General features: G+C 46.2%; 2 protein-coding genes across 2 annotated transcripts; both read right to left on the bottom strand.

Annotated features, from left to right (window-relative positions):
- Positions 1-113846: 113846 nt before the first annotated feature.
- On the bottom strand, positions 113847-268403 carry RHOA (ras homolog family member A). The gene is made up of 5 exons (XM_078661222.1): positions 268259-268403; positions 168251-168408; positions 143586-143706; positions 138304-138434; positions 113847-115314 (listed from the first exon to the last, which is right to left on the bottom strand). Exons 2-5 carry the CDS (start codon positions 168404-168406, stop codon positions 115141-115143), a joined length of 582 nt encoding a protein of 193 aa, XP_078517348.1. The 5' UTR covers positions 168407-168408; positions 268259-268403; the 3' UTR covers positions 113847-115140.
- BRD9 (bromodomain containing 9) lies at positions 248848-268392 on the bottom strand. Its single transcript, XM_078661221.1, has 2 exons — positions 268259-268392; positions 248848-251474 (listed from the first exon to the last, which is right to left on the bottom strand). The coding sequence occupies exon 2, from the start codon at positions 251470-251472 to the stop codon at positions 249634-249636; it is 1839 nt and encodes a 612-aa protein (XP_078517347.1). The 5' UTR covers positions 251473-251474; positions 268259-268392; the 3' UTR covers positions 248848-249633.
- Positions 268404-288358: the final 19955 nt, after the last annotated feature.

Genomic DNA, 288358 nt, shown 5'->3' with positions numbered 1-288358 from the left:
AGTTTTAGATGAAGGCACATTTTTCATTCAGGGTTTTAGGAATACAGAGGAGGCTATTTGCGATATCAAGTAATCTGAGGATGCAAAACTGTAGAAAGAAACATTATTTGCATTGCATTTTGGTATATAGGGTAGTTTTGACGGGCACTAAAATCAGGTGAACGGTCTTTCCGCTGCTAGGCTACCACTAGACCACCACTTCAGCAAGGACAGCTCAGGGGTTGGAAGTGTAAAGGGAAATAGAGGTTTAGGTAGCCCTAGAAAGAAGCAGTAAGCTCATGATCATAGCAATTTGAGAGAATATACAGAGTAAATAATGCAAACATGTAAATGTGATTCTGAAGATACTGGAACAGATGTCGTCTGATGTTCACCCTTAAGGTTTGCCTCACAGTATTAAGTACAAAAGTAATGTAGGATCCTTTTCGGTGTCTCTGGCTTATCGTGGTCCAAAACAGTTGTAGGGACAGCAACCCCAGACAGTAACACCAAGTGCTCCTGGCTGCATTCCCATGACTTTAACCTCATAGCTGCTGCCGTCGGCCGCTGAACGTTCGGAGCACTTCCTGACTGGTGCTGCGAACGTTCAACGGCCGACGAGGCCCCGCCCACTCTTTGGAACGCCCAGCACTGCTCCGAAATAATGGCCGCAGCTAAGGCAATAAGGTGGAGACCCAGACACTGAAGTGAAGACATTGGAGACAGGGCGCCCTCTTGAAATCCCATGAGAACTTTTGTTTTCAAAGAGCTGCTGAATATCTTCCTAAGCACTTCCATCTGGATGAGGGGTTGTTCTTCAGACTCTGTTGTGTAAGGTGAGCAAACCTTTAGGGGTTCCCCTCTGTTTGCGTTGAATGACAGCCAGGTGCAGAGATCTCCCACTTCATTGTGTCCTTGTTGTGGGTACTCCTGTTCGGAGCCAGTCCGATTCCTACCTGCTGTGAGAAGCATGCCCTTACAAAAAGGCTGTGTCTGGAGGGCAGACTGAGAAGATGAAGCAAACTGAAGGGGTCTGCAGCATGAGGTCATCCTCGGATTGTCCCTCTCCTCTCTGCCTGCTTACATGATCAGTTGTGTTATAATAATCTAGCGATGTGATATTATCAATCTAAATAGAGTGGTTGAATTGTAGGCACTGCTGAGTGTTGACTGACAATTCAAACAAACGTTGGGCCCAATTGGGTAGAAAGTGAATCAGTGATAAGTTAGTCGTCTGCTCCATCTCTGCACACTTTGTGACACTATGCACTAATGAGGAAACCGTTTACAATTCCAAGCAGTTGCTACTTTTGCCTTACATCTGGGCACGTTTTGTAGTCTGATTGTGATGGAGCGAGATAGAAAACAGAATTTTGTTTAAACTCGCGAAGTCACATTTCCATAACATGAATAATAAAATTAATGATTTGTAATGTGTTGTGCTAATATAATCTAGATTAAACTTTACACATGGGGGGACTAACATGTGTGCTCATAAACGTGCATAAATGTTGCATCTTTTTGTTCGTGCAAAATAATTTGTTGTTTTCGTTTTTTTTGTCATTACTAACTGCAGCAAACCTAAAAGAGGCATGTGCTTATTTTGCTTTTCCTTGTCTATGTGGTGTCATTTCTACTATTCTAGGTGCACATAAGTTTCATGGATTCATGAAGACTGGTAGATATAAACGCTGCTTTATTTGTTTGCATTTGCTAGGTAACATTAGACTAATCGGGAGGGTTAATTAATTAGTAAACCTAGGGTAGATACAGAATCAACATTATTTCTTACATTAATACTTTTCTTGTGTTTGTTTATTACTAGAAAGCATAAGTTGCCTGCTTTTGGGCCTAGTTTGCTCGAGTTTGCTAAAGCTGAATTTTACTTCTGCAAAAGTCACGAGATGCCCATTCTGAAAAAGTGTTCGTCAAAGCTGCATTCACTAAGCAAATCTGACATGCTGTCATCATTCTGTCGGACGTGGCCAAGGTCGGAAACCGGTGATAAAGGACAATTTTGTCAGCTCTAACTTGGCACCCGTGGAAGTGAAATGAACGCTGCGAGAACATTAATTTACAATTGTTGCAAACCAAGGAAGCTCCTAGTCACGTTTGGAAAAGACAATGGTCTTTAAGAAATGTGACCTAATGGAAGTTTTGAAATGTGGGTGACATGTCACTTGTCACTCTCAACCAATGGGACATCGTGGATTTATGAAAACTTTCCTTCGCTTAGATTAGCTAGCATAGAAAGGTATAAAAAGTCATGCCCTTAGGGATGGGCTGGCTGCTGCTTTCTGACTTTCCGATGAGGGTGAAGTGCTGCTGGACTTTGCGTGGAGCACGTAAGAATCCTCAAAGAACTTTACTTTATTTTCCATTTATTTAGCTTAGCTAGGAACTTAGACTTTAGAAATGCTAAACTATAAAAACCTTACTTAAACTTTGAATTTCTTACTTAAACTGTATTTTTCTCATGAAGCTTTTCAAACATGCTTACTTTAATGCTAATAAAATTACATTTATAAAATTACATTTTGAAATACCATAATTTAGTAAATAAAATTCTTACTTTTGACAAACAAGCTGGTCTTGATTATTCAGAAGTGCAGGTTACCATTAGCTAGATCACATTGCAAATGGTGGTCGTTTAAATAGTTAGGATTTGTTCTAATAACAATATTCTTTCCGCAGATGTATAAAATTGTATATAAATTGTAAATAAGGTGTAAAAGGTTATATTTGACCACCTGATTCAGTAGGCCCAAATATGTCATGTTTATAAATGGGTCCATAAGTTAGTGTAGAATTTTGTTTATAGGTTATGAAGTTGGGTAGCGTTGTTTATGATATATTTTCTATAGGCCGCTGGATCAATTCTCTGGTAGCAGAAATTGATGGTTGCTAAGGGTAACCAAGGTAATATGTTGGTTGCTAAGGGTTACTAAGGTGTTATGGTATGGAAATAGGATCGATGTTTTAACACATGTTGAGTTTGTTTTTCGTGCTATCTGTAAGCTATACCGGTATAGATTGTGTGGCGAGAAATTAGTCACGCAAGTCATCTGTTCTGTTTGCAGTGATATCGCCGAGTATCACAAGTGGTATCGCCGTGTACCATAGTGTTGTCGCCGTGCAGCACAGTGTTAGGGCTAGGTGTGAATCTTGTATAGTGAGGGTTTTCTAAGAAATTAGAGCAGCATGAGAATAGGGACAAAGCGCCTTCCATAAAACTCACTGTGATAAGAGTATTAGTTATATCCGAGCTTGAGTGAAGGGCAGAGTAGCGTCGGTGCATGATTATCTATAAACAGGTTAGAGTCCTGTAGGGATACATGTTTTATATCTATAAACAGGTGAGAGTCCTGTACGGATAACGTCGTTATTTTGCTAACGGTGCATGATTTTTATAAACAGGTGAGAGTCCTGTACGGATTTCATGTGTGTTTGAATTTAGGGAAATTTTCCGTGCGAAAGTGCGAATTTGATTTGTAATTTATGTTCAAGTGGAACTCTTAGAACTGTCACTTCGCGGTGCGTTCAGAGGAAAACGAGTTCATAATTTTACGTGTTAGAAGGGTGGGGTAAGAGTTACTCTACTGACAATTGAGAATTATCCTTAGTGTGAATAGCGCCGACTATTCCGAAGTGTGGATACTTGAATGTATGTAAACTATCCTAAATAGTGAAACAAACAGATGAGTCCTTATTGTCATTGTTTAAGAATTAATTTACACTGAAAAGTGTTCTTAAAATGGCGCTGTGAAAAGATTTTGTGAAGGAGGGGTAAGCGCTAGGAGTGAGAAGTGAGAAACCGCAGCTGCTGTGTACGTCACAGAGCCGCGCTGGGATTGGGTGACCTACGTCACAAGCTATATTCTGATTGGTTCATGAGTCTCTGACGAATTGTAAGCTGATTGGTTCTTCAGAAAGACTCCAAATTTATTGGTTGAGCAGAAAAGTGACGTAGCTCAACTGTCATTGGCTTGTTGGTGTGTTTCGCACACGGATTGGTTGTTTTGCGGAACATCCCGGAAATATTTTACGAACGATTTTGTGAATTAGATTTAACTCTTAACAATGAGTTATCATTTTAAGCAAGTTGAGAAAAAGCCAACATTATTTCAGAAACTTAAAAATTTATTTTCGCCTGACAAGAAAATCGAAACGCGAGGTGGTAAATTACTTCATAAGTATAAAACACCTGCAGCGTATATGGAAGGTGAATATGGATATTATACTGTTTTATGGTTTGATAGCTGGAAACGCTATACAAAGAACGACGGTGTTTTAACTTGGCCTGATGATGGTTCATTTAATGTAAAAGTCTTGAGAAATTTACGAGAGAAAATGAATGCTCTTATTCCAAAACCGAGACCAACTCAATTTGAAGCTTTAGTTGAGTGGGAAGATGAGATGTATCAGTTACAAAGAGAAGCTAGTGGAATTAAAAGACCTTCTAAATCTCCAGCTTGGAGAAGAGATACTCATGAAGACAGGTTGAGAATGTGGAGACAGGGAAACATGAGTGAAGGATTGTATTTAATACAGGAAATGGTTATGGGTACTCCTGCTGGGAAATCTATAGAAAGTGAATCTGAAGATGCAGTTATGGAAGAAATATACACTACAGCTAGAAAGAATCAACCTTTGAGACCTCCTAGATCATGGTCTACTCCGGTGGTTTCTACTGAAACTTCACCGAGTGCACCTCCAATTAATGAAACTCCTAAACTTTATCCAAATAATTGTGAAATTATTGAAACTCCTAGAAGACCAGAATTTGATAATGCTCGAAATGAAGGTAGACATTTTGCAATGACTCCAAGAGCAAGGGAAGCTCCAAAAGATTATGCAAGAGAAACAAGAAATATTGAGACAGTTGATTCTGCTGAATATTTAAAATCTAAGGAAGAATTAATTAGACGAATGACAAAAGGCATGGAAGCTGTGACAGTTCCAGTAACGATTGGTCCTGTTCAGCCTGTATTTGACCAAAGAGAATCAAACAAAACAGGGTTAACTATTCCTTTAAATGCAGAAATTCAAAAGGTTGCTGAAAAATTTTACTCAGACATATCTGAATTAAACTCTTCGAGATCGAGAATGCCAGATTTAACCTTTAATGAGGATTTATCTCCAAAAACACCAATGGGTGCTATTTCAGATGTAGGGAGTCCTGAAGTTAGGGTGACCACTCCGAAACTTGATGTGGCTAAATTAAAAGCAAATATTGAAGAATTAATAATTGGAACAATTGGTCCAGATAGTTTGAATTATTATCGAGATGATGAACTACTGTTCATTTGTAAAAGTATTCAGTGGAAAACTAAAAATAAATATGATCAGTTAGAGGAACTAGCAGCGCAACTTGAAATTGATGTGAGTAAACAAAAGAATTTTGCAAAGCATTACAGACTAGACTTTTCAGAAAGTGACATTGAGAGTTTGAACTCAATGGGAAGAATACTGCATATAAAAGATTTGATTGTCTACATCAAAAAGCTGGGAGAACTCAATAAGTGGAGAGTGAAATGGACGAAAAAGAAGGAAGATGAAAGATTGGAAAAATTATCAAAGCAATTTCCAATGAGAGAGATTGCAGGAGGAGGATATGTTCATGTCCCTTGGTCGAGACAGGACATACTATTGTTTACAAATGACTTTCCGAAATTGAGGGAGAAACCAGTAGAGTGGTATAGACAAGTGGATAGGTTTATCAAAGTGTCAAAAGTTCTGTGGATTGATTTAGATGGATTTTTCGACATTGTCGTTCCATCAGATCTTTGGACAGAATGTAAAATATCAATAAGTTGGCCAAAAACAGAACCTGAGCGTATTAAAGAAACAGGTGCTCCAAATCCTCTTGTAATGGATTTTTACGAAAAAGTGATCGTTTGGATGAAAAACAAAATTCCACCCAAAGAAGTTGATTGGGTTAAAATAGAAAGGACAAATCAGGAAACAAAAGAATCAGTTCATTCTTTTTATGAGAGGTTACTGTTAATTTTTAAACAATACAGTGGCTATGAAAAATTGGATGAAAAGGATATGAGTCATTTTGTCTATAGATTTGTTTATGGACTAAAACCTGAAATTGCAGACATGATCAGGAATAGCATTGTAGGATGGCAATCACTTTCTGTGGATGATATTCTGAGAAAAGCTAAGTATTGCAGTGATGAGTTGGAGGTGAGACAAAAGAAGCTCAAAGAGAAAGCCATGTGGGCTCAGGTAAAAGTGGCTGAGCAACAAATTGCCAGCATGGGTAATAAGAACACAAATTTTGTTCAAACTGGAAACACGAACCAGATACAAGGAAAGCTTAAAGGTAATATTTTTCCAAGAAAATTTAGCCCAAAGATTGAGGAGTTGAAACAAAGATTACCTTGTTTTAATTGTGGCGAATTTGGACATTGGAGAGACGAGTGTCCTAAACCTCCTAAAAACTTAAAGAATCCCTTATTAAATCCACAGATGCAGAATGGTGTTGACCTGCAGCAACAGCTACAGATGCAACAGGGGTTAAACGAGTTAAACATTCAGCGACAGCAACAGCAACAGGTGAATAACCGTCAGGATCAATTGCCACAACCACCATTTCCGAATTGTGGGGGAGTTCAAAAATATAATTCAAGTGTGGGATTTCAGGGAAATGAACAGGTAATAAAACCGCAAAAACAGCAAAAGCAACAAAGAGTGCAAATGCAAAATGCTTCACAACAATTTTTGTTAACAGAAAGCCAAGACAGTGATTCTGATGATTATTGCTGACGGTGCCCGAGAGAGGAGGAAGAGTGTGTTGTTGGAGCCACTCTTGAGGTTGACCAGTCTGGTCCATTTGTAAACGGGAAAGTTAACGATGTAGACATCACTTTTCTAGTGGACACTGGTGCTACCCGTTCTACTGTTAGATCAGTGGAAATTGAAAACCTACCTCTCTCTGGGGATACCATCCAAGTTGTTGGAGTAAGCAATCAACAAATTAAAACTGATTTAACTGATCCAGTTCCAGTTGAAATTGGAAATTATAGAGACAAACACAGATTTGTGGTTTGTAATAGTAGTCCAGTAAATTTATTAGGCAGAGACATTCTGTGTAAAATGAATTGCAGAATATATTGTTCTCCTGATGGAGTTGAGTTACAAACAATGGAGGAAGATGGTTTGTACAGAATGACAATGATGATGATGGAAGCAGAAGAAAAAAAATTGTTTCCTGCATTTGAAAAGAAAGATTTGCCTGAAGAGCTCAAGGAAACAGTGAAATCTGATATATGGGATTTTACTGGGAATGAGATGGGTCTGATGAAAAACGTAGATCCAGTAAAAATTACATTGAAACAGGGAATAGAATTTCCTAACATTCCACAGTATAAAATGAAAGCAGAAACAATTGAAGGTATTATGCCTATAATTGAAAAATTAATCAAACAAGGTGTATTAAAAGAAATGGAGAGTAGTCCTTGTAATTCACCAATTATGGGAGTTAAAAAGTCAAATGGAACATTTAGGATCGTACAAGATTTGAGAAAGGTTAATCAAATCGTTGTTCCATGTTGTCCTGTGGTTCCAAATCCAGCAGTAATTCTGTACCAGATTCCACATGATGCTGAATGGTACACTGTCATTGATCTTTGCAATGCATTCTTTACTGTTCCTTTACATCCAGACAGTTATGAAATCTTTGCTTTCAGATTCCAAAGTAGGACCCTCGGATGGTGTAGAATCCCTCAGGGCTATACAGAGAGTCCTTCAATCTTTAATGAGTTGTTAAAAAGATCTTTGGAAAACCTGGACTTACCTGGTAGGTCTACGTTGGTGCAGTATATTGACGACTTGTTGATAGCTGCAAAGACAAGAGAAAATTGTGTGACAGACACAATAATACTGTTGAATCGCCTTGCAGAAGAGGGACATAAAGTGTCTCCAGGAAAATTACAGTTTTGCAAGCAAGAAGTAAAATATCTTGGTCACAGAATTGCAAAGGGAAAAAGGCAAGTGACAGTTGAGAGAATTAAAATGATTCAAGCAATGCAACCTCCAAGGACACAGAGACAGGTCAGAATGTTCTTGGGAATGGTTGGTTACTGTCGACAATGGATAAGTGGATTTTCAGTAATTGCAAAACCACTACAGAGACTGACAAAGTCTGATGTAAAAGATCCAATTATTCTCAATGAAGTTGAGATGGAATCTTTTGAAAACTTGAAAAAGAGCTTATGCCAAGCTCCTGCTTTAGGTATGCCAAATTATGAGAAAGATTTTGAACTGTATTGTAGCGAGAGAGAAGGATGTGCATTATCTGTGTTGATTCAGAGACATGGAAATCTAAAGAAACCTATTGCATACTTCTCTGCAGTTCTTGATCCCATTGCAAAAGCATTACCAGGTTGCTTGAAAGCAGTTGCAGCTACAAGTGTTAGTCTTGAGCAGAGTGAAGGAATTATTATGGGATTTCCTGTAAAAGTTTTTGTGCCTCATTCAGTTGAAATATTGCTGACAAGAGGTAAAACTCAGCATTTGACAAGCAGCAGATTGACAAAGTATGAGAAAATCATACTAGGAGCAGATAATGTTTCGATTTCAAGATGTTTGAATCTGAATCCTTCTACATTACTGCCTGATTCTGAAATTGTTGATGACACTGAATTAGAACATGAATGTTTAGATGTTATGGAATTCTGCACGAAACCAAGACATGACATCAAAGATAGACCTTTATCAGAATCAGATTTTGTCTACTTTGAAGATGGCTCATGTTTGAGATCTGAAGGAGGTGTCTTGAAAGCCTCATATTCAGTCTGTACAGTTGCAGATGTTGAAGAAGCATCATGTCTTGAAGGAGTTCGATCAGCACAAGTGGCTGAATTGATTGCTTTGATTCGTGCTTGTGAAATATCAAAGGATATAAGAGTTACCATCATTACTGATAGTCAGTATGGATATGGAGTTGTACATGATTATGGACAACTCTGGTCTCAGAGAGGCTATATGACATCAGCAGGGTCTCCGATTAAAAATGCAGTTTTCATTAGGAGATTAATTGAAGCAATACAATTGCCAAAAGAAATCGCAATTGTCAAGTGTGCAGCGCACACTAAAGGAGTTGATTATATCTCAAAAGGCAATGCCTTTGCAGATGAAACGGCAAAATATTGTGCAAGAAAAGGTTGTGCATACAATCGGGAAAAGAGTAAAGAATCTGATTCAAATTCATTAATGCTAACAACGGTTGTAGAAACATGGCATGAGATTAAAGACTTACAAAATGAAGCAGATGATGAGGAAAAAGATCTGTGGTTAAGATCAGATTGTAGACCACGTGATGAAGATGGAGTGTGGGTTTACAAAGATGGCAGAGTAGTCTTACCAAATTGCTTGATTGCTGATATGGCCAGATTATATCATGGTCCGGCACATCTTGGAAGAGATTCTATGATCAGACTTTTCCGAGAGACTTGGTTCAATACTAAATTCAGAACAATTGCAGAATCTTTTTGTCAAAGGTGTTTATCATGCCAACAAATGAATCCAAACAGAAAATCAGTGGTGGGAACAGGAATAATTGGTCGAGAGGGTGGTCTCTTTACCAGATTACAGATGGATTTCATTGAAATGCCCTTACACAATTGCTTAAAATATGTTCTTGTAATTGTTTGTTTATTTTCAAGATGGGTAGAAGCATTTCCTACACGACATTGCGATTCAATTACAGTAGCAAAACTGCTGCTCAGAGAAATTATCCCAAGGTACGGTTTTCCAGTCACTATTGAGAGTGATGGAGGAAGCCATTTTGATAACAAACTGATGAAGTTAATTTGTGAAGCTTTGAGCATTGAGCAGAAGATACACTGTGCATACAGACCAGAGGCATCTGGAGTAGTTGAACAGATTAATGGAACAATTAAAAACAGAATTGGAAAAATGTGTCTTGAAACAGGTGTAAAGTGGACAGATGCTCTTCCACTTGTTTTGATGTCATTAAGAAGTACACCAGATAAAAAGACAGGTTTGAGTCCTCATGAAATTTTAATGGGAAGAGTTATGAGGCAAGCTTTTGTACCTGTAGGTAAACTGTTGAGCATAAATGACAGTGCTATTTTGGATTACTGTAAAAGGTTATCTGATATAGTGACTTCTGTGTCTAATCAGGTGGGAACTGAAGCACAATCAAATGAAAAAGTTTTGACACATGACCTGAGGCCTGGTGATTGGGTCAGAACAAAGGTACATCGGAGAAGAAATTGTCTGGCTCCTAGATGGCAGAAGCCTAGGCAAATAATTTTGATCACTACTAATGCTGTAAAATGCAAAGGATTGAAACGTTGGATTCATCCTAGTCATACCATTCCAGTACCAACTCCTGAGAGTTCTGATGTTGAAAGTGATACTACAGATGATTCTGATTCTGAAGCAGAAGGTGAAATAAATCCAGATTCTGAAGATCGACAGGAAGGTCGACATCTGGAACCTGTGCCTGTGAATGGTAATTTAACAAGAAAAGACTTGGAAATTATTGAAATAGATTCTGAAGGTGAAGAGAATCTGTTAAAAGGAAAGATAACTAAGGATTCAGTTGTTTCTGTTGAAGACAGAGAAGCTGAACAAAAAGAAGTTTCAGACCAGGAGAGTATCGAAAAGCAGAAAACAAGCTCTGAAGTAAGGAACAGAAATCCAAAGTCTGGGAAGTTGGAGGTAATTGAAGAAGAGGAAGAAGACGAATTACCAAGTACCAGTGTTGGAAATCAAAGTGGTGTTCCTGAAGGAGTAAAACTGCGGAATAGAGAAGTTCCTGAGTCAATTGAAATTTCAGACTACGAAACTGAAGAAAGTGACGTGGATGGTGAAAGTGAAAACAGAAAGAAAAGGACTTGGAAGTCAGAATCAAATACTTCTGAACCAAAGAAGAAATATGTGAGAAAAGCAGACTACTGGCCTGGTGGAAGATTGAGAGTCAGGTTGATCAAGAAACCTAAAGAGCAAGTTGAAGAAATCAGTAGTCAAAAGAGTCCTGGAAAAGAAGTTGGAGTTGGAAGAAAAATTGAAGTGGTGTCGAGAAAAGGAAAAAGAATAGTAAGACCAAACCAGAAATACAAGTCTCCTGAGTGGACTTATTTAGTAATTCCACCTGTTATTGACATTTATGGTAGTAGTGAAGAAGAAAACGAAATAGAGGAAATTAGTGACAATGATTGAAGTACAGAAATTTTAATTTGGCAAAAGGCTGAAGAAATTTTGTTAGCTGACATAAGGTCGAAGAAAAACTGTTTAGTTGAAGGAAACTTATGTATGACATAAGGTCGAAGAAATCTTGTTTAAGGTTTTAAAAAATATATATATATATATATATTTTAAAAGGGGGGTGTAAATACAAATGAATACAAATTTAGATTTTAAAAAAAATTTTGTTTTATTTTTGAGGCAAAACTAACCAAAAATGCCTTATGTTAAGGAGAGCACTTCAAGGTGTTCTGTTTTTAAGAGATGCTGTAAGATGACTCTGGTGTGTCTGCTCATTTTAATTCTGCTCTGGTTAGTTTTAGCTGTGATTATCCCATTAGAGATGAACAGAGAAATACACAAAGTTAACATGACAAGCAAAGCTTTGGTTAGTCAAACTAAACATAGTGCATCTGCAAAAGTTATTGATCATCAACCTAACATTCATCAAGATAAATCTATTAGTGATTTTTCAAGTAATACATTCACAAAACTTTTGAGTGAATATGTCAAGGTAATGGATGCAAAAGACTGCTATGTCTGCGTCAAGTTACCTGCTTCTGTTTCTGAGGGAGTGACATACAATATGCTTCCTCTTACATATGGTGTAACATGTAGTGTGTTAACTAGCTTATTTTATCAAACTGGACGCTTAGAATATTACTATTCAGATTTTGACGAGATTTTTGCGAATATAAAGATTGAGGGTGCTTTAAATAAACATAAGAAAGCCAAACAAATGAGAGAATTTTTCCTTGTTACTAATGAACTCACTTATGAGTATGCTTACAAGAATAATCTAACCTGCAAATTAAGTGCTGAGGGAAAGAAATTTTTGAATATGGTTGAGGAGAGGAGAGCGATTTACAAAAGGAATGAATTAGTTAAACAGACTAAGTCAAAATTTTGGCAGAAAGAGGATGAGAAGTTAAATGGCAAAATGCTTGAAAATGTTGCAATTCACATAGACAAACCAGTTAGTGGAAAGCTTTGCATTAGAAGAGATAATACACTTTTTGATAATTATTTTGTAGGTGCAAGTAACTGTGAAGATACTTATCAGATATTGGGAGGTTGGGGATTCAAAGGTGGAAAAGATCCAATCTTCCCTGGGATTTATTTTGTTTGTGGTGACAAAGCCTACTACAACCTTCCAGACCATTGGTATGGAACTTGTTATGTGGGAATTGTTTTTCCTAAAGTGTTTCATGTTGACAGAGATTCAGAAGGATTGTTCAAAATTCATAATTATGTAAATAGAGTCAAAAGAGAAACTTTTACAGAAGTTCTGGGAGATATTTTTCAAGCAGTGATACCTTTTGTTGGTATAACCCTAAATGCAGGGAGAATTAGAAAATTATCCACAATTGTTGACAGATTGTCAACAGACACAGCTGATGGATTCCAATTAGTGAATGTTGAGGTAATTGCAATCAGATCCATGGTGATACAAGATCGCCTTGCTTTAGACATACTCCTAGCAAAAGAGGGAGGAGTCTGTGGCATTTTACATGTACAACATTGTTGCACATATATACCTGATGAAAGTAAGAATATTGAGATGTACATTAAAAACATTACACAGATGCATTCAGAGATAATTCCTTTAGAAGAAGATGATTTTACAGAAAAACTTTCAAAAAGATTCCAAGCAATTAGAAATTGGTTTCATGACATTGGAAGTTCAATTCTTGGCAAGATTTTGGCACCTTTGATTATAATAGTATTCATTTTTATTTTGACAAAAATAGGTTGTTTGTTGCATATAAGAAAGAAGCAGTTGAAAGAAAAGAAAAGGATCTATAAACTTAGAAAAGAAGAAGAAAGGGAGATTGAGTTACAGGAGTTACACAGAGAACGTTATGCAAATTCCGAGGATTATGCAGATACAGGTTTTTAGGATTAATGACACAAATTAATTTGAATCATTTTCTCGGAAGTTTAAATTACCAAATTTTGGGTGGTGGTGTGGTGATTTGTTAATCACCAGATGAGGGAGTTGATGGAGCGAGATAGAAAACAGAATTTTGTTTAAACTCGCGAAGTCACATTTCCATAACATGAATAATAAAATTAATGATTTGTAATGTGTTGTGCTAATATAATCTAGATTAAACTTTACACATGGGGGGACTAACATGTGTGCTCATAAACGTGCATAAATGTTGCATCTTTTTGTTCGTGCAAAATAATAAAATAATTTGTTGTTTTCGTTTTTTTTGTCATTACTAACTGCAGCAAACCTAAAAGAGGCATGTGCTTATTTTGCTTTTCCTTGTCTATGTGGTGTCATTTTTACTATTCTAGGTGCACATAAGTTTCATGGATTCATGAAGACTGGTAGATATAAACGCTGCTTTATTTGTTTGCATTTGCTAGATAACATTAGACTAATCGGGAGGGTTAATTAATTAGTAAACCTAGGGTAGATACAGAATCAACATTATTTCTTACATTAATAATTTTCTTGTGTTTGTTTATTACTAGAAAGCATAAGTTGCCTGCTTTTGGGCCTAGTTTGCTCGAGTTTGCTAAAGCTGAATTTTACTTCTGCAAAAGTCACGAGATGCCCATTCTGAAAAAGTGTTCGTCAAAGCTGCATTCACTAAGCAAATCTGACATGCTGTCATCATTCTGTCGGACGTGGCCAAGGTCGGAAACCGGTGATAAAGGACAATTTTGTCAGCTCTAACTTGGCACCCGTGGAAGTGAAATGAACGCTGCGAGAACATTAATTTACAATTGTTGCAAACCAAGGAAGCTCCTAGTCACGTTTGGAAAAGACAATGGTCTTTAAGAAATGTGACCTAATGGAAGTTTTGAAATGTGGGTGACATGTCACTTGTCACTCTCAACCAATGGGACATCGTGGATTTATGAAAACTTTCCTTCGCTTAGATTAGCTAGCATAGAAAGGTATAAAAAGTCATGCCCTTAGGGATGGGCTGGCTGCTGCTTTCTGACTTTCCGATGAGGGTGAAGTGCTGCTGGACTTTGCGTGGAGCACGTAAGAATCCTCAAAGAACTTTACTTTATTTTCCATTTATTTAGCTTAGCTAGGAACTTAGACTTTAGAAATGCTAAACTATAAAAACCTTACATAAACTTTGAATTTCTTACTTAAACTGTATTTTTCTCATGAAGCTTTTCAAACATGCTTACTTTAATGCTAATAAAATTACATTTATAAAATTACATTTTGAAATACCATAATTTAGTAAATAAAATTCTTACTTTTGACAAACAAGCTGGTCTTGATTATTCAGAAGTGCAGGTTACCATTAGCTAGATCACATTGCAAATGGTGGTCGTTTAAATAGTTAGGATTTGTTCTAATAACAATATTCTTTCCGCAGATGTATAAAATTGTATATAAATTGTAAATAAGGTGTAAAAGGTTATATTTGACCACCTGATTCAGTAGGCCCAAATATGTCATGTTTATAAATGGGTCCATAAGTTAGTGTAGAATTTTGTTTATAGGTTATGAAGTTGGGTAGCGTTGTTTATGATATATTTTCTATAGGCCGCTGGATCAATTGTCCTAACGAGATGTAACTGTAAAACCAGAATGGCCCTGGTGCATTCAGTTTTTGGAGACTCTTAACTCATCTGCAGGCCTCATTGATAGATGTGCAGAAGGGGCCATAGGGATGTCAAGATGGGACTGAAAATCAAAATGCGCGCTGGCCAAATGGCTGGAAAATATTTAATAATAAAGATTTAATGAAAAAGCATGTACTCCTAACCAGTAGCAGCTGGCAGGGAATGAGAATGGAGGGGTGGGGGGTTAAAAAAAAAACCACCATCTCGCCTTATCTCGAGTCATCTCTCCTCCGTATCCCTCTTCGTGACGTCGTATCTCCACTGGAAGCACACAGGCTCCCTACCCTAAGCCAATCACAATGCTGTGATGCAGCAATGTGGCTCGGTGCTCAGACAGGGAATAGTAAGCTGGGCATGACCCCCACCAGGCTGTGTAATGCAGCCTGGTGCGTAGGACTGCTTGTCTGGCCCAAGAGGGCCGGCCAAGCGGTCCTGCGCACTTTGGAGTGTTATTATCATTTTTTTTACCCTGCTGAAATGTATGTGAGAGAGGGGCTATGGAGAGATGAGGGGCACTTTTGCCAGGTGGTAGTGAGGGAATCAGAGGAGGAGGTAATTGGGGAGGGGCGCCAATAAAGATTTTCGCACCAGGCGCCACTAGCGCTAAAGCAAACTCTGGTGTACTCTCTGGATATTAAACGGTGGGACAGAGTGAAAACTTTCACAAAGTGAAGACTTAAGCATCACATTGTTGCAGGAGAGGATTTGACAATCTCCTACCAGTGCAGACACTTCAAGGTTGTCTTTTGCTGGAGCAACAATGGAGATTGATTCAACTTCCTGGGGTGCTTTTTTGCGAGGGTCTGTAAGAGAAGATAACTGCGCAGACAGACAGGTCCTTCCAGGCTGCAGCAGGCTGTACACTGAAGAAGAAGCAGGGTTTTGTCGCTATTCAGTAAATCTGGTATCTCCTCTCTTACTGACAAAGAAAGAGGAAACTGGAGTCCTGTTTTCTACTATTTGGTTCTCTCTTTTTTGCTTTCGATTCCTGGGCCCTTCTGATTGCCAATAGTCCTGCAGGCCGAGCAGGACCACAACATGTGTCCAAGATCTGCATCTGGAGTGCCGCAGCGTGGGCAGGTAGCTTGCGCCTTGGGGAAATATCGATTCAAGTATGACTAGTTTAAATAGGCCCTGTTGAAGATGAAGAGTTGCATATTCTTAAACCGGACGTTGCGAGAAACTCCCTGGGAGAATTCTAGTGCTTGGCTCCATTCTCTATTGTGTAACACCCTCCCAAAGTCATCCTTCCATTTTTGGCAGAGCACGGCTAAGAGGTTTGTCGCCAATGCTCGGATGGCTTTATAGAGCCAGGTAATGATCCGGCACCTGTCGCCCACGTTATAAATTGCTGGTAGTACGGGGTGCGTGTTGGGTTATTGTTTCCTGGTCTCATGTGCTCCAGTCCTCTTTTTCATTTGAGCTTCCTCCTTCACTGTGGGTGTTCTTGCCTTTAAGTTAGGGAGTCTACCTCTCCTCTCTTTTTCTTCTTCTTGCAGGAGAATGGTGCCCTGCTTCTGAGATTCCCTGGACCAGGATTCCTCTCTGACCTGTTGGTCCATGGCCTTGCATGGGTGCAGAGGCAGAATTTTAGTAAAAAATATCGAGTTGCACAAATATCGAGTCACTAATATCATATACAGTGGTTCAGAAATATCGACAGCAAGAATATCGTGGTCAAGAATATCGACTTAAGGTAAGTAATGTTGAGTTTAAAAATATTGAAATGTTTAATATTGTTTGCAAAAATATAGCTGTTAAAAATATTGTTTTTTTAAACGATGTTATGTATTTTAGTATTTATTATATATATATATATATATATGTGATGTATATTTTTTTGTAAAAGAATTTTATGTATTTTTAATATGTGTTAAATTTTTAGTAGTTATGAATTTTTTTTAAATTCGAATTTTGCATTTTTAGTTCCATAGCGTGTTGTGGGTTTATAGGGGAATAGGGTGGGAAGTATTATAATAATATTAAGGGGCCGATTCCGATTTGGTAAAATCCCTTTACAAATAGCCGTACGGAGCATATTTCCCGTACGAATCGTACCCATAAACGTCCCCGTACGTACGATGAATTTACGATTCAGGTCCAAAGCAGATCTCCGTACGAATCGTACTAAGAACCATATGACTAAAAAAATACGTGCGATTTGTATCCGGTACACGCAGTCCGCGACGTCCGTACGTAATTAAGCAGCAGTTTCTGGCCCAGCAAGTACGATTCGTCTCTGCGACACTCCATATGACTCTTTTTCTACGGGAGCTCAAAACGTCCGGAAAAGCAGAGTCCGACTCGTATAGCACCATTGAAATAGTAATACGAGGCGCACCCATGCCATGAATGCCGGGGTACGGTGCGTTACACACGCTAGTATATGGCTCCATCACAATAGTGATACGAGGTGCACACGCCATAAATGCCGGGGTACGGGGTTCGCGTGAGCGTCGTTCAGTGTGGGTTTGTCTCGTATTTGATTATGTGGCTCGCTCATACATGACGTTTTCCCTACGAATCGCATTCTGATTCCCCGGTCTGGATCGTACTTGTCAGGTTGTAAAGCATGTTTACGATTCGTACGGTTCACTTTGAGGGTCCATGTCGTACGGATTTTCCCTTGCTATTGGTACGGTTCGCAACGATTCAGTCGTATATTTTTCCTACTTATCGTACTACGGGGTTCGGACGGTAATTGGACGAGTCGTACAGAAAGGGCTACAGATTCAATTCGGTCATACGGATTAGTTTACCAAATCGGAATCGGCCCCTAAATGTATTGGTTATTTTTTATTTATTAATATTTGTTTAATTGAGATGTTATAGTGTTAAATGTGTGAAGTAATTTATTAATAATTAATTAATAATTGGTTGTTAATTAATATTAATTAATTGGTAATTAATTATGGTCATTGTTTAATACATTTTGGGTGTGTGTTGCGGTGTTCATAGGTGTAAAGGGTGGGGAATAATTTATTTTTAATTGATGAATTAATAATTGGTTGTTAATTAATTGGTAATTAATTATGGTGATTGTGTAATTAATTTTAGGTGTGTGTTGTGATGTTTATAGGTGCAAAGGGTGGGAAGCAATTTATTTTTAATTGTTGAATTAATAATTGGAGGTTAATAAATTTTAATCAATCAGTAACTAATTATGGTAATTGTATAATTAATAGTAGGTGTGTGTTGTGGTGTTTATAGGAGTAAAGGGTGGGAAATAATTTGTATTTAATAAATTAATATATAGCTTTTAAATAATGTAAATTATTTGATATTTATTTTGGGTGATTGTTTATTTTTTGTGTTTATATTTGTGTGTGTTATTTTTACATTTAAAGGGGGAAAGGGTGGGTATTAAATACATTGTAATGACTTCATTATTAGTTGTTAATAGTAATAGTTTTTAATTTAAAAATAAGTTTAAATTGTGTTTTAATATTCTATAGTATAATTTTAATTTAGGTGTGTTGTGGATATTATAGTGTTAAACTGTGTAGTCAATTATTGTTTATTCGTTTTCTGTTATTAATAATTTTTTTATGGATTATTAATGATGTTAATTATGGAAGTACATTTAATTAAAAATGTTGAAGTGTTTTGTTATTGGTCTGGTGTTATAGGGTAGGAAGAAAAAAAAGACATTTATGTATTATTTTAATTTTTTTGGTTTGTAAATATTTTCTAGTTTAACATAATTATTTTTATAAATGTATCTATTATTTTATTTGATATATTATCAGTAAGTTTTTGGTATATATAATTAATATTATAATCTATTTTCTTTTTATATATTTAATTTTCCATTTTTAAAATATTATTTATTTATTTTTAATGTTTTTTTATTATTAATATTTTTTATTTTTGTTTTAACTGTTTGAGTGTGAATAGTAATTTTTGTCTCTCCACTATACAGCACTTTCCCTACTTTTGCCCTCACTGGAGTGGGAATAGTAATATCCTTCCGCTATCCAACACGTTCCCTACTGTTGCACTCACTGGAGTTGGAATAGTAATTTTTACCCCTTCGCTATCCAGCGCTTTCCCTATTGTTGCATTCACTGGAGTGAGAATAATAATTTCCATCTCTCCACTATCCTACACTTTTCCTACTGTTGCACTCACTGAAGTTGGAATAGTAATTTTTACCTCTCTGCTATCCAACACTTTCCCTACTGTTGCACTCACTGGAGTGAGAATACAGTTTTTTTGACCCCTCCGCTATCCAACACTTATCCTACTGTTGCATTCTGTGGAGTGGGAATATTAATTTTTACCCTTTCGCAATCCAACATTTTCCCTACTGTTGTATTCTTTGGAGTGGGAATAGAAATGTTTGCCTCTCCGCTATCCAACACTTTCCCTACTGTTGCTCTCACTGGAGTGGGAATAGTACATTTTACTCCTTCTCTACCGCTATCTAACACTTCACCTGATGTTGCACTCTCTGGAGTTGGTATAGTAATTTTTACCCCTCTGCTATCCAGCACTTTCCCTACTGTTGCACTCAATGGAGTGGGAATTGTAAATATGACCTCTCCGCTATCCAACACTTACTTACCTACTGTTGGTCTTACTGGAGTGGGAATAGTAATTTTTACCCCTCTGCTATCCAACACTTTCCCTACTGTGAACTTACTGGAGTGGTAATAGTAATTTTTACCCTTCTGCTATCCAACACTTTCCCTACTGTTGCACTCGCTGGAGTGGGAATAAACATTTTTACCCTTCTGTTATCCAACATTTATCCTACTGTCACATTCAGTCGAGTGGGAATACTAAATTTTACCCCTCCGCTATTCAACATTTTCTCTACTGTTGCCCGCTTTGGAGTGGGAATAGTAATTTTTGCCCCTCGGCTATCCAACATTTTCCCTACTGTTGCACTCTTTGGAGTGGGAATAGTAATTTTTCCCCTCCGCTATCCAATGCTTTCCCAACTGTTGCTCTCACTGGAGTGGGAATAGTAATTTTTACCCCTCCGCTATCCAACACTTTCCCTACTGTTGCACTCACTGGTGTTGGAATAGTAAGTTTAATTCCTCAGCTATCCAACACAACCCTACTTTTGCACTCACTTGAGTGGGAATAGTTATTTTTACCCCTTTGCTATCCAACACTTTCCCTACTGTTGCACTGATTGTATTGTGAAATGTAAGTTTAAATATTTTTTAATAGTTTCATGTTTTAATTTAATATAGATTTTTGTGTTTTTATATTTTAAATCATTAATATATATTGTTATTTTTTGTATTATTTTAAACGTTTAACATAAATTAAAAATAATAGTTTATTAATTGTTTTAAAGTAAATGTATATGTTTAAATTATTATGTTGGTGTGTTTATTTTTTAAATTAAGTTTAATTGTTACATTTTATTAAAAAGTATGTTACATTTATTTTATTTTGTTAAAATTATATTTACTATTTAATATATTTAATACATCTGTATTTTCTACATCAATATTTTTTAGTACTTACCTGTTTAAGTATAGGAGTTGATATTTTCGTTGTCTATATTTTTTACTACATATTTTTTACATCGGTATTGTGTTAGTGAACCCCTTGCATGTCTGCATTTTCTGTCCAGCATGCCTCCTCTGGTGGTTGCAGGAGTGGTCTTGGTTAGGGACTGCCTCTTTAAGTCCCTCTAATCTTAGGTATCTTGGTTGCAACTGGTAGGCCCTTGTGGATTCATTTGTTCCGTCAGTATTTTCTCATCCAGCCTGTTCTCTGTTGCCAGACCAGCAGGGAGAACCCTGTGTTTTTTCACTGGAAGGGATTTTATGTTTCTTGCCTATCTGGTAATTATCCCCATCTCTGACACCTCAAGCTCTCTATCCATGGGGCTTGAATGGACAACATATAGATTTAGGTAGTTAGGCACTATCTGTGAGGGTCTGATATTGATGAGAACAACAGACAGGACTTTCCTCTCACTACAGGAGACCGGACACTGGGGAAGCTGTTGACACTTGTCACCATTCACTGTTTGTGCTATCTCTGCCTTTGGTAACCCTCCAAAATGGAAACTGGTGTCTTGCTCTTCTACTGCTGGAGAGCAAAATGCCCTCACATTTGCCGGTGTGTGTTGTGCTTGCATACATTCTTGGCTACATGCCCCAGTTCTACCTGTGATTTTTCCTTCTACTCCAGAATTGTAACCTCATCTGTTGCATTGGAGAAGATAAGGACTCCTGTCAGTCTTTGCCTCCTCAGTGGTACCTCAGCCCAGTTTTTTGTGCATAGTAGGGTCATGTATGTGGGCTTGTAAGGTCCCGTCTCTATCACTTCACTTCTTCTATTGTATTGCGCGGCTGTTCACTTGATATAGGTGCCAGTATTGCTGACCATAGTGTTTAGCTCCTGCAGTTGGTTTGGACCTTCCTTGGAGTTCGCTCATTTCATTGTCTCTCTATATGCCCTGGTTTGAGTCCACTGCCTTGGGGTTCCTGCATTGGGTTGGGTGTGTTTCTAGGTGGTAGCTTTTCCTTTGCCTTGGAGTTTTCATTCCTCCATATTTCAGCCTTCTATTGCGCTCAATGCTTCTGCCAGGCCCCATTGTGGCATCTATGCTCTGGTACCAGCGGGCTGAAGTGCCTGCATATAACGTTATGTATATTTGGAAAGTGCACTATCACTGAGAGAGTAGCCTGTATATGGTTGTGTAGTTCCTTGGCTGCTATTCTTCCTTGGCTGCTATTCTTCCTTGGTCGTTTGGCACTTGCCACATTTTTTCATAAATTGTCCAGTACCTTTTCACTTGCGCTGTCCACTGAGGAAATCGGAAAGAGTTTGCTCTTTCATTTAAAAATGAGATTGTCGGGGAGGTTTTAAGGGGCTACTTCAGTTTTATCAGAGGGTTGAAAGACCTTGTTATGTTCTACATTTAAAGATTGTTTTATCAGAATTAGCTCAGAAGCCTACTACACCGAAGACATAAAATATTTCATGGTTTCCATGCCTAGATGTCCACGACATACAGGTCAAGATGTAACAAAATGTTGTATTATGTTATCTTAAACAAAAACAGTGGTCCTTAAGTAAACAGATATCTAGCACGATAAATATAGACAGAAATCAGAGCTATATTATACACGTCCAGCCGGACAATAATTTTAATAATGCGAACACTTTGAACAACCGAAGTTGAGAACATCAATTTAGTGGGACACTGTCCTGTATCCTCTCTGGACCACTGTTTTTGTATATGATTGATACCCAAGGTCCTTATTTACCTTGAAGGTTCCCTTGTTACTTTTGACAGTATTATGTTATCTGGCACTTGTATAGCGTGCTAAAATAGGGGAATTACGGGAAACAGAAAATGTAAAGGAAGTGTACAACGTACTGGTGAATCTCAAAGTGATTAAAGTGCAGAAAAACAATCACACTGTGGCTCACCAAGGCCGGACTGGCCGTACCACACATCAGGCGTTTCTCTGGGAGGCTGGAAAGGTGTGGGGACGGTTTTGTTAGTGGGGGCTGTTTTGTAGCAGTGCAGTAGTTTTAAAAGCACTACAAAGTTCCTTGTATATTCAGCAGTTTTCGGCAACAGTAAAAGTTTCAATTTAACTCTGGTGATTAATGTACCTGCTGGAGAGAGATGAGAGTTTTGTCTAGTGGCAGTTTTGACTTGTCTATGGTAGCGCCTAGGGTTAGTATGCCCTGCTTAAAGAAAATGTACCATGCATATCATAGAACAATATTTTATGTGCGTAGCTCAGTGGGTTACTGCATTGTCACAGAGATTCTTTTGTTACTGTGAAGTTCATAAGTTACAATTGTGATCTAGCACAGTGAGCTATGAGCTGCCATCAAAGAACTGCATACAAACTGTAAGGTATAGGTTGGAAAGTTCTGTTTTTTCCCCAGTTTTTCATTATCCTGATGTTGCTAAAAAATGTTTGTTTGGATAGAAATAAATAAGTATTAAAGTCAACGGGGAATCAAGTATTATGGGTGGGTGATTACAATTGTTGCTTATGTCCAAACACTCACTCAGATATAAAATAATAAGTGCAAAAATTATTTGAGCACAATAAAGAAATATATCTTGAAGAAATGTTGTTAGTCTTCTTTTAATCTTTATTTTTCAATTTGTGGTGAAACAGAAACAGCCGACGCGTTTCGTCCCAAGCCGGGACTTCTTCAGGGCTTTGAGTTTGGTAATGCGTCGCTTCTGGACGCGGGATAAAGTAAAGTGAACTGGAGTCCAAGGATAGTCTTCCTAGCAACTTTACTCTTGTTGTGTCTTGTTTCTTGACAATATCGAATTTTAAGATATTTGGACTTTAAACATGCCAATCGGCGAAGATGGCGATGTTTGTCAAATCTTCCTGAGTGGTGAGCACGGTCTTGCCACCTTGATAGTATACCCTTTTTGGTCAATTACTGATTGATCTATAGAACACAACTTTGCAGGGGGTGTCTCGCTTGAACGAGGGATGTGGATGGACGCCGGTCGTTTTATCAGGAACGACCTGCTGTAATACAGTGCCCACATCCGAATCTCATGGAGTAATAGGACCTCCTGCCCTCCATCAGATCTATAGATCAATCAGTAATTGACCAAAAAGGGTATACTATCAAGGTGGCAAGACCGTGCTCACCACTCAGGAAGATTTGACAAACATCGCCATCTTCGCCGATTGGCATGTTTAAAGTCCAAATATCTTAAAATTCGATATTGTCAAGAAACAAGACACAACAAGAGTAAAGTTGCTAGGAAGACTATCCTTGGACTCCAGTTCACTTTACTTTATCCCGCGTCCAGAAGCGACGCATTACCAAACTCAAAGCCCTGAAGAAGTCCCGGCTTGGGACGAAACGCGTCGGCTGTTTCTGTTTCACCACAAATTGAAAAATAAAGATTAAAAGAAGACTAACAACATTTCTTCAAGATATATTTCTTTATTGTGCTCAAATAATTTTTGCACTTATTATTTTATCTGCTGTGGTGCACCTTTGCGGTTGTTTTTCTATTGCATTCAAATTCCCCAGGGGAATAGGCACAGTGATGATGGGTGCTATTCGGTGTGCACACAATCCCCTTCAGTAATTTAAGGGTTATTAATTATCGTTGGGCGTAAGTTAGTCAGGTGCTGACTCTAGGAAGGGTCCATCATTGCAATCTGTTGTTTACTCACTCAGATATATGTGGCCTGGTTAATAAAGAGGGGGAGCCTAGCACGCATTTTGTTCACTCTATAACTGGAAATTGTATTAATAATATAATGTACGGTTTGGACCTGGGTTTTGGAAACGAAGCATGCAACCCGCAGGTAGAATTTACACCTACGTTCATTGGAAGGGGCTGTCATTCATTAATAGATTTTGCGCTGGTTTCAAATAGTCTCTCGGATAACATTGTTAATTTTGAAATTGGAGAAATCGCACTCAGCGACCACTACCCACTAAGTTTTGCATTAGACATTATAGTATAAAATGCCGAAAAGTGGGATTGTAAATACTCTGTATCACCATAAGGTAAACCTGGCAAAAATAAATGGTTATGTGTTAAAGTGGAGTAAAATCGAACCAGCAAAGTTTCTTCAAAATTTGGTAAAAGTAAAGCTGGACGACTTTTTGGTATGCCTCACGGAAACGAGTAATGATGATATGGTTCCCTTGGCTTATGCTCCGATTTCAGATGAAATTAGGAAATCTCTAGAGGGCGTGCAAAAGAAATCAACCATGGAAAAAGGTGAAAGTTGGTTCAACCACGAATGTACTAAAGCACACACTGCTTTGAAAGCAGCTCTCAAAGGTGTTCCCAGATCTTGCATGATGATTGAAAATGCTAGACATACATATCGTAACGCTATTAAACAAAGGAAAAAGGAAATAAAAAAGGAGGCATGGAATACTCTCCATCAAGCAAGCCTTCGAAATGATAGTTCAGCCTTTTGGAAGGCAGTGAATGCGCCTTACTTTAAAGAGAGGAAAACTGATGCTATAGAATTAGCAATTACGGAAGATCTCTGGATCTCCCATTTTACTAATCTTTACAAAATGGATACCACACTTAAAGATATGGAGCCAGTCTCACATGGGGTAGAGGATGTAGGGGGGGGGAAGAGAAAACCTCCGTAAGCTTATTTCCTCTGGATATTAATTTCGAACTGCAAGAGATTGAAGTTGCAATTCGTGAAAGTTCCATGGGCAAAGCACCTGGACCAGATGGAGTCCCTGTAGACATTTTTAAATCTGATATTAATTTATGGGCCCCATTATTAACTAACGTTTTAAATTGCACAAATAAAACAGGGTTTTTTAATACTTGGCAAGAAGCGATAGTGATCCCAATTTTTAACAAGCATTTACAATGCAATGGTCTCGGCATCATTAAAGGTAGAGTTATTGGCATTGCTCATTACATTTCTTTAAATCATAAATAAATGGCATGGTCATTTGATGGGACAAACCTACTAGGAAACTTTGAAGCATAGTGCGTCTCGTGGCTGGAAATGCTTGGTAGGCACAACGGTTGATAAGTAACCTATGGTATAAGGGGAGAGAGGCTCAGTGTACACGTAGGTGCCCACTAATCAGCAGTATTGGCCAGTAAGATAATCCAAAATGGGAGCCACCTAAAGGTCGACATGCTAGAGCGAGTACCATTGCCAGCATGATTTATGGCACTCTGACAGAAAATGACGAATCAAACCACCTTTAACCCCTTCCATGTTCATGACGAGCTGAGCTCGTCATGAGTTGCGCCGCTCGCATGCTCATGACGAGCTCAGCGCGTCATGTAACGCGGCTTTTGGAAAAAAGCCGCACAGCGCAAAAATGACCGCAGTACGCATGCGGTTAAACGTCGGAGCGAGGTGTGGCTGGCTCAGTTAGCTTCTGTGACATCAACCAAGAAGTTGATGTGTGGTTCTCAGACTGACTTCCAACTCTTTGTTATACTGGGTGCTCCTGATTCAGGATGCAGCCAATGCAGGGGTCAGTTACAGTTTGTGGTCCCCTGTCAGTGTTTCTCTGGGTCTTTGTCGTCCATACAGGCTGCCAACTCTGAGGCCCGAAGTTAATGAGATTTGCCCAATGATGAAGTTGGCCGTGCAGATGGTGAAGAGGCAACATTGATTTCTAAGCCTGAGGTAGCTTCTCACGGAGCATTGCATGAATGCCTAATCACCGAAATGCCAGTGGTAGCGGAGGTGACATCACACGCCATTTGACCCCCACTTTCACTCACTCACACACATACTTACGCATACACACAAATTCACACATATACACTTTCACACATCAACACACACACACAACATATATTTTAAAGCATATTTTACTTACCTCAGCTGCCATGGAAGGGCATATTCCATCTTATTTAACTCCATTTTTTATTTCACTATTAGTGAATTATATATTTTATATGTCCACTATTAGTGTAATAAAAAATAGACAGAAAATAAGTGTTGCTGGCACTGAATTTGCCACCCCTGAACCCAGGAGTCGCAAAGGCAGTGCCAGGGGTACCAGAGGGCAAGCCAGGGGTCGCAGCTCTGCGACCCTGACAACACCTTATTGACGTCCATGGGGCATTGTGCCTTTTCACCACCTTATACATACATTGAGCACAAGCGTCGCAGTGTGAGCAATTCATCTCCAGTTTGCCTGAGCAATGAAGAATATGTTTTCCTTTTTTTCTTTTTTTTTTTTTACTTTCTGAGGAATGGCTAAATGCTTTCGTTTTTTTCTGCCGGGCTGGATAATGTTGCTAAGCGTGCTGCTGGCTGGGCTGTATTTACATTCTATTGGCTGCAGCAATGAGAAATGAACAGTTTGAATTACAAAGCATGCGCATTTTGTAAACTATCCGGTAGTCAATAGCTTAGTAGTTACCTTTAGCAATGAGCTGCATTCAGCATAAAAATGAAACGAAAATAAAGAATAAGAACGCTTGACCTGCAACGAAAAACTGACTTGCATTATTCGGTGAATGGAATGCGTCAGCCCTACATGTTTTGCCTTATGTAATTCCGAGAGACGCTTCTCTTTACCTTGCCGGTGATTGTGGCACCGCTGAAAGCTTTTTGTGGCGTGAACTCGCGTCGTTTCTTCCCACATCACTGCATTCCTGGCATACTTCTCACAGTGTGTATGTGTGTGGGGGGGCCTGTATGTGCGTGCGTGCGTGCATGGGCGCTTGTGTGTGTGTGAGAGAATGCAGCGTGGGGGGGCCTGTATGTGCGTGCGTGCGTGCGTGCGTGCATGGGCGCTTGTGTGTGTGTCAATAAGAATGCAGCGAGCGCGTTCGCATGCGCGTGATCGTTTCAAATCGCCTCCAAGGCGATGCGCGCGGCCAGGAATGTCTCCTGGAAAGGAGACACGGCCACAATAAGTTCTCGGTGGAGACGCGCTTCCGCGCGTTCAGCCGAGCCCTAAAAAGGGGGACCGAGATGATCCCAAATGTTACAGGCCCATCTCGCTGTTAGACTCCTTAATGAAAGTAGCGGGTAGGGTCATTTTAAACAGATTACAGGAATGGGCAAATGAATCAGGAATTTTATCAATATTTCAATTTGGTTTTAAAACAGGGTTAGGGACAGTTGAGCAGGGATTGAACCTAGCAACCATTATCGGAAAATACACTGTCGCGAAAAGAGATAAACTATATTTAGTGTTCGTGGACCTAAGTGCAGCTTTTGACTGCTTAAACCACGAAATTTTATGGGAAACACTGAATATGATGGGAGTAGATACGAGTATACTTAATTTTATTAAAGAACTCTATAGGGGAGCAGGGGCTAAGGTTAGATATGGTAGTAAAGGGGAGTGCACATCCAAGTTTCCATTAAAAAAGGAGTGCGACAGGGTTGCATTTTGGCTCCCTTTTTATTTAATTTATATATTAATAACATTGCATTGGACTTAATAAACTGTAGACAAGATTACCCACAACATGGAAGAAACCCAGTGCCTATCCTGCTGTACGCAGATGATGCCGTGATCATGGCAAGGACACAAGTGGGTCTCCAAAGGTCACTAAAAGTATTCTCAGATTTTATGAGTGAGAGAGGTCTGAAAATAAATAGCAGCAAGACTTATAGTATGTGCTGTAAAAAAAAGAATAAACCTATCCAGTGTAGTATTTCTCTTGCCAATACCAGGATTGAAAATACTAAGACTTTCTCTTACCTGGGGATAATATTTGATAGAACCGGAACATGGGTAGGAGCGGCTAGTACAAGGAGATTTGCCTTCTCACGTGCAATCGGTGCCCTGAGAAATTTTGCTGTTAAGCTAGGTGGACGGCCTATTAAAATCTTATTAGACATCTACAGAGCTAAGTGTGTGTCCACTGCCACCTACGGGGCAGGGTTATGGGGGATTGCGGATACCAGAGAAATACAGTTGTGCGAAAATGCTTTTGCACGATATTTGCTTGCCTCACCTAAGTCTGCCTCCACCTATGTTTGTCACCAAGAGTTAGGCTTGATATATGTAACCGACATAATCAAAGTCAGCCCAATATTATTATGGCATAAAATATGGGTAACCCAGGAGACAACATTAAATAGGGATATTATTCGAGATTGCCTGAAATCCCAGGGAGGCCAAGAAATTGCGTGGTTTAAGTATGTTAAAAATTTCTTAAAAGAGATAGGACAGCTTGAACTATTTGAGAAACCTGAAAAAATGAATGAAATCACAAGAAAAAGGTTAAAGGAAATTTGTTTCATCCATCTGGAAAACAAGAGGTGGGAAATAGAGGGCAAGAAGACAAATCGGAGGTGTTGTTCTTCGGTTGCTCCCTCGACCCCGATTGGCGGGCTTGGTGGCCCACAGATATGTGTCCCCCTGCCCAGGCATCGTTGGTGTCAAAAAATCTGGGAGTGAAGATTGATAATAGCTTGACGCTGATATCACATATTCGTGGCCTGACGGGCACCTGCTTTGGTATACTCAAGATGCTCCGGAAGTTCTTGCCTCTGCTTACAGAAGAGCACAGAAAGATCACTGTGCAAGCCTTAGTTGGCTCCAGACTGGACTATGCGAACGTCCTGTATATAGGTCTTCCGGACTATCTTGTTCAGCGGCTGCAGGTTGTGCAGAATTCCGCGGCCCGCGCCATTTTTGGCCTTCACAGGCGAGTGAGAGCCTCCGGTTTGGTGCAGTCGCTTCATTGGCTGCCCATCCGGAAGCGGATCATGTTTAAAGCCTGACCTTGGCGCATAAAGCGCTTTTTGGCGCAGGAGCAAAGTACCTACAACACAGGGTTGTCTTTTACCGTCCGGCTAGATCTCTGCGATCAGAATCTTTGTTTTTGGCTGTGGTTCCCCGAGTGAGGAAGGCACGTACTGGGGGGCGCTCCTTTAGTTTGAGGGCCCCTCAGTTGTGGAACACCTTGCCTCTGGCCTTACGGTCCTCCTCCAACCTGCTCCTGTTTAGGAAGAGCCTTAAGACCTGGCTTTTTAACCTTTAGGATCTCTTTTTTTCTTTTCCCGTGTTCGTTGTCTGCTGTATGGTGTTATGTTTCTTATTCTGAGCTGCCTCGATAAAGCGCCGGGACACTCCTTTGGAGTAGCCGTGCGCTATAGAAATAAATATATAACATAACATAACATAACTTCTGTGATACAAAACCAATTAATGCTACAAAATCAAGGGCTGCAGCTCTACTTAACGTGTATAGAAAATAGCTATACACGAATGATTTTGACGCGCTTCAGAGGGGGAAATTTATTTAGATTAGTGACGTTCCCCGTTGTAAATACGTGGTCTAGATCACTAACTTTATGCCCATTTGATGGTATTTCGCATCAGTCCCATATCCATTCTATTCTGTTCTGTAAATATTTTTCTTTGATCCGGAAGAAATATTTAGTTCCAATACTTAAAAGATGGGGAGTTAAACAATGTAGACCAGCCTTATTAAGAATGCAATTGTTGGAAGATGAATTTACTATGTTTGCAATATCAACGTTTTTAAAACACATGTTGAGATATCGTGCATCAATGAACTGATCTTAGCTCCTCTTAATCTTCTAATCAGGGCCGGCGCTCGGCATGGGCGGCTGCCCAGGGCCCGGAGCTCAGCCCATCAAGAGGGGGCCTCGCAAAAGTGTTTCCCCACCAGCCTCGCACCTGTGGTGAGCACTGCGTGGCCCAGGGAAGGGCTGCCTCTCCTCTGGGCTTCGCAAGCATGTGTAAGAATGGGAAAAGAGGCCCCCCTCCCCTGTGCCTCGCAGCACTGGTTAATGGCTGTTAACCCCCAGGGAGGGGGGCCCTTTTCCCCAGAGCTGTGCAGCCCACATGTAGTGCGAGGCCCATCTGCATTTGCAGCTTTGACCTTTAATTGGGGACAGGGTCGGGTTGCGAAGGCAAGCAGTGCTGAAAGGTGTGACATGTGGGCCGGTTGTTAAAGGGCCTCAGCTTCATTCCTGCCTCCCAGGCCATCACACTTCTGGCTATGGTGTGCAGGGCGAAGGTGTTAAGTGTTGCAATCTGCCTTAATTGTGGCCAGGTGTTGCTCTAAGTGTTGTGTAATTCTCCCCTCAGCCCCCCATTGGTGCCGCAAAGAAGCGTCTTGCCCCAGACCGCTCCCCTGCCAGCCAATGGTGGGTGGGGGAAGGTGGGAGTATGCAGGGGCGTCACACATTTTAAGCACAGGTAGTTATGCCCTCATCTAGCAATGGAAATGTACTTGATGGTTCAGTTTTCACACATGGCAAACAGATGTGTATGCATTGTACATGTAACAACCTCTTCCTTGTACATTGATAACGTTTTGTTAGACAAAGCACTATTCCCAGTGTAGCATCAACCTTGAGAGTTACCTCCAAACACCAGAACAAGAACATCATATCTCACCTCCTAGTGTTCTATTGCCATCCGGAGCGGAACTCTGCAAAATACCATTAAATCTTAGTCGCTGAAACTCATACATACTATTAGTGCATCCGGGGTGCGAATATCTCAGTCACATGGTAACAATGTCACGTTGTGAGACCTATATACAAACTACAGAAAGATACAATTTTCCATACAGTTTCTGAAGCTTTTGATACAAACAGCTGCTTGAATTTGTGTTGGAAGGTATATTTTACAGCAACATCATAATTATCCCCCTGTGTACTTAAACACTGCATTTGCTTTACCTTTGACCCGTTCAAGACTTCAAATTGTTCAAATGATGACCCTGAGTCTTGCACCTGAGAAAGAAAACGCTGGAGCCTGCAAAATGACCTTTCCTCCTTAGCATACCTTGAAGGAGGTTTAAACAATCTAAGGGGTTAAATTAACACATATTATCCGAGTACGAAGCCTCTAGCTCAGTGTATGTCTTTTCAAGAGTACTTGGTTCATGATGACAATTACAACATATTTTCCTCAGCATCTTACATGGAATCCAATTCAGAATAAGGAAAAATATATTTTAAAACATTAACAAAACTGATTTTGAGGGTGCTATATAAAAAACAAACTGTTTGATGAGGGTTACAAAGAAAGCAAACTTTTTTATTGGAAACCCTTAACAATCACAGTTTCTTTACTGAAAAAAAGTTAGTTAAGGGATAAGATAATTTCCTGTCGAAAAAAACACAGATCTCTGAAATGATATATTAGCACAGCCTCCCCCTTCACAGGGAGAAAATGCTGTAAAAGGATAGGAATTACAACGAACTGGAGCCGTGGACTTCACACGTTGATGTGATGTCTCAATTTCTTGCATAGTTGGCAATGCAGCGCGCGTAAGGTACATTGTTTTATTTATTTAAGTACTTACCTAACTCCTGTCCGTCATATGTCGGACTCCACTACCCCCCACCCTGCCTCTCCCCTGCCCCACCCATGGTCTTGTGGGGTTATGCGTCCAATGCACCCAAATTATGGCTGTATTTTACTGCTCAGTCAGTGACCAGAGGGTAGTGGGGAGTCATAATGTGCCTTGCTTGCACGATGGCTGGCCTGCTCTCCTACACCTTGCAGCCATGATCCTGTTCTGCGATGTCCAAATGTCGTTCTCAAAGTTTCAAACAAAGGGGGGAGAGAGAGAGTCAGTGGATTCAGTCTCCCTAGTCATGCGAATAAACAAAGTAGAATCCACTCAAAGTGACGGTGATCCCTAAAATGATGGGGAACACACAGTGTTGTTTAAATGCCCCTCACACACCAACAGGCCCCTTGGTGTCATGCTTCATCATCGGGGCCTTCGCACCCCTCTACGGGATGCGGCGTGCTACGACTCGCGACTGCGCAGGAGCACTAAATCGTGAACTATGTGAGGGGGTGTGTTACTAAGGAGTGAGTGAAGTGAGGTGAAAAAGTGAATAGTTAAAAAATACCTGGCACGTAGGTGAAAAATAAATTTATTAAATCCCCGGCTGGTATTATTAAAAAAGAAGTGCAAGATGGGGTTGTAGGAATACGTATTAGGGTATTACAACCACCACAAAAGTGTCAACATGTTTCGGAGCACGAAGGCTCCTTCTTCAGGACAAGGATAAGCACATACCCTCACCTTACTCACATGAAAATATAAAAGTGTTAAAAAATATTTACAACAATGTGTAATGGACCTAATAGTGTTATATATGTAGGTAGATGCAGTTGCACCCAATTGGCGTTAGATGAAAACCTGTGGAAAGAAAACACAATAAACACACTGGTCTACAGTGCACAGACCAAGGAGAGAAGAAAAAATGCTTCTCTTAGTACAACAAGGTAAACCCAAAAATAAGGGAACCCTGTGAAGAAAAACGATAAAATGAAAAAATATATATACATATGGACAAACACACCACATACAGACATACATTCACAATGTGGAAATACTCTCTATCCAGATGGAAAAAGAGAGGGAGAGATAACAGGTAATATAAGGCTTACTTATAGTTCTCAAATGCAAAACCTCATGAGCCTATGAGTGTTATTGGGGGATCCTTCCTTACTGCTCAGTAAAGTAACCTAAAAGACATTGATATATGGGATTTAGTTTGTTACAGGCACCAACAACCTATAGCGCCAGAATAATGCTCTAAGTCATGACCCAACTCACGGTTACTGCAATGGCTAGTTGCCTGCCTTCCCTCAACGCAGCTCCGGATTCCCTGGCATTACAGACTCCGTATTTGGGCATTCCCCGGGCCTCATTATTCAATCTACCTCGACTAATTGTTTGTCGGGAGGGTATAAATGAGTTACCGACGCGATCAGCGCTCACTTCATCGGAGCCGCGTTGAGGGAAGGCAGGCAACTAGCCATTGCAGTAACCGTGAGTTGGGTCATGACTTAGAGCATTATTCTGGCGCTATAGGTTGTTGGTGCCTGTAACAAACTAAATCCCATATATCAATGTCTTTTAGGTTACTTTACTGAGCAGTAAGGAAGGATCCCCCAATAACACGCATAGGCTCATGAGGTTTTGCATTTGAGAACTATAAGTAAGCCTTATATTACCTGTTATCTCTCCCTCTCTTTTTCCATCTGGGTAGAGAGTATTTCCACATTGTGAATGTATGTCTGTATGTGGTGTGTTTGTCCATATGTATATATATTTTTTCATTTTTTCGTTTTTCTTCACAGGGTTCCCTTATTTTTGGGTTTACCTTGTTGTACTAAGAGAAGCATTTTTTCTTCTCTCCTTGGTCTGTGCACTGTAGACCAGTGTGTTTATTGTGTTTTCTTTCCACAGGTTTTCATCTAACGCCAATTGGGCGCAACTGCATCTACCTACATATATAACACTATTAGGTACATTACACATTGTTGTAAATATTTTTTAACACTTTTATATTTTCATGTGAGTAAGGTGAGGGTATGTGCTTATCCTTGTCCTGAAGAAGGAGCCTTCGTGCTCCGAAACATGTTGACACTTTTGTGGTGGTTGTAATAGCCTAATACGTATTCCTACAACCCCATCTTGCACTTCTTTTTTAATAATACCAGCCGGGGATTTAATAAATTTATTTTTCACCTACGTGCCAGGTATTTTTTAACTATTCACTTTTTCACCTCACTTCACTCACTCCTTAGTAACACACCCCCTCACATAGTTCACGATTTAGTGCTCCTGCGCAGTCGCGAGTCGTAGCACGCCGCATCCCGTAGAGGGGTGCGAAGGCCCCGATGATGAAGCATGACACCAAGGGGCCTGTTGGTGTGTGAGGGGCATTTAAACAACACTGTGTGTTCCCCATCATTTTAGGGATCACCGTCACTTTGAGTGGATTCTACTTTGTTTATTCAAATGTCGTTCTCTCCCTTGGGCCTTATGTTTTTTACTATATGCGTTGTGTTTTACACTTAACATAATTCTGGCGAGTAAAGAGCCTACACACAAAAAAGATTGTCCTACGTCTCTTAGCATGTGCGTGTGGGATACTGGTGAGAGAGAGGATTAATGTTAAAACAAATTACGAGGTATTAATGTCATCCTAAGGTAGCACAATAATGGCACATAAAGATAAGGGAGCCTTTTGAAATGTGCAATTATATCCATGGTGAGTGAGGTTTTCTCTTGTGTCATTTTATATTTTGAATGATACCGCCCCTCATTAACTAACAGGATTGCCCCCCTTTATGAGGCAGAACTGGAAATTGTATCATGCACTCACCTGGAAACAATCAGTTAACGAGGAGTAAATAATATACATCTTTGTGAGACCTGCACCTAGCTTTTCCATCCAATGTGACACATTTAATCCATTTAATACAGTTTTAAAATATATGGACTTATTTAATTTGTATATTTATTTTTTTGTCAATGTTACTGCTATCCATGTTAGGTCTCTTCAGAGATGCCAAATAAGATCAATATTCCTGCGGTATAACTTTCTGTTATGCCACTTCTTGTGATGTTCCTAAGGGCGGCTCCTCCACTAGGGCGGAGGAGCGTCACCCCACTGCTTTCTCGCAGAGCGAGAAGCAGAAATATAAAATGCAAAAACGACCATTTTATGTTTCTGCTACTCACACTGCGAGAAAGCAGAAGTGTTTGGTTGGGGGCAGGCGTGTCTGCTTTATGGCAGGGGAGGAGTGCCTTGCCCCCTGCTAAGGGCCCTGACTGTTTGGTCGGCCCTCCGGGACCGACCTAACCAGTCATGCACACTCTGGCCTTTGTCCATGTAGGCACCAATGCACCCTACATGGAGAAAACGGCCTCCCCATAGGCGCCTGGCTGGTCAGCGTCCCAACCAATCACAATGCTGCCTTTGGGGAGGAAGGCTGCCTGCTTCCTTTTCCTGCCAGAGGCAGGAAAGAAAGAGAGCAGGTCAGGAGCAGAGATGACGCGAGACCTGGGAAGGTAAGGTTATTTTATTTTTTAAATAACCCCTGTGAGATCTCCCACCCGTGAATCGTGCTAGCCGCGACTGGATTTTACATGCAAATTAGAGGGGCCTCACATCTTCCCTTTCGCCCGGGGCCCCAGAAGTTCTAGGACTGGCCCTGCTTCTAATGATTGCTTTTTTATCTGTTGAAATATGTATTTGTGCTTTTATGGATTATTTTACATGAATTCCAATAAAGCTATTATTGAATTGAATTGAAAAGTCAACACTAACCACTGTGTTATGTTCTGTATCCCGAGTTTGTGCTTCCCCAGACCAAGCACTCCTAAAAAATGCCTACCAGTATGGGTGACATGTGAATCCTACACCTTGTGGTCCCCTTTACCTTAGGCAACATTTTCTATACACTGATTTACACATGTATGATTCATTATCTCTGTGTGTGTGTGTGTGTGCTGTAAAGTGCTCCTGCAACCTACGTTGCTATGAGAGGTACTATAAAACAAATAAAAGTCATGTGAGAGAGGGGCTATGGAGAGATGAGAGGCACTGTTGGAGGGTGATAGTGAGGGAATCATTGAAGAGCCCCAATAAAGATTGCAGTATCACGGTTCACAATAAAGTCATCATTTACTATGCTTTAAAAACTAATACAATTGAAATATAATGACAAATGGGTTGCAGAATGTACCATTTTCCCCAAATGGTGCAGGTGGGAAGACCCCAATCACTCCTCCCCTGAAAAGCCACTTTGCGTGGCTCTGAGTGGCTTCATAAATCTAGGGTAGTGCAAAGCAATGCAAATCTGTGCAGTGCGTTACTCTGCCCAGGTTAGAGCATTCCATGCAACTCCCATGGATTTTGATACTTTACAACTATACAATACAATATACCGGGAGCCGAGCGGACGCTGATCGTCTCGGCTCCCGGTCCACGAGATGCTCTGACCCGGCCCTGGGCAGATGCAGCCCTTCATTTTGACTGCTCTTTTTTCCAGAACGAAGCGGAGCGAGTGGGGCAGGTGCGGAGCAGAAGCGATCGCTCCGAGGTTGGCAGACAGGCTCGATCTCCCGAGGTGAAGGAAGAGAGGGCGGAGGCGCTCAAGATGGCGGGCGGCACTGCGCCGTGAACTCCGCTGACTGCGGCCGCCGCTGGGAGGTAGGATTGCGTCCTGCGCTACCCCGGCTGGTCGAGACTCTCGCCGCAGCAGCTGGTATAATTTCCCCTACCTTCACTTCGGTGGAGACCCCCACCGAGGGAATCCTTCCAGCGCCTGCCTGACTCTAAGATGGCGGCCGGAGGCGACTTTTGGATGGCAATCGCCGCTTCCACTGGCTCGCCCCAACTTCTCCCCGGCCTCCTGCTAATCCGGCCCTCTCTTGGATTTTTGGCCTGCCTCCCGACCTGCTGCCAGTTTGGGGCCACTGCCAGTGCCGGAATGCCCTGGGGCCCTGCAACACGGGCCGGATCTCCAGACCACTCCCCCTCCCCCCCACAGGGCACCAGTGTTCTGAATGGACTCCACACTGCTTGCGGGTGAATCCACACACAACCCACCGGCAGCCGTGCAGCGCCCCATGGCCAACGCGTGACCGTACCAACAGCGTCAACATGGCCTTCACCACCTGGCGCACTCTCTCCCCCACCGAGACGGCTGACTGCAAGCTCTCCAAGATGGTGTCGCGCCTGCGGCTGGCCTCCAGCTTCATCTCCCACCTTCACTCCTGGACTTCTTGACTTTTTGCTTTGTCCTGACCATCACTTTGCTGCTGTTTTCGGACAGTTTCAATGGACTCTAGCCCTCCTCCCATTCCCTCGTCCATCAACCCTTTTCCCTGTGGATGATCCTCAAATGTTCCCTCCCTTTTCCGCTTCCCCTTCTCTCCATACCCTTGCATCCCTCCCACCCTCCCTTTGTTCTGTGACTGCATCCACACTTATGGAACTCTGCTCTTTGACTTATTGTAATAACTCTAATCAATGCTATTTGCTTTAGACCTTGCACCATATACCTTGCCTATGTGACTCTTTAGTATATCCAGTCTTATCCCCTCCCTATGTATATAGAGATAACTCTAATCACTAGTGTATGCAGTAGACCTTTGTACTCTCTACCATTCCTATGTGTCCATTAGAGTATATCCGGTCTTATCCCTTCCTATGTATATAGAGATAACTCTAATGACTAGTCTCCTATGTGACTTTTAGAGTATATCCATGTGTATCCCTTCCCTATGTTTATAGAGATAACTCTAATCACTAGGACATGCAGTAGTCCGCTTTGCTCTCTTCCATTCCTATGTGACTTTTAGAGTATATCCAGTCTTACCCCTTCCCTATGTATATATAGATAACTCTAATCACTAATTTATGCAGGAGTCCGCTGTGCTCTCTACCATTCCTCTGTGACTCTTAGAGTATATCCATGTGTATCCCCTCCCTAAGTAGATAGAGATATCTCTAGTATATGCCTAGAGTTTATCCATTTGTATCTCCTCCTTGTGTGACTCTATCTCTTGTACATTTGCAATTTTTTCTGTTTGTACCTTTTTTTGTAACGCATGTAATCCTAAGTCCGTATGTTTTCAACTGGTTCTTATGTAAGTCAAAAATTTGCAAATCTGTTTTTCCGAATGTAACCATCAGTCCTTATGGTTGAAACTGGGTCCTATGTAAAGCGCTCTGACACCTTCGGGTAAAGTTCGCGCTATATAAAATCGCATAAATAAATAAATAAATCCCCTTCTCCCACACCACCCTACGCCCCTCCCCTTTGTAGTGGTCACGCTCACTAGCTGCACTCGCTATGCACTCTAAGGGGGCTGGTCTGACAAAAATTGCCAGGGCTGCTTTGGGTTCCCAGTTCGGCCTGGAGTCTCTCAGACAACAAGGAAAGTTAACACTGACGAAAACCTGTTCTCGTATCTGCAGCATATGCTGGAGGCGTCGTATTTCCCGTTGTTGCAGCAGTAATCTCCTCTACACGATGCAATTGGCCTTGATCTGTGACTGGGTGTAATACAATCCCCCAGCGCGCGCCTCCAGCGCGAGCGGCTCTGTCAGGGGCTCCAGCACAGCTCACCGTGACTTGCATTATTCGCCCCGCCCCGCCAGGCCACCTGCCTTTCCAAAGACGTTTACTGTCTCGGTGTAGACTTTCCATAGAAAGCTGGCTCATGATGAGTAAGCATAATATCTAGAAATATGTTCTGAGCCAGGAATGAGTTGTGAAGAGCAGTAAAACAAAATTATTATAATGAAAACAGGACCAAGTCCTGTAGCCAGTTTCCAAATCTTGGAAGATACTTTGCTCGGCTGGGAAAAGCGAGCCAATTTTCGTAATGTTCCAGAACCGATTAGCCACCGCATGGACTACATTAACAATGCCCTTAATTTACCTAACGTTTGTTTAGGGCAGGACCCAGGTGACTGGAGTTACGTCAGCATTCAAACACAGCTGTATCTATTTGCGTCCATTCTTCTTTCTTTCCCTTACCTGTTTTTTTCGTCTTCTCTTCTCCTTCTGTCTCTTCCTCTCCTTTTATTTAGTTTATGGAGAATTTACGTCACGACGAGAGGCAGTCTTATGAGGAAATAGGGGACGTGGGTCTCAGTTCCAGGATCTTGGAAATACCCTGGGCAATTGGAATTATGTGGAAAACATCATGGCCACAAAATCTCATCATTCCAGTACCCTGGTTATATTATTATCCTCTATGTGATACATTATATTTTTCTGCATGTATAAAGTACGCGAAGAAAGGAAATGGTCCAGTATGTAGACTGTTAAGTGCCATAGGACGTCAGGATGAGCTTGGCTGAATGATGGAGACTAAGGCAATCAGGGAGCAGCAGAAGAATAACAGTAAAGAATGCAATCAAGAAGTAGGCAAAGTGTTGTACATGCATTCAAATCAGTGGCGGCTAGCAGAGGAGGTGCTGCTGGGTGGTGGGGCAGGGGCCGGAGAGGGACAGGGTGGGGGGTAGTGGAGGCGGACATACGATGGCCAGGAGTAAAGTAAGTAAATAAATAAATAAAACTATTTACCTTTGCGTTCGCTGCATCGCCGAGTTGGCTAGAAGCCAAACGTCCGAGCACTGCACTCTCCTGTGTGGACACCTTGCACGACCCCAGAGTGAGGGTAATAGAACCATTCACCAGGGGTAATAAACACTATATAACTGTAAACACCATACCATCATAGTGTGTGACATCACGGTGCACTACAAGCAAAATTTGCGCTGCAGGGCAGGAAATAAGCCAGACAGCTATCTCACTTCATGTGATCCGATTGCACAGCGCCATGTTTCAACGCTGAAGACTAACAGTATAATTCAGCAAGAATCAACAAATGGGGTGAGCTGCCATTATAACATACCCGGCTGGGATTACGTTTAAGAGGGGGGCAATGCAGAAGGAGTTCTATTTTATGAGGACATTATGGACTGGTATTGCCCCCACCTAATGGTGATCAATGCCATTAAAAACCAGCAATGTTTGGAGAGAGGATGTGGCATAACATTCAAAGCTGCTGACTTTGGAGCTGAGGATCTGGGTTCAAGTCTCAGCGTCCTTGCATAGTTAAAAACATTAAACACATGATGATTATGTGTTAACAAAATATAACAATGGAACATTTCTTCCCACTATCTCTTTTTGTTTTCCTTTAATTTATTTACGTTTTTAAATTGGGCGTAGAACACAATCCTTTGGCATTTTACAATTCTTTATTGTCCACTGCCCAGCTGACGAAATCTATCCAAGTAAGTGGGGTGGTTGTGATTGTTAAACGTCTTTCAGGAAAGGCTGTCTGAGCTGAAAACAACATAGTAAATAAAATACACACTGTTTTTCGACTGTAACTGCGTTTTGATGTTTTACTTGTTTGAGTCTTTGTACGCTTAATCCTCTTGTCCTGGTCCTCCTAGCCATACTGGTTCTTCAATTGTCACCTTCTCCTAGCTCTTCTTGTTATGTCCTGGTCCTCTTGACCCTTGTCCCTTTGATCTTGATCCTCCTCACCCTGTTCATCTGATTCCTGGAACACAAGCTTCTGTTCCGGCTGGTCATCTTGGTCACCTGACCTCTCAAGCACTGGTCCTCTTAGGCCTCCACCTCTTATTACTCATCCTTCTGGTTTAGGTCCTCTTGGTTTTCCTTGCTCTGTGCCATGTCCTTCTGGCATTGCACCCACTGGTCTTGGCCCTCGTGGTCCTGGTTCTCTTTGTTTGGGTCATTCTGACTCTGGTCTTTTGGTCCTGGTCCTCCTGCCCATTCAGGTCTAGTCCCCTTGGTCTTCCTGGCTCTAGCTATCCTGGTCCTCCTGATCTTCCTCACCTTGGTCTTGCTACCCCCAGGTCTTGTGCTCCACTTGGTACTCTGGGTTCCCGGTCCTCTAAGACCTGATCCTTCTAATCCTCCTTACTCTGGTCCTTGGGGCTCTGGTCCTTCCGGTATCCTTAATACTGGCCCCCTCACTTTCCTTGCTTTTTCTGCCCCCCGGGTCCTTCTGGCCATAACCGTCACACTCTTAATCTTCCAAGTCTTCCTGGATCGGGTTCTTCTGGCCCTGGTCCTCCTACTCCTTGTCCTCGTAGTTCAACAGCATGTGGCCCTGGCCCTGCTTGTTCTGGTCATCCTGCTGGTTCTAACTATCCTGTTCCTTGTCTTCCTGGCCATCCTGTTCCTAGCACTGTGGCCTGGCCCTTCTGGCTGTGGTCATACTGGTCCTAATTCCCTGGACCCTGATCCTCCCTTTCCTTCTCACATTGACCCTCTTAGCCCTGATACCCAAGGTCCTGATCCTCTTTGCTCTGATCTTCCTGGTCCCCCTGGTAATTTTTTTCCTAGTCCTCTTGGATGGTTTCCTTCTGGCTCTGGTTGCCTGTGTCCCTGGTCTCAACACCTTAGTACTGGCTTTGGTTGTCCTATTCCTAGTTTTGATAGTCCATGCCCTTCTCGAGATTCTGTGCCCATGATCGTCTGGGACCTGATCCTTTTAGTTTGTGTTCTCCTGGACCTCCTCCACCAGCCATCCTATCGTTAGTTTGCTTGGTCCTGGTCATTCAGGTCCTTCGTATCCAATTATAATGGTCAGCATAAACCATGTCTTTTGGACATCCAGGCCTTCTTTGTTCTCACAGTCTTGACCCATCCCAGCCCCGTTTCTTTCTGGTCCTCTTGACCCTGGCCACTTTGTCCTAAGTTGTCTCATCCTGAGCCCCTTAGCCCTTGTACCGCAGGTTGTGCTCCTGCTGGTCCCCTTGGTGCATCAGGCATTTTGTGCCCTGGCCTTCTTAGTCTTTTCCCTCCTGGTCTCGGTAGTCCTGTTCCTCCTGGATCCATTCCTTGTTCTCCCAGTCCTACTGGCACTACAACCACTGGCCATGGCCCTCTTGATCAAGGTTCTTTTTTTTTGGGTCCTCTTGAGCCTGAACATTTTGGTCCTGGTCCCCTGGCCACCTCTATCCAGTCCTTTTAGTCTTTCAGACTTTCTTTGGCTTTCTTACATCTGATCCTTCTCATCATGGTCCTGCTACCCTGAGATGATTGCTCTGACCCACCTGATAATGCGACCCCTGGTCCCCTAGGTCCTATTATTCATTGCTGTTTGAGCCTTGTTTCTGGTCTTCCTGGTCATGATCCTTTTAGTTCACCTAGTCCTCCTTCCTTTGGCCTTCTGGGTGCCCTTGGTATTGGTCCCCCCATCTTCCTAGTCCTTGTTCTGCTTATCCTGATCAACTGGTCCTACTGGCCTCCTGATCCTCATAGTATTCTTCAGTCTGGCACTGATCATCCTGGCCTTAGTTATCCTGCTCCTTGTCGTCATGGTTCCACAAACACTTGTCCTGGGTCATCACAGATCACCATAGCTTTCCTAGCTCTGACATTCCTTGACCTCCAGTTCATGTAAGACATAGAACTTCCTGTCCCTGTACTTCCTAGTCTTAATATGTCTGTTATTTCTGCCCATAGTCCTCTGGATCTGTGAACTTCTGTTTCACTGGCTCCCAGTCCATGACATGTTCCTCATCCTAATTCTCTTTCATCAGTCATCTGGTCCTGCTCCCCTGGTTTATCTAGCCCCCAGTTTGCCTGTTCCTAATCCTTCTGGTTTTCCTAGTCTATGTAGTCCTGGTCTTCGCTCCGGTACCCCTTGTTTGGTCCTCTAGTGCTGGTCTCATGGGCTTGGTTTCCCTAGCCCTCCTTGTCCCCACGTTCCTCCTGCCCAATTCTAGTTCTACTAGTTCTCCTGTTTCACCTTGTTTATGTCCATCTGACCCTGGTCTGCGTTAATATGGTCCTCCTAGTAAGGGTCCTCCTGGGTTTGGCCATCCTCATCTCTGTGGCACCGCCCTTCCTAGTTCACATTTTGCAGGTCATCCTGGTTTATGTGATCTTTGTCTCCCTGGTTTAGGGTCCCTCTGAAGCTGACACTCATGGACCTTCTGATCCTGGCCCCACTAGGCCTGGAAACCTTGTTGATCTTGATTCTCCTGATAGCCCTGGTGCTTTTCAATTGTGGTCTTCTTGGTCCTGGCCACTTGGTTTTCCTTGATCTCATCTCTGTCTCTGGACCTTCTTCCCATTGTCCTCCTGTTACTGGCCCTCTTTGGTCTGTCCACCTGGGTCTGCAACTCCTGGCTCTGGTCGTCTTCGTCCCTCTGGTCCTGGTTGGTGTGCTTAGACCCTTGACTTTATGATTCAGTGCTTTCTGTTCCTTCTACCCGAGGTCTTTCTTTTCCTTTGAGACCTTGTCCTTGGGTCCTGATCATCGTGTTCCACATTTTCCTGGCCCTCATAATCCTTCCCACCCTGGTCTCTGGACCCCATTTTTCTCCTTGTCTATTTGCTCCTGGTCCTCTCTTAGATTAGTAACCCTGATCTTCATATATAAGGTCTCCCTGTGCCTGGTTCCTCTTGTCCTGGTCATTGTAGCTCCGGAAGTCCTAGCCCTACTGGTGGTCCACACCCTAGTTCTAATCCTCTTACTTGTCCACATCCTCCTCCTACAGGTCCCACTTTATCCTTCCCCTGGGCCCCTCGTGTTCCTAATACTTCTGCTCCTCCTAGTCTATGTAGTCTTGGTCTTTGCTGTGGTACTCCTTTGCCTGGTCTTCCTGTATCGGCCCTTCTGGTACTGGCCTCGCTGGCCTTGGTTTCCCTAGCCCTCCTAGTTCACATGTCTTCTTAACCCCATTCTAGTTCTATTAGTGCTCCTGGTTTACCTGTTTTACCTTGCTCTTGTCCATCAGACCCTAGTTCCTCTGACATGATCTTCCTTGTGAGGTCCCTCCTGGGCTCGGTCTTCCGCATATTTTTGGCATTAATCCTAGTTCATATTTTGCGGGTCACCCTAGTTCATGTGGTCCTTGTCTCCCTGGTTTAGGGTCCTACTGAACCGGACCCTCACAGTCCTTCTGCTCCTGGTCCCACTGGGCCTGGAATTCCTGGCCCTTTATATTCCTCCTGCTCCTGCTATATAAGGTCTACTGGTCCTGCTAGCCTTTGTCCTTTCTGGCTGTAGTCTTCTCAGTCTTAGTCCATTTGCTTCTAGTCCTTGGTTCTCTTTGGTCTGTCCACCTGGGCCTGCTACTCCTAGGTCTGGTCCTCCGGTCCCTCTGGTCCTGAATGGTGTGCTTGGGGCCTTCTAGTCGTTATAATCCAGGTCCTTCTGTTCCTTCTACTCGTGATCTTTCTCTCCTTTGGCTCCTTGTCCACTGGGTCCTGATCACCCTGTCCCACATCATACTGGCCCTCAAGATCCTTCTCACCCTAGTACCCCTAGTCCTGTTTTCCTTGTCATTTTACTCCTTGTCTTTTTGTTCCTGGTCCTCTGAGAGACTGATCACCCTCCTCTTCATGTATTAGGTCTCCCAGGCCTGGTTCTTCTTATGCTGGTCCTCTTGGCTCTAGTCATTCTAGCCGGCAGCTCTTATCCTCCTACTGGTCATCCTCCTCCTCCCCTTCTTCCTCTTCCTCCTCCTCCTCCTCCTCCTCCTCCTCTCCTTCTGCCACTCCTTCCCTCCCCAGTACCCAACCACAATTACTTTAGTCAGGTACATCCTCTAAGCCTGTCATTCATATTTTCTTGGCTTGAAGATTTATTTTGCTGAGGCAGCACTGTCTCAGTGGAGACAAGACTGTGCTCACTTAAAACCCCGTTTAGCATGTTAGAACGGAAGCTAGCAATCCCCAGATACATTGGGTGGGTGGGTGGCTAAAATGTCAGCATGGTTGAAGAGGCCCCTCCTGACTTGGTGTAAATAAGCACTGATGTCTAAACCCACCCTGCTGAGTGAATAGCATGCAAAAATGCAGGCACCTGAGTGAATAGACACTCCTCCCCTGAATGACCCAGATGCTTTTCTTACCAGTCTCTTGCTTTCATCCCAGTTCCACATAAGCCCCAGGCCATTACTATGTCTCACTCGTAGCTAATGATGTGCATTTGTTAAAAAACAAATTAGACATTAATCACTAGCGACTGTTGTCAAAGTTAGTGAAAGCTTTTGAGAGAAATATAGAAGCAGGAGGGAGTCTGGAATTTTTAGCGCACGAACGCCATCTAGTGGATACACGTTTTATAATCAAAAGGTACAGGATGTTGTTATCTCTGGCATTTCTCTCGTAGAAGTATTAAGCAATTTTCAAAATAACATCCAATTTCACCAAGCGAAGCCCACGATCATAGACACTCGGTCAGTAGTTGGAGGTATTTTTTCACTCCACTATCATTATTGATTCTGCCATAGACCAACAAACACACTTTAAAAATCCACGTGGTTTCTTTCTGCCTCGATGTTGCACTATGTCACCACGGATTATAGACCAACCACTTGGTTACTAGATTAGAACTTTAAAATCAGCGCACACCGAAGGAAATTAAAAAAACTGTTGCTGTTCCATATTTGAGGGATATGTTCGCCTCTTCTGATCTTTGGAGGGCGAATCATGCTTCCTAATAAAATGTTTTCTTACACTGAGTTATTTAAACAACAAAATGAACAGTGTATTTATGAAAATGTTAGATATTATATTTTCTAGCATCTTTACCAACAGTTTTAACCCAGTTCAAAATAATTTTTGCACAATGCCAGTATGACACACAATCCATCCACTATGGAAGGAAGCCACCTTCTGGCACGTGTTTTAGAAATAGTGAAATGGCTATAGGCCTGAATATAAATTACTAGTAAAACTCCATATAATGGGGAATTACTGAGTGGGGTCATATTTTAAGGTTGTAATGGTGGCCTGCTGAGCTCACCAGACCAGCATATATGGGATTGTTTTTAAATAAAGCAATGTTTGGTTTGAAATGCAACCGGTTTTCCTTACAGAAAAACAGGATGCTTTTTAAAAATCATTAAATGGGTAAAGTGTCATTTTTTAAGATGATCTTATAAAATATGTTTGTCAACATTCACAAAGGGTACGGAGTTTCTTAGGGACCAATTCCCATTTGGAAATGGCTTATCACCCTGTTTAAGATTACAAAACATTAATACATACCAATCTGATTTGGAGTTTGGAAAGGACGCACTAAACACGCCATTCTGGAGGGCATGGCCATGCCCAAGATGGCGCCCGTCACCTATACCTTGACCGCTCACCCTGGAAGGGAGCCCCAACCAGATTGACAACTCCCCTAGGAACCCTGTTAACCAGTGATGATGCACACAACAGTTGGGGAGGCCCCTGAAGGCGAGCAGACCCCTTGAGTTCCCTTGGACCAGTGGTCGAAGTGGGGACAAAAAAGTAGGGGAACTGTGGGTGGAGAATCAGGGGGCGGGAATAACCGAAGATTGAATCAGAGGGCGGAGTCAGGGGTGTGGCTAGAAATAGCAAAACATACCAATTTTTTGTACGTTTAGCATTTCACTGATGAGTTACAGCTTATAACGTTATTTAATTCAAACAATGGATAAATATGTGTATTTGAGGTTTAATTAAGGAAAAAGCAAGCACTCATAGGGAATACAGGTTTATGTAAAGCGTGCAAAATATAAGCAGGAACAACTAGTTACCTTAATGCCTTTACTCTAATTGTTCAGAAATCCATGAGTATTTTTTGTTTCAAACATTGAGGACATGAATACAGGGCTCCTCCAGTACACATGTATTAAGGAGGGCTCAGAAAAGAAAGGGACTCTTCAGGAGAATCTAGACTCAAGGAAACCCACAAAGGCTCCTTCATATTCATGTCAGCCAGCCAGCTCCTCAATCATAATATAGCAAAAAGAACAACTGGTGGATAGAATGCAGAATAATGTCATACATTTACCCCAGTGCAGAGATCTGGGCCTAAATCTATAGTTTTTTGCTCACCATGCCATTCCAGTTTGGAACAAACCATATGCAAATCGGTCTTGATGCTGCGCCCAATGGGAACAGTCCAGGCCGAACTGCCAGGCCAGGTCCTCCCTGGACTGGAAACAAGCATCCTCATCAGCCAGGATAGCTTGATTCCAGTGGCATGGAGAGCACAGGACCGGCGTCTGGGCATACCCGTCCCACTCGGGGTGACAAAAGCAAAAAGAACAACTGATGGGCAGATTGTAGAACACTGTCATACATTCACCCCAGTACAGAGATCTGGGCCTAAATCCATTGTTTTTTTGCTCACCATGCCATTCCAGTTTCCTTTTCTGCCCCATCACTTCTCCTGCCCCATCCCTTCTCCTGCCCCGTCCCTTCTCCTGCCCCGTCCCTTCTCCTGCCCCGTCCCCTCTCCTGCCCCGTCACCTCTCCTGCCCAGTCACCTCTCCTGCCCAGTCACCTCTCCTGCCCCATCACTTCTCCTGCCCCGTCACCACTCCTGCCCCGTCACCACTCCTGCCCCGTCACCACTCCTGCCCCGTCACCACTCCTGCCCCGTCACCACTCCTGCCCCGTCACCACTCCTGCCCCGTCACCTCTCCTGCCTGGTCACCTCTCCTGCCCGGTCACCTCTCCTTTCCTGTTGCTTCTCCTGGCCCGTCACTGCTCCTGGCCCGTCACTGCTCCTGCCCCATCACTGCCCCCGGCCGTCACTTTTCCTGCCCCATCACCGCTCCTGCCCGTTCACCGCTCCTGTCCGTTCAGCACTCCTGCCCCATCACCGCTCCTGCCCCATCACTTCTATGTCTCATCACTTCTCCTGCCCTGTTCTCTGCTCCTATCCGTTCACTGCCCCTATCCGTTCCCTGCTGCTGCCCGGTTACCACTCCTGCTCATGACTAATCACCGCTCCTGCCCCGTCACTTCTCCTGCCCCGTCACCACTCCTGCCCCGTCACCACTCTTGCCCCGTCACCACTCCTGCCCCGTCACCACTCCTGCCCCGTCACCACTCCTGCCCCGTCTCCTCTCCTGCCTGGTCACCTCTCCTGCCCGGTCACCTCTCCTTTCCTGTTGCCTCTCCTGGCCCGTCACTGCTCCTGCCCCATCACTGCCCCCGGCCGTCACTTTTCCTGCCCCATCACCGCTCCTGCCCGTTCACCGCTCCTGCCCGTTCAGCACTCCTGCCCCATCACCGCTCCTGCCCCATCACTTCTATGTCTCATCACTTCTCCTGCCCCGTTCTCTGCTCCTATCCGTTCACTGCCCCTATCCGTTCCCTGCTGCTGCCCGGTTACCACTCCTGCTCATGACTAATCACCGCTCCTGCCCCGTCACTTCTCCTGCCCCGTCACTTCTCCTGCCCTGTAACCTCTCTTTTCCTGTCCCCTCTCCTGTCCCATCACTGCTCTTGCCCAGTCACCGCTCCTGCCCAGTCAATTCTCCTGCCCTTTACTTCTCCTGCCCCGTCACTTCTCCTGCCCCGTCACTTCTCCTGCCCGGTCACTTCTCCTGCCCGGTCACTTCTCCTGCCCGGTCACTTCTCCTGCCCGGTCACTTCTCCTGCCCTGTCACTGCTCCTGCCCCGTCACTGCTCCTGCCCCGTCACCACTCCTGCCCCGTCACCACTCCTGCCCCGTCACCACTCCTGCCCCGTCACCTCTCCTGCCTGGTCACCTCTCCTTTCCTGTTGCTTTTCCTGGCCCGTCACTGCTCCTGGCCCGTCACTGCTCCTGCCCCATCACTGCCCCCGGCCGTCACTTTTCCTGCCCCATCACCGCTCCTGCCCGTTCACCGCTCCTGTCCGTTCAGCACTCCTGCCCCATCACCGCTCCTGCCCCATCACTTCTATGTCTCATCACTTCTCCTGCCCTGTTCTCTGCTCCTATCCGTTCACTGCCCCTATCCGTTCCCTGCTGCTGCCCGGTTACCACTCCTGCTCATGACTAATCACCGCTCCTGCCCCGTCACTTCTCCTGCCCCGTCACCACTCCTGCCCCGTCACCACTCTTGCCCCGTCACCACTCCTGCCCCGTCACCACTCCTGCCCCGTCACCACTCCTGCCCCGTCTCCTCTCCTGCCTGGTCACCTCTCCTGCCCGGTCACCTCTCCTTTCCTGTTGCCTCTCCTGGCCCGTCACTGCTCCTGCCCCATCACTGCCCCCGGCCGTCACTTTTCCTGCCCCATCACCGCTCCTGCCCGTTCACCGCTCCTGCCCGTTCAGCACTCCTGCCCCATCACCGCTCCTGCCCCATCACTTCTATGTCTCATCACTTCTCCTGCCCCGTTCTCTGCTCCTATCCGTTCACTGCCCCTATCCGTTCCCTGCTGCTGCCCGGTTACCACTCCTGCTCATGACTAATCACCGCTCCTGCCCCGTCACTTCTCCTGCCCCGTCACTTCTCCTGCCCTGTAACCTCTCTTTTCCTGTCCCCTCTCCTGTCCCATCACTGCTCTTGCCCAGTCACCGCTCCTGCCCAGTCAATTCTCCTGCCCTTTACTTCTCCTGCCCCGTCACTTCTCCTGCCCCGTCACTTCTCCTGCCCGGTCACTTCTCCTGCCCGGTCACTTCTCCTGCCCGGTCACTTCTCCTGCCCGGTCACTTCTCCTGCCCTGTCACTGCTCCTGCCCCGTCACTGCTCCTGCCCCGTCACTGCTCCTGCCCAATCACTGCTCCAGCCCAATCACTGCTCCTGCCCAGTCACTGCTCCTGCCCCGTCACTTCTCCTGCCCTGTCACTGCTCCTGCCTTGTCACTTCTCCTGCCCGTTACTTCTCCTGCCCCGTCACTTCTCCTGCCCATTACTTCTCCTGCCCGGTCACTTCTCTTGCCCCATCACCTCTCCTTTCCTGTCGCCTCTTCTGTCCCGTCACTGCTCCTGCCCAGTTCACTCTGTGTAGAACATTGACAAATTACACAAGGGGGCAAGTTCCCCACAGTACTCTGTTTGGGGAAAGCTCCTCTGTTATGCCCTCCTCTTTCTTGAGCTCGCCCATGTGCTTCTCCCCATTACTTCCCCACAAGCGGCCTCCGTGTTGCTTTCCACCAATCCTTGAATTGCCTTTTCTCCTTCCTTTCCACTCTTGCTTTTGTGTCCCCTTCAGCTCTCTCCATCTGTTGCTCCTGCGTTCCTACTGTCTTGCTGCAGTGCCCCCCACCCTCCCGTTCACTTACAAAAAAAACACACCTTTGCACATTAATTTTTTAAGTTACCTGGTACAACTTGGATCAGTAATAAAAAGGTTTTTAAAGCAACACGTAATTTTGTGGGGGCTCACATGTATGGTGTGTGCGCCTATAAATATACACAGGTGGCCATGTCGAAGGCTTTCCTATTATTATTTTTTCACTTTAGCCACCCTGCATTGATTCACTGATGCTGTGAAGCGTTGCTGAAAACCGTTGCCATTTATATTGGCTCACACAGGCGAGACCTAACGGCTTTGTCTGGCACATGATATGCAAAAAGGCAGGCAGCGGGCGGGCGCATTGTCATTCCAAAGGGGATAATCAGCCTCAATCGGAATGACAATGGGCCTGCCCTCAGCCTGTGAGAGCTCAGGGAGGGGCTGCTGCAGCCTCTCGAGCTCAACAGAGAAGTGCGAGCAGCCCCTGGGCCACCACACAAGCTGAATGAAAAAGTTACTGTTTTAATGAAGTACAACTATTCCTGCCGTCCCGGGATGCTTCTTTAAAAGAAAGAAGTAGGGGAACGGACTGCAATATTTTTTTTAAGTAGGGGCACGCCGTGCCCTTCCGTCCCCGCCCACTTCTACCACTGCCTAGGACACCTCACTTTCCTCACAGTGAAGATGGTGACGCTCTACCAAAGGCAGCGCACCAATCAAGTGACCAGTGGCTGGCGGGGACCTTCATCCTGTCTCTCCTGGACTGTGCAGAATGGTGCTCAATTATTCCAGAAGTGCCCGCAGGTGGCTCTGCTTGGCAGGCACCGCACGCAGCACCTGGCTTGGGGCGGTGCGGTGAAATAGCCCCCCCATCTCGGACTATGAATCCTGTGGCATAATGGTTGGACACCTTGGAGCAGCCAATTTGGGGACTGACACCAGTAAAGGAGTGCTGAAACTTGTTTCAACTACAATCAATGTGCCTTTACTATCTTCTCCGGGAGGAGGAGCAAAGCAGACAAGAGTGCTCCTAGCTGGTACGGCAGCTAGAGGGCAGCTTAGGGGGTGGAGGAAGTGCACCCCACTCAACAAGTGTAGGCTCCCACAATCACGGACGGGGGAACCATGGCAATACTGCATCCGCAACAAGCACAAGAATAGTGAGTCACCCCCCCCCCCCCGAGTCCATGAGTGGTGCCAAGTATTGTGTGTCCCTCCCCTCACAGCGGGCCATGAAGGAGTGCTGATGAGTAGAACTCTTGTCTCTCCCACGTGGCGCAGCAACTGCCATGTGGGGAACGGCGAGCCAAGGGTTCCACCGCCCAAGGGGATATCTTCACGGAAGCAGAAAATCCTCCACATTATCGTCCCCCACCCCCCTCAGTACCTGCATATGGACAGAATCCACCAGCGTTTCCCCCGACACCAGCGCTATAGGCATACAGGAGCAGACAACCAACAGGAATACCCTCAGGTGCAGGCGTGGCATCAGGGACTGCTCCTGCAGTTCACACAGGCTACATGGCTGCAGTGTGTCTCAAGAGAGAAACAACTCTGGAGGAACTGTTCTAGGCCCCCTACCCGATGAAAGGAGAGCCGACCACTAATGCTCCATCACAGCTGGAGACAAACCCGACCGGCAAGCAAATGTCAATGAGGGACAAGTCAGAAGCTCCCACCAAAAGCTTCATTGTCCAGCTCTTCATTGAACTCAATAACGAGTTGGGAGCAGTCTGCGCAGACCTCAAGAGCAACCCTTTCAGAATTTAAGAAGGAGCAGCAAGACCTGGGAACTAGGGTTGACAACCTGTAGATGACTCAAGACGAGCGCAACCTGGAAGTTCAGGAATATCGCTCCCACCTGGTGACAATAAATGACCAACTGATAGCGAAATAGGAGGATCTGGAAAACTAGTCTTGCCACTGCAACCTCCAGATTAGAGGAGTGTCCATGGGCAAAGAGGGCAAATACGGAGTGGTGCCCAGAGCCCCGAATTCAAAACAAACCTTGGACATTCTGGTCTGCTTTCATCATTTTGAGGCTAGACAGGTGATACTGGGAGTAGTGAGAGGGAGAGGCCCAATCCGTTACAATGGGAGTGGCATCCAATCCTCCAGGATCAAGCAAGTGGCTTTCCGTCCATTTACTTAATTTCTATAAGAACACACGATTGCGTACAGGTGGGAATACCCCTTCTGCCTAATCGAGTGGCAGGGTAAACAATGGTCCCCCAACTCCCTCAAAGAGGCTTGTTGAGCACTTACACTCTTCTTCCCAGATACTGACACCAGCCCACTGCAGGACTCACACTCCCAGAGAAGTCCAGAGTGGATACACGTGCAACTGGGCCGTCGACGGCAGGATGAAATACTAGCGGGCTGGAAATTAGTACTAAAACAAGGTCCATTGTTGCCCAGGATCCAGCAGTCGCCGACCTCAGCTCTGGAGCACAAGACATTGCTGGGCTAACTCTGAGATCATCCCACCCATGAACTGAGATGACCTGTGGGTTAGTTGGGGATAGCCACGGAGGCATAGCTCTTGAGTTTTGACTATAGGTGTGACCAGCCCAGGAATGCTACGCCGGGAATAATGGCTACAGTGACCTTCTCACCAAAAGACATTTCCAAACAGTGTGACCTTGAGACTCCACAGAAATGGACCTTTGCCTGTAGCCATCAATTTCTCATGAAGCTATGGTATTCTATTGTTTGTTGTTTTTGTTTCAGTTGTTTTTGGGGAGTTTTTGGGATGGGATGACAGCCGTCCACCTCAGGAGTCGTGTGCACCTGCCCAACATACCTCTCGTAATACTAAGCACCACACACATTAGCACCCTGACCACCAGTGGCCTTCAGATTCTCACATACACTGTCCGGGGCCTCAATAACCTCTTAAGCAATGTTCAGTCCTCCATGAATTGTCCCTCCTTTGAGTGGATATAGGTTTCCTGCAGGAATCCTACCAGCTACACCTAGACCACTCATGCTTGAAATCCAAAGACTTTCCAGGTCAGTATTTCTCCTCAAGCCACAAGAAGACAGTGAGAGTGGGGATCCTCATAAACTGTCACTGGCCCTTTGTGGTAGATGAGATGCTGTGAGACACCAATTTGGAGGTGGAAGCCCTTGCAGGGTTTGCTGAGAGATCAGCTACTGACTCTTGCCTCAGTTTACAGCTCCAACCAGCACCCAAAGTCATTCTTTACAGAGATGCTACATGCTGTCTTGGCTTGGTCCAAAACCCCTCTAATCCTAGGAGGAGACCATAACCTGGTTTTCGATCCCCAGCTGGATATGGACGAGTTAGAAAGAGGAGGCTCAACTGCCCTATCCCCAAAGGGTAAGTTGCTGCTGGAAGACCTGGGTCTGGTTGATGCATGAACTAGGCTTGACTATATCCTCATAGATAAGTGACTCTTCCCTGCATTGACAGAAGCAATCCAACACCCAATCACACTCTCAGATCATAGACCTGCCAGGAGCGGCTTGTGTCAGGGAAAAGAGGCAGATGGTCAGGGGGATGGGGACGACTGAAAAAAAGATAGAACTTTGTTGCTGCCCTCCAGCAACGTACTCTTCTGCTCCTCTCCACTGCAGCACAGGTCCCAGACTGCTGTGCGGCCAATTCTGAAGCTGCTTTCATGCAGGAGAGCATCTTCAGGATTGGACTGAGCGCCGTGAATTTGTGCTCCCAAACAGACTGGGAGCCTGTGCCTGCTCTCTCCAAACTGGTAACACAGCTCGGGTTGGGGAGAGAGCTTCAGTGCACATGGCTGTTTGGCCACCCTCAGAAAGCCGGCCAAACCAGCATGTGCACTCATAACAGTGCCCCTCACTCCCCTTCTAGTACTGTCTACCCCGGGAAACATCCGGAAGGATGACTCCGGAACAACGAGTTCCGGAGTCACATAAGCCAAACAATGACTTGCCCGAACATCGACTTACGCTTAACGATGCATGTGCGTGGTTAAGGCTAAGTCGGTCTAGTTTTTGGGGTGGGCAGGGAGAGAGGAGCTAAGGACAGGAACAGGACTGGTAAGAGGGGTTCAGATTAGTTTTATGGGGTGGTAGGGGTTCAGGGTAGTTTTTAGGGGGTGGGGGTATGGGGTAGTTTTTAGGGGTGGGGTTCAGGGTAGTTTTTAGGGGGTGAGGGTTTCGGGGTCGTTTTTAGGGGGTGGAAGGGGTATGGGATAGTTTTTAGGAGTGGCGGGTTATGGGGTAGTTTTAAGGGGTTTGGGTTTTAGGGGGTGGGGGTACAGGGTAGTTTTTAGGGGTGGGAGGGGTTTGAGTTAGTTTTTAGGGGGTGGGAGTGATTCTGGTTAGTTTTTAGGTGGTAAGAGGGGTAGGGGATAGTTGTTAGGGGTGGTGGGGTTTGGGTTTGTTTTAAGGGGTTCAGGTTAGTTTTTAGGGGGTGGGGGGACGGGGACGTTTTTAGGGGGTGGGGGAGGTTCAGGTTTGTTTTTAAGTGGTGGGAGGGAATCTTTTTACCATTCATTCCTTTACCACGAAAATACGTGGTAAAGGAATGTGTAGTAAAAAAAACTGTGGTTAAGACGCAGTAGTTGTAGAGACCGCGTTGTTAAGGTAGTCGTTGTTGAGGAACTCGTTGTTCCAACATACAACCGTCTACCCCTAATAGAATATCCGGTTCATCCCAATCTATCGGGTTTTATACAGACTCGACAGGCAGGCATGGCGTTAGGGAGGAGCAATGAGGAGAAATGTTTTCATTTCTCCTTGTTTTTTCCTTTTTCTATGGGTGCTGTATTCTGCAGCACACATAGAAGGAGGAAATCGCCTCAACTGACTGATTTTGTGCAGGAAGGTGTCCCTTCCTGCACAAAATCAATCAGTCCCACAAAGCAGGCATCCTTGCACCATGGTGGTGCAAGGGTGCCTGTGTTGGCACATGGCAGCCCATTGTGCGCCAGCACAGGGGAAAAGGGCATGAATGCACTGTATCTTTTAGATAAAGTGCATTTCTGCCCTTTTCTTTTGATGCAGGGCAGCAAGATTTCTTGCAGCGTTGCCCTGCGCTAAACCTCATAAATGAGGCCCTATGTTCACTGCTGATATCCTCCTATCTTTGACAGACCCCATTGTCTCCATCCCCCGAGAACTCCAAGAGCTTAGCCAATACTACAACGTCTCAGGGTGAAAGATCAATGTAACCAAATCGGAAATCCTAAATATCTCTACCCCAAGTGCAGTAGTACAGCAGGTAAAAGCACTAACCTCTCTCCGATGGGCCACCACCTCACTCATAACATTTACCTCCCCCTTTACGCCTCTGTGGGGTAACTGCAGCTTTACACCCGGACTGACCAAGACCCTGTAGTATACATTGCTAGTGGGAGGGTGTAAAACATTGAGGGACATGTATGTGGCTGGGTCCATCTAATCCTTCAAACACATAAAGGAAGAATATCACATTCCTGAGAAAGAATGATTTTGCTACCTCCAGTTACACCATTGGCTCCTTCACCCCCAGATCAAACTCGGAGGGTCAAGGGCTCTTAGGCAGTTTGAAAAGTACCTCCCTCATTACACTATATCCCCCATATACAACATGTTGAATACCCCACACGTCCACATCAAACACAACTTCCAGAGGGCCTGGGAGAGGGAACTAGGCATCACCCTGAACCACGCTCAGTGGGAGGAAATACAGACTTGGGCAAACAATTACACTTCACATTTGGGGGGGAGAGAGACTGCACTAAAGTTACTATGTTGCAGGTATTCTGATCATACACAGAACTGTGCACAGAGACCCAGGGCCTCAGTGAATTGTTATGGACCAAAAAACTCTCCTCAGTACCTAGAACCCCTAACCGACTAGCATCAGTGTCACATTAGCTCTTCGTCCTATAGCAAAGGTACCAATGATTAGACAACCCAGAACATGCGACTTAGGTTACTCTCAGGAATGGTGGGAATCAAGAACACTCTTTTGTTTGTTATTCTCATACCAGTCCACAACGTGAGTAAATAAAGACACAGAAAAGTTTAAAATGTTTAGTTTAACGACGTGCTCTAAGATGCAGTATTTTTGCTAACATAAGCAGGCATAAGATTAAAAATAATACGATCAGCCATGTTACAATTCCATAAAACACAAAGGGAGAAATCATATTATAATGATAGTGGAAACAGGTCCTATAGTGCCTTATATGCCACCCTCCCTAGCTAGGAACTATGTTTTATATATTATGGTCTCTTAGGCTTGAATGGGGAACCTCATCCCTCCAAGATCAGCAGAGGTGAATCACATCAGGATCTGCAAAAAGCTCTCTCTCACTGGAAACAGATTTTCTCCAAGTGCCTAAAATCATGCATGCAGTGCAATATTAAAGGTGCCAGAATTTCAGTTAGCTGCAGCTGCGTGCATGTTGTGTCTAAGCGTGGACTGATCAGCCCGAATAACAGCTAACATTGTTATGACAACCTTGGAGACTTCAGCACACACTGTGCAGACTAAGGTCGAAATAAAAGTCTAGGGATGATGAAACCAAGCCATTCTCATGTGAAGATATTCATGCAGTCAAACTTACAACAGTTACATGCAGTGTCGTGTGCAAAAGCGGCAAAAAGGCAAAATGGCGTTTAAACTTCTAATAAGCCTATGCTAACATAGCAATGTGCGTAAGCAGGGCCCTCCCTTCACTACACCCTCCCTTGATCGGAACACGCACAAACGGGCGGCAAGTTATGAACGCAGAGTTCAAGTTCGAGTGAGACAGAACCATGTTAAAAATTTACCAAACTGGATAATTGGGAGTAAATTCCGAATTAGTAACCAAAAAAAAATCAGAAAACCCAGCAGGGGCCATATAGTGCCCAATACGCGGAATGTGTAGAAAGAAAAAATGAATGAAAAATCATGAGTCCAGTACGTGTTATGAAGTTGAAAAAATGTCACTTCAAGTCAACAGCGTATAGGCACAGTACATTGCAACTGCCTCCATTAGGAAGTCGTTCTCATCAGAGAACATTTAAGCCACCCAATTAAGTAATGGCAAGGAACATACATGTTCTTCGATATTCGGATCCTCTAGTACCATCAGAGGACAACTCGGTCATTTTCAATATAACTGCGTACTAGGAAGTCATGTGTTGCTGCACACATATCCCAATTACCCAGGACTCCATGCATCGCTACAAAGGCCATAATCCCAATGCCAGAAGATTCTAACTCATGAGTAACTAAGGGACTCATCAGTTGATCATAATCCGGGTTAGGAGACACCGTTTTGCAGAGACACAAATCCAGAGCCTATTCGAAACAGCAATCCAGGCAATGGAAGACAGGCTGTATGCATGTAAAGAAGGAGAACCGGAACGATAATCCATATGCTGCCCTCAATGTAGCCAGAGGCAGCGTTCCATAGTAATCAAGCATCCGGTTGCGAAGTTGAAGCAGCCGGGCCGAATGTAATGTGACACAGACGGTGCAGCCATTTCTGAGCAAGCAAATTAACAGCAGTACACCGGCAGCCAAGGCAAGAATTAACGTAAACCGCCAAAGAGGCTGGAAAAAATAGAGTAAAAAAATGTTGGTATCACACCAAATATAGGGGCCGATTACGATATCGGTTTTCCCGCATCCTCCGGGCCGGCGGAAGCCACAGCCGGCCCGGAGGATGCGGGAAAACCGCTGTGGACTGCAAAAAGACCACCGCCAGATTAGGATGGCTGGGGGATCTTTTTTCCGTCTGCAGCTTTTCCGCCGCGGTCGCCTTCCGACCGCGGCGGAAAAGCTATAACATGGCTGGCGGTGTCTATCAGACACCGCCAGCCATATTATGATGGAGTCAAATGTATGCTTTTCCGCGGCGGCTTTTCCGCCGTGGAAAAGCATACGGACCTTCACTTCGGGGGCCCGTTGCGGGCCCCCTGGGTGAAGGGGGGGGTGGGGGGTGCACATGGGGGGTACCTATACCTGGTGCCTGCCGCTTTGTGCACGCAAATGCGGTGCATGCATTTTTAACATTGCGGCGGGTGCAGCTTGAAGCTGCACCCACCGCAATGTTTAAGATTGAGGATGACCGCCACCCTGGCGGTCACATCCTAATCTGCACGGAGGGAACGCCGCAGCCCATGCGGACGTTCCCTCCTACTCTGGGGTCGCGGATGGACTCAAGTCCGTCCGCGATCTTAATCGACCCCTAAGTTTGGAATGAGGTCACAAGGCCAGAACTTACAATTTCTAAAAAAGTGCGCCATGCCTGTGGTCGACAAGGCATTGAATATTGTGTGAATCAAAGCACCAAAATGCACGAGGAGATCAGTATTCAAAAGGGCATGCACCTCGGTGTGAGTGTTTGCCACGTGAAGGATGGAAGTTTCACGCAAAGAAGTAAGGGAGACTTCTTTCTGAGACAATAGAGCCCTCATTCGACTCATCTTGTTGAACCCTGCTTTCAAGGTCAGAATGGAAGGCCAGATGGATACATCGAGCTTCCCATGCGGAGGAGAGAATAGCACATTCTTACAGCAAACTACACATTGGGAGAAGTCACAATGTACGGAAACCCTGCCAGCATCCCACAGCAATCTTCATTATTTAAAAGCAAATAACTATTGTTTACTAGCAACGTGAAAGTTGGCGTTATAGCGGGGGCAGGTGTACCCTTCAAAATGCAGGCCAAATTCGGCGCGTTCGAATTACAAGAGCCATGCAATTGTATATTCTTGCAGACTAGTGAGTGATCAGGCGTGGAAGTGCACTCTTCACCATTTAAATAAACTTCTTTACCCTCCCTTAGGCACCTATAGGTAAATGGCAGAGACCATACTTCATGGAGATAGGCACTACCTAATGGTTCATATCTGCCTATAGCATAGTGTTTCATACACACACTGAATTTGAACAGCGGAAAAGGCAATGTTATTAACCAATGAATTAACCAAACTGCTGAATTTGATTCGCTACAGAAAAAGTCAAAGGTTCTAACTTTTCAATATGCAAAAGTGAATATGCAGCATCCTTCATTGACACAAATTGTTGCTTTTCAGTTAAATTAAACAGTAAAAACAGCGAGGACGTGTTCGTGTAGTCCTATGGAACTTTTCCCGCTTTTAAAGTTTGCAAAGTCCAGGCAAACTGCATAATGGAACGTAATTGATTTTGACCATGGTACAATATAGACACTTCATCTTGCACAATATCAACAACAGATGAAAAAATATTATCTAAAGTGTAAATTCGGGAAGAAAGTGTATTAATGCTGTTATCTACAACTGCAAGCACTTTCTTTAAATTAGCTTTCAATCGCTCTTAACCTAGAAGCGGCTTTAATTTGAGACAGTTTCCAAACTTCATTGTAAACCGCATATATCCATCTTTTGGATCTGCCTGATGCAGGACCTTTTACAAAGTCATTCAAATCAACATCGTCAGTCAATTTGGACAAATGGAGTTTAACTGACGCTAAAGTGGAATGTTTGAGCCAATTCTGGTCTAACTTACCTACAGAATAGGTAGTGACAGAATGGTCGCTCTCAAAACGGGGATCCACCCTAACCTGTGTGTAGCCGGGGCTAGACCCAGAAAACGATGTTGGCATGAATCTGCACTTTTTTGCCATAACAACCAACCATTGGGATCTAAGCTGGAAACATTAAATGAGGAATTCAGGATCAGGGACTTCAGATCATCAAGGGACCTATCAGTGTGATTGTTCCAAGTAGGATATTTACCCAAATCAGGAATGGAAGGGGCATTTAATTTTTTAGACATAGCCAATCCATAGCAAGTGGTTCTGAGAAGCAGTCGAATTCAAAAACAACATATGGTTCGGGATGAGACATGCACGATGCAATGCCTCTGTGCCTTGCACTTGCCATTTTTTAGAACCCCAAACAGATTTAAGATCTATAGTGTCTTTCCACAGCTCATATCCCCCTAAAGCTAATCGATAAAGGACTTCGAATACAATAAATTAGTGTGGGTGAGTCTAACTTTGGAAGAGGACTTAGCAGTCATCTTAAAATAAAATGCATCAGGATTGGATTGGATTGCCCAAGTATGTATCATACAAGAAACCCACTTAACAGCAAGGGAAAGTAGGGCACTGTACTCTAAACACAAATGGATAGGAAGCCACGTAGCATCAGACCTACCAGGTTATGTGAAAGGTGTTACAATAATTGTTCGGAAAAGTTCAGGACTAGAAATGATCTCTTCAAAATCCATTATGACAGGAAGATGAGGGGGGGCGTGGCTTAGCAAGCGATGTAGACGGACGTGCCCGGGCTGAGCTCCGAGTGAAGCTCCCCTACCACGGGCCAATTCTCCGTCATTTCCAGCAGTGGCGGTCCCAGATTTGGACCGAGTGCACCCCGGAGCCTAATCAATCGCCGGTGCGACTTTGGGGCGGATCGGAGCCACAGACCTTCCGACCGGCGGCGGCCTCGGCAACTACCCGGCCTGGGCCCACTTCCGGCCGGCCATCCCGATCACCAGAGGCCGGGGATCCGGCCCTACGAGGTAGGCCGCGCCGCGCGCACCCGCCCCCGGGCTGCAAGGAGTGGGGAACGGAGTCGCGCCGCTGCGCCTGGTACCTACAGCGGCCCCACTGCTCAGGGACCCCAACTTCTGGAAGCGGAGGCGACACCCTCGGCCACTGAAGACTGTGGCACCGGCCCTCCTGCTTGACGGCACCGGGGGCACCCCCGCTGAGCCACGTGGTCCCCGGGGAGGGACCGCGCTCCACCGTTTGGGGGCCCCCACTGCTCCTGTGACCCCTGGGGACCCTGCAACTGCCAGCAGAGACGGTGAAGTCGCGGGCGCCGGGCCTCTGTTCCCCCCTTTCTACCCTGCAGCAGTCGCTGGCCGACGTCGAGCCTAGCCCACCTTCGAGGACCCGGCCTGCACCCTGTGACGACCACAACCACACCTGAACGGCCCCACTGGCAACCGACCTTACATCAGGGGTGCTCGACTCAAACCGCGCGGGTGTGGAACCCGAGCAATCCCGCTTACAGCACCCCCTGACCCATTCCACGCCGAGGAGCACGACGCCCTGCGCTGCACTGTGTGGTGTCCTGTGTCGCCCGGGCAGGCAGAGCCCCCCCGGACCCAGGGGGACGAGAACGGCCGGAGAAGCCACAGGGTCCGGCCTAGCCGGCCTACACGTGGAACTACCAAGAGACAGATCGCCGTTGTGACATTCGTGGAGGCGTCCGGTGACGCACGGGGGCTCCCACGCCAGCCACGACGCCGCCTTCTCACCCTCCATAGGCGGTGCCACTGAGCGGGATCCCGGGGGCCCTGGCAGTATAGCGGTCCCCCTCGCCGGCCACACACCGCCCGGAACGAGCGGCGCAGAGTGCCTGACCTTGTAGCCATCACACACGGGGCTCAACAGTGTTGATAGCGGGAGCCTGCCCACCCGGCTGCTTCCCAGCGTCGACCAGCCCCATGTCAGGGGGGACCAGAGCGAAGACTGGCACAGGTGGGACGCTGAACAAGGGAAAGATGGTGAAGAACCCCGAGGCTGATCAGACTGCTTCCAAACTGGACACCATGCTGGCGGCCATGGAGCGCCTGGAAGAATCCATGTAGTCGACCCGCACATCGCTGGAGACCAGGATCGATAAGGTAGCGGTGGATCTGACGCATCTCCGGGCGGACCACAAGAAACTCTCCGAACGCACCACGGTCCTGGAACAGACGATGGCGGAGGCCTCGCCCAAACTGGTGCAGACGGATAAGCACATACGTGACCTCCTCAACCGGGTAGAGTTCCTTGAGGACAGAGCGGAGGATGCGGAAGGGCGGGCCAGGAGGAACAATGTGCGCATAGTAGGCCTGCCGGAACGATGGGAGCGGAGGGAGACGGCGGAGCACATGGAGGCCTGGCTCCGGGAGCTGTTGCCAGAGGGCACACTGTCGCCGCACTTTGTGGTAGAAAGGGCTCACCGAGTGCCGTCCCGTCCACCCCCGGAGGGCTCCAATCCCAGACCAATGCTTCTGCGGGTGCTGAATTACCGTGATCGGGACGCCATCCTACGTGAAACCCGGAAATTATCGGACATAAAGGTGGACAATGCAAAGGTGATGTTCTTCCCCGACTACACGGTGCAAGTACAACGACAACGCCAATCGTTCTTGGCGGTGAAACAGAGACTCAGGCGCCTAGCTCTCAAGTACTCGTTACTGTTCCCGGCACGCCTCCGAGTGGTGGCACAGGACAAGACTCACTTCTTTGATACTCCTGAGGCGGCTTCATCCTGGCTGGATTCTGGGATTGATACGGGACACGGGTCCGCACGATGGAGCAACGTAGAAACCGCGGCACCCGCAGACGAAGGCACTGGCGCCCCTCGCTGACCAGGTCATCCACCGCGGACACGGAAATAGGCCCCACACCAGAGCAAATACACAGTGAACAACAAGAAGCCCTCCGGATAGTGGCCGAGCTCAGTGGATCGCAGTCACCCATCCTGATCTCCAACGCCAGCCCAAGATCACGCGGGAGCGGGGACGACGAATACTTGTACGGACTGCCGGATGAACAGCTTACAGAGGGCCTACCGGATGTCACACCCCAAACGGCGGACCTAATAGCATAGTAACCCTCCTCACCCTAGCCCTGGACGGACTGCAACAGCCGGTGACGAGTGGCGGGCTATACACTACATTTGATGGCACACTTGGAGGCCCCCACCGACACTTCTGAAGTCTTCCGTTGCCACGAATGGCTCCGTCCCCGGGGCCTGTGCCCTGCTTCCGCCACCCCCTCCTCCCTAATGAACTCTGGGTTGCCCCTGCCGCCGGGAGGGGGATCGGAGCTGTTCTACTTGAGAAACACCGGGAACATTGTGTTGAAGGGGTGGACGGACCCCTAGAGGCGAGTGCTCCCCGGGGAGGGAAGAGGAGTCCCCCCCCGGAACAGAGCATCCTGGCCCTGTGACGCTAGACACTCTGGCCCTGACTGTGGGCGCTGCCATTGACTGCCACAGCCCATGGAGGGGAGTCACCACGGCTCTCTTGGCCTAGTGAACTATCCAATATTGTTTAAGTAACGTACTTTGTCATCCCCCCATTGAACTCACGGATTGATTGAGCTCGTTAGAGCGTTTGGGCGGCGACATGTTCCGTTGTTGCCCTTTTGGTATTATGGTTCTGTTACTGTTCTTTTTGAGACTAGTGTTGGCACTAAAGTGTTACAGCTTGCATTCCTGGGTCTGTGCGGGATGGCGGGTTGGAAAAATGGTAATTAATGTCTGCTGCTGTGCATGTGTGGCCGGGGCGGGCTGCGGGTTGGGGGGGGGGTGCGGGTGCTTGGGCGGGATGGAAACTGTGATGACTACGGTTAAATTTTGTACCTGGAATGTCAGGGGCATGCACACACCCTCACGTAGATATCAGGTGTACTCCTATCTCAAAAGACATCAGATACAGATAGCACTGTTGCAGGAGACCCACCTGGTAGCCACAGAGGTAGCCACGCTTCGCCGTAGGTGGAGGGGGCAAATATTCGCCACGACCTTCTCAGCGTTTGCACGAGGGACTCTGATCTGGGTGCGGCCGGGGGTTCCATTTGCACTGACACACAGCAACATTGACGCTGAGGGGCGCTATGTCTTCATCCAGGGCAGACTGGACGGGCAGCAGATAGTTATAGCCTCCATCTACGCGCCAAATGTCGAGCAGGGGAAGTTCCTAACACGATTATCAGCGGTGATTGCACCTTGGCCTGATGTGCCCCTATTATTAGGTGGTGATTATAATAGTGTGCTAGATGTCTCCCTTGATCGCTCGTCTCCCCCGGCGACTGTCGCCACGGCCCAGGCAGCCTCCAGGGCCCTACTTGATTGGGCGGCACAGTGGAACCTACGGGATGCCTGGCGGGTCAGGAACCCCACCGCCCGGGTGTACTCCTACTACTCTGGGGCCCACTCGTTGCACGTCAGGTTAGATAGATATATGATGTCCCGGGACCTGATTCCTTCCGTAACGGACACTGACTACCTGGGGCGGACGCACTCAGACCACAACCCACACACTCTAGTTTATGGATGGAGACGCCCACGCCCACCTATACCCACATGGCGCCTGCAGCCGGATCTCTTACTCGACACCCCATTCCGAGAGGAGATATCTAGGAGGATAGTACAATATTTCGAGGACAACAGCGACTCGGCCTCGTCCCCGACAATTGAGTGGGACGCCTTTAAGGCAGTGACCCGGGGGAGCTGCCTCAGCGTGCAGGCAGGCCTACGGGAGCGGGTGGAGAGAGATCTGCTGCAAGCGGAAGTGGCACTACTAGACAAGGAGCGGGAAGCGGCGGAAGGCGATGACTCCCAACTGGTCTCGGCCAGAGCAGACCACGCTCTATTGATGGAGAGGATGACAGGAAGATGAGCTATGGATACTCTTAAAGGTATAGGCGTTGAGTTTGTGTGTGCTGGTTTTTGTGGCCCGAATACGGATGATCCCCAATTTATAGTGGATATACAATTAATATTAGCTGAGGTAACAGTACCTATAATATTGGGAGGGGACTTCAATACTCTTTTGGACCCAGTTTTGGATAGGTCAACAAGGAGAAAGGGGCCCTAAACTCAGGCACCAAAAACCAGGCAGGCCTTAAAACACATGTTGAGTGACCTGGTAATCGTTGATTCTTGGAAACATTTAATGAAAATGAAAAGAGGCTACACTTTTCACAGTAAAAAGTACCACCACTTCTCAAGGTTGGACTACATAATGGTAGATAGAAAGTGGGCGCAGAAAATAAAAGAGGTGCATATACATCCAGGTCACATCTCGGACCACAATATGGTCAGCATTACATTGAGCGAGATAAGCGTTAGAAACAATGTAAGATGGACATTAAAGAGAGCCATTCTGTCGGATTTGGCCGTGACTGCCCTTTTGAAAGAAAAAAACTGTAGAATTTTTTCAGCTAAATGCTCACTCAGCACCAATAGAGATTATTTGGGACACTTTCAAGGCTTATATCCGTGGCGTCTTACAAAGTGAGATCTCACATAAAAATAAAGTGGAACGAGAAGGATTAAAAAGTTGGAGGAGGAGATCAGGCTATTAGAAGCAAGACTACAGCAGAGTACACTGTATAGCGAGGAGATCAAAAAAAAGCTTGAAGATACTAGACTGAACTATAGAATGAGACTAGAAACGAAGAATAGAGAAAAGTGGGAGGCAAGTCGATTGCAGCATTTCGAGTATGGAGAAAAAGCTGGAGCATTATTAGCTTGGAAGACGAGGGCAGATAGAGAGAGAAACAATATAGGAGAGCTGATTATCAATCCTGAGGGAGATGTCAGAGGCGGAAATACAGGAAAGTATAGTAAAACTCTTCTCAGAATTGTATACAGAGCCAGGAAGGCCAGATAGAGATGTCTCAAAAACTGGTTAAATAACCTTGGCTTCCGATTTTAACCACAGAAGGGAGGAACAGGGTTAATGCCGAAATCACGGAAATAGAAATAAGAGAACAACTTAAACACATGAAAAATGGTAAAGCTGCCGGGTCGGATTCAATTCCGGTTGAGTTATATAAATTGATAACGGAGGAAGTGGCAGAGGAAATGGCGACCCTCTTTAATACTATATATGTGGAGGGAGATCGGATCCCGTGTTCATGGAACGAGGCTATAATAATGTTAATTCTAAAACCAGCAAAGAATCCGAGAAATGCTGACTCATACCTCCCAATCTCGATTTTAAATGCTGATCTAAAGATATACACAGGTATATTGGCAGGGAGACTAGCTAAGAAGGCACCTCAGCTCATTCATATCGACCAGAAAGGGTTTGTTCCTAAGAGGCAAATACAAGAGCTCACGCTCTCATTAATTGGGACTATTGACCTAGCAGTGGCAAGATTGATCCCCCCTGGCGGTGATTACCATCAACGCCGCCAAGGCTTTCGACAGAGTTAGCTGGGCATTCCTATGGGCGGTCTTAGAGATAATAGGCTTTGGTATCAACTTTATTTGGGCAGTGCAAAAGTTATATGAGCAGCCCACGGCCAAAATGTTGCTCAATGGTGTATTGACAGGGAGGTTTAAAATCACAAGGGGGACGAGACAGGGTTGCCCCCTGTTTTTTTATATCTATATGGAACCACTTGTGCATAAGCTAAGAACAGATGATCAGATTATCCCTATTCATCAGTTGCCAACGCATAGTAAAATTGCATTATATGCAGACGATCTGGTAGTTTTTACCTCCGATCCAGCACACACGTTGAGTAGGGTAGAGGAACTAACTACAGAATTTGGTGCTCTCTCGGGTTATAGGGTTAACATTTCTAAAACAGAGGTAATGACCTAGAATTTTGCAGGGTGGGGAGGCCAAGTTTGCTCAGAGATTAGATACATGGGGATAACAATCGTAGAGAAAATCGAGGAGATCCCTTCCCGAAATTTGAAGAGAGTCATGAAGGAGGTAGACAGGAAGTTAGCCAAATGGAAGAACTTACCTCTGTCAATATATGGGAGGGTTAACCTCATAAAAATGTCTGTCCTCCCAAAACAAACCTATCTTTTTAATTGTATACCGCTTACCTTCCCCAAAGATGAAATTGAAAAAATCCAGAGGGAAGATATCCAGCTTCATCTGGGCATCTCGGGGGATACGGCTCTCCTGGAAAAAACTTTGGAGTCATCTTACAAAGGGGTGGGGTTGGCATTACCGGACCTTAGACTGTACTGTATGGCCTTTCAATTTAAGAACTTTTGCATGTTAGTGGGAGACCCTACCAACACCACCTGGGGCCAAATACTAGGGGAAATGATTAAAGATGAGGGAGGAGCCATTTTATACAAATTAGGAGCCCAAAAATATTTTTTAAAAGTAAGGTTAAAGGTGTTGCAAGCAGCCGTAAGGCTTTGGATAGCAGTGAGACGGTCCTTAAAGATTGGTTACTTCTCAGACTTTGCCCCAATCTGGGAGTCCCCCGGAACAGCAGAATGTTTGATGGATGTCCTGAGCCTGCCCCTAAAGCAGGCTGGGGTAACAAAATGGGGAGACCCAATAGTAGCAGGCGAACTGGTCCCATGGGAAGATTTGAATATTAAGACAGGTAACAGCCTATCTAGGTTTAAATATCTGCAGCTTACCTCATGGGTTTTTTCAGCAAAGGAGGAAGTAAGAGGTAACTGGGAATTTGAGGCTTTGCTTCAGGATCAAGGTCAGAAAGAGAAAGAAGCTGCAACCTGGTACAAATATCTGTTGGAATCAGAGGAAGAGAAAATGAATTCTTTATCGGTGGTCTGGATGAACACATTGCAGGAGGGGAGGGTACAATCACTGTGGATAGATTCCATAAAACTACTCTATGATATCGTAACACCTGCAAATCTTAAACGTCATCACTTTTTTGTAATCCATAGGTTATATTGGACGCCACAAAGACTATCCAAATTTGTGCCACAACCAGTGCCAAGTTGTAAAAGATGCAAGTACACAAAAGCCAACGACGTGCATATCTTCTTCACATGTCCAGATCTAAAAGAATTTTGGAGGTCCATAGAAAATATCATAAGGGATATTTTATGACAAAACATAACTTTAACAGAATCGTTGGTACTCATGGGGGTCGATTCTATCTCTAAACAGGAGTTCAGCAATAAACAACGGGGATTATTATTTTACTTGATGCTCCTGGCCAGGCAAGAGATCTGCAAACTTTGGCTGGATCCCCGACCTCCAAATTAGCTTACTTGGTTAAATGGACATGTAGTGTAGATACCAAAACGGACACGCGAAGGTCTACAGAAGTTTGGGAGGATTTCTCAAAGTGGTCAGGCTGAGAGGTATTTAGAGGGGTCATGGTTGCAGAAAAAATCTAGTCCAATGATTACATCAAGCCATGGATAGAGGTGGTTTTGATGGCTCTGAGCCCCACCCCCCTATTGCTGGTCGTATGGGGCCGTGGAAGGTGCTGGCTGGGTACTATTTGAACCATAGAGGGTCTCGAGGATGCTTACAACAGGTTCAAAATGTAGTAACCATGGTGTAATGATGACAAAAAAAAGGATTGGATTGATTAAAATCAGTAAAATAAGTCAACTTTTTCAAAAGAGTTTTTGAGCTGCCTTCAAAGGGAGCTGGACAATGTTCCCATTGTGTGTAATTAACCACATTTCTAAACGTGTTTGCTTTATGCAGAAAATTATTGCCATAATATTGGTAACAAAATAAGTACGCATAATTAGCTGAGTCTAAATACAAATCTTCTGCATCAAAAGCAGCATAATATTTCAAATCAGGTAACAGAGCCTCTACGGCTTGGACATCCCAATCGTCAGAGCGTATGTTTTGTTTTACAACAACCCCCCATAGAAACACGTAGTACATTGGGGACATTTATAACCTCTGTAGGGCCGTGGATCTGAAATTTCACAGCATCTCACACAATCCCATCTAAGACAGGCCAAGCAGTGATATTCACAAAAGTCTGGTCCCTCTTCATTATGTGTGATGAGGAGTGGGGTGCCAAAGTTCCATCAATTAGTATAGTTGTAGATCTTTCCTTAACATAATGTTCGTACACAAAGGGGAAAAAATACACCAGGAATCCAATTGACATGAATAAAAAAAATCGAGAAAAGCACCAGCCAAATGTAAGTCCAAGGGGGTATCAAAAAATGTTTTTTAAACCAAACAGCAAAAATCGAACTTTTGATGGGGACTTTGATGTTGTAGAGTCAGTGTCAAATGAAAAGCGTGACTGGTTAACTGCACTTGTTTGCAAATCAGGCATTGACAAATCTGTGAGGTAAGTATACTCAGTATCATCAAGGGGATCACCAACCGGTGGATTCAATAAAGGATTTGTAACTGTAGGCATCTTGATGGCAACGTCAGGCCTGGTGGTACTCGCCGGAGCCAAAACAGAATTTCTCTGCATTGCTGGGCAAGAGACCGCAGGTGTCATACTAAGAAGAATTGGCCACTCGCTGTAATTTGACATTGTCAATGGAGATGTACCTGTTTTCCTTGCGACCAGGAAGTGGAGGTAAAATGACTGTTCTTCTGCCCTGCACTCCAAGTACAGGAACTGGTGCTCGATATGAGGGGCCGAACTTCTTCTTGTTCTCCACCTTCTCATGGACCAGGTCAACGATTCGGAGAAGCCAGCCAACTACCGAAATCTGAAGCGCAGCATCAGTTGTGGAGGGCAAGTGTTCCTTTGCAAGACTGTCACGGGTCTTTTGTAGATTCTGTAACACAGCACAATGATCATTACCGTCAAAGTGTGCAGCAGATGCCGCCATGACTAGACCCTCAAGGTCCGGAACAAACATTTTGATGCCAAAGAGCATTTTGTATGGGGTCCGCCCACCCAGAGACCTTCTAGGAAGATTATTTGGTGCACGTTGAATGCCATAGAGATGGGCCAGCCAGTTCCTGCCAGTATCTAAAACCCTAGCTGTCAAGGTTTGCTTTAAGTCTCGGTTCACCTGCTCCACATCACTATTGCCCTCAGGCCTGTATGGAGACGAAAATTTGACTTGGACCCCCAATGAACGCAAGGCATCCTTGTACACCCTAGAGGCGAACGCTGGACCCTGGTCCAAATGAGAGGTACCACATGCAAAAATTCCCACAAAGACACGCAAATCCCTTATGACAGTGCGGGCATCAGCACTCCGTTATGGCCACACCCAAACAAAGAGTGTGCACAAATTTACTGCAACTAAGATATACTTATACACAGTATCTGAGGAGAAAGGACCGCAGTGATCTAAATAAACACACCCAAGTAGTTTATTAGATATGTACAACTGTGTCTGGGGCGGGCACGTAGCAGTTGAAAGTTTAATCTGCTGGCAAATGTCACAATAAAGGACATAATCACGCGTTTGTTTGTACAATCCGCACCACTAGTAACGCTGTTGTAGAAGAGATACTGTCGCAGAAACGCCGGCTTGAGCAAAGGCCATACCCTTATGAGCGGCAGTTATCAAGGATGACCTGCGGTCCGCGTTGGGAATCAATCTGTCACCAACGTCATTAATTCTCACATAGGGAACTTTATCAGGACTTAAATGATAAGAGTATCTGAAGGGAAACCTCTAGGGTAATTACTTCCCTTCTCTGTTGCGGCAATCGCTGCCAAGATGTCATCATCAGTCTTACTTTTGGAACTTGTAACTGCTGCTACTACATATGTCGCTACTGCTGTGTTTTCTGATTCATTAGCAAAACTGTTACCAAGAGCGTGGTCCCCACGCGTTGGGGACCAAGATTATGAATTACAAAGACGAGCGGCAGTCGTTCTTTAAGCTCTGCCACTCAAACCCATAGCATTTTGTGTTTGATTGTGTTACCTTTGGAATCACGATAATCATTCTGAGTCCAAAAGAATAAATTGTCATTGTAAGACTGAACACTGTAGTAAGAGTCACTCACAATAAGGGTAGTCACACTAGGGTCAGCGTACTCCAGTACAAGCACCAGAGCAAGGAGTTCTGCCAATTGGGCGGTACAATCCCCTAATATCTGTGTATGCACAACATCGGACATGAACTCTCCATTCACCATAGTACCAACCACTATTGCGCAGGCCGCTGAATACGCATGCTTTGATCCTGTCGCGGGTTGCGCCGATCCGTGTAAATGATACAATGGAAATCCTCCAGCGGGCGCATGGTTAGAGGAGCCGGATTAACAAATTTAAACTGTAAGTGCTCCTGAGTTTGCAAAGAGGAATCGAAACTGAAGGTGACATCCGGAGATGTCAAGGATGTGGCCCATTGTATCCAACGAGGAGACAAAGCTTTTGAATTTGGTACACTGGCTTTTGTCACTGGCTCCAAGGCAGGATACGGTGTAACAATCAATATGCGTTTCCCTGCGACAGTGCCCGTTCCTTTAGAATCGCCATTTGCACTGCAATCAAAACATTTTCCACAGAGGAAAACCGCATTTCAGCCAATGTGTACAAGTGTGACTTGTAAGCAATAGGGACTGTGTCACCCTCATTAAATGTCAGGTACGAAAAAACCCACCTCCCCACGTACAATTCTTATTACCAGGTTTGTGTGGTTGTCACAAGTCAGTAAGTATTTAGATTCAAGAAGATCAGCCTGCAAAGATGGCAAGATGGCTGAATGTTCAGACAGCCAGCAAGATTTGGTGAAAGTAGGTTGTATCTAAGCATAAAGAGGCTTTATACGCTGGGCATAATCGGGAATGTAAGTACGCCCGAAATTCAAAAAACCCAGTAAAGATAGTAGTTTTTTCAGCATTGTAGGAGCGCGAAACTGTGCGCATTTCTCCAGGAAGTGAGGTGCTAAACCTTGACCTTCATTGTTGAGCTCATAGCCCAAGAACAACACTGTATACTCTGCAATGTGTGATTTCGCAAATTTAAATTTATAACCGAAGTCCGCAAACATGCAAAGGATGCGGTCAACGCGACACAGATGCGGACATAATTAATCGTCTGTGAGATAAATGTCATCAACATACGAGCACCCATCAGGGTCGAGTCTCTCTAAAAGAGAGACTATGCGAGCGGCAAAGACGCCTGGACTGTTCTTATAGCCCATAGCCTATCTTCGGAACTGTATTTGTTTGCCGCCACATGTGAAAGCTGTCCATTGACTACTAATAGAGGACAGGTTATGGTTAAAAAGCCATTGGATATGTCAAGTGTGGTCTTAAATGTTTACGCACGAGACTATCCACAAGAGCAGAACTGTGAGTATTCTGTACCGCGTAGGTCCGACAATGAGAGTTTAAGTGCCGGTAATCAAATACCAAACGGTATGAGCCATCAGGCTTAGTCACAGTAAAAAGAGGATTATTCATCTGTGACACACATGTTTCAATCACACCTTGATATTCCAATTGTTCAAGGATTTCCGCCATGGGAGCTTTCACTTTACATCGCATAGGATATTGGGGTTGAGGTTGAAGCATAGACTGCAATGGTATTTCGTGCATGGGGGAAAATTTGTCCCATCCACACTGAGTACGGTACAGCGCCGGTGCAAGCACCTTAGCCCACTCCTCTACAAAATGCAGGGCCTGCTCCTTAGGCACAGTATGTGCGAAACTAGGAAGGATTACCTCCTCCCCTCTCGGAGCGGCCAGAACGAAGGGAGGCGGCCAGTCAGCCTCCGCCAACAAAATGTCATAGGTAGTTGTGAGATTCTCCCAAAACACCCCTTTTATAATACATTGTATGTCCCCCTTAATTAAAAGGACTATTTCATAGTGTCTTTCAGGTAGAGCCACTCTAGTGTCAGCTGTCTCAACAGCAACAAACGTGTCAGTTACTGTCACCTTCAGAAATGGACGCAATGCTTCCTGTACTACTGTAATTTCCGCTGCGCTGGCTAGCAGCGTCAGCGCCCATGTCAGGATCCGAAGCGGTGTTCTCACTATCCGTGGCATACCTCACTGTTAAAGCGGCAACTTTCTTCTTCTGAAACTGGGGTCGTTGACGTGGAAAGTCGTCTTGCTTGCCTTTACCTTCCGCCTTGGGGGCTGCTCACGGCTTTGTTGGGCACCCCGACCTCTTTCGCCGTCTCCTTCACCGGTTGGTGAGACTGATGTATCCTGCAAAGAGCAAGGACAATATTGATCAGGAACCTGAAAACGATCAGGTGACTTAATATTAGTGCGGTCGCACAAATCATATATGCGCTCAGTAGATGCAAGTAATGGTGATGCAGGACGTGACCCCTGTTTACTGTTTTCCCTGTTTTTTATTCTTATTATTTATGCTTCTGAAAATTGGGGCGTTCATCTGGATTACATTTTTGCTCCTGTGTTTGCTTCTGGGCTGCTTTCGCAAAAGGCTTAACACCCAAACTATTGCGGCCAATGGTCTTATAAGACTCCGCAATGATTTTCGGTAACTGCTGGGGCTTATCGGCATCAGGGGCATCGTGTAAAGCATTAGACACCTGGAAGTTTACCGCATCTCCCTTAACATTAGCAAGGACGAGATCGGAAACTACGTCAAACACTCAAACGAGTCTTATTCGCAACTCAAAAGCCGCCTCCGCCCCGTGTTCATCCTGTACACACTTAACACGGAGGGCAGGACAGCCATGACGGCATGCCAAAGCACTTAGTATAGACTGTTGCAAATATCTTTCCCCAGGTTTCACAATCCGGTACCTCAGGTATTAAGTCTTTCTGCAAACTTACTGTCAGAATCCTGTGTTTCTCAACAGGAGTCCTATTAGGAAAAACAGCTTCCAGCTGGTCAAATTTCTCAGCAAGCCAAAAAGGCATATCATCCTTATCTTGGGGCCACTTGCCCATAACCGAATTAACCATGACGGGATTAATTTTCATCCCGGCCGGTCCAGCTGGTTGCGCTGCAGCACCAGGTGGCCCCACCTGGACGTTGCGGGATACGTATTGCACTAAAGCCCGATGCACACCAACGAGGGAGGCATAGAGCACACGCAATTCATCTATAGTGACTTGCAGGTAACGCGGATGCGGCGTGTAACCGTCCAGAACCGGCCATGTGGCCCCGGAAATAGACAAAGGGCCCAACCGAACAGCCATTACCGATTGAGGAAGGGCGCCATCAAACCAAACTCAATGCTGCCAGGCCGAAATAGGGATCTCCAGTGTCCTATATGGGGTGTAAACTAGAGGCACGGCAGTGGGAGTATAAACGTGAAATGTACCAGGTGATGAGACGGGCCCGCTGTCCATTTTTGCCCTCACCCCCAGAGTGAAAAAACAAATCTTAACTCTGCAGCAGTGCCACCCTTCGCTGCCTTTAATGTAACTTCAACGAGGCTCATAGTTCTTTCACAGTCTCATCATGTCAGAACTGGAGCATTTTTAATATTATATACAAGGAAGCCGTAGATGTTGCTTATTCATCTTAAGCAACTAATAATCACTGAAAAAACAATAGTACTGGCTTGTTGTAGGTGTAATGTTATTTGTTGTATTATTTATCTGGAGGTAATGACAGAGGCAGCAAAATACCAGTCGGGCAGCACGCTATGCCCTGCACAGATTTATGTAGCTTACATGATTTTAAGCCGCAACCTTAATTACATCAGCCATGCCCCTTTGAAAGACCACCCCCCCACACTTTTTTATCCCACTTAAAGCCCTGCTCTCAGGTCAGTATGTAGGCCATTTTTTTGTTTAGTTGTTGACCTGCTTTATGTTCAGGTGAGCCGGTTTTTACTATTGATTTTTATGATATTAAAGCAAACATTGCCTGCAGAAAACTCAAATCAGTGCAGTCTTCCATACCTTACAGAAAACGTACACAGCATGTCTTTTCACGTTTAAAACTGCCCTAGTTTGAGGGGCGTGGCTAGCGGCCGTGAACGATGGCGGCTGCCTGACGGAGCTCCGGAGGCGATGTAGCCCTCATCAAAGATCCGCACATTTATCCGTCTACACACAGTCCCCCAAAGCTACACGCTGGGGCCGAGGAACGGGCGGTAGCCGCCGGCGCAACTCCGGTGCCGATCTGGTACCGGATTGAACTCCAGTGAGTCGGAGGCATTGATGGGGCCTTCCCTTCACGCCGGAGCCGGGGCCTAAATTAGCGGCCGGGCCCGTCGCGGCCCGAAGGGGAGAAGAGACAGCCCAGAGAACGGCGACGCTAATGGACTGGGCGCACAGGCGGGCAACGGCGGAACAGAACGAGCGGTGTAACGGCCCTCACCACAGGGAAGCAGATCCTCTGGGCACTGCCTGAAACAACGTGAGGCCTAGTGATACACGCGTAGCCGGGGACTCGATTTACGAGGTCCCGGCCACCGGAGCCGATACTGCGGGACTGGGGATTGCAGGTGGTTCGTCCCCCCCCCCTCATAGACGACCTCGGGACCCGCCGGGGATGCCCTGCAGACAAAGGCCTACCAGTTGAGGAGAGGGGGAAAAGAAAAAAAAAGGAAAGAGGTCCCCTACCCCCGCACCTGAGCTTGGACATGGAAGGTGGAGGACCCCTGCCATACCTCCTTAAAAACTCCGCATCAGAGGGGAATAACTGGCTGCCTGATCTGAGGACTCAGGGATATACATACATTGGTGGAAAAAGGCACTACCACACATGACCATCTTTTGCCGGTCCTGGCAGTGACCATGACGGGCAGACCCCCACGAGGGCAGAACGCCCAGGCCCGGCTCGACAAATATGCCTACGGAAAAGACTTTCCGCCGCTTCCCGAAAGCAAGAATCCTCCTGAGAAAACCGAGGATGGCGATGGCGCCAAGAAAGTGACTCTAGACGATATAATGGTTGTGCTCACGCAAGTCCAAGCTACAGTAGGTACAATCTCAACAGATGTTTCATTATTGCGGGCTTATTTTCAGAAAATGGCAACCAGAGTTGCAGATGTCGAACAGGTCACCAAAACACTGGTTGCGGACACAACAGCACTGCAGAAGACGGTGTCCAGGCTCGAAACCGAAAATAAGTCACTGATGGACAAGCTGGACGACCAGGAAGGACGCTCTCGCAGAAACAACGTCCGCATCCTTAGAATTCCTGAAAGTGAAGGTGCGCTGGCCATGGATCTGTATGTTGAAGATCTTGTACAGACCAGGTTACAACCGAAGGGCCTCTCCAATTTATTCTCCGTAGAGCGGGCGCACAGAGTTCCGGGAGGGAGACCGAAGCCAGGAGCACCTCCTAGACCAGTGCTTGCACGACTGTTCAATTTCAGAGACCGGGATGCAATATTAAAGGCTGCCAGGATATCTCCCCCAATACGCATCCTGAACTCCACGATATCCTTCTTTCCTAACTACACAGCAGCTGTTTCACGGAGGCGACGAACCTTCCTGGACATTAAAAAAGAGCTGCGGGATAAGGGCCTGCCCTATTCAATGATCTTTCCGGCGAAGCTCCGAGTTGTGGTCGACGGAAAAACTTGGTTTTTTGAATCTCCTGATGAGGCCCGTGACTGGCTCGATGGATGGCGGAAAATGGAAGGACCGCGTCGCGGGCGCAGAGGGCGTTAACATCGCAACAACAGTGGATCCGAGAGCAGCCGGGAACAACCACGCGAAGAGAGGGACGACGATCGACCTCCTGACATGGAGGACCTCAGACAAGGCTCAAACATGATTACAGGACACTGACTCACAGTATAACTTTCCTACAAAATCGATAAGGCGGCGGCACCGGCCTTGGACACTGGGCCACGGCGGGCTTTGGAGGGAGGAAGGGTCTACGTTCCTCCTTGGACTTCCTACCCCTTCACGCAAGTACCACTGTTGGGATGGGCTTCAAGCACTCTGCTGAGTTGGGGTGGCGGGCAGTTCAGAGTCCGTCGGGCAGGGAGGCAGGGCGGGGGGTGGGGATGGGAAGTTGGGGGTTTTGGACATTGCATTTCTTAGCTCTCAATTGTAATAGTAGTAGAGACACGATGGAAAACCCTCACATTGGTAGCACCGCATCTAGCACGACCGAACTGTGGCACACTCCCACTATTTACCACGATAATGGCGATACACACAATGACGGATTCTACCCGAGACACGGCTCCTGAGGCCCCTGTGACCCCTCTCACGCTGCTCACCTGGAATGTACATGGACTGGGTGACAAAATCAAGAGAGGGTTGGTGTTGCAAGCATTGAAACGTCAGGCGCCCACGTTAGCACTCCTACAAGAAACACATCTCACAGGCTCCGTATGCAAAGCTTTAGACAGGTGGGGATACAAGATGGTGGTACATTCTGAGTTCTCGACCGGTTCCAGGGGAACGGGGATCTTGGTACGCAAAAACTCTTCCTTCATTGTACTTCAGTGTCGTACAGATGATCAGGGTAGATTTGCAGCACTACAGGGACAATGGGAAGGTAAACTTCTCAATGTAGTTTCGGTGTACGTACCTCTGGCGTTCCACGCAGTGGCGCTCCCAGCACTGGGAGAGTTCCTACTTCAATTGCCGGCGGGCGACCTAATAATGGGAGGGGATTTTAATGCCACAATAAACGCCAGCGTGGACAGGCATCCAGTAAGGGGACAGACGGCGGGAGTTTCACGCTTGCAAGGCTTTACAGAAGCACTGGGACTGGTAGACGTTTGGAGACACTTCCACCGTGCAGATAGGCAATATACGTTTCACTCTAGTGTCCACAATAGTCTCTCCCGCATAGACTACTCCATGCTGTCAGAGGCCAACTGTCAGAATGTCACTGAGGTAACCATCAGACCCAGGGGCATCTCAGATCACTCACCCGTGCTACTAACCTTCTCCTACAATCATAGATCCCGTAAGAGGATCTACCCAATCTATCCCGGCTACTTACAGGTCCCGACCATTCGAAGAGACATCCGCAAGGCCACTAAAAACTTTTTCGCAGAAAACACAGCATCGGTGGATTCCCCAACAACCCTATGGGAGGCCTATAAGGCAGTAATTAGGGGCCAGGCCATACACTCCATCACGGGCCACAAACGAGAGAAACGGAGGGAACTCGCAGAGCTGGAACTAGAAGTACACTTAGCAGATACCAAACACTCTGAAGACCCCACTCCTGATTCAGCGCATGCACTGCACCTTATGCAGCAAACATACAGTGACTATTTGAAGCAGGAGACTGTATCCCACATCGCGGCAACTAGGGACAAAATATATGATGTGGGGGATAAGGCGGGACGGCTCCTGGTGTGGCTGGATAGGCGAGAGAGGGGCACTAGAGGAATAGTGCAACTGCGAGCAGCGGCGGGACAGCTTACGGCAGATCCACGGGCCATAGTACATGAGCTGGCGGGCTATTTCCGAAAGGTTTACACCTCAGAGGTGGATGACTCGGCGGCAGAGGTGGCGGCCTCTATGCACGACACAGACATGCCCAAACTCACGCAAGAGGCAGCTTCAGAACTCGAGGCAGATATTACGGTGGAAGAGATTCAAACAGCGATCCGCTCGTTGCATTCGGGCAGGGCGTTGGGGCCCAACGGGATCCCGATAGAATTGTACAAACTTATGGCAGACACTGTTAGTCCGCATCTTCTGAGAATGTACACAGATAGTCTGGAAAGGGGCAAGCTCCTTCCTGACCAACGAGTAGCCACGATAGTGGCCATCCCGAAACCTGGTAAGCCTCTGTCCGAATGTACTTCGTACCGCCCTATCTTCCTCCTTAACCCGGAGACAAAAATTCTTGCCAAGGCTCTGGCAACCCGATTACTGGCCCACCTTCCGCAATTGATCCACCTAGACCAGTCCGGCTTCATGCCCAATAGAAACCCCGCTTTAAATCTTCGACGTCTGCACGGCGCATTGGAAAGGGCATCGGTCCTGTCCGAACCAGCGGTTGTCCTCTCTTTAGACGCGAAGATGGCCTTCGATATGGTGGACTGGAATTATCTATTTGCGGTTCTTTCCCACCTGGGCTTTGATCCGAGGTTTTGCTCCTGGGTATGCCTCCTTTATACGAAACCAATGACGTGCGTAACTGCAAACAGCCATATCTCTGATGCCATCCCACTAGCGAGAGGGACATGCCAGGGATGCCCCCTGTCGCCACTTTTATTTGCATTAGTACTTGAACCCCTCGCAGCGCGCATTAGAGATCACTCCTTACTCAACGGTATTCAGTGGACAGAGGGATGGGAAGACCGCGTCTCCCTGTACGCTGATGATATTTTGGTGTATATGACGAAACCGGAAAGCTCGATTCCAGCACTCCTTGAGTTATGTAACCACTTTGGTAGATTGTCGGGATACACGATCAACTGGAATAAATCGGTGTTGTATGTCCTGAAGGGACCTCCACCAAACCTCCCAGAGACCTGCCCACTGGTAATTGCGCAGGATTCCTTCAAATATCTTGGGATCCATGTCACGGCAGATCCAGCGGCGTTTTTTGCTAAGAATCTGAGGCCCCCCTTAGAACGACTGAAGAGGGATGTGACGCATTGGGAGTCACTTCCCCTTACGATGCTGGGAAAAGCCGCCTTGTACAAAATGATGGCTTTGTCTCGTTTTCTATACGTCCTGGAAAATACTCCATTCCCTGTACCGCTTAAATATTTCAAACAGGTAGCTGCTCAGGTATCTACACTGCTGTGGGGCGGAAAGACGGCACGCATAGCACAGGCAAAATTACACCGAGGATGGTACGGCGGAGGCATTGCGCTCCCTAATATACACATGTACTACTGGGCCGCGCACCTTAAGGTCATAAACCAATGGATACACGCTTCTCAGGCGGACCCAACATATGCGGCAGACAGGGTGCAGCTAGGGGCGGGCAATATGCTGGCAGTCCTATACAACAAGGGACAGATTACGAAACTGGTGGGTCCAACAAAGCATAGAGTCCTACTCTGGCACACGGCGCAGACACGACTGGGGTGGAAAGGAGTGATCACTAAAATGACTCCACTCTGGGACACAACGCGGTTAGGACAATTAAGGAACAGCAAGGGCTTTGATCGGTGGGATGATATAGGTATTTCGACGGTAGGGGACATGTGGGACAAAGGGACCGTCATACCGTTTACACAACTACAGCAACAGTATGACCTGGCCCCCACAGAGACCTTTCGCTACACTCAAATACAACACGCTCTATTGACGATCCTGCCACCAGAATCAGACGTGCCTGAGGCGTCTCCGCTAGAGGACCGCATACTAACAGACCACATGCCAAAACGCGCCACATCCCTCACCTACCGCAAACTGGTCAACAACCTTCCAGATCCCCTGGGCACACTGAAAGACAAATGGGTGGCCGAGGTGGGAGACATGGACGACACTGAGTGGCAGGAGGCCCTGGCGTCACCAAAAGAGATAGGTATACCCTCAAGATTCCGGCTGGTGCTACTTAAAATCCTCCACTGCACATATTACACTAGACAAGTATTGTTCAAAATAGGTAGAACGCAACACCCGTATTGCCTTAGAGGATGCGGAGAGGAGGGATCTTTCTTTCATACGCTGTGGGATTGTAGCAAGATAGCTGATTATTGGCGTAAAGTGTTGCATACCATATCACAAGCAATGAATGTATCGCTCACGCCAGAACCACGCAGGTGCCTCCTGAATGTGTGGGAACCTAATGATCTCACGAGACACGGACAGACATGGGTCACTTTGGGACTCATAGTGGCGTAACGCAACATTGCGCAACATTGGGGGGCAGTGGAGGTACCGTCACTAACGAAATGGTGTAAAGATATGGACCTCATCATGTCAACGGAGAGAACAGTGTATATAACCCGGAAATGCCCCCAAAAATGGACTAAGATATGGACTGCATGGAACACTTATAGAGGGGACATTTGTGAGCCGATGCCAGAAATTGAGGATGATAGTACTGATGATGAATCTGAGGACTATTAAGGGAGGGGTGTCATGGGAATTGAGTGCTGTGCTAGTTAACAGTGACAGAGTTAGAGTGTGATATGCAGTAGACCTGCTGTTGTGGTTCTTTAACATACTGCTACTATGTATGTATATATACTCCGATATGTATGCTGTTGTTTGGCTGAAAAACAATAAAACCGACTTACAAAAAAAAACTGCCCTAGTTTGCAAACATGGGACACTTTTCTAGCTAACTAACCCACTAATTGGGGCCCCTTTTATTTTGGTACAGGGGCCTATTTTCTGTCCCAGTCTGATGCTGCATGTTACGCAGGGCCACTGGAATTATGTGATTGTGCGGCAGCTGCGATTTCTGCATAATTATGTATTCAACGCATTTGCCAAACAATCCATCATCTGCTACAAAATCTACAAATTTTAAGAAGAAATTACTTTCTATCTCACACGGTTCAAAAATTACTAAAAATGCAGCGACACGTCTTGCTGCATGTGGGAGGCCCCATTGAAAAGCTGGAATAGTCAACTTTCTGTTTCCCACTGCTAAATGTGGGAGGTACATTGGTACTAACGGGGTGCAACCAGTGCCCAAACAGTGTTACCAAGTTTAAAAAGGGCAAATAAATGAAGTATTCTATTTCAAAATGTGACGGATTATGCTGCATAATTTGCTTTTTCTTGCCACATAATTTACTCACCCTGCCACATAATTTACCCCTCTCCTGCCGCATAATTCCAGTGGTCCTAATGTTAAGGTTAATCCATGGCAGTGATTTTGTTCCCGTTTATATTTCCCATGCTTTAATTAATCTTGCATTCCCCAAGAGTGCTAGCTGTTTCCAGCATGTGTGTTCCTCTATTTCATTTCACAGCATATTACTCTTGGATGATGCACCCTTTGTACTGAGTCGCCTCCGGGTGTTTATAACAGGCTACAGTTGAGCACTTTGGAGTTGAGGATGTAGGCAGTACAGCTTTAACACTGTGCCTGCCTGTGGGTCAAACAGTTGTTCAGATTACATGATCATTCAAAATATGGCCTCTCTGCAGAACACAAAGAGCAATGGTCCTGCATTCCAGTTGTGATTCTATGCAAATGTGTGTGAAGGAGCTACTTATTGGTCAAACAATAAGGTGGCAAAACCAAGTCGCAGCTTGCATGACACGTGGGTGTGGGGGTGGAAGGGGGTCACAAGGGGGCAGGGTTTAATTTTTTTTAAAACAACCTTAGCCGGCCTGATCCGATCCCTCGTCGTCTCTGTTTAGGTTCCTTACATGTTCCTATTCTGCCCGGGCCACACATATCCTAAGACTGGCCTTGTCCATTACTACATCCCTTCTTTCTATAACCTGAAAGATAACCACTGGCGTCACACAAGCATGACCCGGCATCAGCATTGCGACTAACACACACTACGTAAATTCCATGCTCTAATATAGCAGCACTTCTTAGTACTTCAACAACCATCTGTGGGTCTGACCACTGTGGCATTCCTTTCTCTACAGTATATGATATTTTTAACCCTAACAAATCGTCCTACTACCAGTATATGAGTATTCAATTTGGAATTGTATCGCCCCCGTTTTCTAGCCTAACAACTCAACGTTTCTTCTCATGTAAACATCTTTAATACTCCAAATGTAATTTGGTGTATTCTCACTAACCACCAAGGTACCAACATGGTGGTAGGTTTTGTCCCGCTTTATGCAAACAGCATTTTGCTAGTCACAGAATTGGGGGTGATCCTATATGACAACAACATGGCCTGTAACAATTTCCTTCCTGATAAGCCTGACTTGAGAGCCAATTGTACAGATACATTCACAACCCTGTTGAAGGATTCAGTCTGGCTATTAGCCTCGGGATAGTACAAAGCTACATTCACATGCTTAACACCACAATGTTTCAGCAAAAAATAGCATGTTGTCTATGTCAGTTGCACACCGCTATCCAAAAAGAACACTCTAGGGATTCCCTTGCAGCAAAAAAATGTTCTCAAAGAATTCTATCACAACACCTGTAGTGATACTGTAAACCAGACACACCTCTGGCCACTTTTAGTAGCAGTCAAACAAAACGATAGCATACAATTATCTGAAAGATAATTTAGAAAATGGTCCTATAAAATCAATAGCAACCTGATTTGCCTAGCGGTCAATCATGCCACCAATTTCAGGCCACCAAAAATGTACTTTAGTCTTTCTCTTAGTACTAGAAATACCTTATTGACCTTCAAGACATTTCCATAGTGATACCACACAAACGTATAGGAGGTACAATATTGTCCACTCCCCTCAGAATATCAATACACAATAACAATTTATCTATCAACTTCCAATAAACAGCACAGTTATAATTAATTTCCATTTCTTTAAGCAATTTCTTGCATCCACACTAAACTACTTGCTTCCTTACAAACTCATCCATTCCCTGCACTACTTCATACTGGAAACCCTCATTATTCTTCGCCGGAAGACCCGACAGCACATCAACCACTACATTGCTCCTCCCTGGAACATATTCAATCTCATCATGATACATAAGCAACTTGGAGGCTAACCTTGTCAAAAGCGGGGACACATTCCGTCCACCCCCAAGCTTTAACATGTTTACCAAAGGCTTGGTCTGGTCTGTTCTAAATTTGAATTTCTTTCACCACACCTACTGGTCTTTGGGAAGTACATTCACCTTCTACGAATACTTACACTTACAGCTTGACTTATTCCTATTTCAAGAATAACTTGCATTGTATTGGCGGGTCCCAAGGTTCAGACAGATAAAAAGGTGCTTGATGGATGCTAGTCATAACACAGCAAATTAGAACAGTGTACACAATAAATGAAATCAAACATTAGTGAACTGGTAGTGAATTAGTGAATTAACAATGTCACCTGCTTTGGTGAAGGAGCAAAATCCGAAATGTACAAACACATTTGACAGAATGAAAATGTAGTAAGAAGTTAACTGTGCCTTTTTTCAATTGCCAGTGGAGTGTACATCACCGAAATAATAATGCACACATTCAAGAACTGCAGAAGTAAGGGTAACACAGCAGCTCTCGTGATTCCGATTTAACACAGCCGAGTTGAATACAGCACTCGGGGCAGGGGAACACACTTGTGTACCATGCAGTGGACATTCCTGTCCCAAAAAAGGTGTGTTGGTGTTTTAGGCAAGAGGTTGGGTTAAAAAGTGCACAAAAATGGCCTGACCCGATCCATGAACATTGAGGGCTCGCCGCTCGCTGCAAAGGTCTATCAAAGTGAAGACAGGACCTGCTTATAGCTTTGTTTCAGGGATGGAGAATTTTTATGGTTTTATATGAGCAAAGAAATCTTGATTTCAACTTGGTGTTTTCACATTCAGAAGGTGTTCAATAAGTCACACTGTAGGAAGGTGAATATAGTTTTCAGCAATGATGAAATGTGTTACGCTTTATCAAATTCTCTAATAAAACGGACTTAATAGAATATCTGAAGTGTAAACCAACATATAAAACTTTCGTTTGTAGCTGAAAAATCAGGACTATGTTGGAAATACAGAATTAATGACTAATGAGGAATAAGCATGTAAATAATGGAACCTGTGGCACTCTGAAGCAAAAGGAAGAACATAGTGTAAGTTTAGTTGCTGCACGAAAATAGAGGGGAATAAGTAATATGTGTCATCTCGTGCACAATCTGTTCTTCCTTATATAACGTTTACTCGCAATTTCATACCCAAGAAAGTGCAGATTTTAGGGTGATCCCCTTTATCCCAAGAGGCATGGGATATGGAGTGTATGTCACCATGTGGCAAACTAGCTGAATAAGTATTAACGGGCCAGTAGAGCAGGTCCATTGAAATTTGGCATTCCAACAGCTGACAGCCTTTGGGTACCGGGGGCAGGATGTTTATGTATTAGCGGCACATCCCAAACACCAAGAATCAGGAGGTGGGCAACATTGGCCCTAGTTTCTCAGCACTTAGGCCCAGAAGTACAAGAATGGGAGGGTGGAGAATCAGTCCCTCCAAATCAGAGAACAAGAAAACCAGAGGAAGCGCCAGGTTTCAGCTGAAGTACAAAATCAATTCCGACAGTATATGAAGATCACATTCAATTTGTGCAATCGTTATGTTTTAAGGATTGGCATCCAAATCCAGGAAATCGGTACATCAATTTTTTCCTCATACATACATACTCTTAGGAGAAAATCTTCCTGTCATTCCTAGAGAAATGGTGCTTGGTCGTGGGACTGGGTTCTAAAGCACCTGGATTATAGGAGTACTATTTACCTCATGTGCCTCGAAAAATAACTATTGGAACTACAGCATTTTCTAATTACTTCTGTCTGCCTGATCATCATTTGTGCTGCATGACAGACCCTTGTCCATCATCCACCATTAAAAGCATTGTGCCGCCTCTGATATATAGATCCTGTCTAAGAGGCTTCCAATGTGTTGGGCCCACTTTAAATGCAGGTTCCATCGTAGGGCCTGTATGTGCCGCCAGGTGCGAGTTACAAGCAGGATGCATGATGCTAGTAGGTCAAGCTTTTGATGAAATGAACTACAACCTGTTTCGTTAAGCACTTCATGAGAGTGCATATGTCGTCCAGTTCTCCCTCATGTGCTTCTATATACACATGGACAGCCAAAGCTGCATGTTGCTGTCTCCCTCATGTGCTTCTCTCTCCACCTCTAAATACCCCCATGGTTGTCCCTCCCCTGGAGCATAGCCTGTTTACCAAGCTTTTAATTAGCTGAACTGTATCCTTCCATGGCACAATTTTTCTTTTTCGTTAAGCACCCAATAAAAAAAGAAGGTGTTTCCCAGTTCTATCTTCTGTGCTTCTCCTCTGCCAAATACCAACACCCCAATCTCCATGTTGCTCTCTCCCCCACGTGCTTCTCCTCCCCCCGCTGAATTCCATCTGCCTCTCTGTCATGTGTTGATTTCCCCCTAATCCGTTGTTATATATATATATATATATATATATATACACATCACAAGGTTGCCTGCTGAGAGAGAGTCCACACGGGTAAGTGAAGTTCAGCCAACACTTTAATGAAGAAAAGCGGTGTCAAACAGCATACTGCCTTGCATAGGTATCAAGTCCTGCCCAACGCGTTTCGTGCACTGGAGCACTTTGTCAAGGGCTGCGGGCTGCTCAGTAGTTTCAAAAGGCACAGCGGTTTGTGAACGCACCTATATACAAAATATTCCTGCCACAGTGGGCGTGGCCGTATACACAGCCTGATGGTCTTTGTAGTGCGTTCACTCTTCCTCATGTGAGTCGCTTGCCTTTACGCCTTACTGTAGAAATAAAATCCAAAGTGGGTTGCAGAAAAACAGTGTTTTTTACATATGTAGTAAGAAGTTAACTGTGCCTTTTTTCAATTGCCAGTGGAGTGTACATCACCGAAATAATAATGCACACATTCAAGAACTGCAGAAGTAAGGGTAACACAGCAGCTCTCGTGATTCCGATTTAACACAGCCGAGTTGAATACTGCAGTGATGCAGCCCAGCTGCGGCGCCACACGACGCTGCGGTGAAATGGACGGGTAATGCCTAATGGAGGATGTTATGTGCAGGACAGACGGCATTACTGTTTTTCTGCAACCCACTTTGGATTTTATTTCTACAGTAAGGCGTAAAGGCAAGCGACTCACATGAGGAAGAGTGAACGCACTACAAAGACCATCAGGCTGTGTATACGGCCACGCCCACTGTGGCAGGAATATTTTGTATATAGGTGCGTTCACAAACCGCTGTGCCTTTTGAAACTACTGAGGAGCCCGCAGCCCTTGACAAAGTGCTCCAGTGCACGAAACGCGTTGGGCAGGACTTGATACCTATGCAAGGCAGTATGCTGTTTGACACCGCTTTTCTTCATTAAAGTGTTGGCTGAACTTCACTTACCCGTGTGGACTCTCTCTCAGCAGGCAACCTTGTGATGTATGTGAAGCGGCCCAGCCTGAGCCGCGAGAGTGTCCCGCTGCAGTGATGCAGCCCAGCTGCGGCGCCACACGACGCTGCGGTGAAATGGACGGGTAATGCCTAATGGAGGATGTTATGTGCAGGACAGACGGCATTACTGTTTTTCTGCAACCCACTTTGGATTTTATTTCTACAGTAAGGCGTAAAGGCAAGCGACTCACATGAGGAAGAGTGAACGCACTACAAAGACCATCAGGCTGTGTATACGGCCACGCCCACTGTGGCAGGAATATTTTGTATATAGGTGCGTTCACAAACCGCTGTGCCTTTTGAAACTACTGAGGAGCCCGCAGCCCTTGACAAAGTGCTCCAGTGCACGAAACGCGTTGGGCAGGACTTGATACCTATGCAAGGCAGTATGCTGTTTGACACCGCTTTTCTTCATTAAAGTGTTGGCTGAACTTCACTTACCCGTGTGGACTCTCTCTCAGCAGGCAACCTTGTGATGTATGTGAAGCGGCCCAGCCTGAGCCGCGAGAGTGTCCCGCTGCAGTGATGCAGCCCAGCTGCGGCGCCACACGACGCTGCGGTGAAATGGACGGGTAATGCCTAATGGAGGATGTTATGTGCAGGACAGACGGCATTACTGTTTTTCTGCAACCCACTTTGGATTTTATTTCTACAGTAAGGCGTAAAGGCAAGCGACTCACATGAGGAAGAGTGAACGCACTACAAAGACCATCAGGCTGTGTATACGGCCACGCCCACTGTGGCAGGAATATTTTGTATATAGGTGCGTTCACAAACCGCTGTGCCTTTTGAAACTACTGAGGAGCCCGCAGCCCTTGACAAAGTGCTCCAGTGCACGAAACGCGTTGGGCAGGACTTGATACCTATGCAAGGCAGTATGCTGTTTGACACCGCTTTTCTTCATTAAAGTGTTGGCTGAACTTCACTTACCCGTGTGGACTCTCTCTCAGCAGGCAACCTTGTGATGTGTATATATATATATATATATATATATATATATATATATATATATATATATGTATTCTCACTGGAACAAAACAAAGGGTACTTGGATGTTATAGTTAGGCTCAGATTTTACACACCCAAAACCATAGAAATTCAGCTGTTCTAGTGATCTCAAGTAACAATACTTCATGCCCTAAGGTAACTATAACTCAACCCCTCCATGCCATTCACAATTTTCTCATCAATAATTTCACTGCAAAAGTTGCAATGATATTGCCAATGATGTCATGGAAGTACTCATGAGTGATGTACTATGTGGGGTAATTAGCAGTGCATGGGGAGGACAAGAATTATAGTTACCTTAGAGCACAAGCTATAGTTACTTGAGATAATTATAACTGCCAAATTTCTAAGGTTGTGTGTAAAATCTGAAAAACTATAACGTCCCTGTAATCTTTTTCTTTTTAAGTCAATTTATAAGTTTCTTTTAATGCCATTTCTAAACTATAAGGTCCCTGTAACCTTTGTTTTTTCAGTGAATTTCTACATTTTGTAATGCTATTTCCTAACTATCACGTCCTTGTAACCTGGGTGTGTGAGTGGTTGTGTGAGTAGCTGTCTGGATGTGTATGTGGGTGGGTGTGTGAGTGTGTAAGGGGGTGTGTGAGTGGTGTTCTGGGTCTCTGAGTGAGTGTGTGAGGTTGTATGGGTGGGAATTGTTTTCTGTGTGCGTGAGTAGCTGTATGGGTGTGTGAGTGCGTGTGTGGCTGGCTGTGGAGGGCTGAGTGGGTGTGTGAATAGTTTTAGGGGTCTTCAAGCGGGTGTGTGAGTGGTTGCATGGGTGTGTGAGTGCATGTGTGGGTCTCTGAGTGGGTGTGTCCGCATGGTTCTCGGAGTGGGTGTGTGAGTGGTCTTCTGAATCTGAGTGGGTGTATGAGTAGCTATACAGATGTGTGTGATTGTGTGTGTGGGTGGGTCTGTGAGTGGGTGTATTTTATTTTATTGGCATCTGAATCCACGGTCTGTCTCAGATTCACAAGGGGGGGTGGAGCACCACAGTGAATCCACAGATCCTAGAGCACCCAAAAACAAATTCTTTGGACAGTTTCATGCCCAAGAGGGTCCCTCACATAGGGCAAGAAACCTCTATACTGACCCCTTATATCTTATTTACACTTTATTCCCCCTCTGGGAATTGTGTCCCGATTGACAATGACGGCCACAACTTCTGTCTCAGGTTACGGCCAGCCAATCACAGCATTGATGTTGGTGCATGTCTTGCGGCTCCATCGTGATAGATCCACAGTGGAACTGTCTCTATAGATATACATAAATCTTTTCTCTTTAATTACTCCAAAACTACTGAACAGATTTACACCAAATTATAAAAAGCAATCTTTCTGGACCAAGATCTAACTTTCTACCAAATTTGGTGTAATTCTGTTCCACGGTTCAGGCTGTAATTGTGTCTAAAAATCCTATGGAAAATTGAATGGGGAAAACGACCCCCCTTTTTCTCATCCCCCGCTTGACGCATCACCCCAAAACTTTCCAGACAGCAGCTGAAGCGACTAGCACACTAGGTTTACAAATTTCTTGAAGTTTGTCAAACAGCTCCAAAGTTATAACAATAACTACCTACCACCAGTAGGTAAATATTTTACATACATATATATATATAGCATTGCTTGGAAGGCCGAGCAGAACCTCTCAATTGCTATTAGCTGTTCTGCTTGCATAAATGACACTTCAACGAGATTTTAAAAAGTTTCAATTTACATCGCCAAGTGGCGTCCGCCATCTTGGATTGATTTTTAAATAAAAATACAATGCCACATAACCTATTAAGAAGGCGCATTTGAATGGTGGCACTTTCTCACGCAGGCCATCAGGAATGTGTACGCCTACAAAATGATATGGGTAATAGTAGCATTGTAAAACATAAGCGCCATCATGTCATGCTGTGTTTTTTAGTTCTTGCCTGAGCCAGCGCATGCGCTACTCTGGCGAGACTTTTAGTATGTGGGCTTCAGAAAATGCTACCACACAGCGGCCTAGATCTTGTGGTTGTGCGCACGGGCTTTCCTCGCAGCACCCTTCCGTCATGCTCTTGTTTACACCCCCTCCAGCTTTGCACTTTCGCGGCCGTGCGGCTCTCTCATTGTCTGAGTTCGTGGACTCCTAGAAGTTATTTGCACGCCGTGGCGTGCTTCTTCATGCTCTTTTTTATCCCCCTCCCGCTTTGCACTTTCGCGGCTGCGACACTTTCACGACCGCGCAGCTCTCTCACTGGCTGTGTGCTCTGAGCACTTGCCAGGATATGCTATCCCCTCTTGTCTGCTGGGTGCAATTTGCCCGTCTTCCTCATTGTTTCCTTGCGAACTTCATCATTTGACAATCTGTTCTTCATCTCCTAAACGAGGAATACCGTTTTTTTTTTTTTGCCGAGGCCAAATGGGCAGAAACAAACACTGACAGCTGAAATACAGCTGATGGCTCGCTGCCTCACAGGGGAGCATCCTTGCCCTCTGCACCAACCATTGCCTGCCAGAGGGAAGGATTAGCGGTGACTAATTACAGAGTATCTTTATATGGAAACATGTTCAAGTTTTGGTCAAGTACATGACTCATATTGATATCTGGGCTAACATTCGAGCACCATCTTTCGTACTCTAAATAAACATCAGCCAGCTCATCCCTCCAGATTCCCATCACCTGCTTCTGGTGAAAGGTATCCTTGTGATCTCACTTGCTCAATGGAACAGAATGTTTAATTTCTCCGTATTTATATTAAGCAGGGGCAGGTGCCTGCTAATAATTAATAATTGTTTTGCAACTCTTTAAAAGCACTTTCTATTTCTGTACTCTCTGCTTGCCTGAAAGAAACCCTGCCTGTCCGAGCGTCACCTTCCTAGCCCACACCTCCGACAGCTGATTTGATAAGGGTTCCCCCAGACATGATGACGCAGCTGTTCACACTTGAACTTATTCCACACATCTTTGCAATAGCATCCGCGCGCACATGCCTGTGTTTCTGTCGGCCACAAAGAATTTAAGAGCAACAAAAGAAGGTAGGACAACGTTTCTGATGTTTTTGTTACACATTGGTCCTACCTTCCTCCATTGTGCTGTATGGAGGTCATCTCTTTATTTGGCAAACTGTCATTTTCTTCTCTACCAACCAATCCCGCCCTGCTGCTTTGGAGGGAATGATAGCGCATGCATGTATGGTGCCTGTTAAAGTCTGGCTTTGAGCAGCTGTCACATGTTCAATATACTTAGGGGTGCATTCAGCCAGCTCTCTTCAACCAGTTACCTGTTATTGTGTCATTCACATTTCGGTATGCCACTGCAGATTAAAACGTGGCCCACTTCAACTATTGCTAACTTCACAGCGATTAACTGCATTTTGCCCTTTTACAAAGTAAAAAATAAAGAGAAAGCAGAAGGAAAATTATTATAACTTTTCAACATGCTGCACAACACCCATTCTGCCATACAATATACCTTAAAAACATTAGCAAAGCCAATCCTCTGGCTAAACACTTAGAGGGTCCCAAAAGCGAGACCTATTGGCTATGCCAAAGCTTGTTCTTTTTCTATCCAGATATTGCACTGCATTACATTTTGATTTTTACTGTTGCTGACCAGCATTGGCAAAGCCAATAGGTCCCAATAGAGAGCCGTGCAGGCTTTGCCAATGCTTGTTTCTTTCCTCTGTCCTTCTATTTGTAATTTTTATGTTGCAAAAAATCAAGTACCTAATATTGAAACCTGTAGAAGATATTTCCAAGGTCGCTCCTCGCTCATTGAATGGCAAGATTTTTCATTAATGGAGACATTATGGTTATTTTTGCGCTGCCCAGTGCAGGCACCCCAAATGCAGGCAATACAACACAGGTAAAATGGACCATTGAAGGCTAGAGCCTCTGTCTAACTTCCTGGGGATTTTGGCTTAAGAAGCCCATTCAATTCTAAAGAGTTTGCTGCCCCAAATCATTGGTATTCTGAAGAGCTCCTCAAAAAGCAGTTCCAGTGAGACCTCAATTTACGTTGCTGGGTGCTTTCGCACAAAGAGTTCACAAGTGCAAAAGCCTAGAACTTACGTCTTGAGTAGGTGGTTGGGAAACAAGAATGGTGGCTGTAACCCTCAAATGAGTTATGCTAGGCAATGCAAAAAAGGGAACTGTGCCAGAAAAGTGACGTTCCACTGTGGTATCAGACATACTTTTGGCTTAAACAGAAGTCTTGTCATCAGTAACCTTTACAGGATTCCATAAAATAATGGACAGAAAGTTAAACTAAAGTTTCGTAGACTATTCAACTCTTGTGGGGATCAATTATCAAAAGAAATTGTGCCATGTTAATTTTTGATGGCTCGCACAGAAGGAACCAACTTAATTTATAATCAAAGAGGATGCGTTTGAAAAAAGGCGTTTTTGGGCTCAAACACGCCTAGACTTACCGATCTCCACAAGTTTCTCACAACCCAGCGAGACAGTGCCCAGCTCCCCTCCTGCCCCCCTCTTCGGATGGTTCCCCTACGGGTTCAGAATGTGGCACCATTCATGACCGGTCCTGGAGACTTCCTTCCAACCCCCTAATGGGTCTCAACCTACTAGTGAGGTTCTCTCGGACTCCCAACCTACCTCCTGGATCCCGAAGACCTCATGCATCCCCGCTTCTCAGAGTGAACGCCCTGTGATATGGTGGCCAAGTATGTGGTCAGAAGGCTCAGGAAGCCTCTTGATATGGAGGTCAGAAACAGTCTTCGGGGGGAATGTCCCAGCCCGGCTTTGGATTGGGAAAGTGGCCCTCACGGCCAACATTGTTGTGCGATGGCCACATTTCTGGTCAAATACATTAACGACTTTAAAAAGGACATCGCCGCTCCTGGCGGTCATGCCAGGATAAACTCCTGGATGTCACTGGCCCACCTGTGAAGATTTTTGATATGGCGGAGGACACCAAGGCCTCGGGTGCCTTAATTCCCCTGGATGCGTTATCCAGCTGGGCCCAGCAGGCAAATATATTTCTTGGTAATGTTAACTGCGCTATCTCAACTGAGAGACGCAGGTCCTTACTCATTAAGATCGATACCAAGCTAGGCGAAGTGTCTACCTCATAAGTGGGACAGGTGGCGCATGCGGGGCTCTTTGGCGACCCGTTTGTCAAAGAGCTCGGCAAGTTCGTATTCACATTCCACTCACTCGACATGGCCAATCTACTGTCAAGCACATTTTTCAATGCCTGTATTTTCTCTGCGGCTGGCCATTGTAGGCAGTGCTCTGCTGGCCGTTCCCAGTCCTTCGCCTCCAGCAGAGGCCAATCTTCTCAGTGAGGACAATGTCAGGACTCCTCACGCTTTGGGAAATTTTACCCAACCAGAGGGCAGTCACACCGCAGAGGTCACCTTAACAGAACCCGCGGCGGAAGGAGACAACTCCAATTCCCACAGTGAGTTTTTCTTTCACTTCATGTACTCCTCGATTGGGGGAGAGGGGGGGGGGGGGCGGGTCGCCTGGAACAGTTGTTAGACAATTGGCAGATGCTCATGTCAGATGCCTGGGTTCTCCAAACAATACAGGGGTTACATTTGGAGTTCTACGGGTCCCCCTTCAAGTCTGTCCCCTCCTGTTCCCATCCCTTTCGCTGGCCTCTCTGATTCAGTGAGAGACTCAGGAGCGTTTGGCAAAAGGGGCAATTTGACTTTCCAGTCGCCATCCCTCTGGGTTTCTGGCCATGATGCAAGATGGTGGTCAGCGCCCGGTGATTAATCTCCAGGAGTTCAACAAGTGCTGGTATACCGCCACTTCAAGATGGAGGGTATCCACCTCCTCTGCGATCTTCTTTAACCCAATGACTGGATGGTCCAGTTGGACCTCAAAGATGCTTCTATCACGGTGCCCATTTTTCCACCACACCAGCGCTTCCTCCAATACCGATGGCAGGTCCAAACTTTCGAGTTCACCTCACTACCTTTCGGCCTGTCGTCAGCCCCTTGGTTTTTCACCAAGGTTCTGAAACTGGGATAGAAAGGTTGAGGGTGCCCAGTATACATATGATAGTGTAGCTCAATGACCTACTATTGATGGACCAATGCCTAAGCGCTTTGTCCCGACACCTACAAATGGCTGCGTATGTCTTGCAGTCCCTGGGGTTCGTTATCAACCAAGCGAACTCAAACCTAGTCCCTTCACATTCCACCACCTTTCTGGAGATTGTGATAAATTCAGTGGTGGCTATGCCAAGCTTTCCTTCCAGGAAAATAGCCAAAATTCTACACGAGGTGAGGCGGACAGACAAAACAGAATCTCTCTTTGCCAGATAATAAGGGTGGTATGCCTATTGTTATCCTCAATTCAGGCCATATTTCCAGGGCCTCTCTGTTTCAGAGCCTTACATCATTTGAAAACCTCTAATCTTCGCCGTAGCCTCACATACTCCCAGTGCGTTCATCTGTCAGACTAGGCCAGGGAGGAGTTTCAGTTGTGGCTCTCCCATATGGAAGTGTGGAATGGCTGCACCATCTTCAGGTCGCGACCAGATCTAGTGATTGAGTCAGACACCAGTGGTTCCTGTTGGGGAGGATTAGTTGTGGACAATTCACCACTGACAGAGCATGGTCCACCACAGAGCAGTCCCTGCACATCAACTTCCTGAAATTGATGGCAGGCTCCTTTGCGGTCAAACGTAGGACCAGGGACTGAGCAATTGTGCGTTCTGCTGAAGATGGACAATGTAGCGGTGGTTAGCTATATCAATCACCAGGGAGTAAACGACCCAAAGCCCTCTCACATCTGGCCAAGAATGTTAGGAAGTACTGCCTCGAGCACCATGTTTCGGTGACAGAGGAACACTTCCTGGGATCAGCAAACCAAGTGGTGGATTGGCACTCCCATCTCTGGGATTCAAGCCTGAGGTGGCTTCATCCAGCAAGGTTTCAGGTCCTTTCCTTCCGCAGGGGGCTGTTCAACATCGACCTGTTTGCGTCCGGACTCAATCATCAACTTCCCTGGTACTTCAGCTGGAGACCGGACCCGGGAGCAGTGGCTAACAATGCATTCCTACAGAAATGGTCCCTGTAGCAGCGGTCTGCCTTACCCCCATTCACCATGATCATGCGACTGACTGCTCAAGGGGCGTAGAAAGAAGATGGAAGTGGTGTTGATCGCCCAGATTTGGAAGTCGCAAGCGTGGCTTTCAGTTCTGATGGAACTTTCTTGGGCTTCTCCAACCCATCTACACCAGTATCCTCATCTTCTGAGCTATCCGTCAGGGAACCTCCATCACCTGGTGACGAGTGGCAACCTCCAGCTGATGGCGTGGAGGATTACAGGTTAAGATATCAAGTCCCTGGCCTATGGAGACATGCTGCAGACCTCCTTTCTTGAGCTTAGGCGGACGGCACAGTTAGGAGGTACCGTTTAGCCTGGTCTCAATGGGTGGGTTGGTGTCTGCAACGGAGTCTGGATCCTGTGGGGGCAGACACGGTTCATGTCCTGAATTCTCTAGCCTCTTAACTGGCAGGAGGAATGGCCTACAGATCAGTCAATACTTTTAGATCTGCGATTTCCGCAGGTCACATAGTGATTGTAGGTTCACTAGTGGAAGAGCATCCTCTGGTGAAGAAATTGCTCTGCTGCATCAGACTATACTTACCTCCGGAACCTAGATAAAAACCTTTTAAACATCTTAGCCTCATGGCCAAGTAACAGATATCTTTCCCGGAAAAAGTTATTGGCTAAACGGGCCATTCTGCTGCGCTAGATTTCCTGTAGGATGATGTCAGATGTTAGGGCTCTGGATATTATGGGAAGATTTTTTACTCCGAATGGAGTAAATTCCACATCGCGAGACGGACTAAAAGTCATTCCCGGGTAATTTTATATTCTGCCTTTCCGGATGTACCCAAATTGTGTGCTGTCAGGAGCATCAAAGCCTATGAGACCATGACAGAGGAGGTTCATCCCCACATGGAGAAGCAACTATTGATTGCTTTGAGGAAGCCTTTCCGAGCAGTCTCCTCACCAACTATCACAAGATGGGTGGGATGGATCATGCATGAAGCAGGGATTTACACCAAGGTTTTTGGTGTGCACGCTGCTCGAGGGACGATTACCTCAAAACCTTTTGCCCTAGGAGCCCGATTAGAGGACAGGTTTTTTTTTTTCAAACAAGTCTCCTCCATTGAGGCCCCAGTGGTGGATAACCTGTAAACTAGCATAATGCTCGCCTCCGGGTCCTGACCTAGAATGAAAAATGTCTTCGCTATCGTAACAGAAAGTTACACTTCTATTAAGGAGTCCAAGGCGAGGAATAGCTGACCCTCGTGAATGATGAGGAACCCCGGTTATTGGACTCATTTATTGTAGTAAGTAAAGCTGTCTGAGTTTGTATGAAGGCTTTGGATAACGAGTTGCTATATTGTAAGGAATCATGATTGTTTGATTACTTTTCACCTGCTGTCAGCGTTGGTGAATATTTTTTCTCAGGTTAACTAGTGCTCTCTGAATTATAGGAACCGACTCTCCAAACAGGAGTGAGGAACTTCCACTATCGGCTTGGTCACAGGAAGAAGGGGGCAAATGACAAGGGACAACGTGGATTATACTCCATGGCGGTTCCAAATTGGATACAACTTCTTTGTTAACAACTTAGTTTCGCCAAGGGTTATGGGAAGTTAAGTTTCTTGCTGGTTATTGTTCAAAGTCAATATGGCTGCTGGGCAATAAAATGAAGAAAGAACAGCATAATCCTCGCCTCAAAGTCCTTAATAGAAATATACTTTCTATTACGATAGCTAGGAAATTTTCATTCTATGACGCAGAGGGAACAGTAAAAATGAAGAAATTGCCTTGGATGGTACACTATTTCTTACATCTTACCAATAGGGAAGTCATGAACTAGGGCTACTGAAATCACAGTATTAGGCGACCTGGTCTTAGCACAGGAGAGGATCAATCAATCAAGGGATTTGTAAAGCACGCTACTTACCCGCTAGAGTCTCAAGGTGCAGGGGGGAGAGGGGCAGCTGCAGCTAGTGGTCGAAGAGCCAGGTCTTGAGCAGTCTTCTGAAGGCTGGGAGGTCTGCTGTATGTCGTAGGTGGAGGGGGAGGGCATTCCAGGACTTGGTGGAGCAGTGGGAGAAGGATTATCCCCCGGAAGTGATTCTGTGGATGCGCGGGACGGCGGCCAGGGACAGGTCGGCGGAACGGAGTTTCCTGTTGGGTACGTGGAAGGCGAGTCTTTTGTTGAGATAGGCAGAGCCGGTCTTGTGGAGAGCTTTGTGTCCGTGGATCATGAGTTTGAATGCGATTCTTTTGTTGACAGGGAGCCAGTGCAGGTCTCTCAGGTGCGGGGTGATGTGGTCCCTGCGCGGGACGTCAAGGACCAGGCGTGCTGAGGCGTTCTGTATTCCTTGGAGTCTGTTGATGAGCTTGGACGGGCCTCCGGCGTAGAGGGCGTTTCCGTAGTCAAGTCGGCTGCTGACGAGAGCATGGGTGACGGTTTTCCGTGTGTCCATCGGGATCCATCTGTAGATCTTGCGGAGCAGGAGGAGGGTGTGGAAGCAGGAGGAGGAGACTGCGTTAACTTGGTTGGTCATGCTGAGCTTGGAGTCGAGGATGACTCCTAGGTTGTGTGCATGGTTGGTTGGCGCCGGGGTGGTTCCCAGTGATGCTGGCCACCATGAGTCGTCCCACGCTGAGGGGTTAGGCCCGAGGATGAGGATCTTAGTCTTGTCTGTATTCAGCTTGAGCCTGCCTGCCTCCATCCAATCGGCGACGGCCTTCATGCACTGGTGTAGGTTGGATTTGGCGGTGAGGGGGTCCTTGGTGAGGGAGAGGATCAGCTGGGTGTCGTCGGCATAGGAAATTATGTTGAGGTCGTGTAGTCTGGCGATGCGAGCGAGGGGGGCCATGTAGACGTTGAACAGCGTCGGGCTGAGGGAGGATCCCTGGGGGACGCCGCAGATGGTTTTGGTGGTTCCGGAATGGAACGGGGGGAGGACTCCTCCCTGGGTTCTGTCGGTGAGGCAGGAGGTGGTCCAGTCCAGGGCCTTGTCTCGGATTCCTGCGTTGTAGAGGCGTGTGCGTAGTGTGTGGTGGCAGACGGTGTCGAAGGCGGCAGAGAGGTCCAGGAGGATGAGGCCCGCTGTCTCGCCGTTGTCGAGTAGGATTCTGATGTCGTCTGTGGCGGCGATGAGGGCGGTCTCAGTGCTGTGATTGCTGCGGAAGCCTGACTGGGAGGGGTCCAGGATGCTGTTGTCTTCTAGGTAGCGGGTGAGCTGGGTATTTACGATCCTTTCCATGACTTTCGCTGGGAACGGAAGCAGGGAGATGGGCCGGAAGTTCTTGAGGTCGCTCGGGTCAGCCTTGGGTTTCTTCAGGAGGGCGTTGATCTCGGCGTGCTTCCAGCTCTCCGGGAAGGTCACCGTTTCGAAGGAGAGGTTGGTGATGTTACGCAGGTGGGGTGCGATGAGGCTCTTGGCTTTGTTGGCGATGTGGTGGGGGAGAGGGTCAGACGGGGAGCCTAAGTGGATGGTGCTCATGGTCTTAGTTATGTCTTCGGTGCTCACGTTGGTCCAAGTGGTCAGAGGGTCGTAGTCGGTGGGGCTTGATGGGTTCATCGTGGCGGGGTCCGTAGGGTGCGTCCGGGGGGTGGAAGCTGTTGTGTATGTCGGTGATCTTGCGGTGGAAGAAGGCCGAGAGGGTGTCGCACAGGGCTTGCGATGGCGGGATGTCGCTGGTGCAGGAGCTAGGAGTGGAGAGTTCTTTCACGATATTGAATAGCTCTTTGCTGTTGTGGGCGTTGTTGTCCAGGTGGTTTTTGAATGCAGCTCCTTTGGTGGTCCTGATGAGGTGGTGGTGGTGGTTGCGGATGGCAGCTTTGTGGGCTGTGCGGTTGGCGGGAGTTCTATCGTTGAGCCTGATGATCTCAAGTTTCCGGCAGGTGCGCTTGGAGGCTAGGAGTTCCGGGGTGAACCAGCTGGCTCTCTGGCTGGTGTCTCTGTCGGTGGGTTGTTTCATAGGTGCTATGGTGTTGGCGCAGTCCACCATCCAGAGCCTCCATTCCTGCTGAAGAACCGCAAGATGGTCCCCCGACATGCAGTGGTATTGAGGTGGTATGGCTGGAGGGGTAGTCTCGAAGGGGAGGGAGTAGCCCGTTCAGACTATTTGCAGCACCCACCTGTCCGAGGTGATGTTGCGCCAGTGGGGGAGATGATGGCGAATCCTGCAGCCCACTGGCATCTGATGGACCTGAAAGGACAGACTAGGAAGGCTTGAAAGTGGATGCTGCGGAGCGGAGGTGGACTGACTCGCCCACTGGCCCCCAGACCTGCATTGGCGGTTCCTACATCCCCAGCCGCGCTGAGGTTGTTGTTGCGCAGGCCTGCGGCTCTGAAATGAACATGTTGGGACACCCCTTCTGTGGCCACGAAAGGAGCGAAAAGCAGAAGGCGGAGGAGGGTGAGTGGCCGACAGGCCCAAGGACTTGGCCATAGCCCACGAGTCATTAAAGCGTTCCAACGCACTATCTGCCTTATGGCCGAAAAGGCAAATGTCATCAAAGGGCATGTCCATCAGAGTATTCTGGACATCCCACGAGAAGCCAGTTGTCCTCAGCCAGGCGTGGCGCCGAAGCGCCACGGTCGTGGAAATCGCCCTGCCCAGCGAGTCTGCGGTATCAAGTCCACAATGAAGGGTGAACTTAGCTGCATCTCTCCCAGCTGCTATAGCTTGGGAAAGTACTGTCCGGGCCTCCTCCGGACAGTGGGGCAGCACCTGAACAACCGTGTCCCACACGGAGTGGGAATAACAGCTCAAGAGGCTTGCGGTGTTCACCAACCGCAGACCTAAGATGGCAGATGAAAACAGCTTCTTGCCAAGCTGCTCCAGCTTCTTGGATTCCCTATCCGGAGGTGCGGAAGGGAACGCGCTTTGTGAAGCAGAGGTTTGGAAAACCAAGCTCTCGGGAGTGGGGTGTTGGGAGAGAAAGAGGGGGGGGGGGTCGCTCGGAGCTGGACGATGGCGTCGGCCACGTTCCTGTCCACAGGCGCCCCTGTGTTGGGCCTGAACCAAGTGCCCAAAAGCACGTCTGAAAGAGCGTCATTAAAAGGCAGCAAGGGCTCCGAAGAGGTTGCCGCAGGCTGAAGCACTACTGTCAGGAGGTTAGTCCTGACGGCCACTTTAGGGAGTTCGAGGTGGAGGGCCTCGGCCGCCCTACGCAACACCACTGCGTAACTCACTCCCTCCACTGTAGCCACGGTAGGAGGAGACAGCATGCCAAGGTCTGGTGAGCGGTAACTGCAAACACAACAATGATGGACAGAATGTGGATCAATGTCACACATTCACCCCAGTCCAAAGATCTGGGCCCAAATCCATCGTTTTTCCACTCCACACCACCCTGGGTTAGACAATGGCGATATGCAAATCAGCGCTGACCCTGTGCCCCATGGGAACAGTCCAGTCCGAACTACAAAAGCCATGTCCTTCCCAGAACGGAAACAAGCATCCGAGGACCGGCCCGGTTTCGAGGTAACACCTCTCATCAGCCCGGCTAGCTTGATTCCAGTGGTGTGGAGTAACTGGGACTCACGTCTGAGCATCCCCAGTAAGGTCTGGTGAGGTGTCAAGACCGCTGGCATCCCCAAGTCCTCTGCCCAGTCCAGATTAAGTCACACTGCTGTGTGAGAGGATCCTCAGACTCCTCTTAGTCCTCCCCTTCCTCCGAAATCTGCGAAACAGGCTGAAAATAAGGAGGACGACGGACATAGGGGTAGAAAGGCCCCATTGGCATCAGAATTGGCGCCGTGTTTGGTTCGGGTCAGCAACTGGGGACGACGTCGGCGGTAGCACTGGACAATGTCGGAAGTGGTGCCCGTGGGGGGCGGGGTAGTCGACACCAGTGGAGGCATTATGAGGTCAACCGGCATCGCCTGAGATCCGAGCCCGGATCCAGGGGGGCCAAAGCCACCGGCAATGTAATGGCAGGACCCAAAGTCGGGCCCAAAGGCACACCAGTGGGGCAAGGCGGCCCAAAGAGTCGGGCCATGGCAGCAAGAAATGTTTTCACCGGGGCAGGCATCGCCGATGGACCGGAAAGGGTAAGTAGGCCAGCGGAGACGTCGCAGGCACCACCCGCACACTCAGCAGCGTCGCGCGACGGGCAGTTGAAGAGCGACGACGCATCTTCGACTTCTTTTTGGAACGCTCTGACTTACCAGGCTCAGAGTGCGAAGACTTCGATCCAGACGAACAATGGTGACGCCTCCGCAACCGGTCCCTCGACCTCCCACGGGACCGGCACCTTGAGCGGCAAGGAGCTGACTGCTGGACTTCCAGCAACTTTCAGGACCCGCAAAGTCTTCAGCGCCATGGCCCGGCAGTCGGGAAACGACTGGGAGTCGTGGTCCTGCCCCAGGCAGTAGAGACAATCACGGTGCTGGTCTGTCACCGACATCATGCAGTGACAGTCCCCGCAGTTCTTAAAGCCGGACATCCCTACGACACCAGGAGTCGATCGACGGGCAGTTGAGGAGCGACACCGCTTCTTCGACTTCTTTTTGGAATTACCCGGCTCAGAGTGCGAAGACTTCGATCTAGATGAATAATTCTGAAGGCTCCGCAACCGGACCCTCTACCTCCCACGGGACCGGGACCGGGACCTTGAGCGGCGCGGAGCTGACTGCCGGACTTCCAGCAACTTTCAGGACCACTCCCGCAAAGTCTTCGGCGCCATGGCCCGGCAGTCGGGACACGACTGGGAGTCATGGTCGCGCCCCAGGCAGTAGAGACAATCGGGGTGCGGGTCTGTCACCGACATCATGCAGTGACGTCCCCGCAGTTCTTAAAGCCGGACATCCCTATGACACCAGGAGTCGATCGACTCAGAAGAAATGAGACAAAAGGCCTCGAAAAAATTCAGTCAAAAAGTGACTGGGGGTACTTGCTCTTCCCGGATCTTCGCTTGCTGGCACAGAAAAAGAAAGAACTGACGTCAGCGCAGGAGGGCGGCGTCTAAGTAGCTGTCGCAATGTCATCTCGGCGAACACTACGCCAACGACTGACACGGAGCCGCACGACGCCACTTTCCGACGCGCAGGGGGTACTGCTGACGAAAACTTTCCGGATCCAGTCTGATGCCTGGGGGTAATTCTAAGGTAAGGAATCTATTACTGTGTGCTTCTTTCAGATAAGCATACTCATAAAGGGCTGCAGAGGATTCAACAAGCACATGCCCACAATTATTCAAGAGACTGTGCCTTCACATAAGCAAGGAGAAATTCAGTGTAATTCCACAAATGACTAACTTTTCTGGGAGCTGCCATGAATACAAACATCTGCAAGATGTATCCAACAGAAGAGAGAGTGACAAAAATTATCAGACTGGGATCTTCTCTGTCACAATAAAGGTCTATTTCAAGTAAGGAAATATAAATCCTTCCTGGGAATATCTTCTTACATCCCTCTCATAATGAACTACCTGTTGTACATGAGGTCACTAGAAGAACAACTGGACAGGTAACGGACACAGGACAGGGACTTGTTCGATGTCATGGTCCAGATAAAGCTGGAGATCGTGTAAGCAATACAATGGTGGACGAAAAGAGAAAACATCAAATAGGGGTCAACATTCTTACTCAAGACCACAAAGCTCATTATGACAACGGATGCATCAATAGAGGGATGGGGAATACACCTCTAAGATCTGTATGTGAGTGGAAAATTGACAGACAAAGCGATCCACATTAACTTTCTGGAACTGAAAGCAGTAGAGTTCTGTCTCAAAGCCTTCTTGTCAAGACTGCAAAGGATAGATGTTCTAATCCACACATACATGACCACAATGTTTTCCTTAAACAGGGAGGTACAAGGTCATGCCCTCTATCAAGGGAAGCTCAGGAAATTTGGACCTGGTGCCTAAACAACAAGATCACCCTGAAGGCGGGACATAATCAAGGTGTACAAAGCCAATGGACTGTTAAATTAAGCAAGTCGCTGAAGGATTGTCACAAGTGGGAGTTGTCAGGCAGCCAACTCAAGAAATTCTTCTACAAATGGGAACTCCTTCCTTAGATCTTTTCGCAACTCACAGACAAAAAATGCCAGCACTATGCAAGCAAATTTCCGGACAAAGGATCATGGGGGAACGGGCTGCAGATGTCTTGGGAGGGCAAGTTCTCGTATACTTTCCCGCTGATAGCTTTGATTCCACAGATACTACACAAGCCGAAACAAGAGCCATGCAGAATCATCCTGATATCCCAGCCGTGGCCGAGACAATATTGGTATATGGATCTGCTTCTATTGTCTTAACAGCAACACACGCAACTCAGACAAATCCCGGGATTGCTCTACTGAGATGTTGGACTGGTCATACATGTGAACCCGGAATCTCTAAACATAGCAGCTTGTATCGTGAATCCTAATAATTCCATCAGTTAGATATCTCTCAGCAATGCAAAGACATCTTAGCAAAAGATAGAGCAGACTCTACAAACAAATCCTACAAAGCAAAATAGATACAATTTTGTCACTGGTGCACAGCAGTCATCCTTTCTTTTTGGGGCCTGCACAAATTCTGCCATATCTGCTCTCATTAGCTAGGTCTTGTCTCAGCCACAGTTCAATTTGAGTTCAATTTGTCGCAATTTCCAGATACAGATGCTCTCACAATAAGAAATGGTCAGATTGCTTAATAAAAGAATTCCTGAAGGCATCATTTAGAGCTTTTCCACCGATATGAAAACCACCGATAACATGGAAGCTAAATATGGCTGTGTCACAGTTAACGGGAAAGCCTTTGGAGCCGTTTCATAAAGCGGACATAAAGCACCTTACAAGGAAAAAAAGCACTTCTATTAAATCTGCCAGTCGTGTTAGCGAGATACAATCATTTACAGTGCAGGAGTCCTACATGCACTTCAGAAAGGGCAGTCATACTACGTACCAACCCAACTAAGCAGCAAGATCGCTTCACACCCTTGATCTAAAGAGATGCCTTAAATTTTATCTGAAAGGCACTAAATCCTTCAGAAAATCATACCAACTCCTAGTGGCATTTACATCTCTGAAGGAAGGCACCCAGTCTCAAAATTAACTAAAGAGAGATGGGCTTCAACAGCTACCTTTTTGTGCTATTGAAGAGCGGGAAAACCACTAACATCAAAGGTACACACCCACTCTACCAAAAGCCTTGCAACCTCAGCTGCTCTGTTTGCAGGAGTACCACTGTCGTGCATATGCAGAGCAGCCACATGGTCTACCACTCATACCTTCACTAGACATTACTGTCTTGATGCAGTTAACAAAGATGCAGCTGTGGACCAAGCAGTACTTTGAAACCTATTTCAGTAAGGTGAGTGTGGAGTTATTGATTTATGAAGTTTATTTCTTTGTGAATTTTGTACACTACAGATGCATAAATACCTTTATATGTTACCCGCCTCCACAAAGAGTTTCTCCGATGCCTTAATGTCCTTCCTTAATGGTATACTGCTAACTATTGAAAGATTCAATACTGGAGAAAAAACAAGTTACTTACCTGTACACTGTGGTTCTCCAGTATTGATATCTTTCATAGATTCACATGCAATCCACCCGCCTCCCCTTCAGTCACTCACCTCATTGATATTCTCTCTCACGTAGCATGGATACCTTCCAATCGTGCTTCAAAATGAAAGACTTTATACTAGTAGTTATAATTACAGAGGGACTCCCAACCTCAACGACAGGGAAGATTGAAGCATGTAAATCTTTGAAAGATTCAATCCTGGAGAATTGTTTTTGTTATTTAAACATTTTATACAGTGAGTAAGGGACATGTCATAGCCTAAAACTACAGGCTTCAAGCCCTGCATAGGATGCCATAAACAGATGTTGTGACAGACCACCAGGTATGTCTCTAGTGTTCCCACTGCAGTTAGAAGTATACATCAGAAAACGATGTGCATAATATTGTGATTTCTCTCCCCATTTATGGAATTAAGTGTCTGTGGTACTGCCCTTTCAGTACAAGCAGTGTGCTACTAGTGTAGCCTAATTGATCAGTGTCACTGAGGTTTGAGCAGTCTGAGACAATAGATGGGTCTCTGAGACAGGATGTCAGCTGCTTCAAAATAACCATATTTGTTGGATACGTAGCATGGTCTACTTCAATGCCACAATTGTCTCCTGGGACAGAGTGGTCATTGCTTTCACCATATTTATATAGGTTACAGACAGTGCACAGAAGTGTGAAGATTTGGTCTATGAACTATTAAGTTTAACAAGTATAAAAAGTCATGTTGCCAGGTTTATGGCAATATACAGCTGAAAAGAAAGGGCCTAGAGCAACCCATTGTTTAATTATGGATATATATCTATCAGTTCTGTGTAGCCTCACTGCTATCACGGACAGGCATTTTAGGAAACAGTGAGTTCCGAGCTTCATTATGGTGGTTTGAACAAGAAACCAATTGTACTGCCTACTTGCCTCCTACTACAAAAAGTATATTTATTTTTATTTATTTATGAAGTTTTATATAGCGCAAATTTGATCCCGAAGGATATCAGAGCGCTTTACAATTTGAGGGAAAGGTAAAAAATCAAAACATGAGTCTAATATGGGGAATCTAATAGGCATTGAATCAAATAGTGCACATATAAGTACAGCGACTAAGCCCTCATCCCCTAGTCTAGGAACATCATGCTAGGTATGACAATGAACTTGTCTGTACCTACATATGAATTCAGATGGTATTAATTCTGGATTTAATGGCCCTACCTTTTCTGGTACGATGAAAAATAAACTCCAGACCGCCTTCTTATAAAAACTATATACTTCCTCTATTGCTTTTTTGTAGTATAGCTTGAAACGCTTCCACAAGAGGTCTGTAGTCTCTGAATCGTGCATTAGAAATTGCTGTTTTGTTTGGTTTTTGTACAAACTATTCAGTATTTTACATTCTACCGCTTCCACTTGCCGGATGTGAGCCCATACCAAGATTAAAGAACCTATGCTTGCAACTTATCCGGCTATCGACTATGGGGGAGGTGAGGAAGGTTACATGTGTTAAAGGACACTTGGAACATCCTGAACCTCTGAGGGTGTGGCTTCTTCCTTTTCCGCTGCCTTGAACAGAAGGCTTAATCAGGGTGCACTCTACTGCTAGAAACTAGATGATCCATATAGATATGCTAGTTGGAAATGTATGAAAGGCTTGGTGCTCTTTAAGTTGGCGTGGGTTGTGGAGCTGAAAGTGCCTGCGTATGTTCATGTGAGGTCAAGCAAATCATTATCTATTGCTTTCTGAATGACCTTGGGGGCGGATACGCAAACAGATACTCCTTTAAACTGAGATGACTAATGTATGAATAACCAGGCCATGACATAATTGCTATTGGAAGTTTAACATTGTCATGGAGTACATGGCGTTATAACTGCACTCTAGTAGGACATGGCTTACCGACTCGTCCAATGTAAAAATATATAAGAACTAGTGATCATCATTATAAATAGAGTGCATGAGGAGTGTTTGGGTACATAAAAGATTTCATATCCCTATTTAGGGTCCCCTTGTAAGATGCCACTGAAGTTCTAGATTCTCCACAGGGTTTTAGTGTTTTCCCTGCCGTTTTTCTTTTTCTCTTCTCCTAGTACTACACTGCGGAAACCATTTTAAGTTGCATATATGCATACTTCCGCCCCACCACTGGAGCGGTTAAGCGCTCTAGTCGTCAGATTACCAGGGCTATTTAGGCGGAGTCTGATTGAGGGCGCGCTGCGGTAGGGAAGACGGTGGCAGTGTCTTCCTCGATCCGCTTTGTTTGCCACAGGTAGTAATCAGTGCTCCCATAGCCTTCGCTGTGATTTTAACAAAGCTTATTTTAAAATTTGGAAAATTGGAAAGTGACTGGTGTTTAATTGCAACGTGATTGCTTTTATTAATAACGCTACCTGTGCCATTTTGGGAATTGTAAGGGGGCCTTGGCACTCACCGACAGGGAGCCTGGGCTCAGTCATCACTCGTGCCCGCCCTGGTCCGCCGCGGTAGCTAGTACCATTGCGCGGAGGGCGGGTCAGGGAGAGCCAGACACTTCCGCCCCACCACTGGAGCGGTTAGCTCTCAAGTCGTCAGATTACCAGGGCTATTTAGCCCTCGCCTGATCTCGAGCGCGCAGCGTTTGCGCGCAGGGTAGAGCCGAAGATACGCCGAAGAGTAGCCAAAGAGTAGCCCGTCTCCATTCGTCCGCGACTGGACGGGCCATGAGCCCTGTTCAGGTCAGTACAGATCCTACTGTAACACATCGTATTAGTTACTCTGTTCAGGAATTACGGGCTCTTCAATTAGCGCCTCTTCAGGGGTGTGCCCGGGATTCCTGGCCATGCCTGGAAGGTCCTATTGCATGCAGATACTGCAGATTTCAGGCTTCCCACTCTTCCATCTCCATTGGTTGCCACAGAGGAGAAATACATTTGCCAACGGGCTGGAAGAGCATTCTCTGTAACACCCGGTCCCTAGCAAAACATCACACTGAAACCTGGTACTTAATCTCGACCGTACAGCCTGAAATATGCTTTCTGACTGAAACTTGGTTAAAACCTCTTACAGTCCCTGCCATCACCCTGGGCATTCCCATAGGATATAAAATGTTAAGGCTGGACCGTCCGGTCAAAACTGGTGGTGGGATTGCTATTGTTCACAAGGAGGAGCTGAACGTTTCCATATTGGAACAAAAGAGTAATCCCTCAATGGAAATTATGATCTTTAGGATCAATACTTCATCCAAAATCCACTGGAAGGGGGCTCTGGTAGATCGTCCCCCAGGGCGGAGTGCTGGTTTTACACTCTCCCTGATTGAACTACTGGCCCCGCATCTTAAGGCTGGAGATGATTTCTTTCTTCTCTGAGATTTTAACATACATGGAGATCTCCCCAGCAATCCTGAGACCTCATCTCTACTATCGGACCTCTCGTTGTTGGGACTCTCCAAGTGTAATAATGGCCCAACACACTTAGCAGGGCATACATTGGACATGATCTTTTCCAACTGCACTTAGATTACATGCCGACCCTCGACTCAGGTGAATTGGACTGATCATTTTATAATTGAATTTTCCCTTTTAGGCTTGAACAAACCTAATAAACGGCCCCCCCTTCCCTAATTTTTACGCAGGCAGTGGCGTAAAGTGACAATAGAGGAACTCTAGAAGGTACTAATCGAGACCCTCATCATAGCTTCTGATAATATTGAGTCAGCCTTTTCTAGGTTTAATTCTGCTATCTTAGTTGCGGTCGACTCTCTGGCCCCCTTAAAATTGTATAAACAACGTCCCGCCTCTCGCCAGGAGGCGTGGTACACTGACCAACTAAGGTCCGAGAAACAAGCTTGTAGAAAATTAGAAAAAGCCTGGAGGAAAACGCACTTGAGGAAAACAAAAAATGTCATTTTGATGCTTTGTCAATATATCATAAAAATATAAGATTGGCTCGGAAAACTCATCTCGCCTCTCAGTTGGAGGAAGCCGGTAACTCCCATAAAGCACCATGCCGGATTCTACAAGCCTTAGTCAAACATGCAGCTTGAGAAAGTGCAGATGTTTCCTCACAGGCACTGTGTGACGACATCTGTCTTTTTTAAGAATAAAATAGATGATATACGAGAAAATCATCAAGGCCACAAATTCTAAGGGCAGCTCACCTAGAACATCCTTCCACCCCCCGACCTGTGACACTCCAACGCTCACTGCCTTTCCTGAAGTCAGTCAGACTGATATTCATACTCTGATGGGTCAAATTAAAACAGGATCTCCCCTAGATCTCATGCCTGCCAAAACTATCATCTCTCTGGGCAATTTACTCTGCCCTATGATCCGGACCCTGATGAATCTCTCTCTTGACGAAGGCCAGGTACCACAGGAATGGAAGAAAGCGGTTGTAAATCCTATCCGTAAGAACTCACCTCTCCCATGGACAGACCTTTCCAACCTCCGCCCCATATCCCTCTTACCCTACCTGAGCAAGATGATGGAGAAGCACAGCAATACCGATCTGTCGAATTTCATCGAGCTGTCGGGAGGCTTAGATCACTCCCAATCTGGATTCAGGCCCAACTATAGCACAGAATCGGCGCTCCTCTCTGTGACTGATACCATCAGAATGTCACAGGATAGAGGGAGCTCCATGATTCTGGTGCTATTGGACCTGTCCGCAGCATTCGACACAATATCGCATGATATCTTGCTCAGTCGTTTGCAGGAGGTTGGGGTCGGGGGATTGGCTCTGTCCTGGTTGAAGAGTTTTCTCTCACATCGATCACAAAGTGTCAGCTTGGGTTCCTTTCGTTCCACGTCTATGGAGCTCACCAAGGGGGTGCCACAAGGCTCGTGCTTAAGCCCCACTCTTTTCAATATATATGTGGCCCCCCTAGCTGACCTTATGAGATCCTATGGATTTACCCCGGTGTCGTATGCGGACGACACTCCGCTATTATTCCCATTTCAGTCTCTAACTCCTGCTGTCAAGCACTCCTTTTCTGAGGGCATGAGGGCATGAGGGCGGTCTCCTGATGGATGGCCTCGAATTTCCTGCAATGCAATGCAGGGAAGACCGAGGTCATGCTAGTCGGGGAGGCCCCACTACTGTGGTCGCCAGATTGGTGGCGACTAGATATGGGCCCCGTCCCCAGTCCTAAGCAGACAGTGAAAAACCTAGGGGTCCGGCTGGACCAAGGACTGTCCTTAAAGGAACACGTCAACCAAACAGCGGGTTCATGCTTTCAGGTAATTGGACTTTTGAGACGTGTGTTCCCTTTTCTGCCAGACACCTCCAGAAAAACCCTTGTCCAGGCTCTAATATTAGCCGCCTGGACTACTGTAATGGATTTTTTAGAAGGAGAACAGAGGACGACGTAGGGTCTACTGATTGGTGCACTCGTGAGGGTTATTCTAATGGCCTGGAGCCGCAAAGCAAGCGAGTGGATGGATCTGGTGGTATTTTGGGCCAGATTTATCGATGACATTTTGTTGATATGGAGAGGTACTACAGATGAACTAATAAATTATCTGGGATACTTAAACACAAATGATTTTAATGTAAGATTGACGATGAACTACAGTTCATCAAGTATAGAATATCTAGATGTAACATTAATGGTGGAAGGAGATAACATAAAAAGTAAGTTGTTCAGAAAAGAAACGGCCACCAATTCTATCCTAAGGGCAGACAGCTTTCACCCTGGTGCCGTCATCTCAGGAATACCATATGGAGAAATGGTCCGGGTGAGAAGGAATTGTAGTCGCGAGGAAGATTACACTAATGAGCTCAACAAATTACAAGAAAGATTGGGCAGGAGAGGCTATACTAGAAAAGAACTAATGCGGGCAAGAAATAAGGTGTCAAAAATCAAGAGAGAAATAACACTTATTCAAAAGAAAAGACAGGTAACCAAAAGGGGGCCCTCTGTTACTACATATTGTTTAGAGAAAGACAAAATCAGGCAAGCCCTAGGCAGAAACTGGGACTTATTAAAGGGTATGCCAGGTTTGGCATCCGAATTGGATGAGAAACCGCGATTAATTTTTAAGAAATGCCCAACTATCAAAGACAAAATCACAAGCAATTATATTCGTACAGTGACTGTTAGGACAAAGGATTGGCTTCCGCCACAGCCAAAAGGCTTTTTTGTGTGTGGCTCATGTATAATATGCGCACACGGCATAAATAAAATCAAAAATTTTAAATACAATAGTAATAGACTATTTTGGATCAATTAATTCATAAATTGTAATAGTGTGGGAGTTATATATGCCATTATATGTAGTTGTACCAAAGTATACATAGGCAGTACCAAGAGGCCCCTGAAAAGCAGAATACAGGAACACAGGCGGGCAATTATTAATGGAGATGTTAAATCACCTCTATATTCACACATAGAGAAAGAACACAATCACAATAGAAATTTTCAGTTTCATGGAATTCAAAAGGTACCACAGCATGTTAGAGGTGGTGATTGGGAGTTACGAATTAGACAGGAAGAAGCACGCTGGATTATTAAATGTCGGACATTGAAACAGGGTTTAAATATTGACTCGGAATTGCATCATTTTCTAGCATAATGAAATAGGGGTTAATATGTTACAAAGAACTGTTGTGGGTCAGACGTTTAATAAGGACTTGTCCAAACACAGAAGAGAACACAAACTGTAGAGAGCATAGTTCTCTGTGTAAGGAAAATTGTTGAGATTTTGACACTGTATATGGAATGTACTTAAGGTTATGTAAACATACTGGGTTTATACACTGACAACTGGCTGATTACCAGATATAAGCAATTACATCTATCAGGTATTTTTATCTCTAGGACCTGTTAGACCAGTAACTGAGACAAAATGGATGGGAATGTACTAATGTTCTTTTCTCTTTTTTCACAACAATTGGCTCTTTCATTAGTTATGTGACTATGGACTCCTCGCCTTGCTCTCCTTCGTGAAATTAAAATTATAAACAATGAGGACATAGGACGTAGGTGAAAATGCTGCGAGATATCAATAGGGACAAAACTGGAGCAGAATATACAAAGGAAATATTTAGGAGTTTATTGTTTCCACGATTACGAGAGTCCAGGGTGGAAACTCACGCGATTGGACAAATGCGGAAACCGGAAATACTTTAAGTCAAACCGGGTAGAGTACGGTCGACGGACCGCATTGGAAACTTGGTCAGACCTAACGTGGAATAGCAGATGGATATGGGCGGAGCGTTGATGTTACGGAAATGACAAGTCGAATACCGGATGTAATAGCTATGCTTTCAAAACGGAAATGGTAGGCTGAATACCGGATGTAATACACAGGTCGGACCATATTGGAAGCAGGTTTAACAACACAGGTGTTGTATATTATAAGTTTACCCGGGAACGTTTTGAACTGTGATTGGATACTCAGTTCTTTAAAAGATGGGAGGCTCACGAAGGAGTTTGCTGACGGGATTTATCGAGCCGAGGTGAAATGAGGAAACTGAGCTCCCAGTAGAACGGTGAGTGCTTAGGTGTTGAGGAGATCATTGAGAGATGGTCATAAGTGAAGAGTTAGTGTTATTAACAGTTGGGTGGTTTATTTTAATGTTTTAAATTAGATTTTGATTTGTACAGTGAAAAACGAAATGGTGGTGAATGCGGACAGTGGGAATTGAGTCAATCACTCTGTATACTTTTTTGGTGAGTTATGTATTTGGAATACTTTATTAGTAAATGGTGCTAGGATTTACAGCCCTAAGACTTTAGGGAAGAAAGAGCCTTAAGGAAGTCTTTGTCTGTTTGAATTAGGTGGGACCCTTGGATAAATTTCCCCGCTGGACTGAAACATTAAGTAGAGAAGCACAGGGTGCTGATGAATCGGTTGATATACTGACAGGTATACCCTCATATTGATTAGAACTGAGTACTAATTAACAAAAAATAACTTTGCTTTTTAGAGGGGAGTTACTGCCTCTAAATAATAATAATAATAATAATAATAATAATAATAATAAAATAAAGGAGCAAGTACTAATGACTAGTTAGCAGGGAGTAATAAATGGAGTACTAATGGAACACGATATTATACTTTTAGATTGAAGACTGTTATTGATTGCCGTTGGGAGCCGACCAAACTCATGAGAATTGAATAATCGTAGATGTTGAAAGATTGAATTAATATTCTCTTAAGGTGAGCAAATCGAGAAGTTCTATCCACATAATAGTACTCGAAACATAGCTTAACTTTATGAATGCAATTTAATGTAGTCCGAATCCCCAGTATGTCAATTTATACATTTGATTGTACAAAATTGTACTGGTAAATTATCACATGAGAAATCCCGCTGATTCTCTAAATGTGGACGTGACAGAATTATAAATCAAGAATCTGTTGGTCAGATGGTACCAAATTGAGTTGCAATGTATTTTTACAGGAAATTAGTATTTTTCACAGGAAATCTGTGTTTCTTTAAAACTAACTTTTTGAATTTGGTTAATATAGGGAATTGTAGAAATTGTGACTCATGTATATATACATTTTGTTCTTACATTTTACAGCCCTGATGACGTCCTATCTCCAGGACGAAACGCGTTGGCTGTGGGCAGTATAAAGAAACACATCAAGAACACAAGAATAACATTGTTTGGAGAAGTGTCTATGTGTTTATTTACGATTGTTGGCTTTAATACAGATTTGTTGTACCAAATGCCATTAAATAATTGTGCATTATAAAAAATATAGCACTCCCAGCTTATCTTTTGAGTAACTACTGTAATGGACTCCTCATATCAGCGAATGACAACTTGCTGAGCAGGCTATAGGTGACTCAGAACACCGCGGCAAGACTGGTTCTCAATGCCCCACCCAGAACTCCCTCACGTCCTCTATTGGAAAAACTTCATTGGTTGCCAATCCGACAACGGATTAAATTTAAAACCTGTTGTGTCATTCACAAAAGCATTTTTGGCTCAGGCCCCCTGTATCTGGCTGAAAAGTTTAGTCTATAAAACTGTACGCACCCTCCGTTCTAGCAACCAATTTCTGCTACAGAGTCCGTCCATCAGAAAGGCGAGACTGGGTGGTAGAGCCCTCTCGTTCTTGGGCCCCAGTCTATGGAATAAACTTCCTTTTAACCTGAGATGCTGCCCCAACTACCTAATTTTTAGGAAACTACTGAAGACTTTCCTGTTTTAAATATCCTACCTCTCTTACAGCGCACTCATGCGAAGCACTGTCTACACTCCGGTTGGTGAACTAAGCGCAGAGATACTCCTTCGGGAGTCCAGTCTAGCGCTTTACAAGCCTTTAAATAAATAAATAAATAAATAAATATCTCTGTCTTGATAGAAATCACATTCACTTGAATGAAGCAGACTTCTTTGAGTTTACCTTACCTGGCCAACAGGGTTCTAGTCGGTCAGCATGTGGCCCGACAGGATAAAACACTTTAACAAATAATGTGTCCAATAGCATGGCCTAAGCTGCACACCTTGGACACAGGGATGCAGATGGGCTGCTTGCCCAACTCCCACATTCTGTGTCTTGCCCAACTGTAGAAACCAGGAGTCTGCAACATTATCAGATTTGCCTGAGGTCTAATGGGTTCAAATCCACAAATGAAGACTAATACTTACGCTGTAGCTAATTGCCAAACCGGGAAAAAATTAACTTAGCACTGATAGATGATAAAAGTTTGGGGACAGTTTCAAATGTGAATGACGGCTGGAGACAAACAACTAAATATCATTTGACTCTTCTGGTTTATACAGTTTTCACCTTTTAACTGGGACAGCTCTAAACATGTGTAGAGAAAGACTAGAACAGCAAGAAATAACGTTGGCAGTCTCACATGGAGGGGAAATAAATGTACCACAAGACCAAAAAGCAGTCTACACTAGCTCAACCCAAAGAAACTGAGACAGGACCCTGGCCTTTTATTGGATCAGTAGCCGACCCCAACTACCAATCTAAAGACCTACTAGGAAAAGTCCTGAAGGTCCAAAAAGCAGACTGGAGGGATGCAACCGCTGCCCAGAACAACTGGGTTTCCCTGGAAGGAGTTGGCTTAAGCATTAAGGCTTGTGTGCTGCTGTACCCTTTGCGTCACCCTTTAATTCCTCAGACAACTTACGTGCGCGACTACTCCCTCATACTACATCTGCACACACATGCAAGCTTTGTTGACCCCAGCGTAAGAGCCAATGTTTCTTCAACTCGTCCCACCTGTGATGTGTGTGTAGCCAACATCCAGTGTGAGGGCCTGTACGCTTCCACTCGCAGAAACTCTAATTTCCCTTATCACCAACAGTGTCGACCTAGCATGTGGGCCTGTGGTCAACCGCAACTAAATCTTCACTGTGCTCTTTAGAACTGCAAATTCAGAGTCCTCCAACCGTCCTTACAAGAGCAGAGGTTTCTACCCACACAGACAGTGCCCAAGAAGCGCAACCATCTCCTGACAAAGCAATATGAAGTGCCCTGAACATGCTCCAGTTACAGAATTAAGAAATTACTGTACGACCATGCTTGCAATTATTGTACACTGCACGTGGGCTGCATCACCTAGAGATTCCTTCGCAAATGTATCCACCGCTTTAAGCATGCACAGGTAAAGCACCCACACAAAATGAAATTTCATTCATAAACCAATTCTTAAGTTGAAAGAATTTTATTTTCAAATACACTTTCATAAAAAAAACCTTATGCAGAGATTAACAGTATATTAGACGTCCAATTATATAAAATACACTACAATTATCCTGCCTGTAAAAGAATTGTCCCCCAGCCCACTTTACTGGCCACATGGCATCCAAAGTGACTAATTACACAGTAACTGTATATACCAAAAAAGCCTTATATGAAGTAATCAGTTGTTCTAAATAAAAATCTTTAAGGAACAAAGTAAGATACTTTCCTTCATCGCCAACTTCTGGATTTAAAGCGTTGTTTGATCACTTTTTATATGTCCAGAAGCAATTCGTTTTGGTGCCATGGTATAAATCTATTCTGCGCAATTCGAGAATCTCCCCCTACCCGAAAAAAATATTATGAAATTCACCCCTTACCCACCATGGGGTGCCACAGTGAATGATACATTACCTGCGTTTGCACTTGTAATACTGTGTATTGCACAATGTGGAGTTTGCACAAGCCTTTGAAATTTGTGACACAGCATGAAGAAAGGTGTTAAGGTGCTTATGTTTTAATATCGTTGTTTATAATTCCCTACAATCACCTTTATTTTTTGGTTAAATATTTCACTGACATTAATGAGAAATCAGCGCATACGCTCTGGCAAGTGGGTCTTATCAAAAGAACATCTTGGTGTCACAAACTTAAGTGGATACATCATACAGGTATTTGAAAGCAAAAACAAGGGCAACCACTAAAAATGTATGTGGGTCTTTTGCAAAACAGAAAAAGACAACATATAGGACAACCTGCAAAGGAAGCAGACCGATGCCCCCCCAAAAAATGTTTTGCCTTGCCACAATATACACCCTTAAATTTGCTTACAACTGTATACTTGATAGAAAAAAAAATAGAGTTAAAATAAGGACGTCATAGCTGTAACAGCAGGTCTCCTGGGTGATGCAAAAAAAAAAAGCTACAAGTGTCTATTTTTTTTTTAACAAACTCTTTTAATGTACTATTTTCCCCCAATATGTTTGTCACTATCTTCTCATAGTACAAAGATAGTTCATTTAAGGAATGTTTAAGATAATCTTGAGAGCATAAATTATTGTGACAAGGCAGTATAACAAATAAAATGTTGAGAAATTACAATTGACTTAAATACCTGTAAGCAAGAGGAAACTTTGTTTAAAATAAGAACTTAAGAAGAAAAATCATACACTAAGATTAATAAACATCACTTCAAGAATCTTGTTAGCCGCTTCTTGCAGAGAGTGCTTGATGGTGCTCCCAGCCTAAGGCGGCTGCTGGTTTAAATGAGAAGGCACGTGGACTTTTTCTTGCCTCGCCTGGCTTGCAAAGCTGCCCTCGTAGCCATTTCAAACACTTCCCGCACACCATCTTTTGTCTTGGCAGAGCATTCCATGTAGCCAAAAGCACCAATCCTGTTAGCCATGTCCCTGCCTTCCTCCGGTTTCACAGGCTCCTACAAAAATATTAAAGGAAAATTGTGCTCAGACAGTGTCCGTGAGAGAAAATATTATTGATGAAATTAACCAGTTAGCTGCGCAAATAAAATGAGGCACGATTCAAAGGAAAAATAATCTACAAACTTTCTCCAGTCAACAGTCAGGACCAGTATAACGCACCAAAAATCTGATGTGAACGCAGTATTGATAAGAAACAGACCATGAACTGTGGAAATAATACATTATTTATTGACAATAGTAACAAAACGGTAAATAACTTCGGGAATATTCGTGGTAAAGGATACTTTGTAACCTGGGCCCACGAAAATTAAAGGAGCACTCGCAGCACTCCTAGCTGCCAAGGTTTCAGATTGCTGTGTGTGACATTCTCATAATTTTTGTGTAATTATGAGTGACATTTCAACGACTGTGCGTGACATTTTCTCGCAATCAAAATAAAGCAATGAAAACGAGGGAAACAAATATCCGAAATAACACCCTTTTGAGCAACGAGAAACTCTAAGAAGATTTTTTTTAAAAACTGCCACAAAGACTAGGGTGACCAACTGGCATTGGTGCAAATTCAGGACGGTGAGGGTCAAAATTCAGGACACAAATTCAGGACAATAGGTCAAAATTCAGGACAAAACTTCAGGACAATAGGTAAGTTTTACAGACACATCAGAGGTCGCGCAATAGTATATAAGTAAGCCCAGCCATTTCCAAACATATTCAACCATTTGCAAACCTATCCATCATGTATCCTTCCATCTATCATTTCACTCATCCATCCCTTCATCCATCCATCCACCCTTTCACCCTATCCATCTGTACACTTATGCATCCACTCTTCATCCCATCCATCCGTTCACTCATCCATCCAGCCATTTACCCTTTCACCAATCCAGCCATCCTTTCACTTACTAATCCTTCCACCCATCCACTCTTTTAGTCATCCATCCATCCTCCCTTTCTCTCTCCATCGACCTTTTCACTTAGCCAACCTTCCTTCCATACATCCACCCACCCATCCATCCATCCTTCCCCTCATCCATCATCCAGCTACCCTTCCACCCATACATCCAGCTATTTACATTTTCTCTCATCCATCTTTCCCCTCACTCATCAATCCATCCATCCTCTCTCATTATCCATTTATTCACTCTTTCATTCATCCACTTACCCTTTCACTAATTCATCCAGCCATCCACCCATCCCTTCACGTACTTACTCGCCCACCTTTCCATATTAATTTTGAGCTGAGCCCTTTTGAGAAGAGGCCCATCAAGAACTTCACCCTCGCTGCAGGAGCCATTCCAGGAGTGGGACAGAAGCCACCCAGACAGAGACAGGATCCACCACAGGGGAGACAGGAGCCATCACAGGCCGGAGGGGGGACATGAGCCATCACAGGCGGGGGGGAGAGGGGGGGGAACAGGAGCCACCACATGGGGGGACATGAGCCATCACAGGCGGGGGAGGGGGGACAGGAGCCATCACAGGAGGGGGAACAGGATCCACCAGGGTGGGCACAGGGGTGGGCATGCAGTATTCCAGTATCATCTTGGGCTCCTCGCCCCCTCCTGCGCAAGACAACGAAGACAGGCTCTCTGTCCAAAATGTCATCCCCCACTATGATGTACAGTACTTACAGGAGATACTCTAAGAGAACTGATTGTCCTCCATACTTTGTTATTCAGTGTGGGTGCGATTGTGCCTTTTCTTTATTTTATTACATTATAGACTGCATGTTTGAAGAATCGAGGTTTGCTTACAATTTAGTGACAGTAATTAAGCTCTGTGAAGAGAACCACGTGCTCCCTCTGTGTAATCTGGCGGAGTCTAGGATGTTTGGGGCCCTGGGTTGAAATGGAATGTGTGAGCCCCCTCTAAACTGCAGAGACGTGACCATTCAGGGCTGTTTGCATCTGAATAGATGCCCCTGCTCCTAAAGCTGCAGCCCCTCCCTCTCAGTCACCTTCGAGCACCTCTTAACAGCTCATCAGGGGCTGGAGGTGTGAGGGGTGCCATCCCGCTGTGTCTCCCCAATGCTGATGGATATCTGAGCTCTGGAACAGCATCGGAGTCAAGAAGGGAGGTGGGGGGCAAGCTGTGCCGGCCTTAGGGTGAGGCGACCGGTGCCCGGCTAAAATGACGGACAAATGGCGTCCGTTAAAGAATCCTTCACGGACAACGGACAGACGGACGAAATTACGGACTGTCCGTGAAATTTACGGACGGTTGGTCACCCTAACAAAGACCCATAAATCAGGCGAGTGAGGTGCACATATTACAGCAAGTCAGGACGCCCGTGACCTGCAACTAAATTGAACTTACTGAATCAGGGGCGTAACACATGCCCCTGCAACCCCCGCGGTGCGAGGGGGCCCTCACCCTCCAGGGGGCCCAGTCAGCACCGCACTTCTGCTGGGGATCTCTAGATGGAGTCCAGAGGGGGCCCCTTCACGTACCCTGCAGGGGGGACCCCTCAAGGTTCGTTACGCCACTGTACTGAATCGTTTTAAATTATGCCCCTGGTCTGACTTAGACCCCAGTTGATCCACCACCGCAGACACACTTAATTGAATTTGCATCGTCCGGCAGCTGCCAGGCCAGCGAGAGCCGCTGCATTTTTGCGTACACACCGGCCACCTGGGCTCGCTTCTCTCAGATGTGGTGTGGCCTGGCCCGGCTGGGTCGGGTCCGTGTCGGTTGCAACGCGGCCCACAGGAGGATTCTAATTCCTGCTGTGCTGCGAGGAGCTAATCAACAGCAGCCTGCCCATTCTGAACTGAAGACCGTTCGCGCCACGGAGGGGCAGCAGTCTAATGACCCGTAACTGTGAGTCTGACAGAACTGTCGGACTCCTGACCTCACGCTTGTGTCTCAGACCAGTGCTTTAAATGGGGAAAAAATAAGTGCAGGTACTCATTAATATAGAGGTGTGGCAAGTGGGTGGGGTTAAGGGCAAAATATCATCATACATAGAGACTTCTGGGAATACACAGAAAGCAAGTAGCTGTGCACAGCACTTGTATTTTTCATGCCATTTCTTTAGCACAAATGAATTCTTGGGTCAAAGTTTGATGCAAAGACGCATTTCAGATTCAAATACAGCACTAAATAACAAATTAGCTTCTTTGCATAATTTTCCAGAGATTTCGAGTAAATGAAAAGTTACTTACCTTTGGTATCCCCTTATCTGGTTGAGACTATCTAGCTGCAGATTCCTTACCACAGTATACCCAGGCATGGGACTGGATCCGGATTTTTTTTAGCTGGATCCCTGCGTGTCAGCAGATGGCTTTGTTCGACTAATCATCGGAAGTTACTTGCACAGTACCAATATAGGCGCCACCCCAGAGTGCGGACGTCTGCTTATTTGTTATGTTAATGTTATGTTAAAAAAAAAATTCTAATGCGCTCGTACACCGGTTGACTTCATGGCGCTGAGTCTGGAAGGTGATAGCGCTAGATCGATAACACTTTATCCATAGGCCTGGATGTACAGCCAGGTTTTGAGAGATTTCCTGAATTTCATTAAATCGGGACTAGACCTAATTTCCAGGGGGATGGAGTTCCACAATCTCGGCGCTAGCGTTGCAAACCTACTTCCCCCTTGTCACTTCAGCTTGAAGATGGGGGTTACTAGAAGTTGACGGTGGGCCGAGCGGAGGTTACGTGAAGGGGAATACCGTAGGATCAGGCTATCGATAAATCCAGGACCCATGCCTTGCAGGGACTTAAAGACCAGACAGACAATTTTGAAGGTGCAGCGTTGGGGAATAGGAAGCCAGTGAAGCTTCCTGAGAAGGTGAGTCCTGCTGCCACCCGGGTTGATGGGGAGTCAGTCTGGCTGCCTGGTTCTGAACCATCTGCAACAGTATTGTGAGCCCTAGTGGTAGGCCCAGGTAGATTGCACTGGAGTAATCCAGGCGGGATAAGACCATGGCTATCACCACCTGTGTCAAAGCGGTTTGGGTTAGAAACAGTCTTATCTTTCTGATTTTACGCAGCTGAAAAAACAGGCGGAGATCACTGAGCCTACGTGTGTTTTCAGTGATAAATTATTCGATATTGTAACACCCAGGCTCTTGGCCAATGCAGAGGGGGTTGGAGGGGGTTCTAATTCGATAGGCCAGTAATGTGGCTCCCACTCATCAAGACTAGTTCAGTCTTCCCTGGATTTAATTTAAGATGGTTGTAGTCCATCCAGTGACAGATGAACCGCATGGTGGACTGAAAATGAGAGATTGGGGCGAGCTATCAATTGTAAAGAGCAGTTGCAGGTCATCAGCATAATTAAAAGTGACCACATTAATTTCCTTCAGAGATCTGATCAGTGGGAGAAGGTAGAGAATGAACACATGTGGAGAGAGTGAGGAGCCCTGTGGCACCCCACACGTAGTTTTTATCTTTGGAGCCATAAACTGGCCCAGACTGACTGCCTGGGAGCGATTTTCCAGGAACGAACAAATCCAATCAAGAGCTGCGCCCTGAATACAAGCATCGTTGACACGGTCCACCAGAATCCCATGGTCAACCATGTTGAAGGTAGCCGATAGATCCAGCAGCACCAGGGCCTGGGGGATGCCTCTGTCGGCCTTCTCCCGAAGGGAGTCCAGTACAGCTGTAATTACTGACTCCGTAGAGTAGGCAGGGCGGAAGCCTGCTTGGTGTGGATCGAGGAAGTGGGTTTGTTCCATATAGTTGGACAGACATTTTGCTACATCGGCCTCTAATACCTTAGCCAGGTACGGGAGCAGGGTGATGGGATGGTAATTTGACAGCATCTGAGGGTCTGCCCCAGGTTTCTTCAGGAGGGAGATCACAACTGCCTCTTTGAAGGCCTTAGGTACACAGACTTGGGAAAGAGTTGTTTAGAAGGGCCAGGGCTGGGCCCAGGAGGGCAATAAAAACTTCTTTTAAGATATGGGGAGGGCAGCAGTCCATAGGTGTGAGAAGTTGGCCTGATAGGTGATGTTTCCAATTCTGGAACCACCGGTTATCAGACCAAACAATCCCTTATGGTGTCTGGTTGTAAGTCAACCTTATTAGACAAGCTATCCTAGGGGTAGCATGGACTAAGCAGCCTAAAGGCTTAACTTAAGAGGTCGTGTTAAGCGAGCTGTTTTACCACATACAATCCTGTAATATCAAATGAAAGGACACCACACAAGTATATATTATAAAAATATATGTATTTATTACTAAAAACAATCCCCAGTATTCTTTATGAATAAAGGGGCACAAGCGTTAAATCAAAAGCACAGTTTAAACATACAAAGTTGCACAATTATGGATGAGGGCGGGTGGCCACTCAAACCATATACTAAACAAGTGGTATAAGAGAGACCACTCGAACAGTGGTTAGGCCTAGGGCCTAGGGAATCGCTGGGAGCAGTCGGGACAAGCAATGCTGAAGTCGGGAGAGGCCCACGGGATTCGGGAGCAGTGCGGAAAGCGCACGCATGCACCAATGTTAACCAATGGTGCGTAAAAGTTGTAAAGTTAGAGTTTAAGGACACTTCCGCTGAACCTAGAGGAACAAAACTTAAGACACAGACCCTAGAGATGTGTACCTGTGTGGGAACACCGGCGGAGCAAAGTTACCTCACCCACAGGAAGCGGGTGCACAGGGTCGAAGTTGAGTCGGGTTTCGTCACGCAGGCTCTTGGTGCTTGAAGCTGAAAGGGCTGCAGGCGGGGTGAAAGAGAAGTGTCCGGTGGAGTCAAAGGGTGGACTCAAGTCGAAGAGTACCTGAAAGCAGAGGGGACAGAGTCTGGGTCACTCAGCAGTGACCAGGGTGGAACCAGGACGGAACCAGGCAATGTCGGGCGCAATCAGGTGGTCGTCGAGGAGCTTCTCTCCGCTGTCACGTGGGCTCTGGGGCATCTGCGACGTCCAGGAGCGGGTCACGATCTGTCCCACGAGGGCTCTCACCGTCGGTGCAGTCGGCTTCAAGTTTGGAGCAAACAACACTTGGGAAGAGCAATCCACGCGGAACCGGGAGATTGCTTCTCACTCGGACCAGGAGGGTCAGAGTGGGGGCTCCTTTTCAGGGGAGCTGCTGCAGATCTGGAGCAACCAGATTTGCAGGTCGAATTTCAAAGTTCGTCGGCACAGGGGCCACTAGCCGGCTGGCAAGTGACCGGGCCAACGCGTTGAGCCAAATGGAGCAGAAGGGCCCCACGCAGCACTCGTCGAGTGTGGAGGGCTGAACTTCGGTGCAAGAGTGGCTCAGGGTTGGGGCTTCTCAAACCCCGGTGTACAGCTTCGAGGGTCACTCGTGGGCTGCACGGTCAGCGTCTCGTGGTCAATTCAAGATGGCGTGCCCCACGCTTCCGGTCGCCTCCACGGGTCTCAGCTCTGCAGGGACTGTGGATCGGGCTGTTGGAAGGCAGGCAAGCTTGATCTCGTCGATCTCTGTCGCTCGAGTTCCGGCGGGAACTGCAACAAAGTAGACGTCGATGGCTGGATGGTGCCTGTTTGCACAGGGTGGTCACTCCTTGACCACAAGGGAGATTCTTCAGTCTTCTACGTTGAGTAGGATGTCGAAGGGTCCAGAGTTTTGTTTCTTATGTTTCATCAGGAAATCTGAAGTGCATTGGCACTGCTCCCACTCTTATTCGAATCTGGGGGGCGTGATTACGTGCTAGGTCCCCTCCTATGGGTGGGACCCAGGAAGTGGGTGGATACACCCCCTTCCTTTGATCCAGGCCGCCCTGGCACGAGGGCTGGAGTGCCCCAGAACCGGTTTGGCCGGATTATGCAAGGGGCAGCCTTGTGCGCCCCAAGCAGTGTCTGGTTTCTTTCAAACCTCCCTGCTACAATCCACTATCTCCTGTCTGGAGGGTGGTAACACCCCCCTGCGACAGGAAACCCTTTGTCCAGGCCCCATTTGGCTGAGTTTCGGTCAGCTTCAGGGGGTCAGACTTCTGTCTGTGGCAGAGGCATCCATTTTGTGGATCTAAGGTCCTTTTAGAAATTAACCGCATTTAAGTAAAGTAACATGTCTTACCCCTCTAGAGGGGTGGAATGCTATCCCCGTCGCCAGAACTGGCGAGGGGATAGTATTCCAAATCGTATGACACCTTACACGACATGTTTTGATAAAGCCAAACCAGAGTTGCTATATAACCGCGAGGATTATAAGGCACTTAAGAGTATATGGTATGGCATTATCCTGAAACAGCTTAGGGAGTTGTTCCCGGCAGCTGCAGACAGGCTCAGCTCATGCTAGAGCTCCATCTCACATTAAACCACGCACTCTGCCTCCAGGATTGATGAGGCCTTCTATAGGAGTGGCTCACAGGTTTATATGTGTCCAGATATAGGTTTAGATATAGGTATACTATATCTAAGTAAGGGGTGATTACACCACCTTACCCCAGCTGAGTGATCAGCCAGTTGTGTCAATTTAAGAACCAGCCAGGGGTGGCAAAAGATATGCTGCAGACCCTGGTAGGCCTTGGTGGCCCCTATGCCCTGGGCACCTATAGTGCATTATACAGGGGCTGACAAGGAGTCCATTTCCAATTGTGGTATGTACCTAGGGTACATGGAATCCATTTTACAGAGAGAGCAGATGGCCTGGGGCCCTGATTAGCAGGGAACCAGGTCAACTAAGTAAAAAAAACAGCTAAACACAGGCAAAAAATCTGGGGTAACCATAGTCAGGTAGCCACCTTCCTACAATAGGAGAGCCAGATCTGACTTTAGACAACAAGGTGTGAAAAGTCTGAGCGTCGATAGCCGGAAAGCATTCAAGGGAGTCTAGGCCTAGGAGGAGTATTATCCTGAGTGGAATGTTTGGGGATACTGGCTTTGATAGAGGATATCTTTTCGATAAAGAAGTTGTTCAGTGAATCACATAAGGCTTGGGAGGGAGTAGGCCTAGTTAGGACTATCGGGGTTGGACAATTCGTCGACAATTGTGAAGATTTCTTTGGATTGGGTGTTCGAGGTTAGGATTCTGGAGGAAAAATGCCCAGCTTTAGCATTTAAAATGCCTTATTTGTATTCCCTCATGACGGTAGAATAGATGAGTTTATCTTTAAGTAAATAATTCTGCCTCCGCTTCCTTTCCAATTGGCAAGGGCGCGTTGTTGTGCCTTTAATTCGGGGGAAAACCATCTCTGAGCCTCGAGGCGGCGAATCAGTCTTATTTTTTTCAATGGGGCATGTTTGTTACCGGCCTAAAGTAACCAGGCTGAGATGGATTCCCCCTGGAGATTAACATCAAGTGTGCAGTTTGGGACAGTGTTAGCAAATGTGGTGCAGAAATTGAGTTTGTCAATGGCATTCCATTTTCTGACCCAACCCCCCTCTTTAGTAAGATGTTTCCCGGTGGTAGGATTCAGTAGGGTGAGTTTTATCAAATGGTGGTCTGACCAAGTACAATGTAGTATTGACAATGCGGATACTATCAAATTGATGGTCCAAATTTGGTCCAAGGTGTGCCCCTTAGTGTGTTTAGCGGACGAGACATGTTGGACAAGGTTCAATTTGCTTAATAAATTAGTCATCTCAGTGGAGTGCGGCCCTCCTTGTGTGTCATTAATCCAATATTTAAAATCGCCTATCAGTAAGATTCTAGCGTGGTTAGTTGCCAAATTGGCGATTTGTTCACCTAGAGAGTGAGGAAATAGGGGCATATGCGGTGGAGGTCTGTAAAGTAGAACGCATAAGCGGGGCCTAATCGGCTTCAAGTTTAGTAACAGTATTGTCCACTGAAGTGAGGCAGAGTGGAGTAAGAGCAGTGAATTGGAGCTCCTGGCAGATAATAACCGCAACTCCCCCACCCATTTTACCTGGTGGTCAGTTGGTATGAAGAAAATAGGACAAGTTTGGTCAGGCCGCCAGTATGTCGGGTGAGGAATCAGGGGTGAGCCAAGTCTCAGTCAGCAAAAGAATGTCAGGCTTTTCTGAATCTAGGAGTGTAAACATTTCGAGCTGGTGCTTAACAAGGGAACGTGTATTTAGGTAATAAATTTAGAGAGCCGATCTCTCATATTTTTGCTGAGGCAGAGCAACGTGGTAAATGGGCTGGGTAACTTCAGAGAACGATATCCGTGGTAACAGGATTGTAGGTGAACCAGGCTAGCCCTGGTAGTAGGGTTGAGTTTGAAAGAGGCAGAGTGAAGCTGTCTCAGATCGACAGACGAGTAAGTGCGGGATTGGGCCTAGTGACTGGGCCCTGGGCGCAGACGGGCTTGCCTTTGGCGCTCCCGCGTTGCAGCAGACATTTATGCCTCAAGCTCCTCCTCATGCCCTTCTTGATTGGTCTCTACCCGTAGAGAAGGACCGGAAGGCTAAAGCAGCTACGAGCCTGGATCAGCATTAGCGCGGTACGTGGGTATTTTTAATTGTTAAAGAGAAGCAAATTCATGCCGTTTGGCAATAACAGGTATCAGTATAAAAACTCAAGTTTAAAAATAGAGTTGCAGTAAGTAGTTATGGTTTACCAGTAGAGGCCTCTTCCTAGAGTGCCCGCTCCCGCGTTTCAGCCGGCAGTTATGCCTCAAGCTCCTCCCCAAACCCTTCGTGATTGGTCTCTACCCGTAGTGAAGGACCGGAAGGCTAAAGCAGCTACGAGCCTGAATCAGCAGTAGCGCGATACGTGAGTATTTTTAATAGTTAAACAAAAGCAAATTAGTTAAACATGAGCAAAGTATTCTTTTCACAACTTTCCACACCGGAAGGTGGAGCCATGAAGAATGCGGACCACTGGTGTGTATTGCTAAGACCCTTACAAGGATGACCCTATGAAATGAGGTTGCAGAGTGGGGAGGAATGAGAGGGACGCTAAGGAATTTGCAGCTAGATAGCATCTCTACCAGATAAAGCGTTACCAAAGGTAAATAACTTGCACATCTGATAGAGACTTCTTGCTGCAGATTCCTGGACTTAGAATAAATACCAAAGCAATACCTCCCCAGAGGTAGGTCTGCAACAGTTTGAACCAAAAAGTCTTTCAGGATGGAATGGGCAAAGTGCCCGTAACGACGTCAGAAGTTTGCTGAACGTGTGCAAAGATGCCTACCTTGATACCTAACATATGTCCAGGAGAGGCAGTCTACAAATTAATGCAATGGTTGCAGCCTTGGCTCTGGTAGCATACAAGCCCTCAGGGTGGTTGATTTTTGGCCAATTCATATCAGATCTTCATGCAGAGTACTATACATCGTGAGAAGGTCCTCTTCTGCACAGCCTTTGCTTTCATCCCCCGGGAACTCATTGTGTGATCTAGGTAGAACAACAAGACTCTAGGTAGAACAACAAGACTCTTTTTAGCTATAGAAGAGGGAGGCTATCCTCTTCTTTAGCTGCTTCACCACGGTGGACATTCCATCGCGGTGCGGAAAAAAAGGACGTGTGTGCAGTTTGGAAGGCCCCTTGCCTTCCAACGCACACGCCCACCGTGACGTCGGATGGCCGGGGGCCATCCGACGCATCGAAATAGTTAGAATGGTGAAGGGGAGCAAAGAAGGTAGGCAAGGTGATGTTTTGAACTACATTAAAAGGTGTCACAACCTTTGGGAAAAATTAAGGTCTGCAGAACCAGCTTGTCTGGGTAAAAGGTGGTATAAGGAGAGTGCAGAGTGTCTGCAGTTCGCTGAACCTCCTGGTCGATGTTATACTCACTAGAAAAGTCGCCCTGATGCTAAACAGGTAAAGTGGACAGTTGTGCAATAGCTCGAAAGGCCTTAGGGTGAAATCGGTCCAGGGCTGCTTGTGTTCCCATTCAGGGAGGACTTGGCTTGGTAATTCGGGCTGGACTGTTCTGATTGCAGTGGGCTCAAGACTGATTTGCCTATAGCTGGATACAAACTGAGCTGACATTGTGTGCAAAATAACAATGGTTTGGGATGGAGCCCAGAGTAATTACCAGTGGCTGAAATTCAATCCGGCATTCCATCCATCATTTTTTTGTAAACTTCCTAAAAGTTGCATTTTAAGATTGTAATTAAAAAAAACAACTTTAGCAATAATTAGGGTTTATCATTACAATTCCAAAGACACCAAGCATGACAAAGCCACTGTAGGAAAGTACTCCTTTTTGCATGGTTACCCCCTACTTTTTGCCTGACTGAATGCAACTTTGATTTAACATGCACTGGGTTCCTGCTAATCAGGTTCCCAATGCCTATGTTCTTTCCAAAAACTGTACCTTTGTTTCTACAACTGGAACACCTCTGGTCCACATATAAATTCCTTGTAAAAGGTACCACTGGTATCAAGAGCATTGTGACCAGAGAGGGCCGAGAGGGCCCAAGAGCTGCAGAATGTATTATGCCACCCTAAAAGACCCCTTAGCCAGCCACATGCACACTGCCACTGCACCCTGATTGTTTTGATGCAGCTAAAAGTTAACAGTCAACCTGGCACACATCTGTGTGCCAGGCCTTCCAGCATGCTAGAAGCATAGGTAAGTCAGCCCTACAGCACGCCTAAGGCAGGGTGCACTATACCTCTTGTGAGGGCATAACTGTATCAGCAGATATGCCCCTATAGTGTCTAAGTCCATTCTTAGATATTATAAGTGCACAGTGAAGCCATACGGAGTACATGGGCTAGGAGCTTATCAATGAGAGTTCCACAACTCAATGAGGACTTCACCGAATCCCAAGATGTTTGGTACCAAACATCTCAGATTAATGAGCCGACATTGATGCCAGTGATGGATTCATTAATGAATGCACTCTTAAGGCACCTCAGAGGTGCCCCATGAAAACCTACCAAACCACTAGTGTGTGTCTGACTGGCCTGCATCAGTGTACCACATCTAGGCATGTTTTGACCCCCTGAAGTAAGAGGCTTTTGCTTTCCTGGGTCAGTAACAAAGCTTGCTCTGGGTGGAGGTGCTTCACACCTACCCCCAAGCAGGAACAACATTTAAGGGTGTGAGCCTCAAAGGCTTCATGCCAGTTGTTATGCTACCAGGGGCTATCCACCTAGTGGCGATGCCCACTCCTGGCACGCCCCATTGTAGCAAGGTCGGCGGGAAACTTATTAAGCAGGAGAGGTCTGTCCCCTCTCAGCCAGGACCACCCCTAAGGTGCCTGAGCTGAAGTGACCCTCCAGCCCCTCCATTGAAAATACTCCATGAATTATCTGCAATATATAGGTTTGATTCATGGGATAATAGAAGTGTTTCCTAACGTAGATGCTTTCTTCAACGCCAATCTATGCCTACTTCTCTTAAAATTTCAGGTGGCTTTAAATGTCCGGTTTCTCAGAGTGGAGAAATTCAAATCTCTTTAGGAGAAGGATAATTGCACATGTGGACTGAAATTTCAAAATGTTAATGTACATTTGTTAATTGATTGTCACCATTTCAATAGGCCTTGTTGCTCCATTTTTAAAATGCTTTTCTTAAAGTATGGTATTAATTACCGTTATAATGCACTTGGATTTTTGTTGAACATGGAATTCTTGGATGTCACTTTTCGCCATGGCAAGATTTTTAAAAGTACATATTGGTTAGAAACGTGGGAATTATGAAAGGAAGGCTTTCTTACTTTTATTGACGAAGTCTACCATGTATTTGTGACTTTGGCCTAGAACCAGGATTGGTCCAAAAACCGTCCCTATATTAGTTGAATTGTTAATTTTAATGTTAATATATATATAAATTACTATGTATTTATGTTTTAAAGACTTGTATCTAAACATTAATAAATAATTAATATAAATGTAATTGAATTGAAAATACTCCATATTGATTTTAGCCAATAGGAATAGGGGCATGCTCCCTTCCCAGAGTGAGTTGACATACAAAGAGTGTAGTCACTAAAGCTATGTAGCCCATTTGCCTCTACCTTCCAGCCCCTATAATGCCCCTAAATTGAGTATTTAGGAGTACCGCTGAGCCTTAATCCACAGATTCCTGGCGACGTAAAGAAGAAGGACCGAACAGCCGCACCAGCAGCGAAGACTCCTGATGACAACTGACTTGGCACCAGCCCTAACAGCCTGTCTGCAGCCCTCGAAGAAACCTGCTCCAAAAAGCGACTCTCCCTATGATCCCTGCAGCTCCAGAACCCTCAGAGGACTGCCTGCCGCCCATAAAGACCAAGAACTCCTGAAGACAGCAACCCTATACAAAAAGAAAAACAACCACCAAGAGCTCCAGGGCCCTGCTAAACCACACAACCCAACCGCCGTACTCACCTCTGCACCAGACGCCTCCGGTTGAAGTGGCCCACTGGTCCCGAGAAGGTTCCCCAGCAGTCCTTAGCTTCAGTCGCCTCCATGACTACACCTGAAGCCTCAACACAAAGGGTCCCCTGACCAACTCCGGTAAGACTTTTCTGAGGCTCAAAGACACCCCTGCACATGCAGTCCCTAGGCCTTGGGGAACTAAGAAGATGGTGTCCCAGAGTTCTTCAACATCCCAACCTACCTCCAGAGCCCCCAATTCCCTATGTCTATATATCTGGTCCGAGCCTGCAGCCTTTGTTTGAAACAACTGTTCTCCAATGATTTGTATTGGGCACCAGACACTGCATTGGCACTCTGTCGCGTTGGTGCTGCTGAGGTTGTGTTTGATGCTGCCTTGTGGTCCCCCCCAGAGCCGATCTAAATCCCTGAAGATTGACCCCTAACTCCGATAATATCTAGCCTCAACTTGCGTGCCCCCAGTCTCCATTGATTAACATTGGGCCTCCGATAAAGATACTGAATTTGACCTCTGCACCCAGTCGTAGTGCAGTCGACCCAGGCCGTGGTGCAGTCTTTGTGCTCACTTAACACTTGCCCAGTGTTAATCCGAACACTTAAAGACAAGGAATTATATAAAAAAGTCGTGCACTTACCTACGAACTTGCATTATTGTTTTCCTTCCATAGGTTAAAATGCACTGTGTCCACTTTGAATACTGAAAAACTGACATTGCAATACCAATTTTACTACAACAAAGTATCTTTGGTTCTAAGTAATAAACATACAAAAAGTAGTCTTTTTATAAAAAATTAGTCTGGATGTAGTCATTGAGTGTGTGTATCATTTCTTATCGGATTGTGTACAACAAATGCTTAACACAGTCCTCTGATAAGCCTAACTGCTCGCTCACACTACCACCAAGGAGAATTCGCATTATCTACTTTGGCCTCTGTAAAGCCTCTGTGGATCCACTGGACTCTGTGCATACTATACCTTACTTTGGTATAGTGTATACAGAGCCAGCTTCCTAGAGCCACCTCTCCCAATCGGAAATGGCAGCTTATTAAATGCAATAAGAAATTCACAATGTTATCTAATTGCAACGGTAGGCCTCCTAGAAGTGAAATATGAATTTAGGAGTTTTCCCATTCCTAGGACATGTAAAACGTAAAGTATATGTCCAAACTTTCAATTACACACCACCCTGTCCTATGGGCTACCAAGGACCTACCTTGGGTTGACTTATGTAGTAGAAGGGGAGTTTAAAGCTTGGTAAGGGGGTTTTAATGCCAAGTAGACATGGCAGTTTAAAACTGAATTCAGGCTGCAATAGCAGACCTGGGACATAGTTTAAATGGCTACAAAAGTGGGAGGCACAATCAGTGCTGCAGGCCCACTAGTAGCATTTAGTTTGCAGCCCTGGGTATTTGGTATACCACTTTACCAGGGAATTCCAGTCAAATGAAATAAGCCATTTAGGTATAGGCCAATTTGACCATGTTTTAGGGGAATGAGCCCAAACACTTTAGCACTAGTTAGTAGTGGTAAAGTGCACAGACCCTGCAAAGCCGGCCCAATACAACACACTGCCACCACTGCAGGTCTTTTGCAGTTCCCTCCGAGATCTGGACCAGGTCGGAGAGACTCCCCTGATGCTGTGCCCACTGGAACTTAAGGTCCCACTGCTGAGCCCTCAAATGCCAAAAGGCATCTGTCACAAGAAGGATGCAGGCGGCCATGAGGCCCAACAGTCTCAGAATCCATCCCTCTGAAATCCAGTAGAAAGGCTGAAACTCCAGTATCACAGTTTGATTATGCTATTTGGGAAGGTAGGACCGAAACTGCTGTGTCCAGAACAGGCTAAATGAAAGGAAGATTCTGAGAGGGTGTTTGATTTCACTTTGGCATGTTGATAGTGAATACCATTGAATGCAGTAGGTCAGCCGTACTCTGGAGGTGGGAGAGGATTACCTGGATTGAACATGTATTCAACAGCCAGTCGTCTAGGTAGGGGAATACTGGGACCCCTGACCTACACAGATGGACTGCAACCAATGCCATCACCATTGTGAACACCCAAGGGGTGAAGGTAAGGCCAAAGGGGAGCACAGCAAGCTGAAAAAGTTTGTTGCCCACCGTGAACCTCCGGTAACGTCTGTGTGCTGGCAGGACCCATTTGGTAAAATAGGCAGCATGCAAGTCCAAAGCTACCATCCAGTCTTCAGGGTCCAGGGCAGACATGATCTGAGCGAATGTGAGTATTTTGAATTTCACCTTCTTTAGGAAGAAGCTGTAAGGACACAAGTCCAGCATCAGGCAGAAGCCTTCATCCTTTTCTGGTACCAGAAAGTTGCAGGAATAACAACCACAACTTACTTCTGATGCCGGCACAGGGTCCTTTGGACAAAAGTCCCTGTACTTCCTGACACAGCAGAGAGACATGGTCCACCGTCAGCAGTCTGTGGATGGTGGCATGGACGGCGGCGTATCTTTGAATGGAAGGGTATAACTCCGCTGGAGAGTTTGAAGCTCCCGTCTGTCTGAGGTTATGGAATGCCATCGGGCCAGTTGTGCCTGATCCTGCCACCAACCGGTTGCCCGTGATGGTGAGGGCAAACTAAAGGGTTTTGGAGGCTGCAGCTGCCAGTGGGGAGGTGGCCCTACTGTCCTTAAAGCAATTGAGCGCACAGTCTGCCTTCTCACTAAAAAGGCAGGAGCTATCAAATGGCATGTCATTACAAGGGGCCTCGACATCCCCTGAAAAGCTAATGGACCTCAACCAGACATGGCAATGGAGTGCCACTGATGATGCTATTGCTCTGCCCATTCAGTCGTAGCCAGTCCACAGAGCTTGTGAACTTTGCTATTTCCCTGTCATACTTTCATGGTAGAGAGGGTGCACAGACAAAGCTTACAACAGGAGGAAGAGGGCTTTTAAAGACTCCGAATCAGCATGACACAATTGGATAAAACGTAACTCTCCAGTTAGTTCCAAATTTCATAAACATGAAAAGCATTTCAATAACTGGTATATACACTTAAAAATTTAATGTACATGAAGCCTAGATCGTTCTAGCATCTCTTGGGCCAAATATCCAGCCCCAAACGTTTCCACAGATATCTTGTGCATGGCATTTGAATTCTGCTTAACATGCGAGTATTATGGCCAATGTTATTTATTTTACAGATTTGTAGAGCGCATGGCTGCCCGTGAGCGTCCCAGCGCTAATGATAAAGCAGGAGAGGATGAAAGAGGATATTTAAGGAAACAGCCATGTTTTAAGAAGTTTGCGAAATGAAAGCAAATTGGGCTGGGCCCGGATGTGTAATGGCAGTACGTTCCACAATTTGGAGGCATTATATGAAAAGAGACGACCTCCGGATCGAGCCCTCTTGATCCTAGGTATAGACGTCAGATGCAAGTGTGTGGAACGAAGGGTTCTATTGGTTTTGTAGGGAACGACAAGATCCTTTAAAATGGGAGGTGCTTTCCCATGCAAGATTTTATGAGTGGTACAAAGTGCCTTAAAATGCACCCTTTCTTGAATGGGCAGCCAGTGAAGTGACTTGAGGGCTGGTTTGGCTGAGCACCGGCTGTTCTTGCCCGTGAGAAGTCGGGCAGCAGCGTTTTGCACAATCTGGAGCTCTTATTAGGGGCCCCAAGATACAGGGCATTGCTGTAGTCCAAACGGGACAATACAAGGCCCTGAATCAGCAACTTTTGGGACTGGGTGGGAAGTAAAGGTACGATTTTTCGGGCGGTGCGTAGGATGCCGTAGCAAGTACCAGCGTTTTTTCTGGCTTGGGTGGTGAAGGTAAGGCCTTCATCCAGCCAATTCCCCAGACTTTTAATTTCACACTTTGGGGTTGGGGGTGGACCCATGCAGGGAGGCCACAAGGTCTCTGGGCGACAATGTGATTGATTGCCCAGGACCAAGACCTCCGTCTTGTCGCTATTTAATTTCAGATGGGACCTATCCATCCATTTAGTTATGTCCCCAAGGCAAGAATAGAGGTTGGTAGCGGAATGGTCCTGCTGACTTAAGGATACAACCAGCTGAGTGTCATCCGCGTAAGTTATTAATTTAATACCAAATGGGATGACAATCTTCTCAAGGGGGGACATGTACACATTAAAAAGAGTTGGATTCAGGGACGAACCCTGAGGAACACCACAGTGTATAGGTGTTATTTTAGAAGTGAAATTACCATCTGCCACCTGAAAAGACCGGCCGTTCAAAAAGGATTCCAGCCAGGACAGAGCAGATCCTGAAATGCCCAGACCCTCAAGTCTGTGGACCAGGGTAGAATGGTTAACGGTATCGAAGGCCGCACTCAGATCCAGGAGGATCACTGCCACTGATCCTCCTGAGTCTATGATCTTTCTGGCCTCTTCTACTACCGCAATTATTGCGGTCTCCGTGCTCTGGCCCGGCCTGAATCCCGTCTGTGAAGGTTTAAGTAGACCGTTAACTTCAAGGTAGTTGGATAGCTGGTGATTAATGAATTTTTCAGCAACTTTGCTGATGCTAGGCAACAAGGAAATTGGCCGATAATTATTTAATTCAAAGGGGTCCAAGTTGGGTTTTTTAATCAATGCTTTGATAATTGCCTTTTTCCAACTCGGAGGTACAATGCCATGGCATAGCGAGATGTTGATCAATTTCGTCATATAGGGAAGGATGGTAGGGGTCACTAATTTTAGAATGTTCAGTGGTGCAGGGTCAAGTGGAGATCCGCTTTTAATTGATTGTAAAACAGAGGACAGTGTGTCTATTGTTATTGGAGCAAACCGGTCCAGTTTAAGCTCCGGTGTCTGAAATGCTGATATAGGCGGGTCTTGAGGGTCAATGGTGTCAGTAGTGTGCGAGGGAAGAGAGTTAAGAATTTTTTTGATCTTAAAATCAAAAAACTCGGCTAGTTCATTGCAACGGCTGACCGATGGCTCTACGGGGGGGGGGGGGAGGGTGGGTCAGGAATTTTTAAAAGAGTTTTTGATATTTGAAAGGTTTCCCTCGACGAATTAGCAGATAACCTGATTTTTTCTTCAAAGAAAGTGGACTGTGCAGTTTTAAGGGCCTTTTTATACTTGAGGATCATACTCTTATATTCCAGCTTCTTGAGGGGATCGAAGTTCTTTCTCCATGCCCTTTCGTTTTTTTTGCAAAGTTTTTTTAGCAGTCGTACTTCCGTGGAAAACCAGGGCGAGGTAATTTTGCCTCGGGGGTTGCAGGTGGATTTTTTCGGCAATGCTGTGTCCAATGCCTTTCCAATCCACGTTGAAAACTCAATATCTACTGCTACAGGATTCGAATCGCACGATGGAGGCGAGAGCTCCAAGATATCCTTCCATTTTTCCGGGTCGAGTTTAGCACAAGGGCGTGTGGGTCTACTGGGTGCTGGTCTGGGGTGATGGATGGTAGGGAACCGCCAACTAAGTGGTATGAGAAAGTGGTCTGACCACGGTATCGGAATGGGAGTAGGTATCCTGAGGTCTGGGATGTTGGAAAAGATAGGGTCCAGAAGATGCCCCAACGTGTGGGTGGGATGGAGATTTTCCAGTTGAAGCTGGTGGGTTGCTAGGTCTAATAACAGTTCGAAGGCCAGCTTGTCTCCGGCCTTATCAAAATGGATATTTAGATCGCCAAGAATCATAAAATTTGAAAGAGTGGTGGCCAAGATAAATGAATTTTCCAGGAGTGAGCTACAGAATTGTCCCAAAGCACCTGGAGGTCGATAGATAAGAATTCCCGAAAGGGATTTACATGGGGAGGTCTGGATCGTGAAGTGAACATTTTCGCAGGTCTGGATCGTGAAGTGAACATTTTCGCAGTCAGAAAGAGGACTGCCGTGGAGTCGGCAAGAGAAATAGTCTGTATAAATTATAGCGATTCCCCCTCCCTTTCCCTTTAAACGGTCGACATGCTGGATAAGGAAGCCCGGAGGAAGAGATTTTATAATATCTGGGTCTGAATCAGGCCCTATCCAAGTGTCTGTTAAAAAGAGGATCTCCAGCTGGAGGTCCTCTAAAGTCCTATAAATTTCTTCGCGTGCTTTAGTAATGATCTACAGTTTACTAGGGCCATATTTACAACAGTAAAAGGAGCTGGACAGGGTTCATTAGCTGCTAGCCTAAAGGGGCAATGCCGACAATAGTTGATGGGACCATTCATTAAAATAGAGGGTGTGCAGAGGGGTGGGGCAAGTTGTCTCAGCTGGAGCAGAGCCTCTTTAGAGTATTCGAATGGCACATGATGGTCAACTGCCCTAGTGCTGAGCTCTGAGCTTAGCCTGGCGCGGACGGGCGCAGACGGGCTTACCTCTGGCGCACCTCCGGCGCGCCATCGACGCGCCCGCAGCGCGTGCGAGTTGGGAGGGGCATTTTGTAGTGCAGGGCCTAATCGCCCTGAACACTAGCAAGCTGACCTGAGGTACGCCCAATATGGCGCCTGTGGTGAAATGAGTCGTGTCTAGTCCCGCGTTCAAAGTGCCCTAAATCGGCAGTAAGGAACCGCGTGGACTCTCTGGGCAAGCAAAGGAGTAGATAGGGGCAAGGGCAATATTTTAAAATTCAAACGTAGCAGCACAGCGATCTATGTAATTTTAGATTTTTAGATGCCTCACAGAATAACGATCTCAAAATAGTGCAAATTAAATCAAATAACACAATACAGTTCCTAAAAACAATTCTGGTCCCTGACTCCCGGCTTCCGCCTCAGAAGTCTGCTTACTATCACGTTCTGGCATCTCCATAACCTATGGAGAATCCTTCACGTCAGGTAAGGGGTGTTCCAATCCACAAAGGTCTTTCATACAAAAAAGTGCTTCAAATGACTCGTTACAGGCAAGAATTCTGGTACTCCGGTTTTACTCGGAGGCACCAATCTGCAGTCTTCAAGAATACTCTAGAATAAAAGTAGGCACCCCTAAAAATAAACAATGCAAATATGTAAAAAAAAAAAATAGCGGTCCCAAAAATCCCAAAGATCCACTAACCAAACAGGACTCTCACCCTCAGGCATCTTCAAGCAACTTCCAGCAACACCCAGGTGGCTGGTCACTGAGGTCAACCTATGGGTAGGAGTTTACGTTACAGGAGTCCAGTGACCACTTAAGAGCCCAATCAGTCTCAAAGTTGTAGAGAGAATGGCCCTAGACAGTTTCCAGTGGAAGCCCAAGGTAACACTGGTCAAAAAAGGGTTTCAGGGGACCCCTCCTTTAGCTGACAATAAACCCCAAACAGTAAGAGCCAGAATAGTTCTAATGGTTGTGGAAACAGCACAGTTTCTCTTCGTCTGCGGAATCAGATTCCTTACAGTTGTTTCAAATAATCTGGCTCCTAACACCTACGAGCAGAGGGGCAGGATCACCCCCTCTAGACTTCAGGTTGCTCAAAGTAGCTCTATCAGCAATGGCAAAACATGTTTTGCCATTGTGCAACATTCCGTCCATCATCTTGTGTGTTTTTCAAAGTTACTCTATCACCATCAGAAAATACTTCTCCAAGGAAGCACGACTGTGGGGACCTTACCTTGTAGCTTCGGGACCGACTAGATTTGTTGAGAGTTCTCAAAAGGGTCCATCCTGTCAACTATGCCTTGTGTGGTCTTTCTCAGATGAGGATAATTTCAATCAAAATGGTATTGGGCGGGGGGGGGGGGGGGGGGGGGGACCAAACGCTAGATCGTCGGTCTCGTGTCAGCGACCGAAGGGGGCGTGTGTTAAAATTATGAATCAGAGGTGTATATCCACATACAATAACTCCCCCCCCCCCCCCCCCCCAGGCTTACCTGCTTTTCTGTTTCACTCTATCAATGCACTTACTTAGCTGTGTATGCGGGCGGGGATAGTGCTTCTACCTATGTGTGCCATAAAGAGCTGGGACTCCCATTGCTAGAAGACCGCATCAGATTTTTCCCCATATTACTCTGGCATAGGATTTGGACACAGCCTGAAGCGCTGTTAAATAAGCTGATATTTGCTAGTTGCCTATCCAAGTACTAGTCCCTCAAAATACCATGGATCAAATATATAAAGGATTTCTGTTAGCGTGGGAAGACCAGCCCTTTTTAATGACCCAGCGTCCCTGCATGATATTTCTGAGGCGGAGAATAAACAATTACCGCTGAATAAGTTTGAGGATGATAAATGACAGTGTAAAGATGAGTGAGGTAAAACAATCTGCTGAACCCGGTGGATGATATTCAACCTTATTTAGAACAAGTTTACAACCCTCAACACAGTTTTGTGCTGGCTCATTTTAGACTCCATATAATCCATCGTTTTATCTCTTTTCCTCCTGCAAATTACTGGTCGGCCAAACTAACTGTCCCTGTGATGGGTATTGCAACAATGTACTTTGCAGCTTACTCTGTTTTGTGAATGTTATGACATACCACGTTTTCAGATTTTAATGCCACTATTGCGGAAAATCAATTTTAAGCAGTGCAGACCAGCGTCCCTTCTGCAACAAATACATTCCTCTGAAGTCTGTTTTTGCTGTACCCAAATTGTATGGAGGGCTATTTTAATATGCAAACAACGTGAGCATTTTGCACAGGAATTAAGTGTATTTTAAAAATGTTATTTGACAGTTTAACTATATGGGTACATATTCACCATGTTTAAATGCAAACTTATTTATGTGAACTTTTATGGTTTTTAATTTGGAAAACAGAGTAAAGTATTTCTGAATATGAACCGCAAATACTGGTAAAGGTAAAATTGTAACTGAGAGGGTAGTTGAGAGGTACCAACAGTGGGGAGAGGAGTTGGTCTAACTGCTAGGGCGGTTGACCTCGAATCTGAGGAACTGGGTTCGAGTCTCTGCAATGACGCTGAACATCCTGTGATTCTGGGCAAATCACTTAATCGCCCCGTGCCTAACAAAAATGAATGTGTCCTCATGTAATGCAACTGGTGCTATGTAAAGCGCTCTGTTACAGGATACGGGTCAAATTCGGCTAGATAAAACTGTGAAATTAAATTAAAAAACATTGCTTGATTTCTGAAATAAGTGCCGTGCCCAAAGAGGTCACAGAATCATGCAGACAGACGCCAAATGTCAGGGTTGCTGGATACTAAGGAGGCATAGACTTGATTTCACCTCATGCCTCTTTCATTCATCGTCAGACACTCTTTACCACTATCTCACTCGTGCAGGTTTTTTTCTTCACGGCTTTCTCCCTTTGTCACTGTTTTTCCATCTTTCTCTTCCTCCTCCTTTCCCCTGTTTGTATTTTCTTCTCCCTTGCTCTGGATCAGTCAGTTGAGGAAAAATAAATCCGGTCCCTAAAAATGTGTGCAGGAGGGTCCCACCTACAAACACTGGCCCAAACTAAACAGTGGGTACTGGATGATATCAGTATGGTTTTTTTCTCTCTTCTACCATTTGTGCAGGCTAAAGTGAAGCTCTAAAGAGTTAATGGTCCTGACAGGGTCGCATACCAACACATGTACCAGTGTATGGTAGAACCTACCATGCTATACAATAAGTTATGCCTTATGGAAACCTGCATGGGATTTGTAGGAATTTGAAACTTGTGTTGCAGCCACAAAAGAGATGAGTGATCTGAGTGCAACCAGGACACTAGTGGGAGCTGGGCCTTTGAAAGTTCTGACTTACAGACCCTCGTTGGGGTAACAATGTGAGATATTGTACGCAGCGCACAGGTGAAGAAAGTCACTATTTCCTTGAAGCAGGCACGAATGCGAAGAAGACCGATTGAAATCAAACCTACTACCACCACTAAGGATTTCGCACAGCTTGTAAAGTGTCTGGACAGAATAAGGCACATAATGAAGTACTGTCACCAAAGCGATAAAATCCCATGGTTTACCTGTTTCATTTTAGCCAGCTCCCGGCGTGTGTGTTCATCGTTCCTCAGATCTTTCTTGTTTCCTACTAGAATGATGGGTACGTTGGGGCAGAAGTGTTTCACCTCTGGGGTCCACTTTTCTGGGATGTTTTCTGTATAAAACAGAAAGGTTAATTAAGAAATCATTTTCATGCCCATGCAGTTTTCACTGGTGATCACACTTGAGATGGTATTCTGCAGCCATTAGGTGAAAATTCAAGTAAACTAAGAATTAAATTCACAATGGTCAGTGAGCGCGAACCCAATAAACTTCAAGATTATAAAGCTCAGAGCAGATATGTTTAGATTGGTCTCACAAAGCCAATAAAGAAAATAACTCCTCAATGAGCAAGAAAAGAGCAACGCATATATGTGGCAACAGTTCTACAAGACCCATTGCTAACATTTTGAACATGTTATAGTGTATCAATCTGTACCCACTGAGCTACTTCAACACATCTGTCCTCGCTTCATATTGCTCTAAAGGGGTCGATGCTGCAGGTGCACGCTAAGGTGGCCCGACCATGTGCCATAGAAGTCTATAAAAGAAACTACAAGGAGAAGACCAAATGAACAAGAGTTTCAATACCTTGGTCATAAGAAAAGCCTCTACAGAAATCAAGGGTATTGAATTTGTACTGGCATATGGCCTAGCTATGTGGATTTATGTCAGGTGCAAGAAGGGAGAAGCACTTGCAAGGTCAATAGGATTCCCCTTTTGGCTGTCAATTCAAACCTACTGGTTTGGCCGATGTTTCTGCAGAGACTGGTCAAAATCAGCAAAAAGATACGTGTTTTGCTTTTGCAATGCTGTGTCGCATCACCACATAAATAAAGCACAATGACATGTACGCATAATTTAGTGGTAGCTGGGCTGCACAGTTAGGCTAATCAGAGGGTAGTGTGAATGCATTTGGTGCACTTACTCATACAAGGCAGGAACACACACTCAATGAATTACTCCAGGCCAATGTTTTGTTCAAAAATATTACTTTAGTTACTTTTAATTTAGGAACCAAGCTGAACTCCATGACAGGTAAGTAGACTTTTCAATTATGCAATACTTTCAAGTTATTACTGGCAAAAAGGTTTGTATAGACTCAATACAGTACTTTACATGTGCATTTGATACTTTTCAATATTGAAAAATATGCTTTGTATTTAGGATCAACACTGAGCACAATACAGTGAGAGACCAATGCAATCCTATGAGAGGAAAGACAGGTGAGTAACTTACAGGTAAATAAACCGCTTTCAGATTCAGTCTCCGGGTGTTTTGATCAACATTGGTTAAGTTCCGGACCAAGGTAAGTACTGCACCATCAGCAGCACTGGGGCGGCCAGGTGCAGAGGTCAGTGGGCCCAATGTTTTCCTATGGAGGCTGGGGGCACCTCGAAGAGGCCCCGGTTGCAGGTAAGGAACAAAAGTCAGGAACTCAGGGAATGGAGGAGGAGGTCAGCACTGAAGGGGGCACCAAATAGCACTGAGACTGCACCACCTGTGGCACAGGGGCAGCCAGGTGCAAAGGAGGAGTCCGGTTCCCTGTAGAAACCAGTGGAGGTCCTCGGTTGGAAAAGCAGCTGCAAGTTTGGATCAAAAGACTGATTGAAGGAATTCAACGACTGGAGAGTTAAGTAGGGTAGTAGGGTAGTGGGGTAGTGGGGGGATGCCGGAACAATGTCAGTTGGGCACTCGTAGGCCTGGCAGCTGCGGGTGCAGGCATGTCTTTGGTGCTGGTTTCTTACACCCGATCCGGTTGCGATCGGGGGGCCCTTCAAGTTGAGCCTGCAGGCATCGTGGAGAAGGTTAGCAGAGGACGCGTCCAATGCTGGATCCCAGGTCTGGATCGTAGGGGTGATTTCACTGGGTCAGTAGGCCAACTGGACTCAGGCCGAGGACAACAGGTCCAGAGTGGTGCAGGGGTCGCAGACCCACCTTGATCTTGAGTCCTGAGGGTATTTTCTTTCTGGACAAATACGGTGTCCACAGGAGAAAAGAGTCTTTGTTGAAGACAATGCAGGTCCCCGGGGTTCTTGGAGGTTGCTGGCTGCGGACCACGCCGGTTTCTTGGAGAAGGTTTACTGGAGGAGGAGCTAGGCCGGTAGGGCTGAGGCCAAGCCAATTGTATTCTTCTCCACTGCTGCACACCTCTTTGGTCCTTCTTCGTAGGTCATCTAATCTGAGGAACAAGGTTCCAGGAAGCCCTTAAATACTGAATTTAGGGGTCTTACTGGTTCAGGGGATGTAGCCAATGGCTACTGTCCCTAGAGTGACTACACCCTTTGGCTGCTACCTCCCTTTGGGGAAGGGGCACATCCCTATTACTATTGGGCCTAATTCTCCAAACCAAGATGGAAAACATTAAAGAAAGCGGTTCACCTCAGCTCTTGGCATCCCTAGGTGTTTGTCAGGGTGAGAGGACACTCCTACTCTACTTATATAATTTTCCTGCCTGTCCTGCTGCCAAAACGTGGGGTTAGGACAGGGAGAGGGCATTTCCACTAGTTGAAGCTTCCCAAATCAGCATAACACAAGGTGGGAGGCGTTGAGGCTCACTGCCAAGTGTTGCTGTTCCTGCTAGGGGGAAGTGATAAGCACCTCCACTCAGAGTAGGATTTATTTTTGACCTCCGAGAGCAGAACGGCTTTCACCCCATGAGGTCAGAAACCGGTCTGGTGGTGGCTGGCTGGCAGAGACCAGTCAGCCAATACACTAGAAGTCGGTCGTTTTCAGGGGGCATCTCTAAATTGCCCTCGACGTGCATTTCATAATAAATCTAACATGGAAATCAGTGTGGGTTTACTATGCTGAGAAGTTTGATACCAAACTTCTCAGTCTTCAATAAAGCCATCATGGTGCTGTGGAGTTCGTGTTGACAAATCCCCAGCCCATGTACTATAAAATGGCTTCACTGCACACAGTGTCCCAGAATGTGCTAAGACAATGTAGGGGCATATTGTTCATGCAGCTATGCCCTTACCTGTGGTATAGTGCACCCTGCCTTAGGTCTGTAAGGCCTGCCAGAGAGTTGATTACCTAGGTCAAAGGCAGTGGTGTGTAGGCCTGGCATCCAGGGAGATGAACAACAGCTAGTGGAAATCCACTGGTATCCCAGACGCACAGCAATAATTAAAGTATAATTCTTAAGTGCAATGTGATTGTCAAGTTTGTGATATAATTGATACAAACAATTTATCAAAGAAATCAAATCACTCAATGATACAATTCATTATCATTTCATAATTAAAAAAACGTCATGAATGTTGCAAAGTGGTAATACCAGTGGTTTTCCACTAGCTGTTGTTCATTTTTTCGGGCTGGCCGCCCACCCACCAGGCAGCACGCGACCTTTGGTTTAACTTTGATATACTTTCGCGGCTCACATTGTATAAATAGGGTGTGCACTGACTACACTACTTGCTTCATCCAGGGAGATGAGCCATGTCGACTATTAGTTTAACCACACTACAATACATTGCCTGCAGAGGCAGCGTATATGTGTTAGGTGTGGGATCCTTTGGGGGTAACAACACATGCTGCATCCCTAAGGGACCTTCTCTGGTCTCAAGACCCCTGGTACCGCTGGTACCTGTTGCAAGGGACCTATAAGTGGGCCAGAGGTGTGCCAATTGTCGGAATGCAGTTTTGGTTAAGAACACAGGTGCTGGGGGCCTGGTTTTCAGGGTCCCAGCACACACACAGTCAAGTTAGCATTAGGTATCTGACAAAAAATTGGGGGTAATCATGCAAAAAGGGTCACTTTCCTTCAAGGATGCACTGGAAATTGAATGCTTACAGTTTCTCATGAGAAATGAAACACAGCTTGGTTAGAGGACGCTCTTGCTTAGGAAGAATCGAAGTGTATAAAATATGGTTGGGAATGGGAGTAAAACATTTTTTAAAGATTAGGTGAATGTTTGCAAAATCAAGGGACTTGGCCAAGATCAAGTTGTGAAGATAAGGAGTGGCAATGAATACATCTTCAAGTTCTCTGAAAGTGGACAAGTTTTTATGGGTATGTGGTTTTGCAGAATGGACAAAGATGGAATAGAAGGAGAGTTACCATTATTCGCAGAAAGGGTGTGGGTGGTACATTTGCTATGGGGAAATATGGGTGTAAGGAAGGTAAAGCAGGTTGCAGTGGATAAATGTAGAGGAGGGGTGAGGAAATGGTGAATGAACCACAATATGGTTTGAGAGAATGTGAGAAAGGGATGAAGTGGGGATGCAAGAAATGGTAGAAAGTATAGGGGTAGATTGACTGGACAACCTAGGGAGAGATACCTACCAGTGTTACAAGATTATGTTTTGTGATAGTATTCTTTGGTCTTGCTGTAGTATCCTTAAAGTCCACACCTACATAATGCATTTTTCTTCCAATTCTCACTGATCTTTATTTCTTTGTGCACAGTATCATATTTTCTTTTCTTTTGAAGAAAGGATAGGTTTATAAAATCATGTTACAGGAGTGGTTATCAAGAGTGAAATCCAGGTTGGGGGTAACTGTTGGAACCCTCATGTTATCATCAACCCCAATAGCTATGTGAGGTTATAGATTCCATGGGAGAGATCAGTTGCTATGGGTCGGCCACTGGTAGCTTCAAGGCTCTGCTGATGATCATTAAAAAAAAAACACAAGAATAACAGGATGGTAAGTGACCCACTTAACTTCAGTAACCATCCTCAAAATGCTATGGGCTTGATGGACAGCTGATCTACACAATCAGAAAGCATGAAGAGACATAATAAAGCCAATAGCTGGAAAGGGTTGCCACAAAGCCCACTCTCTCTATACTTATACGCTTTTTGTATATAGTGATGAAAAGAACTCTTGCTCAAGCGATCACTGTCAGCACAGAATTCTTCTAGTTTATGACTATCGACGAAAATCCTATGATGCAGAACAGATAACTTGTTTATAATGAAAATGCACTGGGATAAAGCACCAGAATATTTTTTGTACATTGAGAACTGAAATTACGTAGTGATAAGGGATTTAACTCTGACGACTGTTCATTTGTATCGACAAATAATTTACGCATAATAAAGTAGGAATGACCTATGATAAAAGGTCATTCTTTTATTTTAAGAAAAAGGGAACAAAGAAATTAGAGTGCTGCAAAAGCTTTCAAACATAAAATGGTTAGTCAATCAACAAAATTCAAATGATAACCAACAAAAGCACTAGGTTGAACTCTCTCCAGCAGTCTACGAACATGTATGGAATACATTAAGAAAGAAATACTTCATGAAATGAACTTACCTAAACTGTCAGGGCTATCGATTGAAAAGCACATCAATATAACATCTGTATCCGGGTAGGAGAGGGGTCTAAGTCGATCATAATCTTCTTGTCCTGCTGTATCCCACAAGGCTAACTCCACCTAAGGAAAAGAGGCAGATCATGAGCCAGCCTCCAGGACTGTGGCAAACTGTTTGGCTCAAGATCATTTAATGCTAGCTCCTGCATCAACAATTTATGAGCAACCATGGCAGTAACATGGGCAGAAGTTAAACCTGCTTGTGCAGAAAAACAATGTTACTTACCTGTAACTTCTAGTTCTCGGTTGTTGGTGGGAAACTGTTGGATGAATTCCAACTTATCTCCGTATTGAATGATTTAAAAGCACCTGTAGTGATTTTATTTCCACTGTCTGAAGGAAGCAGAGATAGCTTCCATCTACTAGGCCTGAATTGTGCAAACTATTTGATGCGGTAGTCGTTGTCTGTAGTTAGTTAGTAACGTCTGTATATGTCCTGATATTTTCCTTGGCCTACCCCTCGGTCTCTTGAGGGGGCCGTTGAATAGGTTTGTGCTGACCGTGTTCTGTAATGTGTTGGATGATGTTGCCCGTAGTATTGTCTACACAGCGGTGGAGATTGGTAGGCTGAACACCTGCATGGCTTGTAAGATTCTCAATAGGATAAGGCTCCGACTCTGACTCCACAAAATGGACGAAGATGAAGTTGTTGCAATGCTTTTATTAAACTAGCAGGATCAGCAGTTTTAATGCTCTGGAGGGCATCATCAAAGTCTTTGCCAAATCGCGACTGCCCCTTGAAGGACATGTGGAGGCTCTTGTTCTAAAATTTCAGTTGAAATAAAGTTTGTCACCCAAGCACAGCTGTTCCCACTTGTCGAAAACTCGAGTTGGCAACATTCATGGGTCCAATGCTGAATCAATGAGCGTTGCATTCTGAAAACCAATGGACCTGAAGTACAGGCGTTTGAAGTGCAGGAGCGGCCGTTTCAGCCAATGCAGAAAGAATCCAGTAATGTTCATGTTGTCTGAGGTTCCAGGATGTTCACTGGATGTGTCTGCTGACAAGGTGATTATTGTTAGTCTGGAATCGAATGGAAAACTAGTATAAGCGTTTTATCAAACGCTTGAGCTCTTTGACTAGATCTGGCAGCACTTTTATCATGGGCCAAGCATTGGACAGTCTATAAAGCACATCACATGGATCATAAATACAATTGTAGGTCCTCGTGCATTGAAAAAAAATCGCTGCTAGTCCTCCGTATACAGATATTTTATTTTTTGGTTGGTCAAGACTGTAAACTGTTCGGTAGGGATCATCCGGATGAGTATCATCATTGGCCTCCATCTCCAGCAATCCTGCGGGTGATAGCAAGTGGATTTTACAGAGTGGCGTATGCCCTGGCAAAATATCCTGGACGTGCATCTTAGCTGGGCCTACTGTCCACAGTTCAGTCAATGTAGACTTCCTCGAAGGGAGGGCCTTCGTCTGCAAAAGTTCCATCAGCGAACCAGGCGTCAAATGCAAGAACTGTTATTTTGTGGACAGAATAGGATAACTCATCAGGAAAAAGGTCTAATCCAGAAAGTGATGTGGAGAAGCCTGACAAAAGCCACCCAAGGCTAGGTTAAAAGAATTTTTGAAGTAAAAGTAGAACTTTTCTGCATGTTTAGACAACAAAGTTCTAGGACTCCAGTCCCCAATATACGCAGTAGAAATCTGAAGTGATATGGTCTTTGGGAGGGCTGAGACAAGGAGCACTCTCGGCTCATTGGTGGAAGTTTTAATCTTTTCTGATCAGGTGAGTGTATTACTAAAGTAGCACTACTCTGAGGCATCTCTGGAACTTCTATTTTTTTTTTTTTTACAAATTTTATTTGTCAAGTGGCACATATACAGCAGGGCCCTGTAACCCAGAGGCGTCTGCACAATCAGCGCATGTAATATTGACTTTGACATTCTTCATAATGATATCCAAGAAACATTAAAGGTAATACAATAAAAATCTAACCACCCCCCTCCCCCAACCGCACTATACACCCACTCGAGACAGAACCATTCGAATATTACAGTAGAGCTACCCACCGGGGTTCCAACTCCCACCCCGTTCCCTGGACCTTCCCAATAAGCCCTAATCCTATAGATGCGGGTCCTGTACTAGAGGAACCGGGTCTAGGAGTAACCCCCGACCGTCTGCCCACCTTTTCCATAATGTAATTTTTTTTTAGGGCACCCCTGGCAATGAAGATGGTTTTCTCTAGGGCCATGCAAAAGTCCAGTCCATTCTTCCATTCGGCTACTGCAGGGGGCTTCGGTGCTTTCCACGCCCTCGCTATGTCCCTTTTTGCTAATGTAAGACCCAACAATAATAGATGGAGTTTGTAAATGTTGCCGCCTATCCCCTCCATGATGTGTGGTAGAGCTAGTTTCGTCGACCCCAGCCCAGAACCTCCGACAAACAAGTGTAAACCCACCTTCAAAAATAATCCAGGGAGAGACACTGCCAAACCGTGTGCATCAACTTACCATCCTACTGGTTACATCTGAGGCACAGGATAGGCAATCAGCCCTGCCCTCCATAAACGCAATCGTGTGTAGTAGGCCCTATGTAGGTATTTAAATTGGACCAGGCGCAGATGCACCGCTATGGCCGCACCACGCGGCGCTGCCAGGGCCTCCGCCCAGTCCTCTTCTTCCAAGGGACCTAAATCCCCCTCCCAATCCTCCCGGAGTTTCTGCAGTGTGGAGGAGCAGTGGATAACTAGGCTTTGATATACCCAGGAAATCTTACGATCCTGGTGTTCTCCCATAAAGACTTTGGCCTCCAGGGGGCTAAACTCCGCTACAGACTCCAATCCCACCAGACTGGTTAACGGGGCATGCCGGAATTGAAGATACTTAAAGAATTGGGACTTTGGATTATGAAATTCCGTCTGAAGGTCCTGGAAGGATTTCAATATTGAACCCCTCATGACATCCCCCAAGACCGATATCCCTATACAATCACACTCCCGGAATCCCTGCAAGGTAGCTAGTTGCGGCAACCGCCCATCATCCCAGATGGGAGTCTCCCGCGTTTGTGTGTTCCACCACCCCATCATACGCTATGCCTGCCTCCAGACCTGGAACATGCCCTCTGCTGCCGAGGGTAATGATCCCCGCAGTGGTGCCAAGTAGAATACCTTGTTCAGAGAGTGATCTCCTATAAGCCGCCGTTCTACTGCGTATGCCGGATCTTCCCGATTGCCATACCACCATTCATTCAATACGAGAATGTGAGATGCTTGATAATATGAAAGGATATCAGACTATGCTAGTCCCCCTCAGTAGGTAGATAGAAAGCATGTCCGCAGGGCCACACGCACCTTTTCCCCTTCCCACAAGAAATGCCCAAGAGCCACATTTACTTGCCTGAACCAATTTGGGGGGGGGGGGGGGGGGGGGGGGATTGGATTAGGGTGGTTCTGCAACTGATAAAGAAGACGGGGAAGCGCTACATCTTAAATATGGCTGAATCGACAATGCCCAGACGCCCACTCCTTCCCGGCCTCCGAGCAACCACAACGTAGATTTGCGGGGATTCATAAACCATTCAGAGGTCTCCGCAAAGATCTGCATTATGCGCAGGAGCCGTGGCCCCGTTCTATCCACCTTTGTGAGGAAGAAGACGTCGTCCGCGTACAATGCAATCCATTCCGACAACACCGGAGCCCATTCAAAGCCCTGCACCTGCGAGTCCATTCGCACCCACACGGCAGGCGGCTCCATTGCGAGGGCAAACTAATATGGGGACAGAGGGCAGCCCAGTCTCATTCCCCGGCCGATGGAGAACATGGAGGAGGCTGCGTTAGCTACCCGCACCGACGTTGTGAGGTCCGTATACAGAAGAGTCACATAGGATATAAGCTTCGGTCCGAAATTCAGCCTGTGTAATAGTTCAAAGACGTATACCCAGCTAAAGGAGTCGAACGCCCTATCCAAGTCTGCTAACAGCGCCGCCGGTGCACCCAGTCGCTGGATGGCCACCACTGCTATATGTGCCCGCCTAATGTTGTGCCTAGTCGCCCTCTATGGCATAAAGGCAGCCTGGTTAGGGTGGACCAGAGCAGCAATATTGGGCAGCAGGCGATTCGCCAGGGCCTTCGCCAAGATTTTGGCCTCCATGTTCAAAAGGGAAATGGGTCTGTATGATGCGTGCTGATCCAGTGGCCTATCGGGTTTGTGGAAGACTACCACCTCCGCATGCCTTCAGTCCGAGGGGAGAGAGCCACGGTCTTGCGCCTCCTCTACCACTGCGTGATAAGGAGGCCCCAGCTGCAAGAAATACCGCTTGAAAAATTCACTGGGAAACCCATTGGGCCCCGGATACTTCCCGGAATGGAGTTCCCCTAATGTGGCTCCCAGCTCCTCGTCTGTCAACGGGAGCTCCAGCTCCTCTCTCACCGCATCCGATAGAGCCCTGGGCAGGAGGTGAGTTAAGAAACGATCAATCATGGCGGCTGGCAAACATTCTTTGGAGGCGTATAAGTCTGCATAATACGTAGCAAAACTCTCCGCTAGGGCCCGTGGATCCGTGAGTGGCTCGTCTGCCGAGCCCAGTATGCCCGGAAGAATCTGAGAAGGATACACCCCCTGACAGAGTCAGTGGAGTATCACTAACCAATATTATAAAATGAAGAGGAGTCTCCTTATTCAAGTTGATTTACATATCAGATGCAATTCATATCTATTCAAGAAGAGTGACAAGTTGATCGAGCAGGATCAGAAGGAAAGGAGATTAAGAAGGGGTGTGTCATGTAGCTACTGAATATCTTTATCCCGTGTTAAGTTAGCATAGGCTCATTAGAGGTTTAAACGCCATTTTTCCTTTTTGCAACTTCTGCACACGACACCTAATTGTTGATTTAGCTTTCACCCTAGTAGTTCGTTGTGGTTTACATGAGAATAATATGTTATTACTCTGATATCAGCTTTGCTTAATAAACTATGTCTGTACAGAGAGTGCTGAAGTTTCAGGAACAACACGATACGGATTTGTTATGAGGTCTGATCTTCACGGCTTCATAGACATAACATAAGTGCAGCTTCTGCCAACTTTGGGCTTGAGGCTGGTTTTATATTGCTTTGCTTGAGGCACAATAACACTCTTGATGCGGTTCACATGAAGAGAGAGCTGGTGTATGCTGATGTGATTCCTTCATGCTAGGACACTAAGGTATGGGCCCGCCCTAATACAACCCAAAGAGACCTTCTTAGCTAATAATATAATATGCGTGTTAGGCAGGGTGAGATATAAGTGTTGTTAACTCTTATTCATTTACAGCATGTTATCATGCTGTCACCTTTCGCTGTTTATGTACTAGTAACTATGCTGGTAACTTTGCTATTGATAATATGTTTACTTGTATTATCTAAGATACTGCGCCTGAGAAGACGGCATTAGTAAATAAACATTTCAAATGCACATGTGTTCTTCTTTACTCCATGTTCTGGTTTGTAATGATAGTATAACGAAAGAGTGTTCATGAGTTCCACGTATCCTGAGGTACTGTAAGTTCATGTTCTGGTTTGTCTAAACATTGGGAGTTTGTTATGACCAATGAGACACTGTAGCTAGCTCGGTAAGGGGTTTGTTGGGTACTTAGGTGAGTTTTGGGTCACCCTAATTCTCCGAGGTTCCAATCCTTTGTGCACAGTTCTGTGTGAGAACAGAAACCCTGAGACATGGCGCCCAACGTTTTCGGTGGTCTTATATCATGACACTCGAGTAGTATATCATTCAAACCTTAACCCCTTCACATCAGTTTCCGGAAAACGGGGTGTCGGTGAAACCTACCTATTTATGGTGATAGGTCTTTTTCAAGCTTGATTCTTTCTAAAACGGTTTCTTCGAATTACTACCCAGTTGTGCTACAAAGTATTCTTTGTATTTACGTATTTCCAGTGTTATCATGGCGGCGGTGGCAATTGCGCAACATAGTCGCGTAGCGGTGCGCACACATCTACAGACGTACCAAGTCCCGGTGGATGGAATGGCTGTGATTTTAGTGGTGTGTGCTGATCCGGCGTTCTCTTTTGAATTGTTTTACTCTTGGGTTACGTTTCCGGCTGTGGACGCAAATTCTGGTTTGTTCCACTCCTACACGGCCTCCCCTGTACCGGTTGAGTATACACCGTACAGGGCACTGGAAATACCTATTGATCATTGGCAGCATCGAGTTTGGTTTGATGGCGCCCTCCCCCACTCTTTGTCCGCTGCGAGGTTAGGTCCACTCTCAATTCCAGGTACAAACTGGCCTGCGTTGGGTGGTTTTACCCAGCACCCGAATCACGGGGCTTGTACCCTTGCAGAAATTCGAAGGCTACATGTAGTCTCAATTTCCGTGATTCGAGCTTTAGTGCAATACATAGGTCGACATCTCCCGGGTGGTCCCCAGGGGGGTGCGGCCGTTCCAACGGATCGGGGCGGTTTACGTCTTAATCCGGTGATGGTAAATTCGGTTTTTGGTGCACGTCCGGTTGATAACGATGACTTCCCTTTTTGGCTAGCTGAGAAGTTTGACCAACTGGAGGCAGTGTTTCCGAATTCTACTCCTGCTGATAAACATAGAATGTTGACGATCACTTTACCGAAGGATTTAACTCCTGAGCTGGTTGACTGTGAGAGCTGGGGAAAAACGTTTGCGGCCGTTTATACGAGGTGCTTTGGCACCCAGTCTATGACCGCACTGCCTGAGATCGTTAAACGTGTTCAGGATGATCACGGACCGGAGGCAGCGGTTGAATTGGGTATGCGCCTGTGTGGTTCGTTTGAGATAGTAAGTGATCTCATACTCTCCAATATTAAAGGAGATGCGGTGAACTTTCAGGTGTCGAATGCTTTGGCTGCTCTGCCCGATGCCGATAAACCCCGACAGTTAGCGAAGATAGTTGTGGCCGCTTATAAGACAATTGGCCGCACAAGTAGAGGTCTGAAATATTTTTCAGTAAAGGAGAAAAAACAACCACAGGGACAATCTGCTGTGTCAGATGTCCAGCCCAAGTCCAAAAAACAAAATTGGCCTAAAAAACAGACACAGGGGAAGCAAAATAAGCAGACTCAGGATTCTTTACCTGCAAAACAAGCTCCTGCGCCGACAGAAAAAGTTTATGATTTGCGCGATCGTGCGATGATTAAATCACCTGATCGATTTCAGGGTTCTGATCAACGCTCTCCTCGTTCCTTTCAGGACACATCGGCCCCGAAGACCGGTGGAGGAGGAGGCGGACGGGGACGTGGTGGCCAGCAGGGACGTGGCCAACCCCGCCAAACTGACGGCGCGGCGAAGCAGGAGGATTCCACACCACAGCGACCGCAGTTTGCGAAAAAGAAAGTCGCAGCCTTAACAGCGCATAGATATGCCACAGATAGTGAGAACGCGGCTTCGGAATCTGACGTGGGCTCTGACCTTGCTGGACAGCGCGGCGGAGATTACCATAGTCAGAGAGGCGCTGCGTCCACTACTGAGGGTGACAGCGACTGATGTGTACATTGTAATAGAAACAGCAGATACGAGACTTGCTCCCCCTGAAAGACTTTATGAAATTGTCCTGTTAATTGAAGGTGACATACAGCGCTCCGTTAAAGGGGTATTTTGGGAAAATCTGTCTTCTACGTATGATATTTTGCTTTCGGAGGCTGACTGGCCCCCACCTTTTGTGCTCGCGGCGCCGCGAGGGGAGGAGGTAATCCTCCCCAGTTTCGCGAACACTGTCTCGAAAGAGCATGCGCAGCATTTTGCAGAAGAGTGGGCTCGGGCTCTCGCACCGGCTCTGTACCGTAACCAATGTGGTTGGGATAAATTGTCGCCTTGCCACGAAATTCCGTTGCGGTCTCAGCCGCAGCCTCAACATCCCATTCGGCGTGAAGCAAAATCTTCCGTCGCGGAAATCCTTGAACAATTGGAATATCAGGGAGTTATTGAAACGTGTGTGTCACCGATGAATAATCCCCTTTTTACTGTTAACAAACCTGATGGATCATATCGTTTGGTTTTGGATTACCGGCATTTAAACTCGCATTGCCGTAACTGTGCAGTACAGAATACTCACGGCTCTGCCCTTGTGGATAGTCTCGTGCGAAAGCGTTTCAAGACAACGCTTGACATATCCAACGGTTTTTATGCCCACAGATTGGACAGCTTTAGCTCCCAATGGACCAGTTTTACGTGCGCTGGGGTCCAAAAACAATTCCGGCGTCTACCAATGGGCTATAAGAATAGTCCTGGTATATTTACCGCTCGCATTGTCTCTATTCTGGAGGCACTCGACCCAGATGCTTGTTCGTATGTGGATGATATATATCTCACAGACGACGATATTTGGGAGCATCTGTGTCGTGTAAATTCTGTTATTTGTAACTTCGCTGACATGGGTTACAAATTTAACTTTGCAAAATCGCACATTGCTGAACACACAGTGTTGTTTTTGGGCTATGAGCTCAACAATGAAGGTAGAGGTTTGGCTCCTCACTTCTTAGAGAAGTGCGCACAGTTGCGCGCTCCTACTACACTGAAAAAATTACAGTCCTTGCTGGGTTTCCTAAATTTCGGGAGAACATACATTCCGAAATATGCCCAGCGTATCAAGCCATTGTATGCTTTGATACAACCAACTTTTTCTAAATCATGCTGGCTGCCTGAGCATTCAGCCATTTTGCAATCCTTGCAGGCTGATTTGCTCGCTTCTAAGTTCTTACTGACTCGTGACAACCATACCAACCTGGTGATAAGAATAATACCAGGGACAGTGGGTTTCACGTACCTCACTTTTAATGAAGGAGACACAGTACCTATTGCTTACAAGTCACACTTGTACACTTAGGCTGAGATGCGGTTTCCCACTGTGGAAAAGGTTTTAACAGCTGTACAGATGGCTATTCTTAAGGAACGGGCTCTGTCACAAGGGAAACGCATGTTGGTTGTAACACCCTGTCCTCACTTGGAGGCAGTCACGAAAGCCAGTGTACCTAATTCGAAAGCTTTGCACCCTCGGTGGATTCAGTGGGCTGCGTCCTTGACGTCCACGGATGTCACGTTTATTTTTTACGCCTCGTTGCGGTCGCAGGAGTACTTGCAGTATGAGTTTGTTCACCCTGCTCCTCTAGCTATGCGACCTTTGGAGGACTTCCATTGCATCATTTACACTGATGGTTCGGCGCAGGTTGCGCATGGCTCTAAACATGCCTACGTTTCCGCTTGCGCCATTGTGGTCGGTGCTATGTTGAACGATGAGTTCATATCCAGGGAAGTGCACACGTTGCCGCTTGGAGATTGCACGGCACAATTAGCAGAGCTTCGTGCTCTTTTACTTGCGTTGGAGTACGCAGATCCTAGTGTTACTACTCTTATTGTAAGTGATTCTTTCTACTGTGTCCAGTCTTACAATGAAAACTTGTTCTTTTGGATTCAGAATGACTTTCGTGATTCCAAGGGTAGCACAATAAAACATAAATTGATCTGGGTTCGAGTGGCTGAACTTAAGGATAAGTTACCACTCGTTTATGTAATTCATACTCTTGGCCATCAGCGTCTTGGGGTTCACTCTGTCGGTAACTCGCTTGCAGATGAAGCGGCGAAATCAGCAGTATCTACATACTTAGTGGCAGCAATTACTAGGTCTAAAACTAAGATTGATAGCGACATCTTGGCAGCAGTTGCTGCCTGTGAGAAGGGAGGTAAACATCCTTCGGGATTCCCTTCGAAATACAAATACCACTTAAGTCCCGAAAAGGTTCCTTTTGTGACAATTCCTGGAGTTGGAGAACGTCTGATTCCCAACTCGGATCGCAGGGCTGACTTGATTACAGCGGCGCATGAAGGTGTGGCGTCTGCGCATGCGGGCGTCTCGGCCACTGTAACTCAATTACAACAACGTTTCTGGTGGCGGGGACTGTACAGACGCGTGATTATGTCCTTCTTTGTGACATATGCCAGCAGATTAAACCTTCAACTGCTACGCGTCCGCCACAGACACAGTTGTACATTTCTAATAAACCACTGGGTTGTGTTTATTTGGATCACTGCGGTCCTTTTTCATCTGATACTGCGTATAAGTACATCTTAGCAGCAGTTGACTCATGCACACGCTTTGTGTGGGTATGGCCCCGTCGCAGCGCTGATTCACGGACTGTCATTAGAGATTTGCGTGTCTTTATAGGGATTTTTGCCTGTGGTACCTTCCATTCGGATCAGGGTCCGGCTTTCGCCTCTAAGGCGTATAAGGATGCCATGACTTCGTTGGGGGTCCAAGTCAAGTTTTCGTCTCCCTACAGACCTGAGGGTAACAGTGTGGTGGAACGAATGAACCGTGATTTAAAGCAATCATTGACAGCTCGAGTTATAGGCACTGGCAGAAACTGGCTTACCCACCTCAATGGCGTGCAGCGTGCTCTTAATAATCTCCCTAGAAGGTCTCTGGGTGGGCGGACCCCATACGAAATGCTCTTTGGCATCAAGATGTACGTCCCTGACCTTGACGGTCTAGACTGTGTGGTTCGCGCCACTTCCTTTGACGCAGATGAACATTGCAATGTTTTACAGAATCTACAAAAGACCAGAGACAGTCTTGCAAAGGAACATTTGCCCTCCACATCGGATGATGCGTTGCAGATCCCGGTGGTCGGCTGGCTACCCCAAGTTGGAGAACTGGTTCGAGAGAAGATCGATAACAAGAAAGAATTTGGTCCTTCCTATCGAGCTCCGGTTCCAGTCCTTGGAGTGAAGGGCACCAGAACAGTCATTTTGCCACCACTTCCTGGTCGTAAGGAAAACAGGTTTATTTCAATTGACAATGTCAAGATACACAGAGTGGCCGATTCTTCTTAGCATGACACCGGCTGTTTCATGTCCTTCCATTGTGAGAAATTCAGTTATGCCCACTGCTTCTATTATTGAGCCTGAAGTGGCCATCGAGTTACCTGCTGTTTCCAGTCCTTTGTTAAATACTTTACCCGGAACTGACAATGATGAGATAGACTATACCTACCCCACTGATTTGTCCATGCCTGACCTGCAAGCACGTTTAGCCACGGAATCCAGATTTTCATTTGACTCTGTTTCCCTTGCCTCGAAGAAACCCTCTCGTATTGCAGTTTATGCCAGCCTGTTTAAAAAACATTTTTTGGTTCCCCCTTGGACATACATTTGGCTGATTCTTTTTACAGTTTACCTCTTTATGTCAAATGGTTTTGTGTTTTATTTTTTTCGACTCATCAATGGACACTATGTCGAGGAAAGAACGTGCATTACACATCTAAATGGAACTTTGGCCCCGCTTTCCTCATCTCATTCTACACACACATTGAAAAGAGACTTAACTTTGGTTAACATCACAGCATGGCCCGTCCTTGATGGAATTGTGTGGGATGCGGTTCGATTTCAAATTCATGGCCCAACGGAAGTCGTTAAAGTTCCTAATGTACTTAGAGTAAATATGGGGGATGTGGTGAAACAAAACATTCGTTCTGATGACTGGGATGTTAATACAGTTGAAAGTTTGTTTTCTGATTTGCAATATTATGCTGCCTTTGATGCTGAGGATTTATATTTAGAATCTGCTAATTATGGTGATTTATTTTGCTACCAACATTATGGCAACCACTTCTTACATAAAACATCATCCCGAAGGGATACTGTTAATTTTACACAGTGGGAACATTGCCCAGCGCCTGCACTAGGCAGTTCAGGAACTTTTCTGAAAAAGTACACTTATTTCACTGACTTTAACCAGTCCAATCCCGAGTCCTTTTATTTTAAATTTATAAAAATGCCAATGTCCAAGGTTAGACTTACCGATACTAAATTGTTGCATTCGAAGGCCTTCCTTGATCAATTAGTTATTGGAGGCTACGATGTATGGAAGGAAACAATAGACCTTAAATCAGTCTGGGGTTCAAGAGCCTGGCAGGTACAAGGCATAGAGGCTTTGCACCGTGCATGTCTCATCCCGAATCATATGTTGTTTTTGAATGAAACTATTTCCCAGACCACATGCTTTGGATTGGCTACTTCTAAAAAATTAAACACCCCTACTGTCCCGGATTTGGAGGAATATGATGGTTGGAGTAATTTTACTCAGTTGTCCATTAGAGAATTACAGGACCTACTTCCTAATTCTTCTTTTAACATTTCCAGTTTGGACCCAAAAGGTTGGCTGCTTTGGCACCGTGGTGCTGATTCTTGTCAGCATCGATTCTTAGGTTTCTCTGACGGTTTTAAAACTGTTAGGTCTGATCCCCGTTTTGACTTAGTCCACACTGTCACAACTTATTCTGTAGGCAAATTGTGTCAAAATTGGCTGAAACATTCTACTTTACCTGCAGTTAAAAGTCACCTTTCTAAACTGAATGCAGACGTGGATTTAAATGATTTCATTAAAGGTCCGGCTAGTGGCAGGTCAAAAAGGTGGATATATGCAGTTTACAATGAAATTTGGAAAACATCACAGATTGAGGCTGCTACACGCCTTAGGGCCATTGATCAGGCAAATTTGGAGAAAGTGCTTGCAGTTGTTGACAATAGTATTAACGTGCTTTCCTCCCGTATTTACACTTTAGATAATATTGTGTCGTCCGTTGTGGATATTGTGCATGATGAAGTGTCAGTATTGTACCATGGTCAAAATCAATTACGGTCAATAATGCAATTTGCATGGACCCTTCAGACTCTGAAAAATAATAAGGTTCCCTGGACGTACATGAACGTTTCTTCACTCTTTGCCCCGTTTAATTTGACTGACAAACAACGCTTGCTTTCAATGCGTGATGCTACCTTTAGTATGTTACATATTGAGAGGTTAGAATCTTTGCCTTTTTCCGTGGCAGAGGCCGCTGCTGCAACGTGGCTTATCCACGGTTTAATAACGCTGCCTTTTGCTTTATATACATTTTCAAATTGTATGAGATATGTACCAATTGGTCGTTATGAACCATTGGGTAGTGGTTTTCTTCATGAAGTCTGGTCCCTTCCATATACATACAGGTGTATCAGAGATGGTCAAGAAGTTTATCTAAATGGGGAAGAGTGTACTGAGACACCAGATCATTCATTGATGTGTAGACACATACAATTACACGGTTCATGCAACCAACACCGCCCGAATTTAGCTTGTGTTTTGCAAGGCACACCAGTTCCTGCTATCATCCCCACATTTACCTTGTTAGAAAATGGTAGTTATTTACTTTTAAATAATGAAGACTGTTGCGGGTTGATAAAGGGTGTACCTTTTATTGTAACAGTAAGTGAACGTGTTATTTGCTGTAGGAATGTTCTGTATCCACCCACACATGAACATAGGGAGTCCTCCATCTGGCCACAGATACCAACCTTGAGAGCAGATTTCAGCGGCATAGCAAGAATAAGGGCTCTTTTGTCCCAGAAGGAGGTGGCCTTGAGTTCGGCTCGTGAAACTTTCGTTCTTCACGTGGCGAACACCCGTACAGAGGTTCAGGCCCTTTTAAATACTGATTTGCCTTTCCATTTCGGCGAGATGATTCGTACTATCTTTAACGCGTCCTCCACAAAGGGCCTGGCACATTTTTTTAAAACTGTTAGCAGTGGTCTCGTGACTTCCTTTGAAACGATTTTTGGAGTCATCCCTGCTTTCTTTCATTCTATTTTTTCATCTTTGTTTGGTGGATTCCCAGTTTTACTTACATTAGCAGCGGGCGCTCTAGTGGTTTTCTGTATCTTTAAATATGGATGTCCTTCCTGTACAAGGTACCGCCCGGCAGCTGCTGACGCTGTTCCGCAATCGGATGCTTGAATATTATGGCTCGCTGCCGTTAGCAATATTGAGCACGGCATATGGATTATCTTTTCGATTCTCCTACTTCACCTGTGTCCAGCCTGTATTTCACTGCCTGACCTGTGATTTCGATTGGGCCATTGATTTGGGTCTCTGCGGACCGGTTTCTCCTGACGTCGACTTTAATCAGCTGATGAGTCCTATCATTACTCACGAGTTGGTTTTTCCTGGCGAAAGGATTATGGCCTTAGCAGTTATGCATGGACTAATTGGTCCCTGGAATATACTGGCAGCAGCACAGGATTTCTTGGAACTGAGCTTTCTTGAAAACCCAGAGAGCTGTCCTCTGATGGTGATAGAGGATCCGGTGCTGGGAGAACACGTATGTTCTTTTCCACTTTTAAATTGGATGGCTGAACTGTTTTCGGATGAAGACGGTGATTTCCTGTTGGAGGCTGTTGCTGCTTATTTTGCATACACAGTTATGTCCTAGACACTTCCATGTATTGACATGCTGAAGTACTAGCATGTCATTGACACTAATTGACTTATCTGTCAAGTTTTTTATTATTCCCTTGCCTATTGGCTTGAGCCACTATTGTCTTTTTGGCTATTTTTTAGCATTACATTTTATTACAATTTTGCAATTTTTTTTAATGTTTAGTTTGAGAACCATGCTCATATAATGTTGCACTCTGCTCTCATGAGATGGCACTTCTGTTATCTTATTTAGTCCGTTCCCGGATCATGGGGGGGGTGTCATGTAGCTACTGAATATCTTTATACCGTGTTAAGTTAGCATAGGCTCAGAGGTTTAAACGCCATTTTTCCTTTTTGCAACTTCTGCACACGACACCTAATTGTTGATTTAGCTTTCACCCTAGTAGTTCGTTGTGGTTTACATGAGAATAATATGTTATTACTCTGATATCAGCTTTGCTTAATAAACTATGTCTGTACAGAGAGTGCTGAAGTTTCAGGAACAACACGATACGGATTTGTTATGAGGTCTGATCTTCACGGCTTCATAGACATAACATAAGTGCAGCTTCTGCCAACTTTGGGCTTGAGGCTGGTTTTATATTGCTTTGCTTGAGGCACAATAACACTCTTGATGCGGTTCACATGAAGAGAGAGCTGGTGTATGCTGATGTGATTCCTTCATGCTAGGACACTAAGGTATGGGCCCGCCCTAATACAACCCAAAGAGACCTTCTTAGCTAATAATATAATATGCGTGTTAGGGAGGGTGAGATATAAGTGTTGTTAACTCTTATTCATTTACAGCATGTTATCATGCTGTCACCGTTCGCTGTTTATGTACTAGTAAATATGCTGGTAACTTTGCTATTGATAATATGTTTACTTGTATTATCTAAGATACTGCGCCTGAGAAGACGGCATTAGTAAATAAACATTTCAAATGCACATGTGTTCTTCTTTACTCCATGTTCTGGTTTGTAATGATAGTATAACGAAAGAGTGTTCATGAGTTCCACGTATCCTGAGGTACTGTAAGTTCATGTTCTGGTTTGTCTAAACATTGGGAGTTTGTTATGACCAATGAGACACTGTAGCTAGCTCGGTAAGGGGTTTGTTGGGTACTTAGGTGAGTTTTGGGTCACCCTAATTCTCCGAGGTTCCAATCCTTTGTGCACAGTTCTGTGTGAGAACAGAAACCCTGCGACAGGTGCTTATGACAAGTAGCCCCAATTCAGCATTTTCTCAAAGGAGAAATATTTCAAACCTGCAGAAAAGTAGCAGCCAGTTAGATTATGGAGCTACTCAATGAGTGCATGTGTTCCTTGCGAAAGAGCACAATGTCATCATTCACAGTGAAGTTCGCAAATGGCAGAAGTGGGCTGACCAACTTACCCATTGTGTATGCTGTAATTATATCCATCCATCCATCTATCTATCTCTCGCGCTATCTCGATATCCACAAACTGAACAAGGGGGGTGGGGGGGAAGGGTAGACCTTTCGAGGACTGAGTCAGGAATACTATTGAAGTTCCCACCTCATATACATTGAGTGAGTGTGTTTGTGAGGAGAGCGAGTGTGCCCAGAAAGGTGGATGGATTTGCATCAGAGACAAAGCGCAACCAGCAACAACAATGTCCCATCCAACAGGCTCTCAAGCACTACATATCTACCATCTAGGTCTACTGAGGAGTGCTGCAATGTGAAGGGAACCACCAGGGATACCCGTAAAAACTCCTATGGTGTATCTTGGGTTGGTGGTTCCCAACACTGCGCCCCTCAACCTCTGTAAGCTTTGAAAGTTCGGCCAAGGTGTGGTGTGGGGAAGCAGCGTTTACATCACATGCGGTACAACACATGTGGTACAACGCATGCGATTACAACGCGGTCGTTACAACGACTGCGCTGTTACAACGCTAACCATTACAACGCCAGTCGTTTCTACTACTTGCTGTAGGGGGCATCTAAACTAAGGAATAGTGTAATTTACATTCCAACACCTTCCCTACTGTTGTGCAGGCTGGAATTGGAATAGTAAATTATACTATTCCTAAATCCAGCGCGCCCCCTAAAGCAAGTTGTAGATACGACTTGCGATGTAATGGTATGCACTGTAACAATGAACAGCATTGTAATCGCATGCGTTGTACCGCATGTGATGTAAGATCGCATATTCCCAGGCAATTAATGTATATAGCAGTGCTTCAGGCATAGGTGAACCCTGTATCGTTTAGTGTAGATAGCCATGCCCCTGACATTCCAAGTTAGGATATTATTGTGCCATGGGTCAGAGTTAGTAGTGTCACTCATAGCTAGTATTGTGCCGATTTGCCCCATGAGCACCTCGACCCTGTAGAAGCAGACTCCTCTACCTGCATCCTCTGAGGCCAATTTTGCGGATGATTGAAGAAAAAAATTAATGTGATACCCCACTATGTAGGAACTCTCCAACCTTGGCCAGGCCGATGTGTCAATGGGCACTCGGCAAATGTCAGTCTATTGCTCCAGTCTGTCTCCCCATACCACAGTAGAAGGATTGGGATCATGCTTGATGTGAGTCTGCCTCCATTCATACTTAATTACCATCCCACCACTCTTAACGGTGAGAGCTAAAGAACAAAGTGAATGCCATTTGTTTGTAGAAGAGAGCCCTATCCTCAGTGTCTTCCCCTCTTTCTGCTGCGAGGCAGAAAGAAGCAATAACCAATGGAAAGCGCACAGACTGCAATCATCTGGACCAGCTCCGGGCCACCCTGAAGGACCAAATGAACCACAGCCAGATTGACACAAGTGTAGTCAGTCAGCACCGCCCTGTGTCCACAGAGCCCAGTAAAGTAGGCGGCAAACAAATTTGCTGTTCCTCTTCCGCCACCACAAGTGCCTTTTCCTAGGCTGTATGTTCCTTTAGCGGCCCATTCCTCGGTCTCTTGTGTGAGCAGAACTTGCCATGGACCATTGTCTTTGTCTCCCCTCCATTCTCCCGGGGTTCTCTAGCCAAGACCCAGCCTCATCAGGCGAGGCAAAAGAACACAGTAATATCCTGGTGCATTATCTTAAGTTTAGCAAGCAACATCAAAGCATAGCACATGTTTAAAGATTTGAGGCGATTTTTGACAGTTTCTGAACTTCCAAGGTATAGTCTGGGAGAGGGTTGACCTTGCAGTTCTCCACCTAGAGAATAAGATCTCCATCACGGTAGTTGAACAAATGTGCCACAACCAGTCTGGAGAAAGCCCCTGGTCGGGTAGGTCTGTTCGGTACCCTGTGGCACATTCCAGGGAGGCAGTTGATTGTTTACCGCCAGCACAGTGCTAACAAGCCAATCTGTCAAGAAAATTTCTATGTTTGGGCCCTTGGCGTGTTCTGGTAACTCTACAATCCTAAAATATTTGACGCGAGTGCTCTTCTGCGTCATTAACCCTCTTTCTCAGGTGGTAATATCTAGCAGTACGTTTATGAATATGCATCAACAGAGGGGGCCGTGGCAACCAAGGTGGATTCACTTTTGTCAACCTCCTCCTTCAACTCTTTGTGGTCAGCTCAAAGGAGGTCCACATCTATGGTCAAGGCATCCAGCCTGGGCTCCAGTGAGGATTTAATATCGAGAGTGGCTGTAAGGATTTCTTCACATTCCCTAGAGTGTTCCTGGAGTGTTTTCTCCACTGCAGTATTAGTGTGGAAGCGGGAGGCCTCGTTGGCCTTGCTCCAGTCCTAAACTCTGCTGGAGGTGGCCCGCACCACCCTTCGACTGCACCACTGTGCACATTTCTATGTGCGTTTGTAAGTTTGTTCTCCTCTATGTGGGAGTGGGGGCAGTAAGCATAAAGGACACTTCCCTCCTCTGAAAGAGACTCTTTACCTTCTATCTCATCTAGAGTGTTCAAGTTCGATACTTGGACAGGCATGGATGCCAGTTTCTGAAAGTAGACTTAGAAACCCAGATCTGAAAGCCTTGTGAGACTTTTGATTACGGTTAGCTTTAAAGAGCTAATTAAGTAAATACTTATAGAAAGAAATTCTGAACTTCAAGTATGCTGCACTAGACATCGATTAGGAGAACATTCTGGGGACTGATTAATCTAAATTGAAGGACTCTGTTCTGATGTGAGTTCCTACCACAAACATTCCCATGTTTTATTGTATTTGGATCTGGGAGTACACATCTTTTAAGTCACCTGTAAACATGTAAACCCACGCTGTGGAAAGTTAACATGCAAAATTTCATTATTCAACCATTTTTTTCAAGTCAAAAATTAGTATTTTGTTTAGACCTTCTGAAGTAAGGAATAGCTGAGCGGGTGGGGTGTAGCTACAATAAATGAAGACCGAAGCATGGAGCGATGGCATCACTTCCTGTCCCTCCTACAAAGACCCTTAAAGAGGACCTCCGAGTATGAATGAGACCACAGAGCACTCACTGTTCCTCAAGGAAAGATGCTGAAAGGATGGCGTGCGACAGGGTCATTGAGAATTCCAGCACTTCACCATATTCACAAGTTTACTTAAAAGTCTCCTCTGCTGCAGACAAATACGGCCTGCACATTATCCAAACTTACGTTCAGTGCCTGTGTGAAGCTCAAGCCAAACAGAAAATAATTCCTAGTACTTGCTAAGTACAATATTAAGACATAGTACAAACCTTGCTCACTGACATGAACCGTGACCCAAACTCCCACTGAATGCCGGATCCCTCGGATTCAACTTTGCTACCAACTGCACACTCACCGAACATACTACAAAAAAAACATGACTTCCTGGTACCAGCTCTCTTCTAAAGAAAGTATAAATAGTTTCTGCTGGAAAGAGACTGCAGAACTGCTGTACGGGTCCTCATACTCTTGTATCTGAATGATAGTAACTTCCTGCTCCATAGCCTCCCAGACTCCACAATAGCTCCCCTTAAGGTCACACTACAAGCTGTGTCACATCTCATCCAGGGCAGGAAGAAATATGATCACCTCAACCCCATCCTGATGGAACTTCTACTGGTTCCTTTGCTGGCCTGCATTGTGATAAAGTTCAACAGGGCCTGTGCACAAAGTCTCCATTGTGAACAACGCGTTTAAACTCAACATCTTATTAGACAGTGACATTTTATGTGCCTTGGAAATGTTAACATACTTGGAAAGTATACCGCTTGCAGCAAATATCTGGGTAAGGATTTTATCATGACATTTGTGCACTCAGTCCTAGGCAAAGGAACACTGAGCACATTGCTCTTGCTTTTGGTTGTCTGGTTGGAGCTAGCTCTTAATACGAAGACAAACAATCGCATCAGCGTTGCACCTCTGACACAGTCCAATCGGAACAGTGCTTTGATTAAATAAACAACTTCTGAACCACATTCGGCAGAGGAGCCCTTTTATGGATTATTCTGAAATGCTTGCCTGTGACTGACATGCAGCCTCCAAGCTCTATCCTGCCAAGTACAGTAGCCTGCTCTACATCAGGTCGGCGTCCTGATGCATCACACACAGGTATGGGGAGTTTGGGTTGTCCCAAGGGACCAGGCAGAGGGTACTCCCATTATGCTCTTGGCAGTGCAGTTAGTATTAGGTAGAAGTACATGTATGATAAATCATCATATATTCATATAAACTAGGCCTGGGCGGTAAATTCCGTTCCTTTCGCGGAATTTGGGTAATTATGCGTTCCGCGGAGAACGCGAAATTGCCCAAAATCCTTCGTTCCGCGACTTTGCGACATTTTTTGCCTGTTCACGTTCTCAAATGCGTGTTCGCAAGATATTTCCCCCCGAGCACGCACACAGCGATTACGAACAGTAAAAAAACATCGCGAACAAGCAATTCCACGTGTTCGCAGAATTTCTGCATGTTCGCAGAGATTTTTTACCGTTTCGTGGAGATTTGCGTAACGCGATTACGCAAATTACGCCCACCCCTAATATAATCACTGTAATGTCAATGGTTGAACGGTTTATCTTTATCACCATTTTTGTAATGCTAGTTACAATGGTTTATTTCCTTCTGCTAATAATTGCAGCTCATGTGTATTTATTTTTTTACACATAAGTATACAATTGCTTCAATAAATGTTTGAAATGCCTATTGGTTTACTTTGTCTCTCTTTGGGCATGCATGAGTGACAAAAGGGTATGTATATTTCCACAAAGACCTTAGGGAATTAGAGTGGTCATATTCTCAGGTTGCAGATACCATCTGGTAGCCTGTAAAGTTAGGGATCCAGAAGGCTCACTGTGAGCTAGTCAGGAATTAGGTCAACATACTTCGATAAATGTGGAATCATTCCTTATATTCTGAGGGTTATATTGCCCAGATACAAAGTCCTACTTAATTCTTAGGAACTGTAGGACAGCACCATATTCAAAACCATCCACATCATTTACTAAGCCATAATAACTGGCAGCCTAAATTGACCTTGCAGACAATGTCTGGTGGCACACCTGGAGCCAGTACACCAGACTCCGTAAAAAAGAAAAAACTTGCAGTAGGCAGATTCCATCTATGCACCAAGGATCTGAAACAACATCCCCATATACATAAGAAACGCCACAATGCTGCTTCAATTTAGAAGAGAGTTGAAGACACAATCCTTTCAAAACACATCAGAGTGCAGTAAGAATCAAATCACTAGTTACCACTCCTATCACAGGTTGACTTCATATTATACTTTTGCCCTGTACAGCACTCCACGGTTTTTTTGGCCAGGTTCGGGATATACAAATGCTAGATACATACACATTGGAGCGGAATCCAGGTGACAGTGCCCACAGCATGTAGTGAACTGGGGAATACAGCACCATTAACAGCCTGAAGGAGGCACAAACTGAGGGCAAAGTAAATCATCCAGAGAGTCTCTGTGGGGCAAGAACCCAGCTGATGGGAGAGGATGCCAGAAGGTTGAGAGCTGTGAAAATAGGATAGAAAACCAGAAATAGAGCGCAAAGAATAATGCTGAAGGGAAAAAAACTGCTTCTGTATGAAAAGAGTCATACAAAGCTAATGGGACATTGCTGAGAAAGTCTAAAGAAGTCCAACAAACGTAATATGCCTCAATGAATGATTACTAATTTCTTTGGATTGGCCAGCGAGGCACACTGATGACACAATTCAGTGAAACTAGTGGCTTTTCTTAGACAACACCGTCACAACCAAAGTTAAGTCTTTTGGACAGCCTACAACCTTTCAAGTCAAACTTCTAGAGTACATTAAAACCGATTTTACTAAATGTCTGACTTGAAAGAAGAGCTGTGAACCAAAACAGCTAACTTGAGATCAGATGTTGATGTAGTGGGGCTGTGGATAACGGATGCTGAAAAAGTCATGTGAAAGGTATCTAGAAAAAGAAAAAAAACATTCAAGTCATTCCACAAGAAAAATTAAACCCTTCAGGAAGCCAGACGCAAAACTTGCAGACGACACTTGGGTGACCACATGGAAGATAACTTCCAAGTCCTCCATATGTCTTTGCTAAAAAGATAAATCTTACAAAATCCTTACACGTTGGTACCTCACTCCAGTTTGGCGCCATAAAATGCTTGAGGGTCCAGATCAATGCTGGAAAGGTTGTGGGGAAAGGGATACACTCCTATACATCTGGTGGACCTGCCCGGTGATGCAACCATTTTGAGACACTACCACAATACACTCCATCACTAACGTTGCACTACCACATGACCCACTCTTGGCCCTACTAGGCGATCCAGTGGTGGATAGACAGTTTCCCACTAGGACTCCACCTACTTTTAGTGGCACAACTGAGCATAGCCCGGATGTGGAAGAAACGACAGACACCCTCCATGAACACGTGATGGGGGAAGATATTGAATATCTATGCTATGTAAAAACTCATAGCCCTACTAAGAGACAGTAACCAAGTTCAACAAGACATGCTCCCATTCACTACATACATAAAGAGACAGAGAACCGAGAACTGGATGACTCCATCTCACAATGTCTAAGACGCTGAGGGTATCAGAAATGAGGGTGATGATTCCCTCAGACTCAGTGCTTGATCCCCACCTCCCCCTCGGATGCTAATGTAGGACTTTTTTTTCCTAATCGACTATCGAGGGGATAGAGGTGGGAGGTAGGGCCCCTCATTCAGACTAAACCGAAATGTTTCTTTTTGTTAGATTAATCGCTTAGCAATATCCATACTGAGCGACACAGATGTATATCTTGTTCTGCCTCCACATCTTGCTCCCATGTGTTTTTCACAAAGAATGTCGAAAGTGTCACGTTCCTTAATTGCAAAATGCTAAATAAAATTGTTAAAAATAATTAAACCCTTCATTTAAATGTGAAAACATTGAGATTTGTGATAATGTCTCTGAAGTCACAGACGTTTCGATATACGGGCAGAATTTTTAGCCAGATGTTGCAATTTTGTACATCTCGGCTTGCGAAAAACGCATTCTTGGTGTGTTCTCAATCCTTACTTCCCAGCCTTCCAGGCCTTTGTGTGGCTTTCTGCCTTCAGGAATACAACTCGAGTGTACACTCTTCTGGAAGCAACTTCTTTCCTGCAAGTCCCTGAACAATCTAGTCTCTTGCCCGTCCAATAAATGTGTTTAACCATGATGGCTGCAAGCATCAACACTTCCTCCTTTGGTGCCCATGCCATTTGTGGTGCCATGGTCTCCACAGTGGAATCAAGGACACAGGATGTACTCAATGACCGGCCTTGTGCGATCACCTTCAGGACCTTCTACCTCAAGCAGGCCAAACATAGCTTCCCACTTCTTTGTGATTTAGACCTGCATGTTATCAGAACTCATTGTCTCATTATGAAATGGAGATGTTCCGATCTTCAGTGAAGAAAAAATCTAAGATTTTATTAATGGCAACAAGGCGTGTAAAATATCCTTTGTGGGAACTTAAATCTCTTTTCAGCCTTCAAAGTATTTTGATGCTATTATTTCAATTTTCTGCTGCCAGCTTTACTGTGTTGCTCTCTTCTAGTGTAGTTTTTGTCTACTTTTATTCTTTCTTCTTCAGGTTCATCTTAAACCAAGCATTGAAGATAAACAGTGGCTTGTTGACAGCAGAAGTGCCTGATGGGAAGAGAAAGAACCAACCGCTGTGCTATCTTTAAATTCGTATCCTAAGATTTGTAGTGGAGGGTGAAGAATCAGTACCAACAGCTTCGAAGGCGAAGGACCACTACCAGCAGCCTGGAAGTTTTTGAGTGTGTCAAATGCCACTCAGCAAAAAGCTGAACCGTTCCTCCACCCAAATGATAAATTATTCGAAAATGTGGAGAGAGCAGAAGCCAGACACCTCGGAACAATGAGTGAAGCATCTGTACCCATGCTTCTTAACAGTCTACTTGGGTGTATGGCTCCTAGTTTTAACATTTTCTGTTCCAGATTAGTGTAATCGGAACAAAATGTATAACATTAGCTTAACTAACCCACTGAAGTAATCCAGACAAAAGTTCGGGTTTTACTAAGAAGGTGCAACTGACTGGAAGTAGTAAGATAATATGACCAAATTTGAGTTGGCGAGATACCCCATTCTGATCAGGATACCCAGGTCCAAGTTTTGAGAGGAGTAGAAGATAGCATGTTTGTCAAACACGCTGTGCTTGTGACAGAGTTGTGTTTGCAATACACGCACACTTTAAGGCAAATAGTGAGGGTTTGGTGCACCTTTGACAGGCAGTCTGATGGGCAGGTGTCACAGTCCTATGTGGAGGCAAGTTTGAATTAATAGTTTGAACATGAGATACATCGGTTTTAAAGTTCTCAGTCTTTCATGTTTGATTAACTATTTCTGAGCTAGCATTTGTAATTGAGTTGTAATCATGTGGGATGTTCTTGTGGTGTGTTAGTGCGGCAATGTGTTGCATGTGCTTGCTGCTAAAGACAACACATTTTTCCAGGTCTCTCCTACATAGTTGTTGGAGTCATGACATAGAAGGAATTTTGTATACATCACTGGTGAGAGACTGGCATGTGGGCCAGAGGAGAACGAAAGGCTGGCATGGACAATGTGCAGCTTCCGTTGGTACATTTGCTCTACTTATAGACCTTTAACAAATTAAGATGTTTCATGTCCTGTACATCAGGAACGCTGCCTTCTTCTAAAGCAATACCTACGACCTAGACTTCACCACCTCGCTTCTACCAATAAGCGTCATTAATTAACACTGAGTAGAAAATAGTTCACTCTTCCACTCATTCATCTAATGATTTTAATCTCTACTTGGGCTCTCAGTTGTTTCTGGCCCACTACACTCACCCGGTCTATTCTGCACAAGTTCACTGTTCCCATTTACATTATTTCCTTTCCAAACTTTGCTTCCTCAACCATCAAAAGGTTTATTGGGCTACACAGTACAATGTGCACCCAGCGAAACACCAATTATGCTACATATAAAACCCCTAATGAAAGCATGTAGAGTTCAGGACTTACTTGTTTGCTATCGACTTCAATATCAGCAACGTAGTTTTCAAACACTGTGGGTACATACACCTCAGGGAACTGGTCTTTGCTAAATACAATCAGCAAGCAGGTCTTTCCACAGGCACCATCACCCACTATAACCAGTTTTTTTCGAATGGCTGCCATATCTAGAATGAAAAAAAAGAAAGTACATTAAGTTCCCAGTGCATGACAGACGAGTAGCACTAGCATTGCTCCCACCACTAATAACTATTTCTTATGCCCCTCATACACAGGTCTGAAACAGAAAAAAGAAATGTCCTGAATTTAGGGTCACACTCTGTTACAGAAGCAATTAGTTGTTGAAAATGTAAGGTATCAAGTGGTACTGATGTAATTTCCTTCTGGTGCACGCTAACAAGAACCAGTGTAATCATTTCCACTGCTGTCGATATCAAGACTGCCCATCTCACAAGTTCACCAGAGAATAGATACAGGGGTTGACTAACATCCCTGGAATTCTAATGCAATTAGCTTGTGAACAATCTACATTGAAAGCAGAGGAGTACTTCTTGCATAGGTGCTAGAAGATTGCTCACCATGGTGGACAGTGCCCTATCTAACTTGAATAATTTGCCCTAGAGTACTGCTAAAATGCATCATCATGACCAGATTAAAAATAAAGCCTGCTGGGAGGGAGGTTGGACAGACTCCAGACGGTCACTTTTCACTGGAGTCCCTTTCTGTGCTTCTGACCCTTGCAGTTGCATTGGGGCACCACAGTGCAACCACTAACTTATGACAATTATGGGAAGACAGGCACTAGACAATAGTGAAACGTTTGGGAATTTTGGACAATGGTGGAGGCCAACTGAGTTGCATCTACACAACTGACGGAGTAAAAAAGCAGCTTTTAATGGCTGAGAGTTGGGGTGGCCAGTCACCCAGTACTGGAGATTCGACACTGCAGTCATTGGATAAAATCAATAAGGCTAAAACGACAATGCCTTACAAATGTTGGTGTCCCAACTAGCCCACTGTTGGAGAAGTCAAAAGCAAATATAAAATTAGGCTTCATTAAAAGCAAATTAGGTGCATCCCCGGGATGACAGAAACAGGCTCTCTGGCCAGAAGGTCGCAAGATTTAGGTGGAGCTGTGCAGTGTTCAACATTAAAGTCCCCATCCAGACAAGTGCATAGCTACGCTCTAAATTGATCAAAGATAGCTTTATATCATCCTGTAAAAGTTTCATCGAACACATTATTGTAAAAGTTCACTAAAAATATGTGTGATGCCACATTTCAGGATGATCAGCTGGTAATAGGGCGATGTCAAATTAGTCCAAATAACACAGCCTGGGAAGGTGAGGGCCATCAGTGTTGCTAGACCTCCTCTGGCCCTGCCCATGGTTACTGGGATAGCAGAAGCAAAATAGTTCGCAAACCCATCATTGTGAGCATCTTCCACAGCCAAGTTTCTTGTAAGCACAGGACTGCATAAGGTGTGATCAAGTTATTCCACTCTGGGTTCGGCAGTTTTGCGCTCAGACATGTGACATTCTAAGAAGCAAAGTCAACCCCCACAGTAACATCGGGCCGAGTTGCTGAAATACATGGGTCCCTTCCAATGTTGGGAGTGAGTCGGATAATCCGGTTGGACAAGCAAATCGTTTCCCCACCAGTTCCCTGGCCATCGGAGGGATTTGAAACAGCCAATAAACCCTCCAGTCGATCGAGCCCCACCAGTGGGGAGAATCAGTTATGAGTTGTCACAGGGTTGACTGCAGTGAGGCACGAAGGTCTAAAAATGTCAATAAGTCTGTAGAAATAGCCTAGGGGGAGAATTTCAATGGCTGAGTATTTGTGTGTCCTGTAGTTAAGTTACCCCAAAATGTGTTCAACAGTTGCCCTGTTCCTTTAATTGACAACGATACAATTGTTACTAACCGGTTTCCACGAGTTACCCACCCAGGGCAGCCTTCCTACGTGGTTGATCTTATTATGTAGTTCATCCAGCCCGGCCACCTTTGTGTTGAAGCAATGCACCACTTGCTTTAGCAGCTGCCTAGGATTTTCTTGGGTCCCTGGCATCAGTGGGGGAGCAGCTTTTAAGATCAACACAAAGGGGGTATCCTCAGGTGGTAATTGAAGAGGTTGGTTGCCCGGTAGAAATTACGTCAATTAGTGGGCCTGCCTTTCTCCGTGCAAGCATATTAAACTACCAGGCACCAACTTCCTGCGCACCTCGGTGCCATTACTTCCCAGGGACAGACAAAAGTGCTGTGCATGTTCACGTGTCAGTGAGGTGGTCTCCTGGGATACAAGAGTGTCTCTCTGTTATGTAACCAGGCCTGGATCTGCCCTTGCATCTTTAGTTCTTGCCTTCTTGGCCAATTGACTGAATGGGGGATCGCCGCAAACGTTGTTCCATAGACGGGCCTCTAGGGAATCTAACCTGCTCAGAATCGTTAACATGAAATTCCCCATTTTTGCTACCAGATTGACAACTTTGCTCACAAGGTCCGTAATCAAAGTCTCGAGGCCTGGTGCTTGTGGTAGGGCCCCTTCATTAATTAGACCTTAATTCGTAAAAACTATCATTATATGCCTGCTCAAAAAGCATTCAGAGGCCACCAGACCCTGCCCGTAGAGGCTGGTGGGCAGCGGAGGTTAACAAAGGGGTGGAGACTGAATAGGTATGCAGTTACTACTGGTCTTAGCTTTTGACAAGAACAATTTTTAAAGATCATCCATATTTCTTGGACCTCACCTGCAGCTCAGGACCCTAACTTTAGACACACGTAGTCAACCATTGTTGCTCATATTGACAATAATGGGCAATAATTATATTCTTTTAACCCATCTTTGAAAATGTTCTTATGGTTACGTAACAAGGTAATCTGAAAATGTCCTCTTCACTGCCAATATTTGAAAACAGATTAAATGCTTACTGATATCCCTCATTTCTTCTCCCCTCATGCTCGGTCAAGCGAAGTTGGGATGCCAATGGTCTTGGAGCCAGGTTATGCCCCGATCTCTACTGGATTAGTCTGTAGACTAACTACTTGGGCAGTTTAGAGAGTCCTTGAGACTCCTGCTCCGAAAAGAGAACTGGAATTCTCCTGCGAATGACGCCCATGACGAATCTCTGCAATGAACTGGATCTAAAGTATCCTTTGAATACCTCAAAAGCTTTATCAGATCCGACTAGTGGTTGGTATGTGAAGGTTTTTGAAGAAGTAGTCAAAAACTATGACAGGACTTGAGTCAAGCATGAGTAGGTCTTTTGGTAAGATCAAAACCATTCCTATCATAATAACATGCTTAAAGCAAAGATAAGAACTTAGCATCTACACTTCAGGAATACTACCTGCAGGGTAATTTACCAAGTAATGGTAAAATTATAAAGATGTTTAAAGTAGTCATGCAATGACGCTAGTACTGAAACTATAACACTTGCTCATTAGTAAGCCACTATCCTAAATACAATACATTTCTCCATTGCAAAGTGATAGATTTGAAGTACATAATATTTGAGGCTTCTGGTATTTTAAGTCTCATCCTGGTGTAGATGATCTAACTTACAATGATGAGGATAGCTTTTCTAGCTGCCAGTCAAAATTTTGGCCAAGATTTCGGTACTGGGGTGAATGTATGACATTGTTCTGCATTATGTCCATCAATTGTTCTTTTTGCATTGCGCCAGTCTGAAGAATCAAATATAATTTGGCCAGAAATCGATTCTAGTGATTAAAACTTACAGAAGCTAAACCATTTTTATTTTCTTCTCTCTGGGTAGAGGGTGGGTTTGGAAAGAGGGAATGTTCCGAGGTAGAGTTAAAGTCTTTGTTGAGTTATATGTGTATAGAAGGAGAGGCAGGGGGCAGCACAAGGGACTACAGAGAGCAAGCCGAAGCGCAGGACCTAAGAGGGTGCATGGGAGGCATTTTAATACATCCGCAGGAGGTCTTTGTTCTTCACCTGCTGTATGTTTGCTCTGGTACTCAGCTGGGGCAATGTCATTTGGGTGCATCGATCAGAGACGCTTTCACATACCAGAAGGGCCCAGGATTTTCGCAATAGCTCAAACCCGTCGAAGACCATCTTCAGGGCCGTGAAAGATCTTGTTGCGAAGCGGACTTCCTCTGTGGCTGTGAGTTCCATCTCCCACTGTGAATCCCTTGCTTCGTACTTTCTGGGGAAAGTCCAAGCAATTTACCGGGCATTCCCCAGCATAGGGATTGACCAGGGAAGCTCCAATGGGACGTTACATCATACCACCCTGCTCTCATTTTCCCCTCTTTCTCCGGAGGGGTTTGACAAACTTGCCTTGCAAGTTAAATCTGGTTCTCCATCTGATCCAGTAAGACCGGCTCTTTTCAGAGTACAGGCCTTTATGGGACGCTCTGTTGTATGTTCCCTGGTCAACCTCTCATTGGAGTCGGGGGTGGTGCCAACTAAATGGAAGCAGGCGGTGGTGTCCCCTATCATCAAAAAGCCCTCCTTGGATCCGTCTAAGCCCGAAAGTTATCGTCCCATCTCACTGCTACCCTGGCCGGCGAAGATAACAGAGGCTCATGTCAACTTGGCCCTGTCAGAACATCTCGCCCGGACCAATGCCCTTGACCCCACACAAAACGGCTTCCGTGCTGGGCACAGCACGGAGACCGCTCTTCTTGTGATGGTGGAACATCTCCGTGCGGTGTTGGATGCTGGTCAGACGTCGGCGCTGATATTGTTAGATCTCAGCGCCGCCTTCGACACGGTATCTCACAGTATCCTTCTGCATCGGCTCGAGGAGATTGGTGTCGGCGGCCAGGCTTTGCAGTGGTTCCGCTCCTTCCTCGGCAATCGTTCCTTCTGTGTTGCCATCCCCCCCTTCAAGTCCAAATTCCAGCCACTGGCCATGGGGGTTCCGCAGGGATCCTCGCTGAGCCCCACGTTGTTTAATCTGTACGTGAGACCGCTGGCTGAGGTCGCCAGGCAGTGGGGCCTAACTTTGGTCTCATATGCCGACGACACACAGCTGGCGGTTACTCTCAGCGGGGATGCGGAATCAGATGCCCCCAGGTTTCAGGATGGACTGAAGGCGGTGGCAAGCTGGTTGACGGGGAACTGTCTCCAGCTTAATGCCACTAAGACAGAAGTTATGATTGTCGGAAGGGGAGTGGAACTATGGGGTGATCAATGGTGGCCACCAGAGCTGGGACCAACCCCGACTCCGGTGTCGGAGTTGAAAAACCTGGGAGTCTGGTTGGACGCTGGACTCACCTTTGTAGGACACACTAAAAAAAATGCTGCCTGTTGCTTTGGTCTGTTGAGAGGCTTAAGACCTGTCCTCAAATATTTTGATGCCCCAACCAGACAGCTAGTAATCCAGGCCACTGTCATCTCTCGCCTGGATTACGCTAGCTCTCCTCTGGTCGGGGCCAATCAGGCTGAGCTTACTCGTCTGCAACGGGTACAAAATGCTGCGGCCAGAGCGATTGTCGGCCTGCCCAGATTCTGCCCGGTGGCGAGTGTCCTTCGCTCCTTACACTGGCTCCCAGTGAGGAAGCGTATTCTCTTCAAGGTCCTTTGTTTGACCTTTAAGATTCTGAGAGGCATAGGCCCTGAAATTATGTCCCGCTTTCTGTCCTTCTATGTCCCCACACGCACCCTTCGCTCCCAAGGCCAGGCCTTTGTTGTAGTCCCTAGATATAGGCTTAGCCGTATGGGGGGATGCTCCTTCAGCGTAAAAGCTGCATCAACTTGGAACTCTCTTCCGGTTGAAATTCGCCTGCTGGAGGATTTTATGACTTTCCGGAAAGCCATAAAAACCTTTCTATTTTAGCTGCCTCTCCTAGTTTTCTGTTTGTCTAGCTGTGTTATTAATCTTGGATTGGTCTTTTCTAGTTTTCTGCTTGTTCCTGTTGTGTTATGTTCCTCCTTGTCAAATGCGCCAGGACGCTCCTTAGCTGGAGTAGCTGTGCGCACAACAAATAACAATAACATAACATAACATTTTCACAGTTAAGTTCTGGATTGCCTAGTGTGCATGGGACATTGCAGGCATTGATTATTTTTTCTGCACTGAAGGAAGCATACAAAAATGCTACACAACAGATTCCTTCTTGGGCTTATTCGTTGGTGCTGCTGTATATGTTTGAGGCACTATATTAAGATCTTCATCCTGGGATGGTTTTAAGTTACTCCTAGCACTGGTCAATGGCTCCTCCCCTCCTGTTTAGCTAGATGCCATGATGGATGTGTATATAACTTTTTCCCAGCTCTGTCTCTCAATTACCAAAGGGCAATAGGACCCAGAATTTTACAAAATAATTAAGTTGTGTACCATAAGGAGTACTTTTATTTAAATTTGAGCCAAGTGGTTTCCTCACAGGCACAAAGAAAGAGGTCTTGAAGATTTTAGAGAAACTTCAGCTTTTTTACTCTGGTACTGCGGACTCACAGTTAAACACAGGCTCATTGGCGGTCTTTCATTTAATGAAATCTTAGGAGCTTTCCACTCTCTTGCTCCTATTAGAGAGTGGCACTTAAAAGTATTCACAGTATTCACTATGTACTCCCCTTCCTTGGTGAAACTTTGGGATTTACCATAGACAATGGCCTCTCAGGAGGAAAGAAGAGGACAGTAGTCCCAAGAAAAACAAGATGAGCAGCAGACATCAGCTCTATCTTTTGGGACGTCGCCATACCAACAGCAGAGAAGACCGCATCAGCAAAGCTGCTTTCTTGTAAGTTATACAATCATGAATTTTCCAAGGGTACTAGAAAATAAGAACTTCTTTTGGAAAATCAGGCATGTTGAAACACCTAAAAGCTTAGAATGTCACATAACTGCGCAGCGAAGAGGAAACGCAGCAAAGACTATGGAACTTGCACGTCAACTGCTCGTATTTATACTGTCCAACTTGGTGACGCTGCTCCTCTTGATGTTTATGCTGCCCTGACCAGTTATCAAACCACCTCCCTGCCACCATATGTTGTATTGCGGTACATTAAAGTCTTCTGGAGAGTAGATTACCCAAAACGGGAGAGCGGATGACTGCTCATGAGCAAGTCTGTGAAAAGTAGGTTTTTTTTTCTCCAATTTGTCAGATCCAAGTTGTGATGCCTTTTTTTTCGTTTGTTTTAGGTAAATCACTCAATTTTGTTTTGAAAAAATGAAGAATACAAAATAAAAGTTCCCTCTGGACCCCCCTCAGTGGAAGGGCCATGGGTATCCACACCCTGCTGGCTTATATATTATTTCTTTTAACTATTTCAGGGCACTGGGGTAGAGTTCCTGTGTCATGTAAAGGCATGGCAAAAATTTTCTCCACTTTGTAGCCAGATAATCAGATTGTTCGGTACCATGGGACTAGTAACTGTCCAGTATTACTGAAAAACATGACAGCAAATAAATCTTTCAGCCAGTCATTCAGATCTCACATTATTTTTAAACCCCTTCATGAATATCCGCGCACTTCTTGAAATGCTAATCTTGAAAATGGCTTAATGGATTTTCACCAAATAAAGAAAAAAACCTTTCTAAGTAACTTTCTAACGTTCTGCCTTAATTGGAGCAATTCCATTTAGCTTTTCTTCTGTATCACTTCCCTAAATTTCCTATGAGAATTAACACAGGCAAATGACATTTTACAGTACTCCGTATTTTCACACTTTCCAGGAAAGAGTGGAAGCACTAGGGTCAGGTGAGAGTATCACACATCTAAATAGTTTACTTCTGTTGATGTGGTTGGAAGTAGTCACACTTTCTTGGGTCAGATGGTCATGGTGTGATATTTTGCCCAGTTTCATTAGGTAAAGTAAATTTTTATTATGTATAGTTAATTAAAACCAATACAATCGTTACATTTAAAACAATTTCTTAAAATGTGATAAAAGAATGTAGTCTGTGTAATCGTCCTTATCGCAGACCATACGGTAAGAGACCGAGAGTAGTTGTCTAGCAGTGTTCCCTGAGCCGGGGCAGGCTGGGCATTTGTAACCCAAAGTTCATCCGTTAGGTGCCAGAGCCAATGGTTTCCGCCAGTTGTAAATTTTGCAGTCTTTGCTCTATCGTAGTCAGAAACTTAACGTATCTACAGTTCAGTTTTGTGTTCGCAGGGTTCAAGCATGCAAGCACAGCCTGCCTTCGCGTGCTGGTCCCTATCTGCTTGAACTGGTCCCTTAGTAGATGTCGCCGGACTTGTCGGAGCTCTTCACAGACAGGTCATGTGGAGTATGTCTCCCGTTGCTAGATTGCAGAGCGGACAGACTTCATGGCCATTGCTCCTGAGCCATGGTGGTTGGTGCTCTCTGCTGGACAGGATCCCTAATCTATATTTCAAAAACTTCAATTTTGTGATTTTTGGGTAGCCCCGGCTGAAGTAAAGTTGTGGTGTTAGGGATCGTGTTTAATGTCATCCACGCATGGTTTCTTGTTGCAAAAGCGGCCTTGTCCTCTATTAGGGAAAGGATTTTTACGTTTTTCCAAACCGCTTTTTTAAAAGGGTCGTGCCCCAGTTGCATGTCCCAAAGTGCGGTTGCCTTGACTGCCCCCAGTGCTGTCTTCAAGTAGGAGCGTGCCTGAGATACATCCCTGCTTTGTATGTCTTGCCACAACATTGCATTTAAAATATCATTGGAGGCAGAGCGGAGTTTGTGGCAGCAGATAATGAAGGCTCCTTGTCTTGCAAGGTCTTGTTTTTTTAGGCCAAACTCCAGCCTTATTTGGGTTTCATTAGGTGCAGATCAGATTTTGATGAGTGGATGCCGAATGAGGGTGGAAAGGAAGAACTATGTGGATACATGTTTAAAAGATTAACAATTTGTAAGCAGGTTTCCTTGTAAAATGAGAAAAGACTACAGCTACAAAGATCCAGTTATTAGGAAATAGAAACTGTGTTGGGCCCTATTTTATCGAAATGTAATAGTGTGAAAACAGGTTCAACGCTTAGCAGAATAGTCTTCGACAATAGTGCTCAGTGGGCTTAGCATGTCACAATGACGCAAGCAAACAAGTTTACAAAGATTGCAGTCCATTCAAAGGTCAATGTTGGGAAGTTTTCTTTTTTCTCACACTTACTGCAGAAGGGGTGAGGGGAGAAGATTCTAGGTTAGTACATGGGGAGAGGATTATGCGTCCTTTGCTTTACCCACACAGCAGCAGAGAACAAAAACTAGAACCACAGCAACAACTAAATTTCCCATGGTAACTTGGAGTACACAGACAACCAATGGCAATCTTATAGTCCATCAAATACTCATGCAACCTTCTGGTTCCACTCTTTCTTTGCTGCTTCAGCACCAGATAAGAATCTCTTACTTTTTTCATTATACTTTCCCATTGCCATGTTTTATTCAGTTTGATATTTGTTTGCACAAAGGTGCGGAATTAGAATGGGAGTGCTAAGCAATGCAGGCATTTAAAAGACTTTCTTTCCTATCGTCCAGGACACTGTATGCTCTCCATGGAGAAGTTCTATTGCGTCCGATTACACTGCAGGGCTACATGAGGATTGATGTGGTCAGTCAACTGATTTAGGGTGCATGAGGAGTGAAAGGGATCCAATGGCATGCCGCCGTACAGTGCATTTGTGACTAGGAAGAGACGCCATCAGTGTCCCATGGTGGGCAGCAACGTATTTGACTGCACCTGCAGGATTAGCAAAAGTGTTAACCGCCCGCCTGCCTGTATTGCAACCCCCCTTTCAAGGTCTGTAATGGAAGTGCACCTCTGATCTTGGTTTCTGACGCTTTGGGAGACAGGCAGGATTAACTAAAATTGTCCCTTGAAGCAATCAATATCATTATATTTATACATAAAATGCAAAAATAGGCTGGCTTCTTTATTCAGTAAAAATAAGAAGAGCACATCCCTTGGGATAAAGATTTATCAGAGACTGCATAAGTCGTAATTAAAATAAAAAATTTTAACTTAAAACTGGACCGTGAAAGACCCATTACACCTCTAGGGAAGCAGATACTTATGTTGGCAGCCTGCCACCAGAACCCCGACACTTGAAGGATGATATAGTGCCCTACCATGGGTCAACCGACTTGCTGAGGCCATAGATGCAGAATCCTACCAAGACTAAGGTCAAACAAACAACAGCCAATCACTGGAGCCACCTTTAATAGGCTCAGGGAGGCCTTTTGGGGCATGCAAGAAAGCATGTCTACACAATGCTGAATGCCATTTGGAGTCATTACTGGGCTGTTAGGACAAGTAGTTAGCCCAAAAATTGCCCCTTCCTCAGGGGAATCTTGATACAGTGAGGCGATAGATTGAGAAAATTCCAAAGGGGACTCTAATGAGGATTAAGATGAGGGTAAGCCTTGCCAGTCCAGCCTCCGAGCATAAAAGGCCCGAGACAGATAAACCAGGGGATCAGACGAGCAGTATGTCTTAGGCCAGTAAGCTGGCCGTGCGACATTTACAACCCTTGTTGATTAGAATGGGCTCCATCTGTAAAGATAGGCCATTGCCCCTGGACACCTGAGGAAACCTCCGGAAAATGAGGTATGGGGCAGTCTCGGGGTAGAAGAGAAGACACCCAAATTAAGAAAGCAATGATAAATCTCAGGGACTTCAACAAGTGGTTGGTTTTCTGCTACTTCAAGATAGAGGGCATCCATTTGTCTAGAGATATCCTAAGCTTAGGAAACAGAATGGTACATATAGACCTCAAAGACATACGTGATAGTTCTCCATTTAACTTCTAAACCCCAAGTTCCTCCAGTTCATTTGAAGGCAACAGATCTGTGAATTCGGAACACTGCCATTTGGTCAGTCATCGGCTTTCTAGTGCTTTACTAAGGTGCTTAGATTGGTAATGGAGTTCATCCAAATCTGGGTTCTATATCTCAGTGTATCTGACAAGATCCTTCTCATGGATCCATTCTCTATCAGTCTCGGTGAGCACAAGCAGAGAAAAGTCAGTTCTTTCTCCCCCACAGAAATACGTTTTTTCGGGGATTTGTAATGGATTCTTTTCAAAGAGTTCTCAGGCTTCTAAAAAGATGGTGGCTCACATTTAAAAGAGCTTATGAAGACAATGAAGACTAAGATATCTTTGAGACACATTGTAACGCTGACAGGTCTCAATTCTTCCTCCATCCAAGCCATAATTCTAAACTGTTTCATTACAAAACGCTTCAGAGACAGATGGTGGCTCACCTAAGGAAAGGACTGAAGTACTCAAGGAAGATTTCCTTATCCATGTGTACCCGAGAGGAAACACATGGTGTTGGAACACATGGAGGTATGAAACAGGTCAGCAATCTTCAGATAAAACCTGTACCTGATTATAGGGTCAGAAGCCGGAAGGCGGAGTTAGGGAGCCAGGTGTGGAGAGTTGCCTACAGGAGGAAAATGGTCCAAAAACAACTACAGTTACCTATCTCTTGCCTGGAGCTGCTGGCAGGCTTCTTTGCAATCAAGTGCTGGACCAAGTACAAGGTGCTGCACCCTATGAAGTAGACAGCTTCTCAGTGGTGGAGTATATCAACCAAATGAGGAGGAGATCCTCACTGAACTATCAAAAATACTTTTTGCACCTCTGCCTTGAAAATCAGGTGGTGTGAATGTGGAATAAGCAAGCGCAGGGGAAAGGAAAGGAACGTGCCATGTTGCCTTAAATAGAGTGCATTCCTGCCCTTTGCCTGTCATGCAGTGCAGCCCAGCAAGGTGACTTGCTGCGCGACTTTCTCATAAATGAGCTCCTGTGTATATATTCTGATACTTATCATTGTTGAGTATGGGGAGGGGCAATGACCCACAAGAGGAGCAGTGCGAGTTAATGCCCCTCCTCTCCCTCAACAATGGTAATAAATGGCATATTATGCTCTGTGCATCTGCATATACAGTTTATGTCATAGCATTTTTTAAGTGTATTTGTTTTAACAAGAGATATTTAAATGTAACCAGAATACATGGGTTTATATTTGCTCAGTAAGATAAAACTGCATTGAAGTGGCTTTGTAAAGCCGTACTTTGTAAAGTAAATGTTGGGTGGAATCTGTGTAGTAGTAATCAATCTCGGCATCCATAGATTTGAGAGATCCAAATGGGGTGGCAGATGTTTTGTGGTATGCACAGCTCGACTGTGGAACTCCCTGCCCCTCAGTATTAAAAGTAACACTGATCTGTTGACCTTCAGAAAATCTCTAAAGACATGCCTCTTTAACCAGCAACTTCACTCATTATAGAATAAGGTCAGAGTTTCCTTGCTGGCTCAGCGCCTAGACACCTTCGGGCATTGGAAGCGCTATATAAATCGTAAAAAAAAAAAAAAATCCTTCATAGACAGAAAAAGGTGGTTACGGATTCCAGCTTGCGGATGCTAGAGGAGAAAAGTTTCTAGGTGCTCGTGCTCAGGTACGGCCCATGTTAAATAGACCTGTTCACTTCTCGGTTGGACCAGCTGCCAGATTATTTCAGCTGAAAGCTAGACCCAGAGGTGACCGTGACAGATGGATCTTTTAAAGGACTCCGTTTTTAAAAAAAGCTACAGCTTCCCTTAGTTTACCATAATAACGGGGATAACAGTTAAAGTCGGGGAATCGGAACACAGATCCCCTATGGCCACTCCTAGGCTTTTCTAGACCGGCATGAAAAGCTAATCAGGAGAATGTGGGTGGATATCATAATCAAAAGATACAAATCAGCCAGGAGAAGAGGCGTTCATTGGTATATGGAACAGAGGCTGGATTCTGTAGAGTCAGACCGCGTCCATGTGCTTAATTTATCAGCTCAGGTCACTCGTGGTAAAGGTTTTGGGTCAATAAATACACTTTGATCAGCTATTTCAGTAGGCTAGACCCCAGTGGATGGAGTCACAGTGAAGAGCACCCGCTGGTAAGGAAGTTGCTGAGGGGCTTTAGTCTCTCTTAACCAACACGACGCATGTATTCAACCCTTTGTGTTGTGACCTGGATACTGTATCTTTTTAGGTCATGCCTAGACAGTGCACATGCACTGTCTGCAAGACCTGGTGTAGTCCTTAAAGGACTTAGCTCCTGCCTGCTCCCACCCCATTGATTTAATGCAGTGTCACTCTTCTTTGCTGCTTTCTAAATCTTTGAGGCAGCGAAATGTCACTTCCGTATATTATGGAAACAGCACCACCCAACTACAGTTTTTGTCCACTTGCATGGTTCATGTGTTGCTGAGGGGAACTCTTTTTTGGGTCTCCTCCAATGCGCTGCATTGGAGGAGACCTCTTGAAATCGATTTGGTTTTTCTGCCAAAAATGTGCACGCATTGCATTGCTTTCAATGGCAACGCATGCACATTTGGCGATTCCCTTGCGGGAGCGAGCTTTGAAACCATCTGTTTGGTTTCCTATTTCAAAGGCCTCGTCGCATTCATGTTGTGGCTGCGCGCGTCCTCCCCTCCACAACAGTGTGTGTCGCTTTCACTTTCGCGCGGTCGCACTTCCACCGCTCGCTGCATCTAACCGTTTATCTGTTGCTCGGCTCCGTTTTCAGAATCAGAGCCACGAACAGGAGACAAACTGCACAGTTCACCTGACAAAATACATTTTACTATGTCAAAACTGAAAGCCTGCCCTGTGTGCTTGAATGGGCAGATATATCCACAACACATTCACGCCCGCCTCCGGTCAGACATGCTATGGCCATCAAGAGTAGGTTACTGTGAACTTTCATGCGCCCTCTGCTTAAACCTCCGCCTGCTCTTCCACTGGGTTTGAAGCTAGGAGCATGCGGAGTCTGTGATGTTAGCGTGTACCCCAGCAAACACAGGTAAGTGCCAATGGGAACAGAAATTAGGATGTTGCACATGCTCAGTAAAAGCTGGCAAAGAGTAGCACTGCTTTGTGAGGCAGTAAAATCTGCCCATCTCTGCTGCCTGAGATAGATAGGGACATTTAAAAGTGTGCTCGGGACATCTTAAAAGTGTGTGCGGGGTCTTGCAGTCTTTGATTGCCTGGCGACCGAGCATAGGGACATCTTGAAAGAGTGTGTGGGGGCTCCTTTACAGTCTTTGATATACTCTTATAGAATGCACACATTTTAAACTGTCTCCCTTGTGTAGTCTCTCCCCCACATTCCTGTTGCCTGGCTTCTTGTCCTTATCCCTGCCCCTCGCTCACACTCGCCTGCGTGCTTCTCTCCATTGCTTCCACTAGCCTCCGCCTTTTGTGCTACTTTCCCCCATTTCTAGTGCTGCTTTCGCTCAGGCCCGGTTCTAGAGGGTGGGCCGGGTGGGCCGGGCCCACCCAAACATGAGCCTGGCCCACCCAAACAGGAGCCTTGGCCTGAGGCCTGATGTGAGCCGTTCCTCCCCCATCAAGTGTTCGGGCTGGCTCTCCTGATTCAAAGTCAAGAGGCTGCTGCAGCCTCTGCGCAGCCCAGCACAGATTATCGCGGCCCATTGTCACATATAGAATGACAATGGGCCAAAGCCAGCAGGCACAGCATGTGGTGGGAGCTCCGGCCCTGGCGTTAGGGCACAGGTCTTCAAACGGTGGTGTACACCCCCCTGGGGGTCCGTGATTGCATTCCCAGGGGGGCACAACTGCGTCTGCAAGGAAGGAATTGTGAATGAAGATCGCCTGCAAGCGTCGACGTGTATCTGTTGAGTTCACAGGCTGTCTTCTTTTATTTGCAGAAGTTAAACAGCATAAAAAGTTTGCACCTGTAATCCTGAGTGTTTCCTGGGGCGCTGTCAGTGAGTAGGGAGACGGGGCTCGAGGGTAAACACAACATGCTAATAACTATGTAATTTTTTCATCTTCATATAATTGCATATTTTTAAAAAAAGCGCACACACAGTAAATGAAAAAACAAAGCAAATGGAACGAATTTTGCAAAAATATACTCTTACGTTATAAACCTCAGTTATCTAAAGCAATCACTGCAGATTTCTGTGTCAGACCAGAGAGTCGCCGATTTGAATCCTGGTTTTCACAGTGGGAAGTAGTAACTAGTGTATTTATAGAGCTACACGTTCCATGCCTGTGGTAAAAAGCACTAAGGTATCACATAAAGAATATATTAGCTCCTCGGCTGCTTTTATGTGTGTTGCTTAATCAGTTGCATAGGGTCCAGTGTCATGAGAGGCCGATTAAAGCCAGGGTCACTGGAATCATGCGGCAGGGAGGACCAAATCATTTGGCAGGGTTGACTAAATTATGTGGCAAGAAAAGGAAAATTATGTGGGGTTATGCAGAACATTTTGTCATGCATCTACTTTGTCATTTTTACATTTGGTAAAAACTATTTGGGCATTGATTTTACCTCATTAATGCTGGTTTAATACCCAAATATAGCAAAAAGCAAAAGAAAGGTGACCAGTCAAGCTTTGCGTAGGGCGTTTCACAGAGAGATGAGAGCACCTTCACTGCGAAAAGATGGGGACAGCACATTGGAGCTCATTGTTTCTAAAAGGGAGGAGTTGTGTCCTAATGGCAAGAGCTTCCTACTTTGGAACCTAGTTCAGGTCCTCCTGTTAGCTCAACTCAAATCACTTAATAGTCCAGTGCCTAAAATAAAAAAATATATATAATACATTTTATGAACTTGTATTTGTGTAATGTAAATGGTGCTTATTTAAAGTTTCCCAATGCCCTTGGGCCGGGTCTTCCTTACGTAAAACCAAAAAAGTGATGGATAACCTGTTTCAAGATTGGAGTGATAGCCATGGTCGGTAAGTTGTGAAAGAGGCAGAGGAGGTAGGGGGCTAATTAGGGTCTCAGCTATAATTAGTGCAGAAAATAAAATTCCATTGGGGCCCATGAGTGCGAGGGGCTCACAAGAACCAATTTATTGAGAGAACAGGTTTTTTGTCAATTTCTGTTATTGCTTGATGATTTTCCCTATCATATGTTTCACATTTACTGTGGATTATAAGCTACAAAAAAGTGTCCATGATATGATCTCAAAAGCTCTGCCTTTGCTCTCAGCCCTGCCTCTCCTGTTTTACGATCCTTGGAATAAAGTTTTTCAGGGGTCCCCAACTTCAAAACATTTTGCTTTGGGGGGCCCCATGCAAAAAAGTTTGAAGACCACTGCCTTAGGGTATGACAGTGAGGCCTCACCACGGGAGATGCTGCTACGACGGGCCAGAGTTTTCACTCCCCTTGGAACAGGAAGTGATGAGGGCAATAAACAGGGTTTTGCTCCCTCCCTCCTCGCAGTGGATGGCTGGCCCGACTCCAACTCATTCTGGCCAGGCAAGGCATCCTCACTGCTCTACCAACCTCCCATCTCAAACTCAGGATTTAACCAGAAACCAACCCCCACCATACCTATCTCTTTGAGATGTGGCATTTAATGTATAGGCTTTGTCAGCAGATGCCCTTGGCAGCGAGTTACCTCAGTCAAAGGAGGGTCACCACAGAAAGTGTTATGGTTTTTCTGAGAGACCAAATGTTTGATCATGTATTCCTTCCTTGGAAAAAAAAAAAAGCCCTTTCAATCAAAACCAGCGAAACTGAACATGTTTACGCCATAGTTATTTGTTCAGACAGCACAGTCATTAACTGCTGCCTGCTGGGGTGTATTGATATAACCAGGGCCACTGGAATTATGCACCATTGGGGAGGGAGCATGGCTGCTTGCATCCTGGGCAGGAGCTGAGAAGCCGTGGCACCTGGTAAGCTACATTTAAAAAAAAGATATTATTAAATTACCCCCCCCCCCCCGCGTGACTCCTCTCCCTCCCCCCGCGAGTCATGCCGGACGCAACTAACTCAGTGGCCCACCCAAATACACCATTGGCCCACCCAAATAAAAATTCCTGGAGCCGGGCCTGCTTTCGCTCCTGCCACCCCTGTTGCTTTTTACGCTCAAGTCTTTCCCGTTTTCTGCATGCCCACCTCCCCCCGTGTTGCTCAGCGTTCGTCCTTTCCCTCATGCCCCCATGTTGCTTAGGCGTTTGCCCACTACTCTATGTTGGTCTGATGTTCCCACCGCCTTCCGTGAGGCTGCTTCCACTCCCTATGTCATAAAAACATGCGTTTGCTCGTTTTTATTTTCTTTTTAGTTACTAATTCAACTCGTATTAGAAGGGAAAAAGTGAAAAAGTAAACAAGCATTAGAAATGCAATAGGTCTCGCAGCATTAGAGTTAGTGCTTTTAGAATTGTTAATGGTTTTTTTTGTAAATCTTTAGCATGAGGTTGAGGGTGAGTGAGGGTGAGGGGTTGAGGGTGAGTGAGGGTGAGTGAGGGTGAGTGAGGGGTTGAGGGTGAGGGGTTGAGGGTGAGGGGTTGAGGGTGAGTGAGGGTGAGGGGTTGAGGGTGGGTGAGGGTGAGGGGTTGAGGGTGAGTGAGGGTGAGGGGTTGAGGGTGAGTGAGGGTGAGGGTGAGTGAGGGTGAGGGTGAGTGAGGGTGAGTGAGGGTGAGTGAGGGTGAGTGAGGGTGGGTGAGGGTGGGTGAGTGTGAGTGTGAGTGAGGGTGAGTGGGGGTGAGTGTGGGTGAGTGTGGGTGAGGGGTTGAGGGTGAGTGAGGGTGAGGGGTTGAGGGTGAGTGAGGGTGAGGGGTTGAGGGTGAATGAGGGTGAGGGAGGGTGAGGGGTTGAGGGTGAGGGGTTGAGGGTGAGTGGGGTGAGTGAGGGTGAGGGGTTGAGGGTGAGTGAGGGTGAAGGTGAGTGAGGGTGAGGGTGAGTGAGGGTGAGGGTGAGTGAGGGTGAGTGAGGGTGAGTGAGGGTGAGTGAGAGTGAGGGTGAGTGAGGGTGAGTGAGGGTGAGGGTGAGTGAGGGTGAGGCGTTGAGGGTGAGTGAGGGTGAGGGTGAGTTAGGGTGAGGTGTTGAGTGTGAGTGAGGGTGAGGGGGAGTAGTTGAGGCTGAGTGAGGGTGATTGAGGGTGAGTGAGGGTGAGTGAGGGGTTGAGGTTGAGGGTGAGGTGTTGAAGGTGAGTGAGGGTGAGGGTGGGTGAGTGAGGTGTTGAGGGTGAGTGAGGGTGAGTGAGGGTGAGTGAGGGTGAGGGGGAGTAGTTGAGGCTGAGTGAGGGTGAGTGAGAGTGAGGGTGAGTGAGGGGTTGAGGGTGAGTGAGTGAGGGTGAGGAGGTGAGGGTGAGTGAGGGTGAGGGGTTGAGGGTGAGGGGTTGAGGCGAGACCTAAAAACCTGACGATCGTAGGGTTTAGCAAGATTTTGGGGGTGAATGTAAAGAGGCTTGATGTGTGCATAAGTGCCTCTCAGGCAATACTTAGCATGAGCCCCTTCCCCTCCAAGAACACACCCCCACAGAGTTATTTTAAGTTTGCACAGCTGCATTTCATGTCCAGATGAATACTGAGAATGATAATTTTTCATCACTGAATAGAACTGATGTAGCTTATGAAAATAACACACAGTTTAAACAAACTGGAGATATACCAATAAAATACATCTATATTATTATAAATAACACCACTATTGTTTCATGGCGATCATGTCCGTAAAGGAAAGTAATTTGTGTTACAGCATAAGCGTTTAAAGAGTTTGCAATTGTTTCAAGACTATTTCTATACCATAACTGTGCAACGTTTCTCTACACGGACATAACCGCTTTACTCGCCATTAGAAAGTGACACAGACTATAAGGCAATGAAATATCACACAGGAGCACACTGAAAACGTGCAAATGTCACACTTAAGACTGAAAACTTGGCAACTTAGGACAATGCGGGGGTGGGGTGCCGTGCAGACTGAATACCTGTACCAGTCAGATCCTTCAAGACTGACTCTTCGGCTGTTAGCATCAATTTGCAAATCCCCGCCTCAATACCTCAAGTGATTGTAACATTGTTTGGACACGGGAAGTCTTTTTGCAATAAAGCTTATTTGATTCTACAGCCACGATTTCTACTGAAGACGGAGGGAAGAGAGGGGAGGGGGGAGGAGAAATGCGACACGGCGGGAAGGGGAGGGGGCGGAGCTGATTGGAATTGAATTGGTTGAAGTGTGAATTTTTTTAAGTGGGTGAGGGAATGTAACACTGGTTTGGCAGGAGAGACCACTGGGACAGAAGCAACATAGCAGGGCTGGGGGGTGTTGTAAAGCAAACGGGTGACCGAGCAGTGAGGGGTGGAATAAAGCAAACTGACGAGCGAAACATGAAGCAGGCAAGGAATACTACTGGCAAGAAAGCAACCTGGAGGAGGTGAGGCACAGGAGTTCCAGCAGCGCATTACTGAGGCAGGTGAGGAACGGGAGCAGGCAAAGCCCAGGTCAAGCAGCGCATCACTGAGGCCGGTGAGGGAGAAGCACATGGGTGAGCAACATGTCGCATGGCAGAGGGGGAAGAGAAGTACATGCGGGAGAGCAACACCGAGCATGGTGGAGGGGGACGAGAAGTACATGCGGGAGAGCAACACAGAGCATGACGGAGGGGGAAGAGCAGTACATGAGGGAGACCACTGCAAAACACTTGCCTGCATACTGGCGCTTAAATAAATGCCTGTTTCGACCCTGGCACGGGACGCTGTCTGGAGAAGGCCGCACCGCCGGTGCATCATCCGCTCGCCATTTTGGAATACTCGAAAAGTCGAACAATGTTATGACAATGTTTATAACTTTTACAGTCAGGCCTGGCCGCACATCTGCACAGCATCAGACCCTGGTCAGGCCCACTGAGAGGAAACCATTCTTTAGCTGGCAGCGGTTCGCTCCAGCCAGATGTTATCACTTTGCCGGTATCTTTTCACTGAACAACAAAAAAAAAAAAACCACGTTTTTTCACATGTCTAAAGAGGAAATGGGAGTCTCTTGTTTGGGAGGCATTTTGCAATAAATTCATTCGGCTCTCTGGCTGATTTGCTGTGACAGGACTGAATGCAGTTCCGAGACAAAACCAAGCTTCCCTTTGATGTCGCGGCGCTCGGGCCCTGCCAGTGCAAAGGAAGCAGCCTTATATAGAGGCACAGCGCGAGCTGCAGTGTGCGCGTGAATCACCGGGGCTTCAATGCCTGGGTACATCTCAATAGGCTGTGAAATTGGACAGTCACCTGGCATGTGCTTATTTACACACTGCCCTCCGCTGCTCTTTCTCAAGTGCCTGTGCACGGCGGGCGTCTCTCATCCTTTCTGAAGCAGCAGTAACTAACGTCTCTGACACCTACTCATTCCGGCAGGCTGTCACGTGAAATGTCAGATCGCCGTCATTACTCGCATTGTTGCTGCAGGAAGCTTGAAGCATGAGTCACCATGGGTACACATGCAAACAAACCCGGAAAATATGTACAAGCGGAATTCAGTTGCGTTGTGGTAAATCCACCGATAATTAGGAAGAAAGCGAGTTTATAAAATGTGTGGCAAGTGCGGGGGGTTTTATTGCACCACAGCTGTGAGATAAAAATATATTTCTACAGGCGAGGGAGTTATTTCGCGAATGTTTGTGAAATATGTATTCCGACCGATGGAGGCCTAGTCAACCGAATTGTGGTATACTTTCTGGGAAATATGGCGAAGGCTAGTCTCAGCCGGACTAGCTTCTCACCAAATTATAAGATTGCTCTAAAAAGAACGCCTTCACCGCCAATCTCTGTAGAATGTTTGTATATGATTGCCTTTATCGTATCAGTGATCTCTGACAAGCAAAGTTATGTTTTGTCATACTTTAGAGCTAGCATGCTACTAAAATCCACATGGCTCACTAGAAATCGACATGAAATAACAAGACGGACGGACGGAGGAGAGGGGAGGGGGGAGGAGAAATGCGACACGGCAGGGGAGGAGAGTAGGATGAGGAGGGGGGAGGAGAGTAGGGGAGGCACGGCCTAGCGGCAGGCAGGCAGGGGAGGAGGGGGGATGTATTCCGACCGATGGAGGCCTAGTCAACCGAATTGTGGTATACTTTCTGGGAAATATGGCGAAGGCTAGTCTCAGCCGGACTAGCTTCTCACCAAATTATAAGATTGCTCTAAAAAGAACGCCTTCACCGCCAATCTCTGTAGAATGTTTGTATATGATTGCCTTTATCGTATCAGTGATCTCTGACAAGCAAAGTTATGTTTTGTCATACTTTAGAGCTAGCATGCTACTAAAATCCACATGGCTCACTAGAAATCGACATGAAATAACAAGACGGACGGACGGAGGAGAGGGGAGGGGGGAGGAGAAATGCGACACGGCAGGGGAGGAGAGTAGGAGGAGGAGGGGGGAGGAGAGTAGGGGAGGCACGGCCTAGCGGCAGGCAGGCAGGGGAGGAGGGGGGAGGAGAGTAGGGGAGGCACGGCCTAGCGGCCGTGCAATCAAGTAGTGAGGGGGCGGAGCTGGGGGAGGCTGTCTCAGAGAGTAGGCAAGGCGACACGGCGGGAGGGGGCGGAGCGGGTAAACAAAGACGGACATGCACGCGCCCGTGACTTTTAAGGTCAATGCGCATGCGCATAAGCTTAATGCGCATGCGCATTGACCTTAAAAGTCACGGGCACTGCAAGGAATCGCCACGATTCCTTGCAGTGTGGATAAAGAGTGGATGAGCCCCTATAGTCTCGCTTGCTCGATGCGCATGCGCATCGACAGGCGAGACCTAAAAAGCACATGTAACCTATTCTAGATGCGCATGCGTGGTGTGGGCAGCTGCATCAAAGTTTTTTTTTTTTTTTTACTTTAGTCGCGTGGTGGTTTTGCCAATGCTTGTTTACGATTGATGCAGCCCAGCATGCTGAGTTGCAACCTTTTAATATGATGTCCGCGCTTGTATTCGGTTATGCGTGATCATCTAATTATCTTGCTTTGGCGTGAGGTCCCGGGGTCCTTCTGCTGCACTGAGCCGATCCAATGCGCCACGACTCCGGCTGGAGCCGACTTGCTTGGCACCCGTCGCTGCGTCCAGAAGCCATGTTTTGAAGCCAATTATCTTGCTGCAGTTTGAGTCCACGGGATCCCTCTGCTAGATTGTGTCAGTCCAACTCGTTTCCGGCGCACCACGATTTTCAGCTTTCACTGATTATCACGCATTTCCAGCACCTTGACTGGCTGCGCGCCAAGCTGTGTGAACTAAAAACAAGCAGTAAAGTTACCACAACTGCAGCGCGACGGGCGCACTGCAGCAGCGCCGCGCGGTCCAAGACTCATTGTGAGACACCATCAGTGTCGGGGAAGGCGGGGAGGGCTGAGGGCTGCAGAGTGGCAGGCAGAGGCTAAAGCCTGTGCTGCGGTAAAGACGGCTGAGACAAGACTGCAAAAGCTTGATACTTTGTTTATAGTATTGACATTGAGAGTGTCAGGTCGGACTCTGTGCCACGTGCATCCGGCGTGAAACTGACAACACCAAGAGGAGGGCCTACCTTCTTTTGGATCCAGTGTTTGGCAGGCAGCTGTAGCATTACTCATCTCCTATGTGCCAGCACCCGATGAGACAAGGTGGCGCCACAGCACAGCTGAGTAGGTGTGCTTCTCTGTAGGAGGCACTACGGGTGTCGTGCAAAATGTTTGTGGCACCAGTTAGCAGGAAGAGCAGAAACACATAGCACTCGCTTTGCTCCCTGCCCCCTAGCACGCACGGACATGTGTGTGCAAGGGGGTTGGAGTCTTGTGTAGCCGCCATGCACTGGCATAAAAGTGCCAGCCTGGCCTGCCTCACCACCATTCAGTCTTAAGAGTTCAAATGCTACTGAGTGCATCGGAGGGATCATGAGGATAAATGAGCTACTGCCATATGCCGTAAGACAACCAGTGTGAAACTGGCTGGATAAAAGCTTTGCATCATTACCTGCATCATTGCCCGCCAGCCTTTAAAAGGGCCTTTGGCGCGCGACTGATACCAGGAAGCATGTTTTGGAATTTTCCAAAATCCTGCCGGAAAATAACGTGAGGGGGGTTACCTAACCTTCGAAAATGCTGCCAACCAGAGCGAGACATCCTTAGGAGAGGAGACCTGCCTCTGACTCTCCATCTCGAAGGCCCAAGAAACATGGCAGCTGAAGATCTGTAAACAAAGCTTGGTCGAAGCGCTCAGCTTGGAGACCCCCAGGCACTTGTGAAATGGCAGCAGGCAGGTTAGTCACGCTGTGCCCTGTTTATTTGTTATCAGCAGCGTGGGCTTAGCTGTATTAGGTTAACACAAATGTAATGGCACGCTCAATGATTTCTTTACCTTTACATTTGTGGGCTAATTTTAATACTGTCCATGGCAAATTGGATTCTACCAAAAATAGATTGAAAGGAAATGCCTGCTTGAACTCCATTTACTCCCTCTGCGGCTATGGTTCTATCTTAAACATTTCATTTGGTCTTTGCAATGGAGCATTGGAAACATTTTGAAAACTGCACCCATGTATAATTTCTGCCTGTGTTTCATGTTGGAGGGATTCTTGTAAGAGACGTTGCACATAATGTTCCACTCTTTCAGTGGTTCAATAGAACACCACCTATATGGATGTTATCGCTCCACGAGCAACTGACCGGTTCTTCAGGTTTGTCTCACATGTTTTTGATGTTTTTAATATAGGTGTCGTAACGAACCGTAGAGCACTGCATATCCACTGGATGAGACAATTGTTCGTTGTTCCTGGACAACACTTGTGCCTTACTGCTATACTCATGTTCCGATAAGTAGATACTGCAATGCAATAGGGCTCGCATTTGCGAGAGTTTAAGCTATTGGCATTGTAAGTGACAATGCCTTTTATTTGCATGTTGATTTTTAAAACCTAAATAAAAGGCATTGTCATTTACAATGCCAATAACTTAAACTCTCGCAAATGCGGGACTTATTGCATTGCAAATGCTTGTTTGCGTTTGGCAACAAAACTACTACTGGTCTATGAAAGAGCTTTCATGGAAACTAGCTATGTAATTGCACCTGTATCAGCTAGCAGAGTTTCAGATGTAATTGCCCTTTACATTCCCAGATGTTTACTCCAGGTTGGAGAAATTTCACATCACCAAATGCACAAAGTCCGATAGAAGAGAGATCTTCTACGCTGCATTTACAGAGTGACAACACTTTTTGTGGCTGTGTTTATAAAGGAGTACAAAAGCATGACTGAAGCACTCCATCGAGCCTTTTATGATGACATCACGTACTATTGCCCACTGGATGATGCAAGAGGTGGTCATGGATGTCTCTAGGTACAGAACTCACTTCGTAAGAGGAGCCCTGACTTCTCCTTTTCTTCTGGGTGCTAGATTAGATGTCGTCATGAATGCACCTGACTGATTGGTCAATTCCATCTTTAAGAGGTTTCATTTACAGCCAGTGCTGGATATTGCTTCACTGGAGAAAAGAAAGCTCTGAACTAGAAAAATACTCGCCTCTGGTGCGGACAGAATATAAAATTTCCCAACTACCTTAAAGAAAGTTTATCATTTATTAAGGACAGGTAGGCAAAGATTATCCCGCCATAAGAACAATGACAGAGTTTAGCTTTATTCCATTCAGAAAACAGAGTTAAGAGTAAGTAAATAAGACCATGTATTTTTTTTTTACAAAATAACGGAATTAATAACTATGTAAGTTGGTTCAGGTAACCGACAAGAATTATGTTCTACAGCAGTGCATAAACTAGTAAGAGTGATCTAAAAACTGACAGAGGAAGCTCAGAGGTATCAGGAATAGAGGACCAGGAATTTAAATTGGCCTTTGATGGACTAAACGGTTGGAGATTGGTTGTGTTTGTACTACTATTTTTCAGAGTTACCATGGGAAATGTAGTGGTTATGGTTCTAGCTTTTTCTGACAGGTACATTGTAAATAGAGAAAAGAGAAATGCAATATTCGTCTCCATTCCTTTACAAGAATTGAAACGGGCCTGCCCAAGAAACTAGCTCAGAGAATGTGTAAATAGCACAATAAAACATTTCTTTAACACTGCAAGCGATTGGATTGCGTACATTATATTGGTGAGCTTAATCATGTATTTAAACTCCGAATTTATAAACCTAACTTTATAAAGTATCAAGAAAGAAAACCACACCGAGTGCACTGACGTCTTGTAATGAGTGAGCCACCAGACACTACATAAATGGCCCCTTTTATTACATGTGGAGGAAAGTTGTCGTTGTTTAAGACATATGAGAGTTCTGATTTTGGTCAAGCTCTGAAAGTATCACTTTTCGGTACACCAAAACGTGAGAGTGAAAGAAAAAGACAAACATTGATGCAAAGCGATTAGCCTAGGATTCCTCAATTTTAGAAAAGATTTGTTCTACACAAAATTAGGAAATGTGACCAAGATTCAGTCAGAAGCGGTGATGGCGTCAAAAGCGAAAAAGACTATTTCAACATATAAAGAAGGCAGAAATCTAGGCGGATTAACAATAAAACATTGCTATTTTCCAGAAAGCCAAATTACCCAAGTGCACTCTGTTTTTTAAAAATCAGCGGCTTCCACCGAAAAACTTTCAAGCTAGAAGCACAGTGTGGTCATGTGGACAATTAAATCTGGAACACTGTGGTCAAGGGACGCATGGTGCCTAGTGATGGGTGACCTGCTTTCAATCGGAGGGACAGATCTGTGAAATACAGTACTAGTTTGGAGATAGCGACTTCTGCGTTTAAATTATTTCAAAAGTATGCTTTTGAACACCGCTGTTTAATGGGGCACTGCGTAATTTATTTATTTTCTTTCCAGCAGTGCTTTGAGGCACACAGGACTGAGCTGCACCCAAGGTTATGAACTCTGCTCGTATCAGAAATGTCTCAAATACCACATGGAACAACAGTGCCAGACATCTGACCAATGAAACAGACTTGTATCGAATTACATATCGCGGCAGGAGCACTTACCCACTCGACTTATCGCCGTATTCGCCTCCCAGTTGTTCTTTCGGACTTGCATTACGTCCTTTTGCAGTCGTGAAGACCAGACTTTGGAACAGTACAGCAGAGGAGGCCAAACTATGGGTGTATGGCTTCTCATATTCTTTTCTTACAACTTAATACGCAGTCGGTATACGGAGCAATCTACAGTGGAAAGTACCATCCATCTGAAAACACTAATGCTCCCGAGACTGCAGATGGCCGGATTTAATCAGCTAAGCAGCTTAAACCATACCTAGTTGCTCAGAATGCAGGGGGTGGGGTTCAAAAGTGTAATGCACTTGGAATCGTCCAACTACATGCAAACCTGGATGTGGTGTAAGTAAAATGATTTTGTCTGATGGAACCTTTATCGCCAAGTAAACAGAACATAAATGAACTAGGATGGGGAACAGACATACATAACAAGCCAACACCATATAGAAAATACCGCCCAAAAGTCCTTTTTTTCTGACTAGGTTTTCATTATTTTATTTGAACACAGTTGCTAGCAGCGACACAGGCAGCCAGCTGGTCACAGTGATTTTAGTAAACCTGCAGGTATATAGTTTAATAGAGCAAACAATTTATATTGCGCAAAAATAATACCCATGGTCTTCAAGAGCCTTTGAGCTCATAAGCAGGATGTAATCTCTCCGATAGGAAAGCGGTAGAACCCCTATTACAAAAGGTATGTGCGAGGCCTTTTCTTGGGGTCCCCAAGGTATTCAGGAGTAACTAGGCCTTTCTTGTAATCATTTGAAGCGGTTTACCAGTGGTGCCTTGGTACCACAATACTTATACAATCCAAATAATTGACCAAGCACTCTCCGTTAGCACTGGGGTCTCACAGGGTCGAGCATTTATGGTTTACCCCATGAGATCGTGAGATGAAGTTTACACATTTGTAGCAGGTACAAAGGTAGATGTCCCGTCAGTTCTGTACTTTGAAAATTGTTATGTTATAAAGAACTTGTAGCGCGCACTAATACTCTGGAGTGTCCTGGCGCTGGAGTGAACTGGGGTAGACAGTTGGAAACTATTTAGATGAGCTGGCAGAGCAGGTGGGTCTTTAATCGTTTTTTAAAGAGTAGGAAGTCTTGAGTAAACTGAAGGTCCACGGGGAGCTAATTCCAAGCCGCTGCCGTTTTGACAGGGAGCGACTGGCCTCCCAGACGGGCTCTGCGGAAACGCGGAATAACCATCCGACGTAGAGAGGCAGACCTCAGAGAACGATTGGGCACATACAGAGCGAAGCGCTTCCTGAGATACAGAGGTCCATGGCCATGGAGGGCCCTGTGTGCAAGGGTGAGGACTTTAAATTGTACTCGCTGGGCCATAGGCAGTCAGTGCAGATCCCGCAGATACTGCCGCCGAGCACTGGATCTCCTAGAGACGCTAAAAAGGAGTCTAGCAGCAGCATTCTGTATAATTTGCAGTTTTTTAAGCAAATACCCAGGAATGCACAAAGTATTGGCATAATCAAGACGAGAGAGAATCAAAGCACGGGCAACCGTCTCTTTGGCCTCTCTAGGGAGCAGAGGGAAGATTTTTCTAAGGGCCTTGAGGGTGCCACAGCAGACCCTGGTCAGTTTTTTAACATGGTCAGCAAACCGAAGATCCTCACTAAACCACACCCCTAGATTTTTTCCGGGCCTCCCTCAGAATTAGGGCAAGGGAAATCAGGTGGCCACAGAGATTGTCTGAAGGCCGGAGGAAATTGGCCGTACAGGAGGACCTCAGATTTATCCTCATTGCACTTCAATGAGGCCTGGGCAAGCCAGCGAAATACAGACGGTAGGCACGACTGGGCGATGTTAGTGTCCAGGTCCGAGCCCCTCCAGGTGAACAACAACTGGGTGTCGTCCGCATACGCTAACATTTTTGCTCCAAGCTCCTCAGCCAGATAAACCAACGGGGTTAAGTATATATTAAAAAGCAGGGGGCTCAATGTGGATCCCTGAGGCACCCCCGTTGAGAGATTTCTGACAGGAAGAACAAGGAGCCATGCATGACCTGCTGCGAGCGGGCAGCCATAAAAGATTTGACCCACTCCCAAACCAAGCTCGTAATACCAATAGAAGATAATCGGGCAAGGAGCAGCTGGTGTGGCACCGTATCGAAGGCAGCAGAGAGGTCAAGTAAAATCAGGGCCGACCTGCCACCCCCGTCCAGGCACTCCCTGATTGCCTATGACATGTCACCAAAGCTGTCTCCGTGCTATAGGCAATTCTAAACCCAGACTGGGCAGGATGTAGAGCACCAGATGACTCAACAAAGGTCTCGAGCTGCCGAAAGACCACCTTCACACAGACCTTGGCCAAGGCTGGTAAAGGAGAAATAGGCCGGTAGTTAGCTGGAACCAGAGGGTCCAGTGAAGGTTTCTTAAGAAGGGGTAGCCGTTTCCATTGTGCGGGAACCGTGGCGGTCTGAAGGGAGAGATTGACGATCGCCACTACCTCAGGGCAGACCTCCTCGGCCACCCCAGCTAGGACAGGAGCCGGGCAAGGATTGGTAGGCGAGCCAGACTTAAGAGATCAAGGAATGGCCAGAATGTCGGCTCGACAGCAGGTAAAAATAAAGTAAGCTGAGGGGTAGGAGGACCAGAAGTGGGGAAATACACCGGCGAAGGATGCTCCAATGCCCTAGAATATGAGCCCACACTATCCTGAATCATAGAAATCTTGTTGACAAAAAAGGTGGACAGCTCCTCACACCATTGTTGGGAGACAGGAAGAGACCTTTGCTCCGCACAAGGCGATAGGAAGCTCTTAACAATGGCATAGATCTCCTTGCTGTTTCTAGCCAGCGCAATCCTCCCCGCAAAATAGTCACTTTTGGCTTTCCTAATGGGCAAATAGTACTCCCTCAGCTATCGAAGGGTCGCCTTGGCGGATGTACAATACTTCTGGTGCCAACAGCGCTCCAGCTTTTTGCACCCCACTTTCAGAACCTTGAGATCGTTCGAAAACCAGGGCTACAAGGGAAGAGAGCGATGTTTGCCGCAGCGTACTGATTTGGAGCAGGCGCTAACCCCTCGGCCAATCCAGTAGTCGAAGCGGTCAACCGCCCCTTCCAGATCAGGAGCGCAGACCGGCCGCGACTGGAGTAAGGCCTTTGAGAAAGCCAGAAGATTAATCTTCCAGGGGAGCAGGTCAGGCGGCAGAACAGGACTTCGAGAGAGCCTACCAAAGCCCAGGAAAACCTGATCAAATAATGGTCAAACCACGTGACAGGTTCTGGATCCCCTACCTCTATGGCAAAATTAGTGCACACCAGATCAATGAAATGACCGCCCGAGTGCGATGGCAACTTCACCCATTGAGTCAGCTGAGCCAGATCGAGAGAATCCAAAAGAGCCCCAGAATCATGAGCATCGGGGATGTCCAGATGGATATTAAAATCCCCCAGAAGTAGGAACTTAGAATAGCAGTGGGGAGAGAGGGTGAATGTAAAATCCAAAGCCTCCCCCTCCACCCAATCACCCGAGACTTTGCTGGTAAAAGACCACGAGTCTCTGAACACCACTGCCGTTCCCCCACCTCTCCCGGTTGTGTGGTCGCCACGGGCAATTTTAAATCCCCTAGGAATGGCGAACTCCACTACCGGAGCACAGGACTTATTCAGCCAAGTCTCCGTTATGAAAAGTACATCCAGTTTGGAATCCGACAGGAGCTCATAGATGTCAGGTGCATGCTTGGCCATGGAGCGCGCATTAATAAGTGCAGCCTGAATCCTGGGCTCACTGGTGGCTGGGATATTGGGGTTTAATAGGCTGGAGCGGAAGCAGAATTTACAGCCAGGGCATGTTCTGGATAAACTATGGAGAACCTCCCACTGCTTACCTCCGCCACATCGAGTACCCTCGAGCACTAACCTTTCTTCGCGCGTATAGAGCCTCTTGCTGTCAACAGAATCAAGCTTAGCCCAACCAGAGTGGGCCGCGCTGGTCGCTTCCGGGGCGCAGACGGGCTTGCCTTTGGCGCGCCCGCTGCGCGTCTGGACAGGCATGTGCAATTTATACACCAACCCCTTCCCTAGCTAGACCGCTGCCACCGGTCCTGCCGGGATCTGGGACTCGCCCCAAGATGGCGCCCTGCCTTCCACTCAAGCGGCACAGAAAGACGTGGTGGAACGGGGCAGGGGAGGCACACGTTCTAGCAAAGGTACGTGAATGGGGCAGATAAAACAGTAAAACCAGGCCAAATTATAATACTACTTTTAAACAGGATTAAAACTAGTTAAAACAAGGAATATTCCGTGAAGCAGTAGAGTAGCCACACAATCTCAGACCAGCTCGCAGACTGCCCCAGAACACGAGCGGATAGCGCGTAAAAGGAGTTTACAACGCATTAGTATAACACAAGGAGACTCTGGCCCCTGGAGTGAGTGCGTTCTGCCAGTAACTGGATGTTAGGTAAAAGGTGCTCAAATACTTAGCTGCCCCCAACTTATCAATGAGCTCATCAGCTCTTGAAATGGGGGGACGTCAGTTTTAGTAACTGCACTTAGGCCCTTGTAGTCCACACAGAACCTCATCTCAGGTTTCCCCCATTGGGGTTAGGTATGGGCACCTGTAGCGCTGAGCTGGTCCATGGATTAGTGGAGGGCTCAATCACTAATAGTAATAATAATAATAATAATAATTATAATAATAATAATCACTCCCAGCTCCAACATCATGGCAACCTCAGCCTTGATCTGGTCAGACAATCTATACATTTTACTCAACAGGCAAGCTAGCACCAGTGTGTACAACATAGGTGCACCATGCTGTCAGACCGGTGGTCAGAGAAAACGGTCCAGGAAACTGCTTCAGCAAGTGATAGTCACTTTGTTGCAGGTCTGTCTGTGGGGGGAGACACCTACTCCCTCCACTGTTCCATCTTGGGCATTAGTAAATAGGTAATCGGGAGAGTCACTCTTCCTCCTTGCCTCAATCAGTTGCTATCAACATGGTGAGGTTTGCCCTTTCATTGTGTAGCTTGAGCCCATTTACATGGATTACCCTATGAGGATTCCTGGGAGTACCAAAGTTCACCAAGTTGGTGGCCTCTGTTCTCTAAGAGGGGGTAGGGCCCAGTCCACTTTCCCTTTAGGACCTTGGGTGCTACAGGCTGTAAGACGCACACCAATTGTCCTGGTTGGTGTTCAACCATGGAAGACTTTTGGTCATACCAGTGATTGACATGCTCCTGGCTGGCCACCAAATTCTTGTTTGCCTTCTTCATGTATTCAGCCATTCTGGAGCAGAGACCATGCACATAGTCCACTATAATCTGCTTAGGTTCTTTCAGTGATCTCTCCCATCGTTCCTTAACAAAGCTGAGTGGGTATCATCACAAGGTGTCGAAAGACCAGCTCAAAGGGACTGAAGCCAATTTCTTTTTGAGGGACATCCCTGTATGCAAACAATAGGCTTGGGAGAAGAATGTCCCATCTCCTCCTGAGTTTTGCAGGCAAACCCATGCTCAGGCCTTTTATGGTTTTGTTGAATCTCTCAACTAAACCATTACGTTGGGATGATAGTGCGGTGAACTTGTAAGTCACCTCACATTCTTACCAAATTGCCTTCAGATAGGTGGATATGGAGTTTGTACCCCTATCTGAAATAATTTCCTTAGGGAAGCCAGCCTTGGTGAAGATTCCAAGGAGGGCTTCGCCACTGCAGGGGCACTGACTGTCCTAAGAGGAATAACCTTAGGATATCTAGAGGCATGGTAGGATGAACCTGCTCCCTGAAGCCGTGGGTGGGTCTAGAGGACCAACAATATCTATTCCCACCCTCTCAAAGGATGTCCCCACCACTGGTAATGATAAAAGGGGAGCCTTTGGCTTGCCTCCTGCCTGGTCACTGGTTTGGCAGGTCACATAGGAGCAACACAACTCCTTGAACTTCTCAGACATCTGCGGCCAACAGAAGTTGCTGACCAACTTTTACCAAGTCTTGGTCTGCCCCAGGTGCCCAACCAAGAGGATATCGTGCGCTAGGTCAAGGATAAACTCTGTACTGTTGAGGGACCAACAGTCTCCTGGATGCCAATGGTTAACGGGTCCCTTGGCTCATAACATAGTAGCCCTCCGTCCAGTATACCTTATGGGTGCCACTGGTATCCCCTTCTGCCTGTTTAACAGCTAACTGCTGCAGGTCTTCTGGAGTTGGACTGGTGGTTTATCCACTGCTCAGATCATCCCTGTAGGGACCCCCTATAACTTTGTCAGATTTGACAAGTTTCCAGGGGTCAGTTTTTCTTCCGGCACCAGGCCTTCCCCTTGAGGGCTGGGGTCCTTTTGGGCCTACGGACCTTTGGAAGCTGGGCTGCCAGCTTTTCTGCCCCCTCCTCTTGGCTTTAGAGACCTAGTCCATAGTGGCAGGATCCCTTGACTGTCTCAGGGCCTTCTGTGTTCTAGTGGTGACACACTCATTCAAGGAGGCCCAGCATGGCTGCATGGGTCCTTCTTTCTACTTCTGGCCAAGCAGAAGTCTCCAACTCATTGCCTAGCAAACACTCCACTCTGATAGCAGGGGACACAGCTACTTTCTTTGTGCCGGTAACTACTCCCCACTCAAAAAGTCAACCACGGCCATAGGGTGTGAATTTAAGACATTGTCAACATTGAAAAACTCATGCACCTCCTCAGGTAGGATCTGGTCTGGGGAAACCAGTTTAGCCATGACCATGGTTATGCCGGCACCTGTATCCCTCAGAATCTTGGACACTGCCTATAAACCTCTATGCTAGGAGACCAATGGGCCAAAGGCTCAAAGTTCTTCTCCACCTCCTCGCTCCAACCCCCAGGGACACTGCACCAGCCTCTGTGTACACTGTGGGATCTCTAGGGGAAACATCCCAACCAAACTATACACATCCCAACCATTTGGACTGGTCACCAGTGGGTGCCTTTTTTGGTTCCCATTGAATCTCCTCTTTTGTGCCATGGCTGGTTACAGTCAAAGCAAACCAAAGCAAAGTCAAAGTGTGGCTCACTGGTTAGAGGCGGCAGACCCGAGAGCAGAGGACGGCCCGGGACCAGGGTTCGATTCCCGGCGCGGCAGGTTTCTGGACCAGGGTCAGCGGACTCGATAATTCTCTCACCTCGGTGCCCACTCTGATCAGCGATCACACTCGGCGACTCTGGGCATTAGCTTGCCTCATCTTCACTAACGGCCCCACCAGACCGCCGGGGATGCCTGGTCTCACCCTGGAGATACCCATTAAGGGACCATCTCTCAGGGAAGCCAGGAAGGGTTTCGCAGCAGTCGAAGCGCCTTGGGACCCTACGGGTAAGTAGTGCGCTATATAAATGCCTATACATTTACATTTACATTTGCCTTCAAGGGGCCAAACGTCATAACCGGCTATCCCTTCCCCTTTAAACAGGATGTGGCTCGGGACCCCCGCAACCCAAGCCACTTTTGGGGACTATTTGGGTCTTTCTTTCCATCTTTTCCCCCGTTCCCCTGAGAGGGAGTCTGAACACTGATGTTCTGGTCACCACCCAGGGTCTTTTTAGGGACCCTGGTTCTTTCTTACTCAAGCTATCTTGCCCAGTTGCATGGGGCTAGACAGCTCAGAGTCCACCAGATGCTTTTGCAACTTCGCAGAATGACAATTTGTTAAAATGTGCTCTGTAACCACCAGATTATAGAGCCCTTCAATTGTATCAACCTTGTGGTCTTTAATCCTTCTATCTAGTGCTTTAACTGAGGTGTCAATGAAGTCTACCCATGTTTGTGTAGTGCCTTTCCGAAGACACCTAATATTCTGCCTATGCTCTTCAGGAGGCAGCCCAAAAAGCTCAACAAGTGCTGCCTTCATGCGAGTGGGTCCCAGCAACTCTTCGGACTCAGCGAACCTGGGTGCACCTCTGTGCATCGGGTCTTGGACCTTGGTGCTGCATGGCAGCTGTGGTGGCGGTTTTGAACACTTAGGGCTACAACTCGCCCCAGCACACTTCTTCAGCTGTTGAGCCCCTGTACTGAGAACAGGAGGCCAGTCAGCTGAACCTCTGATTTCTCTTTGCTTCAGAAGGCTCTGAGGACAACTTCCCCTTGAGCAGGACATGGCAGGCACAATCCCTCTTCACTAACCACCAAGTGCAGTCTTTATCAGTGCAGCCTCTCTTTGCTGGTCCCTACGTGTCCTCCTTCGGTCCTTCTTTCAAGTCGGTCGTGATCTGAGGTCTAGACGCCAGGGGAGCCCGTTTATTCTTGGAATGGGCTAGCAGGTTCCCTCCCACCTGCTGTCCACTTCCTGTGGAGAATGGCATCTGGCTATCCTGCCTATTCTGCTCACTCCCAAGAGGGCAAGATCCATCTCTCTGTGCTCACCGCTACCAGCACACTCCTACCATGTGGCTACCTCAGAGCCAGCCACAAACCCTTGTAGAAAGTGGTTTGGCAACTGGTTTCCCCTCTCTGCTCCCTGTGCCAGGCTGTCTGCCTAAACAATGGGGCAAGCCCGCCTCCCTAGTGAGACACATCTGTCCTTCAAAGACAGGTTCCCGTTTGGAGCCTGCAGTTTGGGGCGAACACCTAAGTGGCGTCCTGCAAGGAGGGAGGTAACACCTCCCTGGCTTGCAGTCTCATTGATCTGCTTCCTGAAAGTCGTTGGCACATCTCGCCAGGAGGGCAGAAAGCGGTCTCGTGGAGCAGGCTCCATATGTACCCAGGAAGACACTAGAGTTTTTAAGGCAATAAAGCTGCAGCTTTGCTAAAGCTGCACACTGCATCAAGTTAAATTACTTTCAACATGTGAACTCAGGTTGCAACGTTCAGGAATTAGCACAGCTAAGGGGTCAGCATGTAATCCTGTACTCACCAACTGAAGGACCATGCCTTCCCAAAGAAAAAACGGTTGTTTCCCATGTTTTGCTGTCAGGACATGTAAAGTACATGTCCTGCTCGAGTCATATTCTGTACCCAGCCTTTAGGGCTTGGTAGGCCTGCCAGATGAGTGACTTACACACCTGTCCAGGGGAGGTGGTGATTTTGCATTGCTTCCAATAGCAACATCTGGATAGCAGTGCAAAACTGTTCTACCAGTCTGCAGTGGCGAAGTGGAGGACTGGTTTTACTTGGGGAACCTCAAGGGTGGCACAACCAGTGCTGCAAGCCCTGGGAAACCCCATTCTAACTTACATGCCCTTGTTACCACTTTAGGGTCAGGGTACTGGCATTGAGACCTGGTTAGCAGGCCTCAGCGCACTCCGTCGAAAAACCAGCAGCAGTCGGAACACGCAGTGATGACCATACAAAAACAGGTATTTCCGTACGTCTTAACCTCTATGCAGGCCAGCAGCAACGTTTTCAAACTTTTCCGTACTTGGCGCCAGTCCAGGTCCTGGCGGGGCAGAAACAAGCAGAGGTTCCATTTCTGGACTAAGTGTTATATGAAATGCTCAACTCTTCAGAAGCTTTTTCGGCGGGTGGAGGAAAGGTTCCTCCAATTCTGGTGGTGGTGATTACTAGCTCATGGGCAGATAATGGACCACTGCAGTCTCTCCTCTTACCAGCTGAAAAGGAATGCATTCTGCTATGGTGGAAGGTGTTTTGGACCCAAACTGGAGGCCATAAACTGAAGTAATACAGTTCCAACAAGAACTGGGTCACTAACATGGAAACTGGGCTAGTTTCAAAGTGCTGGTGGCCCATCTGCCCGATTCGCATCCCTCTCCAACGAGAGGAATGGTTCCAGGTTAATAGGATATGAGATTCTGTACATGCAGGCTCCAAGGCCTAAGATGGACACTGGGCATGCGTTGTGAACGTGCAGCTGGAATCACGGCACATAATTGTCTAGAGCGGTTGTGGTATGAAGGTTTGGTGGGAATGGCAGGAGTTTTATACATCATCTTACCGCCAATGTAAACAGGAAGTTCCTCATCACAGTCATCTAAAATGCACCGGTGAAAAGCTGTTTTGGGACTGCTGCTTCACTTTTCCTGTGGGGTCATTCTATAGCGCTGTTTCAAGTGAAACCCTGGAGGTGACGTAACTCCCGAGCATAGGAAGTGTTCTCTCTTGAACGGATATTACTTATCTGAAGAAAGGCTTATTTCAGAATCCGGTGGGGCGAGGGAGCTCCTAATCTGGTTTCCTGTGTAGAATTTGACACACAAAACTATTGTAAAGCAGCAAAGTGCATTTGAGTCCAGCGATGAAGACTTCTTAAGTGAATGTACGGAAACATCAGTGCAGGAAAGTTGTGCGTGGGGGTTAACTGAAATATTGCACGTGGCCTGTTATACTTTGTATTCGAACTATAAACGTAAAATAATTAAATGCCGATCTCTGTTGCAGTGAAATCAAGTGTTAATGCTTTTAGCGTCACTAGGTGGATTGTACTCTTGCTGTAGCGTCGAAATTATAATGTCCTCCTTTTTGATAATAAATAGTGGTAATTTAAATCTTATGTTCTTGCTGCTTGAAACTGATTCCACTGAATGTTGATACAGTGCCGTTTGCCATAAACACGGTGCAGTACATCGGTTTTATTAAATTTGATTTAGTACGACTGAATAGGACACCCTTGATCCAAACAACAAGATCTTGATTAAACTTCATCTTTTTCCCGCCACCCATATATCGGCTTCAAGATCCGTGGACTTCAGACACTCTCCATGGTGCTCGAGGTAAAAGGGCTCTGCAATGGGGAGGCAATTGGTGTGCAGAGCACAGAGGCAATGGTGGGGGTGGGCAGTCTGCAGAAGTTGGTAGTAGTTCATCAAATCAGCCTACCCAGGTGGCATTTTACTTTTTCCAGTCTCTACACTCCTATTTAGCTACTTGAGGTCTGTGCCACAGGTAACTGCATCCACTTGCACGATTTAAGTCGAGCATCGTAAGAAACTGCCATCACACCCAGACACCTGGTTTGATTTATTGACTGCCCCACCTCCTATCCTTCCTGCCCAAAAAATAGCGGACAAAAACCAGGAGTGATGACCATGCTCCCACATTGAATGATAGAGAGCAGAGCTCAGCCGTATAAAGTTAACCATAAACATGAGGTCCTGCACCACAACCCCCTTCTTATTAAGAACCCAAACAGTCTATTTTCGGTGTTCCTTGTACTGATCAGCCCTGTCCTCTGTAAATGGCACGGTTCTGAAACACTTCCCAGCACCAAAATTCAAGCCCATTTTTTTTCCATTTTGTTGGTTGGGAATCCCAATTGACAGTTGTGTACTAGGTTTTAAGTCTTCTAGAAATTTCAAAAAGGCATCCCACTGAGGGACAATCTTAGAACTCTACGACGGCAGAGAAACTAGGATACCACTTACTGTAATATTTCGTCTGGTTTCTTTTAAGATGCATTCATTGCGCCCTGAAAGGAAAGGGACATGAAGATCTCTGGCACTCGTCAATCCTTTGTTTACAGCACAACATTTTCCCATACGCTCCTGTGTCGTCTCACACACCAGTGGTAGTCTGATTACAGCGTTTTACAATATGTGATGGCTAACAGTTTGGCATTTTACCTTGGCCTAGAAAACATTACTTTCTGGAGTTTTGTGTTCATTATTTTTTACCACCCATCATTACCTGAAAATATAGAGCCAATGTTTTTGAGAAGACCGCTCTCTGGACATTGAGTGTAATGTGACTACTGAGTCAAAGGTTTGAGTTGCGAACTTAAAACCTTTTCAAGTAAGCCTTCACTGCTCAAGAGAAGTACCCTGGTAAATGAAGTGAACACATTGGGGCTCATTTAAAGCGCTCTAATACCAGATTTCTCAGGTCTAGTTTGCGCTATATAAAACTCTTTGAGACAAAAAAAAGGTAGTACTATGATTATCTAATTGCAGGGCATTAGTACCAGAGGCCTTGAAATACCAGTGACAAATCACATTAAGGTCTCAAGGTGCGTGGCTGCTGACTACTCAAAGGGCAGTGACAGAGGAAATGGAAAGTGATTGCAGTTTTGGTGCCTTGTACCTCACACAGCTGCTGTTGGCTTTGAGCTTCCTAGGCTGCACCAAACATGTGTCAACTGGTTAAGAATACTTTGTACCAGTAGGTAACAGTTGTAAACGACAGGGGCTAAAGTCGTGAAGAAACCACGGATTCCAGAGTACCCTCTAGTCTACACCTTTCACCCATTTCATGCAATGGGACTGAAGAACATTAACCCCTTCGATGCTGGCCCGTTTCCGCCGCTGTGCGGTAAACAAACGAACAGGGCGGGGCCGTGACGAACCCCAGCCGTCATCCGCACACGAGCACCGCGGAGCGTGACGGCTGGGGTTCGTCACCAGCATGCAAGGGGTTAAGCCAGAGAGAGGTATTGTGCAAAAACGTTGCAAATCAATTAATGAACTCTCTCACTCACTGCCACCACTGTTTTCCATGGTAAGACGCAATGACACAATGATTAAAGATCAATTTTCCTGCTTCTCATGAATTAAATCCATGAAGCCAACACTCTCCAATTACAATCTTTATGCTGAGGTGTACAAATGTCTGGGAGAATAGCACTCCGGTTCCAGTCCCATTAGAGGAATGGAAACACCCTGTAGGACAAGCAGACACACTGCTGTACAACCAGGTTAAACTAAACACATTAACAAAGCCAATACCTTGTGAAGGAGAGATCTATTGAATTTGCCAATGCTTACTATTCCTGTTCTCCTCGAACACCCCCATACCTTAATGACTGCGGTTGCGTTCTCTAAGCACCCGTGCAGCAATGCTGGCATCTCTCCACGCGACACCTACGCCTGGAGCAGAAAGCTGTCAATAATGTTATAATGCAGAGCAGCTCGCTCTATGGATTACGCAAAGCCTCCAGAGACAGCCCTGTGCACATGCTCTCGTCTTTCGATGCTCCCATTATGTACTGCTGAAAGTGGTTTCAAAGTAGTTTTTTAGCCCTGATCTGGGATTGGGCTAACTGCAATTTGTTAACAACATTCTGAGCGCATCCCACGTCCTGTTAAAAACTGGTTCATGTCTGGTACCGGGGTGTGGGTGTGAGCCCAGTACATTTGCAGCTCTAGTGAATCAGTGCATCGTGTCGTGAGCGGCGCACTTGACGCCCATCTGTGAGTTGTGCTATTTTTTTTGTTGTTTTTATTATTATCCGGGAACCCATACATCAGGGGTCCAGGTGTGCTAGAGGAAAGTGGGTGGAGACATGAGGGGCAGAGCTTGAAAAGCTGAACTTGTACATTAAAAAAATATATTGAAAAGAAATTGGCAACAAGGATACCTGCGACAGTAAATCTGTACTAGATTACTTAACTGGTCACAAAGGCTGAATTTGAATATATCTTACAGGATTAAGACCACTGCAGCAGAGATCATTGCATGCCGAGTACATTTGAAGGGATTTGAACAATGGTAAAATAACTCTAGTGGCTAGCACAGGTCTGAGGTGTGTCAAGTCCCAGTTTTGACTCAAAGTAGCTTAGAGGGTTAATGTACATGCTGCATTGCACATGGTGTAACATGCAGATCATAGAGCTGTATTTTATTTAGAGAGATAAGTGAACTAGGGCTTTGACATTAAGATCATTGTCACTTCCAGTGAATACGTTTAAGCCTTCTAATATAGCAGTAATCTATTTATCAGCACCAAGAAGCTGCATGTAAACTAAGTCATGGGTTTAGCTCTATATATTTCTTTTTCAATCTGTTATTTTAAGACGCCAAAGAAGCATTCCTTTGGGGAGTAATAGTCTTGTTAGTACAAACAATCACAATCGCTGCATTACATTTTATATCTTGACTGAGTTTCTCCAGACCATTCACTCTGAACATATGTCAAGTATGGATGATCTGCGATTCGTACACCTTCCCACCTTGTGTTATGGAACCTTGCCTGTACATCGATTTAAACACTTGTATGATTTATAGTGCCTGTGTGATTGTGATGAAAAGCTCTCCAACTCCCTGGTCTGGGAGAAGTAGCTTATAAAATATTAAAATGTCAAACATTTTAGGTGAGATTTAAAATAAATATTTGTAGAATTACTCATACAGACAAATCGTGCATGGTTGCAGCACAGGCACATCTCTTACAAAGAGAGGAACAAAGTCAAAAACCTGCACCAGATTTCTGTTAAGTGTAAAGTGGTATGAAGTCATGCGCCTTTGTTTCATTCCATTCCATTGGCATCTAGGTTTTAGGATCCAGATTGCTCCTGGCCAAGAGAATACTTAAATAAAAGGGGCTGGAGTCCTTTTAAATCAGATCTTGGTTTGTGATAGGGTGGATGTTAAAATAGGAAAACCCCCTTGCTGCCAGCAGGTTGCTGCTCCGAAGAGAATGCAGACAACCCTGCTGAATACTGTCCTGGTACCAGAAAATGACAACAGGACAACTTCAGCATGTTTCCCGGGGTCGTCCGGATCCCAGATCTGGCCCAGAAATAGCAGTCAGAACGAGGACCTTGCGGGATTCCTCTACTTTCCAGTAGTGTCTGCTAGAGTTCTGTATGTAGGGTGCGGATACTTTTTTGTGTTGGTTTGTGCAACAGGTCATGCCTTCAGGGGCAGGCTATTCAGCGGATCTTAAACTTCTGCAGGATAGATGTGTCAGGTGGCTCCCAGCGAGGAGCTGAAAAACACGGGTACTTGTGTAGGGTTTGTTGGTGAGCACCTCCATTCAGTGGCTTAAAGTGCTGTACACAAGAAACCTGGGGCCGACCCTAATGATCTTAACCTCAGACCTATCTCAAACCTCCCATTCCTTACAAAAACATTGGAGACGTGTTCTCCACCAACTCAATAAACACATTGATGAGTTCAACCTGCTCGACGCCTTTCAATCTGGATTCAGGAAAGGCTGTAGCACAGAAACAGCTATGCTCAACGTCTCCGACAACATTCACAAGGCCTCAGATGATGGTGATGCCTGCCTACTCATCCTTATCGACCTATCAGCGGCATTCGACACAGTAAATCATCCAGCTCTTCTGGAGACCTTGTCGAAGCGCTCTGGCATTAATGGTACAGTCCTAAAATGGTTCACCTCCTTCCTCCAACATCGCTCGCAACAAATTAAAATCAACTCCTGTCTCTCGAAGCCAACAAAAGTCACACTTGGGGTACCACAAGGCTCGATCCTCTCCCCGTCCCTCTTCAATCTCTTCATGGAGCCCCTCACAATCATCTTTAAAAAAGCTGGAGTGAATTACCACCTTTACGCGGATAACACCCAAATCTATTGCAGAATCAAGTCTCCCAGCGACATCCAACTCCTCAATACCGCTCTAACCAAGATCCAAACTTGGTTCAATGTTAATCACATAAAGCTCAACCCAGACAAAACTGAACTAATCCTATTCTCTCCGAAAAGCAACCATCGTCCAATCCAAGAGTGGCTCAAGAATCTGGTTGCCCTTAACTTCCCCCTTACCCTATCCGACTCAGTTAAATCTCTAGGCATCACCCTTGACAAGAACTTATCAATGGAGGCCCCATCAAAAACTCTGCAAAAAGTGCTCTTTTCTCTCTAAAACACCTCAAGAAATGGAAACCTTTTCTTCCCCATGAGGAGCTCAAGACAGTAGTCCAATCCCTAGTTCGCTCTAAAATAGACTACAGGAACGCCATTCTTACAGGGACTCCAAAAGCTCACCTAGCCCCTCTAAGGGCAGAGCTGAACATGGCCGCTCAACTTGTATCTGGAGTAAAAAGATTTGAACACATTACTCCAGCGTTCAACTCCCTCAAATGGCTTCCCATGGAAGGGAGATGTATATACAAGCTGGCCTGCATCACACACAAAACCCTCCACTCTCCGGCCCCAACTACCTAAACAACAAACTGATAAGAGCAGGTCAATCCAGAACACTGAGGAGCTCCAACTCACTCCTTCTCATTCCGCCGAAAATGAAATAGAAAACCACCCAATACCGATCATTTTCTGGCAACCCTCCCAGGATATGGAACGCTCTTCCTGGAGTCCTCAGATGCAACCCCTCCTTCTCCTGTTTCAAAAGGGAGCTGAAACTACACATCCTTAACAAATACTTTCCTGACCAAGGTCAACTAGCCTAGACTTCAATATCCGAGTTAACTCCTCTCTTGACATTCAAGGATAGTTGGTGACCGGACTGTGTTAACCACCTTATTTTTCATGCTGTATTTTTTTATCCCTGGTTTGCTACTTTACTGCCTGCCTACTATGTAATGCAATTTCTGTCTGTTTTTTTTAAAGTGTGTATGTAAAGCGCTCTGCTACCTACGGGTCAAGCTAGCGCTCATTAAAACTTAAAAAAAAAAAAAAACAACATCAACTGTTGCATGGCTAAGCACTTATAAGGTCCCAAAGGCGAGTCCTATTGGCTATTCCAATGCTCGTTTCCTATGACGAGGACAGAAGGCCAACGATGTAAGAAGACTGCAGAGGAAATTTGGAAGAGGGGCGGGGTACAAGGAATACTGCATAAGGTAGAGGAGAGAGACACTTTTGTTTTCAATGAATGGTGGTATGGTTCCCGGGATTGTTTGGACTTTGAGCTTGGCAGAACACCAAGAATATCCTTCATGGTCATGACAAGACACATATATTTTGGCGTGTAGCAGAAAAAACTCCTGGAGGAGCATCTATTTTAAGAGGGAGAGTACCTGAACTTGTCAAGAGAAACGTAATACTTTTAATTGGAGAGTACCAGCACTTATCAGAAAAAAACAGGTACTGTGGTACAGAGGACCTGCAATTTTAGTTTTGCATTGCAAGTACTGTGTACATCCATTTGTATCTATAAATAGCCGTGCCGGCAGTCGTAGCTCCGTGACTGTTAAACATGGAGTGACTGTTTTGGAGCTGTGCCCCCTGCAGCGCAGACATGAACCCACACAGCTGCCGACTATTTGCTGCAAGGACAGTCCCTTTACTTCCTTGTGTTTTGGGGTACCCTTTAAAGAGTATGAAGACAGGGAATATTATACTATACATAGGATCACTGCTAATCTGGGGTTTTGGAGCACCAAATTATGCGGGAAAGATGACCAAATTATGCAGCAAGAATAGGCAAAATATGCAGCACAACGTGCCCCATTTTGTGATAGAATCACGGCATAATTTTGTGATGGTAACACATAGTAATACTATATGCAAATATTCCATATTACTAGTATTATTTGGACGACCAAATAATGAATTAAGCAACTGAAAGATTACCATTATTACACAGCAATTGATGAATTGCGTATTAATTGTGTCAAATCTATACGTGGGTAAAAAAGCTACAGCTGCAGAATCACAGAGTCCCAGTGGGCCTCGCTATATTAAAAGGTAGAAAGGAGCTAGACCTGCCTGTAAATAACCCTTGTAATCTATAGCGCCGCTCCATAACGAGAAGTGAGTGTGTGCATAGGCAATACCAAACACAGCTGAGAAATATACATCAGCAGTTAACGCTCCATGTTTCTGGGGTAGTGTCTGCAGCTCATGCGCCAACTCCTTGAATTACAGAGAAAAACCCGCCCTGTTACATGTGTTGGTACTCGGTATGTTTAATTACAGCCTCCGAGCACTATTTTCTTAAAAGACTTTCTCCTGCCCAGGACACCCTCTCCTGCAATGTTTTTTTTTTTTTTTTTTTACTAGCACGGCACACCTCAGCACTAATAAATGCAGAAGTGCTTTCCTTTTGTTCCATGCGATCGCGGCTTCATACTTTTTTTAATGCATTTTTTTTCTTCTTAACAATGGCGGCACCCGCGATTTTGTTTTAAACATCTTAAGCTAAAACACGGGTGCCGTGATGGTTTCAAAAGTAAAGAAATAGAAATAAAATAGCTGAAGCAATCGCAGCACCCGTGCTTTAGCTTAAGATGTTCAAAGCCTAAGGGTGGGTGCCAACATTGTAACAAAAGTAAACAAATAGAAAAAAAAGCCTGCAGCTGACATTTTGTTAGGTCTCGCCTGGCGATAGCAGCGCATGCGCTGCCCTCGCCATGCGAGTGCCTTTTGCAATCAATTCTCTCAAAGACTTACATGCATGGACAAAGATGGCTGCTCTCGCCATTTGTCCAAAGCAAACAGCATTTGCCTGTCCATACGGACTGTGGACATCTACAGAGGAGCTGTGTAGTGCGTTAATAAAAATAAAAAAAACAGGCAGCGTAACGAAGGGGGCACACAGGGGTGAAGGGAGCTAAGTACATCACTGGGGAGGTGGCATGTGAGTGGAAAGCAGTCCACAGGGAAAGAATAAGAAAAGAAATGCACTCATGGAATGCTGAAAGAAAAACAAGCAGTACTGTTAGGGCTACCAGGATTGGGATAAAAAAATTTAAAAATCGGCACGGGCAAGCAAAAAAAAATTAGCCCACATTTGCATATTCCTTTTCCACAAAACACAGCTTTGGCAAAATTGTATTTAAAAAAAGCGGGTAACACCTTATGTCAACAAACCACACCCACGCAATAATTTAAACAAAAGAAAAGCGAATACTTAAGATTTGAATGGCACGCAATAGAAACAGACAGCCAATACGCACTCAATTGTAAAAAAAAAAACTGCGCCCAGTGATTATAAAACCCACCGTCTCACACCACCAGTGAAAGATCCAATCCCGGTGGGCGTGGCCAAAAGAGGACAAGGCGGTAACCACAAGGGACTGAAAAACCTCCGGTACAATGATCACACTCTGTTGGGCATAATTAATGACGTTAAATGACGCACGCCAATGAGAATTAGGGACAGAGCAGAAACGGAACTTCTCGAACCGTATGGATTCCAAGAAGCCCTCGCATGGCGAGAGCAGCTCATGCTCGCTGCTAACACCAGGCGAGACCTAACAACGAATTTGGGTATTTGCCACTATCAGGATATGTAAAACATACAAGTACATGGCCTACCTTTGAGTTACACAGCAACCTGCCCTTAGTTATACCTAGGCCTCCCTTAGGGGTGGCATATGTGTAATAAAATGGGAGTTTAAGGCTTGGCAAGTGATTTTAAATGCCATGTCAAAGAGGCAGTAAGCAGCAAACAAAGGCCTTGCAATGGCAGGCTCGAAACAGGTTTGAAAGGCTACTTGTGTGGGTTGCACAACCAGTGTTACAGGCCCACTAGTAGCATTTAGATTACAACCCCGAGTATGTGGTATACCACTTTGCAAGGAACTTATAAGTAAGCTAAATATGCCCACTGTGTATACACAAACGTTACCATGCTTAGGGGAGAAGCAAAGGCCCACTTGTACTGTTTAGCTGTATTGAAGTGCTCAGTCCTATGGCCAACAAACAGATCCAGCAACAAGAGGAAGTAAGCAGGAAAAACAATTGGGGGTAGACCACACGAAGGATAACAGGTCTAACACCTCAAGAAACAAAGAAAGCTTAGGCCAACCAAATGGAACTAGCAAACCACAGGCCCATCTCAAAACACCCATTTATTAGTAAAATCAGAGGAGAGGGGCATATAACGCCAGCTTCAACTTTTCCTAGAATCTAAGAATATGCTACATAAAGTTGAGTTTCAAACCTCGAACCCATGTAGAGGGTGTGCTGGCGAAATAGTAAGCAGCTACCACAAAGAAATAACAGAAGAATTTACTCGAAAATAAAGGCGTTTAACATTTGTTGGAATTTAGGGAAACTTTTTCAGGGCAGAGGATTAGTAGGCAGTGTTTTATAATTTGGCAGTAACCACTGAGAAAGTGTGATTTTCTGTAACGATCTTTGTTAATCAGGGAATTCACAAAGTGAAGACAACTGCAATTGGAAAGAGCCCTTGGTGGAGTGTAGGCTGAAAAGAAGAGAGAAGGCTGAGTAGAACTTTATTAAAAAAATCATAAGGCTTAGAAAAGACAACACTTATAGAATAGGGAACCACAGTAAACTAGTCAGATGGATGTAGACAATGGTCTACTCAGACAAAGAAATAAGCGGCTGGCTGCGTTCAGAATCTGTTGATCAGAGGCAGAAATTCCTACAAAAAGTGAGCAATAATGATGTAACCTGGATATAGAGCTTGAACAAGGGGTTTTGTGGAGAAATTGAGCAAGAGGACGCATGGTTTTCTTTGTGACTTTCCAAATAATTTGGGGGGTGCGAGCTTATCGATTTGTGCCTAAAAATATAAGTTTACCAAAACGAATACAATGAATTAGATTCCAAAATGGCCATTATCTAGTAAAATGGAAAAACCTAGAAATGCCAGAAACATCAAAGATCAAAATAATCACAAATTATTTTTTTTTGTTATCAAGGATGGAGTAGGATGATGATTTCTCCAGCTTCTCTTCACCTCAGCCCATTAACATAGTAAAATACTCCACTTTGGAGACCAAAACCCCTACAGGTGCTTCTCAATAACAAGTCAAGTCAAGTCAAGTCAAAGGATTTATATAGCGCACTACATACCCAGAGGGTCTCAAGGCGCTTAAGGAGGGGTGGGGAATTACATGTCAAATATCCACGTTTTAAGTTGCTTTCTGAATGCTAGGTGGTTCTGGGTAAGGCGAAGGTAAGTGGGAAGTGAGTTCCAGGTTTTAGCTGCAAGGTAGGAGAAGGATCTACCTCCCATGGTGGTCTTGTTGATGCGAGGTACAGTGGCAAGGGCTTGGTTGGAAGATCGAAGCTGGCGGGGGGGGGTGTAGAAGGACAGTCGTGTGTTGAGGCATTCTGGTCCGATTTCGTAGAGTGCCTTGTGTGCGTGGGTTAGGAGCCGGAAAGTGATCCTCTTATTGACGGGAAGCCAGTGGAGGTTTTTCAGGTGACCAGAGATATGTTCTTTACGCGAGATGTCTAATATGAGCCTGGCTGAGGCGTTTTGGATTTTTTGGAGTTTTTTCTGGAGTTTAGCGGTAGTCCCGGCGTAGAGGGTGTTTCCATAGTCCAGTCGGCTCGTGACCAGAGCGTGGGTGACCGTTTTCCTAGTTTCGGTGGGGATCCAACGAAATGTTTTTTTGAGCATGCGAAGAATGTTGAAGCAGGACGAGGAGACGGCGTTGACCTGTCTGTTCATTGAAAGTGAGGAATCCAGGATGACGCCCAGGTTCCGTGCGTGGTCTGTCGGGATGGGTGCTTTTCCAAGGGCTTCTGGCCACCAAGAGTCGTCCCATGCGGAGGGGGAGGTACCTAAGATGAGGACTTCTGTTTTATCAGAGTTCAGTTTCAGACGGCTGTGTTTCATCCATTCGGCTACTTCTTTCATTCCTTCGTGTAGGTTAGTTTTGGCGGTGCTAGGGTCATTGGTGAGTGATAGGATCAGTTGAGTGTCATCCGCGTAGGAGATGATGTTGAGGTTGTGTTGGTGGGCGATGGTCGCTAGGGGGCTCATGTATACGTTGAAAAGGGTGGGGCTGAGTGAAGATCCTTGTGGTACGCCGCAGATGACTTCAGTGGCCTCTGACTTGAATGGTGGGAGGCGGACTTTCTGGGTTCTTCCGGTGAGGAACGAGGTGATCCATTCCAGTGCTTTTCCTTGGATTCCGATGTTTCTGAGGCGCTGTAGAAGGGTGCTATGGCAGACTGTGTCAAAGGCTGCGGAGAGGTCGAGGAGGATGAGGGCGACTGTGTCTCCATTGTCCAGTAGTGTTCGAATGTCGTCTGTTGCTGCGATGAGGGCGGTCTCGGTGCTGTGTTTGGCTCGGAAGCCGGACTGTGAGGAGTCGAGGGATTTGTTGGCTTCGAGGAAGGCGGCTAGCTGGTTGTTGACAGCTTTCTCGATGACTTTGGCCGGGAATGGAAGGAGCGAGATGGGGCGGTAATTTTTGAGTTCGGTGGGGTCCGCTGTGGGTTTTTTCAGAAGGGCGCTGAGTTCAGCGTGTTTCCAGCTTTCCGGGAAGATGGCGGATTTGAAGGAGCAGTTGATGACGTCTCGGAGGTGCGGTGCTATGATGGAGTCTGCTTTGTTGAAGATGTGGTGAGGGCATGGGTCTGTGGGGGATCCTGAGTGGATGGAGTTCATCAGGCGGATGGTGTCCTCAGTGGAGATTGTGTTCCAGTCATTAAGGATGTTTGAGGGGGGTGAAGGTCCAGCAGATGGTTGGGTGGGTTGGTCTCCGGGTTGGTTGTCGAAGCTGTTGTGGATGTCTGCAATTTTGTTGTGGAAGAATGAGGCTAGGGAGTCGCAGAGGGCTTGAGAGGGGGTGATGTCGTTAGAGTTGGCCGAGGGATTGGTAAATTCCTTGACGATGTTGAAAAGTTCCTTGCTGTTGTGGGCGTTGCTATCTAGTCGTTCCTTGAATGCAGTTTTCTTGGCCTTTCGGATCAGTTGATGGTGTAAGCGGGTGGCGTTTTTGAAGGCGTCCTTGGTGCTGGTGGTTGGGTCTTTTTTCCAGGCCTTCTCAAGGGAGCGGCAGAGTTTCTTGGATTTCTTAAGATCATCGTTGAACCATGAGGCCTTCTTGCTGCCAAGTTTGCTTTGTCATTTTTTCAGTGGTGCTAGGATGTCGGCGCTGTTGGATAGCCATAGGGTGAGGTTGGTGGCAGCTTGGTCGGGGTTTGAGGAGTGGGCTGGGGGGTTTTGAAGAAGCGATGAAGAGATCTGGTCGATGGTGATTTTGTTCCAGTTTCTTTGCAGAGTTGGTTGGGGGTGGTTGTTGGGTTTGGGCTTGTTGTAGGTAAAGTGAACACAGCTGTGGTCAGTCCAAAGGAGATTCGTGGTGTGGCTGAAGGAGACATGATTGCTGGAGGTGAAGATAGGGTCGATAGTGTGACCTGCGATGTGGGTGGGGGAAGTGACCAGTTGTTTAAGTCCGAGGTTGGCGAGGTTGTCCAGCAGGGTGGTGGAGTTGCGGTCGTTGTTCTTTTCAAGGTGAAAGTTGAGGTCTCCTAGAAGGATGTAATCTTTGGAGGGGAGCGCGTGTGGAGTGATGAAGTCCGTGATGTCCTCACTAAATTGTGCGTGGGGTCCTGGAGGCCTGTAAAGGAGGGTGCCTCTGAGTGTGGTCTTGGGGTCGATGTGGATCTGGAAGTGAAGGTGTTCAGAGATAGCGAGGTTGACGTCAGAGCTGGTAGAGATTTGGATGGATTTCTTATGGACGATAGCGATTCCTCCTCCTGTGTGGCCGGTACGGTCCTTGCGTATGATCTTATAATCTTCTGGGATGGCAATGGTGATGTCTGGGGCGGAGGAGGCATTCATCCATGTTTCAGTAAGGAAGGCGACGTCCGGAGAGAAGGTGTCTAGTAGATTCCATAGGTCAATGGCGTGCTTGTGGATCGATCGGGTGTTGAGCAAGATGCATTGTAGGTGGTTGGTGTCGGGAATCTGAGGTGTGAACGTAGCGGAGTGGGTGACGGTGCAGAAGAATTTGCAGGAGTAGCATGAGAAAGGTCCATGGGTGTGTCCAGGAGCGGCTTGGACGCAGTTGGGGGGACGGCCGGGGTTAAGGGCTAGGAGGGTGGTGGCATCGTAGGTAATGCGGGAGGGCTGGGAACTGCGAGGACCAGGGGGTCTGGCGCTGGGCGCGGTACAGGCGCGGACGGGCGTAGACGGGCTTACCTTTGGCGCACCTTCGGCGCAACTGGGGCGCGATCGCTGCGCGTGAACGCTGCGCGCGGTAACTACTGTCATATATGGATAGTGGAGGGGGAGGGGCGAGGGCGGCTCAGCTGGGAGGCGGGGCGGGCTACAGACGACGACAACAACAAACAAAATGGAGGCGGAGGGGGGAGCACAGCAAACGCGCAAACAGAGTGAAATCAGCAGAAATAACTATTAAAAGTGCAAGTAAAGCTAAGCGGCGATCAGGCAGACAGCAGGCAGAAATAATAACGCAGTACTGGAATGCAAAGCGGCACAACGCGCAAACAGGGTGAAATCAGCAAATTTAACTATTAAAAGTGCAGATAAAGCTAGGCGGCGATCCGGCAAACAGCAGGCAAAAATAGTAATGCAGTTATGGAATGCAAAGCGGCACAACGATACCGAATGTCTTCAGAGGGACACTGGGGAGCGACCACTCAGCTCGAGGGAGAGGAGCGAGTCACAAAGGACACAGAATGAAAATATGAGACCCTGTATTTCCAGTCTGGAGGCGGTCGCCCTATAGGAAGAAGACTGTGCCCACCATCTTAGATGCAGTGTCTGACCCAAAACCGCAGTGGCGGTCGCATCAAGATCAAAAGCACCCACCCCAAAAAAAACTTGCATGTCTTCCATCCCGAGATACGAGCGGCAATGAGAGAGAAGAATGATTGTTGCTAAGTGAGGCACAACTGGCCCTCCACCCCAACACAGCAGAACCCTGAATACCAGGGAGCCAGTCGTGGGACTGCCTTTTGGGGAGCACATGGGGCCTTTAGGGACTCCTTCGGCAGATGGCCTACACGAGGGGCTGTCTGCCAAAAATGTCTTGACTCTGCTAGGCACCCTATGGAAGGAGTACAGTCCGCATTTTGAGGATATCGCGTAAATGGGCCGAAACACTTGTAAAGGTTAGGAGAAGAACTACTGCCACAGCTCAAGGTGCCACCTGCAGCACACATGGTCTCTGGGGCATCTGTGAGAGTCAGTGCTATCCAGAACCACACACACTGCCTTTGAGCTTAGTCTGAGCACTTGAAACATAAGTGTGTGAGGAAGTAAGGGGAGTGCAATCATAATCAGGGGAGAGGCATGCGACCTAATCAGACCCTCAGCACTGAACTGAACTCACTTGTGCTGCTCTGAATATTAGTGTTGTCCACTTTAGTGCGACCAGTCTACTGGGTAGGCACAGACCCCCTTGAATGTTCACCAATCATCTGTGCCCGGAACAGTTGACAACAGCCTTCTTGTGGCCACCCTAAAACGATCATATACTCGCCCCAGTCACATGGCCCTCAGCACAGTCAGGACACTGCTATGACCTACGCTACCTCACTCCAAGTGAGTAGAGGTGCAACACCCAGTGGCTCCCTAGATTGGAGGAGACAATGGTATGGACCCCACCAAAGCTAGAAACGAGGTCCAAGGTGCAACTTCGAGAGGGATGTGGACTACTCAATACTCAATCTAATGTACTACAGAGAGGAACAAAAAGCGATACACCAAGCTCCTTGTCCTCAACAGACTTCGTCCACACACTAGCATGATCCTCCTACCTCAACATCCACTTGCAGCTGGTGCGAGGACTCACCACCACAGTGCCTAACATCCAAAGCAGTCTCCCGACGACACACAAGAAGGTTATGTGCAAATCCCAGAAAGGGGACTGCCAGAAGGAAAATCAACCTGGTATTCTGTGGGGCCACCATGCAGCTTTTCCAGGATCTTTATTTGGTTATACTCAGAATGCACAGAGATTTAAAGGCGATCAAAGACCATCTGACAGACTGCAATATCAAATGCCAAAAAGGCCACCCCTTTAGCCTCATGTTCCGCTGGGATGGAAAACAGCGATATGTAGGCTTCCTTTTTGAAGCAAAGTCGTCGCTAGGCTTACCCCCAGACGTGCAATGTAGGGAGTGGTATCCATGGACGTGCGTTGATCCAAAAAGAACTATGACCTAAATGGTGAATGATACGCAGACAGCACAGAACCTGCTTGTGAGAAACAATACATCTGTTGAAGCCAAAGAGGATGTAAAAACCCAGCCCCCAAAAAAGGATACAAGAACTGCCACTACTAAAAACCTCCCCACCAGACACCTAGCTCCTCATAGCCACTGGAGGATCACTCTAAATGGGGGCTGAAGAAGGAAACCAAATTTGAAACACCGATTTGTCAACCCGTAACAATTTGACTCGGATCTCCTACAATCTGCTCTTCCACCTGCAGCAATTCCCCTCCACCAGGATCCCTCTTTCCTTCTACTAATAGAAGATTGCACCTCTTGTGGGGATTGCGTGACAATCCACTTCACCAAAGGACAAGGCATTTTGGTTAGGCCCGATTGGCCTGTTAATTTACACTAGGTATCGTTTTTCTATTTCTCTTTCCACACCCTTGTAAACAGGTCCCAGAAGATGAGATTAATAGCACAAAGGGTAGCTGTATTCTGGCGTGGCTTAAGCGCCGAACGGGATGGTTGCGTGAGCGAGCTGCTCCGCGCCGAGTTCCGCTATTATCCTGATCGACCTGCCCCTGGCGCTCCTGGCGGCATAAATCATGATCGGGAAGGGTCGCTGACCCGGAGGGGAGAGTCTGGACCCTATAGGGACCCTGGAAGGCACCCGCGACCGGATCTGGGAGCCTGGCCGGCCGGACTGACGAACAAAGGCAAGATGGCGGCGCTGCCGGATCGGGAGCGCTAGAGGCCGTGCACCGAAGAGAAGCGAGCGCGCTGGCAACTGCTGGGCGGCGCTAGCTGTGCAGAAAGCCGGGGTGAGGATCGTTGGAGCTGATCCTGAGCGGCAAAAGCGGCCCGCGGCGGAGACCCGGTAGGAGCCGTGCCCCTCCCCCTTCCTGCTCTCCGGTCCCAGGCTGGAGGGCTTGGCCTCGACTTGGGCAAGTGACGACGCTGTTGGCCTGTGAGGGTTGCCCACCGATAGGACTGCTGCTGATGGGGCCGGGCAGCCGGGGTTAGCACTGCTTGGGGGCCCGAGCGCCCGGCTGAGGACCGCTGCGGAGTAGCGGCTTGCAGTGGACTAGCCTTGGGGTTGGACCGGGGTCCGGCCCCCCACGGTTCCTGTGTGCCCAGGGGAGCGGACGGACCTGGAAGTGGACGGTGGGCCTACCACCGGAGGCGGGGTCGGCTCGATGAGGGGCACTGGGCTGTTGGCACAGTGGCTGGAGGCTGGTGCACGCTAGAACCCGCGTGCTGGGGTGCTGATGTGAGCGGCGAGCTCAGTTTGCCCAGAACTACATCCGCCAGTTCTTCCTGGAGGAGCGCACTAAGCTCGCTGCCCTAGCCATTGTGGATCCCAGGGGCGCTGTGAGCATGTGGGCGGAACTATGCAGAGCACACCTATAGTTCGGTGGTAGGCGGTTGCACGCAGAAGGGGGCCTGTTGGTATCGAGTGGACAAGCTGGATCTGGGGCAGAGGGTGCTGAACGTTTCATTATCTGCCATTGGGCGGTGTTGGGAGGGGCCGGGCACGGTGCGGCCAGTGGGATTGCCACGGTGAGCTGTAATCGGTGGAAGCGGCTCGAGTGGCGCGTTTCTCGCAACCAAGATGGCCGCGCTGGATGCTGGCCTCGCTGCGCCGCCAGCGCAGGGGGACGGGAATGCCTTGATCCCAGATGGCGGCGCCCCAGCCCCAATGGAGGCCTCGCAGCAGGAACAGAGGCTGAACCAACGCCTTGACGCTATTCTGGACGCGATCACTGCTACAAAAGACGCGCTGCACCAGGACATTGCGCAGGTGGCGACGGGGCTGGGCCTGCTGAGAGCAGACCACGCCAAGCTCTCTGATAGAGTGAAATCGAACGAACAACTGCTTCAGGAGCTGAAACCGGCGGTGGTCACCGCGGAACATAAAATGACAGATATTATTGGCCGACTGGCGCTCCTAGAACGACGAGCGGAGGACGCGGAAGGTCGTAACCGGAGGAACGTGAGGGTGGTGGGGCTTCCAGAGAAAATTGAGAAAGATGATGCAGTGGCCTATATGGAGGACTGGTTCCGCACGGTGGTGGCGCCGGAAGGTCTGTCCCCCTTCTTCTCCCTGGAAAGGGCGCATAGGGTGCCTGCCAAGCCGCCCCTGGAGGGCCGACCGCCTCGGCCGATGGTGGTCAAACTGTTGCACTATAAAGATCGTGATCTGTTAATACAGAGAGCGAGATCCCAAGGTCCCTTCCAGGTGGATAATAGCAGGGTCACGATCTTCCCAGACTACACGCAGGAAGTGCAGCGGGGCAGAGCATCCTTCTTATCAGTGAAGAAGGAGCTGCGAGAGGAGGGGATCCAATACTCCTTGCTTTTTACCGCCAAGCTGAGAGTGGTCGTTGATGACAGAACCCACTTTTTCCAAACACCCGACGAGGCATGGTCCTGGCTTGAACTGTATCGTGCGGGGACGGATCGTGCGCACAGAGCCAACAGGGATCGGCAGCGACCAGTCAAGCTCAGGAAATCCCAGCGCATCCGCTCCCGGAATAAGCGCCAGCGGGCCGAGCGAGATGCACAAATGCTGGCCGATAGGAAGAGTGCGTTGGCGGCCACAGCGACCATCACGGGATCGCAGCAGGAGAAAACGTCTGGAGGCTCGGCATCAGAAGAGGAGAAGACCGGAGACGACGATTCGGATGTGGGGGGCGCACGGGGGCCGGAGGTCACCCCACAAACTTCGGATGGCATGTTTAACGAGTGAGGATCGTGGCTCATGAACAATTCAGGAATGCCTGTCGGTATGGACTCTCCAGACTTATATTGGACTGCCAGGTATGGGGCTGCGTAAGCAGTTTGGGACAGCGGGCGCGGGGTGGTAGCTCTGCCGATCTGGTTCGGGGCTCCATTGACCTCTTCAGACCCTGAAGGTCTTCTGTGGTGACGACCACAGGTTAGTGTGATGTGTGGGGTGTTTAAGGTTTGGAACGGGGCTGAAGCTGGGTTATTAGGTCCTGTCCTGGGGAGGGGGGTACAGGGAGTTTTGGGAATTGTTTTGAAGGGGCTGTACAATTGCTGCAATGCGGGAATCATTTATTGGCTAGCGCCACTGTGTAGAACGATACTTTATGGGGACGTTACCTAACTTGAAATGTGTCACATGGAATGTCCGTGGTATTCGTACGAAGGTGAAACGCCACAAGGTGCATGCCTACTTGGTGAGAAGGGGCGTTCAGATTGCGATGCTTCAGGAGACTCACCTGACCAAGAAGGAGTGCGGGGCTTTACAGAAGAGGTGGCGAGGTCAGGTATTTGGCACGACATACTCGGCATTCGCCAGAGGGATATTGATATGGATATGGGCGGGTACGCCATTTCAAGTCACGAGCCAGAGAGTGGATCCAGAGGGTCGATATGTAGCGGTTGAGGGACGTCTCTATGGTAGGGAGGTGGTGCTGTGTAACATATATGCCCCCAACTCTGATCAAGCTCGTTTTTTTGAGGATTTATCGCGCTCACTGGCGTATTATTTAGCGGGCCCTATTTTACTGGCGGGGGATTTTAACTCCATCTCTGATGTGCTGTTGGATAGATCACACCCACCACTAGTAGACTCCCCGGTACACCGGCTAGCAACTCACAGGCGGGAATGGCAGGACAGGTGGGGGTTGGTGGATGTGTGGAGGGCACAACATCCTGAGATCAGGGATTACTCTTATTTTTCCATGCTGCACGACCTACATGTTAGACTGGATTCAGTGCTATGTAGCAGCTCCTTGGCGAATGTAGTGACTCATTCTGAGTATCTGTCCAGGACAATTTCGGACCATAATCCCCTGTTGATCTCCATGCAGTGGCAGCTGACGAGATCGGCAGTTCCTTCATGGCGACTGCGTCCGGACACACTGGAAGACCCGGTGTTCAGCGACACGGTCCATCAGGGCCTTGACAGCTATTTTACAGACAATGCAGGTTCAGCAGCAACAAGGTCGATTGAATGGGATGCAATGAAAGTTGTGGTGAGAGGGATATGCATGGGTAGGTTTCTGAATGTGAGAGGGACGGTGCTGAATGACCTTGCGAAAGCGGAGGAGGCGTTGAGAGGGCTGGAACAGCGAAGACCCGAGAGGCCGGAGTTGCAGGAACAACTGATGCGAGCTAAAGAAGTGGTGGCGACTGAGACGGAAAGACTGCGGTGTTATGACTATAAGTTGTATGTTGTTAAAGTGCATGACGAACGGGATAAAGTGGGCACGCTCCTTGCCAAGCTGGCTGATCCGGTACCTAGAGGGTGTCCGATCACGAGTATACGACGCGAAGATGGGGAAGTGATTTATTCTCAATCGGCGGTCTTGGAGCGGTTCAAGTCCTACTATATGGGACTGTACGCGAGCCACCTGGAGGCGGAGGATTCGGAGATAGGTGAATACCTGGATCCGATCCCTTTACCGTCGATGGATAAAGAGGAGGCAAAGGACTTGGGGGGGCCCCATCACTTTAGCAGAGATAAGAGGGGCAATTAAACACATGGCATGGAACAAAACGCCAGGGGTGGATGGGTTACCGATTGAATTCTACGCCAAATTCGTGGATATATTGGCGCCCAGACTGCTGATAGTGTACGCGGAGGCGAAACGGGTGGGGCGGTTACCAGAATCCATGAGGGAGGCGCTGGTGGTGCCGCTGTTGAAACCAGGCAGGGATGCGTTAGACGTGACCTCTTACCGCCCATTGTCTATGTTAACGGTGGATTACAAGATCTTGAGTCGCATTCTAGCTACCATGCTCCTACCGCTGATGACCACCTTAGTACATAGGGATCAGGCGGGATTAATCCCGACCAGGAGCACCTCGATGAATATCCGTCGACTGGTCCGGGTCATTGACGTTGCCGCTACAACGGAGTGGGATCCTGTGGTATTAGCAGTTGATATCGAAAAGGCATTCGATAGCTTAGAATGGGAGTACCTGGATGGTGTGCTGCTGAAGTTTGGAATTGGGGAGGGGTTTCGGAGTTGGACGAGAGTGCTTTATTCCTCAGCGAAGGCGCGAGTACGGCTGGGGCCCATAGTATCTCCAGCTTATTCGGTTTGTAGGGGCACGCGGCAGGGCTGTTCGCTGTCTCCTCTGCTATTTGCCTTGGCGATGGAGCCCCTGGCTGCGCAGGCACGGTCAGGCACCGTGTATGACGGGATAGCGCAGGGACCTGAATCGCACTACATATCACTATACGCCGATGATCTGTTATTGTACCTGGCGGATCCTGAGAGAGCTCTAGAAGGCGCGGTAGACATGCTGGGCAGGTTCGGGAGGCTGTCAGGCCTCAGGGTGAATTGGACCAAGACATGTGTGTTCCCTTTGCGGAAGGCTACGCTCTGCCCGCAGCTCACGAGAACGGTGGTATGGGAACCCTCCTGTTTCATCTACCTGGGGGTGCGCATCTACCACGATGCAGAAGACCTCTTAGAGGGGAACGTGGAGCGCTGTATTCGAGCGCTGAAGGGCTGCATGGATTTCTGGGCGTCTCTCCCACTATCCGTGTTGGGTCGGGTAGCACTGCTGAAGATGGTGGCACTCCCGCGGCTACTTTATTACTTCCGGACACTGCCAGTGTGGATCCCGCAGAGAATCTTTAGAGAGTTGAAGACATTGGTGACCGGCTTCCTCTGGGGCCACGGACGACGAAGGGTGGCACTGACTACTCTGACACGGCCCAAGAGCGAGGGGGGGATGGCCGTTCCCGACTTTGAGTTATATTATCTAGCGGCGCAACTCCAGGTTTTGACGCAGAACGTAGCCAGGGAATTCAGGGGTCCGGATCGTGACCGGGGGATTGGCATCCAGAGACATGTCTTGTCGTCTATCGTAATGCAACAGAAACTGGATGTGAGGGATCTTGCGATAGAGGAAAAAACGCTCAAATTGTGTTGGAATAGGAGCCTGAAAACAGCAAAGAAAAACCAGCCGTATGCACCGGAGATACCGCTGGGAATGTTGACCGCGCTACCGCACGGGGGCGATTGGTCCAGATTATTGACGTGGGAAGAGCTGGGCTTGCAGATGGTAGGAGACCTCTATATGGACGGGACGCTAGTTCCGTACCAGACTTTACAGGAGCAATTTGGCTTGCCGGATGGAACCTTCTTACTACATGCGGCGGTGGTGACAGCGATGCAACGATATTGGGGGGGGGGGGGCTGGCGGAGCCGGAGGTGACCATGGCATGCCAATATGTGGTAATGGCCGCGGGCGCCGTCAAGGCTGTGACTTGCCTCCACACCAGAATGCTGAATGAGGGACTGGCGCCCTTGTTGGCACTAAAGTCGCGATGGGAGGCCAGCATAGGTAAACAAATACCAGACACCGTATGGGGCCAAGTGCTGCATAGGACCTGGAAAGGGACGAGGAATGCACGGTTTCAGCAGGTGCATTTTTTCATTGTCCATAGGGCGTACTTGACTCCGGAGAGGTTGCGACGGCACTTCCAGGTGCTTGACGCCATGTGCCCGAGATGTTTGGAACCAGAGGTAGATCTGGATCACATGCTGTGGGGATGCTCGAAGTTAGGGGAGTACTGGCCGGAAGTCGGTGAACTCCTGAATGCTGTCACGGACAGGGAGATAGACTTTGATATGGCTGCGTGCCTGCTCCTCTGGTTCCCGCATACCAGGAAGACTAAAATAACGAGCAAGTTCATTGATATGGGGATCATGCTGGCACAGCGTGAAATAACCTGGCATTGGAAGTCTAAGGAAGGCCCGTCAGTGAGGAGATGGAGGAATGAGCTGTTGAGGTGGTCGGGCTGCGAGAGTGTGCTTAAGATGCGTCAGGCAACTAGAACTGGCAACGAGAAATGTCTGGAACTGGCGCAGTCCTGGGAGTTGGTAGTACAGGCGTTACGGGACTACGTAACAGACGACGCGGAGGAAGATTAGAGTTTGGCTGGTATTCCATGTGATATGCATGTTTGTCTGGATATCCTGATGGATGACGTACCTCAGGGATGGGAGAGATTCTGGGTGCCCGCATTAGCAGCAGTTGTGGGGGGAGGAGGGAGGAGGGGGGGGTGTTCGTGGAGTAGGTAGTTTAGCGCCGCGCAGCAGTTTATCAGACCCGGATGGCCCAGTGAGGAAATAGATTGGATCTGCGGGGAGCGACCTTAGGGGCAGCCTGGGGATTGGCGGTGCAGGGGGGGGGGGAGGGGTATTGTGGGGTAAAAGCAGATATTACACGACATAACTGACCTACAGCCCGGACAGGGCACACGCTGAGGCATTTCCCGAAGAATGATACTGTGAAGCGCCGCCCAGCCTCCGGGATGTGGGCTAACTGGCTGTGTATTGCAATTCTGTCATGCTAACTGTCGGGAGGCCATAAGTGTGTGGGTTGGCCTATTGAGTGGTTTTATTTCTGATTCTGCAATAAAAATATATTTACAAAAAAAAAAAAAAAGGGTAGCTGTATTCTAATATACAACCCACCTACTTGTAAGCTTCTCTCACTAAACATATGAGATTTGAAGGCCCCCAAACAATTGGGGGCAGGTATTGTGGTACATCTTACAGCATGATCCAGATGTGATTTTCCTCCAGGAAAAGAACCCCCTTAAGATAGATCACCAGCATATGCATCATCCTAAACACCCCCACAATTGGGCCTTACTGCCAAAAAACGTAGGAGTAGCCATTTTATGTAAACCCCATGTCAGGCAGAAACCTCTGGGAGTAACAGAGGATGCAGAAGTTCTGGGACGGATAGATGCATGGCATCACATACATCCAGACACCGGAAACTACTTTCTTCTCCCTTATCTACTCCACCTACTTTCACATAAACTACACCTTTATCACCACTCACTCCACCAGACACAGCTTTATCAGATGTATCAATTTCTGACCATGCCCGTCTGGAGCTAGCCTGGTGGAATGGTTGTTGGTCCCCAGACAGCCTATCCCGCTGACGTCTGAACTCCCAACATTTGAAAGACCCTGTGAATAGGGCCACCATTCTAGACCCAATCAATAAATACTTCAAGCATAAAACCTACCCCGATATTTCGCCCACACCCTTTGGGATGTATTTAAAGCCACTATTAGCAGCACCTTGATCGCCATAGGAATACACAGCTATGAAAGCACGCCTCCTCGAACCAAACCTTACCTCTAAGAGCTTGAAAAGCAGGATGAACACAACCCTTCCAAACTCATAGAAAACTAGCCATCTTGAGGGGACAGCTAAAATTGCATAAAACCAAAATGGCTGAATGCCTCCTCTTAGCATTAGGTCAGTGCATTTACGACATAGGGAATAAGAGGTAGCTTAGCAATCAACATTAAGATTGCACAACACCCCCCCCCCCCCTTAAAATGGACTACCACAGAAAAGAAGGTTACCTTCAAGCATTTTACAACGTCCTTTGCAAAAAGGGTAATGGGAACCTCACAGACATAGAAGAGTGTCTGAGCAAATGCGACTGCACATCTGTTTCTCCTTACCACGGAAAATTGATAGAAGCCCCTATAGACCCTGCCGAACTGAGGTAAGTGCTCAAATGAGTGCCTATAGGCAAACACCCTGGCCAGATGACCTTACTTTGGAGTATTACAAAACCTTCCTCGCGCTCCCCATGATTGTATGATTTTTAACTCCTTTACGCAGTGGACTAGCGTTAATACTACCTTGTGTGTAGCGGAAATAGCGCTCATTCCAAAACCAGGCAAAGATCAGGCCAACTGCACTCCTTACAGCCCAATTGTTCATCAAAACGATACAAATCTTTATATGAAAATCCAGACAATGAGGCTAGATCCACTTCTCCCTGGCTTCATTGGCCAGGACCAGACTGTTTTTTTCCCGCAACCGGCAGGGAGCAGATAATAGTCAGTCAATGTTTTGCCCACCTGGTCCAAAAAGCCCACAAACACAATACACCCGCCTGCTAGTATCCTTAGAGGCGAGATGAGTGTTTCTTTCAGCTGTCTTTGAAATGTTCCATCTAGTCCAGCTAGGATTGATAAAATCATGGCAGCAATACGCATCTCCAATAGCAACAAACCGGATCAATGGTCAATGTACCAACTCTATAAACCTAGCCAGGTGAACCAGGAAGGAATGTCCTCTATCACCATGATTTTTTTCACTTGTTTGTAGAGCTCTTGCCAATTATGATTAGACAAACAAAGGACATTTCAGACCTCCTATTCAGAGGCTGCATGCGCAAAGGGAATTTATTTGCAGACTATATTCTCATTACACTAATAGCTCCATGTGACTCACATTTAAAACGAATACTTGAGAACTTCAAGCTAGTATCAGGATTAGAATTAACAAAGGGAAGTCACATGTCCTTAACAGTACCTTCTGACCAAATCCCTTATCAGCAAACCTTGCCTCCCTTTCACTGAGCCACAACTTCTATGATATTTGGGCCTTAAGCTTACGGGTCATATCGATGGTTAGACGAAGGTTAATTGGGCTGACTGCCCAAAAATATTCTTGAAGACTCGGGGAGATGTTGCTCCTTTTTAGGTCTCGCCTAGCATTGCAGTGCATGCGCTGCACGCTCTGCGAGACCTCTTGTAATCGAGGAGATTTTGGAAGTGGAGTGGAAGCTCCGTCCATGCTTTTTATTGGCTCGCGTCATCCTTTATGGTAAACGCTGGCTTGTGATTCACAATGGGGCTTTTTGGTTACCGCCTTGTCTCCTTTTGGCTCCGCCCATCCGGACTATCGTGTGCTGGCGGCGTTACACGGTATCCTTTATAACTCCGTACGCACTATTTTTTTCCACTCAGTCCCAGTCCCCCAGCACTCGCGGGACGTCTGCTTCGGCAGCCGCTTCTTTCCAATAGGCTTTTTATTTGTTGCTTTGCACCCAGGTATCCATCTATAAAGCAGTGTTGTCCACACAGTTTTTTGGAACTTCAAATAACACTCGTGTGTAAACGCATTGTATTTGTGGGACGTAAAAGGGCACAAAAGTATATGTGCATATTTGAAAAGTTTTCTCCCACCTCCTCCTTACTGTGTAGCTTACTCTGGCCACAAATCACTCCCTCCCCTTTCATTTGCTTTATATCCCCACTGCAATATGTTTCGTGAGAATGCCGATGTTGCTCTGTTTCATGAATTTTCATTCCTGACCAAGCCACTCCCAGGACCACACTGCCTCCGCCTTTCCCCTACCTCCTCCCTCACAGATGCCAAGCCGTGTCTCCAGGGGCAGGAGGGGAAACGAAATAGGTAAACTAACACTCTAGCTACCCTTTTGTCCATCCCTCTCAGTCAGGCGCTATCCTCCAACCGTGGTGTAAATACAGAGATGACCTTCTGTCCGACCCCAGGGGTCGGATTTTCCACGTCCCCCACAGCTCATCCCATAGTTTGGTGCTGCTTGTTTTATTCCGCTTTTCCCTTTTGCTGCTCGTTTATGGGTTTGCTCTTTCCGATTGGCTGGGGCTGTTCAGTGAGCAATGCTTATGGAGCAGGGCCCCCGTCTGCCCCACCCGCCAAAGGACACCACTACCCAGTGTAGCGCAGGTTGTTTTATGATAGTACACAATTGTGCCATGCCACGGTACAGTATTTTCACATATTAGATAGGTAGATGCTCTGCTTGCCCACTTTTGGCCGGTTTTCGTGAGCATCTGTGAAGTAAAGCTTTTCTGAGACTGAACTCCTGCTTGTGAGGATAACATACAGTGCGTTGAAGACAAGCATCTGTCTCGAGCAGACCTGGACGGCCCATTACAGTGAACTAGTGTATGCTTCTCTGTGCCCGTGCGAAGTAACTTCTGCAAGGATGAACATGCATGCATAGAAGCGAACTTTGTGCATCTCTGATGATGAATTTGTGTGTCTACAAAAGGTGAATATACGCGAGAAAAACTGTAGGTGTGTTGTTCAACACTCTGTCCATCATTCCCTTTGGTTTTGCTTTGTTCGGCTCAAGTTGGCAGGGTATGCCAAGACGTGGGTCCCTTGGTCACTTTGTCACTTGATTCAAGCTAGCCTGGCTGATGACAGCTGATTAGCCAGAAACCGGTCGAAGGATGCTTGCTTCCGGTCCAGGGAAGACAAGGCTTGGCAGTTCGGGCTGGACTGTTCCCATGAGGCACAGGGTCAAACTGATTTGCATATGGCCATGCCTGAACTGGGGTGGCGGAGTGAGCTAAAGAACGATGATGGATTAAAACCCAGATCAGTTGACTGGTGGTGAGTGCTTGCATTGTTCAACACTCCATCATCCCCTTTGGTTTTGCCGTGTGGTAGCAAACACATGTGCATGTGATTATATACTACAACAACAGGGATGAATTTGTGCACTTGTAGTAATTACTTTGTGTGTCTGTGAGGATGCACGTGTGTATCTATGGATTAACATAGGTGCCTGTGAGGATGCACTTGCATGTGTGTGAGGATGCGCTTGCATGTCTGAAGATTAACTGATTTGCCTGTGATGAAGAATCTACAGCATCTGTGTTGTGTCCGTAAGGATGTATTTACTTGTTTACAAAGATTAACTCACCCGATGAACATGTGTGTGTGTGTGACAATGAGATTTTTTGTTGGTGAAAAGAACTAGTGTGTGACTGAGTGAACTGTGTGATCGCAACAATATTTTTTGTTTTTTTATTACGGACAGTCACGTTTTCTGTCTGTGGGGACAAATTACTGTGACTGAATGAAAAGAAGTAGTTGAAGTGCACCATGTGCCCTCCTCCTCCCTCATTTGACTGTTCCCTGCCCTGCAGTGAGTGCATCCTCACATCAGGCAGATAGTGCACTTTTCGGCACATCAGTGAATGGCGGCCCTCGTATCCAACAGATTTATAGTGCACGCGCCCCTCGTGTAGTGAGTGTCCTGTCGCAAAGTGCACCCTTTGCCTCATGTTACAATGCACATTACCCACATTTGAAGTAAACTATTATCAAGCCCTACCATGAAGTCCACCCCAATTTCTTATCATATTTTTCCTGTTCCGTCTTGTTACCGCCGTCTGCACAATTTAAGTTCGTTATTTTTATTTTTCAAGATTCCTGGTCTTTCCTGCCTTGCTATTCCCCATGTTCTTTTTTGTCCCTTTTCTTTTCCTATTTTACTGCCCCGTGTGCCTTAGATGCAGAGGATGCCCAGACACTGCGCTTTGGCAGCTGGGCATTATTTGTGTTGGCTATGGGAAGGGTAGAGGTTTCCAGCTTTACTGCAGAGCCAAGGGCAGCAGCTCGTGTGCTGTGCATTAGAGCTTAGAATGTGCAGCTTTACAGTAGGGTGCAGCTTGGTGAATATCTCAGTCGACAGTGCTTAATTTGTAAAAACAAAAACTGCCAAGGCCTTCGTCAGGAGGCCAGTGCAGATTTGACCACCTATTGCCCCTGCCAATAAAAGCACCAGCACAACTGTGTGAAGAGAAGCTGCTGTTTGTACGTTTTATTAACAACTCCTGTTTCTTCCATTGCAATGAAATACTGCTGGTGCACCTGTCCCTTTATTTTGTGACAAACGAGGTCTGCTTTAAGGTGAAGTTGCTGTTCGTTCACTATTCTGAGGTGCTTTCATCTGCGCCAGTCGGGGTGTTTGCTCTTTGACCTGAATATATCTGAAGCGCCCTTTCTGTTGGTATAGTTTAAGCTATTAGTTTTGTAAATAACAATGCCTTGTATTTATGTATTAGAACCCAAAACATAAACAAAAGGCATTGTCATTTACAATCCCAATAGCTCTAAATCGTGTGAAGCAAATGCTTGTTTTATCTGTAGCTGGGATGTAAGAATGTCATCCAAATGAACATCCTTCCTGGACTCTTATCTTTACCAATATCTCCCTACTCCCACGCCATAGTTAGGCTCCAAACCAAACCACAATCCTTTATCTGGGGTATCAAGAAACACCACATTTCCAATTAGTTACTTATGCTCCCTAGAGATAAAGGTGGACTAGCATGCTTGACCCTCATGAAATACTTCTGGGTGGCATAACTACAAGAATGGGTGTTGAGAGTGAAAAACACTTGTTTCACATGGATCGTGCGTTAGCATGTCGGCTTCCCCGACATACAACCACAAGTGCCTACAATGCCACACCACTAAAACAGTCCTCGAAATATGGGATCAAATTGCAGACAAAAAAGTTTTTAATACATTTTCCTCTCCATATGCACCTATAGATAGAAACCCAGATTTCAATCCCGCCCTAGATACAGGGACCTTCCCCGGGTGAACTGAGGGAGCCTGCAGAACTCCAAGACTTTTTTCAAGGAGAATCCATCAAATCCTTTGACCAATGTAAAAAAGAATTTCGAAATTCTGAGGAAAGTCTTCATTGCTGCCAGTTGTGACACTGGGCAGTACATTCATCCAATGCAGTAGCAACTACCCGACCTCTCACACTTCGAAAGGCTAGTTGAAGGGATAAGGTAATTTATTTGACGAACCTATCGAGCCCTGGATGGCTCCAAATCACACTCCCTATACCCATTTAAGACCAGATGTATGCAGGAACAACTAAAACATAGGAGTCGGAGGTGCACAGAACACCCAAAAATCATTAAACGGAAAAAGTACTCTGAAATATACAGATGTAAGTCAGATGCATTACTAAATAAACAGCATTGATGTCAGACGCCTGCTGGAAGAATATAATGGACTCAAGGGGTGGAACAGAAAGTACTATAGGTCTCTTCGTGTGACGGGCAGAGAGTTTAAGTAAGAACCGTATCCAAAGAGACCAAATTAACAAACATGCTGAGAAAAGGGGGAATCAGAGAATAGTATGAATACTCAAAGCGTTAGCAATTGATCTCGTAGAAATACATATAAAATAATCTGTAATGCCAACACTAAATATGGTCAGTACAAAGTACATCAGAAATCCAAATTGAATATAAATAAATCATGCAAATATATGTAGAACTAGGTAGGTACAGTTGAACAATCCTAAATGTCATACGTAAATAAAAGTATACTGATCTAGTTATATATGTACATGAGTAGGGAAGTACCAAAGTGAAGTCCACTAGGGTCAATTAAAGAGTTAGCATTGTTCATCTCATCCATTCCATTAAATCAGTTTATAGAAGGAGCTGCATCTCCTTTTCGATAGCAGCTGAGCCATTTCCTTCCCCTGCAAGGCATCTGCAGTGCTTTCACCACTTGCCATCTGAGGTCTTGAGCCACATGGCTAAATCTGCCAAAATGGTTTACAAGGGGAGCAAATTATTACACCATTCTGCTCAGATGTTGCCCAATCCTCTGTTTAATTTGCTGAACGGATAGTCTGTTGTAAATTAGCCTGTAAGGCACCAAATATATTACTGGTGTAATACTGCAGTTTGAAAAATTGTACAATTCATGTTGACTGTTTCCATGCGTAAACAGCTTAGAATAAATTGTGAAGTTACAAACCAGGCAGTCACCACAGCGATGGTAGCCTTTAGCAGGGTGTAAGCCCCATGATGCTCATAATCTTTGTCAGACAATTAAAATTGTGTCAGAAATTCCAATTCCTGATTAACTTCTGTATTACAGAAGGACGACCACTTGTCAGGAGAGAGTATCATCTGAGAGAATCATCAGAGATTCTGCCAGAGATGGTCTCACCTACTGCCGGCACACTTTCCAGATGCTATATTTCGCCTGAAGCTTCTAAAGTTGAGTTCCGGAGGAAGACTAACTGCTACCCGCAGCATGTGTTTGCCCTTCACAGTGAACACTGTCTTCACACCTCCGCTGATAAGGACTGCCTTTGCGGTCAACTAAGTATGCAGTGCATCTCTTCTCCCTAACAAACTCTAGACTGCAAGGCAGACTTCCATGCTCTTAGTATAGCGCATGGAAGCAGACGTTAGGGTGTCAGGTTTTAGATGACATTTTAACAATGCTGGATTCGTTAATGCTATTCTCATTATTCATAACGTGTCATCTTGCAGTCTTTATAATAGTCTGTGTAGTTTTTTTGATTAGATGTACTGAGAAACAGATTGTTCCTGTAGTATTAGATACTTTTAACTTAAAAGTGTTCATTATTCTTAGTGCAATGTGCATAGTACTGTGAATGACGCCAAAAATGTTTGTTGCTGTTTATAAGGTGCCCCGATCCCTTTATGGGATGGTTAGTAACCCAAAAGCAATGCTTCCTTGTCAATTACACATTGAATCTTGTTTTACAGGGCTACAAGAATCTGGCTTTTCCATTCTTCGCTGGTGCACTGAACAGAGTTCACCCATGGGTAGGGAAAGCACACCTTGTAGAATTACTCCAAAGTCGCAACTTACACAACAGTGGGAGCGGATCAATACAGGTGGGGTTAGAAGCAACACTGAGCAGAAGAAGAAGACAATCAGGAGAAGAGAAAGCAATGTGAATCAGTCGGTGAGAGAAGAGGGGCTATCAGGCAAAGCGCGAGGAGGAAGTTTGGGGATGGAGAGAAGAAGCAATAGACAGGAGAGGAGGAAGAGGGTAGGGAGGAAAAGCCTAGTGAGAGAGTAATATGGAGTGGGCGGGGAGAAGCACACAAGTGATGAAACAATGGGGGTGGGAAGAAGTAGACGTTCAAGCTCAACAAGATGGTGGCAGAAGGACACGAAAAAGAAATGCAAGCAGTGGAAGCATAGGAGGGCTAAGCTGCACAGATCTCTTTCTCTCCCATAAGAACCGATATCGGACTTGATATACTGCTTTCTCGGTATAATCATTAGTGGGATTTTAGAGTTTGTATGCTTTCAATCAAGCTCATGGCAAGGTTAATATGGGAGGTAGTTCTTCACCCAGTAGAAAGCAGTGCTGTATTGTTAATGTCGGTACAAAAGGGGGTGGTGATGGACGGAGCATCTGAATCAATCAAACACTCACACCCAGTCAAAAGATCTGGGTTTAATCCATCACCGTTCTTTAGCCCACTCTGCCACCCCAGTTCAGACATGTCTTCCCTGGACCGGTCCTCGGAAGCTTGTTTCCGGTCCAGGGAAGACATGGCTTGGCAGTTCGGGCTGGACTGTTCCCATGAGGCACAGGGTCAGACTGATTTGCATATAGCCATGTCTGAACTGGGGTGGCAGAGTGGGCTAAAGAACGGTGATGGATTAAACCCAGATCTTTTGACTGGGTGTGAGTGTTTGATTGATTCAGATGCTCCGTCCATCACCACCCCCTTTTGTACCGTATTGTTAATGTCAACATATTTGTATCTCTAACAATGTGTGTTGCATACATTTTCAAGTACATCTTCAAATCGGTCTTTAAGAACAAGATCAACCAATATGAATTGGAGTATTTATCTGCTGTAGCCTTTTCATATTTGCGTACATTATCCTGTCGCAAATCTCACCCATAGATACAGGATAGTCTAATGCTGCTCTGAAGCCATGGATTGCGAACGGCAGAGCACTCAAGGAAAAACACTAAAATGGTCACAAAATTATTAGAAAAATGTTTCACAAGGAGGAGTTAAATTCTAATAGTTCATAAAGTTATGTGAATTAAATGGGTGATAAACAAGAACATTCCTATCCAATTCCGAAGGCTATAGTTTCGAAAATCCTCAAATTTTAATGTAAACAAGGGCAGAGCAAGCCCTGACAGAGGAGACCTAGATAACCCTGAGCATATCCTAATGTCAAGGCTCTTTTGCTCCAACAGTTCAATCACCATGATTTAACTATGTTCTTAACTTGCTTCCATTTTGGTTTAAAAGACACATACGAATACTTATTCTGCCTAAGGAGATGAGCAATGAATAGGGATTCTTAGTTGTTCTTTTTTATTTATGTCCAATGCAAATAATTACCTCAAACTAACGTTTCAGATATGCAATATTAGAGTATATCCACACAATCTTGCAAGGCCATTAAATCAACTAAAGACAAGAGGACTTGGAGAGCAACCTTCATAATGCCTCATAACTGTGACATTTCGGAGGTAAAAAGAATAACCACAAAATTACTAGGCCAAGCCACACAAGCGGGGCAGCATTTTTATCGGCACATGTGAGGTAATGTGACCCACAGTGTGCAGCTGAGAGCCAGATGGTCATGTCTCGCCTACACAAAACTGAGGTGTGCAGAACAGGGGCTGATAGACTGCGCATCCCTACTCCGGTTCCTCACAAACTAGAAGTGCAGCGACTGCTGTGGCACTTTGCTACGTCGGCTGCCTGGAATTGTAGGCGCCACGTGAATACGGGTACTTCACTGCATGGCTCCTGCCAGACCAGCTCATCAAGACAAACTGCCCTCCCAGCTGGTCCTGGATCAGGTGAGTGACTGCAGAGAGAGGCTCTTCATTACAGCTCTGGGCACAACTACTCCCTCGCTAATGAGCACAAGGCAAGATATCTTGTGCTGTGCAGCCCCTCCATTCCTCCCAGCAGTGGACATTTCCTGCCCCGCTTGAGCTCATGTACTGTTTACTTTCCACCCCACCCCACCCCCATGCATTGCTCGGACCATTTTACCAACAGGGGGACACTTTTGCCCTGCAGGCTCCGAGACTGGAGACTTGAGCCGGCGAGTTAAAGTTTATCACACGCTGTCATTGCACAATGGCCTCCCCACCCTTTTGCAGCTTATGGGGACCGCATGGACATGGGGCATACTGGCAGAACTAGTGACTGGGTTGTCCCACATGTATGGCATTCAAACTTGCACACTGACACATTTAGATTAATGCAGTATTACTGGGGCATAGTGCCTGCAGTGCACAAGACATCTGGAACTTCCCAAACTGTATCGCTCATAACCGTGACGCACTGCCAACATGGTACATCCCATAACAGACAAAACTCTGGCAGAGGTGCCTGGTACCTAGGGAGGAGACTCAGATCTAACAACCACACATTCCAGATGAATCATTGGAAACCACTTTAGCGGCACACAAGCATATTTGAAGAGATCCTCGCTGTCTTGCTGGATATCAAAACCACACCCTGGAACCACAAACAGCAACTCTGCGGATTTAGAGTAATCTTATAACGGAGGAACATAAGAAGCTAGAAGAGAGTGTTGTATCTACAGAATCAACCTTGGCATTTCTTGGCCCATCAGCCACTGAAACTAGATCACATATCTAGCCTGCAAGATGAAGTGGTGTATCTCATTCGGCGCACAGATGATCGTTAAGGCAGATCCAGGTGCAATAATGTTCGGATAGCGGGCAGACCAGAGAGCACAGACGGTCACTGCATGGAGCTGTACCTAGAGGACTGGTTCTCCACAACTCCTCTGCAGTATAAGCCCTCTAATGTTTTCCTCTATCGAGCACGCCCATAGAATGCAAAGCAGAACACCCCACGCAGGGCTCCTCCACGTTCAGTGGTCGCCCGCCTATTCAATTATAGGGATCATATCCTGCAGGTCACCAGATGCAGGGGCACAAGGTTAGTGGAGAACGCCCAAGTCATCAATATTACTCAAGATTACACCCCTGAGGTGCAACGACTGAGGTCCCCGGTCATGGCTGTGAAGCGATGCCTGCGGAAACATGATATCAAGTACGCAATCTAGTTCCCTATGATGCTCCAGATAATGCAGGGAGACAGTACCACTATCTGCGTCACCCTGGAGGATGCGTGGTCCTGGCTAGAATGAAAGGGCACCACAGCCGCACCAGGAGAATCTTCCTCTCACCCTCAAAATGGAAAGTGCAGGGTAGTCGCAGAGCCCGCGGCAGGAACCACCCGGTTTGCCCAATAAAGGAACAGGCTGCTGAGGAGAGGGCACAAGTGGTTGCGGAAGTGGAGCAACAATCGGTAACTCCCTCTCAGACTGATTCAGAAGCAGACTGTCATGATGGTACACCCCAGACATTGTCTTACACTTGAAAGCCACATTACTTGGGGGTGGGGAGGCCCTACTGTGACTCCTCAAATGGCTGGGGATGTTATACAGGAGTATATGCACTCATGGAGACTGTCCTGCTTTCTTTCCTGTTTCGCTGTGTGTTAGGCAGGAAGGTGGGCCGAACTGTTGCTTTATTGCTGTTTCGCTGGGGGCTGCATGGTCCGCTCACAGTGACTATTGCGGCTACTTTTTCTTGCGATCAACGATCTGATAAGTTACTTGCTTTTCAGTTTGGTTTCTTGCAGCATGTGCTTTGAAGGGTAGACTGTCTTGGTGCCCCCTTAATATGAAATGGACCTCCGTTTTGCTGCCCGATCATTGATGCCAATATCTGGCCATGACCAGTTGACGGTGTGGCCTGGGATTGTGGGTTTGTCAGGGGTTTGTTTACTGGAATGTTTTCATTACAGTTTCCTTTTTGCCTTATTTGAAGAACTTTGTCCAGCCAGATGTGTTGGTTGTCCGGTCACTCCCCGCAAGCAGTCTATGAATGATGCCTATCATTACGTACCTATTACATGATTACTAAAGATTATAACCTACTCACGTGGAACCAGAGTGGTATGGGCACATATAGGAAGAGACATGAGTCACTCCTATCTTAGGAGGCTTCAGATTCAGTTCACTTGCTTACACGAGAGACATTTAACGCCAGGTGAAGTCCAAAAATTACGTAAAACATGGAAGAGGCCTTGTGGTAGGTATACCACTTACCCCGCTTATGCCAGGACGGTCCGAATTGTGAGTGGCACCGCGAGTGCCGTTTATACCAGAACATATTGTAATTGACCCTGAAGGCAGGTATGTCTTGTAGAGGACACACTGGACGGGGAAACCTCTTACTTTGGTGGTGCTTTATGTGTCTGGTGTGGGTCAGACTCTATTCTTGACTACCTTGTCACCCGCCCTTGTTCATCAACACAATCACCCACATTATGCTGCGGGGATTTTAATTGTGTTCCAGATTTACACGCTCTCCACACCAGCATAGATGTAATTCTTGGCTAAGGGACACGTGCTACTAAATTCAGACAGGCAGAATACTTGGGGTGCACATTATCAGATTACTGCCCACTGCTGGTATCTTTCCAGTGGGGGAGACTGCATCCAACCATTCCTACCTGGTGCTTGCAATCACAGGCATTGGTAGACACTGTATTTAGGACTACCATTTGGGGAACACTTTGGTAGATATTTTACAGAGAACAAAGGTTCTGCTTCAGATCGAGGGGTGGAGTGGGACGCCTTCAAGGTGGCGATTGAGAGGGGGTAATGTATGCCTATGCAGTTCGGAGTGAGGCGTCCCCTCCAAGGAGAATTGCTAGTTTTGGAGGATAGACTGAGGGGGCGGAAAGTGACTGGATGAATGATCAGACATCAATTCCTGGCACTAGCAGACCATAGGACTGATTATAGAGCCTCATCTAGACGACTGCCCAATTGTGATTTGAAAAAATGCACTAAGCGATAGAATGAGCTGGGTGACAAAGTCAGCAGCTTATTGTCCTGGTTGTTGAAATCTGAACATCCCCACACCAGTCAGTGCTATTTGCACTCGCTCTGGTCACATAGTGAATTTCCAATTAGTCATCAATAAAGAGCTCAAACTTTATTACAGGAACCTATATCGGGACCCACCGGGTGTCACCCAGACGCAGTTCTAGCCTATTTACTACCTATAGAAAACCCGCCTTCTTGCTCTCTTATTGGCAAAGGAGCTGGATGAAGCAGACTCTCGAGGAGATCGCGTTGGCCATTAAAACACATTGCGAGAGGCAAAACACCTGGCACTAATGGGCTGCCCACTGAATTCTATGTCACGTATTGTGCACTCTTGGCACCAGGTTTATTAGTGCTATATAAGCGAGCCAAGACGCAAGGTAGTCTACCAGAAAGCATGCGATTGGCCCTGATCACTGTGCTTCCGAAGCCTGGGAGAAACTCTTTGGAGGTAATATCTTATCGTCCATTGTCTCTCCTTACCCTGGATTACAAGGTAGTGGGGAAGGTTTTAGCGAACAGATTGACCCCGATGGTGCATACGGTCATTCATACAGACCAAAACGGATTCATTCCAGGCTGCAATACATTCCTTAATAGCCAGTGTTTACTCAATTAAAAGGATTGGCCTGCGCAGGATGTCAACACAAGGGTGGGTGGCCTCTTTAGACATTGAAAAGGCATTCAACACCCTGGGTTGGGCCTACCTACAGGGTGTCCTGTAGAAATTAGGCTTTGGCCAGAATCTTTGTAGATGATACAGATACTCTATACTGCTCCCATGGCCAGGGTACGCACTGGTGACATTGTATCGGACAGTTTTCTGATTAAGCGCAGGGATACCCCTCTCCCCATTACTGTTCGCCCTGGCTATGGAAACATTAGCCTGTATGCTCAGGGAACGAGCGATCGAATTGGGATACCAGACAGCGGATTTATCCCAGATAGTTTCCATGTACGCCAATGATATATTAATTTATTTGAAGGCCGATCCATTGCTTTTGGTGCCAGTCATGTCGGCTTTGGATGTTTTCGGCAGAGTATCCGGACTGAGAATCAACTGTGGAAAGTCATGCCTCTTTCCCCAATTGAGGGCACCCTCTTGTCTGCAGGAAATGGAGATACCATCATCGCTACAGTTGGCCCCTGATGCATTTACGTACTTAGGAGTACATGTTTACCACACAAGGAAAGACTTGGTGGATGGTAATCTAGGCAAGTCGCTCACACCCATCGTTGCCCTTCTGGGGGGGGGGAACACTATGGTAGAAAGGACTATGTGCAAGTTTGAGCGTAGTGGCCTTCCCCAAGGAAAGTTTATGGTATACTCAGCCCTTCTAAGGGGCTTCCCCAAGGACAGTTTATGGTATAATCAGCCCTTTGGGATGTGGCTGGCAAGGTATAGACTGCCGAAAGGAAAGAGATTTAACTTGCACAGGTGCTCCACTGGAGTGGATGCATACTACCACGACTTTGCACAGTAGGATATCTGCCCTATATGACAACCTAAACCATGGTTCATTTGGCCCGCGCTGCATTGCCCTCAGGGAAAGGTGGGCTGTACGGTTGCCCACAGTTAACAAACCCTGTTTTGCAGAGAAGTCTTGGTTCCCATAGACGGATATCGTGGAACGCCCGATTCCGATATCCGCAGTTAAATTATCTACACCACACAACTCTCCTCAGACAGAATAGTCAAGATGTACCAAGGGGCTGGTACACACTGTCCCAGATGCAATCATGATACAGTTGACTTTTTCCATATGTCTGAACGTGCAAAGTGATCTCGAATTTCTGGCATGCGGTGACCTCTAGTATTTCAGTTGTTACGAACTCCATGGTGCCGTGTGACCCCACTCGCTGTCTCCCTCATAGAGGGTTAATAACCAAGAAAACAAAACAATTACTGTGTTTCCAGAACCTGGCGCTGATTTTGGCAAAACGACGCATTGCCATCCTCTGGAAAGCAACATCTGCCCCAATCATTTTAACATGGAAGGCTGAATTGGTACGCTGGGCGACAGTGGCACTTTTTATTAAAACGGACACCCGGGAAATGGATAGAAAGTGCAACCTTATAGAACAATGGATGGATTAAAATTGCCAAATTGAAAATATTATTGTCCTCTAGTGAATGAGGTCCTGTGATTGGCAGTGCGACCTTTATAATCCATTGATCTCCTTTAACATTGTTGTGTCACATTAGGTGTGAGTGAGTGGGGAGGGGTGGATGTTGCGGACATACGAGGATGGAAATAATGGAATTGGTTGTTTTTGAATGACTCAAAGTGTAGTTGGATTTAATTTTTCTCCCCGTATTTTCTTCTTCGACAGTTGTGACAATGCCATCACTTTGATATCATATATGCACATCTTCGTCAGTGCGTCATAAGAGATACGTGAACTATTAGGCACCAGCACATAGCTTATGCAATTGTCTTGCATACAATAGCAGTTATCGCACTCTCATTGTCCGCTGATCTTTGGTTTGCATAAAATCAATAAAAAAAGTTTTTTTTAAACCACAGAAATAATATCAAAATAAAAGTCTGTTTACACTTTGAAGAGTAACCCTATCAAAGAGTAAGACAGTTTCTGTACACAGAACATTGTGTTGCCCAGTAAATTAAACTATTGCACCCAAGGGTAATAATTGTGACAATAACAATGATGACACTGGAGCAGCGTACCCTAAATATATTACCAATGAACCAGAATAATTTATATTTTGCTCTAGGAGTTCATTTGTTTGCAAAAACCAACAGTTGAATCTATACTACTATTATAAAGAGAGAACAGAAACCTTTTGGCAAGGTAAACTCGGGAACCACAGCGCCAATCCACACACCCAATACATTGTTGGAATCCTCAGGGTGTGTAGATGGACATAGGCTGCATAAAATAAAAAATAAACGTAAATTAAAAAATTAAAAGTTTAAAAACAAAGTAGTCCCCTAAAACAAGCTCCGGCCGCGACGTAGCGCTGACCGCGACCTACACCTGCGTGATGATGACAGGCGGGGAGGAGCGGTGACGAGCTGCGACGTGGAGTGGCGCGGTGGCTCAGGTAAGGAGAGGCGGGAGGCGGTCCGGGCAATGTCGGGGCGGGCGGGGGCCCGGGAGTGGGGGCTAAGTCCGGAACGCGGCTGAGGTAAGGTAGAGGCGGGTGGGCAGAGGTATAGGTAATGTCGGGGCGGGCAGGTGGGGGGCCCGGCCGGGACTAAACTAAAGCACAAAATGCAGCCCCCAGCCCCCTTCTGCCCCCAGGCAACCTGCTAGGCAGAGGTGGGAGGCGTGAGGCAGGCGGGCGGGCAGCGGTATAGGCAATGTCGGGGCGGGCGGGGGGCCCGGCCGGCACTAAACATAAGCACAAAATGCAGCCCCCAGCCCCCTTAAGCCCCCGGGCAACGCCGGGTGGGCTGCTAGTAATACAAATAAATGATGAAAGAATAGCTGGAGCTCAGAGGATAGAATCCCTCCACCCAATATCCAATTGGATATTTGGGGTGGCGGGGCACTGCACCAAGTAAAGAGATGAGCCTCTGGTTGCTTACGGCCTCACCTGGAAAAGGCTGTCCAGCAATAAGCCTGACCTAATGCAAGGAGAAAGATGACCGAAATGGCTTAAATTACTTTATTGTATCAATTATAGGGTACAAAGGACAATTAGCCCAGCGCCCTCTTTCCTCCTCCACCAATACTCTAATGGTGTATTATTAGGTTCATAGTATCCTCAAGGAGGCTAGTAACATAATGGACCGTTCCACATTTGTGTTCCACTTCAAATGGCTTTTTCATTCCAATTCATTGGTTCATTAACCTCATAATGAATCAGTACATGCAAGCCAACACGTGTTTCGAGGAATCTCCTCTTTCCCAAAGCCAAAAATATTTCAATATTCCTATTCAATGTAAAATGTACTTCCAAGGCCATCGTTTTTATACACTCCCTCATGGCAAAAGGAGTAGGAAGGCTGACTTTTCACTGCAAGTTGCCAAACTTTGGACACGTACCATTTTCTTGAGAGATGTAATGAACCAATTAATTGGAAGAATATAGTTTAATTGGGTGAATAATGAACGAGCACTTGGTGATAGAGTGGGGATTCGTAGCATGCACAGCAGCGTGCGCACATAGATGTAGTCAAAATGTTATTGTAGTACAAAATACTACAAGGAGTAGCCTACATTTACGATAGCGAGCGAGTGCAGCAAGCAAGGTGAATGGCCCAAGGAGGGCTTGGGTGGGGGGGGTGGAGGCGGTGTTCTCCCACCGAGAACATTTTGAGAAAAAAGAAGAAAAAAAAAAAAGAGTTGGCAAACGGTGGATTTTCAAGCAAATTTGAGAAAGCAAGAAGGTTAATAAAGCAATTGTGAAAGTACAATTATTACAATAATAAGCTGGACCACCGCACTGATGCCAGCATGAACACCAACCTCTTAAGCACCTTCACGCTTTTCTTCTCTGCCTCCCCGAGAGTGCCCACTATCATTTTCTTTCGGTGACAAACAGGGTTTCATGTGGGATGTAAAGTCGGGGGGTGGGGGTCTCATAGGGGTGTGGCCCTTTAATTAATCTGTGCTTAACAGTCTGTGCCCCACTGGTATTTTGCTGCTTCTCATTCATCCAGATATATAACACAACAAGTAACATTACACCTACAGCAAGCCAGGACTATTGGCTTTGTCAATGGTTGTAAATTGAATAAGAAAAATAAACAACAATTAGGACTTCATTGTATAGAATATTGAAAATGCTGCCATTCTTGTGGGTGAGGTTGTGGCTAAGGCTAGAGCTGCCGACTTTCGAGCTGAGAAAGCAGGTTCGAGCCTCAGGTGGGCCCAACATTGTGTGATTTAAAACATGACTATGTCCAAAACCTGAACTCTGCAATAGTACAACCCATCACTACCTTTGATGGAACTTAAAAGACTCGTTTTTCAGTTTAATATAGCCCCAGCTTGGAGCGCTTTACATGAGCAACAGTTACCAGGACATATATTATGTCCTGGTAACTGGTGCTCATGTAAAGTCCAAGTTTACACTGTATAAAACTGAAAAAAAGACTCTTTCAAGTTACATAAAAAGCAGTGGCGGGTTGCACTGTACAACCAGTCACCACTTCCTTTGATGTAACTTCAAGAGACTCATTTTTCAGTTTTATATAGAGCAATCTTCGAGCGCTTTACTGGTAACTAGTGCTCATGTAAAGTGCTCCAAGTTTACGCTATATGAAACTAAAAAACGAGTGTCTTGAAGTCACATCAAATGTAAATGTCATGGTACTTATAGAGCGCACTGTCACCAGACGGTCACCTTGCGGTGTCGCCTATTCGGCTTCCTGGCGCTGATACTCATACCACTGTGGAACCCCTCCTGGCTTTCCCTGTGAAGTGTCCACTCCTGGGCACCCCCAGGGTGAAGCCAGGCATCCTTAGCGCTGTTGGAGCCGGTGTGGAGGCTAAGCAAGCTATTGCCCAGAGTTGCAGCGTGAGGCCCGTGATTAGAATAGGCACCGAGGCGAGAATTAACAGGTCCGAGGAAATTGAGCCCGAGACCCTGCCGAGGCGGGAATCGAACCCTGGTCCCTGTCCAGAACTCTGCATCAGGGTCTGCCGCTCTAACCATTGAGCCACACTCCTCCACTCCTCCTCCTCAAAGGCAGTGATGGTTTCTTGAAGTTACATCAAAGGCCGTGACGGGTTGTAAAGCGCTCCAAGTTTACCCTCTATAGAACTAAAAAAACGAACCTCATGGAAGTTACAGCAAAGGCAGTGACAGGTTGTAAAGCACTCCAAGTTTACCCTATATAAACTGCATGAAGAGCTAGGGGCTGGCTTTCTGGCGGACCTAGTGGAAATTAAACCCTTAGTGTGCTGGATTAAGATATGGACTTCCGATCATAAGAATTTAAATCACATGATTGCATCGGATTGCCTGAAATTGGAGCATGGTAACAAAATTCCTTGGATACAATACATAAAGGAGTCTTTCCAGGCTATAGGCAGGCCAGATATCTTTTTTGCACATGACACTTTACGCAAGGTGGACGTTAAAATCATAAAAGACATACACCACAAATGTTTAAGTGCGAACTGTGAAAATCTTGAGCACAGTAAACCCTCAGTAAGGGCATATGTAATGTTAAAATTGGTCCCAGGCATCGAACCATACTTATTGGCCCGAACTAGTGCATACGATAGATTTTTTATGAAGCGTTATAGATTGAACCAGCTCCATCATCTTTTAGCATCCCCAGTGGGTTTTTTTCCTCTTACCAGATCAACAAGGTCCCTGTGGCTTCGATCTTCGCTCTCAGAACACGTTACATTTTATAATAATGTGCAAGTATTTTTAATTCCTCAGAAAACGTTTCCTCCGGCCCCGGTTAAAAAAAGTGTAGGCATGCCAAAGTGGCCCTCTTGCATTTACAGTTGCTACCCAATCCTCTTACACTCTGTGCAGTATCGGGCCGCTTATAGACTATCCAGAATCGATTTAGGTAGCAGGTTTTTATTCATTTGCATGGTTTTAAATTTTCTTGGTGCATCAGTATGAATTGTTTGCTTATTTATTATATGATGTACTGTATCTTTTATGGTTGCTTTGCCTCTGAATAAAGATATATATTACATCAAAGGCAGTGACAGGTTGTACTGTACAACGCGTCATCACTACCTTTGATGCAACTTCAAAGAGACTCATTTTTCAGTTTTATATAGCACAAACTTATAGCGCTTTACTACATGAGCACCAGTTACCAGGACATATAATATGCCGTGGTAACTGATGCTCATATAAAGCGCTCTACGTTTATGCTATAAACAACTGAAAACAGTCTCTCTACTCACTAGTCAGTCTGAATACCCAGGAGGCCTCGCATCGGCTCAAGGAAGGGGCCACCAGGACAAGAGGTCAGGCCCGGAGCTCTCCTCTCGACTATCTCTCTCTGCACGCTCCCTGTTGTGTAATGGCATACCTACGCATGACGAGGTGAGGGGGGAAAGAGAAGCCGAGAGTGAGGGCAGCTTGACCAATCACTGCACAGCTTCACAATAAAGCTGTGTAGCGATTGGTGAATATGCTCCCTGTACTTGCCCAATCACAGGCTCTGTGTTCTCTGCAAAGAGACGCTAAAGCAGCTGGATTGGCCAGGACAGAACAACTCGCCGCTCATCAGGAGACTGGGGGATGCGGCTTCGGCTGAGGACTGTTACAATTCGGGCGGTCTCTGGTATCCTGCATTCATTCACGAATTCTCATGGCACAAAAATGATCCATATTACCGACTACTCCGGTGAATGAGGCACTTTGTCACTTTTTTTGTATATCCTTGAATATTCTGAAAATGCATATGTTTCCAGTTAAGATGAGATCACCCTTCGTGCCAGTAACCATAGTAAGTAAGGTTAAAAAAGCATGGGTTTGGATCAATTACTATACTAGGCCCTCATGCTGGATTTACATAAATCTAGTGCCTCTCCAATATTCGGAACCACAAGCCCATATTATGCAATAAGGTGGACGCTTCTATGAGCCAATCTAGTAACTATCATGTGATATATATGCAATTGGGGAACAAAAGGGACGTTAATAATCTATCAAGAACCGAAATCGATAATTCCCATGTCAGTAATTTGACGTTCTGCTATTTAGTATTCTTTAACAATTACATGAAGCTCTCGTCTTCCCCACCAGGCCAATGATAATTTGGTAATTCTTATTATGTCTGCAGGAACACCAGCATTTCCCTCCCTGGAAAAGATGAGCATTTATATAGTCCTCATACAAAGACACCCAACGATGGCAAGCCTCTAGTCCAACTTTAGATGGACGATGCTTCAGATGTAGAATGTACGAACTGGACTTATGGATATTGTCAGAGCGATTTATCTTGACACACACTGATCATATTTGCCTTTTGCATGACAGTCCCCACTATTGCAGGACTACCCCAAGACTGTCCCTAGATGGGTCTCACCAGTTTCGGTCTAGACATACGTAGTTATTTCATACAACAATTAGTTTGACGTCGTCAGTTAAGGTTTTGCTTCACCGAGACTCTGAAGGTATTCTCTGTGTGAATTGTTCAGTGTAGAATAAGACTAAGGTTGTGAGAATAGTGGTCAATCACCTTCTTTTAGAGTTTTGCAAAATTGCTGAAAAAAGTGACAGATTGGACCTGTACCTTATTTTCAAGTACCTATCTGAATCCATTGTCTCCTTTATACTGTGTTAAAGAGAAGCTTTCAGGGATTCAAAGGCGTTCTCACAGGAGTAATGCAGAGATATTGGGCCAGGAAGAGGGCCCTTCTACAGAGCAGTTTCTGAAGGACTGGCTGCCAGCGAACATTGTGGTTACGATCTTTTCAGTGAAGAGGACTCAATGGGCCACAATCCCAGAACCTCCCACAAAGTCTCAAATTGGTTGACTGTTTAAGTACAGTGACGATGGTGTCATTTTGCAGCATGCCAGACAGCTGGGGTCCTCAACTATACCATGTCAGTCCATCAAGTGGGATGGTCCTTTGAAAAGAGAGAGCAAATTGTAACTTTGGGATTTAAGTCAGACCCTATGGTTCGCAACAGCTACAGGCTTATTTCTTTGCTGCCACTCCTAGACAAGATTCTTAGGGGGAAGGGGGTGGGGAGAGAAAGAAATGAGAGTTGCAGGTACTACACCTATCTGGAAATATCAATTTATTGGACCCCTCTAAATCTGGTTTCTAGACTAAGTACTGTACAGAGTCTGTTTTGTGATAATATTGTTGTACTAACCATCCTTATGCAAAAGGCACGGTCAAAAGACTTCTCAACCACTTTTGATGAGGTGGATAGAGGTCTACTTTGCCCCAAGTTAGGCCTCTGGTGCGAAGATCCAGGATTACCACATAGAATCACTGAACTGTACAGTAACAACTAGGTCATGGTAAAACTCTTCGATGTGAGGGGGTGATGCCAAAAGCAGCACAAATAACATTTTAAAACAAGGCATATCCTGAGCTTTGCAGCTTTTTTTATTTAAGTTTCTGACCTTTTTGTAGTTCAACCCAGCAACAGAGATGCCCCTAAACAGGCCACAGTTTCAGATTCCTTTTGTGGCCTATGCAGAGGACCTAGTTATCTGTTCCACTACACAGATGGGCTTATAACAACAACTGACACCACTGGATATGTTTAATTAAAAAAAAATAACCTTCAGATCAATGACAATAAGACTATGGTAATGTTGTTCGGTAGTAAAAGAATTTAATTAGGTAGTTGGTTCAACGAAGATGTTCACACATCAATACACATATTTTGGAGTCATAGTGGAAAAAAGTGAAATTGGAAACCACATAGGGAATATCTACACAGTAAAAATCAACTGCAACTCCTCAAAGCCCTCTAAGGTTTGATCTAGGATTTACAACATGAAAGGCAACCATTTGTATCAATCCAACGCCTCCTAAAGTGGGTCACGAAAGTCCAAGCAATAAACAATGATGCTTATCAATTCTGTATTTATCTTGTCACCTTTGCTGTGCTTCAACGACAGGGGTCAAATGTCAGGCTTTGTCTTCTGACAAATTACTGCTTATGGTTTTTTTAACATATTGATTTGTGTTAAACTCATCTCATTAAGCAGTCAAAGAAAGCAAAGTAAATTATGTGATAATCTTGCTGAGGGCACATTCAGTGTGAAAAGAAAGGCTTGAGGATGTAATCTTTGTAACACACAACACGATGTAAATCCCTGTAAATTAACTGTACACATGCAGAAGCTAGGAAAGCATATTTTTAATTTGTTAAGGAATGGAATAACTACAGATTACATCGCACTGAAAGTATTAATGCATTTTAGTGAAAGTGAAACCAAACAATAGACAAGAAGTCCACATGAGGTTTCAGAGTCTCTTCTGTTAAAAATGTCTTTGCAAATGTTGGTGAACTTTACTAAGTATGAATCACATTACATACAATACCAGAAAATTAGTCTAACAAACAGCCAATCAACATAAAGCACACATTTATTAATGGTTTGGAGAGTCGGGAGACTGAATGAATTCATAAGGATCATGCACAGTTTCGTGTTGTTCCCCCACACTCAGATGAGAAGGGCTTCCCATATTATGCTGATCACTTTCAGACGCATTGGAAAAAGAGCTCAGGTTAGATGAGGGCCTTGACCCTCTTTCAGCCTGAGCCTCGTGAAAATCCTGCAATAGTTTTGCTGTTTCGTCTAGATTCAAATGACTATCATCTTCATCCAGCTCCTTCTTTACTTTTCCCAATGAATTCAACATAGAAATATCAAGAGACATGTCCGAGTAAGATTTCATTGACATGAAATTCAAAACGGAATTGCTGCAAATGCCAGCTGATTCTCCAGCCTTCATTTCGTCTGGATGCCTCACAGGGATGTTTCTTCGATGTTTTATTTGATACATCGTTTTAGAATGATCACCCCCTGTTATCTGATCAAGCATGTCATCCACCATTTTCTTTGTGGAAGTTCCAGAATCTTTCACAAACTCCATCAGGCTTAACGCGCAGTGAATGCCAGTATCATCTCCATATCCAGAATACAGTAGCTCCATTTCATCCGGCTTCAGATCATTAAAAATGCTGTTATTCTGTAGGGACAGTACCGTACTTGCACTACTGAGAAATGTAACTTTACTTCTGCGTTCATCTTTGAACCCTAAAGTGGTGAAGGAAGGTAATAATTTGTTTGAAAGAGAACTCAAATCAACTGGGTGGGTTTCTTCCTCTTCAGCATCTGGGTCTGACGAATTGACCACACTGTACAGTAGAGATCCATCTACGTTTTTTTTTAGGTAGCCCATCTTACAACTCGGTAGATGTCGGTTGATTTTATCACGTGCTTCATCTGCTGCATGCTCTACCAATGCTAGGACATGTTCTTCTGCTGTGCTGTCCGTTAAACTGCATGCATTTCCTTCAGGCTCAAACATAGGACTGATAACTTCTTTTGGCTTTTTCATTTTCTTTGTTGGCTCCACTGGCACAGTTACGACTTCAGGGACAGGTTCCTCAACCACAATGCCTTCATCACCTAGTATAGCAGCCTGCTGAGAAAAATCCATTTCTTGCATAAATGACATGCTGCGCTTCAAAGCTAACAGTCGTTCTTTGCTCATCATCTTAAATCCTGTGTGAAGCAGCTGTTTAGCCAATTTATAGTACACAGTCTCAGGCATATTGTAGGTCATAGCGTTATCGCACATCAATTTAAAATCTGCCTTAAATTCAGTAACCGATTTGTATTCACTCAATGCTATCTTTTCCTTCATTGTACTGAAATCCATGGGGTGTTTTATTATTGCAAAATATCCTGGTGCAATGGCATCAGTAACTGGGAAAGCGAAAAAGCCATGAGGGTCCTTTCGCTGCAGCTGACGAAGGAAGTGTTCCAATAACCGTTGTATGACGGTACTTTCACTTTCCGTTGAATAGGTCCTGCATGCTCTCACTGGCCGATCTATTGTTTCAGTCTCCATTTTCAAAGCTGGATCAACACATTCATTTTCTCCTTCAGTGTCACATAGCTCCTTCTCCCGCTTTCTTTTTTTCTCTTCCTTTCTTTTTCTCCTTTCGTCGTCATCAATATGTTTTTCCTTTTCAGATTTCTTCTTCTTTTTTTTCTTTTTTTCTTTGTGCCTTTCCCGCTGCTCATGATCTGACCGGTCATCATAATAGCTAGAATCATGCCCAGAACCAGAAAGCTCAGTTACCTCACTTCCTCCAACTTTAAGAACAAGTTTCAATGGTTTCTTTAGGGGTTTGTCCACGTAATCGGCATCGTAGGACCGCCACTCGGCACGGTGCTTCTTGTGTTTCTTCCCCATTGCTCAAATCAAAAAGAAGAAAGCAAAAATGAAGCACATTTTTTGTAACCGTGAAGTTGATGGAAACAAAGATTTTAATACGATTAAATCATGACACTTTACTTGGTGATGGACAAATGATAAATATGCACTGAAACAAGATTTCCACACACCATTTGAATGAAATAAGACTATTAAATCGGTAAAACTGTATATCTGTGCACATTTAGAGGCCATTTCAATGGGAAATGTGCTGTCTGTGAAGGACAGTGCGCTACCACACAATGCTTTAGTCACATTAAAAAAACCTGCCTGCCTCATGACCATTAAAGCTAGGTGGGTCGCAAATGTTTGTCATTCTAGAAATTCTAAAACGTTTAGGAAGCACTGTATTGACAAATAAGTTACTTTTTGGGTTGTCATGTCACTCTTCATCGATTAACTCTGAAAACAGTAATCAAAGAAGAACTGGCTAGACAAGACTCATGTACAGTGTTTTTGGAATGCAACATCACCAATGTTTTAGCAAATTTTAATCTTCCATTATTGAAGGAACAAAAATCAATTAAAGCAGAGACTAAACAGGGAATACATTATTTTCTAACGGCTCTAGAGAAATTGCTGACATACAAGAACAATAAATATATTGCGTAACTTACACTCTACAGAATCAACCATATTTTACTTCAATATCACTACAAAGATAAAGAAAGCTTTTTGCATTTCAGATTATTGTAGCTTCCTTTCAGAAAAACCCTTGTAATATACTTGGAAACTACTGAAAATGTATTTTGCTTGTGCCCCGAACTCTTCAACATGAGTTCGAAATATTTTTAAAAGATAGAATAAAATTGCCTCAGAAGCTGTTCTGGTTTTTTTTCAGTTTCAGGGGTACATCACCTAAAAACGTTGGTCATAGAACAAAATATTTAGATTCGGCTGTTAAGAAATATTAAAGCAAAGACATGGGATAATCTAAAATCTTCTGCCCTTTTCCCATTTGGTTGGCAGGCAACTTTCGACATGGTCTTCGACGCGGATCTTATTCTAAGGCTCTTTAAACTAGTCGTCTGTGAGAAAGCTCTCTGCAGGTTAGGTTAGGCTCCTTTCTTTCAGACGTATCTCACAACATGTGCCCCTGTTTAAATCCAAGGTGTTCAAAGCTACATGTGGCATTCTTCAAGTCTCATCAAGGAGTCCCACTCTTTTCAACGTCTAAGTCTACCCTCTGGATGCCTCGGTCCATTACTTCGGATTCAACTTAGTTTTTTTACACAGATAACGCCCAAATATTTTCTTGTATTTACGATAACCCTGAGCTTACTCCATTTAAGATTTGCCTCTGCCCGAGTACAGTTGCTTATTGGATGACTAACAACAGCATCAAGCTTAACAATTATACATGGGAAATCCTGCTTTCTTGCAAGCATGTACAGGCTTGTACTTCTGCCTGGTGGCCTATTGAACTCTGCTTTACCCAGCCTCTCCAACCAGGTCAAAAACGTGTAAGTTAAGTTTCCTTTTGACTTATCCTTTGCCAAACACATGGTATGGGATACATGTTTTAACTTCCCCCCGGATAATAAAAAACGTAATACATGCCCTTATTGCATCACGCCTGGAAAATTATAATTCTTTATTTGGGTCTCCAGGACTACCTGAATTATAGGCTACAGCTCATCCAATACTCCAAAGCTAAACTGACCTTCAATCTCTCTCCCCTAGCCTCCATCACTCCCACATCTTAACAGCCTTCATTGGCTAAAAGTTTAAAAAAGTGTTCTCAAAGTGAAGCCCTTGGCTTTGTACATCAAGCCACTTACAACACAGGTCCAACACTCGTTAGGTAAACAATTATATTACATCATCCATCCTATAAATTGAGTTCGGTCTCCGCTCTAGTAGCAACAGGCCTGGTCTTTAAAAAAGGCCTGACTAGGTGGTTGAACCTTCTTTTTTTTCTGCTTCCAAACTCTGGAGCAACCTTCCTCTTGCCTTGAAGAGTATTCCAGAGGTTAGCCTTGTCAGGAAGAATCTCAAGACCGGGTTTATCAATTAGGTTTCAATCATCTTCTTTTGCTTACTATCTTCCACCCCCCTCCTCCTGCACCAGAACACCCCTTGGGTACTCTAACAATAACATACAAGTTCAATTTTTCCCCCAATTACACTGATGGTTGTGAGTGGTACTAAATTCTACCTGGCTGATGAGCCCAAACTACGGCGAAACTGGTCTCCGTTCGCGTTCCGGTAGGACCTGGCCCCGGTAGGACCTGGCTTGCAGTTCGGGCTGGACTATTCCCACTGTATAAGGGTCAAGACTGATTTGCAGAAGATTGGGTCCAAACTGAGGTGGAATGGTGAACAAAATGACGATGCACTGGGATGCGGCCCCAAGTAATTACCAGATGGCTGAGAATAATTCAAGCAATGCATCCATTACTTTTTTTGATACTTCAGTGAATAACCATAACACAAACACTTCATCATTTTTCAGTATTTGCTACTTCTCCATCATAACACTGCTTTAAAAGTTTTTCAGTTAAATTCGTTGTTTCTGCAACCATTTTGTTAATTTTTTTAGCAACACAGAAGTATGGTTCTTGAATTGCAATTGATCACGGTTTCTCATTGATTTGTGAACTGGGTTGCCAGTTTGGGAATATGGTGTCTGGTTTGAGGTATGAGATTTATGAATCGGGTAACACTTCATGAAGCACATGTGATTAAAATCGCTATCCATCTTCAGTTTGTGATCCGCTTCAACTCCACCATGGTTCGTGAAACAATTTTAAAGTCCTGAAATGATCAGTATAGACTCAACAACCAAGGATCAAGTGCATTACCCTTGTAATATTGCCCAACACTTTTCGACAGGGAGTAGGGGAATGTCCAGCCCAACTTGGTGTGCCCTCATTCCCTCTCCAACTGCAGTGAGTTCATCCCAATATCCAACATAGAGAGCATGTGAAGCTTAGACTATGTAGTCTGCCCAGTACCAGTGCAAGCCACACACAAGTACAGCACAAGTAAAATGATGCGTTTCTTCACACGTCCAGCCCAAACCAGGCAGTCAACAGCACAAGTAGCAGTGAGAGCCTGCCTAACACACACAACATACACAGCATAGGCGCTTCCTTCACACAGCATGGTAAATGCAGCATTCAACAGCAGTGCCAGCTTTCTATGCACGAATGGCTTACCACCAATAGCACTCCTGTCTCTTTAATCATGCCTTCAAACCCAGAGTGGTTGAATTATCACACTGCAATACAGCCGGTTCACAATGTAAAACTAGGATATACATACCCTTATGTTCAGAGATGTTATTCCTATGCCATCTTTCTGTGGTACTATTACTGACTTAACTAGAATCTACTCGAGTTCAGAGGACCTCCAACTAGAGTGGAATAGATGTCGGGAGTTCTCCTCTTCTGAGTAGCCCTAGGTGGTATTGCACTCGTTAATTTTTTTTCTTTTAATAAATGTGTAGGAAGGGGGAGTCTCTGGTTGGCGCAGTGCAACACTGGCGACAAGCAGGGCCTCTCTCTTCCTCGTCAGGGCTGAGGGTTACCTTCAAGACAACCTCTGCTTACCCTCTAGGTAGTGTGGCTTAAGCAGTCTTAGGCTAATCTCTGGGGCATGTAGGGTTAAACATTTGCAAGATCATACCATCACAACCAACCCACCACACAATGACACCAAACTGTATTTGTAAAAGTATATCTCTTTATATAAATCTCAAGCAGGCTTGTAAATACAGTCTTGGTTACTTTTTAAAAGCAGGTTCCAGTTACTCTTTTATCAATGTCACAGTTCTTTCTCAGCCATAAGCAATCTTTTGGGCCTTCTGCCCAGGTTCCAGCAAGGTTCAGTGTCTTGTAGCGCCTCAATGCGCGTTCCGCTGTCTCCGCTCGCTTCAGAGAGGAGAACGGGCCCGGCCGGCTAAAGCTCACGCTTCCCGCGTGGGCCTTGCGGACCCGGCACAGTGCGAGCCTCGGTTTCAGGGGCGGCTCACGCTGGGAAGCAGGCAGCGCGGTGCGAGCTCAGGACGTAGGATGCTCGCACCGCAAGGGCAAAGAACACAGTACCTTGGTTTTCTTGTAGGTCTTGGAGCGGACGGCTGTCCGGGGATCTGTCCCACGTCGCGTTGTCTTCCTGGAGGGTGCGGCGGCCTGCGAGTCTCAGCGCAGGTCACAGGGCACCCGGGCTGACGGTGCAGATGCGGGGCAGGATTCTCCGGAGTCCGGTTCACTCGCACTGAAGGGGGAAGCTGCAGGCAGGCGGGGCTGAGGGGGGTGCACTCCACGGAGCGCGGGGCACAATTCAGGCACGGCTCAGCAGCGAGTCACTTCCAGCTGCGGGGGCCAGGGGGTCTCAGCGCCCAAGTCACGAGGGGCACAATCTTGGCAGTGCCGGTCTTTGCGGGGCAGCCTGTACCTCGGGGGTCACACAGGCGGCGATGCTTGGACCGGGCAGGTCCTCCCTTTCCGTTGCAAGGGCGGCTCAGCGCGGACAGTCACGGTGCTCGAACCAGCGCGGGGCTGGTCCTTACTTTGCGGCTGGCACACGAACAGGCCACAGTCACGGTGGTCGGGGAAGGAGCACAGCTGCACAAATTGTCAGAGAGCGTGGCGGCAGGCACAGCGCTCTCAACTCTCCTTTCCTTGGCGCTGTAGAGACACACAGCACATGCCAGCAGCAGCTTTTCTTCAGAAGGGTAGCGCCCACTGTTCCTGGGGCGCTGGTCAGGGGGCAAGTTCACAGGCAAGCCCTTGGAGATCTTTCAGCAGAGTTTGGCACAAAGTTCAAATAAGCAAAAGTCTTTGGTAGTCTTTTCTTTCCTCTCCTTTGGCAGCAAGGCACCAGACACAGGCCAGAGACAGCACTCCTCCTTGTCCTTCCAGGTCCTTCTCTTCGGGCAGAGTTTCTTCTGTAGCACAAACAGGATCTAATTTACAAGGAGCAGGGCTCCTACTTTTATACCCAGTTTCTTTTGTTCTAGCAAGCCAGGGGGGCCTCTGCATAACTGCTCCAGTCTCTGAGTACTTGTTGTGGGTACTTGTGACTTCTGCATTCAGTGTGAGGGCAGGCACATCAGCCGCTCCCCAGGGGGGCGGAGCCGGCATTGAGAGGGCAGGAGTGGCCTGAGCACTTTGTTTACAAGCTTCGGTCCTTCCTGGGCCAGGTGCAGGCTGAGTCATCAGTCGCTCCCCAGGAGGGCGGAGCCAGCATTGTGGTGGCAGGGGCACAGCCTGATGCATCATTCAGGGGAAACTCCCACCACCCATTAAGGGGTCCTCCTGCTAATCACTACCTGTCAACTCCCAGCCCTGTCACTCACACACACCAGACAGTCAGATCCACATCCAAGCAGAGGCGGGCTGAAATGGTTAGGCAAGCAAATGCTAACTTTCTAAAAGTAGCATTTGCAAACACAGGATATTAAAATAAACTTTACCAAAAGAAGTATTTCATTATTCTGAGTTCAGGCATACTAAACACGAATTTCTACCATGTTCCCTGAGCCTGCTGGGATTATAGAGTGTAATAATTCCAGCAGCTCATCTGGCCTAGAAGGGAACAGGTAGCCTTACAATAGTGAAAGACGAATTTGGCAGTAATTCACTATTAGAACATGCCACACACATCAGGGCATGTTCTACCTTACACTTACAATGCACCCTGCCCTCTGGCCTACCATAGGGGTGACTAATATGAAGGTCAAGGGAAGGTTTAGGGGCTGGCAAGTGTGTGCACTTGCCCAGCCAGGGTGACAGTACCAGACTGCACGCAGGTTCTGCAATGGCAGACCCTAGACACATTTTAAGGCTGCTTCTGTGGGTGGCGCAACCAGCGCTGCAGGCCCACTAGCAGTATTTGGCATTCACAAGCCCTGGCACTCCTGGTGCACTTTACTAGGGACTAACAGTAAATCCAATGAACCAATCATGGACATCAATCATATGTACACTTTACAGTAGGGAGCACTTGCACTGCGGCACGGGTTGGCCGTGGCGCAGTGCCCTGAGTAGCAGACACCATCAAAACATTGGAGGCACAACAGCAAAAAGTGGAAGGGAAACTCACGCCAAGGTGCCAGGTCTAACACGTGTCCCCTCCAGCTGAAATGTGGGGAGAACTACCCTTCCCCAGGGAGTTCCTCATCACTAAGGCGGAAAAATCTGGACAGACCATCAGCGTTGGCGTGATCTGTGCCAGGGCGGTGTTCCACCGTGAAGTCCATACCCTGTAGGGAGATGGACCACCTCAACAGTTTTGGGTTCTCACCCCTCATTTGCATCAACCATCTGAGGGGCCTGTGGTCCGTCTGAACCCGGAAGTGAGACCCAAACAAGTAGGGTCTTAGCTTCTTCAGCGCCCAGACCACAGCAAATGCTTCTCGCTCTATTGCACTCCACCTACTTTCCCGTGGAAGTAACCTCCTACTGATGAAGGCTACGGGTTGGTCCCAGCCCTCCTCAGTCATCTGTGAGAGAACAGCCCCTACACCATGCTCTGAAGCGTCTGTTTGCACTATGAATTCCTTGGAGAAATCAGGAGCCAGGAGCACGGGCGCCGTGCACATGGCAGTCTTCAGGGTGTCAAAAGCCTTCTGACAGGTGTCAGTCCAAATCACATTCCTGGGCTGCTTCTTAGAAGTCAGTTCTGTCAAGGGGGTCACAATAGTGCCATAGCCCTTGACAAACCTCCTGTAATACCCAGTGAGCCCCAGGAAGGCTCTCACTGCAGTCTGGGTCTTGGGGGGTTCCCAAGCCAGGATGGTCTCAATTTTGGGTTGCAAGGGTTCCACCTTGCCACTCCCCACTTGGTGTCCCAAGTACACCACTGAACCCTGCCCAATCTGGCACTTGCTTGCCTTGATTGTGAGGCCTGCCTTGCGCAGCGCCATCAACACTTCCCAGAGGTGCCGCAGGTGTTCTGGCCAGGTGCCACTGAACACTGCGATGTCATCCAGGTAGGCGGCACTGAACTCATCCAGCCCGACCAACACCTGGTTGACCAACCTCTGAAAGGTGGCAGGGGCATTCTTCATCCCAAATGGCATAACCCGGAACTGGAAATGCCCATCTGGTGTGGAGAATGCTGACCTCTCCTTTGCCCCATCGGTCAAGGCGATCTGCCAGTACCCAGACGTTAAATCAAACGTGCTGAGGAACCGGGCAGCCCCTAGCCGATCAATGAGCTCATCAGCTCTGGGGATAGGGTGCGCGTCAGTCTTGGTGACTGAATTGAGTCCTCTGTAGTCCACACAGAACCGGAGTTCAGGTGTGGCTCCCGGCGCAGCAGCCTTTGGGACCAAGACCACGGGGCTGGACCAAGGACTGCTGGAAGACTCAACCACCCTAAGAGCAAGCATCTTGGAGACCTCCTCCTTGATGCAGGCCCGGACCCTGTCAGTTACCCTGTAAGCCTTATGCTTCACAGGTAAGCTGTCTCCTGTGTCCACATCATGGACGCACCAATCTGTGACACTAGGAACCAGGGAGAACAGGTCTGGAAACTGCCCCAGCAACTGGCGGCAGTCTTCCTGTTGCTCAGGGGTCAGGGTGGGTGAGAGGTTAACTCCATCCACTGACCCATCTTTCTCACAGGCCACTAAGAGGTCAGGAAGAGGCTCAGACTCCTCTTCCATTCCATCATCAGTGGCCAACAGCATGCCCACTTCGGACCTTTTCAAGTGGGGCTTGAGGCGGTTGACATGTAAGACCCTTAAAGGATTCCTGGGCGTCTTCATGTCCACCAAGTATGTCACTGAGCTCTTGCGCTCCACAACCTCAAATGGGCCTGTCCACTTATCCTGAAGTGCACAGGGTTCCACTGGGGCCAAGACATACACCTCCTGTCCAGGCTGAAGCTCTACCAGAGTGGCATTCTGGTCGTACCACCGCTTCATCTCCTCCTGGCTAGCTTCCAGATTTGCCTCAGCAAGTTGTCTGAAGCGCCTGGTTTGGTTTCTGAAGGCCAGCATGTAGCTATATACATTCTGGGGAGGTTTCCTGGGAGATTGCTCCCAGCCTTCCTTTACCAAACTCAGTGGTCCTCTCACGGGGTGGCCATACAGCAGCTCAAAGGGGCTGAACCCTAGAGACTTCTGTGGCACCTCGCGGTATGCAAAGAGCAGGCATGGTAAGAGGACGTCCCACTTACGCCTCATTGGACCTTCCAGGCCCATGATCATGCCCTTCAGGGTTCGGTTGAATCTTTCAACCAACCCATTTCCTTGGGGATGGTAAGGTGTGGTGAACTTGTAGGTTACACCACACTCTTGCCAAAGGGACTTCATATACTTGGATATAAAGTTGGTCCCCCTGTCGCTCACCACCTCTAGAGGGAACCCCACTCTGGAGAAAATTCCCATTAGTGCACGCCCCACCACGGGGGCCGTCACTGTCCTCAGAGGGATGGCTTCAGGGTACCGGGTGGCATGATCCACCAAGACCAGGATGAACCTGTTGCCCATGGCTGTCTTGGGGTCCAGAGGCCCAACAATATCAATACCCACTCGTTGGAATGGCGTACTGACCACAGGGAAGGGTTGGAGGGGAGCCTTGTTCTTCCCTCCGCTCTTCCCACTTGCCTGGCAAGTTGGACAGGTCCTACAATGAGCATCTGAGCTCTTGTGCATTTGGGGCCAGTAGAAGTGGGTGACAAGCCTGTCATAGGTCTTGTCCATCCCCAAATGTCCTGCCAAAGGCACATCATGAGCCAGTCCCAGTAGGAAGGCTCTGAACTTCTGGGGTACCACCAGCACACGGGCTGACCCAGGTTCAGCAGCCTTAGGCTCTGAGTACAGGAGGTCATTCTCCCAGTACACATAATGTGTTTTGGCCTGAACACCATTGGCCTGGTCTGCAGCCTGCTGCCGCATACCCACGAGAGAAGGGCATTCTTTCTGCTCCCTGCAGAATTCCTCCCTGGAGGGGCCTCCTTCTTGCTGCCAATGGGTCAGCTCAGGCAGGTCCCCCAGTTCGGCAATCTGTTCCCCAGTAGGCTCCAGGGCATCCCCCTCAAGGTCTGCTTCCTCCTGGACCGTGGGAACTTCAGGGGCCGGTTTCCCGCGCACCCTGCGCCTTCTCCCTAAGGCCGGTTCCTGGGCCTCTCCGTCAGGCCCCAGGACCTCTTGATCACCCCTACTGGCTGCCATTGACCGGGTGGTCACGCACGCCCAGTCAGGTAGACCCACCATCTTCAGGTGAGTCGTTTTCTCCACCTTTTCCCAAGGGGAGTCCTCCAAGTCATTCCCTAGCAAACAGTCAACAGGCATGGCTTTCCTCACACAGACCTGCAGAGTACCAGAGACCCCCCCCCACTCGAAGGGAACTTGAGCCATCGGACACTGACTCTCTGAATTGTCAGCGTTGACAACCCTACAGTAGGCATGGGGTACAACCTGCTCCTGAGACACCAGGTGATGCCTCACTGCAGTCACACTGGCTCCTGTGTCTCTAAGAGCCTCAGCTTTCTTACCATTGATGGTAACCACCTGCCCATATTTTTTAGTGTTAGAGGGCAGGTAGCTTGTAGGGACCATCTCACTGTCTCCTAGTGAGACTAGGGTCATCTGAACAGGATCTCCACCCCCCGGGACCATCACTTCTTCTCCTAAGTGAACACTGGTCACTTGTCGGGGCGGAGCACCAGTGGGTGCTGGTTTTCCAAACAGGCGACACTTGGGGTCACTGGCTATGTGCCCCGGGTCACCACATTTGTAACAATTGAAGGGCCCCTTCGGAACAGGTCGACCTGTCGGGGCCCCATTCTGCTTAGGGGGTGGGGGAGGCTGAGAACCTTTCTGCTGGTCCCCTTGGGGATTACTTTGGGGGCCTTTTTGGAACCCTTTCTGTTTTCCCTTGTCCCCCCCACTCTTCTGCTGGGGACCCTGCCCACCCTTGGCGGAGTCTCCCACTGGACCCTTGTGGACCCTGGTGCTGAGCCAGCGGTCCGCCTCCTCAGCAAGTTTCCTCGGGTTGGACAACTTGCTATCAATCAGGTGCTGGCGTAACTCAGGAAAACATTGATCAGACAAGTGCTCCCATGCAATTAAATCAAAGAGACCCTGAAAATCATTCACTTTGTTACCCTTCACCCAACCATCCAGTGCTCTGCAAAAAAAAGTCACAAACTCCACATACGTATTCCCAGGCCGCTTATTACACCCCCTAAACTTCTGCCTATACATTTCAGGGGTAAGCCCATACCTGGTCATTAAAGCTTCTTTCATATGGGGATAGGATCTCTGGTCTTCAGTGGGCAAATCTAGCAGGGTGTCCCTTCCTTCGCTAAGGAACCTTCCCCATAACCCCGCTCCCCAATCCTTCTCAGGGACCCGGTGGGAAAGCATGGCTACCTCATATGCCCTAAACCACTGTCCTATGTCATCCCCCTTAAAGAACTCTTTAACTACATCTTTGGGGATGTGCACTCTTGACTCTACCTGCACCGGCGTTGTGCTGCCACCAGAGGGAGGATGATCCAAGGCTTTCTCTTTTAGACTCATCTCCCTCATTTTCATATCATACTCAAACTGGAGTTTTCTTTCTTCCAGAGCCATCTTTTTGCTTTCAAGCTCCATTTGGCCCTTCAAATTCAATTCTGCCATCTTGATCTCATGATCCCTGGTTGCCTGTCTGTCTGCCAGCTCCTCTGGCGACAGGCCTCTGCCAAAGCTAAGAACGCTGTCTGGTTTTTCCAGACCCACAGGATCCACAGGTGCATTCTGATCCTCAGGGGCCTTCCTAGATTCAATCCAGGCTCTCATGGCCTTGTAGAACTCAGGTTTGTTTCTGCATCCTGCGTGTGGAACCTTGAGTTTCCTGCAAAAATAACTCAACTGCTTCTTTGTGTAGTCATCCAGCTTTGATGCATCCCATTCTAGCCCCTGCGCACTAGAGGCTATGGACTCTCCTCCATCAATGCTGTTTGTGCCAGGCATGTTTGCAACACTAGGGATCTTCTTCTTTTAGCAAAATCAAAAAATCAAAAAGTCTGTGGCTAAGTTACTGGACTGTAATCACTATGCAATGGTCAGTAGCTAAGGTAAAACACTGCAAATGTAAATTCGCGAATCCTCACCGCTGCGTCCAATGTAGGAAGGGGGAGTCTCTGGTTGGCGCAGTGCAACACTGGCGACAAGCAGGGCCTCTCTCTTCCTCGTCAGGGCTGAGGGTTACCTTCAAGACAACCTCTGCTTACCCTCTAGGTAGTGTGGCTTAAGCAGTCTTAGGCTAATCTCTGGGGCATGTAGGGTTAAACATTTGCAAGATCATACCATCACAACCAACCCACCACACAATGACACCAAACTGTATTTGTAAAAGTATATCTCTTTATATAAATCTCAAGCAGGCTTGTAAATACAGTCTTGGTTACTTTTTAAAAGCAGGTTCCAGTTACTCTTTTATCAATGTCACAGTTCTTTCTCAGCCATAAGCAATCTTTTGGGCCTTCTGCCCAGGTTCCAGCAAGGTTCAGTGTCTTGTAGCGCCTCAATGCGCGTTCCGCTGTCTCCGCTCGCTTCAGAGAGGAGAACGGGCCCGGCCGGCTAAAGCTCACGCTTCCCGCGTGGGCCTTGCGGACCCGGCACAGTGCGAGCCTCGGTTTCAGGGGCGGCTCACGCTGGGAAGCAGGCAGCGCGGTGCGAGCTCAGGACGTAGGATGCTCGCACCGCAAGGGCAAAGAACACAGTACCTTGGTTTTCTTGTAGGTCTTGGAGCGGACGGCTGTCCGGGGATCTGTCCCACGTCGCGTTGTCTTCCTGGAGGGTGCGGCGGCCTGCGAGTCTCAGCGCAGGTCACAGGGCACCCGGGCTGACGGTGCAGATGCGGGGCAGGATTCTCCGGAGTCCGGTTCACTCGCACTGAAGGGGGAAGCTGCAGGCAGGCGGGGCTGAGGGGGGTGCACTCCACGGAGCGCGGGGCACAATTCAGGCACGGCTCAGCAGCGAGTCACTTCCAGCTGCGGGGGCCAGGGGGTCTCAGCGCCCAAGTCACGAGGGGCACAATCTTGGCAGTGCCGGTCTTTGCGGGGCAGCCTGTACCTCGGGGGTCACACAGGCGGCGATGCTTGGACCGGGCAGGTCCTCCCTTTCCGTTGCAAGGGCGGCTCAGCGCGGACAGTCACGGTGCTCGAACCAGCGCGGGGCTGGTCCTTACTTTGCGGCTGGCACACGAACAGGCCACAGTCACGGTGGTCGGGGAAGGAGCACAGCTGCACAAATTGTCAGAGAGCGTGGCGGCAGGCACAGCGCTCTCAACTCTCCTTTCCTTGGCGCTGTAGAGACACACAGCACACGCCAGCAGCAGCTTTTCTTCAGAAGGGTAGCGCCCACTGTTCCTGGGGCGCTGGTCAGGGGGCAAGTTCACAGGCAAGCCCTTGGAGATCTTTCAGCAGAGTTTGGCACAAAGTTCAAATAAGCAAAAGTCTTTGGTAGTCTTTTCTTTCCTCTCCTTTGGCAGCAAGGCACCAGACACAGGCCAGAGACAGCACTCCTCCTTGTCCTTCCAGGTCCTTCTCTTCGGGCAGAGTTTCTTCTGTAGCACAAACAGGATCTAATTTACAAGGAGCAGGGCTCCTACTTTTATACCCAGTTTCTTTTGTTCTAGCAAGCCAGGGGGGCCTCTGCATAACTGCTCCAGTCTCTGAGTACTTGTTGTGGGTACTTGTGACTTCTGCATTCAGTGTGAGGGCAGGCACATCAGCCGCTCCCCAGGGGGGCGGAGCCGGCATTGAGAGGGCAGGAGTGGCCTGAGCACTTTGTTTACAAGCTTCGGTCCTTCCTGGGCCAGGTGCAGGCTGAGTCATCAGTCGCTCCCCAGGAGGGCGGAGCCAGCATTGTGGTGGCAGGGGCACAGCCTGATGCATCATTCAGGGGAAACTCCCACCACCCATTAAGGGGTCCTCCTGCTAATCACTACCTGTCAACTCCCAGCCCTGTCACTCACACACACCAGACAGTCAGATCCACATCCAAGCAGAGGCGGGCTGAAATGGTTAGGCAAGCAAATGCTAACTTTCTAAAAGTAGCATTTGCAAACACAGGATATTAAAATAAACTTTACCAAAAGAAGTATTTCATTATTCTGAGTTCAGGCATACTAAACACGAATTTCTACCATGTTCCCTGAGCCTGCTGGGATTATAGAGTGTAATAATTCCAGCAGCTCATCTGGCCTAGAAGGGAACAGGTAGCCTTACAATAGTGAAAGACGAATTTGGCAGTAATTCACTATTAGAACATGCCACACACATCAGGGCATGTTCTACCTTACACTTACAATGCACCCTGCCCTCTGGCCTACCATAGGGGTGACTAATATGAAGGTCAAGGGAAGGTTTAGGGGCTGGCAAGTGTGTGCACTTGCCCAGCCAGGGTGACAGTACCAGACTGCACGCAGGTTCTGCAATGGCAGACCCTAGACACATTTTAAGGCTGCTTCTGTGGGTGGCGCAACCAGCGCTGCAGGCCCACTAGCAGTATTTGGCATTCACAAGCCCTGGCACTCCTGGTGCACTTTACTAGGGACTAACAGTAAATCCAATGAACCAATCATGGACATCAATCATATGTACACTTTACAGTAGGGAGCACTTGCACTGCGGCACGGGTTGGCCGTGGCGCAGTGCCCTGAGTAGCAGACACCATCAAAACATTGGAGGCACAACAGCAAAAAGTGGAAGGGAAACTCACGCCAAGGTGCCAGGTCTAACAAAATGGTGTTTAGTTATGCCCCTATTTAACTTCACATGGGCAGTACCAGACTCGTTCTCATGTTCACATTTCTTTAACTTAGTCTGATCAGGTAACAAAGATAGTCTCTGATGGTTTAACAGAGACAGTGCATACTACAAAAATAAGTCACAGCTTAAGGTAGATGAAAGAGCTCCTTTAACTTACCCAGGTTATGAATCATCATAAGATTTACTTCACATCATGCTGAATATAATACAAATAACTGAATAATCATACTGTCACGATGCAGGTTGTCAGCCAAATGATATGCCATCAACACCTCTAAATGACTGTGTTTGACCCCATCCCACTGATATATTTAATGGACTGTCGCCATATACACCTTTGGTAGGTTTGTGAGCACTTAACTTCATACAATCTTACTGGCAGTGAGACAAATATGCAAACAAGCATATTTATATTACTGTTTGTTAGGATAAGTGGTTGGTAACAGGCAGCCATATGAGTCACCCCAGTTATACGATAAAGAAATTCGCAGAATGAAGCAACATCTTCGGCTACAAAACCATGAAAGCTGGGAGTAGAGCTCCTTTGCAGAACAGACTGTAGTAGCAGAGTTAAGATGCACCCTCAAAAGAAGAGTTTTATGAAAAGGAGTCAGAAAGATTATGTTTGCCTTCAAAGTAGTGATCTTAAAAGTTATACAAAGCAAAATGGTGCATAAAAGGTGCTTTTGACAAATGGCCAGTACTTTCGTTGCATCTTAAAGAATGTGTGTGTAAGTCTTTTCTCTGAACAAACAAAATCTAAATCTGACAAGTTATCATGACAGCAAAGTGAATCACACAAGGGCAATTAGTCAATAGCACTGTATCTTTACTACAGGCTGAATGGTCCAAACGGAATGCAGGTTTAAACGAACACAAAAATAACAATTAAACTGTTTTTGTGTCTGCAAAGTAAATATGTCACAGGATACGCTATGTGTCTTAATTACAAGTAATAGGTCAAATCTGCAGTCTACAAAAATACTACATGAAGTCCCATCACCAACACTAACTGTGAACAAAAATAGGAGGATAGTGTAAATCTGTAAAACGCCGTGGCCTTGATGGACAATCCATCGGAAAAATAGCTAAGCACGAAACAACACAGGGAAGGCAGTGGCTGAAGGGGTGGACCCAAAGCCCACTTTGGCTCCGTAAATACTCTTATTGTCTTTTTTAAGTTGTAACATGAGGTATTTCATACAGCTAAAGTGGTCTGTTATCGACTGTGCCAGTTGTACAGTATTGGAAATAGCTGCAGTCCTGCCCTACGCATTTTGGCTGTCTCTAGTATCCCCTGCCTGCAAAGCCCATAGCATCATAGTGGGCGTATCACCAATCACGGTACTATTTTCGACAATGGCAGATTGTACTCTTGAAAAATAGAGGTGGGTGTTAATATGAGATGTTCTGGATCGGTGGGGGGAGGGTGACAGTAAATCACGTGGGGGTTGTTTAGATTATTCTATTAGTAAACTCTAAAGCTTCAATCAAACGTTGATACCGAACAGAGAGTAGACCACTATTTAATGCGTTACCCGCTGCAGTCATCCGATAAAAGGAGTGGTCTAAAATAGCGCATCCTTTGATGCTGGGCTCCGCTGCTGTCAAACGTGAAACGGGGTTGTCACCAGCGCAGGATTGGGGCATCCAGCGTTATCATCATAGGTGGCTGGCTAGTACTCGTCTACTTAAACTGAAAATCTACTCGATGACAATCAATTTAATAAAACCCAAAAAAGAACAGTCAACAGGCTACAAAAATACCCACATACAAGTAATCAATCACCTATGATACACGCAAAATGAAATGCGTGGGGTTGGAAAGGAGTACTGCACCTAAATATAAGATTCACATAGGTGTACACGATAACTAGCAAGATACATTGATAAGCAACGCTGTTCTCCAGCAATTGAAATGGCATTTCTGTAGCACGTTAGCACTGTGGACTTCCTCTTTAGGCTGTGGGTAAACTAGGGTATCAATCATGGAAAATGGAGGCAGTGTTTGGGTCAGATTAATATAATAAGTGTATGTATAAAAAACACGTTATAATGGGCTAACCGAGAAGAGTAAGATATATATATTTTTCCCCAGAGGGTTATTACACCCACCCTCCTAGGTGTGGCCAATTATTTCAGAATAAGACATTTCCGCCCGACGACAAAACATTTCTCATTTGGACTGCCATTTCCCTAACACCCACCGGTTGCTACGGTCGGTGTCACAACATGCACTGTGTTGAGAAATTAAAACAAGCATACCGTGGACTAGATCATCGGAGAAGATGACAGTCCTGTGTACAGCAGTGCAATAATGAAATGAGGATCCGTGCAGTTTGGCTGTGGGAGGAGCAGCACATGGTATTTCCTACTTCAATATGGGGTGGGGTCGAACTGCTCTGAGGACCGGCTTCACTTCCGACCTTACTTTGGTGGACAGATAGTAAAGTATGTTTAAGTCCGTACTTCTCGCGCAAATGACCTGTGGAACTGACTATGTGTAACACTTCTTGTGTGGGATGAGGAATCAAAGCAGCCTTAGCTCAAAGGGGGTACGGGCAGCAACTCTTGATGGGCAGTTCCTGCTTATGTTACCACATAGGGTGGGGGGGCTACAACTACTCACTTCGGTGTACGTTCAGAAGGGGATGTGAGAGATTGGCTTCACGAATAGACAAACTAACTACCTATTAAACGTAAGAGGCGGAGTGTGCTCCCACTTTAGCCCAGGGCGGTCAGGCTAAGGACCTCAGATCATTGAGCTGGGTGACAGTCTGCCAGTCAGAGGGCGGAGGGAGGGCTGTCTGGTTTATCTAGCTTTAGTGCAGAGGAAAGCTATGCTCACCTAACACAATATTTTGAGACTAGAGTATTAAATGGATCATGAAAACAAAAGGGAGCCGTCTCATATTCCCATCGCTCATCACAGAGTGGAGTCAGTTCGCTACCAGTCAGGGTGTCAATCAAACAGTTTCTTATTTAAAACAGGAAGGAGAACCCCGTGACTTCAATGTAGGGGCCTGGCGCGCTTCAGACAACTTACCTAAAGGGGGTGTGGATGTATCTTCGGGATATCTTGTCTGGGTCTGGTCTCGTTACCTGACAGCCAAGCGCAGACGCCGCCGTTGACTAACTAGTGTCAGGGAGAAAGGCGCGCGCACTTGAGAGGAAAAAAAAAATAGTGCAAGAGGCAGCGCACGCGCATACCCCCTCCCTCTCGGTCCAACTAGGCGCTGGCTGGATGGATGGTGAGTCAGATTGACGCGCGCGCCCCTGGAATGTTTTTACGCTCTAAGTAGCGTGTGTGCGTCGCCAATGTGAGTCCATGGTATAGTCAGGCAAAACATGCCCACATTGAATGATTTAGTGACGTCATGTCTGAACACGCTGAGCCTGGCCGTAACCAGGCTTTGGCAGAGGGTCAAATAGAAGGTAGGGGATACATTCAATGAGTAATCCAGATTAAAAGTGGCGGCGCGAACAAATACGCTCTAAAAGGAAAGCGCGAGACATTCTTCTCAAAGTGTGGGCTAACTGAATATTAGAAAAGACCTTCAAGAAGCGTTTTATAGTATCAATGTAAATACAATGTATCCTTTTTGCCTTTATCTGGCCGTATTTTTTTTTGCGGTATTTGTGATGCGCAGTAACCTCATTCGTTCTTGATGACTAAACATTATATTTTGCACGAGGGTTGATTCAATGACAGGTCGCTATACCAACATGGCCGCAGGTCGGGAAAGAAAACGAATGTCCTACTTCCATGACAACTACCCTAGCGGTCGGCCGAGTCCTCACAGGTGTTTGCCAGCTGGAATTGGTAATATCAAACAGTATGAAAGGCGGAGAGTTGTGTGTGTTGTTTGGGTGGGGGCAAACATAACTCCGTCACGCAGAGCCTAGTTATTAATTTCTTTTGCCACCGTTTCAAAATACTTGGAGCTGTAATATTTCGAAAGGGGCGTTAAGGTATTGAGTAATTATGTCTCCTTACCCAATGGAGGCTAGTCAGGGCGGGGCTCTGACAGGCCCTGGGTATAAAGTTCCGTGTTACTATTTGTGTTCAGTGTAGGCAGCATATTGGAAAGAAAAGGAGTAATGATGTGTCACGCGGAAGGGGCCGAGATGATTTTTCTTTGTCCCTCTTTCTGCGCTCGCCAAATAAACTTTTAAGTTTGCAGTGTGAATCGCAGATAGAGGCGTAAAATGTTTATGCCAGCATATGAATTGGTGCTGTTGGGGGTAAAATGTTTATGCCAGCATATGAATTGGTGCTGTTGGAAAAACAAAACTTAAACGGTATCTTACGCTTATGACACGCGCACAGATATACAGATTGGATTCCACCAAGGGGACTGCCAAAACGACCTCATTAGTGTGGTAGATCATATTTACAGGCTCAGTTGACATTTTTGGGGTGAGAAAGTTAAAAACGCATTTTAGGCTTTAGTTTGTTTACTTTAACCAATACGTTATTCGCCTAAGAATATTTATTTTCCTACCCTGTGCGATCATCTATGCTTCGCCCACTTCTAGAGTGATGGGCATTGCTCGTGAACTCGGGCACAGACTGGGCGTGTAGTGTGAGTGATTCACGTAACTATTTTTAGACCTTTTGTTTTCCATGCTTGTACATTTGGCAAGCAGATGTTCCTGTATATATGCCAACATACTCAATATATTCTTGTGACTCCCAGTTTTCTTATAAAAATGTCTGTATTTTAGCTTTGTCCTGCTAACCACTAATTATTCGTGTTTCGGGAGCTGGTACTCGAACAAGAATTTGTGTAACATTTTGTGTACTATTTTTAACACCATTTTTTTTCTCTGTTCAATTACATAATCATTGAATAAATAGTTTAGACCTCCCCAAAATACTTCTGGAGGGACTTCTTTCATCTGCGTTTTTAGTTAATATTTAAAGTGGGTAAATTACCATTTTATTATGTGTTTATTATCATCATTATTTTAAATTCTTTGGCCTTTACATAAAAATGGGTGTCTTGTCGGTAACCTATTCCCCGGGGGCAACCCTACTTCAGTCCAAATGTTGCTAAAGTTATGACAAAAACACGCAATCACCTCAACAGAAGGCTTATGTTGATTTAATCATTTGTGTAGTGGACTCACTCATCATCATCATTAATAAACTTTATTTCGCATTTGAAAAATGCATAAAAGTACATAAAAAAATTACAATATATTAGAATAAAAAGGCCAAAATACATAAAACTTGTTGCATAGCATAATGAAAAATATCTTCCATACAAAGAATAGCATTTATATTAATTCATTTGCATCGTCATGATTTTACTATTCCAAGTATCTTACATACAAAGTTTATATCAATTCATTTGCGTCACTATAATGTCACTATTCAAAGGTAATTTATAACATTGTGGGAGGGTTATCTATACTATTCCTCTCGAGCCAAAGCATTCTTAAAACTATATATCTTCATAATCAAATTAGGTGTGAAGAAGGGAAACTTGATAGTATCAAAGAGCTAGTTATGGCCGAATCCCGTGGCTTGGCATCTGTTACTTTAATGGCCCCTCATCCCTCGGGGTCAAACCTACCTGCTATGTATAAGAACTTAACAGAGAAAATTGGACAGTTCTTTATTAAAAAATCTAAGGTGACGTCATTGACATACCATAAACCGAACAAGGGCAACCTCTGGTACACAGCCAATTGTAGGAGGAAGAGGAAAGCCCTTACTTTGGCCATAAAAAGTAAGGACCCTTTAGCAGTAAGAACTGCTAGACAAGATTACCATAAAAGCATAGCGACAGCCAAAAAGGACTGGGAGGAGGAGCATTGGCAGGCGCTAAAGGATGCTGCCTATGGGAAGAATCCTACTCTTTTTTGGAAATTAATTAACATTTTCGATAGGCGTGGGGCAGAGCATATTTTAAATCACATAACCGAGCACCAATGGTACTCTCACTTTTTAAAACTGTACTGTGAGGACTGTATGGAGGGCGAGTCAAAATCTCCTGCTAGGGGTACTGTGAGTAAGATTAATACAGAGCATGGCGCTAATGAAGAGTTCTTCTCACCCCGTGAAGTTCAAGACGCCATCCTTAAAATAATCCCGGGAAAAGTGCCTGGACCTGATGGTCTTCCGGGGGACCTATTGTTGTATGATCCCAAATTATGGGGAGACCTCATATCTATGATTATGAACTTAATCCAGTCTGGCCACCCAGTACCCGAATCCTGGAAAGGTGCAGAGGTCATTACCATATTTAAAAAAGGTGATAGAGAGGACCCTGCCAACTGCAGACCAATTAGTTTAATTGATACCATCCAAAAAGTAGTTGGCAGGGTCATCATAAACCGGACAGAGATGTGGTTAATGGAAAATGATATCTTAACCCACTTCCAGGCCGAATTTAGACGCAATGTAGGCGCCATAGACCAGGTCTTTAGATTTTGTGCGGTTTACTGGAAGTCTGTGTCTATAGCCAGAGGGAGTTTATACCTGGCTTTTATAGATCTGAAAACGGCTTTCGACGTTATCCCACGTGCTAAACTCTGGGAGGTTCTCCTGGATTTGGGATTTCCTAGTTATTTGTTACAGTTCATAATTAGACTGCACAAAGGAAATTATGCAAGGATCCGATGGGGGGACCAGGGGCAACTAACTAGGAGGATCCCTATCAATCAATCAATCAATGACACTTATAGAGCGCGCTACATACCCGTAGGGTCTCAAGGCGCTTAGGGGAGGGGGGGGGGTGCCGCTACTGCTCGAACAGCCAGGTCTTCAGCTTCTTCCTGAAGGAGAGGTGGTCTTGGGTCAGGCGCAGGTCGGTCGGGAGGGAGTTCCAGGTCTTGGCGGCCAGGTAGGAGAAGGACCTTGCTCCCGTAGTTGCTCTTCGGATGCGGGGGACGGCGGCGAGGGCGTGGTTGGCTGAACGGAGGTGGCGTTTGGGAGCGTAGAAGTTGATCCGGCTGTTGAGGTAGCTCGGGCCTTGGTCGTGTAGGGCTTTGTGTGCGTGGGTGAGGAGGCGGAAGGTGATTCTTTTGTTGACGGGGAGCCAGTGAAGGTCTCTCAGATGTCCGGAGATGTGGCTGTGTCGTGGGATGTCGAGGATGAGTCTGGCTGAGGCGTTCTGGATCCGCTGGAGTCTCTTCTGGAGCTTGGCGGTGGTACCGGCGTAGAGGGCGTTGCCGTAGTCCAGTCGGCTAGTGACGAGGGCCTGGGTGACGGTCTTCCTGGTCTCAGTGGGGATCCACCAGAAGATCTTCCGTAGCATGCGTAGGATGTTGAAGCACGCCGAGGAGACGTTGTTGACTTGCCTGGTCATGGAGAGGGAGGAGTCCAGGATGAAGCCCAGGTTGCGTGCATGGTCTGTCGGTTTGGGTGCGGTGCCCAGGGCGGGAGGCCACCAGGAGTCGTCCCAGGCGGAGGGTGAAGAGCCCAGGATGAGGACCTCCGTCTTGTCCGAGTTCAGTTTCAGGCGGCTGGTCGTCATCCACTCGGCTACCTCTTTCATCCCTTCGTGTAGGTTGGCTCTGGCGGTGGCGGGGTCGTTGGTCAGGGAGAGGATCAGCTGGGTGTCGTCGGCGTAGGAGATTATGCTGAGGTTGTGTTGGCGTGCGATGGCCGCGAGGGGGCTCATGTAGACGTTGAAGAGGGTGGGGCTCAGAGAGGATCCTTGAGGGATGCCGCAGATGACTTCGGAGGCCTCTGACTTGTACGGTGGTAGGCGGACTCTCTGTGTTCGTCCGTCGAGGAAGGAGATGATCCATTCCAGCGCCTTGTCCTGGATTCCGACGTTGCTGAGGCGCTGTACTAGGGTGGGGTGGCAGACAGTGTCGAATGCCGCGGAGGGGTCTAGGAGGATGAGGGCCGCTGTTTCTCCGTTGTCCATCAGGGCTCGGATGTCATCGGTGGCGGCGATGAGGGCGGTCTCGGTGCTGTGATTGGCTCGGAAGCCGGACTGTGAGGGGTCGAGGGATCCATTCGTGTCGAGGAAGGCGGCCATCTGCTTGTTGACGGTCTTCTCGATGACTTTGGCTGGAAACGGGAGGAGCGAGATGGGGCGGTAGTTCTTGAGTTCGGTGGGGTCCGCTGTTGGTTTCTTGAGTAGAGCGCTGAGTTCGGCGTGCTTCCAGCTCTCAGGGAAGGTTCCCTGTCAGCAGAGGGGTGCGGCAGGGTTGTGTGATGGCCCCGACTTTGTTTTCTCTTTTTATAAACGGGGTGGTGGATCACCTGAGAGAGGACCCAGCGGATGCCCCTGTCCTTGCCGGGGAGAAAACACCCACACTCCTCTTTGCTGATGACACCCTCCTGTTGTCCAAAACCCCCAAAGGCCTGCAAAAACTCCTTGATCGTTTTAATGTGTTCTGTAAAGACCGTGGGTTAACGGTAAATACTGCAAAAACTAAGTTGATGGTCATGTCCGTAAAAAGAAATCATAGGAAGGTTTATCTTTCCTTGAATGGGTCCCCCCTAGAGGTAGTGGATGAATTTGATTATCTCGGGGTTAGAATTGGTAATAAAATGAATTGGGAATCCCACTTGTGTAAAATGGTTTTAAATCTTAAAAGGGTTTCCGGTGCTATCCTAAAGAATCAACGTCTTTCAGTTAGTAGACCAATAGCCCCTGCCCTAGCAGTCTATGAGGGAAAGGCGTTAGCCTCTGTGGTCTATGGATCTGAATTATGGGGCACTGAGAACATTAAAGCACTGGTGGTGGCAGAGAACAAGTTTATAAGAGACTTAGTCTCGCTCCCTCTCTCAACCCCTTTAAAACCTTTATTTGCTTATTTGGGTAAGAGATCTATTTCTGAAATAGTCCAACTCCGACCACTACTATTTTAGGTGCGCCTTAGAAGGACCCCGGAATTAGTAAAATATGCTTTAGTGCTGGATGAGTTAATTAGCCTGAATGTTTCAAATAAAATAAAGTGGCTAAACAATCTAAAGAAGCTTGTGGTATCTTTGGGATTGAGCGACTCCTGGACCTCCCAAACCCCCCCACCAACACAAACAGTGAAAAAACTATACTGGGAGTAGATAGAGGCCAAGGTTCTGCTCAACCCAAATTGGGGTCTCTTAACGGAGAAATTTTTCGAACACAAGCTTGTTGTTAAGTTAGAACCCTTCTTGGACTTCATACAGACCCCTCGAGACAGAACTTTATTTCTGAAACTTAGATATGGCATTCTCCCCCTTAAACATTTCATGGCAGGATAGAAAGATAGGAGGGAAGAGGACTTGAAATGCCCAGGTTGTCCCTGCCCGGAAGAATCCCTGGGCCATTTCTTTTTTGCATGTAAAGCATACAAACAGGCCAGAGTTAAATGGTTGAAGCCAGTCTGTAGGAAGCTAGGAGTTAGGGACAATAGATCAGCCCTTCGAATTATTCTTTCCAATACCACTTGTATGGTTATTGTTTGCGGGGTCGCTAAGTTTTTGGCCAGCGCCTGGATTATCCGGTTAAGGTTGTTGTCTCACTCGTGTACAGACCATGACTTAGTATGAATTTCAATTATGATATTTTCCCCCAGTTTTAACTGTTTTGATGCAACACTTTTATGAGGACTGTAATACTTGAAATTTATGTATGTATGTATTTTTATGTTTGTACTTTTATGATACATGTATCAAATAAAGTATTACTTACTTACTTACATAATCAAATTACCATTTTTATTTCACTAGAATAAATCCCACTGTGCATTTATGTAGTGAGGCTGAACTTACAACTTTGGTATTCCTTAAGTTCTTTAGATGGATAAAGGGTTGATTACACCACAAGTTTTTAGAGTTGCATGTAAAAACAAGGTAGTCATAAAACATAAATACAGTGTCTCTAATTGTTGCAAAACAGAAAGTGCTATCATATGTCTACGCAAACTAAATTTCTTTAAGAATGGAACAATAAACTTTTTCCTCTTTTCATAAATTTGGCAGAAAAATAAAATATGTACAATTGATTGCTTTGAAATGGCATCACATGGGCAGGGCATCAATGGATTAAACTAAAACACATTTGTAGGATGCCCCAGCATTAACAGCACATCATTTAAGCAGACTCTTGTCAGAATATACTGGTGGCGATAATTTTCTAAAAAAGCAAGGTAGGAAGAGGATCCATGTAGTGTGGGGGTATAGCATGATATGCAATTAATTTAGCTTTTTCTTAATTTTTGTTCCATCTATCTTGTGGCATTTTTCCATAAAAAGATTTTTTTAAGTCTCGTTTTAGAGAAAGTTTCACAATGAGTAGGATGTTCATAAAGATCCGCCAGCCCCAAAGAATCAAATGACTGCCTTATATAGAGCAGCCATGGGATTTTAAAAGCATGATCCAAATTCATGATATCCTTTAAAATACACTGATTTGGTAGCACCATCTTCCTTTTCCAAATAGTCAACCCTAATAGCAGCAGGGCCCGGTTTAATTGTATCAGTGATAAAAGGTAGGTCTAATTCTTTGTGGGTAATTCATTTGTACATGCATTTGGGACAGATAATCTTTTAGCAAACCTGTTGTTGGAAGTGGTGGTCCCTGCCGCTTACAACCGCCACCAAATGCTGGAGGCGCACTTCCTCGACCCCTCGCTTCAACGTTAGGCTAAGTAAGAACACCATCTGAGATAGCCCTGCTCACTCCCTTAGTAGCTTGGCACGAGCAGCCCGGCTTATCTCCAAGGCACGATTGTTCAGTATGTGCAACCACTCTCACAGTAACCCCCTGACGTCATCACAAATAGAATCCACACGAGTATTGATAAAATGAGTATAATCTTTATATAAGCAATTATACGATACAACCACACAATACAAAATCAACATATAAAATGGGTAGTATTCTTTCCGGTGGGTTGGTAGGTTCTGATCCTAACCCCCCTCCTAACCAACAGTTAAGCTCACCTCTAACCTTTTCCAAAAGGTTAGGCCAGTCGTATTGCTAGAATCATACACTTTTCAAAATAAAACAAATACTGCAATGTGTAACAATATTCTCTTATACTGTGCAACAGAGAAATAATGTCATAGGTAGCCCCACAGTCATGTACTTTACAATTGAAGGAATAATGCAACGCGCATCACCACCAGCATGCCCTGTACCTGGAAGAAATAAAGCAATGCGTCACGCTACAATCCTGTACGGTGCAATGAAGAAACAGTACACTGCGCCACATTATACTCCGATACTATGCACTGAAGAAATAATGCAATGCCCCATATTACAATCAGGTACTATGCAAGGGAAAAACAACGCCATGCGTAGCGCACCAAGCATGTACTTCGTCAGGCACAAATGAGGTCAGGCGTCATACGACAGTTCGATAGTTTGTTAGCAGCAATAAAGTAAAAGTGTTATACTACAGTTTTACGTGCTCCCTTAACGAGCCCCAATTATGGATTAAATGATGACACACAAAGTACTGCTTCCCACTCTGGACCCAGTACTGCCCCGTCTTGGGTCAGCGCAGGCCGGGATCCGAGCAGAAGCAATGGTTCGAGCAGCAGACTGAAGCAGGAGGCTGAGAGAGTGTCCCTCTGGGCCCGCACCCCTCCCCAGGTGTTGTTCCACGTTACCTGGGGGGACACGATCCCACTCTCCTTTCCGACGTCAGCAACTTGGTCCTTGATCGAGAACTCCGTCACGGGCTACGGTGGACTCGGCTGGCGGTTCCGTTCTTCCGTGGCTGCCCGTCCTTGCCGCTGCTGATTGACTCCTAGGGCCTCAATGACTTGGCCCTCACTCCGGCGGTCTCAGTCTACGCCAAAAGCCGCCCTCAGCATCGTGGAGACTTTACTTAACTTCGGTGCACACCCCAACCAGGCACTCCTCACCATCACCTCAGGTTGCACTTCGACTTGCACACCGCGCGTCCGAGACTCGCCTCTTCTCTAGTGCTCACGATGATCCGGCGCTCTTCACCAACGCTCCGCTTGCACCTCAACACACACCCTGCACGTTCAAGCCTCTTCTCTCGTTGCACACGATGTCCAGGCGCTCTTCACCAACGCCTTTGCTGCACCACGACACACACTCTTGCACGTCAGGGACTCACTACTTCTTTTGGTGCCTACAAGGCCCCAGCACTCTTCACCAACACCCGGGCTGCACCCAGCGCGTCCGAGACTCTCTTCCTCCGTTGGTGCACACGATGTCCAGGTGCTCCTCATCAATGCCCTGGCGTGCACCACGACATGCCCACTTGCACTTCCAAGTCTCACTTCTTCCTGGTGCACACGAGGCCCAGATGCTCTTCAGCCAACACCCGGGCTGCACCACGACACGCACACTTGCGCGTCTGAGTCCCACTTGGAACTCCAGGTGCCCAAGATCACAGGGCACAACTTGCGAAGGTCTCAGGCTAGACAGAGCACACGCACCCATGGTGTATCTGAGAGTCTTCTCTGGAAACTTTTCTGATCCTGTATTTCCAAACAGGGAGCCAGCTCACCTCGGGCCCTTGGGGTTACAAGACACTGCACAAAGCACAGTCTTATTCAAGCAGGGGGACTCAGCGCCTTCAAGCACTGTCCCAACAGACTCTTCCTTAGTTAGAACAGCAAACAGCAGACCAGCCCCAGATCACGAAGCAAGGATTGGTCTATCTACTGCAGTCTCTTCAGTTACTTCTTTAGCAGAGGTTCCACTTGACCACAGAATGGGTCCAAACCCTTTGAGTCACAATCCATATATGTTTCATTCCAACGTTCAGGGGTTTCAGGTCTCATAGTTATACGCCTTAATGTCTTTGAAGTTTGTATGTGCTCAGGGGTCACTGATCCCTCCCTAAAGCAGTTCTGAGTGTCTCCCTCCCAGTGTCACCTCTCTCCCTTTGATACTGGGGCTCTGGCTCCTTAATCACTCAACAGGAGATGGGTCAATTGGTTTATAGAACTAGCCCAGGCCTTTTCACCTCCCGGGCTTCTCCTCCCCCAACTCTCCAGATGCAGGGCAGCCTGGTGCCATCTCAACCCTTCCCTGGGTCAAGACCTCTTCCAGCTCCTCTCACCTTTTAGTGTCAGACAGACAATCCACATTTCAGAGACACACAGAAATGCCAGAGTACAGAACTCAGCCACTTTCTAAAAGAGTGGTTTATAAATACACGGTGACAAAACCACCTACACAGATAAAGCATTATGACACAGTGAGTCCTTACATACTCAACTTCACCTCTCCATTATAAACTGAAAGGAAATTAGGCTAACAAACACAACACCCAGCCTCCCCCATTTTGTCCTATGGGCAGAATGGCCTTTTAGCAGTGAAAAACTAAGCATGGGCGGATTTTGCGGATCCACGATTCACGAATTTGCGGATTCACGGATCGTGGATCCGCAAAATCCGCGGATTTTGCGGATCGGCGGATTTGGGGGCGGGGCTTCCTCGAGTGTGTGGGCGGGGCCAAACGGACGGGGCTTCCATGCGAGCGCACATGCCTCTTGTGTGTATACAAAAGGTTAGAGACCGATCAGAGCAGCAGATTAAGAGACAGAAGCCCCTGGTCACAGGAACAGCACAGGGATTGCGCACGTGAAAGCCAAAGATGCAAATGCCTCTGGCCAGCATCACAGCGGATTTCCGATGGTATATTTGGGAACAAGGCACATCTGCCCAGCCTCCCAACGCTCACGATTTTTTTTGGGCTGATGAATGAGTCACTGCATTTGCGCTTCAACTAGTTCCAGCGTTTTTTTGGGGCTGATGAATGAGTCACTGCATTTGCGCTTCAACTAGTTCCAGCGTTTTTTTTTGGGCTGATGAATGAGTCACTGCATTTGCGCTTCAACTAGTTCCAGCGACCAAGTGTGTGTTACTACTATGCAATCGCGCCGAAGTGCGCAGGGCCCCTTGAGTGAAATGTCCATCATAGTGGGTAAATGGCGGGAAGACGGGCGGGTGCACACCTCGAGTGTGTGGGCGGGGCCAAACGGACGGGGCTTCCATGCGAGCGCACATGCCCCTTGTGTGTATACAAAAGGTCAGAGACCGATCAGAGCAGCAGATTAAGAGACAGAAGCCCCTGGTCACAGGAACAGCACGGGGATTGCGCACGTGAAAGCCAAAGATGCAAATGCCTCTGGCCAGCATCACAGCGGATTTCCGATGGTATATTTGGGAACAAGGCACACCTGCCCAGCCCCCACAACGCTCACGATTGTTTTTGGGCTGACGAATGAGTCACTGAATTTAAGCTTAAACTAGGGCACATGCTTTATTGATATCCGCAAGTGTTTCCTGTTGAGGTATATTTTTTGTGCCAGGACCGTCGTGCCAGAATGAACCCTGCCCCTCATATTTATTCGAGAAGACACCTCCACCCTGCCCCTCATATTTATTCGAGAAGACACCTCCATTTTTCAGCATTGTAAATAATTTACGATGGCGCCGGCAAGCTGCCGGCGCCATCCTGCAAAAGTTACTTAATTAGCTTCAACAGGAAGCTCCAACTGATAAAATAAAGCAGGCGCTCGAGCCCCTGCTTTATCTTATCTGTTAGAGCTTCCTGTCGAAGCTAATTAAGTAACCATTTGAGGATGGCGCTGGCAGCTTGCCGGCGCCATAGTAAATTATGCATTAGGCTAAGGCTTGAACTTTTGACCGCAAAATCCGCTCCGATCGCGGATTGCGGATTCTCGGTAAATCCGCGAGAGTTCGCGGATCGCGGATTTACCGAAAATCCGCAAAATCCGCGATCGGAGCGGATTTTGCGCTCATGCTTATGAAAAACTAAATGGAGAGGTTTTCACTGTCAGAACATAACACACACCTCAGTTTATGTTCTGCCTTTTACCTACACTGCACCCTGCCCAGGGGTTACCTGGTACCTACCACAGGGCTGCCCCATGTGTATGTAAAAGGGAAAGTCAGGCCTGACAAGAGGTTGAATTTGTCAGGACTTCATGCTAACTTAGCATTCTGTGCGCAGCCCTACACTGAAGGCTTGAGTTCCCTTCTCCGCGCACCCTTGCATTATTAGCCCTTGCACACACAGTGCACATCACTAGGGACTTTTACTAGTAAGGCAAACATACCAATCATGGCCAACCAATCACCATTACATTTTACATAGGGAACTCCTGTACTTTGACACTGATCAGCAGTGGCAAAGTACCCAAATCATCTAAATTGGCATCTCTACATCAGGAAAACGGTCCGGGGGAAAGCAAACAGTTTAGGGAACTTTAACCAAAAACGCCAAGTCCTACACCTGTCCTCTATCTTTTGTAAACTATCCACTTGAACTATACTCCAGATTGCTGCACCATATGTTGCTATATATGGGTATTGTTTTTGCCAGATAGATTTTAACAATCTCTTGTATTGGTTTATTGCCCACATTTATGGCAAATCTGAAAATCGCAGCTATGCTTTTATTGATGAGTGGCCAGTGATGACACCATCATTTCTCAACTTTATTTAGTGTCAAAAACAATGCCCAAATATGAGAAGTTATCTACATGTTCGCCTTTTCTATCCTCATACACATATTTTGCTTTCTTTTTATTTCCTTCTCCAACAGACATAATGAAAGACTTTGTTTTATTAACTTGTAAATCCAGTTCCCTCATAAAAAGTACATACCTGGTAAAACCCTTTTGTAGGGATAGAGGCGTTCTTGCCAGGATAACATCACAATCTGCATAAAAACAAAATGTGGAAGGGGATTAAATCTGCGTAAGGGATGTCTTTGGACTTTTCAGTCAGGGTCTTATTTAGGTTGTTAGTGTAGAGTGAGAACAGGAAGGGAAAAGAACACAACCTTTTCTTACTTCGTTCTTAATATTGAAAGGTTTAGTACATTCTCCCCGATTGCCATAACGAACCTTCGCAGTGGCCCCCAAGTATAGTTGTCTAATAAAAGAAATGATTTCGGCATCCACCCCCATAATTTCCATAATTTTCCATAGCCTGTGTGCGACACAATCAAATGCCTCTTAGAGGTCCATGAAGGCCATGTCGAGGTTATCTTGTTTAGCCAGTGAGTACTTTGCTTCTAAAAAGGCTAGGTTCAAGCATTGTTCCACTGTACCCCTGCCCTTCCTAAAACCATATTGGACCTTTGCAAGGATCCCATTTTCGGCAACCCAGTCTTCCATTCTATTTTATAATAATCTGCCCATTAATTGTGCCGTACTATCGATTAATGTTACAGCAAACAAATGATGGACGGAATGCTGACAATGCCAACATTCTCCCCCAGTCAAAAGATCTGGGTTAAATCCATCGTTCTTTTGCCCACTAAGCCCCCCTAGTTTGGACCCAGCCATTAGCAAATCAGTCTTGACCCTGTGCGTCATGGGAACAGTCCAGACCGAACTGCCAGGCCAGGTCCTCCCTGGACCGGAAACAAGCATTCTGGGACCAGGTTCAGGGTATGTCACCCTTCTTCAGCCAGGGTAGCTTGAATCCAGTGGCACAGTGAGCAAGGGACCCACGTCTGGGCATACCCATCTCACTTAGGACGAAAAGTGTTACAGCAAATGTTGGACCTGGCCCTTTTTGGCAGGTTCACCCCGAAACGTTTTGCTTTTTCCTAGCCTGTTTCTGTGACCTGGTATTGGTGATTTTAGACCTTTGCGCACTTTTTTACTGTGGTACAGTGTAAAGTGCGTGAGCTCTCTGTGTATGTGTGGTGAGTGACCTGCCCTCCCATAGTAATGCATGGGGAATATGTGTGACCATGGTAGTTTCTGATTTGTGGGGAGTGCTGGGTCGAGTTTGGTATGTGCGAACTCGTGAGATTGAATGCTGCTTAATGATGTATGTGGCTTGAATGTGTCTAGTGTGGAAGTGCCACTTCTAGACATGGGTGTGCGTGTGTAGTGAGTCTGCTGGCACGTGATTGGCTGGGGCCTGGCTCCAGGAGTGCCTGGCCTGCTTGTGGATTGACTGTCTGGTTTGAGGGTAACAGGGGCTGGGGAGCCCCCAAGAGGTTGTCTGAGTCAGCCCTTGGTTTAATGACTGCATCTGCAACTAGAGTGGTGGGAGGATATAGCACCTGGGAGTGAATAGGGCTGTGCCTGCCTGCCACAATGCTGGCTCCACCTCCTGCTGGGCGGCTGTCGCCTCTGCCCCTCACACTGAAAGGAGTTCCCTATAACCAGTTGTAGCTGGTTCTTACACTGCCTGCATCTTTAGACAAAGGATTTTATGGTATTAAAAGGGGCTGTGTCCCCTTACAAAATGTTCTTGTTTCTAACTTGAATCCTGCCAGGGGCTTGCTGCTGCTTGGGTCCAGGGGAAGGCTTGCCTCCCTGGGCCCTGCCCAGCCCCTGGATACATGATGGATTGCTGGAGGACTCTGCCTTAGTCCTAGGACCCTTTTTGCCTTTCTTTGCAGCCCCCCAGGACCTGTTGTACCCTAAAGCGCACTGGGAGCGCTTTATCTGTCCTTCTAGCGCTTGGGAGCGCTGTTTTCCTATCCTAGCGCTGGGAACGCTGTAATTGCCTTTATAGCGCTTGGGAGCGCTTTGTTTGCTGAAGACCGGTGCCCACCCGACATTTGCCCAGGATTGCGTGAGGAAACGCGAGTGCCCACCTCGCTTCATTTTTTTATTATTTAACTCGAGGGAGCCCACCCCTCGGTTAATTCAGCCCCCGCCTACAGTGCCTGGACGGGCCGCCGCGCTGCCCGCGACGACCCGGAAGCAGCTTGCTGGCCGGCCAATCACGGCCCAGGAGAAGGACCGGAAGTCCCGCCCGCCGGCCGGAGAGGGAAGCCTGGGCGACGTTGCCGGTCTCCCATGTGATGGAGGGAGACCGGAGATGTGCCCGGGGTGTTGCGGCCTGTAGCGGGGCTCCCCTGTGCTGAGGGAGCCCCGGAGAAGAAGAGAAGGAGGAACCAGCCGGCCGTGTCCTGCCGGGGCTCCCGAGTGAAGGGAGAGCCCCGGGCTTCTTCCAGAGCCACCGCCGCTGCACGGAGACCCGGTGAGTGGGGCCCGAAGTGCAGTATCGGTGAGGAGAGCGTCGGGGCACATTGCCGGTGCCCGCCCCTCCCCTCCAGGGTGTAGAGCCTGTTGAGGCTCCGGGGGCAGTTGGTTCTTTTTGAGTCCCCCATAGCGGGACTCCAACGGCACGGGGGCGCCCTAGTGTTCGGGCCCCAGAGGCTCCCGGGCGCAGTGTGCATCTGGAGCCCCGAGAGGCTCAGCGCGCCCCTTCGTATTTACGAGCCTGCGAGGCTCGAGGGGGTATTTCTTTGTTCCAGAGTCCCCCGAGGAGGGACTCCAACGCCTGGCAGCCTACAGTTGTTTTAGAGCCCAGAGAGGCTCACAGCCCATATTTGTTTTGCGAGCCCAGAGAGGCTCGTGGGGCCATCGTTGTTTTATTTGGAGCCCAGTGAGGCTCTTGAGGGCATTTTATATTTAGAGTCCAGAGGGGCTCACCGCCCACATGATGTTTAGAGCCCAGTGAGGCTCTTGGGGTCACGAGTGATTTGGCCCCATAGTTGTGCTTTAGAGCCCAGCGAGGCTCCTGAGGGCCCAGTCATTTGTGCAGAGCCTGCGAGGCTCCAACGTGTTGGCCCCCATCATTGCTCTACAGCTGCCCAGCACTTCGTGGGCAGTTCCCACGTTTAGGCTTGTGTTCTTGGCTGCCTGCGCAGCCTGCCTGACATTTGGACTACGGGCATTTGAGCCCTTGCAAGGCCAGTTGGCCTAGGGACTGCCACAGGTGGTGGCTTATGTAAGTTTTTGCGCAATTGTGTGGTTTTATTGCACCTCTGAATGTTTTTAGGCATCATGTGTTTTTGCGCTATTGAGTTGTGTTCTGGCACCTCTGAATGTTTTTACGCATCATGTGTCTTCCTTGTCCTTACACCTCTGAATGTTTTATGCATCATGTGTTTTTCCTTGTTCTTACACCGCTGAATGTATTTTTATGCATCATGTGTTTTCTTTCCTTACGCCTCTGAATGTGTTGTTTATACATCATGTGTTTTGTTCATGCTTATACCCCTACAGGTATTGTGATACTTAGGTGGTTGTTTTTCTCCTAGTACAGGTGGTGCCAGTGAAGCCCAGGTTCCCTGCGTAATATTCTCCTAAGGTGGTTAGGGTGGCGTAGGTGGTACTTACCTGGTACCAGTAGTTACTGGTTGTGTGCTAAAGTGATTATTATTCTATGATCTACAACTTGCTATTTCTAACAGTATTCTAATTTCTGCTAAGTGCTGATTTCTGACATTTGTGGGGCCTCTGGAGGTCGTTCCCCGAGGAGGGGGGAGGTCAGGTTCAGCCTTACCTGGAGGAAAGGGCATCTGTAATCAGTGTCCTGACCAGTTTTGGCTTCCAGGGGTACCGCTCCAAGGTGGGAGGGTGCAGAACTCTGGAAGGGGGTGCAGAGGGACGGTGTCCTTGTCTCTGACCCCGGTGCAACCTGAGGGTTTAGATCCTAGGTTGGGAGATTAGGAAACTTCCAGGCCAGAAGGAATCTCTGCCAAAGTAGATCAGCTGAAGAGACTGAGGGGGCTGCCCTTGCTGTGTGATCTGGGGCTCGCCTGCAGTTGGTTGTTTCTACTAAGGTAGAGGAAAGGGGACTTTGCTGTGTGCTGTGGCCCCCCACCTGCTTGATAGAGGGACTGTGCTGTGTGCTTTGTACCTCCAAAGTGAAATAGTTTCCAGATCCCAGGTGGTAGACCAGTGATGGAGAGAGGTCTTGAACTGGTAGGAGAGATGTGTTCTGATGGGTGCTTCCCTGGGAGGGTGCGGAACCCCAGAAGTAGAGTTAGGGTGGGGCATTCTTGCCCGTGACCTCTGGTCAGCCTGAGGGTATGGTCCCTAGGTTGAAGGATCAGTGGTAGTTGTAGCTACACTGAGAGGGAGAGTGGAGAATGCTATTGTGTACCAGGGGTTACTGCCCCCCACTCTGTGGATTGGTCAAGACCTGTGACATTTGGATGGCCTAGGGCCTGGTCCTGGCCGTGGATGACTAGAGAGTACCAGTGGGGTATCCTAGTTGTGCCAGAGAGCTCTTGTTGAAAGAAATCCATGTGTGTTCAGAGTGGCGCAAAACCGGAGGGTGTCCCTGCCGTGCGGGCCCATGTCTGTGTTTTGTCGCCCAAAGCAGGGAAGCCCATCAAGGGAATGATTAGTCTACCCTGCGTTTTGGCTGGAAGGGGGTTGTGTTGGACCTGGCCCTTTTTGGCAGGTTCACCCCGAAACTTTTAGCTTTTTCCTAGCCTGTTTCTGTGACCTGGTATTGGTGATTTTAGGCCTTTGCGTACTTTTTCACTGTGGTACAGTGTAAAGTGCGTGAGCTCTCTGTGTATGTGTGGTGAGTGACCTGCCCTCCCATAGGAATGCATGGGGAATATGTGTGACCATGGTAGTTCCTGATGTGTGGGGAGTGCAGGGTCGAGTTTGGTATGTGCGAACTCGTGAGATTGAATGCTGCTTAATGATGTATGTGGCATGAATGTGTCTAGTGTGAAAGTGCCACTTCTAGACATGGGTGTGCGTGTGTAGTGAGTCTGCTGGCATGTGATTGGCTGGCGCCTGGCTCCAGGAGTGCCTGGGCCTGCTTGTGGATTGACTGTCTGGTTTGAGGGTGACAGGGGCTGGGGAGCCCCCAGGAGGTTGTCTGAGTCAGCCCTTGGTTGAATGACTACTTCTGCAACTAGAGTGGTGGGAGGAGATAGCACCTGGGAGTGAATAGGGCTGTGCCTGCCTGCCACAATGCTGGCTCCACCTCCTGCTGGGCGGCTGTCGCCTCTGCCCCTCACGCTGAAAGGAGTTCTCTATAACCAGTTGTAGCTGGTTCTCACACTGCCTGCACCTTTAGACAAAGGATTTTATGGTATAAAAAGGGGCTGTGTCCCCTTACAAAATGTTCTTGTTTCTAACTTGAATCCTGCCAGGGGCCTGCTGCTGCTTGGGCCTAGGGGAAGGCTTGCCTCCCTGGGCCCTGCCCAGCCCCTGGATACCTGATGGATTGCTGGAGGACTCTACCTTAGTCCTGGGACCCTTTTTGCCTTTCTTTGCAGCCCCCCAGGACCTGTTGTACCCTAAAGCGCCTGGGAGCGCTTTATCTGCCCTTCTAGCGCTTGGGAGCGCTGTTTTCCTATCCTAGCGCTGGGAACGCTGTAATTGCCTTTATAGCGCTTGGGAGCGCTTTGTTTGCTGAAGGCTGGTGCCCACCCGACATTTGCCCAGGATTGCGTGAGGAAATGCGAGTGCCCACCTCACTTCATTTTTTTATTATTTAACTCGAGGGAGCCCACCCCTCGGTTAATTCAGCCCCCGCCTACAGTGCCTGGACGGGCCGCCGCGCTGCCCGCGATGACCCGGAAGCAGCTTGCTGGCCGGCCAATCACGGCCCAGGAGAAGGACCGGAAGTCCCGCCCGCCGGCCGGAGAGGGAAGCCTGGGCGACGTTGCCGGTCTCCCATGCGATGGAGACCCGGTGAGTGGGGCCCGAAGTGCAGTATCGGGGAGGAGGGTTTAGGGGCACATTGCCGGTGGCCGCCCCTCCCCTCCAGTGTGTAGAGCCTGTTGAGGCTCCGGGGGCAGTTGGTTCTTTTTGAGTCCCCCATAGCGGGACTCCAACGGCACGGGGCGCCCTAGTGTTAGGGCCCCAGAGGCTCCCGGGCGCAGTGTGCATCTGGAGCACCGAGAGGCTCAGCGCACCCCTTCGTATTTACGAGCCTGCGAGGCTCGAGGGGGCATTTCTTTGTTCCAGAGTCCCCCGAGGAGGGACTCCAATGCCTGGCAGCCTACAGTTGTTTTAGAGCCCAGAGAGGCTCACAACCCATATTTGTTTTGCGAGCCCAGAGAGGCTCGTGGGGCCATCGTTGTTTTATTTGGAGCCCAGTGAGGCTCTTTAGGGCATTTTATATTTAGAGTCCAGAGGGGCTCACCGCCCACATGATGTTTAGAGCCCAGTGAGGCTTTTGGGGTCACGAGTGATTTGGCCCCATAGTTGTGCTTTAGAGCCCAGCGAGGCTCCTGAGGGCCCAGTCATTTGTGCAGAGCCTGCGAGGCTCCAACGTGTTGGCCCCCATCATTGCTCTACAGCTGCCCAGCACTTCGTGGGCAGTTGCCACGTTTAGGCTTGTGTTCTTGGCTGCCTGCGCAGCCTGCCTGACATTTGGATTACGGGCATTTGAGCCCTTGCAAGGCCAGTTGGCCTAGGGACTGCCACGGGTGGTGGCTTATGTAAGTTTTTGCGCAATTGTGTCGTTTTATTGCACCTCTGAATGTTTTTAGGCATCATGTGTTTTTGCGCTATTGAGTTGTGTTCTGGCACCTCTGAATGTTTTTACGCATCATGTGTCTTCCTTGTCCTTACACCTCTGAATGTTTTATGCATCATGTGTTTTTCCTTGTTCTTACACCGCTGAATTTATTTTTATGCATCATGTGGTTTCTTTCCTTACACCTCTGAATGTGTTGTTTATACATCATGTGTTTTGTTCATGCTTATACCCCTACAGGTATTGTGATACTTAGGTGGTTGTTTTTCTCCTAGTACAGGTGGTGCCAGTGAAGCCCAGGTTCCCTGCGTAATATTCTCCTAAGGTGGTTAGGGTTGCGTAGGTGGTACTTACCTGGTACCAGTAGTTACTGGTTGTGTGCTAAAGTGATTATTATTCTATGATCTACAACTTGCTATTTCTAACAGTATTCTAATTTCTGCTAAGTGCTGATTTCTGACAGTGGTCCAGGTGGCCCTGTCTTGTAAATAATCCCTTGTGAATATTGCCCGTGCCAGTTGGCACAATGTACGTGTGTGATTTCTATCTGATGTGTTTTGACAATACAGAAGTTATTTTTATATAACCTTGTGTGGAGTTCCTTTTGTGGTGTGCCTAGGATGTTGTTGCTGTTGTGTGCGTGCGCAAATGCTTTACACATTGCCTCCGGGATAAGCCTGTCTGCTCGTGCCAAGCTACCAAGGGGGTGAGCAGGGGTTATCTTGGCGTGTGACTCCCTTGCCCTGACTAGAATGGTGGTTTCTGCCTGGCTTTGGCGTCAGCCTTAGCCTACCAGAAATCCCAGTTCTAACAGCAAACAAATGATGGACGGAAAGCTGACAATGCAAACCTTCATCCCCAGTCAAAAGATCTGGGTTAAATCCATTGTTCTTTTGCCCACCACGCCACCCCAGTTTGGTATCGCTTTGTTTACCCTAAGTTGGCAGGGTATGCCCAGACAT

This window comes from Lissotriton helveticus, chromosome 9, assembly GCF_964261635.1.
Source record: "Lissotriton helveticus chromosome 9, aLisHel1.1, whole genome shotgun sequence".
Taxonomy (NCBI): Eukaryota; Metazoa; Chordata; class Amphibia; order Caudata; family Salamandridae; genus Lissotriton; species Lissotriton helveticus.
Note: the sequence above shows the minus strand (reverse complement) of the source record. Positions and strands in the feature narration are given on the sequence as shown.

Coding starts and splice junctions, on each gene's coding strand:
- RHOA (XM_078661222.1), bottom strand. CDS start 168,406: ATGGCAGCCATTCGAAAAAAACTGGTTATAGTGGGTGATGGTGCCTGT. Junction 143,707..168,250: donor TTGAAGTCGATAGCAAACAA/GTAAGTCCTGAA, acceptor TCTTTTCCTTAG/GTGGAGTTAGCCTTGTGGGA. Junction 115,315..138,303: donor AGCTGGCTAAAATGAAACAG/GTAAACCATGGG, acceptor ATATTTTTGTAG/GAGCCTGTGAAACCGGAGGA.
- BRD9 (XM_078661221.1), bottom strand. CDS start 251,472: ATGGGGAAGAAACACAAGAAGCACCGTGCCGAGTGGCGGTCCTACGAT.